At 42.9% G+C, this 250,506-nt stretch overlaps 1 protein-coding gene across 3 annotated transcripts; it reads left to right on the top strand.

The window, feature by feature from the left end:
• Positions 1–23,869: 23,869 nt before the first annotated feature.
• zfhx3b (zinc finger homeobox 3b) lies at positions 23,870–172,184 on the top strand. 3 transcript variants are annotated; one of them, XM_078286079.1, is made up of 11 exons: positions 23,870–24,112; positions 73,226–75,763; positions 75,903–76,485; positions 79,927–80,420; positions 105,907–106,138; positions 140,723–140,830; positions 153,071–153,204; positions 153,779–153,979; positions 158,258–158,381; positions 158,887–164,412; positions 165,306–172,184. In XM_078286079.1, exons 2-11 carry the CDS (start codon positions 73,262–73,264, stop codon positions 167,024–167,026), a joined length of 11,625 nt encoding a protein of 3,874 aa, XP_078142205.1. In that variant the 5' UTR covers positions 23,870–24,112; positions 73,226–73,261; the 3' UTR covers positions 167,027–172,184. The 3 variants fall into 3 exon arrangements, with proteins under 3 accessions (XP_078142205.1, XP_078142167.1, XP_078142189.1); XM_078286041.1 differs by having other exon boundaries at positions 153,068–153,204; XM_078286063.1 differs by lacking the exon at positions 23,870–24,112 and adding an exon at positions 52,393–52,432 and having other exon boundaries at positions 153,068–153,204.
• The last annotated feature ends 78,322 nt before the right edge of the window (positions 172,185–250,506 follow it).

Here is a 250,506-nt window from a genome sequence, read left to right as displayed (position 1 = left end):
AAAATGCTTTAATCTTAATGAGTCTGAACAGCAAATCTCTCATCTGCAGCAAAAAGGATTAGGAATGCAGAAAAAAAGACTGCCGTTCCACTTTGATGAATTGTGTTTAGAAAATCCCTGGGCATGAAGTTCCCCCAATGAACAAAGCGTTAGGCGAGAACGGATGCTTTTAAACAACACAACTTATCTGAGAAAAACAGAACATGCATTTAAGTGAAAATACAAAAGCAGAGCTGATTCGACTCCTCTGCAAATGATAAAAGTGACTAACTCTTTTCACAATCCACTTAGCTACTTTTGGAATCAAACCCACAGTAGCTTTGCACAAATTACGTGCATTGTGTTTTCAGTGCTTCATCACTGGTGTGTTTATGTATTCTGCATGATGCATACTGCTATTGTTAAGCATAAATAAATGAATTCATAATTTTTGCCTCTTGGTTGAAGCACTATAAATAGTTGACACAATGATGAAGAGCGGAGTTGATGAGCACAGACAGATAAGTGCCCAGAAGTGTTGCGTCAAACACCAGAAAAACTCTCCTGCTTCCAGTGCAGTTTGCTGCGGTTATCCCCAGTGCTGAAAGAAGAGCAACTTTTCTCTGTGCGGGTGAAAATATAGTTAGTTAAGTATGCTATTATGCAGAGGTGTTTATTTGTTTTTGATTAATACATTATTGATAATATGTTAATGTAATCCAAATCAAAGCAGTTCAACGTTTACTTGATTAATTATTACACTGTGGTGTAATTTCCCCAAACAGTCTCTCTGAGTGCTAGAGGTTAGTGCAGTAAGCCTCTGGCTAGTTCAGACTGCTCAAACTACAAAGAGCTTCACTGCACTGGGACCTGCTCTCGGTTCCCCCGTTCCAACTCTCCACCCACCTCCCCCAATGCCCCCAGGCCTTTAGAAAACTACTCTGGCTGATTTTCACTGTATTTATTTTACCTTTCCTTCCAAATCAGCGCTCTCCTTTGTTTCCCCTAATGGACGTAGGAAGTACATATTGCTGATGCAGGCCAAAGAAATACAATCCATATTAATGAGAATTCACTATCATGCCAGATATATCCTCCTGAAATAAATGAGCATTTCACTAAGGTGTGATGGTTTTTTCCTTTTATATATACATATTATTTTCCTCCTGCTCAGGACAAGTCTTTATGGTGCAGAGACGTCAATGTCCTTGTGTGTGCAGACTAGTGATAAATATTACCATGCACTTGACCTCTATTGATCCCCCGGTAGGATGTATACCCACCCCAGTGCGCTGAGCCTAAACATCTGGCCACCAGAGTGCTGCTTTGAATGACAGATAACATCTGGGAAGTCTGCTGCTATCACAGGAAACAATGTTCCTATCTACCCCTCCCCGCCCCTCTATCTCTCTTCACTCTCTCCCCCTCTTCCCCCCCTTTCCCCATGTCCTGCTCATAAGCACATCCCTCTCATTGATTTCCCATTAACCCCTTCTGGACTGTGAGTATCCGCCCACCCAGACACGCAGACACCAATGGATTGATTAACAGCGTAATGGCATCACTATGGCTGCCCGTTCTCATCAGCCTGACCGGGCCAGACGATCCGGTCCGTGTCCGACTGTCCGCTACACTCCTCCATCTTTCTCTCCACTCTCACAGATCTTCATTTGGCTTTTTTTGTTGCATTGTCAGCCTTCCTTCCTTCCCTCCTTCCTTCCTTCCTTCCTGCTTGCCTTCGTCCTTTCCTTTCTTCTTTTCTTTCCTTCTTTCCTCCCTCCCTTCCTCACTCCCTTCCTTTCTCTGTGCCTTCTTGCCTTATTCCTTTACTCCCCCCTTCCTTCCTTCCTTCCTTCCTCCTTTCCTTCTTTCCTCCCATCTGCATAACCCCTCCTCCCTTTCTGCCAACAATATTTCCTTTCTATCTTTCTTCCTTACTTACGTAACCACCTGTCTGCCTTCACTTGTTTCCCCCATTTCTTACAACTTTATTTCCTTCCTTCCCATCTTCCTTCCTTCCTTCCTTGCTTTCCTTCCTCCTTTCTTCCTCTCTACCTTCCTTCCTTTATCATCCTCTGTTCCCTCAATTGTCATCGTCTTCCTCCTCTCCCCATCTGTGTCCTCCTCTCAGTTCCCTGTTAGTATTCACATGGCATTCAGCCTGCAGGTCACACATGTAGATCCACCATCCGAAGCACAGTACTCAGTGTTCCCATCTGTTTTCACAATACCTTGATGAAATCTGTGTGAGTGTGTGTGTGCGTGCGGATTTCTCTCAATATGAGCTTGCAGGAATGTGCTGATTGCTGTCATTGAAAAGAGCAGTGTGCAGTTGACAGGGGTCAAGATAAAAAGTTGTTATGTTCTATGCATTTGGTTGCAGTAGAATAGCATCACAACTTTAGCTTCAATTACTGTGAAAAATAGAATCGCTTTACAAAATGCTTTTCCATGCTATTACAGTGGATGAGAAAATTAAACTTGTTTCTGTGCGTGGGTGGTTGTATTGATGTGTGCATACGTTTAGAATTTTTTTCTTTTTGTTGTGGAAGAGTGTGTTAAAATATATGCTTACGTGAAAGGATGCCATCATATCTGTTTCATTGTGTATTTCCTCCCTCACTTTGGCAACTGCTGTAGCGGCAGAGATGAAGTAAATGTGTGTTTGTTAGGTTGTGTTTGTGAGTCACAATGGAGGCAAGTTAGAAAAAGCCCTTCATTTAAGCATGGCGTGCCTCCATCAGTCCTAGTCTCTGATGTACAAAGAGCCCAGAGGAAGGAGCTTCACAGCTGTTTGTAAACTATGAGAACAGGAAAGGTCAACAAAGTAATGCAGTGCGTTTTTTGTAACGCATTTTCATCTCTCTCTGTTCCATAGTGAGACAGCAGGGCTGCGCCCTGCCTCAGTAGTACTAGTGCATTTAAATTACTGTTCTTGCCTGGAGAATAATGGTGAAAGCATAACCCCATTGTATTCTTTGATAAACTCTGGAAAATGCATGGTATAAGCTGAGGAAGAGGCACGGTTTAAGGGCACAATTGCCTTGCAAATCTACCATGGCAAAGTTTTTTGAGAAAGAGAGAGGGAGAGAGACAGGGAGGAAGAGAGTAGGGAGGAGAAGGGGGAATGGGGGAGAGAGGGGTTGAGGGAGAGAAAAAAGAGAGAGGGAGATGGAGGATCCAGCATGTGGGTAGAGTAGGGGGGTCCGTGTTGCAGGGCCATGTGTTATCTCTGGGTGCAGAGGTCTTTGTTTGCAGGGCAGAGAGGTATAGATTTCCTCTCCATGTCAGCGCCTTTATTTAGGGCTCAGCGCAGAGGGGACAATAGCAAACTAATCCACCCCTGAATCAGGATTAATATTCAAGCTTCAAATATTAATTCACAGCCAAAAGGAGGAAATGCAGAATGTGTCAAAAAGCTCAAACAAATAAAGAACAAGAAAGCCCAAGATCCTTGACCAAAATTTCCATTCTGAGTCTTTCATGAGTGCATTATTTTTACTGGGTCCTACAGTCTCGTCTCAGCATTCTGTCTGATTTCTGTATTAATCTTCATAATGATTTTCTATAGAAGAGCGAGAGTTGGAGGTAGCTGAAGAGCTGCATGTTGTTTTTGGCTATTCTCCTCGCTAAGCCCAGGATTTAAGATCTGGATTTGAATATTTATGATAGAAAATAATAGAGGTTATAAAAATAAGTCCCTGCAGAGCTGGGCTGTAAGTTATAGGGGTAAACACTGCCTCCCACATCAAAGAAGCCTGGGGATGTTGGCCAGTAGTCTGATGCCTGTAAAAGCCTATGGCTGGTGAGAGTGTGGCTCTGCTGTCCATATATGATTCAAAAGCCCAGCTCCGCCCACTGGTCCTGGGACCGACCTCTAGAAGAGTGCTCACAGCAAAAATATCCATTTAACAAGTCATTTAGTCTGGTACTGAATTTTGTTTTCCTCAAAGCAAGAGAAAACAAACAAATCAATGGGGTGGGAAAATTCAATTTGTTTCCAATGCAGTTTCACCTGTTTGATTTGCATTAGAAACAAGCGACATCATCTTACCCATCTGACAGTTTTTTCACTAGTTTTAAGAAAACTAGTTAACAACTTGTTACGATGTACAGATGTTGCAGCGCTGTGGCACTGGCAGGCTCTCTGCCGCTCTCCATTCAGTGCGACCCATCCCTCCCCACACTGTGAGGAGGCAGGGTGGGCACCCAGGGGCCGAGCCTGGGGGAATTGCTCTGCGACAGATAAAACGTCTGATATACAGCGATAGTTTGATAGAAATGCTGTGATGATAGTCCTGTCCATTACTGTCAAACCCATTTAATGGTACAAGCCACATCACTTAAATTGAGGCATTAGCAGTTTGGATTAGTATTACTTTACCCACCGATCTTGATCTCGTCTTTTTTACGTACTTCGTCCCACACGACCATGAAACGCAAAGGAAACAGAATAAAAACAGGTATTGTAAAGTACTGGATTAGTGCTTTATTATTGTACAAACAAGCAAATATGTACCCCGCCACCCTCCACAACACACACACACACACACACACACTGAGTAATCCTACAGTAGGGGGTATGGGCCTGTTGTATACCAGCCTGAAAAACCATTGTGATGTTCAAAGGGGCTTCACAGAGGCTCTGACCATTGATAAGGTCTAATGTGATGAGGGACTGCAAACTTCATCTTTTATACATGGCAACATAATATGAAAGGTCAGCTTATCTTAATCCTCAAATCTGCAGCATCCAGGCCTGTGGCCCCATTTCATGAACTTAAAGAAATAATCTTAGAGTCCATTCTGAAGAAGGCCCTTATTATCTTCTCCGCAAGGTCCAATCAAGAGATATCATTAGAGAGTACTATGAATGCACTGTAAGGAATGATTTTTTCTCTTTTCTAATCGGCCGCAATCACATCATAGTATCAGCTGGACTGTGTGCCCATGGTGAGAAGCTTTATTATGTCCAGTGATTAATCATCAAGCACTGCCTTATCCCTCTTATACACATAGCACACTGCTGGCCTGGTCCACACAGGGAAAATGGTAAAACACCACCTTCATCAGCGTTGGGCCTACCTGATTTTCTTTTTATTCACCCTCACCAATGGCACTGTTTTTGTGCTTCATCATCTTAAATATATGGACATGATTTTAAGAGCAGCCATTCACTCGACCTCCATGTTGAGTCTATCTAATCAATGTTGGCTCCCATTAGTTATAAAGCAGCGCACAAACATGCAGTGCCATTCATTATTTTTGCCTCCGTCCCTAATTGTGTCGTTCCTTCCTGATTTGGCTTACCTCGGGGTTTTTGTTTGTTAACTTCATGATCTGTTTTGAACCGTTCCGTTCCATTACTGGCAACAGAAAGTTGTTGTTGACATAAAGAGGGAGTAACAAAGTGTCCTTAAGTTTAAACAAATTGAGGACAGATTACATACACAGTTGTGAGGTGGAAGTCGCTACCACGTTTTGTGAATTAATGCAGGTCATAAAGGTTATTGTCTAAAGACCAAGATTGGATAATTTGTTGTTTGGAAATCCTTTGTTCTCATCTGAAAGTGTGTCAAATGTAGACAGATTGTGAAATATTTATTCCTTGACTGCGGATCATATTAGAGTGTTATTGTTTGTTTCGTTTTGTATTCCACCCCTAATTTGCTAGTGGTACAGTTTCTCTGGAAGTCTAACAAACACACATCAACTTTAACAAAGGTAGACCCCATCCTGTACCCTTAATTAGAAGGAAATTGTAAACAGACGCACGCCTTTCTTTTAGGGATTATCCATACTTTATGACTGAACGTTTGAAGTTATGAGGGATTCTGAATCAGCACTGCTCGAGTGGTGCTCTTATAGGACATTGTTGTCTTCAATTATTTTCAGTTATATTCCCGTCTGTAAGAGGCAGGGGATCATTTATTATTTAAAGATGCAATCGTTGCTGTTTATCTGGGATTTTTAAAACCGGGTTATCTTTTCGCGTAGTTTTTTTGATTAAAAGGAACAAAGTGTAATAAAGTGCAGTTTCAAATAGATGCGTGTCTCTCCAGCGCTGCAGCTCATCTGCCATTATTGTGATTTAATATGAACGGTGCCAAGCAGCAGCCGAGAGACAAGATCTAACGAGCACCAGGGATGCTTTAGTATGTACATAAAGGGTCTCACACAAACACGAGCTGGTACACACACACACACACAGAGAGACACACACACACGCGCACACACATACAGTTGCACACAAACAATCGCACATATCTCCATCCATACGTTGTGGCTGAAGACAGCAGACACAAAGACTGATATCTGTTTTTGTAACTGGATTAATGGATTATCCAGGGAGTAACTAGTGATGATTTGTACAAATACTGATCAATGCCTTCTTCCTTTAACTTAACTAGCTTGGGAGCGAGGGACAGAAAACCAAACAGTTAGCAGGAATAAGAGAACATGTTGAATTCTTACACACAGGAGAATGGGATCCTCAGTGCAGACCTCTGTCTGTCTGTCTGTCTGTCTGTCTGTTTAATAGCGGAAAGCAAGAGGGGATAGATTCCCAGACTGCAGATCCAGATTCAATTGAAGTACCGCAGTTGTTGTATGCATCTTGCTACAACATCCTTTATTTCATGAATCAATAAAATTGTCATTCACACAGCTTCATCCCTCAAGTGCATCCTAAGAATAGATCCTTTTTCCAGGTTTGAACAACTGTCTTAGATCCAGTCTTGCTACTACATTCCGCTGTTCTTACAAGTCTTGTTTTTATAAACCCCAAAGCCCCACAACTCTTGTTGTGTCCCTCTTATGGTCACTGGTATCCGCTCGCCCCACCATCACTCTTGTTACTTCCAATACTTAACTTTACACTGAGGCCTTTGCCCCTGAGACCCTAGTATTGGGAGATTAGTCCCGCCTTAACTGAAGTAGACAAACTGCAATCAATACCTGATGTAAGCGGTCTGCCAGGGTCAGGCGACCTTGCTGTATGGCACCCACGGCAACTCTAGTAAAGTCCTTATAAATTCTGGGTGATTGACCCCTGACGACCTGGGCAGATAAGGTCAGTCTGGCCAGAGTGACCTAGGAGCTAGGGGCCAGTGTCCAGTCAGTCCGGCTGTCCCATAATGAAGTGGTCAGTATTGCCTTTCTGTCACTCAGCAATTACTGGGAGAGATATGGAGCCATAGATAGGTGCTGAATGCACAAGGAGGCGGCGGCCACAGAATTACATTCACTAGGCAAGGGGCCTGTAAAGTGACATGTAAACTACTCTAATATGGACTGGTAATGACTGGGAGCAAGATGGATCGAAAGGAATCTGACAAGTTCAGTGGGACTTGCGCTGCAGTACGTCTGTACACGTACGCGGAGGAAACACATCTACTCGCCACCATAAAGCTTACGTTCAATTTCTGCACTTACAAACCTGCTGATTTGCTGCAATAATAAAAGACAAACCCAACAGATATATATATGCAGGTAAAGGGAAAAGGGAGATCGTCTCTGTCCACTATAGTTATTCTTATTGCTTATGCTTATTATTAATATCATTCTTCAAATATTCAAGTGATCAAATGATTTGCAGATTAGTTTACACAGATTGATTGTAAAAAAAAAATGCAAGTGAACATTGGTCATAACTAAAATGCACAACCATGAGTCCTTATTTCTAATTTATTAGGTGTGATCCTATATAATAGATTTAGAGGGAGCCATTTGGAGACTATGTGCCTGTTGGGTCAGTCACACAGGTGTAACATGCAGACAGAGAAATGACCAGACAGGCAGGCAGGCTGACAGGCAGACAGACAGACAGACAGATAGACAGACAGACAGACAGATAGACAGACAGACAGACAGACAGACAGACAGACAGACAGACAGACAGGCAGGCAGGCAGGCAGAGGTTATGCTGCCTGCACAAATAGAGGCCTGCACATGTCACAGCGTTTCTCCCATGGCCTGTTGTGCTCCTACACACAGGTCAGGGGCTAGGAAATCCCCCCAGCCAGCCAGCTGCTGCCATCAGAGACTCTCAGCATTCTTCTGTCTGCTAACTATTTAGTTGTCAGTGATTTGGTTAAGTGGAATTGACTTTTATCTGCAGTGTGCTGTGGGGCTGCCACTGGCGATACAGAATCCCCCTTCCTCAGCTCCTGTCTTGTCTTAGCCTGGTGTCACATCCAGCACATTGCTATTGGCAGCTGAGCCAGGCCTAATCAATAGCCCAGGTCAGGGATGGCCTGCGGCCCTGCTGTGGGTGGGCTATTGATCCGACACACACACTCCCACAGGTCGCCCTGACACACCAGGAAGTCATGGCCTTGGACGGAGTGAGAGAGCTTGAGAGAGAGGAAGAGAGACGACAAATTCACAGTGCTGCTGTCTGTCTGCTGTAAACAAACTGTTTGCTAAAACAAAACACTGTCATATTTGTTAATTATTGATTAACAAATTACATATCCTCTTTATTGTAGGTAGCTTAAAAGGGTCATGTAATTTTTGGCAGTTGAAACAAAAAGTGACGTGATTCTAATCAAATGCTGTACACACATTGAAAGCAGGACCAGTATACATTAACAGATAAAAACTGCAAGATGCAAGGCCATCACAACTATACAAGGCCTCTGCCCATCTCTCTCTCTCTCTCTCTCTCTCTCTCTCTCTCTCTCTCGCTCTCTCTCTCTCTCTCTCTCTGCTGCTCTATTGTTACTCTTTCAGACCTGTGGCCAATGAGCAAGAGACTAGTTGTTTTTGTTGCCGTTTTAAATGTTGCTCCCCAAGCTCCTTATCAACACCACAATAAGAACTCTTGGGAACAATTAAGCACGGGCTTTAACTCAGGTCTAACCACAGAGGTAAAAATAATCGTACAATGTTGCCAAATAGAGGCGGCTTCAAAAGAACTATTCAGTTATCACAGACTGTCTGCCTCTCCCGCCTGTATTCCCTAACTAAATCTCTGTCGCTATGGAACTATTGGAACATATGACAAGCATATTTACCCAGCTTCACAAACCAGGCCCATGTGGAATTCAAAGTCTTTTTTACATGTTATTTTTTTTCATCGCCGGAATTGACAGTTGAATAAATATGTATTGTCTATGAGACTTTGTTGTTGTATACGAGAGATCCTCTGCAGAACAGGCAATTATATATGCTATTACAGGAATATGTCTTGTTCTGGTTACAGGGAAATTAAGTTTCTCCGGAAATCTCTTTCATTTCTCATTTTAAAAGCCTTCAGTGGTATGAGAAGAAAAATTACTCACAGCAATCCATTTACTGTTTAATGTAATCTTGAAATCATAAGATGCTGTCCTGCAGTAGTACAAATAATTACAGATTAATTTTGTTGGCTCTAAAAACAGCTTATTAATTTCAAAGGCTTGATAGAAGTCATATTGCTCTGGTTTTCTTCTCCTGAAAGACATTTATTCTGCGCTTGGACTCGATGGGGTACAGAGAAAGTGGGTGCTGTGATAACAATGTAACTGTGGCTTCTATTGCTGTCATTCTTGTCAAATGTGTTCAAAACATATTTCTTATGGTGTTCTCTTTCTGTTTGTTTTGTTCCAGGTGATGGTGTCATCCTGAAAGCCTGTTTGTTTCTCTTGTGACCTGGGAGTCCCTAAATCCCAAACCATATAGCTTTGGAAAACCCTGGAAATACCTGGAATTCTAGGAGTATATCACCAAAACTTCTCAAGGTGCCCAGGCACCGGATCAATAGCTTTACATTATCCTTAGTTATTTTTTGTGTATACAAAGAAAGAGACGAAAATCTGAACGTTAGCAATAGCCGCTGGCCATCCACCATTGCTTCAACTAACCTGCTGTGACCAAGAGGGCGTGACCTTTCTGCCTGCCGACTTCAAACAGACACTTGAAAAGAAGACGCAGTCAGAGAGGCTTCCGTGTGGCGGCAACTCAGACCAAAAACCCCATCAGGTAAGGCTGTGAAGTCCCCCCTGCTCCTGCTGTCCAAGCCCTAAGCCCTTTAACTCCTTCAGGGCTTTGAAGCCGAGTTGTCCCCAGTCTGTGTCCCCCACACAGTTAGCTCCCCTTCAGAGTTAGTGTAAAGGGAGGGCTGGCTGATAAATGGCCTGCTTTCATGCTCTGCTCACCTGTTTGTTCCTCTCGGATTAGAGGCTCTGAATATGTGGAGGTTGTTTGGTTGATAGATGCTCACCCTGGGTTCTTTACCGGCCCCTTGCAGATCCGGCCAATGACCAGCCAGAGCCGGAGCACATGTGCCAGAAATGTGAAGTCACTCAGCTTGGGTGACCAGGTGGACCACACACCATAAACACAAACACAGGCACACACACACGAGCACTTGCACATCAGCCTGATCTCACGTATACACATGCACACACACACGCATACTTGTATAGACCAGTATAAACAAATGCATACTCAAACAGTGAGGAAATGCTCATTTTATTCATGGCTTCACACAGAGAGACATTGTCTACAGTATGCACTATATGTAGTCTATAACAGTGAGTCCTGTATGCTATAATGCTGTCAGTAATGTGACTGTTCCAAAGCATTGGTGTTATTTAGTTTATCAAGGGGAAAAAAGTGATTTTCTAGCAGATAAATTGTCACCTTTGGTCATTGTGTGTGCGTTGTGTGTAGAGGTGTACAGATAGGTGCGTGTTATATATTTGTATGTGTGTGTATGCGTGTATATGAATACATGTATGTGTTTGAGTCTTGTATCAGAAATGTGGCATTGCTTGTTTGTGCTGTATAGCACACAGGTAGTGGGTTCGGTATTTCCATTCAGTGTGACTTTGAAATTGATTTAGGCTCAGCTTTACTCTTCTAGTTGTTTTATTAGGATTTGAATCTCTTAAAGATTCAGACCGGTGGATTTGAATCATAATCTGTCAGTTCACATTTTGAATAATTTCAAATTTATATTTCACAGTTCAGTTTTGCAAAACACCAATAACATATTTTCATTTGGTCATAAAGACGTAATCCCAGGTTATATGGATTATATTAAAACACTCTGTTTGATGAAGAAATCTGCATTATTTAATTTTTTCTCATTCATTGACTTGTTATTTTGTGGAGTCAGTGAGCGCCTGATACAAGGGCATAGAGCCTAGTCTATATACCTGTGTGGCAAAGCAGAGGCTTTTTTTCCTTCATACAAAAGATAAAACAGCTAACATATTAGCTTTTCAGCAACTGAGAAATACATTATTTTGTGCACTGTAAATAGTCCTGATTCACAACAAATTGTGTTTATAGAATTAAGCAAATACAATGAAAACATGGCAGTGAAAGCAGCAGGACATAGGAGATGAGCTATGTCTTCAAGGCTCTAAAGAGCGAGCGGCCTTTGTTTGAAAAGTTCAAAGTAATTTTACAAAATTTGGGTCACTGAAAATTATAAGTACACAGCAGCAAGCCATTGTTTTGAAAGAGAATGAAGGAAATGGAGAAAATAGATAAATAAGCAACCTAATAGACTTATTTTTTGCTTTCTCATGCATCTTTAAAGATAGTTTTTAGTATGGGGAAAAATAAAAAAAAACTTCAAAGCACAAGAAACAATATCCATCTTTGTGGAGCTAATTAAGGACGTGATCTGAAATGTATTTTCCAAGAAGCCCGATACAGGGCCCAACGGGTCAGCTGCCTCACAATAGGACAAAGATAATACAGCAGGAGTCAGGGGTGGAGAGGGCTGCAGTCTGGGGGAAAGCAGCTCCCCTCCCTGGCCTGTGTGCTGATGGAGCTGCACTCCTTGCCCAGGGCTCCAGGGCTCCGACACTAGACCCTATTTTTCATGTGGGCTGCGGTGTTCTGCTGCAGTCAGGGTTGCTCCCTTTGTGCCGGCCCTCCCCCTTTAAAAAAAGACATGCATGATTTCATACATGAAAGATATATGTAATTGGACAGCAGGGCCTATACAACGTATTTACAATTCTAAACAGAATACGTTAAAACCAATTTCCTCTATCTCCCCCCTCTTCTTTTTGAGGAAATGTATTTGCACATATTACTAAACACAAGATCAAAAAATAGACAAAATACAGGTTATCATTCTTGTTATTTGCATGCATTATATCTCGTGTGAATGTTCAAAGTGCACAGGCATTGCCAATACATCTCACAATCCCACTTTATCATTGCATAGCTCAGGCAGTTGTGTTGTAGCCTAAAGAGAAATACAGTAGCAGTGGATTCCTCTCTCACTAGCATGTGATGAATACTGGTAAAAGAATGTGTGTTGAAACAACACAAATGCTGCACTTGGAGCTGCCACCGCAAATGATGTCTCAAAGCGCTCATTTTAGTGGTGTTAGGAAAAAATATCAAGTTGACTGATCTCACTCATCTCATCATATAGGAGGCTTCAGGAACATTCAACAGTGCATTGATATCGGATGCTAATGTGCTTTGAAACATGTAGTGTGTGTATACATGTATACTGTAAAGTGTACTGTACAGTTCTCTTTATTTCAGCCGTGTACCTCTTCACAGTCAAGATATCACAGTCGCAGTAAAGATGTATTATTGTCAATATAGCTGCAAATAGATTAGATAGTTAATACACACCAACACACATCATGAAATGCATTTGCATTTGACAATGCAAGATAGAGAGAACACAAAATAAAAACTGTTTACACATGATGAAAATATCAAGTTTAGAGATTAGACATTTTAGACTGATTTTAGACAGATTTATTCAAGGTTTCGATGGTGTTGGTTGCACATTTGCCCTCCATTCTCAAATTTACAAAGCTTGAGCTTGAACCCAGAATCTTCAGACTCTTGTTCAGATAAAGGAAAAATATGGAATTGTGTTAACATTGTAATAAGACGTTTCAAAGTGGGCAAACAATCTATATGTTCCCATGCGTTTTGATTGACAAAAGTTTTTTTTGTCAAAACACAATTACGTTGTCTAGAAATCTATTCTGTGTTATTGGTTGGACTTGGTGAATCCTCAGTCCATCTCCTGTTACAAAGCACCACTTCTATTCTCTCAAAACTACAAAGTGTTTTTTTAGACACATTCTCTTATCAGTGTAGTGACCCTGACATATTGGAGTCATTATTGTATGGTAAAATGGGCCTGAAATAATAAGCCAGCAAACTTATGCATTAAATAATTACAAATTCCAGTTGTAATTCAAGTTCAAGACGAGCAAGAGACAAACTTGATCATTCAAGATTAATTTACAAGCTATCATGGAGTGAATTAATGTGTGTCAGTGATCCAATGCACATGTTTTTCATCCTCTAAGCTATGAAAGGGAGTGTCACATCACTGTCTGTCATTTGACCACAGGGAGGGTATGACCTTTCGGCAGGCAAAGACATTTTTTCTTGTTGATATCTTTTTGCTCTATATGCAGCAAAACAACTTGTTTAACTGAATTAGATTAAATTGATAAACTGTGAGGTCAGAGGGATACACAGCATTACAAATCACTCAGTAACCTCACAACATCTGACAGACTTAGAAGTGGTATTAGACTATTCATAATTTCTTATAGCATGTCATCAGTCACGTACACACGGACGCCTGCATTCACATGTTGCAGAACACATCATGAGATCACATTGCACCATGAAACACAGCTCCTTGCTGCAGTGATTCGCCCTCCAGTCCCGAACCTGCTAGTCCTGTGCCTGCCAGCACAATAGAGAGCCGCGCTGCTGATCGAGCTAGACAAAAAGTATGTGCTTGAATTTGATGAAGGGGAGTATTTCTACCACAGGAATGAGTTCAACCGGCTGTTACACACATGCTGAAATTCACTCCACGCAACACAAAAGTGAGCTGGAGAGCGGGGCTCGACCATGTGATCTGGGTCTGCAGGTACCATTGATACAGGTGTCATTCATGAGTGTTTTTCCAGTGCCAGACCTGCAAGTCCTGTGACTGCCAGCATGATAGACAACAATGCTACCAGTCAAGGTAATTTGAAAACATTATATTTCTAGTTTAAGAGACGTTTTCAACTCTATTACATGTGCGTGCATGCATATGCGTGCACAGATCCGGACACAATACAAGTAGGAGAGAGCATTGTTAGGTGGACTGGTTCAGTGCCCCTGGTTTAGGTTCTCAGCCCACCCCCTCCTGTAGTATTTCTGTCATGCAAAAGTAAACACCTTCACTATTAACTCCCTCAACAGGCTAACACCTAGGCAGGGAATGGCCCCACTAATCACCTGGTTTTATTGGCCCCAGGAACACCAAAGGCCAAGAGGGGCCTCGCCTCTACTGAGGTATTTGGAGCATACAGGCCAAACAAATTGACAGGTGATGCTCCATGACCCCCACCCCCCTTACCACAGCCCAACCCACCTCACCCCCAGCAAATATGGGTGGGATCACCTGCCACAGAGGCAAAGTTGGTGGGTGAGGAGCGCTGATGGGGGTTAAGCATCCTATAATTCCGCCTCAGTTGCTTTGGCCACCTGAAATTTCTTCCAGTCCGTATCCACACAACTCCAGATGGCTTCGCTGTCGGACCAGGCGGCTGGGTCAGAGTTCTGCAAGTTCAGCCACATCAAGCTACAGATGAGCTTGAGTCTATTTCCTAACAAGCTCACACAGATGTTTTCTTTGCACCAGAAAGGCTAGCTTTGTGTGGAAATGTATGATTCCAGCAGTTGACTTTCATGTGCATGTCAAATTTCCAACCTCTGTAACCTCTATGTGGGATCCCACCTTGTCTATTTTCTCTTCTGTCGCTTGTTTGAATATCAGCCTTCTGAGTGCATGGTTGCCAGTGCATGGACATTTGTGTTTAGTAAGTTAGTCCATGACGTTGTCAAAGGTTCAGCCAACACTCAATAGCAACACAGTGTTTATAGGAAAAAGCAGATCAAAAGCATTTTCTTCATTGTAGGCTAGTTACTGTTCCTCATTATCATCATTATGTAAACTATTCATAATAGCCGTCAATTGCCATTATTGTTGTCCTCATATAGTTTATAGATTAACTGCATTGATTTGAATTGTAAAACTCATTACGTCTGATTCGTTCTCCAATAACCAGCAATTGCGTGTGTAATTGGGCGTATCTGTAGCCTTATGTGCTTTAGCTGCTATGCTACGTTATTTAATGCTATCTGTGCATGACTCAATGTTTAGTTAAATGCATGAGCACCTGTAAAAGCTTTGCATTTGGCGTAGTATGTTGCTTCTGTCTTGATACTTTGCATTTTCTGGTTGCAACCTTGTTGTGGTTTGACTCCTGGAAAAAGCTGATTTTTTTGTGTGTGTGTGTGTGAATTATTGCTGTCTGACCCAAGCCATATAGATAGATATAGAGGCATCCAGAGGCTGTGAGGCGCAGGATTTGGATTTGACCCTTGGCGATAATCCTAGATCTGGGTTTGCCCTTCTGTGTCCGCTTCCACCTGTCATCTTTCATCTCATCGTGCTATCTGGGGGCTCGCCTTGGCATCATCTTGGAGGAAAATTACTCTGTTTAGGTCTGTAATATTCAAGTGCAAATGCGGCGAGCGCAAAATGGTAATTTCAATAGGTTTGCCATTGTAGGGATCCGTGATTCTCCTCCACTCTGTTTCAGTCGTTTTACCTCAGCCAGCCAGTGTTGCTGTTGCCTGGAGTGGTCATATGGCTCTGATTTGGGATCCCTCTGTTTTAGCGACCCTCTCCAGAGCGCGTAAAGCCCCATGAGTCCCGCCCGTCTCTCACCCAGTGTGTGACAGCAGCTTTCGGGATTTGTCCATTATTCACCATACATCCCCACACATCTGAAATATGCATTTATAGGGCCTGGCTTGCGTCTATTTCTTTCGCCACATGGTGATCTTCAGTCAAGTCTGTATTAGGCTGGGTCCTAATTTTTCAGAAATTGTATATTCGATAAAGTAGACAATGTAGCTTATAAGACACGGGTGAAATTATAATACTGTGAGCTACTCCTAGGATGTTTTTGTTGTTGTTTTTTTAAAATTCATTATTAGTATTTATTTTGGAAAGCTCATTCGCATTTGATGGCAAAGTGCTAATATGTTTTCATAGTTCGTGAGCTTGAAATGATGAGGTTCTATCTGAGTGCAGTTCTGATATATTGAGCATCAAAGATTTGACACACCAGCTGGCAAAACTGTTAGGTGCTTTCTATCTTTTTTTATGTATAGGCTATATTTAACCCCAAAAGGTTCTCTAAAAGAATAACACGCATCACAATCACCAAGTAACATTCAACGATCATTAATATATGGATCATAACTCAATTTTGATTTAAAAAAAAAATATATATATATATATATTATATATAAATTAAAAATCAGACAGAACCTCATAATTCCAAACTCACGAGTTGTTAATGGGCTACATGGTTCGTCCTCGTATCAGTGGCTGGTTTGAAATGAGCTGTTTGAAAATGATTTCCTTACCTGACACGAGAAGCATTGGATGAACTTTAAGCAGTGGTAAGGGGTGATGAGGCTGCTTCACATGGACTGAGGCTTGCTCCAGGCAGGTTCAGATACATTTTTGTTTTGTTTTTCCAGCGGTTGGAGGGAGACATTTGTGCTTCTTTACTGCACAGTAAGGACTTATGAGGCAGCCTACTGTACTGTGAAGAAACTAATGTATGTGCAATGAACAAAATGAAATATTACTCCTTACTTTGATGATGAAATATCATTCCTTGCATACTTACAGCTGGTATAGCCTACTAATACTAATACTAATAATAATAATAATAATAGAAGGACTTAAAAAACGCCCTTTGCCTAGATAGTAGCAGTTACATATATCACCCTAAAAATGTATATTTCCTATCTCCGCATTCAAATGTGATGCGACACAGGGACTCTTCTCCCCCCCCCCCCCCCCCCAAAAAAAAAAAAAAAAAACAACAACCACACACACACACACTATGGTTCAAAAACCAATGTGTATGCGAGCGTGTGTGTGTATGTGTCTGTGTGCGTGTGTCTTCTTATATTCGATTTTAAGCGCAGTTTTTGGAATGGAATTATCTACACAATGAAGTATGCTGCAGAGACAAAACAAAAAATTATATATTTTTTCCGGTTTATATGAAGAAAAATTATCGAACTTACAAAAGAAACGTTAAGGTGTTAACATGACCCTTTTTTCCCCCCAAAATCCAAACGTCAAAAACTGTTTTGAATTATGCATAAGATCATTAATATGGTACTGGCAGGACGAGTAAATGGAAGAGATAGAGGAATTGATATGCCTTCTTGTTTCTCATGTAAATGAGCCAGACTGACCAGACGGCCGCTCGTCATATTTATTCCTTTCCAAACTCTAAAATGACGACACCAGGAGCAGAAAACATGTACTGGTTTTTCAGCTCAACCTGCAGACAGAAAGATGCTGCCAGGGTTTCTCCTGTGTTGCTGGTTTGCATGTGATTTAACATTCTAATCATGCATAAAACAAATTAAAATTTTCGTTAGAATTATTTAATCTAAAGATGTAATGTTAAATAAAATGTAAAAACAAACGTTGGACAGATAATAAATCGAACTTTGTTTATGAGCATGTTAATATTTTATTTCAAAAGAGTATTTGGTTTGCTTACAAAACACAAAATTATCAATCGAAAATAAATAGAAACATGAGTTTCATATTGGCCATAATGAGGCAAGCAGACAAACAAACACGAAAACAATATGCAAATCAAAGTATCTCCCATAATAACCTATACATTTGAAAAAAAAAAAAAAAAAACATTTATCAAGACATACATGTTGAACAAAATAGCATGTTTAAAATGTGTCAAACACAATAGCCTGATATGACACACCGATATGAGCAGCAATAACAGGATTTGGTTATCTGAGGGTAAGAAACACAGGAGGCAGATTGCTTCTTAAAGGTTACATTTATACATCTTCTCAGAAATAACGTGCAAGGAACACTTTTAGAAATTATTCTGATATTATACAGGCAATACTACTCTTAAAAGATTTGCTAGGCAATGGCAATTACAAACGTTTCTTTTTCAGTATGATATGGGAGGCTATACACGAGAAATATACCACACTGAGCTGCATCCACTTCCACAAGTACATTCTCCGTGTGCCAAAGATGACACGGAGATTAGAAAAGAAACTACTAGGCCTACTGACGGATGCAATATTAAAATACATTCCTGTTTTGCAAACATTGCTTTGGAAAATAACCTCGGCTTTAGAAATAAAATGCTTTCGTAAAGGTTTGCTTGGAGAGGTGTATCCTATTCATTAGGGACATGTGTTCTACTAAACTGCGAGGAAATCATCTAAACTTGAGTGTGTGAAACATGTTCAGTGTATAGGGCGCATTTCACCTGAGTCTACAGACAAATCATCACGACTTTAGAAAAATAATCTATAGCCTAATTAATGAGCCTATAATTTCATTAGTAAAATATATTGTTTTATTCCTGAATATTGGATGTGTAAATCAATCGAGCTGATTATTATTGCAGGATGCTCAGCTAATTAAAACTGAGCTGTTAGGGCCAAGTTCAAGTGTGATTCCTGCTGGGCTTCTGCTCCTTGTCACTCCAAAATAGTCAAGTGGCTATTGGCTTCTTACGAATTTGGTAGCAGATTCGTATAGTCAATATATCCAAACACTATTTGATAATGATTTTGGAAATGTTTCTTTGACATGTTTGTTTAACATGTTGTGGTGTCCACCAGGCCCATAGGTCTATGCTGCTCTGCATCTCTTTGGGCCATGCAGTCAGCCGGCTGTGTTGCTTTACACCATATTCACACGTAGGACAGTCAAATCTGTAATGAGTGAGGCTCACATTTTGCACAATTGTCACGGTGGGGCAAAGGTGCGCTTTTGCGACGACAAGCTGGTGTGGAGGCGCTTGGCTCATGAGGAAGAGTTGATGCGCTCCTTGATCCCCGTGGTCAGGCTGAACATAAGAGGGCGCTCCCATTGCACCTGGCTGCGCTGCCCTATCCACCCTAGACACATGGAGAGCCGGACACCAGCCCCTCATGTGCAATGATGTAGTGGTAAATACACGGTGGGTAAACTATGACCTTCAGTCGACAACCATCATAAGGCAAACAACCACCAATATAAACAAAAATCAATTAAGAAAAGCATTAATTTGAGCTGTTTTTCCCCTTAACATACCCTATCTCAGCCTAATCAGTTTGATACGACTTACTATATAGACTACTATAAATTCAAGTTACGTCAAAAAGTTTTATCTCGGCTTAAAAAGTGGATAATCTTTATTCCGCAAATGAAGAGGTGGCTAAACTGAGTTCAGGTGGGTTTGCCCTCCACTACATCCCTGCATATGAAACTTACACAAAGCCAGATTGTGTTGTTATTATCAGCCAGTTGCGGTCACCGAGCCGAGATCCAACCTAAGGCGCCGTGGTCTTGTCGTCTGCTATCTCCCAAGGTGTCTTTTTTTATTAACCTCAACATTAAGGGAAAATGCAAATTTAATTTTTATTTCATTAATCAGTCCCGCGTTTTAAGATTTGGTTTGTGTCCCATTTTGAGCTTTCATTCCACCCAGACCTTTTATTTGGAAATATTTTAGTACAATCTTACTAGGCTGTTTCCTAAAGAATGTCTGATGCCCTTTTCATCTCTGTTTACCCTAGCCTAAACATACAACTGACACCCTCTGTGTTAATAGTATAGCCTACAACAGCCTAAATCCCCAAATCCTTCGGAATATACTGGTCGTTATCTCTTTATAAAGTTATATGACTATTCTCGAAAGCAGCTTTTATCTTCAACTACTTTCACCCCTACTCATTTCCTCTGTTTCCCTTTGTGCTTTGTTACCCATGGCACGCGCAGTGCGCGCGCGCGCACACACACACACACACACACACACACACACACAGCGAGAGAGAGAGAGAGAGAGAGAGAGAGAGAGAGAGAGAGAGAGAGAGAGTAGCCTATGAATAAATGAAATAAAATAAAACAAACAACAAAATAAAATAAAATATTTCAGAAAGTCGATAAATAGAAGTGATCATGGGTCTGTGATCCCCATCACAGAAACGGTTAAGCACGTTAGAAAAGATTACGGGGCTTTGCGCTCTGTTTGAATAGCTACACTGTTTTGTTCCTTGCAGTTCTGGTGATGGTCAAGCGCTTTCATGTGCCCCAAATAGACGGAGCATTTTGCATTTTAAGCTATTCTGCCTTTCTTTGTCATATCCACGGGCTGTCATAGCCACAGGTTGTGTTGAATTTGCAATGCCACTCATCGATGTATGCCTATTGAGGTTGGCACGTGGACAGTTATCCTTCCCACAGAGAGGCGCAATTGAATGCTGGTAATACAAAAGCTTCAGACCCTGTCAGTTCCCCCTTTTTTTCCTTTTCAGAGATGCGTAGGCCCTAAAAGCTTCAAGGCCTACGTCTGACTGCTCTTCTTTTGATAGCCTATATGCCCACTACGGTCACTGATGGAGTAATGTCAATTAGGCCTATGCATAAATTTGTAAACTTAAATTGCATTGTTAGGCTTAGGCGACTGACTGGCTCGAAGATGCCTCTTACAAGCCTCAAATTACACCAGACTCTTTTATTATCTCGTAGCCCGTTTAACTCCTCTCGCACGCTATTTTCAACCTATTCATTTTTACAATCTCTTCTTCCCGAGAGAGTAGACACGTCGCAAATCCTGGAGATTCTTGCAGTCTGCCTCTCACACTGCAAAAATGTGAGCCGTTTGACGGGGCGATGCAGTTTTCTTGTTTTTGTGAGGGTGACATGCTATACGCAGATGCTACGTTGCTTAAAAACAGGTATCACTGCCTTCCTTGGCTTATGGAAGGCAAGTGCTGAGGAAATGCTGTGTTACAGCACACCATAGATTTTACCAGCTGGACAGCAGAGAGAGTGAGTGAGAGAGAGAGAGAGAGAGAGAGAGAGAGAGATAAAGAGAGAGACAGAGATAGAGAGAGAGAGAGAGTGTGTGTGTGTGTGTGTGAGAGAGAGAGAGAGAGAGAGAGAGAGAGAGGTCTTGGTCATATAGGCTATAGGACGTTCGATTTCTGTTGAGCATATAGGCTCTTCAAGAGGATATTGGATCTGTAGAAACGCCGCGTCCCATTTGGGGTTTTCAACCCCAACCTTTCAGTCAAAGGCCCTTTGCAAAATTTGAGAAAAAAAAAAGAAAAGAAAAAAAAAAAAGTTATTTCATCAGGCATCCTCACCATACCATAACAACATCACACTAGGCTGCTTAACATAGCAATAATCTTAAAAATAAAAGAAAATGCCCATTAGATTTATCTGTGCTATGCATTTATATCAAACTGACACACATCTGAAAAAATAAATATCTCGGGCCATATTATTAACCCAGTTGTAGCTTACTGCAATATCTCTCATACAGCATTCTATACTGTCTTCTGTAGCCTATACTTTAGATTTGGACAGTGTTTGGATTCGGGTAAATGCTTTATGTGCTAGTAACTGCACATCGGAATTCACTATAACGGCATAGACTATTAAATACATATTATTTCAATAAACATAGCATGTTATGTGATCAATGAAAGCTGCTGGTTTCTTGTATTTCGTGAACCAGGACCCTATATGGAGCTGTTTGCACAGAAAGTGTGCATACTGCGAGTGAGGGATTGTCCATTTCCTTAGAGAATCAACAATAAAATTATCATAACAAAGAGCACTGGGGGGCTCAAAGGTTGATTTTTGCAATACAGTCTTTTCATTCGGAGGAAACAAAAGGACAAGTTACCATCAGTTATAGAGGCGACGTGCTTTGGGGAAAGGTGATTTGGGAAAAGAAACTATAGAGAACCCGAGCAAATCTATGTTAGTATTGATCAAACGTGTTCAGAAATTCCAAATCAGGAAAAATATCAAAATGAAAAGAAAGTCAGCAGACAATGATCACATCTTATGACTAGGCTGCTTTTCATAAATATCCAAATGCGCTATCAGAATACCTAAAATTATCATAGCCTAGCAAAATGCATACATAACAGGCCTAGCCGGATTACAGTAGACCGAATGCCTTGATGCAAATGTGTCACCCTGTCACAGATTTATTATTATTATCATTATTATTTGAGAGAATGTAAAGGTTATTAACTATTTGTTCCCACTAGTTTTTGTCCATCTAAGAGATGCCATGATAACATGCTTCCCCATTCATCCCCATGTGTTAAAGCTGCACCTACAAGTCTTTGACTGGTGTGCAGCGTAAGATGTGTAGACCTGTTTATTTTCTAAACGTCCGCAACGTATATTGTAAAATTTAAATACATTTTTACACCCCTATAACGGGGCTTCAACAAGTATTTTTAAACAGAGTTGAACTTGGGTTGCATGCCAATACAAAAGGCTCTCAGGAGTTTCACAACTTCACTGGGAAAATTGTAAACCTTTGTGCTATGCAAGCTCTCGAACCATTCAAACATGCCCCGAATTATTTCCTTTTATACTAAAATAGTGTTATCAAGTATTGGCCTGATTTGTAAGTTAGACTGTTTTGAACTGACAGTAACTGTAAAAACCACCGGTCTCTCATCTCCTCTCCGTCACACTACTATCCTGAGAGACACCTATATTTTATAAAGCTGAATTTCACTCTTTTTATTATGATTCTTCATTTTATGATTTTATACAAAATATCTTACTGGTCCATGCAACCTCACTAGTGTGTGAGTTGAAGAACTTCGCCTTTGCTTTAGTGAGGTGTATGAAAGTATTGTCAGAAAGCCTATCGCAGTTGAATTCATATTTTTTATGCAGCCTAAATGTAAAAATATGCAGTGTTTCCCCTAAATGGTGTGCAGGCTGAGCTACGTATGGTTTCTAAAAGTTAAAAATTGTGCGCAGTGGGAACATTTGATGCCAACTTCTAGCTCTGGACAAGTGGTATTTCGTCTCAATGTATGTCTAAAATGTATATTTAGTATTCAGTCGAGCTTTCAAAAATACCAATACATGGGTAGATCTGATAATATCCAGGTGCCTTTGCACTCACAGTAAACTGTTCATTCCAGACTACGCTATTAAATCATAGTAGCCTATGGGCTCTTATACTGCCATAGTGCAGTTTTTGCATTCATATAGAAATCGCCCGAAACATGCTTTTTTCCCCCCTGGCAAGTATTTGTTTTAGCTGTTTACAAGTGCGTTAGTTGTTTAGATATTTACAAGTAGACTGTGTAAAAGAATTGCATATTTCCATTTTACTCTCTGCCCGCCGTAACTCAGTTAATGTGTTTCAATAAGTTGTAGACACATTTCAAAACGTAGCCCATCATAAACTCTAGCTTAGCGATACAGCTCAGCTCTGTCACGACTAGCCAAATGACAAACTTAGGCTGCAAGAGACAGAAAAAATAAATAAAACATGGTCGCTTATGGACTTTTAATAGCCAAAGTATATGTAGGCTATGTCCTCTTATACAAAAGCACAGACTGTGATAAAACGTTTAAAAAAGTAAAAAAGAACGGAGAAAAAAAAGCCTGCCTATAATGTCGGGCATTGCCTGCTGCGGCTGCCTGCTCCAGTATTAACTTTCGCTGTCTTCCGTCTAATCAAACTCTTACTTTCCGCTGTTCTTAATTCCATATTTTCAATTCCCGATCATTACTTTCCTCTTTTTTCTACTTGTATCTATCCATCCATCCCTCCCTCCCTCCTCTTTCTCCCTCCCTCCCTCCCTCTCTCTCCCGAGCTCTCTCCTTTGCTGAATCTTATTGATCCAGAAGGCGGCTAATTAGCCCTTCCCTTCGTGCCTGTGTAATGAAGCACATGCGCACTGAATTAATCACAGCCATTTTTTGCAGGAAACTAATTAGCAGGAATAAAGATCCAAAGAGTTTTTTTCTTTTCAATCATCAGATCTCACTTTCACCTCTTCCTCGCTCCCTCTAACACAAGACTCATCGCCTGCTTTGCATCCAAATTATTTTTATATTGCCTTTAACAACTAATAGTACCTACTTCGTTTTTTTACACTCCGCAACAACAATGATCTTTCTTTTGCCATCCTAAGCGCAAACTGACCAAAAGGGGACTGCCTTGATGGGATCTTTAGCTAAATCATCTCAATACTGGATTAAAAAGCGAGGATCACAAAGTGGCAGCGAGAAATTGTAAGTTTCAACTTTGCGTTTGTCTCTTTTCCTCTCTGTGTTTCCACGATCCTATTCTTTTCGCTATACACCTATCTGAATCTCTTTCCTATTTGCTCGTAGTTTACGTGCAGCGGAGCTGGCTATTCTCATATTGTGAGAAATGACAGGCGATCACAAGTTCATTTCATGCAAGTAGTTTTGTTTATTCTCGATTTTATTCGTATCGTTACCTGTGTTTACATCAGCGTTCGTCCTCCTTCTCCTCATGAATGGAAGAAAAGAAATGGGCAAGACAGCGATCCTCTCCAAGCAGTTGACCGTAAAAAACATGGTTTTAAAACATATTTGTGCATTTCGGTGGGATCGGGAAGAGGCATAGAGGGCTTATTGGTGTCGAGAAACGTGTTTTACGGCTCAAATGCAATAAGAAAGGGGGTATGTTCAGCAGACGAAGGGCAGCGGCAGCTCCACATGAGCGCAGCCCAGAAAAGGAGCTCCAAGTCCAGCCTGTGGGTCCGTGTGCGTCCGGCGAAAGGGAACACCACCCGCTTTCTAATTTTGACAGATATGACACTTGCCACATCCAGTGTTTTTCGGGATCGTCGTATGCTTTATAAAATCCTCTTCTGGATAAACACATATATATTTTTTCCTTCTCCGACACGTTTCTGAAATGTGTAATCCCTCCGCCCTGCCTTAGTTCCTCTACTTTTTCCTCTTTCCCCCACTTTGTCCATCTTTTCTTTTTTATTTTTCATGGCTGTTTGCCTCTTTGAAGCGTTGTTTTAAGTCGATTCTCGCTCATTCCCTGACGGAGTCACATGCAAATCGATCGACATGTGTGTGTGTGTATGTGTGCGTGCGTGTGTGTGTTTGTGTGTGTTATGTGAATGTGGTGTGTTCAGAAAACGGAGCCCCGGGTCTCCTTCATGACAAGAGCGGATCAGCAGGACCTTGTATGCGGAGAGCCTGCGAGTCTGAGCTGTGTTTCAGAGAACAGACATGTGGTTTAGGGGAAGACATAGGTAGGCTATAGCTGTTGCCCCAAACAACTAGGCTACAGCGTCTGACTTTCGACACGACAATAATCTTGTTTTTTGGTTTTTCAAGAAATGCTGACCGGAATGAAAACAAATCTCGTCCTATTAGCCTGACCTAAAACAGACACAATCAATTGAAACTTGCTGCTCGAAAGTTAAAGTAGGACCCAGGCTAAACGTGTAGGTCACTGCATGCATTTAGTAGCTGCTTAGCCAATAATCATTTGTAGGATTTTTTTTTTTAGGTTAAACTGCACAGGATGTCCACCACATACTCCATATAGGATATGCTGTAATAGCCCAAGCATACTCTCGGAAAAAAAACACAAACGAGGCACGGGAAGAGATATCTGGGCCGAATGGGCCTATCAAAAAAATATAGTTTATTACCGCCTATAACTAGATTGTTACCGATCTCACCAAAAGAGGGGCTGATTGGAAAAATAAAGAAAACCGAAGTGCAATACGCATCTTTGCGTGTAGGTGCCACAAAACAACCCGAAAATCTCCAGAAATAGGACCAAAAAACTGATGACTTATCGGACGGGATGGAGCTATACAGTCAGAAATGGCTGCAAGAATTTTAAGTCAGTCTTGGATTTTTTTTTTCGCGACACAGAGACGGGGAAAGAAGGAGAAAAAGAGAGGGTTTCGCGAGCAGAGGCATGGATATGTGCAACGTTGGGGGAGAAAGAAGGGAGGGGGGGGGGTGAGAAGCTGTGTGTGTGTGTATGGAGGGGTGTTAGGTCAGACAGCAAGAAACAGGGGGAACAGGGGTCACGGAGTGAGTGTAAGAGAGATAAAAAAAAAGAAAGAAAGAGAGGAACCCCCTCACTAGCAGTGGAGGGAAGATGGGGAGAGAGTGGGTCTGGCTGGGGGAAAGGGGCGATGGTAGCTGTTGGAGGAGTATGTTTGGGGGCCACACAAAGCACTTCTGAAATTGTACTTGTCAGCATCTGCGAGATAAAGACTGTGGCTTTAGTTTAGGATAGGAGAAACAAAAATAGCCCAACAGGCCTATTAAAATAAAATGGTAGGACTGTCAGACAGTAAAGCAAAGGCAAAAAAAGGGAAAAGGGAAACGGGGTCTGAGGGTGGGAGTGTTGAGGGGGTTGGGTAGAGGGGTCAGATAGCCATGGGCCATAGAGGAGGAATCAGGGGAAGAGGTCAGATAAACAGATCCCTACCTCTCAGACTGGAGAGGAGCACTAGGAAAGAGAATAGCAATAGGAGGAAGAGGGGAAATTGGCATTCAGATTGACTAAATATTTTGTTTTTCACCAGTGACCGTATTCTCTCTCTTCCTTTCACTCCATACTCTTTTGTATATTGCATTATATAGTTTGAAATGAGCAAATTTGCATTGTGCATGTCATTTTTTTTGTATTTAGACGCCGGTGATTAGACAACACAAAGGTGTTAGGCATATAGTCTATAGGACAGGTAGCCTGCTGTGCCAAAACTCAAGTGATCTCTCTCACTCTCCTCTCTCTCTCTCTCTCTCTCTCTCTAACACTCCTCTCCTCTTTCTCCTCCTCCCTCTCTCCGTCTTCTGTTACAAAACAAAGACGGCAGAAACGTTTACTGTCATCTCACCTGTGTGATTTTCCTATCTTGTCTCATTGTCATATTTATGTTTAATTATAACATTTACTGGCAAAGGTATGAGAATTCCATTGGCTTTATTCCTATGTATCCTATTTCACATATGTGTTTGTGTCAGACATTGTTTGGTGTAGCTAACTATAGCATGCTCATCTCTGACTGTGATATTGGAAGTCTTCCATTTAAGGGAACTGTGGGCTTTTAAAGTGCCACCAGAGTGATGTTTTTACCACAGACAGCGTTTCTGAAAAATCATTCAAAATGTGCCATTTTCATTTTAAACTCATTAGTTGTGGTAAGAGTTGTGTTTTTCTGAAGTGTTAACATATGTTCATCCAGGCTAGATCTGCAAATTGTACGTGTTTAATAATTTTTGTAAATACATTTTATTGTTTAGATTAATCATAACACATATTTTTATAACACATATATGGCTAAGGTTAGGTTGTTTACCATAACTTAAGGAAAAATGCCTAAATTGTGTATTATTAAATTCATAATATATGAATAATACACTCATGCAAATATTTTGCTTGGATGTTTTTATTTAATTTCATTTATTTATTTATGTATTTAGAAATTGTTTTCTTCTCTTAGGCTACTCTTAGCATCGGTTCATATATCTCTGTGATATCAGGTAATTCCTTTAAACCATTGCATATATGGTTATAAAAAATTCAGAATGAATTATAAACATGTTGTTATATGGATGTGTTAGACATGCCATAATAGACTGCTATGTTGTCTGTTAAGGTCAAAATTAATGAAATCTGCAGTTTTGTTTATTTGTGACGGCAATACTATGTACTTGGTGATTAAAGGTGATTCTGGTTATATTATTAATCAAGGAAGTGAATATGGTTGAATCACTGTCCTTGTGTTGTTGTTATGATCATTATTCATAACATGAACAGAGAATATTCGGTGTTGTAGTGCTGTGATGTGATGGCAATCTCCTTTTTACTGTGGTAATCTGCAGTAGCCACTCAGCCTGTGTAGTCACACACCGGTCCTCTGTCTACTTTTTGCACTTGGTGCTCCTCCATAGCCATATTTGATGACAGGTATTTTAGAGTTTTCAGATCTCATTTGACTGTGTGATGTTGGAAAATGTGAATAGGAAGTCCAGTTGAGGAGATGAGATAAAGAGAATAGCGGTTGCTGCGGATGGGCTTGTTTCATGGTTAGGGGGTAACGCAAAGAAGGGGGAGACAGCGCCTCTGGCTGTCTACCCCCTTCTTCTCCTCTCCGAGTGCCTCTCTCTCTCTCCCTCTCTCTCTCCCTCTCATTCTCTATGTGTCTCTCCATATCTACCTCCTTAACTCCCACCTTTCCACTCTCGGGGACTGGCACTGTAGGGAGGCTCACTGCCATGTCCTCAGTCGGAGAGAGCCCTCTTTGGGTGAACAGCAGGCTACTAAGGCCACGCATGGGAGAGTTCCTTTTATTCAAGGAAGTCTATGCACACGTACCACAAATATCCTCTCAACTATACTCTCATCAGCAATTTAAGTATAGAACATTTTTTGTTTTTTTTATTGAATGGGAATTTATGACGAATTTATTATCATTACTACTAGTAGTTGTAGTAGTAGTAGTATTTACATTTGTTATTTTAATAATTATCACATGAATAGTCAAAAATAAATAAATGAAATTGATTGTTTCGTAGTGTGTAGCATTGCTCTAAGGGAGGCAAAGCGAGTATAAATATGAACAGGTCTACCTTTGTGTGGATGAGTCCACACTGAAATCAGAGAGGAGAGAGTGTAAAGTGTCTCCCTCCTCCATTAGCTGTAAGGATGTGTGTAAATGAGGCTAGCAGGCGCTGATGATGGTTGTGAATCTGATGTATGGTTTTGAATATGCAAGCTTGTGCAGCCAAGACCAGTTCTTCCAGTTGTCCTGCAGCCGAGGCCAGTGGTGTACGTGTCATGCTGTCATGAAGGAGCGGGCGGGGGGCGGGATCTCGACTCGGCACCGGGGCGAGGGAGAAAGTGGGAAGGGAGGGTGGAAGAAATGACTGTCATACTCAGGTGTGTGTGTGTGTGTGTGTGTGTGTGTGTGTGTGTGTGTGTGTGTACGTGCATGCTGTACCTGATCCCTAATCCCAGCAGCCCCCAATCACCACAAGGGCTCCTCTCTACCCACAGCAAGCACCTCTTTTCTCTAAATTTCCCCTCCCTGTCCTCTTTTGAGCTCTTGTTCTCAATGTCATTCTTTTATCTTTTTGAAGTGAAGTTGGCAGGAATTTCTGTGGTTTGCTGTTTCACAATATGTTATCGTGTTAACAATCTCGGCTAAATCATTGTGGTAGGCTAGATTTATGACTGAGAAGATGCGCATGTGTCTCTGCTTGTGTGTATGCAAAGCCGCATATGCATTTGTGTGCATACTCGCATTATGAAAATCAGATTTCTTAAGAATATGCCACGTCAAATCCTAGTCATCACACCCTTTTGTTTTTTATGATCATCATTATTTTTTTATTAATTTTGAAATATTTAAAAAAAAATCTAAACCAGAGTATACTTGTTTACACATATCACAGCAAATCTGTGTCATGGAAAATAAATATTGCTATTATAATCTTGAAGTCGAGTCAAAATTTGAGAATGGAGAGAAGAGGAGAAGGGAAAAACCTTTCTCTGTTGAGTAGTATGTGTAAAGGTAAGCTATAAATACTATTTTGACCTCTCAGTCCCCTTTATTGAAGAAAATACATGAGCTGGCATTGAATAGAGCAAATAATGTGTAATACATATTTATACACATTTTCATTCCAGCACATATGAAATAAATGTTTTAGTCATGGAAATTGAGTTATAATGTGGGTGTGGATGTCAGTCCTTGACTGGAATCTCAATATTGCTACTGTAATAAATGCAAGACATAACCTTTGTAGCAAAGAAGACTGTATATGTAAGATTTCAGTGTTGTCGCAGTGACGAAGCCTGTTCTGTTTCTGGGGTGCTGTATCGGCTGTGACTAGGAGACCTGTGTGATGCCTGTCTGTCCAGGACTAGCAGTATCGCAAAAGCTGGAGCGTGTGTGTAGCATAGCGGCTACGACTGCGTGTGTGTCTTATTTGGGGCAGCAGCAGCTAGCTGTAGTGTTCAGAGATGGGGTGAGCAGTGGTGTATGTATATAGGCTACGTATGCGCGCACGCGGGCGAGGCAGGGACGGCAGGGACCACTCCGGGGGCTGCAAAATTGGACTGAGCTGCACCCCAGCCCCCCATAAGCCCACCCCTCTCCTGGACCCTGGAGGCCAGCATTCCACCCTCCGCACTGGCGCTTATCATCACAAAGGACAGAATGCATAAAACATGGAGGACGCTTAGACAGAGGCGGCCCAGGTCGCCTTTCTCTCCCCACACTGAGCCCTGGAACAATACATGGGCCCCTCTGGCCTGTGACTCTGACGACACACACGCCGTCTTTTTATCCTCCCCTATTTCTTTGTCATCCTCTTCCTCTTCCTCTATGTTACTGTGCTCCATGGAGTGATCACTGCCCTCGCATTGTTTATCTGTGTCGGTGAAATCTGCATTGTGTAACTCTGTGTGTGTGTGTTAGTGAGTGACAGGTTTAAAATATTGACGATGCATCTACTGCGTAGCTGCTGCCTTGATATTGCATGTTACTTATTGAATAAAAAATTTTTTTTTCATTCAAAAAACATTATGCATGCTCACACATTTATGTTAAATTTTGAATTATTTTATGCATGTGAAAAAAATTACATTTTGTAATGTATTATAGCCCGCAGTATTTAAGGCATGTGACCTACTCTTTCTACTAAATATGTTCCAATACTGTTACCAGTCAGGTGATCCTGTGCGTCAGGCCGTCTTCAGTCATTTTTCCCTGTCACTAATTTACTGCTAGGTCGCCAGATGATGCAACATCATGGCTTGCATTAGCAGCATGTGTGTTTATGTAGTGTGTGTGTGTGTATGTGTGTGTGTGTGTGTGTGTTAGCAAGCTACCAGCCTCTCTCAGCTGTTCTGTTTGTCGGTCAGTGGGCCGGGGCTGGTTTGAAAGGCCAGATAAAGAGCCATGTGTAAGTGTTATGAGCACTATGTAGCTACAGACTCCTTAACTCCTTTTCTCCATCCATTTCATTCATATTTACAATGGACATTTGGAATTTTAGATACTAACAGATAGATAAATATTAATGTTTGTAAAAGTAAGTTATTATTTTGCTTATACAGGTGCATCTAATTTAGCTCAAATATCAGAACCTCAAAGCAGAATCTTTCTCAGTTTTCATTTTTATTTAAATGCATATTATCAGATATGATTATTTTCTATTTTATTTTCTTAGTTTTAAGCTTAGTTTTGGTTGCAGATTTCGGTAATGCTGATTTTAATTCCCGTGCTGTGTGTGCACTTCACCCACTCTGTGGCTGAGAAGGTTTTTGTCTGTCTGTCTATGTGTGTGTCTGTTAGCTAGGCTGTAGGAATGTACTGCTAGGATGTGCTGGACCCCAGCAGGTCTATGGCACTTCCTCTCTGTGTACCTCACAGCTTATCCTCCTCAGGATTAGAGCGAGAAGAAAAGAAAAGAGCGATTGCAGGAGCACCCGTTCCCTCTCACACTCTCTTTCCCATTTTTACAATTCAAAAAAAAAAAAAAAAAAATCTCAACAAAAAGTGTGATTCACTTGCAAATGTGTGGCAGCCTGTCCATGTTCCCAATGGAGGAGAGGGAGAGAGAAGGAGAGGGAGGGGGGCGGGGATGGAAAGACATAGAGAGCAGGCTGCAGCGTATTTCAGTGTGAGAGACTCACCGCAGCAAGGCTGAGGTGAAGCTAGTGGCTGCTTCTTCCTGGTCAGGAAAAGCAGCCGACTCCAGCAAAATTCATTGATAGATTCTTCTGGGGTTTGTGTGCATGTAGCCTTTTACTATGTAGTCACTTAATGCGTGTGTGTTTGTGTGTGTGCGCGAGCTGTTGTCATGAGTATATAACTTGCGACGTGCTATTTGTCATTCCCCTAGCTTCTTCTGAGGTGGCCTGGTGTTGTTCTCCCAGTGCCCTAGGCGACTGGTCTGCCAGTAGTGAAGGGGTTAAGAAGCAGGGATAGCCCTCTTTTGTCTCTGCGGCCCTCTTTGCCATTGTTGTGGTGGAATTGAGCTCGGTGCACCTCACTTGACCACAGCAAAGCAATAAAATGGCCTCTAAGTGCTGTAGCCTCCCTAGCCCTCTGATGGCAGCTCTCTACCGGGCTTCTGCCGCTATCTTTCCCTTTTTTTCCACTAACACGTGCATGTGTACGCACACACACACTCACAGAGACAAACACACGTACGTACATACATACACATTCATTTTCAAATGGTAACCCACTTCTATTACTCATGCAGCTTAGGCCATTTTTGGTTTTCTACTGCTGTGAGATTAAGCCAACAAGTGAAATGTAATTTTTTTTTTTTGTTAGCCAGTGCATGCAAATCACATACTAAATACTTATGGTTATTTTAGTTTATTTATTTTCACTTTAGCCTAATTTTGGTGATTTGCATACAAACATACAAAATACAAATTATCAGAATTTTTATGCATTGAAGTAGCTAATAGCATCTAATAGATGTGAATAAGAAAGTGCCAACAGTTCTCAAAAAATCATGTTCAAAGATGCTTATACATTTAATTATTTACAGTGAATTTTTTTTTTCTTATAGCTACACATAGCTTTCCATACAATAGAAAGGTATTGCGTATTGTGGTGGTGTGTGTGTGTGTGTGTGTGTGTGTCTGTCTGTCTGTCTGTCTCTGTGTGTATGCCAGTAAATGTCAAGGCCGATCCCCACCACCTCCATCACCTCACTGTTATAACTGCTCAATGAATGATACAGCATTGGTTACTGCAATACTGTATCTATGCACTGTTATATTCCTTTGCATTTTTTTCACAGTTGTATTAGTAGCAATGATAATAAAAAATATTGTGCATAGTAATATTATTTTCCAGTTTGGGAATGCATTATTATAACGCATAGTGTTGGTGGTATTCTGTCTGATTGCACAGATGATTGTTTATGCCTGAGTCCCACCTTTGCAGACATTGTAATTAAAAGAAGATATACTGCATGTGTGTCTGTCGCTATCCTATCTCATCTCGTCAAAGAAGCATCTAGTTGTTAGAGTGGGCATGTCAAAGGATTTATGAAAGATTTCTGATTGGCTGAATTATAATTGGCACTGTCACGAGTGTAAACTATTTATGCCAGGTGTCATACAGACTGCATTAAATGTTACACCACACTGCAATTAAATCAACACTTCCTCAAAGCCACAATATTGCACCTCTACATTAATCTGAACGGTGTCTCTCTGTCTTGTGTGCCTCTGTCTCCCCCCCTTTCCTCTCCTACTCCGCTCTCGCTCCTCCCAAAACATGCTTGGTTTTCTCTCTCGGTCTCACTGTACCTAAAACAAACGCTCTTTCTCATTTTCCCTGTGTTAAATGAACAAACATGAGGACCTCAGTGCCTCATAATAAATTGATTAGAGAGAAGCAGACTCCCACACAGCAACACCGAAAACTGAAGATGTACAATGTGTGTGTGTGTGTGTGTGTGTTTGTGTTTGGCCTGAGGAGGAGGAGACTCTCTCTGTCTCTCACACACACACACACACACACATCAACACACGTACTAAAAATGTATATTTATCCAGTTTAATGGCAGCCTTACTGCCTGTCTGCTTGTCTCCACACTTCCACCTCTCTGGAAAGCTATGTTCTAACCGCTGTATTGTGACTGGTAGCTGATGCCTCATGACAGCGGCAGAGCCGTGGCCTTTACATATTCGACACAGAGCCCTCTGCGACCGTTTGGTTTTCATTCGGACGTTCAGTGGCCCCGGCACAGAGATTTGGACTGGGCTGCAGGGGGTGGGGCGGGTCCCGTGGGACTGACACAGGGCTAGACGGCCGTGACAGACCGGTGACCTCGGCTTTGTGACGTCATTTGCCTCGTCTGGTCGCCATGGCATTCATTTTCCCTTCTGTTTAATGAATGAAGATGGGGGCCCAGGCTAGTTTATGCGGCTATTGGCAATGTTCTGTTGAATACTGAGGCCCCCAGTTGAAACAAAAGAAAGCACCATTTATAGGGATTATTTGCGTTTCAAACATCCCTTCTATTACCTTGCAGCATCTTGTCATGTTGTAATCATCCTGTGGTATGACTGCAAGTCTGTCACACTTATACAGTACATAGGTTAAGAAAATGTGCCATTTTCCCCTCTTTTTCCAGCAGACCTGGCAAATTGACTTTTTTGTTTGTCAGGTATTAACAATTAATTAATTAATAGCAAACGAACATTACTGTGTGGAGCAGGAAAACAAAACACAGCGTGACCTCACGTAGGAAGTCAGCCTAAGAGCTGGGCTTGACACTCACGCTGACTTTTTCCCCACTCCTTACATGCCAAGTGCCAATTCTTTGACTGGAAATGCTCTATACTTCCTCTCTTCTGCCACTTTTTTACTCTCCCTAGGCAGTGTTTAAGCAACCTTTCCTTCAGAGCGGTTCCAAATCACCTGCGGTTGATCGCAATGTACGAAATTGCCACATAGATTAGGTTTACTAATTTGTGCAGCATCTCCTCTGAAGCTCCAGTGTTGTCCCGTCAACTCAGGCAAGGTGTGTATCTGTATTAGTGGGAGGATGGTGGTAAAATTGGCTGCTCTTATTGCCTGCTTTTCGTTGGAGCCAGGTGTTTCCTCGTGTTGGGTCATGCCCTGGTGGGGAACAACAGGCCACATGGCAGGTGAGAACTAAGCTTTCAGTGCTAGCGGATAGCTTGCTGTGCTGCGGTCTTCCTGTGCCATAAGCAAGGCTCAGAGGGCTCTTGCAAACAGAGTAGACTGGTACAGTTGCACTCTAGGCTGCGGATTAACACAGGAAGTGGCCCTTGTATGGTGCTGGAGCTCTGTGGATCTTCTCTTGTCCTCCTAGCAGCACCAGGAGCAGAGCAAGTGTGTAGATGACACAGCCTTTGTTTACACTGGAGAGAATATGGGTGGGAGGAGGGGGAGAAAGAGGGAGGTGGTGGTCAGGGTTGGGGGAGGGAAGGGGATGGGGGTACACAGACACCAGTCTCATCACTTCCTTCCGTTCTATAGTTGTTTTTTTTTCTTTTTTCATGAATCACCATTGTCATAACAACAGTGCAGACAGAAAAGGAAGTGTAGAAAGGGAAAAAAGGCCCCATACAAAAGCATTGTTCCAACAGTATGCATGGAAATAACTAGAACGGTTGAAAGTGTTAAAGCAGTAGTGTGTTTTCTGTTGAATGTAAAGCCTTGTTTAAATGTGCGCTTTCTGTCTCTCTAATCTATGCCCCAACCACAGCGCTCCCCTCTCCTTTTCCTCTGTCAGGGTGCATTAAAACGCCTGTTTGTTTTGACCCTGATCAAGACAGAACATACATTTCTCACACTCTGCAGACCTCAGGCTTCCTCAGGACAATTCTGTGTGTGTGCGCATGTGAACATATCTATGTGAGCTCTTTCCTCTCTTCCACACAGAATTGCTATGTAGAAAAAACACCAGTCTGACACCTGCACCCCCTTTCTTGTTAAGCCTCAGTCCTGTGGTCAGGGTAAAATGTACTTTCTCATGACAGATGCCTCTGTGGGCCTTCAACAGGAAGCCTGGCTACACTGTTTCACAATCTATCTAGAAACAAGAACTGAGTACCCACACTATGGTGTGCTGCTGTCCACATTTTCTGTAATGGGTGCCAGCTTGCCTGTAGTGGGTACAAGCACAAGGCAGAGGGAGGGAGGGGGGGGGGGGGGGGTACCCCAGCATAAGTGGACCCCTGAGACCCCCTGGAGGGGTAGAGGTGTGGCGAACGTCTGTTTTGGGCATGGCTTGTGTCAGCGTGTTTAGCGCTTGCCTGTGAGGGCATTTATATGCAAATGCTAAACAACCTATTGGGGTGGCTAATTACAGTGGGGCCTTTGTGTGTGCCAGGCAGTGAGAAGCAGGGAGTTTCTAACACGCTAGGCCTGGACTTCCCCTGCTTGTTTACTCATTGTCTTTCCTTATTACCCCCTCATTGACACTCCCCTTTTGTGTGGCTGTGCCGTTTGCCTGCATGCTGGCTCCTCCCCGTGTGGTGCTGGAGTTAATGTAGTAGATTAAAGAGGCAGCACTCTGGCCCTGTTTACTTCCTCTTTCATCTGGTGGCCCAGCTCTGCTCTACTCTGCACCCATCCCTCATGGAGCTCTCTCTCTCTCTCTCTTAGCCACCGCCCATTCAGGAAGGATTCAGCCTCATAGTACTCTCTCTCCTACAACTAATGCTCAGCTAATTACTTTGGGTGATAAAAATGCATTTAGGTCAGGTTCTAATGCAATGCAAATTTATGAGCAGGCAGAAGCAAATATTAACTTGTGGAGTCACTGATAGACATTGGCTGGGGACAAAGGTACACCTCTCTTAACTGACAGATGTGATGGTTTCTCTCTGTGCTTTGGTGTCGCTTGTGTGTTCCCTCCGTTGTCAGGGGTCAGAGGACGGTGACAGCAGCATACAGTGAGATTTCTCAGACAGTAGAGGCTCCTACTAGAGGGCCGTAAAGAGATGGGCCTGCTTGTGAGATACAGTCATAGTGAAACCCCTACACTAAGATAGTCCTTTTTATCTCATATTCTATAGCACTATATAATCAGAAATATGAATGGAACCTTTTCCACGTCTTGTTATTGCCAAAATGTATATATATTTATAGTAATGAAAGGATAACTGAATCCTGTTTCATGGTTATAAGAATATTATGAATGTGAAAAAGCTCTTAATAAATAAGTCAAATGTTTCTAGTCAAATGTTTATATATTATACATATGTCAAAGATAGTATACATATATACATATATATATATATATATATATATATATATATATATATATATATATATATATAGAATCATTTGACTTATTTATGAGAGCTTTCTCACTTTATTACATTAAGAAATTAAATTAAAAAAATTGGAATTGCTTTGTTGTCCTAACCTCATGGCATCAGCCGTTTGTTCAGATTTACAGAGTAGAGGTGAAAAGTTGGTATTTTACAGACCCAGAAAATTTCACAAAGTTGTTCCTTTGTTGTTGTCTGTCATGCTTTAGTAGAGGCAGCACTGGAAGCTGTCAAATCTTTGTGACCTCCTTAACTCCTTAATAAAAAGGATGGATGGCTGATAGGCAGTCATGGCCAGACCAGTGAGGGTAGCAGGGGTGATGGTCGCTCACCTAGTCAAACTCACACCTATAGTCTATTCTCTATGCCCGATGCCCAGGTCTGGCTGGTCAATGGTGTGACTGCTTTATGACAGGCCACAGAAGTGTCTCTCACTCACTTTCTCTCTCTCTCTCTCTCTCTCTCTAAAATGACAGTGGTGCTGCAAGTAATTAGGATTGATAGAATTATGAAAGGAGCTAGAGATGTAAACAACACGTACAAGCTGTAGGAGGGACAGGATATGTAGGGAGGTATTCCTAGTCTTGTGATGAAGTGGCAGTGGGCTTGGACAGAGTTTGAGGCTGGCCAGATCCCTCCTGTTTTGAAGACAAAGATTGACCTCTCCAAAGTTGGGGCAGCTGGATTAGCTGTAGTTCTCATACTGTTGTTTTTGTCTCTGCAGATGATTGGGTCTTTCCTCTGCTGTTGTTTCATCCGCATTAACAACCAACTTGCAGCGTTACCTCATTCATTATTCTGGATAAACTGCATTCATTGGAGAAGTCTGTGGGTGTTTGCGAGCATGTGTGTTGGTGTGTGTATGTCTTACTGTCCATCTGCCCCCTCTATATTCCGAAAGACTACTGAATAAACAGCCATATCAGACTGGCCCTGCTGCATTCCTGGGAAATGATTTGTCTTTTGCTAAGACAAAGAGAGAGGAAGAGAGATCTGGTTTGGTGTTGCGTCTCTCTCTCCATTTTACCACTTGAGTTTCACTGCCATGTTCCATGGGTTGCCACCACCTGTGCCCCTTACTACGCCAATTACACCCCCACCTCTCTCTCTGACACACACACACACACATACACATACACACACTGACACACATACATAGTTGGCTGGCCGAGGAAGCCAGGCTGGATCAAAGGCCGTGTGTGAGGGAGCCAGGGCACCTCGTAGAAAACAGCTGCTCCTTGCTGTCTCTGCCTCTCACCCCGGCCTGACAGCAGCCAGAAATATGAGGCCTCTCCGGACCTCTGTCCTGGGAAAAAAGGACAGGCCAGCACACATACAATCAGAAAAGCTTTTGTCTCTGCTCTCTCTCTCTCGCTCTCTCTCTCTCACTCTCTCACTCAGACACACAAAGAAGAAAGAAAGCCGTTTGTCTCTGCTCATTCACTTGCTCAGCCGCAAATACAAATAGAAATCTTCGTTTCACATATACACTCTCTCTTCCACTCTCACAAAACCATTAAATTATCACATGCTTGATTTCTCTTTATTGTCTGTTTTGTAAAACTCTTTCATTAGCTGTTTTAGTCAATTTGGTGCGATTTCCCTGTCAATCTTACTCTGCGTTTGCCTTTCTCTCCACTTCTCCCCGGCCCTCGACTATTCTGCCTGGCTCTTTCTCTGAGCCGGTCTGTCCTCAACACTGTCTGTGGGTGCTTTTCTTCTCCTTTACTCTTGTCTCCCCCTTTTCTCGCCACATGTCTGGGATTTCTCTCCCTCTGCTCTGCTTCTCCGGTGTGTTCAGACTCTGACAGAGTTGAGAAAGGCATTCAGCTCCCTAATCCGGGCTCCCTCCATCAGGAATGCTAATGCGTGTGATTGTGTGACCCGCCGAAGCCCGGCAACATCTGCAGGAGCCTATGGCGAGGGCCCCCCCCCCTCCACCCCTGCCTTTGAGCGCTCACTCGCTGCCATTATTTCATTGTTTCACTTCACGCCTGTGACTGGGCGGTGCAGTTAACCCTCTGCTGCTCAGGCCAGGCTAGCTCCAGTCCTGCACACAGGGCCGGAGGGGTACTGAGGAGGGGTGTAGGGGTTTGGGACAGCCCTTTCCCAGGACAGGCCTCCCTGCCTGCCCATCTGGACCCCTACACACAGCTCTACCCCACACACTGTTTACTCATGCATTCCACTACTTAGTCAATGTGTCTGTGTGTGTGTCTGTGTGTGTCTGTGTATCTGTATACACGTGTGTGTTCATGCAGTCTAAATTTGGTCACTTGTGTGTTAAGGCATAATTGTAGGAATTATCCTCTGTATCCCACTGTTGGACATTTCTAAATGAGCAGCTTTTTCTGGGACATCAGGAAAGGGAAACTTGCCTTTGATAGGATGAGATCTGAAGGGATGGTGGTGTTAGCCAATAAAAACCCGTTATTAGATTTTCACCCGCCCCCTTGCCAGGTATTTGAGTTGAAAGAAATTATTGTTTGGATTGTGTCCGTTTTCAAAAAGATGAATTACTGGTAAAGCGCAACTGACAAAGTGAATCTGTGTCAAGCTGGAGCGGTGCTGATTGAATTACCCTTCTCCCCAGTCCTGGCTACATTCCTGCATATGTACTCGAGCTACACCGTGCTATAGACAAGCATAGGAATAGATTGGATTTCTGTGTCTTTCTTCATTCACGTCCTCGCATTAAGCTATTAAAGCTTTGTGATGTTAGACCTGTCAGACCTCGGGCCCTGCCCTCTTTCTCTGTGCGGGGTCCCAATGGCCTAGAAGCAGGTATATATCCTCCACCCATTACTGTAATGGTTGTAGTTTCAGGCTCTCATAAGGAGCTTTTAGATCAGAAGGAATTCCAGGCAAAAAATAACAATTTATTTTCTGTGTGCAGTCATACTTGTGCAGGATTATACATCAAATCTGTCTTTCCCACAGTGTCCCGTTTCCCCCAGACTGATATAATTATACATAAGGATGTGTATGGTTATAGTTTTATACCGCCACACATTGTATTGTATTATAGAATTAAGCTCATATTAGCTAGTGTTCATGACCTGCCTTTGGAGAAGGTTGGCACACATACAAGGAGGTTAGGTGTCCCTGCTCATGGGTGCTTCAGTGGTAATGTGTTGGTGACAGGGATGAAAGAAGCAATTAAACCAGCAACCTTTGCCTACTAAGCAGCCTGAAAGCCCAGACTGTAAAAAAAAATGAACCTAGTGAACCACCTTCAACGGTAGCAAGGTTGCAGTACACCTGAAAAAAGACCCACAGCCACAGTAACGGTTAATGAATTTCAGCATGTGCAGTAGCCCACACAAAACAAGAGAGAGAATCTAATATGCCTGATGTAAGTATAATACAAGAAGTTTCACCTGATCTAATTTGTGGTGAGATAATTTGCTAGTTCATAAGTAGATATGTAACTACAAACTGTTAAATTGTCAATATGTTACAGGATTTCAACACAGCTCGTAAGAGAAGTCAACTGCTATCGCACATTGGGAGTCATCTTTTTGTAGAGAGCTGTAATATCTGTGGTAACCACTAGGGTTCCACATTCAGAGACCAGTCCCTGATCCTGGAACAAATACACAGACACCCACGAACACACATACACCGTTAATGTTGGAACAATGATTTTGGCCATTGCTATCAAAGCCATGATTAATCATTACATTTGTGCAAAGCAGGGGCGCTGTTACCATGGGGACACCAAATGATCCACACTGCTTTGCATATCAACAGAAAAGTTTACAATCGCTGTACAACACTGGGTGGTGGCTTGAAGTGCTGCAGGCACTCCACCGAGCCGACCCTCTGGCTCTTCCCCTGACCTCTCTCATCCGACTCTCAACGGGCTGTTTTTAGTGAGCTGAAACAGATTAACAGCCTTCAAACAAAGTTCTCCACCACTAATCAAATGAGTTTTAACAGCTAGTTTTAATTCAGACAAGATAAAAAAGTGATGAATTATTGGAGTACTTTCAGTACTTAAGATAGTCCATTTACATTTATTTTCTTTGTTATCGGATACGCCTTGATCATATTGTTCTGATCTGACTTACAAAACCTTAAATTTATGTCCTTCATTTCTCAAATGAGACAGTCTCCCAGACCTGTCCATGTGCTTTTTAATGTCCTCATAAGTCAGTCTTATGCTGTTCTCCACTGTTCTGTGTGATTTTGCTTGTTCCCTGCTAAAACGATTTAAAGTGAATATGAGCCATAAGGGAATATAAGTGGTCCTGCCATACCAGTTCCCATGACGGCTCATTGAAACCGGGGATGGGAGGATGTCCTCCATTTTTAAGATCAGACCTCATGCCTCAACAGGCCTGCCGCGGCCTCATTGACATCTACAACAACACGCTGCTCTGGCATTATCATCTACTGTATTATGTACACATACTCACCACTGACATTGTTTCATCTATACATTCCATCTACATTATGTGTCTCATCAATACAGTAGATCGATGTTTGATTTAAATAACTGCAGATTATAGCTCCCCCATTCCTTTGTTTACAGACATGTTTCAGGGTTTTCTAGACTGTTTAAAAGGAATGGGCTCTACAGAGCCAAATTGGATCTGGGTATGTAAATACTGCTCTGATGTTTAATGAGAAACAAAGTTAGCTAATTATAGCAGCTCTGAGAAACATGAGGAGGACAGTGGGAAATGTTTCCATCACTCCCTAGCTCTATAGATTACTGCCTAATTGCCTCAATCGAATCAGGCGGAGACATTAGCCAGCGAGGCAGGGAGTGAGAGAGAGAAACATAAGGATGGGGCTGATTACACATATCCGTCGGTGGCTCTTTAGATAATCCAGCAGGGCCGGTGACTCTGGTCCTCTGACATAGCATGAGCCTGTCTGTCTTCCTTAGTTTGTGCATCTCCCATATTCCGCTCCCCTCCCCCCGCACAGTTATGAAGGTGAGGATAGCAGGGCACTGTATTCTCTCTTGCCACGCCAACCAGCTGCAGAGGTGATTCATACTCCCATGCGGAAGTTTTTCAGCTATAATTACATGTAATTCCGACACATGTTTATGCCTGATTTTACCAGACAGCTACTCTGCTAATGACAAAGTAGCACATAACATCCTCCCAAACATTTGTTACAACAATATTTTTCTACCTTATTATTGTATGTTAGTATTTTAAACACTAGGTGGGAAACATACAGTGCTATTTAGGCTGACCTATTCAGTAGCTGGGAGAATAGTTTCTCTCTTTTTACAATATACTGTGTGTTATCTACTCTATCTGATATCAGGAGTGAAAGAGAAGGAATGAAACTGAAGACAAATGGCACAATGAAATGTGAGTGTTTTTGAGAATGTCCTGAACAGACAGTGGCTGTGAAGCCCAGCTTGTCTTTCCTCTCATTTATTTCTGTCTCAGTGGAAATGGGTGAAGGGGGGAGGAAAAGGACTTGTTTACTTTGCTTCTGTTAATTCCTCTAATTCCTCTAAATGGTGGTGCAGGAATAAAAATGAGCCTTTAGAGCATTACTTTTAAATGTCTGTCCTGCTTATGTTTTGTAGGCAGAGTGGGGGGAATAAGAAGCCCCATTGGATCCGTTTCGTCCTCAGAGCGCAGTGATATTGAGGTCAGCTGTCCAAAATGATCTCATGTTAAGGAATCGGCGAGTCAGCAGGGTCAGAGCAGAACCGCCATGACGACACTTTCTCCACGGTGATAACACTGCCCTCCTTCCTCCCCCCTTCACTTCCTCTGCATGGGAACAGACGAGAAGAGAGGGAGTCTGAACTGTGTCTGTGCCCTTTTACACTGAAGGGGAATGCTACTGCCTCTGTCTTCTCACAGAGCCAGCCTCTGAAATCAGGTGAAGATGGTCCCGGTAAAGATTAATTGGATCTTTACAGTTCTGACGATCCAGAGCTGCATGGCTAATCCTTCCCTCTTCTTTAATCCTAAACAAACATCTGAACTGCCGAAAATAGCCAATTGAAAATAGCCGTTTCCTGGATGTCATGGTGGTGCAAACTGGTGCCTGAACAATCCTTCCCTCTGTTTCCCAGGCAGAATGCCATGGAGCATGGCGTAGGAACTGCGTTTAGGAATTCGCAGTGTGGGGAACCCAGAGCCCAGCAGATTCCTCTTCAACAGTTCCGTTGGGAAAGCAGGCACTGTAAACAGATAATGGCGCTCATGCAGAAAGGACCGGAAGTGGGAGGTCTCATTTGTCCAGACATTTAGCAGGGGCACTCTGGGTGCGAATCTTTGGAAAGTCATGTGGGAGTGAGTGGGTGGGCATTTTGCTTTAATGTTGCTGTTCAATAACATTCCAACCTCTCCCTGCCAATGGATTCCACTGTACATAGATTTGGCTGTACGGATAAAATGCCAACAGTTGACTTGTCAGCTGTCGACCAGAATATTGTAAAAGCTTATTGAGCAGAGCAGAGCCTCAGCAGTGTGTTTGTGTGTGTACTCTCAGGTCAGATGTCCATGTGCGCTGGGCTCGAGTGACCATCTGTCTGAAGTGAATGTATCGCTCATATCTCTTTTCTACCCTAAAATCAGTCACATACTACCTGGCTCTTCCACTTTCTCACACTAATTCTCACCCTCTCTCTCTCTCTCTCTCTCTCTCTGTCTGTCTCTCTCTCTCTCACACACACACACACATGTGCCCATAATTTATGGCTGCCGGGTCCTTGATCAATTGATAGCAGGGAATCCTTTGGTAAATAGAGTTTTAGACACATTGCCAATAGACCTGGGCTATTGATTGGAGTGTAAATTAAAAACTTAATCAGGTCTCTGAGATAAGATTTATCTCCGCCCCAAGCAAATTACAGGGCTGACTTGGAGACGAGGAGGCAGGCCGGCGGGCAGATGAGCACTGCCCCCTCGGTGGGTGCCAAGGCTGGGGATGGCTACGATTCAGGTTCCTGTGTCCGTTTCTCTGCAGGTGCTCCTCCTCCAACACTTGTAGGCTTACTTCCTACTTGTGGAACAGACCAGGAAGACTTTCAGTATTGAAATAATGGATGAAGGCTTTAGTAGTCCTTAGTTAGAACAAGACTGGCTTAGAGTAATACAGTATTAGCCGTTTGGTGGACACGTTTATCCAGTGTGCCTTACAGCTCCATGATGCATACGTTTTTACCATGGGCGATCCCAGCGGGAATTCGTTTTGTTTCTTTATCATTTTGTTCTGTTTAGCAGTTTGTCTCGTTCAATATTTTCAATATTTTCTGTCTTTCTCTCTCTCTCTCCCTCTCTCTCTCTCTCTCTCTCTCTCTCTCTCTCTAAATACTCTCTTTCATTGCCGCCTGTGATGAAATATGTAAATCATTACACCCAGCCTTTATTTCTTCAATAATATTCTCATCTTGTTGAGGTCATTTTACGCCACAGTAAATTCATGCACATTCATACACACATGCAATGTAGTCTATATTTTATATGTATTAAGACAATCCTTGGGATTGCACATTGATCAGTATATGGATTTCCACAGTAATTGCTGAGGGAAATTTTCTCTGTCTCTACTCTTCTTCATTATTAATATTGGGAAATGGGTATACATTCAAAATGTCTCTGAGTATAATTTCATCTTAGAAGAACGAGAGCACTCTTTATTCATCCCAGCTAATAGAGAGTAGCATGCGTACTGAGAACAGGGCTTTCTTCAGGTTTCACAGATAAGAAAGACACACTCACTAAGGATCCTGGGATGGGTACCTCACAGGTATCTGTCTGGATCTTTTAGTCGGTAATTAAAACATACATTTTTTTCTTGTGATTAAGGTTAGTATTAGGCTCCTCTCAGGGATTATAGCACTTCCATTATCTCTGATTATAGGCCTCATATACAGAAGGCATAGAAATGACATTGAGCCAGAGAGAGAGAGAGAGAGAAAGAGACAGACAGACAGAGAGAGAGACAGAGAGAGAGATGGAGAAACAGACCGTGTGAGCAGGTTACAAGTCCATTAGCAGATAACCAGTAAATATACATGGATATAATACCAATGTGCAGCCCACCCAGGACTATTGTATTGTTGTGAATGTGAATGTATGGACATAATTCTGGGTTTGTGAAGTGCTGGGTAAATGTTAAGAGGTCCCTAAAATAGCCAGGCTGCCAAAAAGAAGCCGGTGGCTATATAATGGTGGCCACCCTTTCTGTTTGTGTAGTTGTGGGGGAGGCTGAGAATGTCAGTAATAGGCTTTTTGCCTGATAAGCCCGGAAAATACTCGTTTAGTTAGTGAAAGTGCAGAGGGATCCTGGCCTGATAAACCCGCTGTTTCCCTCTGTAATACCCAACAGCTAAAATCAATAGTCGGGATAATTCTCCCGCTAGTCGTCCAGTCTCCTTTATCTGCAGCCTTCCTCAACCCATGTACATGGGGGCGGTGGTTAGGTAGTGTATGCCTCTGTGTATATTATAGGTTATATAGTTTATAGTTATATATAACTTTGCTATGTGTGCATGTTACCTGCATTTGTTTTGATCATGGTTCTTCAATGCCACCATCAATGGGCTTCGGACCACTACTGTCTAACGCTTACCATTTACCTTTGACTTTATACAACTGTTTTACTACCTAGTGTACCAGTGTCAGATGGGTACCCCACCTTGGCATGGAGTTCACTGGAGGTCAGGGTGATGGTCCTTTATGGTGTAAGGGCAATCAGGTCAGGTGTGTATGAGAGTGAGTGCATGTATAAATCTGGTGGGAGGAAGTGGCTGTCAGCACTAATTCAGCTCGGGTAAGAGCCCTGTGCTCTGTCAACACAAGCTCCGTGTCCTGACACAGGTGCTTGATTAGGCTTAAACATACAGCACAGTTAGCACCTCAGACACAGCCAGGGGACTGAAAGCTTCAGACAGGAGACAAGGGAGGTCTGTCATCCATTCAGAATGGGAGGTGCATGAGTTTGATCGGGCCTGTATAGACTATAGAGTACCCCTGCATCACAGCTCCCCTGTCCTACTTTGGCCAGTCTTATCGTCTCGCTGGCGGGCTCTCCCAGAGTTAGTTTCTGTGTAATCTCTCTGGCCATCACAGCACTGCCGTAAAATATGGCCTCAGGTATTAGCAGGCAGGGAGGTTAGCCTGCGACACCGTTACCTAAAGTGCAGTGTATTAAAAAGCAGTCAGGGCCCTGGATCACAGTATATCACAAGGGAGAGTCAGTGATAAGGCCTGCCTGCCCGCCCGCAGATCAATGAAGGTTACTGACATCATATCACAAAGTGAAAGCGAGTGCTGCACCCCTAGCTATTTATCAGCTGCGAATCAGACATGAAAGAGGTGGAGGGGAGAGAGGACGAGACAGGACACCACTCTTCCCCTCTGTTGGGGGCTCAGGCCCAGACTCCTCCTCTCCCCCCCGTCTCTGGCTCCTCCCCTGGGCTGCTGTGGCTCCCTGATGGCAGTAGCTAGCAGGCCGGGCGGCTACATGGAGGCAGCCGACTGCTGAGGCTGAATAACACTCCTGGAGTCAGGGAGATTGACATTGACAACTTTCTCTGATATATCAGCATGGGCAAGAGCAGATAATTATTCCCTCTTACATACCCCTTTCTCTCTCTCTCTGTCTCTCTCACCTCCTTCCCTTCTATCTCTGTAGGTCCTATACTCCTCGACTGTGCCAATATAAGTGATTCTATTTGGGTTTGTAACCCTAACCCAAGGCCCTTGATTACCTATTGAATTCATTTTTAATTGAGTATTTTGGTCATTGTTGTAGATATTGGATCATGGTCCCACACAGAACTATGGGTTTTGGTTGTTGTGGGAAAGGTTAGATAGACAGTCATAATCTCATTGATGAGACAAAAACAGGAGGCAGCTTCAACCCCTGTAGACTCATCTGTAACCCCCTTCTATTCTTTTTCTGTTTGCCTTTCCACAGCTTTATCTATTTATTACATTATATATGTCCCTATTCTCCTCACTTATGTGTGCATTAGTATGGTATTGAGCTGTGTGTGTGCGTGTATGCACTTTTCCGTGTTCGTACGCATGAGATCATGCTTACAGGTAGTGTATGAGTTCCATTTATCAGCTGCCTGGGGCACAATGTGGAGGATTTCCCCCAATGGGTTAGTGTGTAACTGCTCTGTCAATACATGCTTGTCAAGGCTGGGAGAGCGTGGGGGGGGGAAAGGCCCCTCACTCCAACGCACTGAAGCCACTTATTGAGCAGCCAATAGCTATTTACCTCTTGACGGAGGCAGGAGGAGAGGGGCCCAGCCCGGCAAGAGCAACTCTGTGGCTCAGTCCCCACTCTCAGGACCTCTCTGCGAGGCTCGCTTGCTCTGAACCAAGTCTATCCAGAGCCAGGAAGCAGAACCAGTGGCTCAGACGTGAGACAGGGAGGTCTGTGTTTATGTGGAGCAGGTTGTCCTCTCCTGGCTCCTGGTCTTTGCAGGTCCTGGCTGTGTGTGCAGCTTGCTGCTGTAAAGCCCTGCTTCCTCTCTGGAATCTCGGTGTTGACAGAGAGCATCTGGGCCCTGGGAGAGCTTCCAGCCTGCTGGGTCCTCACATGTACGCACACACACACATGCACGCACACACACACACACACACACACACACACACACACACACACACACACACACACACACACAGGGAGGGAGGGACGGAGGGAGAGAGAGAGAGACAGAGAGAGGGAGAGCGCTCACAGGTTTTAGTTAATATGTTCCATCTCTGTTCGTCCTTTCCAATAGTTGTAATGCCGTTGCTGTGCCCATGTACCTATCTCTCACCCTATCCCCTCAAGCACCTGAAGCTGGTGCTTTTTATGAATGGGTGTTTTGATGGGTGTTTCTTTTAAGCTCCCTTACTTTGATTCAACAAAGAAAAGAATGTTGTCAAGGAGGTGTTCGTCTCTCCTCCTCTCCTTTTGTTTTCTTAGAACTTCTTGCTCTGGTGAAAATCCCCCTCTTTTGTGGGCTATGTGGATCCCTGCGCGGTGTGTTGGAGTTTTGGGTCGCCTGTCGGGACATGTCCCATGTACCTGAGTCACAGAACGATGAGTTAACCCCTCACAACGCTCTAGAGGAAGAGCCAGCCAGATCATGCACAGATGGGGTTTAGCTAAGATCTAGAGCAGAAGGAAATGTTGCTTTGAGAATGAAAAGAAAATTGAAAATTAGCCCCTACAATGCAAAATGTACACCACACGCCCATCAGCTAAAGAGGCTCCCTCGCACAGCCACATTCTAAATGTATTTCATGTTTATTAAGTTGAAATGAGACGTCAATTCTGCACAATGAAAGCCATACAAGAGCAGCACCGCGAGATGTCCCGCTGTTAAAGGACAGCTGTCCAAACAAAGAGAGGGGAAAAAGAACAAGAAAAACACATTATATAAACATTTAACAACAGTTGCTCTGTAATCTGGTATTACTTCCACAAGCAAAGGAGGGGCCTGTGTCAGGCCAAAGTGAACTTGGATACTGTTGTGGCAGGAGGAAGCCAAGTGCTTTCGAGAGGTTAGCTCAAGATGTGAAGGTCTACAGACTCATCTTAATCCAGGAGGCTTGCACTTAATCGCTTTTGATGTGCATGTGAACATGAGCTGCTTCAACATTCCAGCCCTGACCATACCAAGTTCAGAGGACCAGGGCAAGGCTGAGGAGTGAGGGGGCAGGGGGTAGGGGGTGAAGGCAGTGGGGATAGTGTGGGGGGTGGCTTCAGCTTACACTAATTGGCTGCCAGGCTTGTCTATACTGCCTGGGGCAAAAGGAATACCCTGTCCCCCACCCCCAATGTCCTCCAACTGTCTCCTTCCCTACTGCCTATCTTTTCTCCAGACCCTCCTGTGTCCCTACAGTTTTATGTGTGTCTGTGAGTGTGTGTGTGTGTGTGTGTGTGTGTATGTGTATCTGTGCGCGCACGTGCGTGTGTGTGCTACACTATGTAAGCTGGCACGTTATTAAGGGGAATTCCAGTGAAAGAGAGAAGTTGAACAGAGAAGGGTCTGTCCCCTGGGCCTGTGGTGGGTGGCATCCTAACATTCTCCTTTGTGTGTGATTTGTGCCCACTGTGACCCTATGTGTCTCTGTGGTCCGGTCAGTGTTACATTACTGGCTCATGGCAAATAGGACTCCTATATGGAGCCTGAGAACCCCATCTGCCTGGAGTTCACTGAATTTATTGTGGAGGTTTGAGAGGAGACTTGGAACTGTTGTCAAGCCAGGCTTGGGAGGCTAAGTTAGAGGGATTTGGCTGAGGCGGGCTCGGGCTTCGCAGCCAGGCAGTCATCCAGAGTGACAGAGCACAAAGATGGAAGGGGAAAGGAGAGGGTAATAGGAGCAGGGGGGGATTAACAAATGAGGAGAAGTCATGACTTGGCATCTGTGAGTGTAATTCACACACACACACACACACGCACGCACATGCACACACACACACACACACCCTCGGTTGGTATAGAGAGGAGTAAAGGCTGGCATACTGGAACATCATGCCAAAGCAATGGAGTGAAGTGCAGGCAGTGCGTGTGCCTCTTCCTGTTTTGTCCCAGTGTGTGTGCTGTGGAGTGGTTCAGGTGCGGTTAATGTTGGCACCAGATCTTCAGGCCCGCGGCAATAAACAGCAGAGCAGGCAGGAGGCCAGATGCAACTCCACAAACTTTTAACCTCTCCCTCAGCTAATCCCTCGCCACACTAGTAACTCTTTCTTTTTTTAACTCATTCTTTCACCTCTCACTCGCTCTCTGTTCTTTATTTCTCCTCCCACTCCCTTCTCTCCTTCTTCTTCTCGCTCTCTCCTTTAGTCCCCCTCTCCTTTTAAGTGAAGTCAGTGTGCTGACCTCTAAATAAAGGCTGGAACACTACAGCTGTTACCAACTTCAAACAGCCACCGGCTCAGAGTGGAGCCTGTACGGGTGTTAGGGGGAGAAATAATGTGCCTATTAAAACTAACTTAGAGCCCTCTTTACTCTCAAGGCTCCCTGGGTCTAAGTTGACCACACCAAGCCATGCTTGAGACTTACTTTAGCTCAGCCTAGACAAGCCCAGTGCAGCCCAGTGTAAGATAAAGAACGAGCTAACACAAAGACACTGTTCACATTGACTCTGCAGTATCTGTATCAGTCCCACTCTTAGATACGATCTTCCCATGGTGGAGGGCTGTAACAAAGGGTCACCTACACTCCCTCACATCAGGCGCCAGTGCTTCTGGTCTTGTTACATCATGAGGCTGAACGTCACTTAATGTGGCCTCACGCAAAACTGATTAGGCCCCAAACTGTACACAACTGGCTAGCTCTCTACTAGACACCATATTTCTTCGTATTTCTTTTTCCTGGCAAGCACAATAGGTAAATGCACCAGGGATAAAGAACAGTAAGTTCATCGGTGCACAGTAAAAAGTTTTAAAACAAATGAATGTGTGCTGGTCACAGTTGTTATTAGTTAGATCGAGATCAGCGGAAAAAGTTAACCTCTGTATCCACGGAACAAGTTATGCTGAGAAAATCCAGGTCTGATTCACAATGAATCATCCATTTCAAGCCCATATTAAAGGAACCTATAAAAATAGAGCCCCTCTTTTATCCAAACACTCACAGAATGTCTATGATATAAAGACTGAGCCAGGACTAAACTGGAAAGCATCAGGCTTACTCAATCCTCCCACCCCCGTTTTAAATGTTTGTAGTCTCTTTTTTTTATAGGGGAAAGGCTGCATGATTTTATTTTCTGGATTTCATAGGTGATGAGTTTTCATTCCTTGACCTGTATTAACTTAAGTAACTTTTATTTAAGTCTTGTTTTTAATTCAAATTCTTTCTCTCTGTCTCTTGCTGTCTTGCTTCTTCAGAGAGTTGAGCCGCCTAAAAGGACTGCACAGCCTTTTCTTGGTTTTATGTGTTTCTTAGAGATGCCAGGGCCTATCAAAGCCCTTATTTACTTAGGACTTAAGCAGCATATAGAAATAGGCAATAAAAACATCACAAGGCAGTTGAGGTGCAACCAAATTTGTGTAAGACATTGTATTAAGTGTAATTCAAGAATAAAGTGGCCATGTTGTACTTTTGTAGTCAGCATTAATCTGTGTTCTGAACACCAAAATACTGTCCAGTGCTTGATTTAACTATGCTCTTATGTCTCTCTGTAGTTAACCACACTCTTTGCCTGCAAACCCAAATTAGATGGTGTAAGTTAGTTGTTATGACATCAGCATGGCCTCCTTGTAGCGTATTGGTTACCACTCATCTTTTTCCCGCATGTTGATGCTTGTGTTTATAGGCATTAATTTCTCCAGGTCCTCCTGTTTCTCTGTGTGTTTGTGTGCGTGTGTTTTTTTTTGTGTATGCGTATGCATGTTTGTGTTTGTGTTCGTATTTGTCCCCTGAGAAAAATAATTACAAGTTGTCGGGGCTATCATTATGAGCCTGGCTGTCCGGCCTTCCCCCTGACTCTGCATGGCTGCAATAGGTTAATTACACGTCTGATGTTGATGATGTCACCATGTTGGCGACTTTTCTCAGGCTTATGGACACAGACGTGCTTAAGCTGAGCTGGACTGGGTCGTGACACTCCCTGAGTTGTGACAGCCTCTTTAGGTTTAGCCCACTTGTCTCATCCCTATTTCTCCACTTGTAACTTCTTTCATGGAGGGGCCATGCCACCCCCATTGTCTCATCCCAGTCCTGGTCCTCTTCCCCAGATAGTCGTCTCTACCCGTGGCCCTCCTCCCTCCTCATGTTTAGTGTATGTCTCAGATTAAATTTATTAGTACTGTGGACGTGGTTATTTAACTGGCCTGCTGAAAAAGTAGATAAGGAACTCCAGAACTGTTTGGACAAGAATGGACTTGTGCCAAAAAGATGGAAGGGAAACAAAAAAAAACTATATGTGTGTGTGTGTTGTGTGTGACTCTTGTTAATCACATAATTTCCCACCTTGACCTCTGCTTTTGGCAATGTTTACACACAACACGGGATAGAGTTTTGAAAGTAGAAGAGGGTATTGAAAGATATAGGTTGCTCTTGTTTGGGAAGCGCTTGGCTCGTGTTATTGAGGCAGGAGAGGTAACACATAGAGTACATTCCAGGCTGGAGTAGGTGAATGAGCAAGCCTAGGAATGGACACCGAGGCAGTAACATTCCTTTTAGAACACCTGAGAGGTTAGGCGGATGGTGACTGCAAGCTAAGAGAATGCTGAGTGCAAATCTCTGTCGACATGCTGCGCCTCCTGCTCTGCTCCACCTGGGGAATGTGTTACCTAATGGGCCACAAAACTGCCTGGAGACCACAGCTCTCTTATCGGAGATATTAGATGACCCTGCAAAAAAACAGGAATCCATCATGAGGAATAAGACCCTTGTAGAAAAGTAGGATTGAAGGCTTTTCTCTTTTTCTGTGGACCGAAGGAAAGAATGGTAGGTAATGTTATCTTGTTCACAGTTACAAGAATCCTGCTTGCAGAGGCTATGGGTTTCAAGTTTCTAATATGTATATAAAGTTTCACTGCACAATGGATCTTTTGTCTAGAGCAAACTGAACACTCCCCCTCCTTCTTTTCCTCCCTCCTCTTGTAAAAAAAAATGCATTCATGTGCTTGTGGGGCTGTGAGGACTCAGGTTTCTGCTATCTTTGTGTGCCATGTCGTCACTCGCCCCCGCGAGCTGAAATGTGCATCTTGCACAGGCAGGCGCTCTGCCAGGGCCGCTTCCAGCCATGGATTAGGGAGAATCCAGGAAACAACGGGGTCCTGACAAAACAGCAGCATGACAGGTAACCGAAGTTGCGCTGGGGAGAGAGGAGGCAGACGATAATTACAGAGCTTTTTGTTTTCTGGGCACTTTTAGCTGGCTACTTAAGTGCCTGATCTGAAATCTGTGCCTTGTAATTACAGTAGTGGGCCCCATTAGGGCAGAGGTCTTGGTGGGGATTATTCTCCTTCTCTTCTTTCCTCAGTGTGTGTATGTGTGTGTGTGTTACAGCAGGACACCCCCTGCCCCCTGCGTCATACAGAAACACAGGCGGTCAGGGTGGAAGGAGGAGCAGGAATTAGCCTTCCTCCAGTCTGACTCTCATGTGTCCACAGACACATTCACACTCGCTGCCTGATCCTAGAGGCGAGCCACTGAGATGGCAGCGCCAGGACCTGTACTTAGTGTGTCTGCCTTTCCTTCTCCCTCCTCCCTCTCTCTCTCTCCCGCTCCATAATGCCCCCCCCCATCCCTCCTCCTCCTCCTCCTCCTCGTGCTGACGCTCAGAGATTTGTGTTGATTATGACAGGGTTGTCACAGTGATGAGTGTGCGGCGTGGCGTGTGTCATGTCGAGTTGACAGGGACTTTTGGCATGGTGTCTGTGGAGATGGGTTGTGGTTCCTGGCCAAGCTAGCCAGCTAGCCACCAGACCTGTGTGCCACCAGCTTGATGGAAGAATGCCAAGGCTTCTTACGGAGAGATTTGCCGGTGGATATCAGAGGGTAAACCTTCCATTGTCTTTGGCACATAAATGTATCATTGTGCCAACAAATGGAGAGAAAGAGAGAAACGGGGAGAGGGGGAGAGAGAGAGAGAGAGAGAAACCGAGTGGAACAGACATGGGGCTGGGGGGTGGGGGTCTAAAGCGGGTCAGCAGGGAAGGGCACATCAAACGCCTCCAACCTTTAGGCACAGAAACACAGATCCATCTATAGCAGTCAACCTGAGATAGATCCTGCCTCTTTAAGCTGCTAGCCCTCCTAATAGATTCTTAAGCACTGGCTTTAGTGCATGTTAAACCAGGATTACCCAATCAATTATGGTCAGTACAAACAAGGATTACTTAAAACAGTACATTTTTCTTGTTGAGAGGCTAAAAGCAGGGCAAATGGAGGGAGCAGCGCTGCTGTTGATGCGAAGAGCAGTCACGTTAAGGTCATGATGACCCCAGACATGGGCACCACAGGGCGGAGATAAATCCGCATATTTAGCTGATATGTTCAGGTCTTTGTAGATGATCCCCAGAAGTTCTTTTGCAAATGGTACTGCAGCAAGGTTAGCTCATCACACTTTTTACGACATAAAATTCTACATGACTAGATGCCAAATTGACAGTTTATTAAGTAGTGGTGTTTCTTGAAGTTCAAGTTAAATCCATGTATTTTGTGCATGTGCTGTATGTGTACAAGTAGGTGTTTCTGCCGCTGCCCAGCCATGGAGATTATGTGAAGAATAAGAGTATTTGAGTGGGTGTGGAGGACTGTGAGAGTTGATCAACCCTCGGTCTTAAAACTCACATACTCGCCCTTTTACTGAACTCGGCTTTTGTTTACATTTTAATCACAATCAACAGCTGTAACCTCCTTCACAATACCTAGCAAGTAAGGACATATATACTTGCCAAACCAGATCCCTGCACTCATGTGTGTCTGTGTTTACACATTTGCTCTCTCCAGAGTGAACCATCACACACCCCTTAGATGCCTAAAACACATGACCTTAGAAGCCAGCCTTTTATATCGCTAGGTTGCATATGATTGGTTGACGAGCTGTCTGTTATCTGTGAGCCAGAGCTATTGTGGTAGAGACCTGAGACTGCAGTGAGGAGATGTCATTAGTGAGGATATGCAATGGCTTTGAATGGGCCTGTGTGTCATCTTAACCTCTGCAGATGGGTCAGTCCTTTTTTAGAGAGGGCTCAGCGCCATGGAGAGTCCTGCAGGATCTTTCACAGTCAAAACTCTCTCTCTCTCTCTCTCTCTCTCTCTCATTCAGTTTTCCCCATGTTGTCAGTCAGTGGTGAGTGACTGGTGACTAACAGCCCTCTCCTGTGTAAAAGGTCAGCTGCCTCTTTGGAAAGAAAGAGTCAGCTGTCCTTTCGGAAAGCAACAGTTCCCAAAGCATTCAGTTTGTCAGTCAGTCAGTCAGTCAGTCAGCTAGTCCTAATCTGACTGTGTTCTTGATGGTGGAGCAGGACGGTGAGACATTGGGGTCTGGGTTTCTGTGTTTGGGGTTTGTGACTGAGTCAGGACTTCTCCACAGAACGATGCAGTTATAGAGCCAAGGCCAGGTGTGCTGTTCGCCTTGCCATGCCTGTGTGCTGCTGCCTTCTTCAAAAGCTGCTGTTTTCGAGGGCCTCTTCTAAGGACTTAATATGGCAAATTATGTTTATACACAAATTTAATTTCTCCAGGTGCCTTGGTTTGATTGATTGTGTGACAGAAAGAGGGTGTATGATACAGAGTGAGACAAGAGACTCCTTTTTCATCGAATGTGAATCAGATGTAAGCTAAGTGCATTCCCTACATACCATTTTGGTCATGTGAAAATACCTCGCCAAATAAGTAAATTCAAACATAAATCACACAAAACTGGTGAGAAAAGGTAACCCCCCCCCCTTCAAAAAAAAAAAGTGACTCTGTTTGTCCCCATTTTGAAATGAATCCTACTTAATTAAGAAGCAATGAGAGTCCACAGATAGCATTCCTTAATTAGCTTAAGCTGGCTGCTGTAACCAGATCCACTGCATTAATGACAACACAGCCCCTGTGAAAAGCATCATTGTTCTCCAGATAATTGTCCTTTTAGTTAACGCGGCAAGGGAAGAGCTCTCCTTGTTAGAGGAGCTGGCTGGGACCAAGGACAGCCGGAGGCAGGGAGGGGACCGGGACTGGTACTGGCCCTGTGCCCGTTGTGACAAGCCCACTTGTGCCCTCTGCTGAAATCCCCTTGGTATGCAGTGGAATTAGCTGTCCCCAGGGTGGGGCACCGGGGGGTTGGTCATTAATTATATACGCTGAATCTTAATGAATGAAGAGCAATCAATAAAATAAAGCAGATGTATGCAAATAGCATGCTGATTATGCTGCCTAATGACATGTTGTGTTGTTGCCAGGAAAGACCTGAGAAGAAAGGCATGGAAGGAGATGGAGATGTGAAATGAGTCAAAATGTCAGCCTTGTCCCATGTTGAACGCGTAAGCACGTATAGAAATAAACGTCGTAAATGATTTTACTGTATATTCATATCTGACTCTTAATAGCAGTTGACGTGAGCCGTGTTTGGGCTGTGAACCTGCACTGTTTCATTAGCTAGTTAGATTCTGTTTCAGATCTTATCGTTGTAGTTTTATGTTTCTCTGTGAGACAGGGCGCTGTGACTGTCAGCCAGGAAACGGTGTGAGACAGAGGGGGAGGGTGGGGTGGAGTGTAAGCAAAATAGGGTAAACTGCTGGAGTCTGAGGTGTAGGGGGGTTGCAGAGGCACTGCTGTAGGAGGGCTGATGAGGGCTGTAGGGGCAGGGAGGAGAGGCTGGTTCACCTGCTTGGATCTCTGCCCCTGCTCTGAGATCTCCATTGTATCCAGCCAGCCGGAGCTGTTAGAAACTCTATACCTGCCTTTAAGCAGAGAGGGAGGGCAGCCAAGAATTAACTGCTGCCTCATCCTGGCAGCCGCCAAGGATGCTGTCTGCCTCCATTCATGGCGAGCGTGAGAGGGGAAAGGAAGAAGGGAGGGAGGAAGAGAGAGGGGAGGGGAAAAGAAACAGTGCAGGCAATGTGTGTCACAAAAAACTATAACAAAAAAAAAAAATTGAGAAGGAAAGTGGGATTAACTGTAGGAAGAATAATGTATCCTGCCTGGGGTGTATATATGTGGAGATTTTGTCAGGAATAAAGACGATGCTAAAAGTACAATAGATAAACACACGTCTGCACTTCCTCAAAGAGAAAACAGCTAACATTAGCGAATAGTGTCAATTACAGGGCATTTCAGATTTTGGCACAGCTCTCTCTCTTTGTCTAGACTGTACCCTGATAAAGGGTGTTTTGTCCACTTATGTTTGGAAATGTCTGAACACAGTGCAGTTGCCATATGCCTGCAAAGGCTGCTGCTAGGAACCTCAGCAGCTGTATCACCAGATATTAGTCAGTGTGGACGGAGGTCTCATCTACACAGGAAAAATCGCAGATTTGTAACAGAATGGGTATTTACTGACAGCAAGGTTGACTGTCAGCCTGCATTATAGTAATGAAAGCCCAGCTCTTCCCATTGCTGGCTACTGACAACCCATACGTAATGTCTGCCATGGTTTATTACCTTGTGCCTGAGTAGGCCCAGGGTTTGATTACGCTCCCCCACGGTCTCCCCCAGCCTCCCTTCAGGACAGTGAAACCCAAGACCTAGGCACTTCGAGAGGCCAGGACAGTCCAAGGAGAGGCCAGAGAACAGGTGGTGACCCTGTGCAGCCTGGGAGTATATTATTGACCAGGGTCCAGCGTCCAGATTGATTGCTTTATTGTATTGCCATGAACCTCAGTGGCCGGAGACCTCTGGTTGACCCTGGCCGGACAGAGCGTCGCAGTGACCCTCACCTTAGCTAAAGAGTTATGTGGCTTTGACCTGCTCCCTAATGGGGAGGTCTTGACCCGCTCAGCCACTGGCCTGAGTACAGGGCTAATGCGGGCCTGTGCCTCTCCCCTCCCCAGTGTCAGCCTAGGTAATTTAGAGGCTGGGGGTAGGCCAGGGTCTTGCTGAGGGCACCTTGCTTTTGGACTGACTATGTGTCCTGATTCCCAGACCTTCCTCTGACCCGCCGGTGTTCATCGTGTCAGCAAGATGGGCCGAGCAAGGGAAAAATGCTAATTAATCTTCACCAAATTACACCAAAACGGTGGAAAATCAATACATCTCCATCAGATGTCCTCACCTCCAGCTAATGGTCAAGTGAGACGGCTCATGGTGAAGGGGATTGATGGTTCTTATATAACAATGCTGTGCTAAAAAGGACATTTATCACTAATGGATTCAAAAATGGGATGTAGAAAACTATATTGTATCCTTGATTAGTCTGTAGATAGGACTTTTCGGATAGCAAGTGGAACCTTACGCTGCCATGTGTGGAGCAGCAGTTTTCTGGGCTGGACGCCACAGCGACTAACCTCTCACCCTGTTTATACAGGGTGAGACAACAGGCAACACGGGGGAAACAGCTTCTACTCTGATACAGGCACACAGTCCCCCCACTTCCCCTTCCACTTAGCTGACAGACAGACTGACAGTCTGACAGGCAGGTTTTTCCTGTGCTCTACATACTTTTAGTTGTCAGTTGCAGCTTCTCATCAAGTGGCTTCTGACAAGCAGTGGAGTAGAGATTGGATAAAACATGCACTAAACAAGCTGGGTAAACAGTTGATTCTGTAATGCCTCTCCTTCTACCCCTCTCACTTTCTGTCTTCATTCACTGCCTTTGTTTAATTTGTTCATTTCTTCAGTGGCAGTTTCCCAAGATTTCCATCAAAAGATGTGTGGAGAGAGAAGGATGCTTAAATGTTTGAGTAACAGAATCTTATTTTTAACGATCTGAGATGCATCACATCCAAGCTTCTCTACCTGTGAACAGCAACAACATCTTTTTCCCACTTTACAATGCAGATTTATTTCTCATCACAATCTTTAGCAGTTGTTTTCCTCCTGATAAATGGGAGGCATGGCTGTTGAGTGGAGAGGAGTTGATTTGTTTTCTGTTTGAAGTGGATACTGTAGTCCTGTTCAAAGCGGGACTTGAAGGCCACTTTTCTTTAGAGCAAGTATCTCCTCACAACTGAGCCCAGTATCTGGGAAAACCTCTTGTTGCACGACTCTCATCTATTATTCCTACTTTTCCCAAAGAAAACATTCAGAGAAATGAACAATCAACATTGTCCATAGTCAGCCTTGATTAATTTCATTTCTGTCTGTAGGCCTATTTACTCTGGTATATTTAGATCAGTATAGAGATGTCTATAGTTGCCAGCACTGATTCAAGCTTGGTGCTGTCTTGTATTATGCATGTCTAATTCAAAATAATAGTGTTTCAACTGGAGCCTCATAATGAAAGAGGTTATTCTTGGGAAGTAGGACTCTATGTTACATGTTGGGGAGGCCTACTTGCAGACTATTGTCTGACTCATGAGGCAGGTAGGGGGCTGGCAGCAGGAGACAGGAGGGAGTTGTGTGTTTTATGTGTGCTTCCCACATACCTGCCCAAAGAGGGGAATGCATGACCACGCCCATCCAACGCCACTGCAGGCGCTGTGGCTAATTACCAATAATCATATGGTGGCGGACAGGACAAACAGGTGTTGTCCCCCCCCCCCACTCTCCCCCCCCCCCCCCGCACTGACACCTATACACATACACACCGCCCACTTCTTTTGGAGTACAAAAACAACATTTCATAACCTAGCGTATTAAACAAGCATGCTGTCAACATTAAGCAGCTTTCATTAAGAGCCTGTGCAGCATTTCTGATGCCTCTGCAGAATGTGCATCTCTCTCCATCACACACCCTCCCCTCTCTCTGTCCCAATTAACACTCAGCCCCCATTACATTGATTGGGAGTGGTGTAGTATCGGCTAGGTAGGCCATGAGCACATTGATCACATTGACCCACCATGTGAACCATGAGAAATGGAAAATGTTGAGCTGGAGCTTTCTTACTCCCAACAGCAGATTGAAAAAATTGCCAATAGAGATGATGCTGGTAGTTGCATTGTGTGCATTGTGTAGTTGGTGTGTGTGTGTGTGTGTGTGTGTGTTTATATATGTGTGCGTGTATGCGTTGGGCGTGGCTGTGCTGCGTTGTGACACGGTTCAGTACGTAGGCTTTTCTGTGGTTTTAGGGACCTAATAGGCACACGCCACTCCTGAGCTATATTCTTTGGGGGCCCTGGCTATAGAAGTGTTGTTGTCTGCCACATGTAGTGCTGCCGCCTCGCACACATCCACACACACACCCCGCCTTATAGCCAGTCAAAGGGCAAACCGCTGCCCCACCTCCTGAAGGTGCACCTGGCATCAGCGAGTCCACTCCAATTACATCTCCCCAATTACAGGTTATGAACCAATTAGTCACCCTCTCATTTTACACTGCCCCCGTCACTCTCCCTCCTCACCGCTCAAATATGGGGGCATCTGTTAGAGATGGGGCAGAGGGTCCCAGCGTAGAGAACATGAGGTAAGGGGGATACGTCTGGGGCACTTGCTGGTGAGGGTGGCAGAAAGAAGATTACATACTGTTCTCTTGGTTTTTTTTTTTGGAAGAGATAATGGTTGACATGTAAATACCTCAACCAGAACAGCTGTCTGGAGGCAGTCGCCTCAGCAAAGTCCGACATGCACATACATTGTAAGAAACACGTACTGGGGATAATTTAAGCTGTCGACTTGTAATTTGTAGTGGCACTCAACTTGAACTTGCAGGGTGAGCCAGTTGGCCCTGCTCTAATTCTCACCTCCTTGCTAACATGTTTTGTGTGTGTGTGTGTGTGTGTTGGGGGGGTTACACACACACGTGCATGTATGTGCGTGCCCCCCCGACCCCCCCCCTCACTGCCTGACGCACGCACAAATGCATTTTTCTCCTTTTTTTGTGATGTTTCTATCTGTGGTATGTTGTGGAGTGTGTGTGTGTGTGTGTGTTTGCAGTGTATAGTGTATGCCTATACTCCCAGCCTCATGGCCACATTCCCAGTTCTTGCTGGCATGTGTAAAGACTCCTGCCTATGCCCAGTACACTGGCATAGCTGCCTGAGTGGAAACTCACAGCTCCACAGAGAGATTTCATTCACAATATGGCACTGTATCTGGCTGCTCTCTTTACTTCCACACGCATACACACATGACAGTGCACACACACGTGCACGCACACACACACAAACACACACTCGGTGTAGTGCAGAGCTGGCAGCTCTGTGCTGTGTGTAACGTATTCTCTCATCGTATGGGGATTGAGTGGAGCTGTCCAAGGGCCCAGGGTTAAGATTCAAAGTGCTTTGGCTGTGATCTCCCAGCTTGCTGTTTCCTTTAGTATTCAGATAGCACTCTTCCCAGAGCTGGATCTTGTTTATCTTCTTCGCTGGCATGCTCTTTCAATGTCAAAACAATGACATCATTAATTAAACGTGTATTAAATGTGCAGTTTTCAAGGTTCACTAGGCAGTGCTGATTCCGCTACTTCTGAGTGAGGTTTACTTCCCTCTGTGAAAAAAATCATCTCGTTTTTTTCTGAGGAAGGGACTTAAGCATGAATATGTTTATGTGTGAATGTGTTTAGCCAGCATGTGTATGTAGCCACATGGTCTCTACTTCTTTCTTAATATTTTTCCTATGGTAACTCCTGTCATCTGCCTCTGAAGTCCTAAATGTATGATGTAATACTCCTCTGTCTTCTGTGTGTGTGTGTGTGTGTGTGTGTGTGTGTGTGTACACGTGTCCATGGGTGCACAGAAGAAAGGTAAACAATGCAGACACCTCATGTTGCTCTCACTGCCCACACAAAGACAAACTCATCCAAACAAAGTCCTCACTTAAAGCAGCCAGCCGGCAGATGTGAGTTGCAGGGCCTCGTCTTCTTCCCCGCACTCTCTCAGAATCAGGCCCTCGCTTCGGTTACTTGACTCACCTCTGCCAAAGATAACTGTGTGGGCGTGATCTGATTTGTCTGCGTTCTGTACAGTACATGTAGCTGTTGGTATGCCCTTGACATGTGCTCCCTCCGAAAGACCGGGGCACCTTGTGTGTCTAGGTATGTGTGCTTGAGAGCAATGCTATGGTCCTCTTCACATGCTCTCTTTTTCCCTGAGAGAGGCATCTGTCATTGGCTTGAGCCCCTGATCCTGAAGCTAATTACCCAGCAATGTAAATTACAGTAGAGTTGAGCCTGGGCCCCCTGCTTGCACTGTCCGCTCCTTCTCTCCTCTCCTTCCCTTCTCCTCTCTATACTTTTCTCCCTTGTCCTCAGCCCTCCGTTGCGACTCCCAGCTTAGCACAAGACACGTTGTGCCATCCCTATCTGTGAAAGCCCACGACTGAATCCCTATCAGCTTCGTCCCCCTTTTCTCCCATTTTCGTGGCTCTTTCTCTTTGACTGCCCCTTCTCCCTGCCTTTGTGTCTCTTTATCTGAGAACTAACCCCCTGCAAGCTCATAGTGAGAATATCTTTACTTAATATTTAACCATAAGGTCCAGGGGTAGAGTGGTGGAGTGGGGAACACTGGAGCTTTAATCTGCACACGCACATACATATGCCCAAGTGTGCATACACACACAGACACACACGCACACTGAAGATGTGTGCCTGTCCTCTGAGGAATGTATGGGTTCTCTTCCAGTCTTTGACCTTCAGACCCCAGGCTCACGTGACTGAGATTCCTCGCACACACACACACACACGGACACACACACACACACACGCACGCACGCACACACACATACTCACACTACACACATGCACTCAGTTACTTTTATCTCCCCACTCTGAAATAGAACCTACACCACTTAGAAGCTGGAATAATACCCAGCAATGCTCCCACAGCTCTCAGATAAGAAAACCCAAGGAGAAATAGCAGCAAACAAAGCCTGTTTAAATGTTCACTGTTTCAAGGCTGTCGGTCCCTGTAAGATGGAGTCTTGCCATGCCTCTGTGTAGCGTGGGTGCTCTAGTGTTCCTCTACCTAGCTCTAGCTGTGCTGCGCTGCGCTCAGCAGGCCGCCCAGCTGGGGCCCAGATGTGGCAGGCATGTCATGTGGTGCTGGGAGGCAGGAGATAAGAGGCGAGGCTAGGCCTGCTCCTTGGTCCCGGGTCTGTTCCGCAGCGGTTCAACTAGATGTTGCGGTCGGTGCGATCTGAACTTTGACAGCCCATGTCATGCTTAATGCCTCACTTCCCAAATACAGCTCAGTAGGGCTGATTTATATCTACCAGGTGCTACAGTGTGCAGGCAGCGCTGGGATGAGAAGAGGAGGCATGTGGCCATTTCATTAAAGCAGGGGAGCCAAGATGAACAAGGGCTGCAGTGTGTGTGTGTGGAGATGAGGGGCAGGAGGCTGGTCTTTCTCAAATACAGCTCCACAGCACCGTAGCTGTCACAGCACTCAGACCAGGCCAGGAGAGGAGAGGAAGAAGAGGAACTTATTAACACACTCCACATTTCTTAAAATATCACACCATATTTTGTCTCTCTCATTTTTTTCTGTTTCATTCCTCTGTCTTTTTCTCCCTACCGGGCGAGATGGAGAGGTTTTGAGTGCATTTCCAGCCCATGGGCATCTACCTCCGCAGAACAAAGTGCCTGGACCCTGGTAGACATCACAATGCCAGGATTTGGTGCGTGCATTGAGCTGCCAACAGCTTTGATGGTCTTATATTTGTTGATCTTCTCCCAGCTGCTGAGCAGAACCCCTGATGCTTCCACTCTCCGCCTTGCTCCCCTCTCTGTGGAGATTCTCACAGAGAGCCCCCCTTGCCACCCGAGCCCCATATATCTCTCTCACACACCTTCCAGCTGTACAACCCTCACTTGGAGTCCATATCCCAGATATGGACTGCTATCCGCAGGTCCCGATGCATATTCTGCTAGAGCAGGCATACTAGGACTTAGCCAGTAGAAACTGCCCTATTGTTTGCTATTAAGTTTTATAATGGGGTTAGTGTGCTGGCAGCTCCCACCCAGGTGAGTCAGGTCTCTCTTGAGGTCTGGGGCTCAGAACAGAACTCAGATTTGGTTATTATGCACACCGTATGATTATTACAGTAGGAGCTGTTGGGGAGTCTTTTAGTCACATTTTACCTCTTTACTTTTTGCCAAACAGCAGCTTTTTTCTTCACACGAGGGTCTCTAAACACTGTGGTCTGCTCTCTCAGTGCTCGGCACAGATACGGAAATGCCGTTTGATCTTCCCCGCACACTCCCGAGTAGAGTGCCGAGGTGTCTTTCAGCATTGCCCTCCAGGCCACCTTGTTATACACTTAACACGTTGTTTTCTCTTTGTTTTTCTTCCCTCTTCCTCTGTTGACAGTTCCTCATCACTGCTCTGCTCTGAAGGAATGCACGTCACCTCCCAAAGTTTGCCTTGGCATCTGTCCTTGTAAACCGTAGGGCAAGTTCTGCTCTCCTTTTAAGATGACGACTGCATCAAGATCTGATTTATGAGCGTTCTATGTATGAACTGTCACAGTGTAAAGATGAGGCACACCATAGGCATGTAAACTAATGCTCAATGGGCTTGACTTCCTGAAGACACTGCCCCCATTAGCGTTTCTTTTTATCTCAATGAAATCCTCTAAGCCGATCCAGTACGTGATAGGTACAATATTATTCTTACACTATGCAGTGGAGCCCAAAATAAATTTAGGAGAGTATTTCCCTCCGCTGGGAATGAAAGAAATCTGGATGTGACAAATGTAATTCCACCTGTCAGATTCCCTCCTGTTTATATTTCCAATGAGAATCAGCCTGGATAGCCACACAGCTCACTGTAAAAATAGCCTGTCACTAAGTGTGAGTACGGGCACCTAATTGGAGATGTACGCCAGTGTGGCACAAGGACAGCCAGACACTAGCAGTTAGTGACGTCCGTTACGGTAGGAATCCCTTTAACGTTCCTTGGCAGCCTTGCTATCTCACACTCCTTTGTCTTTCTTGAAATATAACGCAGTCTTTGTTTGTTTTTTGGGGGGTTTTTTTGTTTTTTTTTACAGTTAACTTTGGGACTATTGTCTCTCTGTGCTTTGTTTTTCCCTAAATGTTTGGACATTCAATGTCCCAACACTTCTTGTTCACTTCCTCTTTTAAAACACAGGGCACATTATTCTTGTAACTTTATTAACTCTCCATAATTCAGTGGGGGAAGGGGGCAATAGAAAACACTTCTCCCCTGAGGTTTATTGTTTAAAACGGGTGCAGCTCTTTCCCAGGATAAGGGCTTCAACTAAGCAGAGAGGAATTTGGGCCAGGCCTCATAAAAAAAGTATTTGTGTACCAGAAAGATTTTCGCTTTTCCTTTCTAAATCTTTGTCATTAATGACTTTAGCAAATGTGAAGTGGGGAGTGAATGGTTCGGCTGTGCAGGGTCTTCAAAGGAACCCTCTAATTATTTATCCAGGATATCCTACTCTAGAATAGAGGCCAGGTCACCACTGCCTTTCATGCCTTTTTTTCGGCAAAGAAATCATTTCCACAGAATGGTTTCACTGGGACACCCTCTAATCCCTGCTCTCTCTGTGTATGTGTGTGTGTGTGTGTGTGTGCGTGTGTGTGTATGTGTTTGTGCGTGCGCCCGTGCATGTGTGCATGGGACTACAACTCTCCTCAGTATGAGGTGTGTTAAAGAGATAGTAAGTTTCCATTCTCCACACATAACACTGCATGACTTTCCAGATCTCTGCTCTCACCCTAGACAGCTTTCACCCACATTACTCAGGTTTCCTGGTCATTTGGCCTTCACATGCCATCTAAAAGGGATCTTATCACCCTACTCAGGTTCAGACACTTAACCAAACACTGGGCCTAACCCCTCAGGCTGGTGGCACTGCCTCGCCGTTTCACTGCTGAGCCTCTGTGTCACTTGACTCATCCCCTCATACTGCCGCATACCCCATTCAGTGGCCCTCAACTGGTGTCCCAGCTTAACCACTTACATTATTGGTATGTTACATTATAGATCTCTTGTTTTCTGTATATTTTATAGTACAGTGCAATCCAGTACACTGTTGAGTCTTTTTTCTTAAAATGAAAAAAAACCTCCCTTAATCCATATGTATGTGTGTCGTCCGTAACCCCCTTTGCAAAAGGAGTGTGTCCCTTTAAGAATGCTCTCCGGTGGATATTTGTCTAATTCCAGGTGCCAGCGAACCCTGTGTTTTACCAGGTGCAGGACTGGGTCATTACTAAGGTATTTGTTTTCCAGATTACACAGAAAGGCCCAGGATTACAGACATGTTATCCCTGTCCCCCCTCTGTCTGTCAGGGCCTGATCCCTGCTCGAAGGCTGGGTCCTGCTCCACTGTATACTCCTGTTTGCTGTCATACCTGCTGGCTTCTAGTGCCGCTGGAGATCTTTCAGACCACATCCCAAAGCAACCAGCCCGCCTGGACCGTGACTGATAGGGTTGGAGGCAGGGCCCGATCCCCCTCTCCCTGTCAACAGGGGCTTGGTATGCTGATCAGTCTCAGCCGTCCTTAATGGAAGTAGAAGTAGTGGTAATGACTTCTCCCTGTTTGCCACGATCCCTCCAATCCCCAGGGTTTTGGATGGGAGGGCAAGGGGGGGTGGGTGGAAGTTGAGGGGGTGAGTGGACCGGGGGGCAAATTTAGCCACAGTCCATAGTAGCTGGACAGCTGAAGTCCTGTCCAAAACATTTACATAGAGCCCCACAATTATGATAATAAACAGTTTTATCATTGGGCTCCCAATCAATAATGCGGCTTCTTAAGGTTTAATATTTCAATGGTATTGATCATTTTAACAACCGTGTTTGTGGTCTGCTTGCCTTAACTGCAGCGCTACTGGAAGGTGTGTGTATGTGTGTGTGCATGCACGTGTGTCTGTGTGTGTGTGTATGGCAGAATGCGATCTAGCCTGTTAGGCAGCAGATTTCTAGAATGCCATAAATCAGTTTCCCACCTCCTGAAAGTATGAGTGATTCTACATTTCACATTTTTCTCAGCCTTGCCTTCTTCTGTACATTGTGTTCTATCCTTTACGTTCTTAGCAAAAACATTTCCCCACAAGTTGTGGTCAACTGTTCTCTTAACCCCCTCTACCACCCTCATCCTGTTACTGTGGAGCAAATGAAATGGAGTGAGTGCAAACAGAGAAGCTCTGAAAGCCCTGTAGTTAGCAGATTTCACTTCCATCCTCTCTTGAGAGAACGTCTGCTTCCCGCAGATATAAATAGGGGCAGATTTGATAATTAGTAGAAATGAAGGTCCTGAGGCTTCGAGGACTTTGATCAGCACATTTCCCCCTTGTCCCTGACCTTTCATTGGACACGTCTCTTTCTCTCTTTCTCTCTATCTGAATCTCTCTCTGTTTCTCTGTCTATCTCTCTATCTCTCCTCTCTCTCTTTCTCTCTCCTGCTAATCTGCAGACATTACAGAGGAACAGTTACACATATATCTACAAATATATCTTTCTGGACGTCCCTCTGAATCTCAAGCATTTAGAAATCTTCCCAAGGATCATGATGAGTGTGGTGTTTTCTGATTGATTAGTGCCAGGCAGACCAATGTACAAAAGTATGGAGTATCCTCCCAGCCTCCCTGCATTCCACACTCAGTCCTCTGGGAGAGTCAACACTGCATGCTAAAGGATGTGAGGTTTCATGTCAGGCTGTTACGAATCATTCAGTGTCCATGTCTGTCTGTCTCAACTTGAATAGACATGGTGGAAGTATATCTAACTGATCTGATAAGTATTTGAAAGTCACAGCTATAAGTTAGAGAAATCTCTCTCTCTCTCTCTCTCTCTCTCTCTCACACTCTCTTTCTCTCTCAATCTCTCTCTCTATATATATCCCCCACTCTCTCTCTGCCTTGCAATCTTACAGTCACCCTGCTGTGTGCCAATGTATACTGTGTGTGCGCTGTGCACCGGGTTGCCTGGGGGCGAACGTTAGTTTGTGCACGATAGCCCATCTCTGATTATACATCAATACCTTTATTCCAAGGATAATTTATGCATTTATAAAATACAAAGCTGTGTCTAAACAAACCACCCGGGACCGCACAGGAAAATAATACAGTGCAGTCTTTCAGTATGGTTTGTAAATGAAGAAAGATAGCTTGCGGCTGCTGTAATAAGAAGTTATTTTTGTAGTTATTAAAATAGTCCCTACTCTGTTTCATTCTTAACCTGACATTTTGCAGAAGCCCCACGCGCTACTCAGGAGTCAAGAGACCAAGGTCACATTTTTAAGAAATTGCTTACTCTTTTCAGCTTCACTCTATGTGAAGTTGCAGTGTGGCTTTTGAGCAAATGCATCGCTTTACAAAAAGAACAGGAGAAAAAAGGCAATGTCTAACAGCATGCATATTTAAATGGAATGTATTCAGTCTGCTCTCCCTTTCTCTCTCCCTCTGTACTGAGGTTTGAGTGAAATGATATGAGCCTTCTCTCATTTGTACTCCTAGTCTGCCACAGCAGCCCCCCCATGCTGGTTGCTAATTGGCGGGAGACTGGGAGCTTCCTGCTGTGTGTTCGCTGCTTCCCCTTGCTTTGCCACCCCACCAGCTCTTTCACCAACACTTCGCAGAACCCAGTAATTAACCCACAGCTAATTAACTACTTCTAATTACACCAGCACGCTGTTTCTATCACACCCTCCAAAAGTGAGGAGACACTCTAGTGCCATGTGTAAATCCCTTCTGGAGGGTTTTGGAAGTTAGCTGAGCTCTGATCGGATCATTTACTCAGACTGTCTTGTGTATAAATACACAGCAGTTATGGGTTGTGATTTTACTGCTACTTTGTCTCAAATCACTCTGCTTCTGTTCTGCAACATGGAATGGATTAGCAGAATTTGATGGTGTTGCGTAAAGGGTAAAATCATTTTCAAGGTTCTATTTCAAGTCTATTAACAAAGGAGGCAATTGATACTACAAAAAAATCAATTTTGCCTTCTCTGGCCAGTATTGCTAGTGCAGAATGGTTACTGAAATTGAGTGCTGTGAAACAAAAACAATCAACACATTGCCTCCTGGGTATTTGAGTATGTTCATATGGTAATCAGCAAGGATATTTTAGCTGTAAGTGATATATTTGTTGCAACACTAGTCTAGAGATTCTTGATGCAGGAAGTACATGTACAGTTATGAATGCTGGGAGTTGTAGTCTTGTCTCTAGCTGTACTTATGCCTGTAAATTTGTACTGGCTGTAACATGACAGAAGCAGCATGCCTCAGCTCTGCTATCTCTGAGAAATACTCCCAGACACGCTACTGTGACCAGCCCCTTCTACACACACACACACACACACACACACACACACACACACACACACACACACACACGTTGTTCCTCCCCGCCTCAGACTCAACACAGCCACGGCTATTTCTGTTCCACAGACTGATAGCTCCTACTGAAGATCATTGATTTTACGGGAAGCCCTGTTTACAGGCTGAGTGCCATCGACCTGAGGTGACTTTTTGCCTCCTGCAGTTGGAGCAACACTGGAGCACCCTTATGTCTGCATTAGGAGAAGGAGGATAGACAGGATATTTACAGCACACAAGGAGCAACCATACATGGTTAATTGGACACTTCTGATTTACAGTGTTTGGGATCAGAGATAACAAGCACTCCGTGTACCTAATATATTCATCACGGTGTATTATCTACAGCAGTTGTTGTCAACCTTTTTCGGCTCACAACTCCCAAAAACAAAGCTATGCCTACTTGTGACCCTCTGTCGGTGTGACTGTGGTGATCTTTGACATCACAGGATTATTTGTATTTTCCCATTTTACTTGATTTATTATTAGAAGTAAATTTATTAGAAAATTATTATTTCACAAGAAGAAGGCATGATAAATCACAAAGATTAGCATGATAATAAATTGGGATATTAGTATTAGATATTCAGATTCTATGCAGTAAACAATTTTGACCCCATGGCAGGTCCCAACCCCAAGGTTGAAAACTACTGATTTACAACAGTTGACACTTATTTTCACTAGGGACAATTATTCCTTACTTGAGAGCAGGGCCTTTGGATCAGGTATAGCCTAGTAGGCTTCACTCAGTTTGAGCAGATAATAGACAGCAGAAAGAGGTATTAAGAGACAATTGCATTACAGTGTTAGAAATGTAAATGCCCTCTGCATAACAGCACAGTGTTAGAACCAGAATTTACTGGGCCATGTCAGGCATTAAAATGGACTTAAGCTAAAGACTGAGATGCATGCATGCGTGTATTGGTGATTAATTGGGACAAACCTAGGAGATAAACCCGGGCCTCACTCTGCCTGAGGACTACAATGGTTCCCCCATCAATGAGCATGTCCCCAGTGCAACATCAAAGGCCTTCCCCTGCTTTATCAATAAGAACCCTTCCTTCCCACATCTTCCTGTAACTTGCTTAGCATTTACGCCATTGATTTTCCAATAAGCGCCCCTTACCCTGCGGTGGCTGGCCGGGCTCTGTGATGGCTCAGAGACCAGACACAGACAGGCAGCCCCACTGAAGGACAATAGAAAACCAGGTCTGGTGTATTGTAGGGGGCCTCTGGGCGGTGTAAGAAGTGCCTTTTTTTCCCATTTTAAAGAGGAGTTCCCTCAATGCTGACGTGGATGTGGGTGAGAGTGAGGGTCAGGCCTGCATCACGCCCATAGCCCATCAGGATTCTCAGTTGGGGCTGGGTCAGAGTTAATTCCCCAGGAGACCCTGGAGAGCAGGGTCCTCTGGAGGCAAGGCCAGGCCTCCAGGCAGGTGATTGGGCATGCTTATAATCAGATGGCTCCTTAGCCTTTAATTCCTCCCTCAGTCGGCCGGTAAATCCCACCTAATGAAAGGACCCATAAATAAAAACTTATCTCATTTTCCATCCCTACCAAATGACATCCAGACCCACTCTCTGACAGGGTTCATTAGGACCTAGGCCCTTTCAGGAGGCTGAACCTTATCTGCTTTGTTAGGGTTGTGGGAGGAGGTGGAGTATAGCTTCTTATTTCTTTGTCAGAGTAGAGAGAGAGAGGGAAGACCTTGGCATAATGTCTTCTTAGGCAGATGGCAACAGGAGTGTGAGTTCTATGGTCAGGCTCTGTGCATCGGCATGCTCTCCCTCAGAGCAGCTCAGGAATCCAGCCTTTTCTTCCCTCTGATTATCTCTTATTGTGAGCTGAGGCTTGTTTTGGCTGCATACAGCCTGCTTATTGTCAACCCAGTGGGCCCACATTCAGAAGTAGAACACATGGGCAGAGGCTATGGCAGGATCTCTTGTTTTTGTGCAGTCAGCAGTGGTGCCAGTACGCGAAAGAAAATTACAACTTTTTTTGCATTATACAGTATGTAACAGTGCTTACCACTCAGCAGTAGTCACCTTTGCTGGCCTGCTTCATCATTTTGATTTGTGGTTATTAACACAGTCAGCAGACAGAGACACCGGCTTCCTCCACTTCCCCTTGTCTTTGACCGCGTCTCTTTGTCTGTCTCCCGGCCTTGTTTAGTGCCTCCCAGAGATTAAAGCTTTTCCTGCTTTAAACAGGTGTCACTGAGCCAGGCAGACCTCCTAGAGACAAACAGCGTTATATCAGTTGGCCCATCTGCGACTTGCCGACTCCAGACAATCCCATTGCTCATCAGTAACCACTGCAGGTTATTGAATTAGACCATCTTGATTTTAAAGGGCAATCCTGTTTTCTGTAAGCAGTGGACACACCAAGCTGGCTCAGAGCTCCAGCACCGATCAGGAGTCATCCTGCTCTCCTGTCAACTGCTAATTGCTTCAGGTATCTCACAACAGTAATGGGAATAGATGGGTACATACCTACAGTACAGTACACTGTAACCACTCTGTTTGGACTCATCAAGGCAAAGACGAGGGCAGAGAACTTTAGAGGTCATCGTGAGTGAGCAATCTTAAGTACTAGTTGAGTGTATGTGGGCCCAGTGTTCCCAGGCCTGGTCGAGACAGGCAGTGGAATCTGGAGGAGGGGCTGATGGAGTAGATTACAGGAACAAGGTGTGAAATCCTCCGTGTTCAGACAGGACATGTGGAGGCTTTTTACTGTGAGGCCATCTTGTTAGACACATCACATTTTCTGCCCTTTTTCATTAAGTCATGTGTAGTTTATCCAGGTGCCTTTAGTTTATAGAATCACTGTCTTTGTCTGTTTGACATGTGGCATGATTTTTTTTTTCTTGCATTACTCTCCCTGCTCTCAGTCCATTTGTGTGAAATGGCTGTTGAGCTCATAGCCTCTTATTAATGGAGCAGATAATAAATACAGACCAGTAGGGCTAGTATCCCCTCACTCAATATGGCAGCCAGCTCTAAATCATGTCTGGCTGTATAAAGCAATCCTGTTAATAAGCCAGCCAGTCTAATATCTTTCATTTTATATGCAAAGCAAGACAGAGGTCATCAGGGTTAGCTTGTGTGGAGTGTAAACAATAAAATCAGGTGGACCAGGCTGACAGAAAATGCCTGTCACCAGTTATATATGAGAATGCTGTCTATATTCTCTTTGCAGTCAGACAACTCTTATCATATATTACAACTGAAATATTTTTTAATCAAAGTCCTATTATTATTCCTTTATTATTAACTTGATTATAATATGCTCTTACAGAATATTATTATTTTACTGCAGTCCAAATACAAAGGTGCATTCTAAAAATTGGAGCCTATTATTGGTGTAATATAAGTGCATATATGGGCTGGAGAGGTCTGAGCCACAGGGTGTATGTTGTGTGGGAGGGGAGCTTCATCAGACATTCATGAAGAGGCAGACAGACATTATCAATCTCTCCTCTCCGGCCCGAGCCCTCAGTGGTTAATATGTTAGCGTGTGGGGGTAGAGACTCCATTCTGATCACAGCTGAAATTTGCATCCCTAAGTAAATAAGTAAATAAATCAAGTGCAAGCAGTGAATGTGCTAATCAACCGGGACATGGCGGTGAGCTTGGTGCCGGGAAACTTTGCTCATGTAATATTCAGCACTGGCGGGTTAAAGGGCAGCCCAGAGTTATTGGTTTCAGCCCGATTGCCCCCTTTAATCAATGTTGGCTGCATCCCTTTAATAAAATTATTAGCTCAGCAGTATCTCGCACTATCATTTTATCTCTTCTGCGCTCTAAATTGCGGCCTGTGTTGGGCCTCTCAGATGCTCGGGGCATGGCCAGCTCCCGAAAGCTCAGTTCCCATTTATTATTTCAGAGGCGGAGGATGGCTGGAGTGTTTGAAACCAGGCTGAGCGTAGAGGTTATTGGATGCCAGATCTAAACACAGCTGCAGTGAAGTCCCAACCCAGCTTGTGTATTTTGGGCTCATAGAAAATGCTGCCTTTTATTACTCTTTTTAGAGTGTATGCGCATCTATCTAATTAATGCGCATGTATTGTATGCCACCTTGTATACACACAACTAGAAAGGAGTGATGTTATTGGTGATATTGTGATATTGTTAAGATTTGCATGTTTTTTCTTAGCTGCCTCAGAAAAAGCATTGCCGTTTTAATCAGTACCCTTCACTACTTCTTCCAGTTATGTAAATGTACCATGTGCTGATGGGTGGCTTCTCAGTGTCTAATTATCTCACAATGAATCTATTTTATCCATTAAGTTAGCCTGTTTCTCCTCTTTTCTGACTGGAAGTTAATTAAAAACGGATGTAGGATTTGCAGAATGTAAGATTAGGGGTGTTGTTTGGAAGGTGAAGATAAAAGATGGTACCTTCCTGATATGGCAGGAAGATGAATCATGGACGGCTTATTAGTGCTTGTCTCAGGTATTGTGTTTAAGTACCTAATCTAGCATAATGAGCACTGTGTCATTTTTCCAATTATATCTCAGACTTTTGTCTCTCACCCAATGCACCATACATTAGTGAAGGTTTCTATACATAGATGTTCTCTTCATAAAGCTATCTCAGGTCTGATCTCCCCTTCATGGGCACAGCATTAGTGTATGAGAATACAGGCACTTAGGTTTGGAACAATAGCATGGAAAATGCTGAGGCGTGTATTGTGTGTGTTTGTCTGTGCATGTGTTTTCTCATTCAACATCCCCATTACAACTCTAACCTCCTATCTCACCCCTGTGTGTCTCTGCAGGCCTGGATGCGATGAGCGCCTCATGTAGGCATCAGCATGGACAGCTGTGAGTCTCCCGTGGTTTCTGGGACAGACGATGGGCTCGGCTCCTCCACCACCTCCCAGCAGCAGCAGCAGCAGCAACCACCACAGCCCTGGAACGATCACTCTAGCTCACAGGTCCCTTCCACCAACCAGGCCCCTTCCCTGGACCCCCTATCTCTCTCTGCTCCCTACCCTTCTCAACCCCAAAACCCCAGTGCACCTCATGACGGGGTGAGAGAGCCACAGCCCCAGCAGCAGCAGCCAAACCAGACATCACCCCAGGCCCACAGTGACAGCTCTGCCACAGGCCAGCTGCACCCCAGAAGACGGGGTCTTGAGGAGGAGGAGCAAGAAGGAGTGAGCTGTGGAGAGGAGGAAGAATCGGAGGACTTGGATGAAATGGAGATTGACAGCTGTTTCCCAAGTCTTCAACCCTTCCCTGGGGTGCCCATGGCTCCAGGGGGAGGAGGCATGCCCACTCTCCTGCGACAGCAGCCTACACGACAGCGGGGCACAGCTGAGAGTGGGAGTGAGGAAGGAGAGGAGGAAGAGGAAGAGGAGAGTAGTGATGTGGAGAACCTGGCTGGAGAGATAGTTTACCAGCCAGACGGCTCAGCCTACATCGTAGAGAGCCTCAGTCAGTTGATCCAAAGTGGTGGGGGCACGGTACCCGGCCTGCTTCCCACAAACTCTCTCACCAGTGGGGGGAAACCGGGGGAACCTGCTGGGACCTCATCCTCGGTCTACCCTCAGATCATCAACACGTTCCACATAGCCTCGTCCTTCGGGAAGTGGTTTGGCAACTCAGACCAAGGTTTCCCCAATACCTCAACCCTGGCAGGCCTCAGTCCTGTCCTGCACAGTTTCCGTGTCTTCGATGTGCGGCACAAAAGCAACAAGGATTACCTGAACAGCGACGGGTCTGCCAAGAAGTCCTGCGTATCCAAAGATGTTCCCAACAACGTGGATTTCTCCAAATTTGATGGGCTGGCCCTCTATGGCAAGGGTAAGCCCATTCTCATGTGTTTTCTCTGCAAGCTGTCCTTTGGCTATGCGCGCTCCTTTGCCACTCATGCCGTCCACGATCACCGCATGACACTGTGTGAGGACGAGCGGCGGCTGCTGGGGGACAAGCATGCATCTGCCATCATCCAGGGCATTGGGAAGGACAAAGAGCCCCTCATCAGTTTCCTGGAACCAAAAAACAAGAGCTCTCCGCCACCACCCACCCTACTCCCCATTAACTCTGGCCAGAGCTTCTATGGCACGTTTAGTGGTGTCCACCTGGAGGCTGGAAGCGGCAGTGGGGGCAGCGAGGCCCTCCTGAACAAAGACTCTGACTCTGGCATCCAGCAACAGCAGCAGCAACAAACCCCACTAGGCTCAGTCCTCTCTCTCGGAGGGCTGGGCATTCCCAAAGCACCCACTCTTACCTCAACCCCAGGCCCTGCCAAAGACTCCAGCGCCCTGCCCAAACAGGGAGGGAGAACAGAGGGGCCTGCTGGGAAAGAGAGGGCTTGCAAGGGGGAGGATGGGGACACAGAGGGACATGAAAGTAAGGCACACCTGTCGAGCCAGATGGGGGGCTCGGAGGAAGAAGAGGAACTGTTATTAGGGGAGGAGGAAGACGAGGTGGAGGCGGAAGGCACTGCAGTGGCCTGTAGTGGTAACAGTAGCAGCGGCGGGGGTGAAGTGGGGGAACCGGCTGTCTCAAACCAAAGCATTTCCAAATCTCCTTTATTAATGCCTAGTAGCGCTCTCCAGCCTTCTGCCTGCACCTCTGCAGTCAGTTCCACAGTCAACAGCAAAGCCTTGGCTTCCACTTCTTCTTCCTCTGTCAAGGAAGAGGGTTCGGCTGCAGATGGTGGGGGGAGGACCTCAGAGCTCCCTCTGAGCTTTAACTGCCAGGGGCCCACTGTCCCCATGGCAATGGCGGCAGCTGCCGTCAGAGGGAGCGAGGATGACACTGCTGGCACTTCCTCCTCACCTCTGTCCTCCAATGCTGCCGCTGATGAAAGTGCCAATCGAGATAGTGCCACAGCTCCAGAACCAAATGATTGCCCGGCAGAGGGAGAGGAGGAAAATGGAGCCCTTCTGCACCATCACCACATGCACCACCATCTCCATCACCTCCACCCTTCATCCCACGCCCACTCCCACCCCCTCGCAGGGGGCCCCTGTGACTTGACGGGGTTGGGCGAGTGTTCACAGAACCATGGGCCCGGTGGCGGCGGAGGAAGTGGGGTAGAATGCCCAAAATGTGACACCGTTCTGGGTTCCTCACGTTCCTTGGGTGGTCACATGACCATGATGCACTCACGCAACTCATGCAAGACGCTCAAGTGTCCCAAGTGCAACTGGCATTACAAGTACCAGCAGACTTTGGAGGCCCACATGAAAGAGAAGCACCCAGACTCTGGAGGCTCATGTGCGTACTGCAGCAGTGGTCAGAGCCATCCTCGTCTGGCTCGAGGAGAGAGTTATACCTGTGGATATAAGCCCTTCCGTTGTGAGGTATGTAGAAAAGATATGTGCTGATACTTTATGTTTTAAGGGTTGCAACATTTCTTTGCTCAAATATTTAAGCTGATGTGAGATAGTAATTGGTTTAATGTAATGTATGTAACATGCGAACCTTTCCTATGTTTTCCAGGTGTGTAACTACTCGACCACCACAAAGGGCAACCTGAGCATCCACATGCAGTCGGACAAGCACCTGAACAACATGCAGACACTGCAGAATGGAGGCTCCATCGGCTCTGGCCAGGAGCCGGTGTTCGGGCATGCCCCAGGAGGAGTGGTGGCTGTGCCCTCAGTGACCCAGGCCAGCAGCCATCACCCTCCCCACCACCACCATGCTACGCAGTCCTCCACCCATATGGCTGGGCCGTGCGGGGCCCCCTCACCCACCAAGCCAAAAAGCAAGCCCACCTGGCGGTGTGAGGTATGCGACTACGAGACCAATGTGGCACGGAACCTACGTATCCACATGACCAGTGAGAAGCACATGCACAACATGATGCTACTCCAGCAGAATGTGACCCAGATGCAGCATGGCCGACTGGGCCTGGGAGCCATGCCCTCGCCCTCTGAGGCTGAGCTCTACCAATACTACCTGACCCAGAACATGAGCCTTCCCCCAGGCCTCAAGATGGACCCTGCCGGAGCTGAGGCCCAGTTCCTGATGGGGAGCTTCCACCTTGATCCCAACATGGCTGCCCTAGCCCCTGCGCTAGGTGAGTTGACTCAGTAGTAGTGGATCCCGTTTTGGCTCTGCTGCCCTCATAAGTGCCTCAGGTCACCACAGAAAACACACAGTGTAGTTCAGAACAAGTTCACAAGGGTTGAATCACTCTCACTGCTTACAGTCGTTAATTAAACATTAAACACACCATCAGATGATGTAAATCGAAGAATCAGGTTTTGATTGAAAAGAAAAGGTTTGACCTTTGACTCACTATTTGGTGTATTAATTTCACTAGATGTGTTTATTTACTGTTAATGTATGCACTTATGGAACTTGTTCTCAAATCCACATTCAGTAATTTATAGTCAGACTGTTGTAAACAAAACATAAAAATGCTATGTATTTTCATTAAGCTAACAGCACACAAAAGGTTATGCAGGAACGCCTTAGTCTTGCCCTTCCCAGTTCATACATATACTCTCACCTATCTTTTATTTTGGCAGCTCTCTTTCTTTCTCTTTCTCTTTCTCTTGCCCTAAGGTATGCCTGCCCTAGTGAACTTGACATCATTCTCCCTTTTTGCAGGCAGAGTGCCACTGAGACATAGAGAGGGGGAGGTGAAAGAAAGATGATGTTAAGATTGAGAGAAGTTTAGAGGGTGGGCTTACTCCAGAACCCTCTCCTTGTTTCCTCACTGATAAAGTGTGTTGTCCACATGGCAGTATGCCTGGGGCTGCCTCCACTACACTGCATGCTAGTGCACAGGTTTAATCTACATACTTATAGCTGTATGTGCCAGGTAACACTTAACAGGACCTCTCAGTCTATGACACCATATCTGGGTCATTTTGGCTCAGAATTTCCCTTTGTGATACCTAATTTTGCTCACAAAAGCTTTGTGTGAGTTAGAGGGCCAGGGCTCTGTGTTCTCTCCTCCCTGCCTTGTCCCTCAGGCAGCCAGCCTCAGCCTTTTCATGTCATTATTCCCAAACTGCTGCTGAACTCCACCACTGGAGTTCTCCACTTTTTCCAACTTTGTAATTGCAGCTATAAATTTTATCTTGGTCAAAGAAGGGAGGATAGAGGGCCCAGCATGGGTAATTCAGCAGCATAGCGGAGTGTTTGGCGTGCCAGTTACAACCCCACAGTTTGTACAGACTTGTCTCTAACTGTCGCCAGTTCAAAGACATGAACAAGAATTGATTGCTGTGACTAATTCTTTTTTTCCCTCTTCTGCCATCTGGTTCATTTTCCTGTGAGGCAAACTTTAATAAGCATGTTACAGGGAGGCAATGATGAGACATTAGTCTGGGCCCATAAACTACAGTGGTGTCATCCTCAGTCACACTTTAAGGAACGCTCTGACCCATCGTACACACACATTCTGATATGAACTGTACACAGTGATACACAATGCTCAGTAAATCTCTCATCTGCCATCACAAGGAGGCCGTGGACCAAGCAGCTCAAGAGATAGCTCCTCTTAGATGTATCCATCTGCCCTGCTTTGCTCTTTTTTTCTCCTCACTGTGGATTTTTGACTTTTCAGTTCATTGTCAAAGAGAGAGATGACAAATCTTGACCTCACATGATCTCAGCCTCTTGGTAATCCTTGTGCCCAGGACTCAGCTACTGTACTTAGACGGAGAGAAAAGGGAGAGTGCAAGACAGTAAAAGAGAGGGGAGAGGAAAGTGACTTTTAGCTATTTTGTGCTTGACTTTACTGTCTATTGTACTCAGTGGAACAGCATCCAGACATAGCCTTCAGAAAATACAGCAAAGCCAAACAACCACTTATCTTTTAGAAAGTGAATAAGCCCAAAAGACTGAGGTAATATTTATAAACACTCGGAGTTGGACACTTTTTATGTCAAAAGTTTGTAAGATTCCCCAATGATGTCTGTTTATATCAACCTGTAATGTTTTTTGAAAGTGGAAATATTTCCAGACTAGCATCCCTGCCTTTTTCTAAACATGGACACGGGTTGAAATAAATACATTCACAATATTATAGTTTCAATATAAAAGAACCTACGTCAAAAGTTATGTAGCCCTACAAATCACAGACTTAACCTAATGTTCTACAGCCATGAAGGTATTTAGTGAGGAACAGTATCCAGGCCTGTGTTGGATCATTGAGTCGGCAGAGTAAGGGAGCATGAGAGCCACGTAGGAATGAGAGAGGAGATGTAAGGTGTGGAAAAAGATAGGACTGGGGTAGAGAGAGAGTGTGTGTGTGTGTGTGTGTGTGTGAGAGAGAGGGAGAGAGGGGGAGAGAGAGAGAGAGAGAGAGAGAGAGGCAGCCATGACCGGGGAGCTAGGTCTGTGAGTGATTTCAGAGGGCTTCTCAAAGGTCTCCCTCTCCTGGCTATAAAAACTCAGGTAATGGAGAAAAGTCCGAGAGCAGGCTGCATACTGCAGCAATAAATAAAAAGGGGCTGCTGGAATTAATTTAGTGTAAAGCCAGGCGGGGTCAAGCCAGCATGCTCAGTCTGGGCAGTGATAGATTAAAGATCAGCAAGCAAAGGCAAAAACTCCCTGGCCACTCTTACCTCATTTTTTTTTTAGCATTTTGGGTTTTTTTAGCCAGCCTTCCCAGACTGTATAGACATCAGTTCTGTGGTTGGTGTCGTAGGATATGCGCATGCTGTGTTTTTTTTCCCTCCCCATTGCTTAGACTCAGTACCAAGCAGGATTAATCTGTTAGGTGTCTGTATTGATTTAGAGGCAATCTGGAGAGAAAGAGGCAGAAGAATCCAAACAGAGAAGTGGATTTTTTTAATATTATTCAGTGAACAAGGGTGCTGGATTTGATTTACAGTAATGTGTGCTTGGGAACTCTTTAGTTCTCCAGTAATGATAAAATAACTTTCTTTTTCTGCGGAGCTCATGGCCTCTGGAGTTGATTTAGTGTCAGGCCATGAAAGTGCACCAGTCCAAACAGGGCTACGTGTAAGTCCATACTTTGGCAGTGCGAATTTCTGCTCCCTGTGGAAAAGTCCAGGCTTTCTTCTTCCCCAGCTCAAAGCAAGGATAATCGAGATTTAATAAAATTAGGCACATGAATACATACATGCACATTATCCTCCAAGCGGTATCGGACCTTGAGAGCAAATCCACTTTGACTGTAGAGACAAACATGGTTCTTTGTTGAAAGTTGAACCACACACCTTTCACTTTACCCAAGATGTTTTCCAGGCTGGGAAAGGCTCACACTGAGAGCTCTTTTGGAAAACACCATGCTTCAACCCCCTCTTAGAAACTCTAAATAATTCCTTATGTCCAGAGAAGTTCATGTAGCATGAAGTGAAATCAATTGATGGCCAGATAAGTAATCCATGAAAGTTGCACTTTGATTCAGACCTTGTGAATTTTGAATATACCTGACTGAATGTGTGTGTATAACCATCTAAACACTGTCCACCTTTCTGTACCCTTTTCCTCTTTTTGTCCGTCTCTCTGCCTGTGTGTTTCCTGGCCACTCCAGTAGGAGGGGAGATCCCCATGGACGTGCGGCTGGGCGGCGGGCAGTTGGTGTCCGAAGAACTGATGACCCTGGGGGAAAGCCTGTCACAAACCAGCGACCCCTCCCTCAAGCTGTTTCAGTGCGCTGTGTGCAACCGCTTCACCACTGACAACCTGGATGTGCTCGGTATGCATATGGGAGCTGAACGCAGCCTACCCGAGGAGGAGTGGCGTGCTGTGGTGGGCGACTCTCACCAGTGCAAGCTGTGCCGCTACACCACCCAGCTCAAGGCCAACTTCCAGCTGCACTGCAAGACAGACAAGCATGTGCAGAAGTACCAGCTGGTGGCCCACATCAAAGAAGGGGGCAAGGGCAACGAGTGGCGCCTGAAGTGTGTGGCCATTGGCAATCCGGTGCACCTGAAGTGCAATGCCTGCGACTACTACACTAACAGCCTGGAGAAGCTGAGGATGCACACCGTCAATTCCCGCCATGAGGCTAGCCTCAAACTCTACAAGGTTAGTAGCTCATTTATGCCACCTACCACTCAGCCTTGTCTGGACAATGTATCCTAATTTTCATATCCATCACAGAATGTATTCATAATTGGGAGAATAACAGCCATAAAATAGGATGTGAACCGGCAGAGACGTTAATAATAACTGAAAATCCAACTTTTTCATACAACGCACTGGCCAGCCTACTGTATATTATTGCTGTATCTATGTCACCGCGTGGTGCTATAATAAGACTAGGAGAACTAAAATGTTTGTATGTTACAATTGCGAGTGTTTATTATCCTATTGTATTGTGGTCAGGTTTACACAAATGGTAAAAAGTGTCCTTCACCCTTTCTCTGCTAACTTGATACTCCGCAGCAGCACACTGCGAAGGTTCCAGCGCCTTCCCACACCACTAACGTAGCTGCTCTCCCAAGGCATGAATGATAGCTTTGTTGTGTAACCCTTGCCTTCCCAGCAGCCATAGAGAAGCAGGGCCACAGACAAGGGCCACAGACAAGAACATGGCAGGTGAAGCTGGTTTGGAGGCTTAGGGGTGAATCACTTGGAGAGGAATGAAGAAGTGTGAGGAGACAGAGGTTTGGTGCTAATACTCCTCGGAGCGGGAAAGGCTGAATCGTTCTCGACAGCCGTATTGATTTTTGCTGGACTTGGAGCTTCACCTTCTCCTCTAATCATTCCATAATAGCCAATGGATGAACACTCTCCGAACAAATGGCCATAAATCTAACAGGCCTGATTCCACTTAGGTACCTATCCTGTGTGTCTGCGGCTGCGGCCACTCTGTGTTTAACCCAAACTGGCATAGCTGCACGCACACACGCACACACACACACACACACACACACACACACACACACACACACATATATATATATATATATATATATATATATATATGTACACACACACATATACACACACTGACATAAACACACACTCCCTGTAAACCTACACTATGTACACCCACAGATTCTGACACATACCACTGCAATGTGTACTCTTGCCTTCATACTAGTAGATGCTGCCTTTATTTACACTAAAACTCCACTCCATTTTCAAGTGTTTGAGTCTTAGAAAGTAAATAGGCAAAACAAACATACATTATATTGCTTGACATTTTTTGTCTCCGTATCTTTTGCACCGCAGCTGCTTTTGGCAAATGGGGTATTAAAAGGCATGTGAGAAATGTGCCGCATTATGCATGGTGTTTTTAATCACATTAAAAACCGAGGTGAAGTGGTCCATTTCAAACCCCCTCAAAAGCCTGTCTCTTTGAAAGCCCCCCAGTGTTATGAATGGTTCCTCGGAACCATTGATGTTTTTATTGCAGGTTTCCTGTCTGCAAGGCCTTTGTACTCAAAGAACAGTAACAGAGAGAAATCATTTTTCAACACTCCATTAAAGGGGAAGGTGTGATGCTGGGCTCCCAGTTTGACCATTAAAGAGGGCCAGGGGACGCAGGAAGTGTTGAGGGTAGGATTGGGGGGTTGGCATCTCAGTCCAGGGCTTGCAATAGAACAGGGAAGAGGACCAGAGGAACATTTCCAGACAAATAGGCAGACTAACTACTAACAGATTAAAATATGCAACACAATCTGTGAATGTGTTGAGTCTGTCATGTGAAGGCAGAGAAGCAGAGAGCCTGATGGTCCTTGCGTTGCCCCAGACTGTGCACATCCTCCCCTGGATTTAGCCGCTGGACTTACCCTGGCCCACATGCCAATGACACTGTCTCACACTAGACCAAAATAGACAGGCTCTGGCATCGACTCTAACCTCCTCACACCTATGGAGGGAAAGACTTATTTTGTCTCACAGGGAAAAGTTTATATTACATTGTCTGTGTGCCTTCCACTTTGCTGCGAGCCCAAAAGGCAAAAGAGAAACAGACAGATGTTTTTTTTTCCTCTGTCTCTTTTTCCTCTCAACTTTTCAGGAGAGAAGAGACATATGTCATACTGCTGCTCAGGCTGTGGGGGATTAAATATGTACAACACATCCAGGCATGATCATTTTTCATGACTTAAGCCTCTTAAGATGGCTCCATACTTCTTAAAACCAATTGATCTCCCGAGTAAGAGAGAGTGCATCTGTCCAGAAATTACCTGCTCTCTCACCCCCAGAACACTGCTGTCCTCATAAGCTCTCATCAACCCAGACACACACTACTCACAAACAAAGATGTTCACTAGTTGACAGGAATTATTACTGCATTTCATGACCCACAAATGTGATTAGCGGATAACAAGTACATGGTTGTGAGGCCTCTTGGCAGCACTGGCTCCCCACTTGACAATGTCACCGTCTTCGTTGTGCATTGGATTTACAGTCCTGGTAGCGCAACTGACAGGCAGAAACCCACAGTGGCCCACAAGCCTGCAAACCCAGCTTGGTATATTATGCAAGGATGAAAAAAGGAAAATCGCCATTCATTTATTCCTCCCCAAAGAAATCTGATGCAAATAGCACCATTTTTAACCTTTTTGGGGAGAAAATAAATCATCAAGTCAGCATAAACAGGCTTTAAGATGTGGGAGATCCTTGGGACACTTCACCCAAATCAAACTGGTTTGCATTAAACAGGCCCTTTGTGTGCACGGCTCCATATAAATTGGAGCCTGTAATTACTGGAATTAAAAAGGAAGGTTTAAACTGAGGGCTAAGCTGGATGGGATAATTTGAGAGTCTGTGGTATGCGGCCCATATTAGGGCTTTCTAAAAATATCACCCCCACCACCCCATGTATTGGAATGTTCCAAAAGACCACGGAAAGATCCAGCAAGTCGTCCTGACCGCATGGACCACCACACAGTGGGGGGTGATGCTGTCTTCTCCTGAGTGCTGTATGCTAAGTTGAGAGATACCCAGTCTGAGCGCTGTGTTTTTTGCCAACACACCCCTGTGCTCTTCAGCGAACTTTCACCTTCCCTTCTTCTCATGCACTACGGGGTTTGTAGTGGCTCCGATGGTGGCATGATGGTCACCCATGAGCTTCTGTAGTGGTCACCCCTAAGCACAAACAGATGGGCTCTGCTACAATATGCAGATAACCCCAAAAGTTTATCCATGTATGCTTTTAGAATGCTCCACTCTCCCCTGAGACTCTCTCCTCATCTTGAAAAAAAACCCCAGCTTCCACTCTCATTTTACACTTAGCCACATACATATTATGTGAATACGATAGGCCTTATACCACTAGCAGCAGGCCTCAGGGCTTGGCTATGGGCTTGGCTATGTGCTAGTGTGGAGGTGAGATGAGTGGAACTAATCCAGCTCCCATGCTGCTCTGGCCAGACAGGATGGGTGGGGCCTAAGCCGGGCCGAGGCACAGGCCTCTGCTTCCAGTCAAGGGTTGGGGGAAAGGGGAGGAGCATGGGGGGGTTAGCTGGCTACCTTCCTTGTCTCGGGGGCCGGTGCAATCGGCGGTAATTGAGATTGATTGGATGTTATTTTTCCTCTTGCAAATGTAGTCCATTAGCTTGGCACATGCATAATCAGTTTAGAGCGCAGTTAGCCGAATGTAATCATGTTCCTCGGTGTCTGCTAGCACAAAATCCACTCCAGATGCCGCTTGGCCATGGAAAGAAAGGAAGAAAGTGCCGTCACTATCACATGGGGAATCTTTATCCAAGAAAGCCCCGACACCCCTCCCTCTGTCCTGGTCCCGCTCTATTAAACACACACACAACTGTACAAACTCTTTCTCTCTATGTCTATCTCTCTCTCACTCGCGCGCACACACACACACACACATGCACACACACTGTCTGCATCCCTTACCTATGAGAACAGGGCTTTAGATCATATGTTCTCTAGTTGTAACTGCACTAACATAGTGTTAAGTGGAGCCCAGGGCTGACCCATTAACTAGCACAATACATCTGTATCTTGGACAGATTTCCTACTCTTATTTTCCCCTTCAATGCGATCCAACTGAATCAGTGAGCACCGAGGAAAGAAAATGTCTACACTCTACAGAGAGAAAATAATCACAATGAAACATAATAGAGGATAAGAGGCTGTAATGTAAATGAAAGGATTAGTGGTTACATGAAAAGGCATTAAGGTGTTTCACTGATGATCCTACTCAGCAGAAGTACTGGCCTCTCAGACTCAGGAATGTAAGCGGTGATGACCTCTCCCCATTAATGATCATCATAACTATCAGGATTGACTCCAAATCCTCTTGGACTATGGAATTATGGGAACAAATAAATTGTGGTTGTTCCCCCAGCTCTAGAAAAAGATGGTATTTTTACAATCAAATAAAACTGGAGAGTAATTTGGAGTCACGCAGAAGCATTCAATCACTTTTGGGGATCAGTCATGGCCTTTGATCTAACCAGCAATCTACCCCAACCTCAGTCCCATCAGGAGAGAGAGACAGACAGAGACTCACCCACTCACCCACCAGACATTACCAAGAAGAGGAGGGGTAGGAGGAGGATGGAGAGACAGACTGGGGTGGGAGGATGGGGAGGGGGGCGACAGGAGGGGTGGAAGGAGAGATACTCTGCTAATTATCATGGCTGGCCTATGATTGTTCAGTAATAGTGCTCAGTGGGAAAGGTTGCAGCAGTTCCAGGAAGAGCTGAGCTCTGATTTACTGGTACTACCGCTCTAATAAAGCGCTCGCTGCACATCCTGGGAGACAGCCCATTCTCTCCTTTCACATGCACAAGCGTGTGAACGTGCACACACACAGACAGACAGACACACACACACACACACACACACACACACACACACTCACACAGCAATCCCCTCAGCAGAAGTGCTGGTAGACGACAATGTAGGGAATGTATGGTGAATGAATAGTGAATTGTATCACATTCACTGTGCATAGTGCGGTTCATATGATGTGGTGTAGGGCTGTACCAGTGATGTACGCATGGCCAAAGGCATAACATCACACTAAGGAAGTATTTAAATTCTGTATGGGCCCCTGTAACACCTCTTCAGTCAACACAGCCATGATCCAGAACCCCCCATCACCCTCTTTGTGTCTGTAGCATGCCTGCAGGGAGGTGAACTCTGGCTTCCTACCTCAAACAGACCCGTCACTCTGGATGGAGGGTGGAACAGGGAGGGAGGGGCAGACAACAGAAAATCAGTGTGGATTGGAGAAAGGAGCTGTCAGGCAAAGGGGGGGGGGGGCTCTAGGGCTCAGCGTTTGGCAGTGTGCAAGAATTTCACAACTCCTCCAGCTCCCACCTCTTGAGAAGGCCAGGGACAGGGCCAGGCTTTGACCCGTGGCACAGCTGCTGCTGCTGCTGCCACTGCCGCTGCTGCTGCTGCTGCTGCTGCTGCTGCTGCTGCTGCTGCTGCTGCTGCTGATTGGAAGTGCAACTGCCCCTCTGTGAGTGTTGCTGGGGCTTGCACAGTGAGGGTGAAAGAAATGAAGACGGGGGGAGAGAAAGGCGCTCTGACAAGCAAGGCTGGTCTCTTTCCAGCTTTTTTCACCAGCTGTTTACCACAATTGCCAGAGTTAGATTGAGTACAGGGAGAGTAGGGCCCAGTGCATTACGGACCAGACTCTCCGTCCTGGGTCTGTGGTTGAGATAGGGATGCATTGTCTGTGTTCCATCACACAGAACCATAGGGGAAGGGCCAGAGGAGGGAGTGAGATGTTTTGTTACAGGGTCAGCTGGGAGTTGGAGTTCCTTGGTTATTGTGTTAATGATTGTTTGTTTTGACTTGAGTTTTTTCTCTTTTGGGCAACTGGACAAGAGCAGCGCAGCACGCTCCCGCTAGTGTGCAAGGAAGCCGTTGATCCTATTATCTCTTGCCTGATCAGCAGAAAAGGCAGATTGGCGGCCGCGGAAGGAAGGGAAAAGGAGGGGAGGATGTATCAGTGGTGGAGGGGAGGATGTATCGGTGGTGGAGGGGGGGGGGGGGGGGGGGGGGGGTTCACAGTGTAGGGCGGAGAGAAGTTCCACTTGGTTTACTTGGTTCTGTCACTACAGGCAATGACGTACAGTGTAGATATACAGTTCCTACCCCCAACCCGATTCCCCCATTTTATAGACAAGGAATAGTAGACACCCCCATCACAGATCCTAGACCGTGCATCCCTCACTCTTTTATTCTCTTTCTGTTCCTATGTCAGTTATTTTACTTTTTTCATCCTTCCTCCTACTCATTCGTCGTCATTCTTTGTCTCCGCAAAATTAATAAACATGGCAAATACTCATCACCCACAAAACAAACCAGTGCAGATAGCAAGCTAGTGGGTGGTCTCGTATGGGGCTCTGCTTAAGGTTAAATATCTTTAATCCAACCATGCTGGAAAACTAAACATTCTCCTCAGCCAAATCCTCTTTCTGCACCCCCATCCCACTCTCCCTTCACTCTCTTCTCTGCTCTCTCTTTTATTCTTCAGCTTGCTGTCAAATGTTCCTTGTTCCTCACTCAGGGGCAGAATACTGTTAATGTTATTGTTAACACACTAATTCATTTATTCTCTCAAAGGATCTCGCTTTCAGAAAGATAGATAATTGAAGCTGCCATAAAAACAGAGAGCAAGCACATAGGACTTTTCCAGGTTAACATCTTAAATTTTGTAATCATGACAAATGGTACACTAAGAGTTATTGAGAACAATTACATCTTGGAGAAACTTCTTCCTGTACAGATGCCGAGCAGAGGGTCTCTCTATCATCTAATCAGTGTTATACTCTGGCACTGCCAGCCTCTATCTTGTAAAGATGATATTACAGACATATCAGTCATGGTCCTATCTCTTAACCACCCCCATACAACCCCCATTGCATTCCTTTTGCCTTGTCTTCAAAAAGACCAGATAAGGGATCCATTTAATCAGCAGCCTGTATAATTTGCTGTGAACTTAGCATGTATTTGGTAGTCAAGCTGCAGTGAAATGAGTCGCCATATAGGCAGGCTGACTGTGTCTATTATGGCTTGAATTAAGTGTCTCCCAGGTCTTTTTGCCCACTGGTCAATACATTTGGCAACCTATGGCCACGGCACCTGAAAGACTAACAGTGGCGATTGGCAGGTAAACGCTGCTTTGATGGGGCTAGATGGGGGCTCCTGTGGATCTATGTGGCTCCTAAGCTGAAGGGATGGAGAGAGAGGCAGGCAGGCTTACCGGCTCAGTGCCATCAATACATCAGTGGCTTAGCCACCAGATTAATGGCCTCCGAGTGGTCAGGGCCACAAAACTACTCTGCTCTCAGGTCTGTGTTCAGTGGAGCTGTAGATGAAGGCAGGGTAGGGTGAAGAGACGGATGAGGAGAAGGGAGGAGGTCTTAGGTACCAGGATGAGCACACAGAGACCCCTAGTCTGTTTGGGTTTGGCCTACAGAGTAGAGTCATGGGACAGATACATTTTAGGGAGTGATGGATATGTGGCCCTGGCTGTTTGAATTTCATTCCCATTACCTTGTAATGTTCCACTTGTGAATCCAAATGGATGTTTGAGGGGTTCAACAGCACAATATTAATGTAAAGCAATATGTATGTCATTTTATCTGCTATATTTATAATTGAGAAAATTTTATTTCTTAAGCACAACTTATATTGGACAGCTCTCTGTGTAACTGTCCAATCTATTGCCTTGTTGTTTAATGGAAGGTGGATGGGGAGGAGGATTAAACACACGTATGCTTGATTTACAGTACTACAGTCGGTGTGTGCACCCTCCCATCTCTGTCTTGCACTTTCCAGGGTGCACTACAAGTCAGTCATACTATTGTGCCTCTATGATTGCGCCTAGGTGTGCAGAGCATGTACTGCTTTTGTTTTAGATTTTTCTTTGTTTTAACAAATCTGTTTTTCCATTTTATCGTGCATTCTTTAGTATTGGCTTGCAGAATTTCAATGGTTTTTCCCCTGGAATTCATAGTTTGTTTCTAACTTCTAGAGGATGGGTCGTAGAGATGCTGGTGCTAACCTCTCCTCAAATCGGTCCATCTTGAAGGAGTTATATATAGCGCGAGAACAGATGTAAGGTAGTGTTTTCACCGAAAATTCCACCTCACCTCTCTGACAAGCCAATCAATGTATCTGCAGCGTCTGCGCAGCTGCAGACCCTCTCTGTGTCCCTCTGTGGGTTCAGCAGACAGCCTGTGTGGTTCTGCAACACTTTTACAGACGAAGTATAAATGAAGCATATACCAGTTTCCTGAGCACCATTTTCTGGGGAGACTTTTAATTTGAAACAGTGGGCCCTGAAAGGCTTTTTCTATAGTGCTGGGACAGAATAGTCATCTCCCGAACTTCATAGCACTGGATGTCCATCCATGTTTTGCCTAATTGCTGTGTGCTGGAGTCCAGGGTTAGAACTGGGAGCTGTAAATCTATCAATGTTATGCGGACAATGTTTTCTCCAGATGTAGACGAAAAGATTTCATCCTTTTGTAATTAAGCGGTGTGGCCCAGGGTGTCATGTGGTTTTTATTGGGGCCTCTGGAAGAGATCATTTTGCACCTTGTTTTCTCATCATACCCTTTATTCTTGTATAAAAAAATAGGGATAAAATGGAAAGATGAAAATGAAAAAAGTAAAAGAGGGAGAATAAAATCTCTTGTTTGAATTCTTATATGGAAATGACTAGGTAGTGATTCAAGAAGTTGAGTGTGGAGCGGGGGCACAGCGGGGGCAAAAGCATAGTCTTAGAACCAAGACAATTGAATGGTTCCTCAGATGAAGAATATAGGAAATAAAAACTCTGTTTAACCCAAGGAATGTTCCCAAATGTTACCTTTCCCACTGGTGTCTTCTTCTACACCTGTGCTCTACTTTAAACTTACTGCAAGAATAACAGAAAGGAGGAGTGAGAAGGGGAAAGTGAGAGTGAACAGGAGAGAGAAAGAGAGACAGCTTAAAGAGTTGGGGACAAGAATGCTCTTTAGCTTCTCAAGGGCACCGACACTTTATGGCCTTCACATTCCCTCATGACAAACTGATGCCCAGAATAGACAGAGCTGCGTTGAAAAAAAGTTTAACTACCATGCCTATAAGCCCCACCCCCCCACCTATCATCACTCCTCACCCTCACCTCACCCTGCTTCGTTTATGTGGCAAACCTCAGGGTCACACTCTCCGAGGATTTTTTTGATTTTTTTACTAGCCATAGCTGGTGAAAGCAAGGGATAGAAGTGCAGGCTTTTGTTCAGTATAAGCGGTTTCACACATTTGTGTTTTATAAAGTCCTTTTCAATCTCAGGATGATTTACAGAGTTGTGCTGTCCTGTCGGAGGGCCTCTTTCCCTCCCCTGAGATCTCTTCAGAGAGGCAGACAGCAGAGGAAGTCTCCACAGCCACTGAACTCCTAGGCTGACTTCCAGATCACATACTATCCCTCATCGCCTTCCTTGCCAGCCCCACAAACTCTTTTTATAACGTCACCACATTCAATCAACACTAGGCCTAAAATTAAGGACTGCTGAATGATTCAAACTTGGATCCTTCCTTCAGATGGCCTATCTCTGTCACTAGATAGGAATTTTCTTAATTTATGCTTGTTAGGTTGGAATAGTCATGTTGAAATAATTTGAACCATAAGGACCGTCTGTGCAGCTACTGTTTAAATGAGAACTCTGGGAGCCGTTAAAGTTGGAACGTGAAATTGTGAGATCTGGAATGCAAATTATTATTCAAATGATCAATATATTAATTTGCACGCTGAAAGGAAGAGAGAGCGTCTTAATAAGTTCTAGAAAGTGTTTTTTTTTTTTAGTATTTGTTGATGTTGCAGGAGAGAGAGTGTATTAATTTTGCAGTGGCTGGTCCCAGTGGGGCCTAAATCTCACACTCGCACACACAAAGCCTGCTTTTGTTCTCACCAGTATTTGGATGCTCCTCCCTGTGTCTCAGACCTGCTCTTTGCAAATATCATTTCACAGCTGACTTATAGGGAATGTGGAGAGTGCTGTAACAGCATTGGAGATGACTCTCTCTGTACTGCCAGATCATTATTTCCGTTTTTTTCAGGGAGGATCCAGTTACTGGCCTCCTGGCCCCTACTGGTATGGCCTTTGTGTCTTAAGCCCTGGGAAAAGGAACCCTCTCTTTTCAAATATATTAACTTTTTAGTATCAGAAATACACAGCCTTTTTATTCTTCTCTGAAAAATCAGATGGTTTTCCTCTCCCAGTTCTTGCATTCCATATTGCTGCAATGGGCAACCTTTGAACTTATGTGAAAATGAAATGTCAAAATGACTGGAGTTTATAGGATATCAAATAGACTTAAATCTTAAGCAGTTGAAATTGGTCGAATGAGGAGCCAAATAATGGCAAATACCTCAGTACACGAAACAACTCTGAAAAATCGGAGATCTCAGGACCTGCTGTTTGTTCTCTGATTTGCTGGTGTAAAGCGGGTTTTAATACACATCCTCTCTTTCACACCAAATGGAGCTTATCATTCAATTTTCCTCCATTTCCAGCTATTCCTCCTTTTTTCTAGGCTGATTTTTCAGTTTGCCCTGTCGCTGGGGACTGGCTGTGTGAACAGGATGGAACAATTTAGTGATAGGTCCTTTGGTGTATAGAATTATCTTTGATCCCAGGGATTCTTTGACTGGTCATTTTATATCAGGAGGTAGTTTAAGTGATTGAGCAGCCTATGGTGATGTGAATTGTAAAACGAAGCATGGGACTGAAATGTCTGAATAACATAGAAAGAAAAGGATAATATGTGTTGTGAAGTTCATTCTAATAATTGATCATTAAAGGTTTGAGTGGCTTATTGCAGAATACTAACCACGAGTGGTGCCTTTGGTTATGAGAGCAGTCCTTACATCTGGTAGGGAGGTTAGGGCTTTTTAAATGGGAGCTCCAGCATTGGAGTATTCCCAGTATTCAACTTAACTTTTAAATCATTAAACATGATGAAGCCATCTCCACAAAGTCAGGGGTTTATATACGAAAATCAAACACCATCTGCCATCTCTGATCAGAAGCAACAGCCATCAGGCCAGGGTTACCAAGGCAGAACAGGAAAAGCCATTAACTGCCAATCACTGCATCGATCGACAAGCCAGTCCACCACTACCATCCCCACTCTACCCCCACCCACCCCTGCCCACAGACACACACATACAGTACGTAAGCTGTTACTGTACACTGCACATATATACAAGCGCACGCACATACAGGCTTGCATAACAACCCTCTCTTTTCTGCACCCACACTGTGAGATGGGTAATCTCTATGTGGGTAACATTTGCTATAGTTTGCTTCTTCTCCTTCTCTGCTTCAACTCGGTGTTATCTTTCAAATTATCTACAGTCTAGATTCTAGGATCAACATTCTGTTCAATTTAGATAAAGGTTGTCTGACTCTTTATGTTGGCTCAGTAGACTCAATGTGTTACTTGAAGGACAGTCAAGATGCTGTTCAAAAGATATTTCCTTTTGAACATAGCTCTGTAATCTCCTCATTACCAAAATCCTTCCCAATAAAGCCCATTGCCCTGTCAAAGTGAGAGTAGACACTCCACTCTGCTCCATCTCCCTCCACATTTTTGGAGTCAAACATCAGATAAAAAGGGAACTAATAGAGTCAGCGAAGGACAAAAGGGAAAAAAAAGAGGATTGATTTTTTTTTTTCCTCCATTTTCAATGGTGTCGCTAGAACTGAGGGTCATTAGAAGAATATTTACCTACTTCCCAATTTAATAGAGATGCTGTATATCAGAGAGTGATCGGGAGCAGAGGTCAGGGCTGAGGGGAGCAATTAAAGCGTATGGATCCAGAGGCTCTGGGCCTGTCCCATTGCGTGTGCTGTAGGCAGGAACAGATAGGTGAGCTAAAAGGCAGGGAGAGGCAATATGTATTGAACATGTTAATTTATTGAGTTTTGTTACTGATGAACTAGTGATGCACTACTCAGGCACACACATTTGCGTGACTGTGCACACACATACACACACAGAGGCATACACACACATCGACATGCAGTTTTGTACTTGACTGTGTACCTACAACACACTCGCACAGGTTTTTTAACCAGTGAGTTTAACCAGTGACATTTGCTTATCTACACTGTGTGATACATTTTTTTCCCCTTGCAATTTTCTCTTTTCTTTATCTCAGATTTTGCTGTCTCTCCTGTTACTTGGTTTGGTTGGGTCAGCCTTCTCTGAGGCCACACAATAGCCAGAGACAGAGCAGATATGATGGATGTGGCCTGGGGCCTATACACTCGCTCTGCGTCTGCGGTGGCCTCATCCACACATCAGCCACAGGGAGAGGGAGGGAACGCAGGAGGGAGGGAGGGAAGGAGGGCAGAGATACAAACCAGACCAGCCATTTTCCTCGTTCCGCTCATAAATATTTGTGTGGCTGATTTATAAACAGTGGAGCAAGAGAAGAGATCAAAGTGAACTGTAACGGTTATATAAAACCGGGGCTTTTTCACGACACTGCCCTACACACCATGCTCATACCTATTAAAGACAAAGCTATATATCACGAGGCATATTGGCAAGAGTATTGAATGGCCTCTCACGGTTTAAAGCTTGGTCTTGCCCCAGTTGTGCGTCTAGTTCTCATAGCTCTACCCTCCAAGGTTCTCAAACACTAGTTAAAGGCCATCGATATGTGTTATAGCTAAAACTCACCCTGCTCTCAGCCTGTGTAAACTCCTCGGAGGCCAGTGGCTTCTTAGATGGATTTTAAATGGCTGTAGTAATGCCAGGCTGCCGTATAACACAGCAGTGCAGTGAGGAGTCGCTGTGTCCTGCTAGTGGTGGAGAGCAGGCAGCTGCGCATGCTGATTCAGGCAGCCGGCCGGTCAGACACGACACAAAGGCCAAGTCTCCTGTACGGCAGAGAGGAGGGATTAGGGTGTAGGGCCAGGCAGGCAGGCCGGCGCGGAGGTGTATATATGTGTTTTTGTGCGTGTGTGTGTGTGTGTGTGTTGGGGGGTGGAGGGCGGGAGGGGGGGGGGCCAACTCTGGCTGTGTCCAAGTATAGACAGAGACAGACACACACATCCATAGACATAGCACCCTAGGCCCACTACTCAGAGAGTAGGGCAGACATTCCACACCTACCAGCAGTGTTTACCTCCTGCACACCCCCCCCCCCCCCCCCCACACCCTACCTCCCACACACACATACACACACACACACACACACACACCTCCTCACCCACCCCTCACCCCACTACTCATTCCCTGCCTGGGTGCAAGTGTGGGGGAGTAAGAGGCGCTCTCTCTGCTGCCTCTGGCCCTCTCCCTGATTAATAACAGTTCTAGCTGGCAGATGCAAGGAGGGCCATGAAGACGGCTGTTCGCTGACCTCTGTGGGAGGGAGAGCAGCGCGGGTAATGGGAGAGAAAAGAAGGCCTTTTTCAATGGAGATTCCCCCCTTTGTCCATTGGCAGGACGGGGTGTGCGCAGGGCGACGAGGCCTGGGAGAGTTGCCGCTAAACGCCCCGTCTCTCTGTCCGTCTGTCTGCGTGCCTCGCGACATCTGGTCCATCAGCTGTGGGAACGCAGTGGCACTATTTTCTCTCAGCACTTCCCCATAGCACTTACATAACACACCAGCTCAGGTGTACGTGTGCTCCCAGAGATGAGTTTGCGTTTGTTTTTGTCTGCCTAGATTTTTTTTAATTGTCCTCTCTATTATATGTCTATGATGTGAAAAGACCTTTATATATACAGTATGCATTTACAGTCGTCGGCAAACTAGAGCATCCAGATCTATTTGTATAGCCTTCCTCAGTAATGTGAGGGTATGTTTCTGTGCTGAGCAGTGGACATATGAAGCACCTCTAGTACAGTGTATTGTTGTCCTTCTTCTCCCTAAGATTTATTGTATCTGAAGTGTGAGTCTGACCAGGTAGGCAGGCATTCTAGGAGGGGTTGAGAGAGAGTAGACTGCAGATTGTTTCCCCCTGGTGTGTCTGAGTTTCTGTGCAGAGAGTTCAAAGTGCTGCTGGAACATCAGAGGACTGATGCTGAGTGAGGCTGACTAGCAGCAGCCTGTGGTCTGGGAAGGGTTACTGAATTATTACTGATGGTTTCAGGGGTAACTGTCCGACCACAGGACTGGGGAATATTAATCATTTATTTGATTGTCCGCATGTGCTGATTAATCAATTTGAGTAGGATCTGCAGGATTAACTACCCCATTATTCCCTTGTAAGAACAGATAAGAGATAAGACTTTAAAATATCATATTCCATTTATCATTTATTTTTAGGTCCCTGCTGATGAGGGTGAAATAAAAACTGAGGTGAGATTAGGCAGAACAGCAACATAGGGAAGGAGTTGGGGGAGGAGGATAGGGGAAAGGGAGGGATGGGGAGAGAAAAAGAAAAGCTTTTAGATCTAACCAGGAGAGCGAGAACTGCAGATTTAACTATTTCAGAAGATGAGGAAAGAGATACAGCTTTGCATTTCTCTGAAAAATGGCACAGAAAACCAAATTGTACAATGGGGAGTGAGAGAGAGGAAGGAGGGAGGAGAAACAGGAGGAACAGGAAGTTGACGGGAAAGTGATAGCTGTCTCCACCTGGAGTATAGCCTGAGCTGTGTGTGCCTGTTTAAAGGGAAGGCAAGGCAAGGGAAAGGAGGGAGCTGCCGCAGCGGACTCCTATCCTATTCTCTGGTTTAGGTAAGTTCGGCTCTCATAACAAGTACAGCTAGCTAAACTAATCCAACAATGGCACAATTCCTGTGTACCCCACGATCTATCCACTCTAACTCACAATCTATCCAGTCTATAAATTCTCAATCTGCCAACTGTTTAATGTGTTATGTCATGTGGTAATGCCTTTGATTCCAACATACCTCCGTTTGTAAATACAAGAGGCACTCAAAGGGCTGTGGTTTCTTTACAAGCATGGCGCCCCCGGCGCTTTGGTTGGGAATGCACTGAGAGGGAGAAGGAGTGAAAGAGTAAGGGAGGGAGTGAGAGGTGGTTAGAAACTGTATACACTTCCCGTTGCTCTTCTGCCAATCCCACTCTCTGCTGCCTCGTGTTGCGCAGGCAGGCAGGCAGGCAGGCAGGCAGGCAGGCAGGCAGGCAGGCAGGCAGGCAGCGAGTGAGAAATGTGAGAGGGAGGAGTATGTCCTCTCTCCTGGCTGAACACAGCACCTTAATTATACACTTTTCAGCAGGTTTTACCTTTAACACTTTCCTCCCGGGGTTGAGATTAGTGCTCACCATGCTTGATTTACTGCACAATTACTGAACAAGAGCTCTATCTAATCAATAAACAGGAAGGGGAAAAGTGGTAGCCTTTGAAGTATAGTTTGAGTCTTTTTGCACGATTGAGCAGTGTGTATGGTATAGCCAGTGAGGGCAGCTTGGCTGCAATGCCAGTCTGTGCAATACCTATTATATCAGGCCCGCCTCTTTGCCTTACCAGCTCTCCGAGTCTCTACGCTGCCCAAGCACTGAAGTGGAAAATGACATCTTTTTTTTCTAACCAATGCTTAACAGGGAGGTCAGCAACAAATTGTGTAATAAGGACACTCCTCCAAAGCATTAATAAATTAAAATCACAAGTTGTCCTATAAAAAAAGGGGCTTAATGTGATCTTACAACTTATGTGCACAAGTTTCATGAGAAGGCATACAAAGCAGTCCTGTGTGGTAGGTTGCTGTGCCCTGTATTAGATGTCCCCAAACGGGCAGCCAGCACAATGACCTCCATGATGACACTGGCTAATGGCATGAGCAGTTATTTTGGGAGGCTCCAATGACCGGCCATCAGAAGTCTTTCAGAGGCTCTGTAAAGCTTTTTGCAAGTGTGACCAAAGCAATAGGCTTCCTCCAATTAGTCTGGTCTATGTTTGATTTTAGTGATGACGACCATATCTCAGCTGTAATTATGCCGCACTGGGAATGATGAGGGTTTAGGTTATTGATCCTCAATTGATCACTCTGATCAATGAGCACTTTGTTTCTTTTTTATGGAAAGTGGAGTTATTTTTTTTTCTATGGCTAATGAGCACGCCCAACAGAATGACCCTGTAAAGAAATCTGTTACCAGGGCCCATATGTATTAGTGATAGAGTTGGATATGCTTATGGGAAGGAGGGGGGCATTTCATAGAGCACCATTTTTCAACACAAGTGCAGTAAGTCCCTGTGGGCACAGGTTAGAGGCTACCAAGGGCCTTGTGAAGAAAAAATTCTAATTCTCGTCCTGCAGAGGGGCAAATGCATTATGGCTATATGGTTGCTTCTCTGCATTTACATAGTAGGTTTCTCAATCCAGATAGGTAAAATCTTTTGCTCTGTTTCCACTGAATGAATAAAGGTTTTTGGAGGATGTGTATAATGAGTTTCTATTGCATAAAGACCCATAGCACAGATATGCAGCACAGTTATATCTGGGTTACTCTTCATAATGCAAATCTTGTAAACTATAATATTTTTTCTGTGCCTTGACATACCACTTAAAACAGTTTGGCTTTTAATCTCTAGTTGATAGTTGATGTATTCTTGCCAGACTAGCACAAAAGTGCAACGTTAGGCTTTGACTCTTATTATGAGAAGGTTATTTAAGTTGTTGCAGCTTTATAGTTGCTAGCACGGACAAGTTGACAGGTGAAACTGGTGGGTGTGTGGTGTTGCTTGAAGAACACTCAACAGCAGTTTTCACTCGAACAAGGTACTTCATGTGCCATGCAAATAAGCCCACATATAGACTCACTCTGTATATTCACCTCCACTCAACCCCCACTCATTAATTTTCATTTTAAGAAGAGGACCACTCGAAGGCCATGTTACTCCTTTTGTCAGCTCAGTGCTGCTAATAAAGATAGCTGCTTAAGACTGGGTTAAATATTGACTCTGGCTGAGCCCATCATCACTGTTCTTAATTAGTTGGTGTGTGTAGTGAGCTGGGGCTGGGGCAGTGCGTGAACAACTAAACACTTCCCCTTCTGAGATGTCAAACACCCTCTCCCCAAACCACGTCTCTCTGAATTTTATATTAAAAAAAAAGAACCGGAAAGTGAGAAAAAATACAATGTTACAACTATCACCGCCTTATTGCGTAGCCTGAAGCAGCAACCAATTATGTGGTAATGAAATATTTACACTACCAAACTGAGAACGCCAGGGGTGAAAGCTAGATAATACAAGCCTGAGGAGACTGTATTCTGTATCTCCTCTCTGCCATTACGTCAGAGAAAAGGTGGAACAGGAGATCAGCTCATGACAATAGGCTTAGAGGCAGGAGCATGGGCAGAGACGCAGTTCAGTCCGCGTGGCCCTTGGCGACCCCATGGCCGTCGGCACATTTAGGTGGCTTTTTCTGGGTCACAGTAACCAACGAGGTGGGGAGGGGACCCATAATTCTAACGGTGACTCTCTATGATGCTAACTCTCACAGATTCAGTTTTACCTCTGGGTTACACCACTGAGTCCTTTTGACTTCTGATGGCTACTCCCTTACCAAGATATGGCAATGAATCTGCATTCAGGGCAGAGTGCTATGTTTGTTCTCAAAGACTAATTGTGTTTGGGTAATGTTCCTGCTCTGAATTTAATTTTCACTGACTGCATTAATCATCACAAGTGCTGTTTGTCTGTATCTTAATCCAACACCCCCCTATCCCCCGATCCACCAACCCCTCGCTCCTATGGCTCATGCTCCCCCACCCAAACTGTCTTCCGTCCTCCACCTCCACCTAACAAGCGTCCTGAAGCCCACATTCCCACTTGCTCCACAAGGCCATGCTGCCATTGTCTGGCTGGCAAGTGACAAATGAGAGGCAGTGAGGTGTCAGAGTTTCTTGTCAGTTGTGTGGGCGCAGGGCAGCCTCTGCCTTTACACTACTAACACATCAGTGAGACAAGCAGTCCATTGCCTTTCACACATTCCTGAGATTTTCTTCTGATTCACATGGAAGTTATAGATGTACTAGATTACCTACTAGATGTACATTTCATTCATAGCTTCAGGCTTTCTTGGGCTGACATTTCACCAAGTCTCACTATGGTTTGCATTGTAAACATTTACATCGAGCTGTTCCTCTTATCTCTAATTTACTTAAACTCGCAATCCGCAGTCCAAGGCGAAGGAGTAGTAGGCTTATGTCACGCTAGCTGTGGTTCAGATTTAAATCTTGCCTATTGGCCCAATTTCCTAGCTGGGAGACAGGGAGTGGTTTGTACTGTGATGTTAGTAGCCTCTGGGTGCAGTCAGCTTTGTATGTTTGTGAGGAAGGGCTCAGATACTGGGGTGGAGTATGTGTAAGTTCAGTTGGAGCTGTGGGTGCCAAGAGCAGGTGTGGTTTTTCCATGGACCTGCTTATTCTCTATCCCTCTTGTGAAAACCTTGTTGTAGCCTTACTTGGGGGATACTGTAGATAGGTTCTGGGGAGATACTGATTTTGATTATCTGTTTTCTAACCTGGACTACTACAGTCAAAACAGTCCATGGCCAGTAGACTTCAGCAGAGGTGTTACCCAACAAACCTGTTCTTGTCCTCCTTAATAGCATTAATTCTCATTATTGTAATAAGAGTATTAATAAAACACAGATGCCTCCAGCCGTTATTCACAAAGATTAAAGAGACACATTAAACTACAAATACTTCTGAACATCTCCGCCTGGAGTGTATCTCCTGTTTGGCGCCAATGAGCATTAAAACACATTCTTCCCCGGTCCTGTCCAAATAATTACTGTCACCAGTGTCCAAAATGGAGGGTTGTGATGTTGACACAGTACTGTGGGTTGTTGTGGAGAGGAGGGGCAGGGCAGGTCCAGAGTTGCCTTGTTCAACTTCCAGATGGTACCTTGCCAGTACAGATGTCATCAAGTGGCTGTAACAGTTGTTTGGGTACCCCCATGGCTCCACCCAGCTGTCGCCTCCTGCAGGCAGACTTATTGTACTGCAATTTTGGCAAGCTCCTCCCAGCATGGCTTTCATAAAAGCACCAGGAGGTTAAGCTGTTAATTAGCTACTGAAAGAGGAGGGCAACAGCTTGCCGTTAATTTGCTTTACTCTTTTTTTTCTCCTTATTTGGGGATTGACATCATTTCCTGCCTGTTTCAGAGTCACTGCTGTGTGTCACAAAAGCAGGACCCAGCTCATTAAGAAGGGGGGAAATGTGTTTATCTGGCTGCGATTAGAAGTGCACATTATGTATGTATAGCCATGCTTATCCAAATGTTCTTAATGAGAGAGACCCTGGACGCCAGTGTGGGGCTCCTGTGGGCATAGGCCCAGGCTCGTTATCACCACACAGGGCATTGATCTCTCTACCGCCCGCTTGCTTATCCTCCTCCTCCTCCTCTTTCAAAGAGAGTGACTCGCCCATGAATTATGTGGACACATTGATCAGCTGATTGAGAGCTATTGTTTAGAGCCCTGGGTCATTATTGAAGGAGGGATTACCCAATTCTTGTTTTGTGCCTGTGTATGTGAGAATGTATTATTCAGCTTCTTGTCACAACACCATACTCCCCTCTCACCCCAGCTTTGCAACTGCTACACAAATGTGTGTGTGCGCACTCACACTCACACACACACATACAGCACATACAGCAGCCTACACAATCAACATGGCCCAAATGACTGCCTGCATTGATTGCCTTCCCTCTGCAATTATGTTCCCATTGTTTACTTTCTAGCATCTTACTCATTCAAAAGGAATTCAATAATTATTGCTTTATTTAATGTTAAAGTAAGTAAGAGTGGTGGGAGTGGAGCACCAGTAGCTGCATTGTCTTTAAGTGTCTCTCTGACCCCTCCCAGGCTACTTTGTTTCATAGACCTATGTTATGTCCGTCGTCTCTAAGGACACCTTCAGCTATCCATCTTTACCTCGCTGCCCTCCCATATGACAAAGAGGCCCGTTTTGCTTCTCTCTCCCTACCAGAGACAAATATGCAACCTGTTTTTATTCATTGGTAGTGATAGATCATTTCTACAGCAAGGCAGTAGAGAAAGCAACTTAGCATTATGGGCTTTGAGACAGAGGGCCAGGGTGGGGTGGAGGGGTTGGGGGCGGGTGGAGGATTAGGAAGACAGAGAAGAAGAAAGGACAAGGGTGGGGATGAGGTACAGGAAGCAGTAGGTATGCAGTTTGGGCCTGGAACATGCAGTCCCCTCAGCCACAACCTAACTTCTAGGCATGTTGCTGCTTGCAGTGGCTAATTCAAAGCAGCCACTGAACTTGGCACCCGGTGGGGCCGCTGTGGTTGGAGCTGTTGTTCCTGCTGCTGGCGGACAGGGAATCACAGGCCAAACTGCAAGTACTCACTGACTCCAGTCACTCTGCTCTACTTTCCCCTCTGCTAAACAACCTGACTACTTTCCAGGGGAATCCCAGAGTTCACTTATTTTCATTCTCTAGACCCTAACCCTAAACTTAACCTAACCCTGACTCCTAACCCTTATAATTACTACCTTTTCAGGTTGTCTTTGGACAGTTTTATTTGGACCCAACAAAATAGTAAAAAAAAACAAGATACACATACACACCATGTATATAGTACCACAAGTCTCACACAGTGAGATTTGAGCCACCCAGAGGTGTTTTCTCTTCACTCAGGCCAGAGTGTATTTTTCAGCCCAACAGGCGCATCTCATTGTCTCTTTTCAGAGTGAAATACAATGACCTCATTGCCTGTAATTGCTGCCATGACATCACTATGTCTGTATAACAAAGATGCTACTTGACTTATTCATCAACACGTCTTATGCCTGGAAATAGCTTATAAATTTTCACTCAGGCAATGGAGAAAACACAACTCCTAGCTCTGTGATATCAGAGGATATAATGTCCTCATTCATATGATAAGGAGACAGGACTGGCATTGCAGTGCATTGTGGTTTTTAGGTGTGAGTTGTCCTTTTCTATCCAGTGTAAGCCTCCTGTCAAGTGCACATACGCGCGTGTGCACACAGACACACACCAGCTTTTAGTGCTGAGAATCGGGGAGACAATTACAAAGCAATATACAGGCAGATACTCACTGGCTCTCTCACAGAGGGAATTTGGCAGCTCTCTTAGAATTGATAGCTATTTAGCTCATAGATAGTCATCTGTTTTAATGCATTAATTTTGTATTAACAGCACTGCCAAATTTAATGGTGGAAATTAGGGTATGATCATAATGGTATGTGGCTGCGTGTCTGTGTGTGTGTGCGCGTGCACACATGTTTGTGTGTGTACATTTCTGATATTCTTTGTGTCTATACTGTTGTATGCGTTTGTTGCGTGTACATACTGTATTATACTGCTCCATTGGGAGCCATTCTGTGGAATTACCGGCTTGCATTGGCTCTCTGTCTCCCTTCCACCCTTCCAGTAATACCCACCTCCATCTCGTGTTAGTTGGACTCTCTCAGCAACCACACTGTTTCGTGTTAAAGGTGCACTTTTACTTTGCATTTAAGTGGATGGAAATGCAGATGTATGCAGTGCTCTGGGTGGGTGGTGCAACTGATACAGGCGTATATTGCCCACTCAGAGGCCAAGGTGCAGTGTAGAGTTGTCAGAGAGAGGATGGGGTGGCGCCCACACCGCCCCTGTCCCTCTTTACCTGAACAAGCACAGAGCACTGCTTCAGCCTCCACAGAAAGAGACAAGGCTCTCTATTGGAAGAGAGTGGCTTGAAACACCATGATTGCGTTTTGAAACCATGAACAGCATTGTAACAAAGCTTAGAACTGGAGTTTTCAGGGGAAAACCCAATTGCAGGTGTACTGACACATTAAATGTGATTTAAAACAACTTTCAAGTTCTCTAAAACAACAAAGATTGTTATATCTGAATGTTGGTGTTTAGATAATTCCTTTAGGGTCACCTAACCAATCTCTAGTGTAGGCTTTGTAGTGGGCTGCCATGGATACTATCCACTCACACTCAAGTATGAAATAAGGGAGAAATCAATCAATGCAAAAATCACAATCTGTATCTCCTGAATTAATATTGTTTTGGTGTAATGCTTATAATGTGTAAATGTGATTCTCATAGTAGCGAGTTCTAAAAGGTGTTTTTCTCTCTCTTTTTTTTTTTTTTTTTCAAAACACTGATATCAAATTATGATTTGAAGTAGTTTAAGGCATCATTAAGGCACTTACACTGTATGTCTCTTAAAGCACTCAGCACAGTGTGCTTTGTACAGTCTGTCTTGTCTGTGAAATCACTCCACACACACATGCACACAGCATGTCTCCCCTCCTCGTTGCTGTTGAGTCCATCACTCCATTCCAGGCTCTCACACACTGGCTGGATCTCCTATATGTCTCCTATATGACTGCTGTAAATTCCCAGTCAATTAAATGGAATTGAAGAGAAATTGAAGCCATGCCACTGGTCCAGCCAGCCTCCCTCTCTCCTGCTCCACAGCTCCCCTCCTGTTGGGGCCTCAATAGGGCGCTTAGAAACCCCAGAGCCGGGCAGGCCAACTCCTCCTAGCTCTCCCAACATGACTTTTTCATTAAGCCGCCAAATTCCTGCACTCCAGTTGGAGGTGATTTATCAACTAGGGGCTTCATTGCAGGATCATAGGAAACAGACATAGGCCCTGTCTCATGCATTATTATGTTTCACATTCAAAGTGTGTGTGTGTGTGTGTGTGTGTGTGTGTGAGTGAGTGAGAGAGAGAGAGAGAGTGTACTGTGTCCATACTGTATTTGCGCTCCCAGATATGATCTCCAGAGTCTCTCACACGGATAATTCCTATGGAATCCAGTGAAAATCCATGTTAGAGAGAGTTTGTGCATGTGATGATCAGAGGGGTTGTTGCTCTTTTGGGTGAAGTCTGTTCTGGTCTCTAAAGCCCTGCGGTGTCATTTTGCCTCAGTTCTTTCCGCAATGCTGCAGCAGCAGGGGCCACTTCACTGATCACTCTTCATTGGTTAGATCTCATACCTCATTCATCGACTCTCAAATAACCCCCCGGCTGCCTTGGGTCATGGCCAATGCAGAGATGGTGAATGTGGTGGTTTACAGGTGTAACCATTTGAGGTAGTAGGCAGAGCTGCAAGCACCAGAGGAGGCCGGTTTTGGCTCTGTTGAGCCCATCTTCCTGGCCAGTCAGGTTTATAGTGAATTATGGCCTATTCTGGGGCAGGCAGTCTCAGGTTCACTCCTATATAAACCCTGCGCTTTTTATGGGAAACTGTAAAACTCCCAGGATTTTTTTTCTACCTCCTGAGACCAGCTTTGAAGTTTAGGTCAGGTGCTGTCAGTTTTTTGTTTTTTTGGAACTTGTCTCCTTGTAGATTTTTGGAGCCTTGAGTCATATGCGGCAAGAACTCTCTTTTTTTAATTCAAGACATCTGCTACGACTAAAAACAGTTTGCACGATGGATTTGGTGTTATCTACAATTGAATCTGTCTCTCAGGTTTCTCTCTACCTTAGTTCTGATGCAATATGTGTGCACAGAGGAGAAGGAGGAGGAGGAGGAGGGCTCCCACAATATCCAGCAGCACCTATTCAATGACATCATGGATGGCTTCAAACGAGGCGAGAAAGGAGAGCACACAGAGACACAGAGCCTTTTACAATCACCTAATAACTCTATTACACCGAGCTGTGGGGCTCACAAAAAGGAAAAAAAACCCTCCTATTCCTTTTCCTGGAAGCGGTGTCTTAATGCACATTTTAGGTGTAGAAGTGAGAAATATGAAACCAAGGAGAATGGAATACAATTGCCTAGAAAACCCCATAGCAATATTACAATATTGCCAGAAAATTAAACATTAGGAGAAAAGGACAAGAGCATTTTAGAGGGGCATAATATTGTTATGATTTTTTTTTCACCAGGCTGTCAACACCTGATTCAGATGTAATGTGGTTAAATGTCTAATGTTTCCATTGCTTTTGCATTTTCCAGCCATCCAAACAGGTCGTCCAGTGCAGAGCAGACCAGTTCAGTTTTCTCTTAATGAATCATTTTGTTTTTCTCAACCTTTGTCTGAATGTGGGAGTGGTGTTTATGGTAGATGAACACAGGCAGGTTTATATTCTGTAAATGCAAAATTATAAGCAAAACCTGACCTGAAATACTGAGGGGATCCAACTTTCAATACAATTACAAGCTTTTAACACTGTTATGATTTGGGTGATTAGCTTCTTCTTAATGTAGGTTAATATTCATTTTAACGTTTTACATGATGTGGCAATGGCAATTGTTATGGCTTGGAGGATTAATTTACTATTAACTGCATCCAATAGTATTTCCCCCTCTTTTAGCCCTTAATTACATAATTGTAATCACCATGCACGTCTACGTCTCAAAAGCTTTTAAAGCAGCTATATTCATGACAAATCTTTCTATTGATGCATATCTCAGACACTTTTTTTTTTATTGTATGTGAGACTTTTTAATACAGTACACATGATGGATGGAAGATACATTTATTTAGCTTTATTATGTGTCCATATCTAACAGTGAAGTGTCTGTACTCACTGCTATTCACTCTTAGGGAAACACACCTCACAGGAGACATGATAGGCAAGCAGATTAGAACAGAAAGAGGAAAAGAACTTTTGGTGATTGACATTGATTGCAGCCACAGAAATCCACAGCAAGACTCCAGAGTTTGATACAGGAACAGCACATGACAGGCATGAGACAAGTGGCCATACCGAGTCTGGGGCTTTCATTGTAAACATGCAGAAACAATCAGTGTGATGCTTTAGGATAATGGTCAATATCTCTGTTGCACACCCCAGGCCCAGCCATATTGTGTTGGCCTTGCATCATTGATTGAGCCATGTAGGAGGTAATTAGACTGGAGCTCTGTGGTGTGACGAGAGATTGTGGTGGTGCGGTGTCACTACGGGGTGTTAGGCATGTTGTGACACTACAGAGGGCGGGCTAAAGGGTGGGCTAGGGCTGCTGTTGAGTCTCGGAGGAAGTGCTGGGGTTGACAGGTCAATACCCGAAGCTGATTTCCTGTCCTCTGAAGGTTGTCCCCCTGTTGTGGAATGTTCCAGATTGTTTCAGAATGTACTTACTCCCCCTTCTGCCTCGGCGCCGCCCGACTTTGCCTCTCTTTCTCTGTGAGAGAGCGGGGATTTGACTCACCGTGATCAATATTTAGCATCCCATGCGTGAAACAGGCAGATGTTTGGAGTTTCCTTTTCAGAGACAGGAGGCTTCTGTTGAGTGAAGGGGATCAATGCTCCCTTCCGTCTGTGAGGCTGCAGACCCATGGCTTCTGAAGGGTGGCTGATGTGCGAGGCTTGCCCGCCCTCGGGGCCCCTGAGACTTGCGTGCCTCCCAGGCCTCTCCTGTCCTGTTAGCCCGCTGATACAGACACTCACGCAGACAAAGTGCGCAGTCCAAACAGTTGTCCTGAAGTGGAAGAGGTCTGGATGTTAAACAACAGGGCTGTGATTGGGAATTGATTTGTTCATTTGCCAACTGTGTGAGTGAAAGTGAGTCGGTGGTGCCTAGCCAGCTATCTGCCATCTGTAATAATCTCTCTCTCTCTCTCTCTCTCTCTCTCTCTCTCTCTCTCTCTCTCTCTCTCTCTCTCTCTCTCTGTCTCTCTTTCTCCATCCCCTCCCACAGCACCTGCAGCAGCATGAGAACGCGGTGGAGGGTGATGCCTGCTACTACCATTGTGTGCTGTGTAACTACTCGACCAAGGCCAAGCTCAACCTGATCCAGCATGTGCGCTCCATGAAGCACCAGCGCAGTGAGAGCCTCAGGAAGCTACAGCGCTTACAGAAGGGCCTGCCGGAGGAGGAAGAGGACCTCAGCTCCATCTTCACCATTCGCAAATGCCCCTCATCAGATACAGGTCAGGACCTGGAGGGCGTATCTTAATGCCCCTGTGCCCCCGTTTTAGTGTCTCTTTATCTTTCTGTCTTTCTTTTTCTCTCTTGCTCTCTCTCTACCTATGCCACTCCCTCTCTCCACTCATGCTCACACACACACACACACAGACACACACACACACACACACACACACACTGACACACACATATCCATTTGCTCCCTCAAAGCGCTTTATATGCTTTATATGATTTACAATGGGTCTTTTTTCTTGTCCACTTGTACATTCGATCTCCCCTTGGAATTGGTATGAAGAGCTTTCCTACTGGATCAAATTTATTTTGAAAATACGGTTTACCAAACGCAGCATTTTCTGGTAGTTTTTAATGTTCTTGTTGCTGTTGTACTTTTTGTTGGTTTAAAACAGATGATAAAGAGGTTGTAGAGCCAAGATTGAATTATACCAGCATTAAATTCAATTGTGCATTATCATTTTCAGACAAGACAAATAACACCCATCACCTCTAAGTCTGATTTCTTACATTGACACAGTTGAGTGAAATTCTAACAAAATGGAGTGTTTTGTTCCCATGCAGAAATAAAATTTTAGAAATGACATTACTGGGAACAAAGTTATATGTCTCACAGTTTGATTCCAACAGTATCCTTTATCATAATAAATTTAACTTTATTCTCCAAATGTGTTTTTAGATATTATTTTTTAAGAATTGTCAGCATATGTTATTCATACAGAATATTCCTGCAAAGCCTGTCTTCCCCAGTCAAAGGGGGGCCCTGGTTAACGGGAGCCAGAGGGCTGTCCAATTCAGCCATTGAAGACATATTGAAACACAACATTAAGGCCAGAGAAGGAGGAGCCCAACAACAGCAGCAGCTGCAGCAACAACAAGAACAACAAAAAACAGACAGCTACAACAGCAGCAGCATGGCTAAAACAAAGGGCCTAGACTGCTCATTTATTATGGACTGATTAGAAAGAGTGAGCTGCGGTCAATTAACACTCTTTCTTAGCAGAGATTTGGTTTTCTAATCACTTTAACTCCTGTGCCCTGACAAAGGGGCTCTATTGTGTGTCCCTCCAAGAGGGAACCATTACTACCCTCACACACACACTCGCTGTCTGTGTTATGTAGGAGAAAAAAAAGGCCAGCCTGTGAAGACGCTTTGTTCCAAGGAGGCAGGGATAATGAAGCCAGCGGCCGGGAAATTGCGCAAAAGGCAGTCACAGATCTGAAGCAAATCATTAGAGAACATATTTAGCCGAGCAATTAGGGACAATTAAGCTTTCTGCTCGCTGCACTCCAAATATGTTAATGACTACAGTACAGTGGACAAGTGAACATGCAAAGGCAAGAGGAAGGGCCATTTAGGTTAAAAGGGTTGGGGGTTGGGAATTTAGTGTTTGTGTTTGTTCAGGGCAGGATTAGCTGTGGTGTGGTTTGCAAATAAGTGTGTTTTTTCTCTCTTTTTTAGTAGATGTTGTGTTTATAGATTTTTTTTTTTCTTGCCTAACCTTTGATGTGCATTAATGGATGCCCATGTTTGTGAGAGTGAGGGAGGCTAGCTGTAGGTTAGGTAATGGGCCCCTGCAGTGGGGCTGTGTGTGGGCAGCACCAGCACACACACGCGTACACACACGCATGCACACACATGCACACACATGCACATAGACTGGGGACGCTCCCCTGCAGAGCTGCATCAAACTACAATATTCTCCACTAACTTGCCCAGACGAAATCATCCAAGCGTAAATAACTAACAGATATAACAAAATATAAAAGGGATTGGATTTTGACAATGATTTTAGTTGTCAATGAGCTTACATTTTGAGAGTTTGTGTCTCTAAGTCTGATTGTGTGCTTTGATGATAATGACTTGATTATCGTGATTGCCGTCATGTCTTCCCTCGCTTCCTTTGTAATTGGTTTAGGTGCACTATTTTGAATTCATTGGGTAAGAATTTAAAAATGGGGGGGGGGGGGGGGCGAAAGTGCTGTTATAAATCTGACCTCCTTTTGGTATGGACAAGGGAAATTCATACTCTTTACAATGAGCTGTAGAGATTAGGAATGCAAGGCCTGTTCATAAACAGTTGACCATATAAATTGCATGAATCTGACCATGATTATTGAGATCTGTCTTAGTCCCTGTCTTCAATCTACTACCACCACCATTTTTTTTTAAAGGTGTGTTAAATGAAATGAAGTGTGTAATAAAGAATGTCAGCCGAGCATCTTGATCAAATTACCCCGATAATGAACATACCTCTTCATAAGCAAGCATTAACACTGCAAATTCCTAACTCTGCACCCCTCACTTTCAAATTACCATTTCACCCTGCCAGTGCCTTGTCCTACCAGCATCAACTGCCCCCGTCCACCTCAGACCCCCACCCCTCCCCTAGGGGTGAACCATTCCCTCTCAGTGTAATATTTAATTTCCTCTTCGCTAGCTCTTCTGAGGCACGGGGCTCTTTTTTGTGGTTGAGGCATAGTTGCTGAAGTGGTGGAAGGTTCCTCGGCTTGTTAAAACAAAGTTGCCCCTGGATTTCTGGGTCACCTAGACAGTAATTCCCTAGCCTGCTGCTGTGCTCTGATCCTGTGAGCGCTGCTCTGCTGGCGTTAGGTGCTGGGCTACTAGCCTGCCGGGGATTTCCCCCAATCAGTAGGCCCCTTGCACTAGCCCCATGAGCTCAGAGCATACCATCAAAGACGTGACTACATCATACAGAGATGTGGTATGGAATGGTAGCATGGCATAATTCCCAATGTTCCTGCATTTATACAGTAATGTCTTGTCATGATCAACTAACAACTCATACATTTCTATGCTAGCCATAGAATGAGACTAATGTGATTTGGTGTGTTTCACACTTAACCAGTTTACATACTATAGCTCCCTATGAGGATGCAGCAATGGCAGACAGCAGGGATTTGGTGCCACATTTCTCCCCTGGGCTGGGTGTCCAAGGAGAGCAAGGGCAGCAGAAATGAATTTCCTTTCCAATTAGACCAACGCAGGGATAAAAGGCATGCATTGTTTTAATTCTTGCCCATAGTGAAAATGTGCTGCTTAGGCATGTTGCTCTGTGGCTCGGCCTCCATTTGTCTTCTTTAACCCTTTCTCTGTGGGGAAACAAAGGAGGCCTCAGAGGGACCCCAGCCCACACAGCTGCCCTCTGTGGAGAGACCACTAAATAAAGCCCAATACTGGCTTGAACCAACACACTGCGCCAGTGCTAGCTTCTAGTTTAGATGATAGCAGGTACACAAAGAACAGAGTGGAAAACAGATACTCAGGTCAAAGGTGTGTGCGTCTGTGTTTTGTATGTGTGTTTGTTTGTGTGTGTGTGTGTGTGTGTGTGAGAGAGAGAGAGAGAGGGAGAGGCAGATGTTGAAACTCCCAAAAAGCGGTCACTTGTGAGGACAGTTGGCTTGACAACAGGAGGAAAACATTTATTTTTAGGTTTAGAGGTTATAGTTAAGGTTAGACCTAGAGTCATGTTAATGTCAGGGTAAAGGCTAATATTAGGCATGTAATGGTGAGAGTTAAGGTTAGGATTGGGGGCTAGGGAAGAGATGTAAGTCACTCGACTGTCAAGTAAGAGAGAGAGAAGGGGGAGGAAAGAGGGGGGAGGGAGGGGAAGTTTGGGAAACTTGCATGTGAGAGCTAGTATGACACTTGAGCGTATGATGACCCTATTTCTTATGAGTGATGTTCACCAGGGCATATAGCTCAATGACACATTGAGGTTTCTCATTTCATAACATTTAATCGACTAAAGTTATTTTTTGAGCACAGAACAGAATGAGATCATGCCTTTAAAAAGGGCAAAGTTAAATTGCACCGAAGGGTGGATGCCCTTCTGCATGAAACATTTGCCGTGTGTGTGAGAGAGAAAGAGAGAGAGAGGTGGAGTGTGTGTTTGTGTGTGTGAGAGAGAGAAAAAGAGAGAAGATTTTATAAGTGTAAAAATATTAGTATTTTTCACTGGCAGTGTACGTGTCTGTGTGTTTATATGAATGTGTGTGGAGGAAGCTGAGATGGAGAACAAACGTGGCTGACAGTGTGGATTAGCTCCTGCTGTAAATCTGCCTCAGTCACAGATGGCAGGCCCTTGATCGCTGGGCTGTGACGGCTTGGCTCTCATCGCAGGAGGAAATCCCTGTCTGTGAGCCTGGGAGGCTGGGAAGGAGAAGGCTGGGGCTGGGGCCGCCTGGGCAGCCACCAGTCATTGTCTGCTGTCTGTGTAGACACAGAGGCCTGGGCATTCAGGGGCGAAGTCTGGTTAGGGGAGGGGTTATGTTTCTTTGACTCTGCAGTTGCTGTGTTTCACCACGGTACACCACCACACCCTGAGCGCTAACAACTGGGACTTGCGCCTCCAAGTTAGATCAGCGCTACTGTTAATGACCAGTTAGAGAAACTGGGCAGAGGAGCTGTGTGCATTGTTAAATGGAAATGAGACCAAAGGATGCATACAAATTACTGCATAATAGTGGTATCCAATTTGAGATCCATTGCTTGTTTCACTAAAAGGGGTGCGCTTTCAGGGTCACACACCTAATAGCAAGGCCTGTCCTGACAACAGAGGCATTCCTCTTCCCTCCCCACATGCCTCTCTCTGCCTCATGCATAATTCTCTAGACTCCAAAAAAGCTGGCAAACGGCTGTGACATGGAAAAATGCACTAATAAGGCAAATTCAGAAAACTCACTCATATTTTAGGGTTGCACAATGCCTTACAGCCCACACTGAGGTCCATGGACGATGTCATCATTACATTACACTGCAGTGGAATATCTCTCCCTATGCAGTATATTGAACCATTCCCTCTCCCTTTCTCTCACCCTGTGCTTCTAACCCCTTTCATGCAACATATTAACTGTGCTTTACCCTCCCCCGCTTTCATACTTCACCTATCTGTGGGTCCTGTGGCTGGGCTAAAGCTGCAGAAGCCAGGTAAGAGCAGGGGTGAGCCAGGCCACGCTCTGATGGTATGCAGGGGCCATAGTCCCAGCTCCTGATCCCCACAGGCAGGAGCAAAACAGACGGCAGCCATTTCTGGAATGTCCTCCTTTATTCATGCTTGTTAAAATGCAAAGTAAACCTTTCCAGAAACAGGATATTGTAGCCCCTAACCACCAGACCCCTTCTCCATGCCATATTATGGCCAATCTGAAAGTAAGTTGCATAGACAGACAGTGCTGCAATGCGCTTTTAATAAAGGCGGTTATTGCCCTGGTGATGCAGAGTGGATATGAGGGTGAGGCCTGCCCAGGCCTGGATGAGTAGGGCCCCAGAGGGCCCGCAGCCCAGTCAGGCTTCTGTCAGTCGCCTGCCTTCTAATCCCCGGCCGAAGGGCATCTAGGCAGCATAGGAAATTGTTTGCTGTCCACAGAACGTGGCAGGAAATTCATAAATACATTACTTTTCATTTTGAAAATATTACAAAAGACTAGACATTTATTAAAAAAGCCCAAATGATGGCTTTATAGATTTTCCAGTTGTGCAGCAGCATTCATATGACCCTGCTGTCCTAACTCACACAAGCAAGTCTTTTCTTTCCCCCTGCCCCCTGTTTTATGGATGGGCTCAGTATGAATTCCTCTACTGGCTCATCCTGTAATAGCAAATTGACCAGAAAGCCACCATTCTATTCTGGGATAGGCTGTGAATCAAAACGGCTTGTGTCCAGATTTTTCCTGCCTCTCCTGACTGAACCCTAGTGCTGTAAATACTGGATAGCTCTGGCCCCCGGCTGGAAGGTGGACAAAGTCTGAGTCCTGCTGTGCCAGCCAGCCCAAGAGATCTGGCTTACAGAGGACAGTGGCAGCATAAATGTCAAACAGGGGTATTGATAGACAAGAGGAGAGTTAATGAGAGAAGTCCAGTGATAAATTTCAATGAGGACAAGGGTGAGTAAAGGAAGATAAATGAGCCGTTTCCTTTATTCCCATCCCACATAAACTTGAGTCATTTAAAAAAAAAAAAAAAAAAAAAAAAAGGAGGAGGCAGTAGTAGAGCCTCTGTACTTTAGGCCCTGAACTTTCAACACACAGAACTTTTGCATAGGGAGATTTGTCCATGCTGACTTCACCTTGTGTGTGTGCTCTGTATGTTTTATGCCCTGTGTGTGATTTCAGTATCAGTTATGCCATGTGGGTGTAAATATGCGCTAGATTTTATTTTGCACACACGCACACCCATAAATGAGCACACACATAGGTGTCCACACAGAGGATCAGGCAGTGTGTGGGTGCAAGAGGCTCTCCCTGTCATCAAGCCCATTTTCAGAGGAGACTGGCAGCACATTATAATATTGGTTTCCCTCTCTCCTGTCATTACCAGACACTCTCCTTGAAAGCTGATCCAAAAGATAGACAGTCCATCAGGAGACAGTCATCTCATTTGTACTTACTAAACGTGTTAATGAGTTCTATTTTCAGGGCTGGAGGCTTTGCTGCTGGATATTGGAGCAGAGGTGGCGATCGGTGGTGTGGGGTGCTGGGTTGCAGGCTCGGGAGGAGTTCGGAGGGGAGGGAAGGAGGTAATGCAGTAGCCCTGCTGCCCCCCATGTCACTCACACAGAGTGACCACAGCCTCCATAGGGGCTGTCAGTCAGGGTCGAGGGCGGGAAGTCTGTGGTTACTGACAGCGGAAGAAAGAATAGATTAGGTGACGATGACAGAATGGTTGTGATGGGTTTAATTATAGGAGCCGCCGTGTCACTGCCATACAGGTAGGCTATAGGAGATGGAGCAAAAACGGGAGACAGTTGAGACAGAGGGGCTTGAGATATTTTCTACTCTGTAATGACTGATTTATATGAATTGTATTTGATGGAGCACAGGGCTATTGTACAGTTTGGTTGTCTTTGCCTGAATGATATTGTTAGTTCAATCAGAGTTGAGTGTGGAATGCTAAAGTGGAGTTTTGCACTATGGCCTACTCTTTATTTGGTTGACCATTGCTCCATAAGTGTAACTAAGATGCCTAGATTGACTTTTCCGTGTGCCTATAATCACAAAGCACCAATTTTGTGAATTCCCCAATATCTGACCCATATTGGTTGACTATCCTTGACAACGAATGCATAACCAACATCTACAGTACATGTTGGTAAATTAATGCTGCGTTTGGTTGCAATACAATTTAGATTATAAAAAATAAATCTAATGTGGCTCTTTTACTGGTGATATTTACTGGTAGTAGTTGTAATATGTTATTCTTTCATAAGACTTTTCTGCATGCAACTTACTTGGACTCCCCCCAAGGCACACATTATGATCTTACGCCCAGCATGTTCTGATCTATGATATTGATTGTAGTGCAAGTGTATGCCAGGTAGTCTAACCAATAAGTTGTTAAACGCTTAGATTGCTTCATTTGCTGCTATGTTTTGGTGTTGGGTGAACAGTACTACTCGCTGTCAGAATGAAGGCAGCTCAATTTGACCATAGGCAGCATCAGAGAAGGAGTGGGGGTAAAGTTTGGGAACTATTGAATCGAGGCAAGGAAAGTTTTATTTAGTCGTTTTTAATAAGGCCGTTTCTGCCCCCCAGAGAGAGCTGGTGGATCAAAGGGCATGATCTGTGCTATGGATGAGTTCACCCCGGGTCCAGCAGAGACGATCGGCCTCGCTGACAGCAAAACAAAACCAGAGAGTGAAGGATGCCCTATCCAGCAGCATGTTGCCCTCACACTCCGAAGGCTCCATTAGAATAAAGGCAGATGAAACAAAGACTGGCTGAAAGCACAGATGTTGTGATTCATTATCCACTCTCTGATAGATAGGGATGACTGGTGCACAGAGCTGTGTGTGTGTGTGTGTGTGTATAATGTGTATATGTGTGAATGCATGTGTGTTGGTTATTTGTGGAGAAAATGTCTTCAGACACAAAACATACATACACACATACGCATAACATGCTTGTGCATGCATGCACACCCAACACACACGTGCATCCATGTTTTGAGTGCATTAGCAAGAAGAGCCCCCTCCAGTGCCTCAACCACATCAACTAAAAGCAGCCAGGCAGATGGAAACGATGACAGAAGTGCAGGAATAATTCAATAGCGAACCTTCCTAACCTTTACCTGTGGGCGTGAGCAGCAGCCATTGATTCAGGCTGTGCTTGACAATACACTACACACCATCTGAGGAGGGTGAGAGTAGGGGGGGGTGAAGAGAAATGGATGAGTTTGGTGAAAAATACAAAAGGAAATATGAGTGGGAGGGAGTCTCCACGTCGGTGATGGTTGTGTATGACATTAGAGGCAACTTTCCACAGCCAGGTGTTTGGCACCACTCTGGTTGTGTCCAGTTCCCAAAACTATTGTCACCCTTGCCCCCACATTGGTAGGTTTGGTGTCAGCCACATAGACAGGAATCCTCACACCACCCCTAGCCTCCTAGGACTGTTCTGCCGTCACCTTCACTGGTGCAGGCCACAGTAGGGCTGCCATTGATTAGGGAACACCTTCAGGTCTGGGCCCTGTTTCTGCATACTTTCAGGGAATTCCTCTATGAACCTGAAACACAATAACACAGTGGTCGTCTGGGGATAAGTGTTGTGAAGAACACTGTGGATGATGAGTGGAGCACATACAGTGTCTCTCGCTGTGTGGTGGCTACTGACTGGCCAGCAGGGATCCTGTGAAGGCACTGTTTGTTAAAGAAAGGAAGTCTGGATTTTGAGGGAGTCGTGCCCACAGCCTGACTCTGTTTAACCAGATGTGATCGTCTGCCCAGTGACGATCTGAGACAAAATAGTATTTGTTTTTGACAAACTTGGACATTCCTACTGTTTGACTCGGCCAGATTTATGGTGTCCCTCCTGGTCCGACGGATGGCCTATCCCTCACAGTCTCTCTTTGTCTGGCTAGACACATTGCTCTGTCGCTGCTATTTTATTAGCTGGCTCTGGATACATTCTCCTCACTGCCCATTTGGACTAGAGGAGCCTGGCTGAGCATAGTGATGGATGATATTTAAGTAAGGGAAAATGAATGAGGAGCCAGGCGTTTAGCATTGTAAATGCACATTGAAGAGATAAATTTCCTGCATGCCTACAGAAAAAAAGAAAAAAAGAAAGAATTTTAGCACAGCTATGCATGATTTGGACTTATTAGCAATATTGTTTTTTGGTAGCAACATATCTGAGGGTCGGACCAATACCTGTGCCATAACCACCCACATTCACATATCAACAGTACATTCTTATGCAGTGGCAACATTACTTAATTTACTTGCAATAACAAAAATTAGTTGCAATAACACTGTCTATGGTTGGCAATTAGTGAATATGGTCTTACAGTGTTTGTTAACATATAATGCTCCCTAGCCATTTTATTATCTTAAAAAATACCAGCCTTCTAACAAATCAGAATGTAGTGTTTTAATTGAGCCATTATATAAGAAGCAAAAATAAGTGTTTTTTAGTTGGAAAACTGAAAAATGGAAATGGAAATGCCATTGTGTCATCCACCTCTTAGTGCTTAAGTAGTGAATCAAAGACAGAAGACAGGCACTAGGGCTGCTTCTTTACCTGTTGTGCTGTGTCTCGATGACTCTGTATATATTGATGTGATGTGGACAAGGCATGCAGCCTGTGACATAGGCCTAAAAAAGTTGTAAAAGTTGACACGTATATATCTCTGGTTTGACAGGTCCCACGTAAGGCCCTTGATTTACTTATAGTACAAACCGTACAGTAGGAAAAAGGGACTTGTACTTACAAACAAAATAAGAGTCTTATTTTGTTCTTTCTCTAAGCAAGAAGAAACTGCTCAGACAAAAGCATATATCTGTTTTCTGAATTTCCTATTGTCTTTGTTTCGCACATTGCCTATAAAATGGTTACTGCATATGCAATTATTGCCTGGTGATTTCTAAATCCTGCAGCAGTTTATAAGGGTTTTATGCCTTTTTATTGTTCTGTGCTTCTTGGCATGTTTATTTGTTGACCCCTCAATGTTCTGTAAAGCATATTTTTTCATTTAAAAGCAAATTTGAAAGACACATATAGCAACAGCAGAGAGAAGGCAAATATGTTGGAAACAGCAGAAAAACCCACCCTGACCAATTTGAAGCATTAAGATTAATAATCCACTGTTTAGAAAGCAAGCAAAGGTCAATTTTCATGCTACTTGCTCAGTAAGCATACAGGAGAGCCCGGCGTATCGAGTCAATTCAGCTGCATTGCACAGTCAAGAGGAAAGGACATGCAATTTCGGGCCCTCTTTAGAGTTGTGCCGCTACGTTAGACCAAGTGCTGCTATAAAAAGATTTTCTCCTTTCCACTCAGGAGGCTGATGGTCTCACGCACTTGTTTTTGAAGTTTTAATGCTCTCCTATCCATGATACATGTGGACTTGAATAGCCAGTTTGAAAGGAGTATAATAACTTTTCCCCAGAAATGCTCAGGCATTTTGTCTGAAATTATGAAAGAGAGCAACGGCCAATCCAAGAGAACACTAGGCAACACTATGCTGTTAGTTTTCATCACATAGTTAATGCTCTAAGAATAATGATGAATCATTAACATTAGAAATGGCAAAACAACAAAATCTTTGCCCATGTATGTAAGGAGAGAATACCAAAACACTGAAGTGTCATGTGTAAAATGTTAAGCAGTTACATATGTACATTATATAACATAAATACTTGACATAATTACATTTTACTAAAGCAGACTACTATAAAAATCGACCACCTCCAGTCATACTGTAGCCACTGTTGGGCAGTGTTTACCTGTTATTTTCTGGTAGCCGGTGCTGTGCATCTGAAAAGCCCCTCACGGGACAGACCTGCTCCCTTGTGTGTGATCTTATAGATATGCAGAGGTGAACACCAGAAAAGACTGGAAAACCAATGACTATTAAAACATAACCACACTATTTAAAGAACCATTGAAGATTGGAAGGTTCTGACCAGCCAAGAGCAGCCATTTTGCTTTGAGATCATTTCAAGAACATTTGTAAACTTCATGGATGTGAACGTACAGAACATGCCTGATGATCGGGTGTTTTTGGAAATGAATTTCTCTCATGGAAACGTTGAATATTTCAAGCACTTGGGAAAGTCGAGACGGGGCACATATTTGCGTGTGAGACGCAGAATGGAGAACACAGTGGATGTGTTTGAATCCATGTCACAGCTCGTTGTCAGTCCACCAGACAGGCCGGTACTCTGAGGCTTACTAGATTTAAGGTGGTACGGGGGCCAGTATGGCAGCCAGAATTAGGAAAAATGGGCTGTGTTTTTGTCATGTAAAACCGGGGCGAAAGAATCTAATTGGGTGGGGGAGAGTGAACGGCAATGTCGTCTTTGTTTAAGAGCCTTCTGCAGTCACTTTGCAGGACCCATTGTGCACTGACCACAATAGCATTAGTTTGTGCTCCTGTTCTGGGCTCTTCTTTTCTCTGCCTCTCTGTGCAGTCAGCTCCTGTCCGTTCCACTCTGTCTCCACGCTTCACTTCCACGCTCCACCAGTGCTGAGGAAGGGGCTCAGAAAGATACCCCCCATCATGATCACCTCAGCCACTCCTCGTCCCATTTTATATTACCCCACCACCACCTCACTCAAGCCTGCATGTCCTGCTTTCTTATCCATGCCATTAAAAAGATAGAGATAGTGAGAGAAAGGCACCTTTTTTTTCCTGCTTTGTCTGCAGTCCATTTTTGCCCTGAGAAAAGTACCTCTATGTTTTCTTGTGTGTGTTATCGGATTTCAAGAATCCAGTCATTTAATGAGAAATTATTGGAATTGATTGCTCACTAAGTTCATAGACAGTCACAGGCAGTCACAAGGGCTTGCAAATGTGCAATGAAAGATTTGTATCATAGTCTTAACAGAAGAAAATACTTTTTTAATTTCTAGCATCATGAAATAATTTTTGTGAGGTTGTTTTGAGTGAGAGATTTCTTGTGGTACGCCACTGTCAGGTAATAGAAAACGCAACAGTTGTTACTCTAGCTCTGATAATACAATAGAGCTTAACAGTGGTGTAACATTGAAAATGATTCTCAATGGGCAGCTGTTGCAGTATACCCCAGTACAGTGATTCCTCTCAAGTGAGAGTTTTTTCTTCTGTGTTCTTTTAGCTAAAGATATGAACCATCTTTAAATTAGCACTTAACCTTAAGCCATACTACAAAGAAGAGCACTTACCTTTCATGATATCTTCTCAGAGCAAGTCAGTGCAATTCTTATTTTGCTTGGTGACCAAGCCCGCTTTTTATAGTGAATTATAATACAATTACAATGGGATAGCCACATTTGAAAGACATTGAAATTCATTTTAATGCCTTGGCATCAAGTAGAAAATGAATGTAAATAACTATTAAATATTTCCAGATTTGTGTTTCTTTAACAATATAGTACAATAAACAGCTGGTAACGGGCAGATAAATGTGCAGCCTCTCAGTGATGGGACCCAGACTACACTCTCCCACCACCTCCACCCCAATCCATGTGCAAATTGTATAACGACTAACCTCAGCGTATTTAGTGCACTGTTAATGGCCCTCTGCCTTGTGAAGGTGTAATCATGCGTGATAAAAACCGGGCCCAAGTTACTAAGCTAGGAGCAATCTTGTGTGCATTAAAGTGTCCTTTTTTTGTTACAAAGGTCATTCATAACTTGGTCGCATTGTTGATGTACAGTGAGAGATATTGATTGATTAATGCATTAAGTGCTCAGAATCCATTTGGCTCTGTGAAAGGGAATGGAGAGAAGACTTGCTCTTTCTCTCACTATATATTTTCACCTCTCCCTGTTGTTCGAAGGACATCATTTTTTGTTGGCAAAGTTTAAGGGACAAAAGCCCAAATTTCTGCCAAGTAACGCATTCAAAAGAGCATTGATTCTCATAAGTGTCAGTTCAATTACTCTCAAAAGCTTGACAAGGAATTGCTCTTACATTAGCCTCCTGAATTTCCTGACCCCAAAGAATTTGTAGTTCACAGTCCACACCTACTGGAAAACTAGAATACTTACTAGGATACATACTGAAAGTATGGAAAAGATTTACTCTCTTCAGTGCACTTCAAAGGCAGCTAGATGTTTATTTTGAACATATAGCCAGACCAGAATTATGCACTCTGCCACTTCTCATTGCTATCATTGTGACTACCATTCATTTGAAGAGTAGCAATTGCCATTGACCATAATGTGTAGTTAAATTCAGTGATGTCATGGGGTATTATTTTCAGGAGTTCAACTTTGCCACTGTTGAGCTGATTTTGTCCAACCATAGACTGAATCAGAGAGGACATGGATATGCTCCTTTCCAAACTCTGCATGCCTCCGCAGGACGGTTGTAAGACCCTTTGAGAGCAGGGTCATGGGGTTACTACCTTAGTACTCTGTGACAAGGAATAGGAGACCTTTATCGCCTGGGCCCCAAGCAGGGAAGCCTGTGAAAGGGGCCTGAGAGTCAGTCGTTCCCTTAGAAACATGGGCTGCATTAGGGATTCATAACAGAGTGTGCCATCTCTGCACCTTTCATCTCCACCAGGGCCAGCTCCATTAGGATCTTTTATCTTTGTGCTGATGGCTGCTCTTGATAATGGGGCTGCCGAGAAATCCCAAAAAGTAAAGACTCAACTCTGACACTGTCTCCCCTCCCTTTCTTCAAGTAGAGTAGTACATCACTCCATGTACCTACCCCCGTACTAGCGGTCTCAAAAACAAATTTGCTATATTATTATTCATAGACATTTTCCTTATGAAGGCGATGATCCATTTTGAATTCTATTTACTGTGTTGCACTGCAGTTTCGTTAATGGCTTGTGGCCTCTCCACTGCATAGCCTTTGCAGTAGATGGAGTGATGGTATCAGCTGTGACAGCATCCCATGGCCCTCTCATGTCCCACCACCTTCAACTAATCCTACCACAACCTGATGATCTTAGTGATGATACAGCAAAAAATATAAGATAATGAACATCAGTGCTATCTTTAAGTGCCTTTCTATTAAGACATGCTGTCTATCTGTGCGTCTCTGCTACCTGCATGATGGGTAATGTTTTGTAAGGCAGAGGTATGGTGAAATATTTGCATTAGTCTGCTAATGCCCCCATGAAAATGCATTAATGATATCACATGCAAAGCCTCTCTCGAAAAACTTTGCTTTTGGGGAGAAAAACACAACTGCATAATGGTATAGTAATTCATGCAGGCCAATGTTTTTCAAATGTTATAGTAATTATGAAAAATATTCTTACTTTTCCCCTACATAGCCGCAGCAGAGCAAATCTCATTTCCAAGGCAAAGCGGAGAAGGAACACACTGAATAATCATTGTGTTTAATGCTCTGGTCATAATCCCAGGTTTTATGATGGTTTTCTAATGATTTTCTAATGATGTTAAATATTAGTAGAGAGTGCAGCCATAATTTGAACACAGCGGTCGTTTTTTCAACGCTCTATCAGCACACCCGATTGCAACTGCAATGAATATTGCACTGGGAATGAGATTTAAGAGCCATCCCTTTTGGTGTTTTATTTTGCCGTCTCCCCATCTGCCATAAATCCTCATTGCTGTGCTCTTGAAGCCTCCGCCCTTGCCCGCATTCCCCAGGTGGGAATACAATTAGGTGCAGGGGCCATTTCATTCAGTGCCACTGTCTGTCCACCGCAGTCATTCGTAAAAAACACTGGAGCAGTCCCAGTGGAGAAAACACTACAGTGGACTCCTGGGAAATAAAAAACAGGGAAAGAAGAGGGAGAAAACGGAGGGAAACAGAGGAGAAAATAGTGGAGAGAAGAGAGGAAAGAAGGGAAAATCTCCAGAATTGCTGTCAAAGGAGATACAAGCTTGGCCCCTGATGAGTGACAATATTGAGCAAAATATGTATTGGAGACAAAGGCTTTGTCTCCTTCCTGGGCCTCTTCAATGAATTACACCCCCCCACCCCCCACCCCCCACCCCCAGCTTTTTAATTAAATGGCTGCAGCTCCATCTCTCTATCCGTAGCTCCCCATTACAGAGGCTAGATAAGGGATTGCTATCTGTAGCATGTTAAGAAAGGCTGCTGGGCAGCCAAGCCTCATGAAATTTGTCACAAGATCTCATTTTCCTCATTGCCAGACGTGATGCTTATAATTGATGTGGAGGCAGTAGTAATTTATTGGCCGTCCGCAATTATCATCCCCTTCTAGCAGGGGGATGTGACTGCAATTTATAAGTGTGTATGTGTGTGTGTGTGTTGTTGGTGTGTGTCTGGGGGGAGAGAGGGGGAGTTTGACATTGTATCGTATAAATTAATGCAAAAAACAGATTTCTCTTTATTGTCGGGTTGGTGTGTGTGTGTGCGCACGCGTGTGCATTTTGCCACTTTAGCATGCAAATTGATGACAGGCCCCATATCATAAACAATATGTGGCTTGTAATGCAGCCATGTTGAGTTGAGGTGCCGGGGCTGTCACTGCGCCAGCTGGACTTTCACACACAGCCGGGGGGTGGGAGGGCAACCAGGGGCCAGGGAGGGGTGGGAGGTGAGGGGGGGTCAGAAAGGGGGGGCAGAGGGGGCTGGTGCCGCAACCCTTTGTCCACAACTCTACATCTATCTGCCTCCTTATGTCTTCAGGGTTTGTTTTCACATCAGTAAAAATGATGATCATGTGAGAGGATTGTTAAAAATGTGGCAATTTGAATACCAAAGAGGATCAGACTCGCTCTCCAAGGGAAATGCAATCAATCATTTATTATTGTATTTTTAATCAAAACATAAATTCATTTTACCTCTTAACATTTCACTGACATATTCAGGAAAAGAAACACACATTGTATCCAGAGGGAAATTTGTCACTATAATCTGAGAGGTAAATCATGGGTGCTTGGAAGCCTCTCCCTGTTTAATACACACCTGAGCTGGGTTATGATTTTGAACCACCTCCCTGAATTTCACTCTTTATGGAGTATATGAATTTCCCGCTGTTGGTCATAACATTAAAGAGAAAAAAAATAAATTATGACATTGCTCATATGACCCACCAAGCCACTGCATTAAAAACTTATTCATGCATTCATTAACATCGAAATATCATTAGTGGTATCAGGGCAGCACTTTAGCTTAAAAACTGTGCAGTTCATGGCTGCTTTGTGCTATATGGGTCATGTGAACTCGCTAGCCTGAGGACAATGTGCTACAGTAGGTGTTGTCCACCCATTAGTAATGCCAGCTGGTTGATTCTTTGGTTATGTCTGTCTGTGTCCATGACATGCATCAAACGTTAAAGTTTTTCATGCACTTCATTGAAGGGAGAGGCAATAGAAAAATAAGTAAGACTTGTGAATTCTCTAAAAATGCAGCAAATGCTTTTTTCATGGTTAGTTGATACAAATTCCATTTATTGTACTTGGCAAATAAAGAGATTCTGATTATGAAATGAATATTATTACTCTTTGATTCTCATACATAGACAGCTGATCTATCACACTCTCTGTAGCTTCACATACACACAACTCGTAATGTTATCATGGGGAAAAGTGTTGGCTACATTCATGCAGTCTTTTTCAGTCTTTGATACGCTCTGCTCAGGTAGAAGGCTGAATAAAGGTTTAGCAGAGCACAGATTTTCCTGTTGCACAGCGGTGAGCTCCATGGTCGGTGTGGATTGCTGTCATGCCATGGTGGGGAAGAGAATGAGGAAGATGAGGGCTGTCACCGGCACCCACTCTGAGCATGCTCCGTTTGTCTGGGGAAATAGAACCTGTTTGTTTTGTCTACCTGCACGCCTGTTGTGTGCAGTTGCCAAATTAGACTTTCAAATCAAGAAGCCAGTGGGAGACCAAGACTCTAGTTTTCTCCTTCCCTTTAATAATCATCCCTGTTTACTCTTCAGGGAGTCATCTTTATATATTTTTTTTTCTTAAATGCGCCCTCTAAGCAGGGAGAGTGTCTTTAATAAAGCAAGCAGGCAGAGCGCCATTCCAGCATGTGAATCACACAGGAGAGAATTGAGAGATGGAAGCAATAGAGGAACACCGGGGAGGAGGGGGAGGCGGGGGGGGGGGGGGGCTGCTGCTGCACCCTTCATGCTATTATCTTTATGGCATAGCAAAACATGCTTCAGGCAATCAGCATGAAATTGTTAATTGCTCAGCCCACTTGTGCGTTGCTCAGGGGACAGGGGCCTTCAGGAGGACCCGGATCGAGCAAGCGAGGGGTGTCCGACTAACTGCCTGCACGTCTGCTCTCTCACACAACGAGCAATAACGCTGTCTAACAAACACTCTCTCTCTCGCTCTCTCGCTCTCTCTCTCTCTCAGTGACCTTCACAGAATTGCAATGGCAATCACCAGAGGCACGTTCCACACATTTAAGAATTAATGGCAACTACAATAGCGTGTGTACTGCTTTTAACAATTTTGTTCACAAAGTGGATTTAGGCTTAACTTTGACTGTCATGAGGTTGTTTGAAAGAAAGTTAAGACAAGAATTTAGGCACTCGTGTGCGGATGTAAGATATGAACCAGTGGTTGTCTGTGTGAGCTCGTTTTTCCTTCTCTGAAAAAGCCCTTAAATGTTATAACCTATCTGCCTCTTCAAAGCTCAGAGGTAAACACGACTTAGGGGCAAGAAAAAATGTCATATTTTCCCTGCGTATGTATTGTATGTACATTCACATACCGTATGTGTTTGTGTGGGTGGGTTCGGGCATACTATACTGTCTGCGTATGTCTGTGTACGCACGAAAGGAGGTCAGGTCATTGTTGTCTGTCCTTTTCTTTGAAATGCGATGTGTGTTGTGTGTGTGTGATGAGTTTTGGACAGGCGGTCGCGGATGTGAGTGAAGAGTGTGCCAGATAGGAGTCAGATAGTAGTGAATGAACCCTGGCAGCAGGCAAAAAAAACAGGCCTTTGTCTTCTAACAAGACTCAAGAGGCTCGAGGTTGCCTGCTTGCCCCGTGCATGGTCATCACAGAGTGCAATAGTGGCCCTGACATGATCCCCTCCACCCCCACACTTCCCACCCCTTTTCCATGCACTTCTCTCACCCTCTAAGAAGTGGCTCCAGGTGGCTCAGAAGAGGATATGTAAGACATCTTTTCAAAAAACACACCACCCCTCCCGTTACATGCTCAGTCAGAACGTAATGCCCCTCCTCCTTGGCTATCAGTTTTGTTCCTGTTTGGAAGAAAGGGAGAAAGAGCAAGGTTACATGGGGCGTCATATTAATGGGGCCTGTCATGCGCGTTGATCGTCTTAGGCGTGGAGGAGGATGAGCGCTCAAAAGGTGTTGTCTTCAAATAGGATTTCTGCGAGTGAGACATCCTCGTTGGGTGATATCCCCCTCAGAGCAGCCAGTTTCTTACAGAATGATCTGTTATTAAGCAAATGAAGTGCTGCGGGCCCAACGTTAAATCCCTCCACTTTGTCATGGTGTGCTCTCAGTTATCACGCCCTGCTCCCTCATTCATTCCTCATGTTCTACCCATTCCGCCATGTTATACCAGGGCGCACCAACCCCGTATTTAAAGTCAGTCGCCCCTTTGGAACGCCCGTGACATAGAGAGGATTCCAAGTACTAATCAATGAGTCTTAAAATGGTGCATTGATCTCATTTAAAAAAGGAAGTTTGAAACTAAGCAGGCAGTTTCTCCAGAGTAGAGGTGAAGTTAAAGAAAAGAGCCTAAGTGCAGTTAGCTGTGATCTGTTTGGAGTATCAAGGGACAGCTGTCATGGCGTGTGTGGCAGATAATCCAATTGAACTTTCTATCTCGCAGCAGTGTGGAGCTGGTGTGTTGCATCTCCTGTCTTCAATTTCAGGCCCTGAAATCACTTGGACTCCCGTTGTTGCTGGCGAACCAGCGCAACGTTTTACTCCTACACCCTAACACCAGCACCGGCGCTACCAGCCAACTGTGCAAGCACCTCGACTTAACCAGCAATTAGAAAATCTCTTAATAAAGTTTGGTTTGACATGGGGCTTTTGTCTTGGCCATCCAGATGTACGATGAGGAGAAGGAGGGGGCAGATGGAGAGGGGGGTGTGGTGGGGGGGTAGACAGGCAGAGTGAGGGGGAACGGCAACTGCTAGACAGGAATTGATTGCATTAATTGATATGCCAATATGTAAGCTTGTTACATCCACCATTGCTTAGGATGATGGCTAACAAGTCCTGCTGATCAATGGAACCAATAAAGGCTTCATCCATTAATGAGCAATGTGGTAATTAATGTTATCCCTAAACCAATTAGCTCAGGCAGTGCATCTACAGGAAAGCACAGCAAATAGTCCAACCAGGTTATCTCTTCTATATTCTTTTGCAATTTCCCTGTGCAGCCTCTTCACTGCTGAGTTAACGCCGCTGTAAGACTGCATTTTGTTGACGGTACAGAAAGGGAAAAAACCCAAAAATATTATTGTCAGATGATTGCAGAGGTTACCAAACAAATTGTAAATTAATTTTGAAAAGATGTTTGATATTGTAGAATGCATTTAAATTATATACTGTGGTTACATATTTTGTTGCCTTGGTCCCGAGGTCAAACAGTCAACATTTAGAATTTTAAGAAGAGAGCTTCATATTTTCAGCGAAACCAATTCATCTCATTCCAATATAGACAGTATTATTATTATTATTATTATTATTACTGCTGTAATTATACTCTATGCAATACAGTGTATGTGGTGAAGGGCTGCCATTTACCACCATGGCTTAGACTGAGAGCATACATCTTCTTCTTACTGCATCAAAAGCAAAGACTTCACACATTTTTTTCATCAAGTTTTATTCCCATTCCTTAACCATTCACCTCCTCGGCCCTGACCATCCCTCTCAGCTCCAACCCTTGAACTAAAGTTAAAAACGTATTTGGGAGAGAAACTGGACACCACCGGTGCCATGCCGTATTACTGCATAATCTCATACATGTTTATGAGTAGGTGCTAGAATCCGTCTGTAGTGAGCGTCTATAGCCGTGAAAGCCCGGTTGTCTTGACAGCTGGAACGGAGAGCGATCCAGAGAGTCAGAGCCAAGTAACAAACCACAGCTCTCAATAAAGTGGCCTCTGATAGACACACTGTCTGTACAGGAAATATAGCAGGCTAATAAATCAATACTATTGTTTTCACATTGAAGAGCAGGACTAGTCCTACTGTACCTGGAATCCATTACCTCATTGCTCAACACTTTCCCTCCCTCGATATTCTTGAGTAAAGTAAATAGAGTAGGCTTTTCCGCATTTTATAGCAAGGTTATTGTCAGGGAACAAAAGAGAGGATAGTGTGACACCTGGCAAATCTAATTTAGAAGTCTGATTTTGGAAACAATAGAGAGTGTTAAGTAAATGATAGTAATGGTACTTGGCATGACCCTACCCCCCCAAGCCTTCCTCTTACCATTTACAGTAAATATGTTTTTCTCTGAATAAGCATTAAATGGCAACTGGGTTTGCTTTTTGTATATTATGGAAGCTTGTCTGTAATATGTATTTGTTTGCTGTTGTAAGGCACATATATATGACACTTAAATGTACAATTTGTTGCATGTTTAAGTAATGCCTGCATGTGGGAACAGATAGCTATCGCTTATCACTCACCTTGGAAGTGAAAGCTGATATGAACAGGTTAAACAGATAAGATAATGGAGCCATTCAGTCTTATAGTTCCTTTAAGTATGCCTCCTTTAAACAGACTAAAAAAAATAACAATACAAACAGAACTAAGTGTGAGATGATGACTTATTAGTTTGAATAAAAGCTTTACACCAAAATCCAGTTTATGTAATGGCTGTTGCAGAAGTGCAGAAAGGCCCATCTGTCTCTCTGCCTATTACCCGAAGCCTTAATCGGGGCTTACAGCAGGGCAGGCTAAATAAACAGTAAGTAAGTTGTCTTGGGTAGAGGAACGTCAATGCCTGCAACTTGCTCCAGCCTTTGCTCTGAATGGTTCTGTATTGACCCCTCAGGACCCCCCGAGAATTCCCTAATTGAAAATTAATATTGAATCAATGCCGCGGGCCATTTGCATATTGATTATAAACATCCAGGAAGGCACCAAGTATGTCTAGGATCAATAGGGCCCTTCTGCAGCAGGCCGAGTGCACTACATCACATGGCAGCTGCCTGCTCCTGAGGTTAATGACTGCTGCTTGTTAAGGAGCTCTTGTCAGGTAGAATCCAGCCGCAGGGTCTCTCTGCCAAAGCTGGCAGCAGGTGAACGGTGCAGGGTGGGAGTCGGGGCAGAGATGGAGTGGATGAAGGGGGGATCTGGGCAACCCCACACTTATGTTTTAAGTGACATAGAGCCCAAGTCTTTCTCTGCATTAGGTTTGTTACGATGGCAACTGGGCCACTTGATGAGTCATATATATTTCTTATAGAAATGCTGTAAGTGACTGATGGGCATTGTCTGTTGCTCTGTATCAAGTGGATTTTTTTTCTATATACTGTATATATTTTTTTTTATCTGTCCCTTTTTTGTGTCGTAACAAACAAAAAAGCCAACGGAAACAAAATCAGTTTTCTCATCACAATCATGTTATTCACAGCCAACCAAAATCATTGAATTATTACTTACAGTAGATTGCTGTGCCCTTAGCACCCTAGCGTTGAACCCTGACCACCCCATAATATAGATCATAAAATACCACAACCGTGTGTGTGTGAGTGTGTGTATGTATGAGAGAGGATGAGGAGGGGAGGCTGATCAGAGATAACTTCGACCATTTCCATCCCCTGAAGAAAGAGAAAACAATATTAGGTAGATCAAAAAGGCCCTCTTTAATTTGAAATGAAACTTTCACAGCATTACAAGACAAAGGAGAACCAGAATCTCTACTTTAAGGCACCGATTAAGATTCAACACATACATTCCTCTCCCAAACTCCCCATAATGGTTTCCACATGTTGGAGAGATGTGAGAGGTGGAGGCAGAAGAGAGAGAGAGAGAGAGAGAGACAGCAGTGGAGAAAAGGGAGTGGAAAGGGTAGATGCAGAGAGAGGGAGATGGAGAAAGAGAGCTCTATCAACCCACCTCCACAGGTAACCTTAAGCGTAGAATCCCGCTGAAACCTGATTGGGTGGTTTAGTGGTAATATTGAAGCCTGGTTAAAATAATGGAGCTCTCTAAAATTGGATGATTCTCTGAACCCACAGGAGACAGGAGACCTGGAGTTGAAGCACATGTGAGAGCAGCTTATCCTCCAGTCTATGGAAGGCAAGGCCATGAATTAATGCCTCTGTGCAGTCTGTGTCCATTCTACCCCCGCCACAGCCCCCCCCCCCATCCTCCCACCCCACCCCAACCCACACCCTGCACTGGGAGCTAGGGTCTGGGAGCTGAGAATGGAGTGCCGGGCCCAGAGAACCAGGCTGCATCTGATTGCTTCATTACAGGCCCTTTCATTGACTTGGTTGCACTGAACTGATGAACTGAGGCAGTGGACAAGAGCACATAATAGGAAGAAATGAATTCTTATCACAGCCTTCTCAGGAGGCCACTGGTCCTGGCTGGAGCCAAGAGAAGCCATGGCTGGATAGAGGGGAGGGGGCTGTCTTTGGGCCCATGCGTGAGCCAGAAGCTGGATCTAGACTCAAGACATGATTGGAACTATAGGGTGTTGGATCAGTACGCAGGGAAAGAGCCATGAATCCACAGAGGGCCATATTATTGTGGGTAGCTTGTTTCAATGATTAGTTTTGGTGATTAGTGTTTCCTTTCTCCCGGTAACTGACACCCACTGCATAACATTTTTTTTTTTTTTCAATTGTTTATTCAGCATTCCTCCAGAGGCAGACCTCTGCTAGTTAGAGTTCCTGCTTTAGCCCCCTATGGCAGCACCCAAACACCAACCACAGAGATGAATAATTAATTCTGTACCTTATCGGGCTCTCACCCCCGACTCTATCCAACCTCTGGCTAATGAGTGAGAAGAGTCTTCTGCAGCAGGGACAATAACAGTACCCATTATAAAAACAACAACAGCAGCAACACTAACAACCAGAGCCATGCATACGACGGAAAAGGGAGACGTGGTGTAGCACAGCACCAATTTAGCAGCGGGCCTGGTCTCAGTAGGGCAGGGGGTTGTTAATCCCTGACCGTGCCTTCGAGAGGCTGTAGGGACTCCACAGCTCTGACCGACCTGCTCATTTCCATGCCTATATGCACAGTCAGCACTAAACCAAGGAGGAGGAGGGGAGAAAAAAATAGACATACACACGCTGGCTAACCTTACGTTTCACAAATGCTGCTGATGTGATCCTGAGACCATTAGCCTAACAGTTTCCTCTGAAAGTTAGAAAGTTATATTAAATTATGTGATGTTGCATCGGTCATAATGTTCCGCACACTGCATAAATTAAAAATCTATTTAGTAGATTCTGCTGATGGGCCAATCAGGTACCACCTCTGCCACTTTGCTCTCCTCTTCTCCCTACTCCCCTGCTGCCATCAAATTCCTCCCTTCCCCCTCCTGCTCATACCTGTTCACTCGGCACAAAATGGATGCTGCAAAGCCATTTAATTGGCCTCCATTTCAGAGTCCAAGGGCATTTGGAATGGCTCTTTAATAATATGTCTTTTCCTATAGAGCTGTTCTTGACAGTGGTTGTGAAGGGTGCGTTTGCTGGTGTAGATGTATTGCAGACAATAAAGCTGATTAACCAACGGACATCAGTCAGTCTCGGTGCCCATTCTAAAGAGGTGATGTGTTGGTTCAGCATGGGGTAAATGCTACATGAACAGTATCAGACATACTGGTCCTTTTGGTCATTTTAGGACAGCTGGCCCATGTTCTAGCCGCGTCATCACTTCCATTTTTTTTTTCCTTTCCTGTCTTTCTGCTGTCTCTCTCCCGTGGCTGAGCCAAAGATAACTGAGTAGCAGTGTTTGACTGTAATCACTCCAGCTCCCTTCCTCTGGCGAGCAGCACAGCAGGCAGCCCAGTTCCACCCCTCCAGGAGCTTTCAGCCCGCTTTCACTGTATTATGACACATGTATGAAGAACATCTCATGTAGTGCACAATAGCATGTCTTTAAACTTCATGAAGACCCACTCTAATATATAGCTGTTTAATGTGATACGAGGAGCTGTCCAGGAGACAGTCAAATGACAGTATTTGATGTCTGTGAAAAAAATGTGGGTTTTAACATGCTAGCTTCAAATGAATTGGTCACAACTGTCCGCTAATAGTAAACAGCCAAGCTATGGTCAGTTGTGGGAAATTGACATTAAATAAGGTGCAACCAATTGGCACATTTGACCCACTCTGAGGGAATGAGTTCAAATGAACAAGTTGTAGATCCAGAGTCGTTTGATAAATATTTCAGAACAAAAGATGAGACGTAGTGAAGGGTGAACTGTGAAGGCCAAATTCAGCCAACTCTGGCAACTGTCATTCTGAGGCATGTTTGAGTCGCTTCCCAGACGAACTTGAAAGCGTGAAGCAAATTGGTAAACTGATTAGGCTCAGATTAATACAGGCTAGTAGGAGATTGGCTGGATATGCAATTGAGATTAGAGGGATAACTAGATGAACTGATAGTTGAGTTGGTGCATAGCATCCCATCGTCTGGCTCCCAGTCTCTTTTGTAATTAAGGCTGTAAGGTGTGTGCATAATCAAATAAATAAATAATGGTGCCAGAATTATGTGATAATAAATTAATACATTACAAGAAGTGAATAAAGGAGCAGCTAATTGCATGAGATGAGTCTTTTTTCATTAGCTTTTTGAGGGGAAATCTCATTATATGCATCACAAGCTATAATGCCAGATGAAATCCAGTTTTAGAAATATGCAAATTAGGATAAAATCTTGTGTGAAGAAAACCATGAGGGGTAACAAGACTACTTTTGAATAGATTGCCAAATATCTAGTTTCATTTGATCTTGACAATCATACAGAGCTTCCCTTTAACCTCTCTTCACTCCAAAGAGTGACAAGCAGCAGCCAGTACACAGGGAGGACACAAGAGAAATGCCCCATTACATTACATTACGTCATTTAGCAGACGCTTTTGTCCAAAGCAACTTACAATAAGCCTCATAACCCAGAGAAAGGTGCCGACCGGTGCTGGTAAGCGCTGTGTCTTCGAGGTCTTGCATTGGCATTGAGTGTCAATGCGTCTGTGTGATGCAAAAAACAAACAAACATGAATTTGTGGGTAAATTTGTTTTTCGGCTTTTGGAAATTACTTCTCATGAAGCTACTGGGTGATCTCATACATGAAAACGTGAATGGTTCATTAGCTAGCAGCATAGGTAACATGCAATGACTTTTTCACCCACAACCTGAAATAAAATTAGGAGTGTTTTGACATACATGCCAAACTATTTAGCTATTTATCTTGCATAATTGTTATTCAATTGTGTTTTCTTTCTTTATACCTAGTGCTCTGACCACAAAATAAACTTGGTTAAATGTATCTCCAATAATTGCACTGCAAAGCGGGTTGATTATTTTGTACATAATTACAGTGGAAAACAGCCTGCCTATTAAGCCTTCTAATGGCAGTAATACAGAAAGCAATCCAATTACCATTACTTTGTTGCTCACACTGAAAATAAAGATTTCTCTAAATAAAAAGGATCCTCTGACTACTGCTGAGGCTAATTGTGTGGGGTCTTGTGAAGACATCTGGTTGTACATCATTTGTAAGGTCTAAATGCTGATCAGCTAAGAAGGCCTTTACAAGCTGTGTCCTAAGTGTGTGTTTTTGGGACTGCTCTGCTGCCAGGGAGTCTGATAGCTCCTGAATTATTTATCTATCAGGCTGCTGGACGGTAGTCACGGAGACCTAGGCCCCGTAGTGGTTGTCTGGCGACATCTCCCTCCAACGGTAGCCATTAGCAGACAGGGGAAGGGGTGCTAATGAGCAGGGTGCAGAGTGGGACCACAGTATTAAAACCCTCCACCCACCCTAACATACAGACCCTCCACGCCAAATAAAGACCCAGGAAAGATTTATAAAGATCTGAGAGCAGAACTTTTTAATTAGGGGAAAAAAAGAGGTTACAAAAAGAAAAAGATTGAAAAAGAAAGATAGAAACAACCACCCGTTTTCCTATTAAGGAGAAATGTCAAGCGCGGTGGTGAAGCGATAGTCTGTGTGCGTCCCTTTGTTGTCCTCCCTGACATTGCAGGCTAATTTTTCATGGTTATTTGAACTGGAAAATGAAAGAGAGGTTTGCGATTATTTCCTATAAATGACAACACAATCGCATTACGCTTCAGTACAAACACAGAGAGGATATTGCCTTTTCATATTTCATGTGAAAGTAATGGATGGGGTATGCAAAGAGGAACAGAAAGAAAGACAAATGGTGAGAGAAAGCTCCCCGTGTTTGATTTGTATTAGAAACTGAACTGATAGAGGTAGGAAGGGCATATTTTTTTCAATAAGTGGTAGCAGTCTCATGGATGTTTTAAAGTGCCTGTGCAATGTAATCATTGAATTTCTTTAGCAGCTAGCTATGAGCAACCAGCCAGGGTTGAATCCTAATGACATTATGGTGAGCATTAGAAGAAAAGTTGCCCAGTGTATCCACTCCAGTCTCTTGTACAATAATATATATCCACAGCATGGCCTCCACATAGACTGTCTCTATATAAAACTGAACAGCTGTGTGATGTTCAGTTTCACTCACAGAACACTTTGCCATCCATATCATGAATTAATATACGAGCCCACCATCCTCCGCTCCTCAACTGGCTGTCCTAGACATCTGAACTTAGTAGGCAGGGAACCTTTGAAAGCAAACACACATCAATGATAGCCTATATTTTATATTTTAAATAAAATTGATTAGCCAAATTGGTATTCATAACCTTGTTGAATTCTGTTTTATCTGGGCGTACGCTTTCATAAACAAGCAGCCGATCAGGCCCAGGGCTGTGGATGGAGACAGCGAGGCTGGATGACCATCCAGGAGGGCGGCGAACCGGCCCAGTCTGGAGGGGCATGCTGGGAAATGTGTTTGTGTATGTTTACACAAACGGAAGGACCAGCAGCAAAGCCTGTGCCGGCAGGACTCATGTAAATAGGGCCATGTGGGAGCTGTGAGCTGGACTCCTAACACGCGCCGAGGTGGGCGCTACATACATCCAACCATGGCAACATTGATTTTCTGAGCTAATACCTCCACAGAGCGGTCCACAGGCAGATGGATGCACTACAAAGATATGCAAATGGTGCATTCGATAAATCGACAGGCAGAGATCTTTTTCAGACAGTCCACTGTACTGGTCTGCAGTGTTTAAAAAGAGAGAGATAAACAGATAAGTACCTGTTAATGGACACACACATACACATATGCACGAACACACTTACACACACACACACACACATAAACAAACATACATACACCTGCCTGTTGGCTGGAAAAACTTGGATCAATGATTGAATTTCACGTTGAACACAACCCGCTCAGAAAAGCACGTCGTATGGATGGTTGGACTAAACAGCATTACCTTTTAATACGAAAATGCTTTTTTTTAATGTGGCATACTATATTTTTAATTTTCAAGGTTTTCTTCAAGGAGGCTGTTTGCAGTATATCATGTGTATAATAACAAAACAAACTGTGGGTATAGTCACATTCAGTATGCTTATTAGTCAGATATGAAACAAAAGCTGCCGGGTGTATATCATATATAATAGATGTGGGCTGTCTTGTTAAGCCCAGCAGGCTGGTATGTGGCTGTGTCTCTGTGGAGAAAGGCTCTGAAGCTCGCTGTACCTGGTAATTAAAGAGAGTTTGTGGCAAAAGCCAAACATCAGGAGAGATGAGCTATGAACAAAAGAGCTGTGACAGTTTCAGGTTATGTGATTTTTATGTCCCTTTTTTGCCAAATGAAAAATCAATACATTTTCCGGGTTATACATATTCAGAGTGTCCACCATGCTTCCGCCCTGATGGAGAGAGGGGCGGGGGACTGTGGGGTAGGGTGGGGGGAGTCGCCTGTTCGCCTGTCATAACTGTACCATCGCATTTTCCAACCCACTGGTGAATATTTCAGAGTTGATGTGATTGCCCTTCATGACAGCGGTGATGCTTTTTTTTCATAGCCACCCCTTCAACCCCCCCCCCCACTGCCTCACCCCACCCCAGTTCTGTTTAGTCCCTTTGAATAGCTGGAAATAGGTGAAGCCATTGTAGTGTGAGCGGCAGGAAAAAAGAAAAAGATGCATTAATAAAAGGAGGTTGATTTGAGAGAAGGCAACAGTGGAAGACGATAAGCATAAATGCATGGTAGGGGGTGGCAGAGAGAGAGAAAGAGTGACTCTTTGTGCAGGACAGTGTCCCCCAGGCGGAGTAGATGGAAGAGCGGTGCCCAGTGATGTTTTTGCCTCCTATCCAGGCTTTTAGCCCGCCGCCTAGCAGGGAAAAGTACAGCCTGCATCTTCTATTGTGCACATAATGTGTGTTTGTGAGGCGACTATCATCCTGGACATTGAAAGAAAGTCACAGTGTGGTGTGTGTGTGTGTGTGTGTGTGTCAGCTGGGGCAGAAGAGTGAGCAGTCCCTGAATGCTCACTCCCTGTGTAGCCACATTAACCTAGATCCTCCTCTACTTCATCACTCAAGTAAAACACAAAGAGAAGAGAACTGGAGCGGCACTCGCTTTATACCCTTTATTTGTAATATGTCTAAACATGCCATTATCATGAGAAATAATTCTAATTAGTATCATTTCCCATGAGATAACACTTTAGAGGAAATATTTGATACTATTAGCATACGCTACATGGTGCTCAATAACAGTTCCAAATCTAGTCTGTTTTAAGTATTGAGAGCATAGGAGAGCCGTTACATCACTAATGATGTCCTGTTTACAGCTGTCTGCTTGTGGGAGATGAACAACATCGATTGAATCAGTGATGTCATGTTTTTGATGCGGTGTGTGATCAGTTATTGGAACAAAGTGAATAATAGGATAATCCAGTGGCGTGTTTAAATTTGTTTTTTTTCCCCTCTGCTATTGTCATGCGCAGAAAAAATAAATTCCATGTGTGACTCTTTGTGACCTGAATGTGCTGAATGTCCATTGAAATGGCCAGCGACTTTGAAAGGCAAGGGGGATCAAATTAAGTGTTACATAGGAAGACCTAGGGGGCTTGTTTGATGAGCAGGCACCACTGGGAGAGCGGTGGAGGAGGGGTTGCAGTGGTATTGTTCTAAGGCAGTGTGAGCTATCACTGCTGTTTGTGATTAACTTGCCGTTTAAAGTTTTTTAGCTATTAGCTGCCCTAACCCCGTACCCCTCCTCCCTCCGCCTGCACCTCCTCCTCCGCCCCCACCCTCCTGCCCTCAGCCCCATGGAGACACAAAGTATTCATTCACATTTAGATCCTGAGGTCACAGCAGGGCCAGTGGGGAGAGGCCGCCATGTCCCCCCATAGACAGGTCAGGAATCTAGCACGTAACTCGGCCCAACAGGGAGACGCGGCCCTTTAAACCAAAGAGGTAGCTTACTCTTCTTTCCTTTCAAAATGTGAAAGTGTGTGTGTGAGCGAGAGAGAGAGAGAGAGGGAGAGAGACAGAGAGAGAAGGAGAGTAGAGAGACAGAGACAGATTTTGCGTGCGTGTGTGTGGCAGGTCTGGGTTTTTCTTCAGCAGGTGTTTTGTGCTTTCTTGACACTTGATTGCTTTGATTAATTCTGATTTGCAATTTGTGTATTTTTTATTTGTTTATTTTTACTATTTGAATTTATTTCAAATTTAAAGTTGAACTCCATATTTACTGGAATGCAATTATAACAGAATACATTAGGATAATTAACATGCATGCTAGTATGAATATTTTGTAAAATCATATTAAATGCATTTTTTGCACTGTATTATATTAGTCCTTATTTTAGTTTAGTTTTGTGTTTTGCAATTTCTGAATAGTGGCCAGCATGGTTAGTATGGTTACTGATTATGCTGTGTTGTGGTTTATTGGTTGTTCGTAAGTAAAAGCCCCTCTTGTCTCGGGTTAGGGAGTGGGCATGTTTTGCTCTGTCGTGGTTTTATGACAGCTAGCTCGTGAGGACGTAAGGAGGGGTGGGGTGGGGTGGGGGGGGTACGAGGGGTAGGAGTGTTTTCCTGTGTGTTGTGCTTTAAAAGGGGGGTCTCGCGTATTGGGCGCAGAGGTGCTGATATGAGGAGCGGACAATGCATGAAAGCCCCCAGCATGGGGCCTGTGTCCCATTGTCCCATGGTACCCTCCTGTCACTTTCATTTTACACCCTCCAGTCCGGAGTCAGGCCAGCTTTGATATAAGGAAGGGGTGCAAGGGATGATGGGGGGAGCAAGAGGGGGATTTTTAAAGGAAGAAGTAGGGGAGAAAGATAGAGTCTGCGAGGTGTGAAATAAGATTGCTTTTTATCCGACAGTGCAGCGTTAAAGAAAAGGAAGCTGTCCGGCCCTGGATAAAGCGGGGGAAGTGCACCTCTGATTTACAGTGCGGTGCTGTGACACCTGGTTAAAATGATAACAACAGCCTCAATAATCATAATGAGAGTAATGAGAGCTCAGACACACAGCTCCAACACAAGAGCCCAGAGAGTAGCTGAGCTCAACCCCCGCTCCTAGTGCTCTAGAGCTGGGGAGCGGGAGAAGCTCCGCTCAGCCCCCGCGCTGGTTCTCCAGGACTTATGAAAGGGAAGAGGGACAGACAAGACAGTGTTGCTGGCTGAGCATGAAAGGGAGATATATGCAGCAACAACAAAAAAAAAAAGAGCAGAGACTCACGACTGTTTGAGGAACACTGGAGCCATTCTCAGGTAGGATTGGATTTCTGTGTTTTAAAAAAAAAAAAAAAAGAAAAAAGGCAGTTATCGTCATAGCACTGTATTCTGCTGAGGCCGAGGATGGAGGAGGAGCCTGACCTAGTGAATGATATCTAGAGTGACTATTATTACTTACTTTTGCTCTACTCTACAGTCTGGGAAGGAATACTGGAAAGTGCAGTGGTTACCATCAATTATTTATTTGGCCGTTTGTGCTTGTCAGTCTGATTAGCATTAGTGTAATCACTGCTCTTCAGGGGAAAGGAAGGCTGCTCTCTCTCATCTGAAGGTAATCTTGCTGTCTTCAGTGTCTCATCTTCACCGGACGCTTCCTGCATAGCATCTGCTTTTGTCATCTCCACATATTTCTTCCCTTTTCCCCTTCCCTGTGTGTTTCTGTCTGTTGCTGCTCAGCCCCTTCCCCCCACACCCCATTAATGTGTGTGAGTAAGTTGCTCTCTCCCAGCTTGTATAGAGTGACACCTATGGGTCTGATTAAGCCCCTGCACTTACATGCCGGCAGAAGGCAAGGGGGAAAATGTGCTAAGCGCGTAGATGGGTGTGCGCGTGTGTGTGTGAGCGCGTGCGTGCGTCTGTGCGTGTATGCGTGCGTACGTGTGTGAGATGCTAGAACAGAAAGCCCATGGACTGTCCCCACTGAGTGACTGGCAGAGGAAAGCTGATATTTATATGCTCAGAACAGATGAGTGTAATCTCTGTGTCGGCAATGGGCTTATTCAGCTTGCATGATTAGATTAATGGAACTGTTTCATATCATTGTATTAGGATGGTTAATGAAGACAATTAATTAGAAGACAACCTTCAGGCTATTGTCCTTTACATCTCTGAGATTTGGGTTAGAAATGGCCTGCTGCCATAGCTTTGAGTGTTTCTCCCCATCTATTTTCAGAGTTAATCTATGGCTACAGTTTTAGTGTCTCTTCCATTTGCATCCTACTCTTAGGCCACTCATGACCTTTCATTAATTATGGTCGGCCTGGCTTTAATCATTCTGTAATACCGTTGGAGATGAGATGAGGAATAGGCAAAGCCATTTGCCAGTTAAAGATATAGTGCTGCTCCTGGAATTAAATGTCTGCATTTCTGCATACATTATGGTGGGTGTTCCACGCTGTGTGTGCTGTGCGTGCTGTGTGTGTCATACATCCTGATTAAAAACCTAAATACAGAAGTTTTGAAAACATGAGGGAGGAAAAAATATTTCTGTGTGTGCGTGCGCATGTGTGTGTCTACGTATGCGTGCATGTGTGCAGGAAGTTGGGGGGTGGGCACAGTGATGTTGAATAGCGTTAGAATGTCGGCTGCCTATCAGAGTAATGTTCAAGCTCAAAATGTGTAGCGTGCTGAGCACAAAGTGTGCGTGTTAATGTAGTAGGTATGGAATTAGTCTCACTACAAGTGTCACATAGCTAAGAAATGACACCTAGCCCCGTTTTTTAAAGGTGAAAAAATTTACCTAGGGATTATTTTGTAATCTGAGCACCTATGCAGCTGTACGGTATCCTAATTCTCGGGGAGTTGTGCAGATTTATACAGGCAGGAGTTAGATGGGATTTTGGGACTCAAAAGCAGATCTCTGGTTTTCCGGGCTATGTTTAAGGACCGCCTCACCAGCGCGGGATGGGCTACACTGGATGGAATTCATGGGTTGCCTTGGAAACATAATAGAAACATGGTCAAAAATAAAAGAATAAAAATGTATTCATGCAAGTGGGATCCTGGGAACACTTAAATGTGCCTTTTACTAGGAGCCAGTTATCCCTCTTAAATACCTTTATTTAAACACAGGATCACCATCGGCTTCTAGCAATAATGCCACAACACAATCCATACACCAATCATTCTGCTCAGACAGCTGTTTCCTAGAGCATTTGTATCAGCAGGCATGAAATGGAGGATATTGCTCTTGTCTTTGCCAGTAATATAAAGGTGTTTTCCATTGACTTTCCAATGATTTGTCAAACTGAATAATGTCAGCTATGTATTTGCAATTTTGTCAAGAATAATATAATTAGTGGTGTGGTAGGTGACAGTTGTTATGATTCTGTGGCTATAGTCTGCGTTCAATCTACCGTTATCAAAGATGACACTCTTATATATGTTTAAGACAGCAATGTTCATTCTGAAAATATGTTGTTTAAAACATAGAATCTTTCACCTATCTCTTGTAAAGTACTGAGAAAAGACAAACTTGCTATTCTTTCATGTACAGAGCGAACTATGAAATTTATTAGAAAAGTTTAATCATTTCCCTTTCATTTAGGGACATGACAAATTAGCATATAGCGTATCTATTTACCCTTTGAGGAGAAAGATTGAAATTCTATATATATATGTAAATAATATCTGTATCATTAAAGGGATTGTGAAAATAGCTTACCTTGTGCTTCAGAAATGTGTATGTGGTTGAACAAGACTTTTGCTCCACAAAGTGCAGTCATTTGTGCTAATGACATTTACTGGAGTTTTGGAATAGCACAGTATGTAGACTCAATATATATGTAATCTTTCATAACTAAAGGGGCACACGGTGCGTGTTCAGGATAATGTAACATAAAAGTGGTTTTGGCTGTGGGTAGCCATGTGGTGAGCTAAGATCAGATGTGTGATGACTGCAGGGCTGAATACTTGAACAGGATATTTCAGTAGCTGTTGTAGCATTGTCAATATATCAATAACTCATAGAGTAGAGACCTGAGCATGGAAGCATTTTCAAAAGAGCATTTAAGTACATTTGCTGAGAATTAGCTGACTTGTGTAATAACTGATAGGGCTTATTGACTGCGGCCCAGTTTACTGTTGTCAAATCAATGCTGTTGCATGCAAGTCCCACTACTTTTAAACAAACTTAACAGGCAGAGGGGATGCTCAGGGGGCACTGGAGAGAAATAAACAAGATTGATGCCCTTTTTATTATCTGTTTTTGCTATCTTTTCCTCTGTGTGTTACTTACAAATGGCGTTATCGGATATCCATTGTTTGGACTTCGATGCTCCTAAATGGCCTGATATATCGAGCTGAGGCTTTTAAGGTGGTTACAGGGGATTTCTGCCTTTGACTTGGCATAAAAATAAAATGAATTGTGGCTCTGAAAGTTTTAAATATTTATGATTTTTTTTTTTGCAATAGTAGGATAGTAGAAGTGAAATGAGGCTTGTGTTGGTAAGTAACCTAGCAGATTGCAGCTGGGGACAGCAATGCATGAGAGAGTGAGTGTGTGTGTGTGTGTGTGTGTGTGTGTGTGTGCGCATGTGTGGGGGTGTATGAAAGAGAATGGGGGGGGGGTCGTCTAGTATAAGGTCTTTCTGTAGAAGGATACTGCTCACACAATTATTTTTCCGTCTGCATACTTCAAACCTCTTTGGAAAATGTGTGTATGTCTTCACCACATGTGTGTGGTTTTTCTGTAGTTTTATGTCCATATTAAACAGAGGAAGCCATATTTGTGTCATGGTCTTGAATAAATGAAGAAATATAACTTTTGGTCTCATTTTAAAATACATATAAAATATGTAATATTATTATTATGAAAATTATTATTATTTTTAGTATTATTGATGATCTAGTTTTTCCCTTCTACCTTTAATACTTTTTACTCCAATTTTAAATTTCTATCTAAAATAAATTTCAAATTGCATTCCTGGTGATCAAACAGCACAGGACAGAGAGCAGATTCTGCCCTCTTTGTCTGCTAACCTTGTAACTGTGTGTCAGCAAATGTAATTGTTGCGAGCTCCTATAGAAAAAAAACGCTGCCGTCCCTTTAAGTGCTTCCACCAATTCTGATGGCGTGGTGATTTACATATCCCATCCTCTCCTCCCCCTTCAGGAGAGCTGAGCGAGGATGTGGAGGCTGCTAGTGAGACCACCACAGACCAGGAGGACCAAACCAAAGACAGAGAGAGTGGGGGGGAGAAGGAGCTCACCAAAGGGACAGGTAAGGCCAATATTTACACTACACACACTTAGGGAATACTGCCCACAGGAAACATGTGGCCCTGCACCTGAATTGTGCTGAACAACAGGCCTTTTGTCTAATTTAATTATACACATTTTATCAAAATATCGAGAGCCCTTTTAAGTATTAAGCGCTCTCTCAGAACTCCCCAAATCCAATTGTAGTTGTTAAAGGCTGCCTTTTCTTGCTGTGGGTTTCCACTCATCAAATCCCATCAGATCAGTTAGACTAAATTGTCAATTTAGATAATCTGGTCAGGTGACATGTGACTAATGTTTTGTCTACTCTCAATGGGTGATGTGGAGAGAGGGGCCTGTACGCATAATTCCAGCTGAGCCACGTGTGTACACACATGTGATGGTAGTGCCCCCTTGTCAACTTTAGTGTACACACACACACACACACACACACACACAGGGAGAGAGAGAGCTTTCAGTTATTGTTTGTGGCAGAAACACTTACCTTTGTTAAATGTTATCAGATTGGGATTTATTTTTTTTTATCCATGGTCCTCTCTGATGGCAGTGGCAGGTGTTGACTTCTATGGAGGGGTGGGGCTTGTGCTGAGGGGAGGACTCACTGGACTTGCAGGCCTACTTGTGAGCAAGCTGTGCTGAAGGCCTAGTTGCATCCCCTCGATAACCTGTTTGAGCATTTTAGGAAATTCTGATCTGAAAAGCATTTTCACTTGAAGGGATGTTTGCAGTTTGAATAGTTCAGCTTGGTATCTGTCACAGTTCATGGTTGTGTGTTGATTTTCTTGCTTGTGGGACCAGTGTATATAATCTCTGCACTAAAGTAGCTGTTCTAAACCTTAAACCCTAAACTTTGAATAATAGTTTGAGTTTTGAAATTATTGAGTTTAGTCTCTACATTGGCCTCATGTTATTTTTACAGAATTACTGTTTACAGTGAGAGATGATAGTAGTAGTAGTAGTTGTTGTAGCAGTATACTACTCCTTTTTTTTTTTTTGCTGTACTACTATAACAGTTTTAATAATAGCAGTAATAATAGAACCAATATGTGTGGTCATTTGATAACATTGATACTAACTCTGTCTGGATCCAGTGGTGATAGAGCCAGGCTGTTTCCATAATGTACTGTCAGGAGTGTGAGAGATGTTGACACTTCCTTTTAACACAGACACTGTACGGCCATCCTTCAAACAGGCCGGCCTGCTTCAAAATATGCTCTGCTCCACATGTATGAAATACACTCTCAGAGCACAAAGACGTAATCAGAGCCTAAATGTAAGGCCCTGTCTTAATGTCCACCACTGGGACCTAATGAGACATAATGCTTCTGTTTTCCTATTTTTCACAATTCTGACAAGTCAGTGTAAATGAAGTATGGTTTCATTTTTCTTTTTTTTTTTATTTTGCGGAATTTATTCTGTATGTCTATGTTAGAAAAACAATGCTGGCAGTTAAGACATCTCTTATTCAATAGAAGAGATTTCTGATAATGATGACACTGAACAGTAACAGGCCTGGATAGATGCTTCTCACTTGTCTAACTCCTTGTGTTACTGCAGGATGTTTTGATTTACACTAGTCAGGTTAAAAGCTGGAAAACAATTCAGACCTTTTGCATACCTAAGATTTTTTTTTAAAGTACAGCAAAAAAAACTTCATCACAGTGTTTGAAGCCCAGCCTTTGTAAAATGTCTTTGATATTCGAACTTCTATTTTAAATGAGGCTGAGTTGTTTGTGCTCTTTGAAAGGGCGACACTCTTCTTTGATGGAAGAAATAATGATATGCATGCCTGCCTGAATATGGCTAAAAGTATGTTTTAGCACATCAAAATAAAGCACTTTAAAAAGCATTAAAATGAGCTGGCCGATTAATAATTCACTCATACCTGTGGTGCACAGGAAGACGACTCCTCGCATTAGGATTCCTCCTTTTTGAAAGGCATGCAATTTGATACAAGCATATTCAGTTCCTTTCCTCCCCTCTGTCAGTCGCTAATCACCAAATAAGTGTGTTTCTGTGTTTTCACAAAGGAAATATGTGCTTGCATATGAAAAATTTACAGCTTCCCAGCAGCTTATTAGAAACGCTTAGTTAAAAATAGCGTGTGCATTAGGGAACCAGGTCTGAGGTTCTGTTTGATGTCAGTGAAAAGGTGGGTGGGTGGGTTGGGGTGGAGGGTTCAAGGCTGTGTTGTCAGCTAAAGGTAGACAGCTGTAGTTTAATGGAAGGTCCCTTTTTTGTGCTTCAAACTTTTTGTGATTGATGGACACAATGCCCATTCAAAGAAAGTGTAAGAAAACCTATCTTGTATAGAAAAAAAAAAGCAGAGAGGAAAACCCCCACAATGCATTTGGTAAACAGAGGAGCACTTGTTTTGGCTGATGACTGTCTGAAGCACGGTCGACACACAGAAGGTGTGTATGTTAGAGTATGGTGTATGAGCGCCTGAGCTAACCTGTTATTTAAAGGAGTATCTGAAAGGTGCTCAGTCTCCCTCTGTCTGATGCTGAGCTGTTTCTAAGGTCCATCATTAGAACTATTGAAGTGTTTCTTCTCATCCTTGTCATGCAACTATTGGAACAGAGTGCAACATTGTTCCTTTACAAATGACAGTCACTGTCAGACAGACAGCATTAGCGAACACAGAAAAAAGGCTTCTTCCTTTTTAAAGCCACTGTCAATCTTATTTTCTCTTTCTAGTGCCACAGCTCCTCGGTATTCATTAAAATCATTTAGAAATACATCAGAAGCCTGTGTAAAATGCATATGTATTCTGCATGTCATCTCTTGAAAGATGCCTTCATTATTTTGTTGCTTTTCATTTATCGCAAAGTTGATACATGCATACAAACATACATGAATGTCACACACACACGCACACACTGCAGGTAACATGCATTGCAACTCCTTCATAATTATGTATCATGAGTATATATCATGAGAGAAGAAAGGAGGAAAGAAATGTAAAGCAGCAATTTTAGATGGAATACTAAAATCCTTACTTATTTGAACAATAAAGTTTATGTTGACAGTAGCTGCAATTTAGTTACCCTCCCCAATAAGTAATCCAAGGGGTCATTTATGATGCGAGGAATGAAATATTTATAAATGGGTAGCCATGAGCCTGTCTCCCCTCTCCTCGCACCTTGTTCATCTAGCTGAGACAGTGTTGGGGAAAGGGAAAGGCTTCTGCTTGGGAAGGGGATCCTTACCTTTATTAAGGCAGGTGGTGTATTTATGCAGCGGCTGAATGCATAGGGATGCAGCAAGGAGAAAGGCAGGAGGGCGCTGAGTGTAGGGCAGATGGGAAGGTGAGGAGAGGGAGAGGAATTATTAATACACTTACAGACTTGGAGGAATGGCCAATGTGATTTGACATGTTTAACATAAATATATGGGAAGGGTTGTATTGAGAGTTGGTGGCCTATATAGGGAAATAGGAGTGAGAGATGGTCTCTCTGTTCCAGGGATGGAGGGGAGCAAGGTGTGGGTGGGTGGAGGGGGGTGAGGGAGTCCTCTGCAATTGAGCTTGATGAATAATTCCTCTCATACCCCCTTTCCTGACTTTCAAATTATGGGAGCTGGAGCAAGGAAGGAAAAAATGATTTTACAGCTTGGGTCATCCACATTCAGGAGTAAAGCTGTGGAGATCAAACAGTCTCATAAGGAGGCGAAAATAAATGTCACGTGACTCAGAAGTATATGATACCACTTTTAAAACACATTGCACAAATTAAGGCAGTAATTTAGCCCACTGTTTGATTTATAGATATGTAAAAATGTGAATAAAAGAATTTTCATGAATATATCATGATGTGTACATAAACACATTTAACAACATTTAAAAAAATCACAGAAATATTTGCATAGCTTGACCATATTCACGGTGATTAAAATTATTTGTCAATTGGCAAGTTTGCATTTTTGGATGTAGATATTTTTGTGATTCTCCATCTATTTGTGTGCATACCTTTGAAACTGTTCTTACGCCTTTAAATCGGCAAGGAATCCACAAATGCTAAATGTGTGAAGTTGGCCGGAATATCAAAGAAAAGGTCTTCCATTTAGCCTTCAAAATAAAAGTGTGAAAGTTTATATGCATTAGAAATAGATATAACCTCAATTCTTTTCAGTTAATCATCAAACCTAATGACAGAGTACTCATATTAATGTTTTATGGCATAATAATGTTTTAAAAAAATACAATTTTGTCATAAAAGTCTGTGGCTAACATTTCATGTAATAGCTGTAAGAGCATTGTGTATTTTTATCAAATCTGCTTCTCACCCTTTGAACAATACCTTTTTGTTTTGCATACCACCTCACTAATAGCTGTGCTTTTTGTACTTTGGTTTGTTTTTGAGGGATAATTAAAGGAAAGTATGCAAGTTGCATGAGAGGAGGTCTGACATTTTGGAATAGTTGGAAGGAAATTAGAAAACAGTTTCAAATAATTTCTCTGTAGAAATTGTTTTCACCTGCACCATTTATGATTGTAATGAGAATACTGCCTTTTGTCCTTATTTGTTCATCGTTCATAGTCTTAGAATGGGAATTTACTCTCAGCCAAGTCGAAAACATCATCATTATCAATGCCATACACAACAAATTGTTGAACATCCTCTTCATAATCCAGTTCTACCCTTGACAGTTCTTTGTGTTTTAGACTTCAATCTGGCAAGTCCTGCTTCATCTAGTATGGAAAAACTTTTGCTACCAAGTACAATGCAGTATCAGGGACAATTCCCTCCATTCCTTCCAGTTCTGTGGCATTCAGCAGAATGCAGAAGATGTACATTGCCAATACTATACATATTGTATATTTCTAGTAATGTACTGCTGTGTAAGAATGACACTTGCCTAGTGCATTAGATGACTTGTGCAGCTCAGTGCTTAAATGTTGGCGTGTTGTTAAAGTACAAGTGTGTAGGAGTATTTTGACACAGATTTGTGCATCAACAATATTATTAACATATTATGTTATTTAACATTATTAAGGCATCTCTCATTGGGTCTGATGAATAAATGAAAAGAAATGAAAAGAAAATAGGTTAAATCTATATTTATACATGTTTAAATGTTTGTGCTTTTATTTTGAAGGCTGAACCCCCAAAGCAGAAGTCTTATGCTTGGTTATTAACTTGAAGCATCTAGGAATTGTTGATTCTTTGGCTATTAACAGTGTTAGAGCCGTTTAAAAAGTATCCACACAAATAGATGGAGATTCACATGTTAGTGTGAAAATACAAAAATATATATGTTAAAAATGTTAATGTTTATGTACAGATCATGATATATTAATGAAAATTGAAAAGCATTTATTCCCAGATGTTTTTACACATCTACAACCTTCCCTTTTTTTCAAATGGTGGGTTACAGATACAGATTACTTGCCATCTATTTGTCCAGTGTGTTTTACACATGCGGTGTGGCATTTGTTTTTGCCTCCTTATGAGACTGTTTGATCTCCATACAAAGCAGCCAGGGAAATTGTTCTGACCAATTTTCCATTAAATATTTACCTTACTCCTATAAAACTGACTGATTAAATGAGCATCAAGTAGCTGGATGAATAAATACATGTCCCTTTGCAATTGTATGTGTGTGTTTGTGTGCGTACATGCATGCACACCCACCTGGGTTTTTCTGTGGGTGCATGTGTGTATGCACCTCTGCATGTACGTGTGCATATCCATGTGTGTTGTGTGTATGATAAACAGATAGTGTGTTGTGCAGATGTTTTGTCTGCATATGAACATGACTGTTAGCATCCCCTAGATGCAGCAGAGTGGCATTGCAGTCTGTGCTGATGTTTTTGCGTGCTCTATATTGTGCTGTCAGTCTTATGGTGAAGCTCTTTCAGGAACAGGTAAAGCAAGTATTATGGATTGTTCTACATATAGCAAATACAGTCTAGATATATAGATTTAATACTAGCTGTGGTTGAAGATGAAAACACTTGCATATGGTTAGTTACATTAAAATTATTTAAGTAAATGCTGGTGTTACTCTAAACCGGGAGACATCCAGTATAGTGGTGATTTGTTATTGCTCTTCAACCCTGACTGAAGTATAAATATAAGTGGTATCACATGGAATCAGGGGAGAGCAGTGAAAATGTTTACATATTCATATCATGTCCTCTGAGTGCTTGTCATCCCTCAAATTATAATTTCTTTTGTCTTTGAAGATAATAGGCCATAAATTGTCCTTGTTTGTGAGCCAACTCCCTGAAAGCCCAGTGTTTATGAGTTTTACCACCGGGTGTCTAATGGCCAAGCGCTAGTGCTGCGTCTGGGAGTGTCCTCTAAAGGTGAACGCCATGTCAGCCTCTTGTTCAGTGGCCTGAAGATTAATAACACTGCCGCTAATTAATATCTCCTTTTAATTTCTTCATTTTGAATTTGTCTTTCTCGCTCTCATGCCTGTAGGCCTGCATACGATTCTCTCCCTCTCTCTCTTTCTCTCTCTCTTTCTCTTTCTTTCTCTCTCTCTGTGTCTCTCTCATACAATGCAGTTTACTTTTTTTTAATTTTGTTTAATACATGTGGACTTACACACTATGAATAGTGAGAAATGATTCAATATGGAGCTTTAATATGAAGTGCTTGGATTTAGGCTGTGGCTGTATTTTTTTTTTTATTTGAAATTAATTGATGCAGAGTAATTACCTGAGAAATATGAGGTGAAATGGAACACAGCCCTTTGTCGCTCTGGGCTCTAACACAGGCAGTAGATTAGAAACATGGGTAGAAAGGGGAAGAAGAAAAGATAATATTCAGTTATTGTTAGCATATGCATTAAAAGTGAATGACTTGTAGCACTGGGGGAGTTGAATCATCTTCTCCATATTAATGGCTAAATTGCTGAGGGACTAGAGGTGAGCGTGCCTGCGTCATGTGGAGCGCAGGGACATGGGGAGACGGCGGCAGTGTGAAGGTGAAGGGTTTGAGGGAGTTGGGGAATCTGAGGAGACGTTTTTCAGAAAGAGGATCCTTGAGCTTCACTATACAAAGTGTGGTATAGTGGGAATGAGCCTAAGAGGGATGGCGGGAAGTAGCTGTTCTGGGCAGCGTAGTGGCAATAAAGCTATGCAGCCTAGCTGGCGTGGATGGACTGGATGATAGGTTATGTTTTTATAACCGGAGGCCCGAGGCTGCCAAAGCAAGACAGCGACACTGGTAATGAGGGGGCAGAGGCTCGGGAGACGGTGATGACCCCGTGCCTCTCTCTCCCAGGCCGTTCAGGAGACAGTCGGACCGCGTCAGTCAGTGACCGGCGGATTCCCCTCCCATACACCACAAGCAATCTTTATCCCATCTTCCCCTTCTTCATTAATTCCACCCTTGTTTACTGCAACTAGTTAGCTCTATCTTTAAGAATATGGATACCTCTTCCCAAGGACACAGTAGATTAATGGCACAATGGCTGCTGTGATTGCACTCCTAGAAGATTTCAATGGCACAGGACCTGTTGTGGTTAATTCAGTCTGTCGTGTGTCAGTCACTCACTCCAGCAGCCATCTTTTTTTTCCCCTTGAAAGCACAACAAGGCTGTGATTGCTCCAGAGACCAGGTTAGTGTGCTGACAGCCCCTTTGCTGCTTGAATAATACAGTCCAGCTATGGGAGGTGAGACAAGGTGCCAAAGTCCAATTCACTTACGGGACTCGACAGCACAAAAGCCCCTGGTTTACGGAAAAGGGCCATGAATTAATAATCACCTAATTGACTCTTAGGTTTTTTTCTCCTCTCCTGATCTGCCTTTTGTGCTTTCAGACGAAAGCCTACTCTGTGTATCTGTCAGAAGAGGTTTGGTGTGGATGGGAGCTCTGTGTTTAATGACCAGGCAGAGGAGGTCAGGGTAGCAGACAGGCTCCTGACAGACATTAAGGTCAGTGTCGGGGGGGACCCCATAGTGGTCTCTCCGGACGACTCCATGTGAATGGGCCCAGCATCACTAACCGACCACGGAGGTTTATATACGGCAATATACTGTAGTTTGGAGTCCTTTAAGCATCATCACTCGAGCAGCTCGAAAAGTTCCAGTGCAGTCATACAGCAGTCAGTGATGAATGTGGAAGAGTAAATTGGCGGGAGACACAGCAACATTTCATTGAAGAGAAAATATAAAGAGAAAATTATTGTCATTTTCTGCATCGCTTGATTATTCTTGTTTATAATTATATTTTTATATAATCTCACAAGCGCTGCCACAAGTGTAACTTTAGAAAGCAAAACCAGAGTTCACTTCTGGTCGTTGTCGGCGGTCCACACAGTATATCTTGCCAGGGAGTGTCCTTGTGTTGAGGCCAGTACACATGTATTACTGTAATAGTCTTAAGGGAGTCCTAGCCCCCTCTATCAGGACCCTGTGTTCTGGTCATGGGCGCTGTTAATAGATCTGGTTGGCTCAAGTGCACACCATGTTCTGATACCAGTCCAGCGTGCCATGTTAGACTGCACACAATGAAAAAAACACCCTCTGTTTTTTTATCACTTTCTGTTTTTTTGTTCCCAGCCTTACAATGTGTTGGTCATTTTTTCATCACCCTTGACAAGGAAAAACAGGATACAGTAGCTGGATGTTAGTCACGGGGCCGGTGATAGTGGTGGGGTTTAGGATTCTTAAGAGAAAGCGATTGATCAGATTTATGGAGTCCTAACTGGCCATGACGAGGAAAGACTGTGTCTTGAATAAGCCTCCCCAGTCCCGTCTCTCCTTTTTTCTTTCTCTCACTCACTCACACACGCCTGCACGCATGCACACGATCTGTCTCTCTCTCTCTCTCTCTTACACTCACTCACACACACACACACACACACACACACACACATTCACACCACATCCTTAGCTAGACAGCTGGTTGGGGCCCTTCTACAGCAGCTCTCCAGTCCCTTAGCATAAACAGCCACTTGTTTCAGCTCTCTTGTGTTAATTGAGTAATTGTGAAACTGGAATATATTAACCATGTTTATCCTCCTCATCATTAGGCTGAGAGGATACTTGTGTTTACTTACTTCATGCTTACTCTATGTATAGCATCACCTCGTGCCCTGCATTGTCTGCTCTTTTGTTGGTGTGATAGTTGGGTTTTAGAATTGCTTTTTTTTTTTTCACTTTTCTTCTACCTCTCCCTCTTTAAGCTACAGAACAGGAACTCTGCTGAAAACCAGTTATCTAACTAAGTTAGACCTAGTAAATTGCAATTACGGATATTTAAATTGTATCAATTCTTTCACTTGTTTTTTTTTTCCTTCCCCTACACAAATGCAATAAAGCTGAGGCTGTAACAAATTAAAAAAAGGCACAATAAGGAACAAAGTACTTGAACATTTTACAATGCTTTGATATTCATAGATTTAACAGATGTAAGAAGTCGTACCGTTGGCTTTAGGCTCCTGTTTTCTCATGCCCTTGGCAGACTTTTGGCCACTCAGGCTTTGTTTCATTCTCATTTTGTCCTGCTTAGCCTGCTTTGACTTGAGCTTTTGTCCACCACTCTTTACCTGTGAGGATTTCCATACTGATAGTGAGAAGTCAAATAGCTGTCTAAGATTACTGAGCTGATGGAGAGAGGAAAGGCCTAGGAGAGACTGGTGTTCCCTAACCATGGTGCACAACACTAGCAGAAGGGTGAAAAAGGAATGAGTTTGCAAGGAAAAAGCACAAGAGGGCATTATCATTATCGAATTAGCACGAGATTAGCATGAGAGCGCAATGCATAGACATTGGCATGATTTATCCATTTAGTATTAAAAAGATCAACCAGATCATTGAAATTCCTCAGTGCCCATGGGTTGTATTGTAGTCAAGGCTTCCAGAGATGACTGTCCTCGTTTTCCCCGAGAGATGAGTTCAGGGGAAGTGGAGGAAGTACGAGTGAACTGAAGTGGAGTTGAGGAGGAGGAGGAGGAGGAATTGGCAAGGACAGTGTCATGACTGAGAGGTTAATGTCAGGGAATGGGAGGTTCCTTTTGTTTAACATTTCCTTTGTTTATTGGTGGATGTGTTTAATAGGATTGACTGTGACTGGACCCTAATAGGGCCTCCCTGGCTGATCCTAGTGTCTCTGGGAGATCTAGCAGGCTGCTCTGTCCAAAGCCAGGTCCCCCACTGGGTAATCAGCTCAACTGCCCCCGTCCTGATTGGAGCTGACATTTTAATGTCTGGAGCAGGAGCGTGGTCAGCCCTGCTTAACCTGACCCCCCGCCAAACCACCCCTCCCCTACCAATGCCCTCTGTTCTCAATTTGCCCTTCCAGGACTGTACAAATCAGGCCAAATTTAACTCTTTATGGGCTCGTTAGGAGCCGGCAAGACACCTCCTTAAGTTTCACAGTGAATTCTTTCCACTGGCGACAAAGCACTGTGCTGCTCCCAGCTCCCCATGCTGGCTCCATGTGGATTTAGCTCCTCTATGAGCCAGAGCTTAGCTGAGTATTTTTACTCAACTGTGATGCCTTTCTGTTTGCTGCCTCTATTTTATTTCTCTCTCTCTCCCACTCTCTCTCTTTCTCTCTCTCTCTCTCCTTTAGCTCTTTATAAAGGGGAGCAGCGCTCTGGTTTGCTGAGCAGAAGCTCTTGTTGTGAGGTCTTGCTCAGTGGATATGGAGGGAAGGAGAGGCACTATTTTGTTAATATTGGTGTAGTTTGTATTAAAAGGATTAGCTGTGTGATATGTTCTGCCAGCTAGTGAAGCACTTGAAGTAACTGTATAGAAAGGGAATCTTTTCAAAGATGGGCTGCTACCTGACAATTACTGTAGCTCTTTTTTACATCAAAACTATGAGCATGAAAGCATGGCTGTCTTCTCCGAGTATCTATGGCTATGACTAATCAGTACGCTAATGCCATCTTTGAACCCCTGTGGCCATTTAAAAAAAATGTTGTCCTTGAAAATCTTTATTAGAGCTAAGTGAAAGGTCGTATGCAACCTTATTCTAGTGTTGCTTTGAAGAAATACACAGATTGGCTCAGAGGTCTGAGGAAAGGTTTTCCAATCTTGCTATCCTTTCGTTCTCTTTGTCACAGTCCACTTGGACAGACCGACAACACACTGGAGGAGGCTTAGCTGGTTACAGAAATTCCAATTAAATAGAGAGTTTCACTGGCACTCACTTGCTGTGTAGGCACAAAGAGCAGGAGGGTTTTCCAAGAAGGGTCAAACTATAGGTCACCATTTGACCAGAACTTCTGTTCTTTTTTCATCCCTGCCATAACGACCTGGCCCCTCTTTGGTAGGATTTTAAATTCATACATATTTGGATGAGGAACTAGCCTGTGTGGCCACAGTTCATAAATGCCTTGGAATCAAAACTTTAGCTTCTTCCTCTGTTGGTCTCAGGAATCTCCATAGGGCTTTGTGTAGCACCCTGAACAGCAATTACCTTCTTGCATAGGGCTTGTATAGTTAAGATGTGGTTGAAGCCACAAGATGTGGTTGAAGATCTTTTGAAGAATGTCTACCGTTAGATTTGCTGTGCAATCGGCTTGTATTACAACTGTCAGGATCACTGCACTGTTATGACAACAACATTCTGTCACTATATGTAGATAGCTTACATTGTCACTTACATGAAAACAGAGCAAATGAGCTGACTCATTACATTTGAGCATCACATATGCAAGTGAGACACGAATACCTATGTAAGACGTACTGCAAAGGAGTACCTGAGGAAAAGTAATTAAAGAAACAAGTCTCGTTTAAAGTTGAGTTTGAGGCCGATGTGGATCTCTTTACCTTCATACTGTATGATGAGGTAGCGAGATGTGTGTGTGTACCTTGTCTCAAGTTTAGAAAATCTCACGGACATAAAATCTATGGTGACATGAAACCTACAGCTGCCCACCGTGGCAAGCTTATGTTTTTATTAGCTGTTTGTGGTGTTGTATAATGTCCTAACAATCCAACATTGGGAGAGACAGCCCGTCAAAGCACATTGGCTGTGCGTCCCGCTGCAGTAGCATGGGAAGAGAAGTAAAAAAGAGTGCGGTGATTTGTATGGGGAGTCATGAGTTGGCTACCAACAGTTTCTCTGCCCAAGTCCCATTAAATGCAGTTATATCACATTTAAGAAAGACATTTCAAAGCCCTTTATCCACAGTGTTATTGATTGACCTGTTCCCAGGCTGCCAAGTCCTCACCTTGTCTTGACATGTCTGCTCTTCTCTCTCTTTATCCCTCCGTGTTTGTGTGTGTTTGTGCATGTGTGTCCGTGTGTATGTGCGTATGTTTAGCAGTGTCCAGCCATTTGGAAAGGCACCAGGCAGATTCCCCAATCCCCTCCAAAAGGCCCTCTTCACGGTCAGAGACCTCAGAGAGCCCGCTCTGCTCCAAGCGTCCCAGGACAGCTGAGAAGAGTGCTGCGGAGCAGGTGAGAAGACTGCAAAACACAGAATTTTGTAGACGTTGATGCCTTCAGATGTTCATAAAACTCTCTGTTTCTCTAGCTCTTTGAATTAGGGAATTCTTGCTAAAGGTTATCTCATCCTCAATTACCAAGCCCTCATTATAAGCCTAAAACTTACACATCAATTAAGAAAAAAAATGTAAAGATGTACTTCTAATCATTTTTAGTTATCTGAATCCCACTGACCCTTTTTATATTATGTAGGATTTTTTTTTTTTTTTTTAAATCTCCTTAAAATTAGTTTAGCCTTTCTGCTGCAGTTGCACTGCTAATTGTGCAAAAGGTGGAAAATCAATATAGTATTTGACAGATGAGAGCACTTTGAAGTGTGTGCCAAGACTCAGTGGTGCTCAGTATTACCCACTGGTCTGTGATCAGAGGGACCTGCCTGCTTGAGGGAAGGGGGCCCACTCTTCCCCCTAATCTACAGATCCTCTTCTCTCTCTGAGCAGGCCTACCGTCTCACCCCATTAACCCTCCGTGGATGTCCTTTTTTCCTCTCCTCCCTTCTTTGTTCCCCTGCCTCCCCCTCACCCAGATGTACCAGTGCCCCTACTGCAAGTTTACCAACACGGACCTGAACCGTCTCAGAATGCACGTGATGACGCAGCACTCTGTCCAGCCCATGTTCCGCTGCCCGCTCTGCCAGGACATGCTCAACAACAAGATCCACCTTCAGTTCCACCTCACACACCTCCACAGTGTGGCGCCTGACTGTGTTGATAAGCTTATCGCCACAGTAAGTCATGTGTGTATTGTATGTGTGTGTGATTGGGTGGTGGGTGGTTCGGAGGGCTGTCGAGTAGGTTGTACTCTTTACTTCATTTTCATGGTCATGTTTCTTTGCCTGAATTGCTTTTGTAATACATTTTGGACCGTGACTCCATTTTTGTCAACTCGATCATACAAAGTAGTAGTACACATTCCTCACCATTTTACCTAAACAAACCAGCATCTGCAAAATGAGTTTAAAATTGGATGGTGTTTTCTTTTCTTCTTTCTTTCTTTCTCTTTGTTTATTATTTGCAGTTTTTCAAGGTAACTTGTTTTTGCCTTTATTCAGTTTGATTGGTATGTATTAGCTTGTAAAGATGTAGTATAGACTATAGACTAGAATATTCATTCACTGAATAAATACCTCATGTCATGCATTGTCAGAAGCTTTTTCAACTCAGGGAATTCATTGGGAACAAAGTACAATAGAGGAACAAATGTTATGGCCTTGCCTCCTAGGATTTTTCTTGTATACATCACTGCAATCCAAGTTTTGATTCCATTTTCTATATCCTTTCTGTCTGATATTGTTCCATTATCTCCTCGGGGATTTTTTTGTTCTGTCAGCGACAAGGAAGCAGCAGCCAGTCTCTGTTGTGCTGCTTTATGGAGGCCCAGTATATTCCTATGTGCACACATTATGGCCAGTCAGAATGCAGCCAATGGGTCAAGTCAAGGACCAGTGTAAGGATTCAGCCATGCCAAGAAGATGACTCACTCATTCTTAGTCAATCCCCCACCCCCGAGTGGCTGCCTGGCTGTGAGGAAGAATGTCTCTCCTGTCTCCCCTCCTCTAAATTGCCAACATTTGAGCCTTTATCAAAACAAAGAATGCTGTTAATTGTGAAATAGCTGTAGGCAATCCCATTGGCTCATTGGAAGTCAGATAGGATTTAGCCTTTTTAAGATGCATATTCTTCTCTTCTCTTGCATTGTCTTAATCTGCCCATTATCAGAGAGCATTTTTTTCCAGCTCCATTGTAATCATAGTAATTTGGGGAGGGGTGCAGATAATCTGTGGGTTTTGGGTGTTTTTTTTTTGTCCTAGATGAGTAGCTCTTAGCTCCCAGTCCATTTATTAGCACATTGACATTCTCACCATGTCTATGATCACCTCTGTGCTAGTCAAAACAAAGCCTTTTATTATGAATGTGTTAAAGTAATTGTGACACAAATGAATCAAAATTCAATGAACAGTTTTCCCCTTTTAATGAAATTCAAGTCCAGGCAATGGGAATGTTATTATTCACTATTGATCTGGCCAAAATCAAATCTTACGTGAATAAAAAATTTACAGATTGTACAGAAACAATGAAAACTGTGACTGCACAAAGCACAGTCAAACCTCATATACTAATTAAAAAAAAACTGTCTAAATACTCAGCAATACTCCTACAGAAATATGATACATGTAATGAATCATATTGTAGCCTGAGTCAGGTGATCTTTGACTCACATTCCAAAGTTAGATTTATATCAGCTGCAATAAGATGCACTCACTGCTGCACCCTTATCTGCCCAGAGAGAATACTCTCCTTACTTTCTTTAATGCTTATCAAGGGGAAATAAAATTTTATTTGCTCTGTTTTCTTGTAAATCACAGAGCAAATCTTTGTTCTGTTCTATCCTGTGGAGCGGAATAGCTTGCCGGACAATCACTCAGTAAAACATTGCTCTGTCTGCTGCCGAGCCATCTTCACCCCCCATCTAGAAAGTAAATGGCAAGCACATTAGTATGGTAGATGGCAATATTTATTTCTTTTATAGAGATAGTAATGTACTGAACCACTACAAGAGGACCATGATAGAACAGAGGTAATATAACACACATTAAAGCCGGCACCTTTTTTATAACTGGTGAATGTAGATGGAAAGGTACTTTATCCTTTTCACATGTCTAGTAGAGGAGCCTAATGAATTCTGAAATAGGTGACTTTTATTTCTTGCCGACCATGCATAAAGATGCTCTCACTCTCTCACCCTTCATTTACCCACCCTCTGCACTCCCTCTCTCCTATACCCCATCTCTCTGTCTCTCCCTCTCTCTCTCTCTCCATATATATATATATATATATATATATATATATCCTCCTCCATTACTCCCTCCCTCTCTCACTCTATGTCTCATTTTCTGTCTGTATAAGATAGGGGTAATGAAAATAATTGTGCTTCATTAATTCTGAGTCTGGCTGGATGATAGCCATTCTGAACTATGTTTGCCAATTAGGCGGTCCAAATTAAAAGTGACCTTGGGATACTCTCTGCTCTTGCCTCTCATCGCCTAATGAAGCAGTTGTCTAGAAACAGTCCACTTTGTAATGTAAATCACCGCTGTGTTTTGTTTTTGTGACTCTCCATGCTGGTTGCATTAATTTTCCACTTCTCATTTGGAAGAGATGGAGGACAGAGAGGTAACCCCCTCCCCCCCCAAAAAAAAAAAAAACAAAGAGGGAAAATGGCTGGATATTTTCTAGTGAATTTGTGATCACACTAATCGTATAGTAATGGACTAGAAAGTGTTTACTGTTCCACTTAACCTTGAAGTCCCTGCAGACCCACTGTTGCTTGAGGGGGATTCTGCCCTGTTTGGAGCTGACATATAGGCTATATGGCATGCTATGTTCAGCCATATCCTCATTGTGTCTGTTAGAAGGACTCCTTGCAAATGGCAATAGACGGACCAAAGCCTCAAACACAGAGATCTGACACTGCACTCCCTTGTTTTGCAGTAAATTAAGTATCCATCAGATTTTTGCTTTAGTAACACTTCGATTGATTATTTGTTTTATTATTTACTTGCTATGTTTATGCAAGAATAACTATTATATAATATTAAAGTATAATAGTCAAAGTCAGAGATTTTTTATTTTGCTTTAAATTTTTGATTTGCATTCTTTTAGATTTTTTTTTTTACTTTTCTGTCTTTTTTGAGACACCTTCAATTGATGTTATGTGTAAGGATAGTCAGGATAACCATGATACGTCTTAAGGCTAAGGGAAGAGGGTTGTCCAAGAAGACCCTGAAATTGAGGTTCAGAAGAGAAACAGTGGGGAGAAGAGGTGGGATGTGGTGGAGTGATGTGAATTGAAATGCAGCATGGGGAGTGAGGCTGATTATTCTGTTTGGGAAGTTAATTGAAGGAAGGTGAAGCAGACAGGGCCTCATCTCCCAGCCTCCTCCAATCTCAGCCGATGATTATTGTTAAATAGGGGTCTGTTAATGAGTGAATTTGATGAATTGTCATCTTTTGGGGGTAAAAAAGAGGCTATCAGAGGGAGAAATAGGAGGAAAGTGGGTTGGGGGCGGCAAGGATAAAGAGAGGTTGCTGTCATTCACACATGATTGACTTCAACCTTTTGAGAGCAGAGAGAACCTGGGCGCTTCTCTGCACTTTTTAAATCAATATTCATTCGTCCTTGAAATGTTCCAATTAGAATAGTAGAAAAAATAATCCTTTTTTTTTTCTTTTTTTTTTCAATTTTAAAATGCATAGCATACCTTTTGTATTACCGGTTTCATGTTTTTTTTTTCTTTTGATCCTTTTATTTTTATGTAAGAATCAACTTTTCTACCTAATTTTTAATTTAACTGACACATCAAACAGCACTAATGTGTACTGTGATCCAAGCTAAAATAAGCTAAGACTATTTTTGCAAGATGGCTGGGAGTTAGTTTACCTAGAATGGATCACTCTCCATTGGAATAGTCGTTTTTCAAGGAAGAATTATTTAATTAGGCCCTCTAATAAGCTTTTCAGTTGGCCAAGGTAGGCCATGCAGTCCATCTCCCTAATTGGCTGCAGCAGAACTTACCAGGCATATGACAAAACACCAGCAGTGCTCAACTGTAAATTGCAGGAATGGCAAATGAAGTAAAAAGTAATATGATTATGTGTGTGTGTGTGTGTGTGTGTGTGTGTGTGTGTGTGTGCGTTTGTTTGCACATACGTACATGCACATTGGAGTGATCCACATGAATATAGTAATGTATATGTGTAAGCGAGTGAGGACCTCAGCAAGGTCTCCATGATATCTCTAGATTGTGTGGAAATTATCTTTTATGCTATATAAATATGTGACAGTTGATGTGTTTATATCCTTGTACATAACCGCGCTGTATTCATCCTCTTGTTTATGTATCTGTATTTTGTCTTTTAAACATTTTTAACATGAATATTAAATTGTATTGTGAATCATTGAGATCATTATTAACACTAGAATTGCCTTCTGCTTTGTTTTCCAGGTGACAGCAACTGAAGTGCTGCCAGCAAGCATGTTTTTACCTGTACCTGGCCCAGACAGAGAGTCCCAAAGCACCCCCCAAGCCACATCCAACTCCAACTCTGAGGACACAAAGAAGCAAACTGGTTAGTGTCACACTGTGTTAGAAATTTGGGGTTTACTTTACCATAGGCTACACTGTTTGTTTTACATACCATGCAATAGTTACTGCTCAAAATGTTCTTTATATTTGTTTTGCAAATACATTATTAAATTTATTACATTAGTTTCACACAGGTATAAGATCCTGTAATGAGCACTTTTTAATATTGGTTAATGATGGCTGAGCATACAATAAATGGGCTGAAATTAAATGTTATGTTTGATCAGGTGTACTTATTTTATTTTTTGGAAAATACATTGCATTGATCATGCCAAGACCATCAGTCACAACGAAGCAATGGGAATGATCTTTGGCATTCGCAGGTCTCTGTAGTAAATATTGCTTTCCATGTTCTATCCCTTCCCTAGGAATCCTGAAATGATCAGTGTTTTCATGTCCTCTGTTGAAGTTACATTTTGTTATGCAAAGACTTTGCAAATGTGGGCACATAATTAATTATTCTTTCCTTTTGGTTTATTTTTTGACAGATGCATCAGATGCTGATCCAGAGAAGGGGGTTTCACTTCCTACAGAAATAGCTGAGGCTCGTAAGTCACCTCTGGAGGATCAACAGTCCGAGAGGGATGATGCCACAGGATTCCTGTGTTGGAAGAAAGGCTGTAACCAAGTCTTCAAATCCTCCAACTCCCTCCAGATGCATTTCAATGAAGTTCACAACAAAAGGCCCCAGTTGCCTGTTTCGGATCGCCATGTCTACAAGTACCGTTGTAACCAATGCAGCCTGGCCTTCAAGACTGTGGAGAAGCTGCAGCTCCATTCACAGTACCATGTGATCAGGGCAGCCACCATGTGCTGCCTCTGCCAGCGTAGCTTCAGAACACTGCAGGCCTTGAAGAAACATTTGGAAACCAGCCACCTGGAGCTGAGTGAAGCTGATATCCAGCAGCTCTACGGGGGCTTATTGATGAATGGAGACATCATGGTCATGGGTGACCCATCCCTTGGTGAGGAGCATGGAAGCCTGGGAGAAGATGACAAAGAGGGGGAGGAAAGCGACCCAGAGGAAAAACAAAGCCCAACAGGTAGTGACTCTGGCTCATTGCAGGAAGATTCTGGATCTGAACCCAAACGTGCTCTGCCATTCAGAAAGGGTCCCAACTTTACAATGGAGAAGTTCTTGGATCCATCTCGTCCTTTCAAGTGCACTGTATGCAAAGAGTCCTTTACACAGAAGAACATTCTTCTGGTTCACTATAACTCTGTCTCCCACCTGCACAAGGTGAAGAGGGCCCTTCAGGAGTCCACCACTGGTCAACCTGAGCCTACCAGCAGCCCTGACAACAAGCCATTCAAGTGCAGCACTTGTAACGTGGCATATAGCCAGAGTTCTACTCTAGAGATACACATGCGCTCTGTTCTACACCAGACCAAAGCTAGGGCGGCCAAACTTGAAGCAGCAGGAGGGAGCACTAGCTCTGGGAGTGCTACTGGTTTGAGTGGTGGAGGATCCAGCATCAGCACTTCAACACCCAGCCCAAGCCCAGCAACTAACACAACTACTAGCTCTAGCAACCACAGTTCTTCTGGGTCTCAGACAGTTCAGAGTATTCTTGGAGGTAACCACATGAGCCAGTCTCACAGCATTGAAAGCCTGGGGAATTCTTCAGTGAGCTGTCATTCATCACCATCTGAGAACCATGAAGTAAAAAAGAAGAAATTTGCAGACATGCTATCTGCTAGGGGGCAACAACAGCAGCTTCAGCAACAACAGCAGTTGGCTCAGGCCCAGGCCCAAGCTCAAGCCCAGCTTCAACAAGAGCTTCAGCAGCAGGCTGCTCTTATACAATCACAGCTCTTCAACCCAGCACTTCTGCAGCACTTCCCTATGACAACCGATGCGCTTCTCCCTCTGCAACAGCAGCAGTTGCTCTTCCCTTTCTACATCCCTGGAGCAGAATTTCAGCTGAACCCAGAGATCAACATCAGTAGCTCAGCACTTGGCCTGGCAAGTTCCTCTACCTCCTCCCTGCTGGAGGAACTAAAGAACTCAGCCCAGCAGAGCTGTCTACAGCAGCAACTGATGCACCACCACCTTCAGCAGCAACATCAACAGCAGCAACAGCAACAACAACAGCAGCAGCAGCAGCAGCAAGCCCACTCGGCCCAGGGGCAGATGGCATTACTGCAACAGAGTGCTTCTCTCCTCCAGCAGTCTGAAAAAAAGCAGAAGCCTCCTTCCTCTCACAATGAGAAAGACAGGGAAATACAAAGAGATAAAGACACAATTGAAAAAACTGAGGAACATGTCAAAGATTCTACAGACAACAAGGCAAAAGAAAAGAAGGACATGCAGCAGATTTCAATTAATACTAACCACGATTCTGGATTGCCTCCACCAAGGATTGCTTCAGATGCTCGTGGAAATGCAACTAAAGCCCTTCTGGAGAATTTTGGTTTTGAGTTAGTAATTCAATACAATGAAAACAAGCAGAAAGCTCAGAAAAAGACAGCTGGGACTGGACCTACAGGATCAAGCGGTCCAGGTGGGATAACAAGAGTGGTGGACCCCATTGAGGGATTAGAGAAACTGGAATGTGAAGCCTGTGGCAAGCTGTTTTCAAACATTCTCATTCTGAAGAGTCACCAGGAGCATATCCACCAGGCCTTCTTTCCATTCCGATCCCTTGAGAGATTTGCTAAGGAATACAGAGAGCAGTATGATAAACTCTATCCACTGAGACCCCCTACACCAGAGGCTGCACCGGCTCCTCCACCACCACCTCCTCCTCCTCCTCCTCCACCTCCACCGCAGCGAGCACCCACACCAAATATTCCTGTCTCTGCTGCCTCACTTACACCTCCAACTGTACCTCCCCCACAGCCTCAAGTTTCAATGGCACAAATTTCCATGCCAATGGATCTGCCCCTCTTTTCACCACTCATGATGCAGCCAATGTCTCTCCAGTCTTTGCCTTCTCAGTTGCCTTCCCAGTTACCCTCTGTTGAGTCAGGCCTGGCCTCAGATCTGGCCCAGCTCTATCAACAACAGCTCACACCAGCCATGCTACAGCAGCAGCAGAACAAGAGGCCACGAACACGTATCACAGATGACCAGCTTAGGGTCCTACGACAATACTTTGATATTAACAATTCACCCAATGAGGATCAGATTAAAGAAATGGCAGATAAATCAGGGCTGCCACAAAAAGTCATAAAGCACTGGTTCAGAAACACTCTATTCAAAGAGCGCCAGCGCAACAAAGACTCACCATACAATTTCAATAATCCACCAATAACTACTCTGGAAGACACCAAAATTGACTCGAAACCTCCTTCCCCTGAGCCCCAGAAACAAGAATGCTACGGAAGTAAGAGATCATCCAGGACTAGGTTTACTGACTACCAGCTGAGAGTGCTTCAAGACTTCTTTGATGCCAATGCTTATCCTAAAGATGATGAATTTGAACAGCTCTCCAACCTTCTGAGCCTCCCCACTCGTGTAATTGTTGTCTGGTTCCAGAATGCTCGCCAGAAAGCAAGAAAGAATTATGAAAACCAGGGTGATGGAGGAAAAGATGGTGAAAGAAGAGAGTTGTCAAATGACCGCTATATTCGCACCACCAATCTGAATTATCAGTGTAAGAAATGCAGTCTGGTTTTCCAGCGTATATTTGACCTAATAAAACACCAAAAGAAGCTGTGTTACAAAGATGAAGATGAGGATGGGCAATATGACAGCCAAAATGAGGATTCAATGGATCTTTCACATGAATACTATACCCCCTCTGGGTCCTCCTGTCACACCCCAATGCCCTCCTCCTCAAGCCTCTGCCCCCTCCCACCCTCCACTTCAGCATTCTCACACCTCCCATCTACCGAGAAAGAGGAGGCATCACCAGCCAACACCTCAAACACTTATGATGAGAAGCCTAAACAATTACCGGAAATGTCTGCCGATCCACGTGAAAACCAAACTTCAATTAAACAGGAAATTGTGCATCAGCCCCAATCTGAGACACAGCACCATAGATCTCAGCGAGAAGAGAAGACTCAAACAATTCCCAAGGCCATCAAACATTCATCTCCTTCCTTCTCTCAACAACAGCAGCAGTGTGGTCCCTCAGCCTCTCAGACAAGCCAGGCCCCCTCTCAAAGCTCTCACCTGAGCCTCAACGCACACCTGACCTCTGCCTCACAACAACTGGCACAGCAGATGATCCCTTACCAGTGTGAGCAGTGCAAGGTTGGCTTCCCCTCCTTTGAGCACTGGCAGGAACACCAGCAATTACACTTCCTCTCTGTGCAAAATCAATTCATCCACCCTCAATTCCTCGACCGCCCGATGGACATGCCTTTCATGCTATTTGATCCCAGCAATCCTCTTTTGGCAAGCCAACTTCTCTCCGGGGCAATGCCACAGATTCCCAGCAGCTCTGCCACCTCTCCATCCACCCCCACCTCCACCATGAACTCCCTGAAGAGGAAGTTGGAGGAGAAAGCTGGCACTAGTCCAGGAGAGAATGACAGCACAAACAGTGGAGAGGAGCCACAGAGAGACAAGCGGCTTAGAACCACCATCACACCTGAGCAGCTGGAAATCCTATATCAGAAGTACTTATTAGATTCAAATCCCACACGTAAAATGCTCGACCACATAGCTCATGAGGTGGGACTAAAAAAGAGGGTAGTGCAAGTCTGGTTCCAAAATACCAGAGCCAGGGAGAGAAAAGGCCAGTTTAGGGCAGTAGGGCCAGCTCAAGCTCATCGTAGGTGCCCTTTTTGTCGGGCTCTTTTCAAAGCAAAAACTGCACTTGAGGCACACATTCGTTCTCGTCACTGGCATGAAGCCAAACGTGCTGGCTACAATCTAGCTCTGGCTGGTATGTTACCTGAACAGGAGGGGATGCAAATGAAAATGGATGTTCTAGATATATCAAGCTATTCCCAGCTTGCCCCCACTATCAATGATGGACAAAGCTCCTCCCTGTCACCAGTGAACAAAAACATGGATTTGTCTCCCAGGGCCCTACTGAGCCCTTCATCCATTAAAGTTGAGGGAATGGAAGACTTTGAGAGCCCAACCATGTCCTCTGTAAACCTCAGCTTTGATCAGAGCAAACTTGATAATGATGACTGTTCGTCTGTGAATACAGCCATCACAGACACAACCACCGGTGATGAGGCCAATGCTGATAATGACAGTGCTGATGCAAAGCACAGCCAAAATAGTGGCGATTACTTGTCTAAGTCTGGGGGCACAGCCCCCTCCCTTGAAAATGACGACCAGATGTCCTCAGGGTTGGTGAGCCCTGCAACGAGCTATTATGCTAAGGACTATGAAAATGAAAATATGATTGACTACAGTGAGACCTCCAGCCTGGCTGACCCCTGCTCTCCAAGCCCTGGAGCTTCAGGCAGCAGGAGCATTGACAGTGGAGACCGTCCTGGCCAAAAGCGCTTCCGTACTCAGATGACCAACCTCCAGCTGAAAGTGCTGAAATCTTGTTTTAATGACTACAGGACTCCCACTATGCTGGAATGTGAGGTACTTGGCAATGACATTGGACTTCCAAAGAGAGTGGTTCAGGTGTGGTTTCAAAACGCCCGTGCCAAGGAGAAAAAGGCTAAACTCAGCATGGCCAAGCACTTCGGAATAAATCAGACGTCCTATGAGGGGCCCAAAACTGAATGCACTTTGTGTGGTGTCAAGTATAGTGCTCGCCTCTCTGTTCGTGATCACATTTTCTCCCAGCAACACATCTCTAAGGTAAAGGATACCATTGGGAGCCAGTTAGATAAGGAAAAAGAATACTTTGACCCAGCCACAGTCCGCCAACTTATGGCCCAACAAGAGATGGACCGCATTAAGAAGGCCAATGAAGTTTTAGGACTGGCACAGCAGCAAGCCATGCAACAGCAGGGGATGTTTGATAACCCCGCAATGCAGGCTCTGAATCTACAGTCAGCCTATCCAAATCTGCAAGGGATCCCCCCTGTCCTTTTGCCAGGGGTTGGCAGCCCCTCCCTTCCCAGCTTTAACTCATCTAATTCAGGTATGTCTTCATTTGGCAATCATTCACTGATATACAGATACATTTTTGAAGTGCAGAGTTGCAGATGATTTTTTTTCTGCAACTTAATTCTGTTGTAATTAATAAAAAATATTGCTGACAGTTGTTAATATATACAGCAATTATATAAACTGCACTTGTCCAGGAAACCTATTTGGAAAAATAATACAATAGGACTTCCATAGTGTCCTAACAGAATACAATGTTGTTACTCTCCTTAAATGAATTTCTCTTGTCATCAATCAATCTGTCATGCACACTTGTTTACACTGGCACACATAAAATGACTGTATAACATAATATAATCGTGTAAGGGCACTTTGTACACATTTAATCTTGACTTACTAGTCACTGGAGAGAAGGTTGTTTTTGTTCATAATGAGTCGTAAGTCATTCAGTAAGTCATTCACATTAATTTGACAGTTTGTTCTGCACAAGTAGAAAAATGAGACATTATGGTAGGTACTTCTTTAATGCAACAGATAATTATGATACAAAATCCAGACAGGGCAAACTTGCTGACATGTGCCATCAAGTTTACAAGCCCTTTTAACTACCACCACTGAATTGGGAGAGCATCAAATGCCTCTATAGAGTGAATACTAATGGATCACTCTATATTCTGAACCACTTTAACTTGGCGAACATTACCTGAGCTTGACCTCATTATCATTTGATATACATGTTTTCATTAACCTTTTCTGTGCCTGTTTATAGACCAGTAATGGACGCCATGACATAAAACTGTTCATTTTTTGCTATAGACTAGTTGTATAACCTTTTCTTTTATTATCAAATAACCTTACATCCATTGAAGAAATATACCCATCAATGCTTAACTTTTTTTTTTCTTTCTATATTTTCACTTTTTCCAGCTTTAACTCCTCCAAAACCTCCAAACCTCCTGAACATGCCTGGTGCCAGTGTTCCCTCACCTAGTCTCCCCACATCTGGATTACCCAACAAGCCTCCCTCCTCGTCCTCCTTGGCCTCATCCAGCCCAGCCCAGACCAGCACGTCTGCCTCCCACTCAAGCCCCAACTCCACCTCCATATCCACCTCCTCAACTGCCCAGTCCGGCTCCCGGTCTGAACCCCCCAAAGAGCGTGACGCTGAGAGGTTAAGAGAGAAGGAGAAGTCCAAGGAAAAGGCAGAGAAGTCCCCGACCCCATCTTCAACAGGAAGCACCCCAGCCCCTTCCACTTCTGCTGCCAGCGCCAAGAAGGAGAAACCAGACACAGCTGTACCTGCCACCTCTATGCCCACACCTGGCATGGAGTATGTGGTAGACCCTGCCCAGCTTCAGGCCCTGCAGGCTGCTTTGGCATCAGACCCCACAGCTCTCCTCACAAGTCAGTTCCTGCCCTACTTCATGCCTGGCTTTTCCCCATATTACGCCCCTCAGATACCTGGGGCTCTCCAAGGGGGCTACCTACAGCCGATGTATGGCATGGAAAGTCTCTTCCCCTACAACCCAACCTTGTCACAAGCACTGATGGGCCTGTCCCCAGGGTCCCTGCTGCAGCATTACCAGCAATATCAGCAGAGCTTGCAGGAGGCACTACAGCAGCAGCAGCGGCAGCTTCAGCAGATCCAGCAACCCAAAGCGAGCCAAACTCCAGTTCCCCCTCAACCTTCGGGGGATCGCAAAGAATCTGCCAAAGATCCAGTGAAAACAGAGGAGCAAAAAGGCAACCCCCGTAGTGAATCCTCTTCCTCCTCCTCCTCCTCCTCTCACAATAAACTACCCTCCGAGCAGAACGAGATGGATGGCAAAGCTGTGGACCCTCATCTAGACCAGTACATCGTCCCCAAGGTGCAGTATAAACTGGCATGCCGCAAGTGTCAAGCAGTTTTCACCAAGGAAGAAGCGGCTGTTACCCACCTTAAATCTATCTGTTTTTTCGGTCAGTCTGTGGCAAACCTGCAAGAGATGTTGCTGCGTGTCCCCGGTGGCGTAGGTGCAGGGGCTGGAAGTCTCTATGACTGCCTGGCTTGTGACACCACGTTGGATGGGGAGAAAGCACTCAGTCAACACCTGGAATCGGCATTGCACAAACACAGAACAATCAAGCGATCAGCCAGAAATGCCAAAGAGCACGCTACTAGTTTATTACCTCACTCTTCAGCCTGCTTCCCCAATCCTAACACCGCATCTACCTCGCAGTCTGCCACTCATCCCATCAGCAGCCCCCCTCCCCCGCCAACAACATCAGCCACCATGCCATCCTCTGCTGTCTCCTCTTCCCTGTGCTCCTCCTCTACCGCCCCACTCAACACCACAGCTGCCGGCAAACCCTGGCCCCAGGCCCCTTTCTCCAGAGCTTTAGCTGGGAAGCCCAATGCCAGTCCCTCCTCTTTTCCTCCAGTGTCCTCACCTTCAACGGTTACCTCAAGTTCATTGAGCACCTCAGGAGTTCAGACCTCGATACCAACAGACGTCTTTACCGACGAGTCTGACTCTGACAGCAGTCAGAAGTCAGCAGACAGGCTGGGCAGGACGGCGGAGGAGCCGCAACAGCCTGGCTTTGTCAAAGACAGTAGTAGTTGTAGTAGTAATCTTGCTAGTGTAGGAACAGACTCCATCAGATTGTAAAAGAGCTTTCAGTGATGGACAATATTTAAAAAACACAAAAGACAAAAAAAAACACAAATGGAAAAAAAAATACAAAAAGCAGCGATGTTAAAAATACATTTAAAATATACAAACCAATTTCAGAAAAAGATGTGTAAAGACTAACTGCAATTCCAAAGCTTGTAACCAAAAATTTAAATGTTAGTGGATTGTTTTCCCATATCAACATGCTGGTTTTCGTTTTTTTTTTTTTGTTTGTTTTTTGTTTTTGTTTTTGTTTTTTTCAACTGAAATACATGCATACTAATATATGAGAATAGAAAAGATCACTGCAGTTATGTTTTGGGTAATGATAGAGGAATGCTGTACTGTATGGCAATGGACTGCCTCAAAGTTGATAAATGGCCCAAGAACCCTTTTGACGAAACACAAGTCAACAAGCTGTCCCTTTGTTTTGTAATTATTTCTACTTAATAGCACAGCCACAAAAAGCCAGTATGTACTGTATGGGAGAATAGTCTATCAGTTTTCTTGCTATTTAAGCATTCAGATACCAATGGCTTGCAAAAGTAAAAGAATAATGTAATGTCTATTTTATTCTCAGGTCAACAGCTCACAGATGTTTTTCTGTTACAGAAATCCATGTTTTACACCTTTTGTTTCTAACAGGAGATGAACATTGTTTTTTATTTTTCAGAACTTGATTTAATAGAAAGTTTTAAGATGAATGAAATTATAATTAAGGCATAGTTTCTGGGCATTCAAAAAGGGTAGATGATTTGCTGACTTTAACATTTGGAATCCTTTTAAAGGGGGCGGGGAGGGGGGTGGAATTAGCAATCCCATTTTACCCAGACAAGGAGAGCATTGCAGACATGATGATGGGCGATAAAAAGATTTTTGATTAAAAAAAACCTTCTGTATTTATGATAGATATGAACATTTTTGGTGTTAAGTAGATTGTTGCATTGGAAATGAATTTAAACAGTATGGTAGATTGAAAAAACTTTGTGTACATTTAGCTTTTGTATCGTCCAACTTTAAGACGCTTCATTTGATGTTGTCTTGGTCATTCCGATAGACTAGATTATGGACAGGTAACTTATCTAAACTTTATTTCTGTCTTATTCTCAGCTTCTTGGGAAACATTCACCCAAATGCCCCTCCTGACAAGGCAGGATCCTCTCTTTTAAAATGATTTTAGTTCTATGGTTTGGTTGGTATGACACTAACCAAAATGAAAAAGATCCTGGGTGAAATGTTGAAATTGTTTTATTTTATTTTTGTGTTACCTTTGTGCACTTATCACTGTCTGACTCCTATTTCTCACTCTACTTGTTCCTCTCTTTTCGCACTTATTTTCTCTGCTCTCCTGTATTTGTAGATATGTACACTACAAAGCAGGTCTTTTGTTCTTCATGTAGTGTGGCTACAGTCTTTTTCAACTTTATTTTCATTTAGACATTTTTGTTGTTGTCATAAATGAAAATGAAAAAAGAATACTAATAATAATTCTCACGCTTTAAAACAAAAAGAAAATCCAAAGACTAAACACTTTCACCATTGGTGCATAAAGATGAGAAAAGAGGCTTCTTTATACTTGAGAATTTGTTGCTGTTTTTAGAGGAAAGAAAACAAAGTTTTAAAAGATAAAGGAGTACGCATCAGAGTTGCCGTTTTTGCTTCTTTGCAAGCAAACAGGTGGCTTTTTTACGTAAATACCAAGAATACCAAAAACCAAAAAGGGCCCTTGTCCTTGCATTGTGGAGTAGCACCGTTACAGAGCCATTGCAGTTTGTAAGATAGAGGTTATTAATCTTTGTTTGACTTTTCTGTCACACTCAAAAGTCCATTTTTTAAGAAAATGTATAAGGTCTGGTCTTCGAGGACATACGTTTTGCTGCTAATGTAGAATTTTGAAAGAAAAAAAAGAGTACCTAGATGCATGCTCATTTTGCTTTTGGCTAAGCTTTAACTAAAACAAACAATAAACCAATTTCTTGCCTCTGCGACACCTTTTTTTTCTTGTTGCAAAAACGGAACTTTGAAGACTGTGAATATATGTTCCAAAGGACATTTTGCCGATTTTCTTTTTGAACAGACCAATGTTTAAAGCCAATGATCTATAACGTTTGTAAAGAACAGTGCATTCCAAATATCACAATGGATTTTTCTTAAGCAAGGACTGATCCTATTTCATTTAATTGCTTTTAATTGTCACAATCTATTTTTTTCTCATTTCTAAAGTGACTGTAAGCTGTTGTGTAAATTTAGCATCATGGGTTGCTAAACAAAGTGACCTGGATATGTCATTTTGTGCTGGCATGGAACATTGCTGAGAATCCCTCCATCCAGTCAAGGTTGTTGCTCACTTGTTAAGCAAGTAATAGTGGTTACCAAAAAAATGTATATAATACATCTGGTACTGATGCGTCTGATAGGTTTAGTATCATTATGCCGCTCAACTCACAACTAGTCTCAGAAGGAAACAATGGCTGTTTTGCTAAGGAGTGGTTGCCCCCTTCCTGGGAAATCCACTGGTGACTTGCCCCATGTGTCTGCAGGGTGCCACTTCCATGCATAATATAGATTACAGGTTTTAAAGGGACGTCTTCATTCCAAAGCATTATTTCTGGAAAAAGCAGGAGGTTTTTTGAAGATGTCCCTTGGTTTCAAATAGTTAAGAGATATGTCATGCTTTCATGTCCAAAGAAGTTACCCACTCCATCTTATTGCAATGGAAATGGATGTGCATAGGTATCCCCACCCTCTCACAGACAAACCGATGAACTAAAATTGTATTTAATTTCTTTACACCAAAACCAAGACATATTTAAATTTGTGAAGAACTGCTTTTCGGCCACTATTGTATAGCAAATATGTTCGCCCTAACAAATACAATGCACAATCTCAGAAGTGTGTTAAAGTGCTACGTCTTGCAGAGCAATGTGATTTGGTGTTAATACTTCAGCATGCTGTTGAAATTCAATTGATTTGGTCTGCAAGCTTGCCACTTCTCTAAAGTCCAGTTATCTGAAATACTGTTCATATGTACTTTCTTATTTTGGAGAATTCTAATGTTGTACAGTTTTTTCTTGAATACGTTTGCTTTATTTTAATTTTCAGATACAATGTCAGACATGTATTGTTATTTTCTTATAAGTATTTGTATGTTATTTTAGTTCCTGTATATTACTTTTTCTCATAAATTAACACTAGCTTTAATTTGAATCGCTGAAATTAAAAAAAACAACAACTTTATTCTATGACCTGGCCACTTTATGGTGTGATAATGTTCTTTATATTCATTGTCTTTATGACACTGTTTGATCTCTTATTTCCAAAGTGTAATCTTTGTTTTGGGCTCTTTTGTGGAGGACAATGTCGAGGTCTCTACATCAGATTCAGCCAGCATGGACTGTGTGAGTTTGTATGTTTGTGTGTGTGTTTCATAAGAGCCAGCATCAATTCAAGATTTTTTATTTTTATTTTATTATTATTATTATTATTATTATTGTATTTTTTTTTTTTTTTTTTTTGCATTTCATTTTTTAATATACTTATTAACACACCAAAACAAACTGAACCACAAAGCTGGAATATGAATAACTGAAATTTAGGAAATCAAAATTTAAAGATAATAATCAAAAATGAGGAGAATGATGATACCGAAGCACTGAGCAGTTTTTACTTTGATTGAATATATGAATGTGGCCAAAGCTTTATGCAGTTGAAACAAAAAGAAAAAAAAAATTACAATTTGTGCCCCAGATAAGTGTATATTTTATTGTGGCACAATAGGCTGCAGTGGATAACTGGATCCGCTGACTTACATTGGGATACTTGATTTTAATGGACATTTACAAAGAGAGATAAAGACAAGGTTTTGCTGTAGAGGTCGTCTTTTGCCCACTGTGAAAACGAACGTGTACCTGTATACAGATATAGATATATTTAAAACAAGACATCAACTTTTTTTGTTTTGAGATGAAGAAGGAATGAAAAGAAAAAAAAGGACTCTGGGAAGCTTTGGAGATCTTGTTAGGAGGACATGAGAGGCTGTGGGCACACCAAAACTGGGCATGGGAGCCAAAGGCAGGCTCAAAACAGCTTTAATATCACCTCCTTATTTGATTACTGACAACTCTGTAATGGGAATGGACTCTGGAACCAATGGACATGTGTGACACAGAGAGGAAAGTCCTTAGATGAAACTGAACTTAAGTGGCTCCAGCTGCCTCTTTCTCCCTTCTGTCTCTCTCTCTTTCTTTCTCCAGCTCTGCCTCTGCTTCTGCTCTTTGATGGACATTTTCCACATTTCAGGACAGGATGGACAGAGATGCTTGCTTCATTTTCTCCCAGTTCATGTTGCTACCCGTTTCATTTCCTTGTGCTTGTCTCTGATTGACAAGTAAAGCTCTCCAGTCAGAAGGCGGCTCACCCCTCTCTCTGTTCATTACATCATCTAAAAAGAGAAATGAATAGCAGAGGAAGGGGAAGGGTTCTCTAAGCTGTCATTCTTAAAGAGGCAGTTACACACTAAAAAAGCGTATCAACCAAAATTAACAACCAAACTAACAAACAACCAAACAACCATTTGCTCCAACTTCAAAGATGAACTGTTACTTGGAGCTCTCTGTTCCTTTTGTGACTTCTGGTGCCACAATGTTTTTTTATGCTTTTAGTTTTTCTTTTTGTTTCCTTGAATTACTCCTCCTCCGAGCCTCATAAGCATGGCTCTGTGGCTCCAGGCAGCCCACCCGAGGGTAGAAAAAAACAGCCTTGCAATGTACAAAAAAGAGCAAGTTAAACCAAAAATGTTGTTCTTGATGTCTTTTCTATACTGTAGTCTTGTTAGCTTTTTTGTTACTGTAATTATATGATGAAGATTTCCAAACTGTACCAAATTACATGGAAACTAACATACATAAACCACATGGAACTTCAGACTTTTAAAGAAACTTTTGTCACAAAACCTTGTTGTCCTAGTTAAGTTGATTGTAGATGGTAATTGAATATACTCCTTTGAAAATATTTCATCAAGTATGTTTCTTGCTCATTGTGATACATTAAAAAAGTATGAGCATAAAATGCGCTGGTTGTGACTCATCTTTGAGTGTTGTGGTATTTGATCGCTGCTTTTAAGAGTGAGTGTCTGCACAGCACAGTCAAGCCTCGGTCTGACAAATGTTCAGGAATGTTGTTGCATATTGGAAAAAGAGTGTCGTCAAACTTTTTTGTTTTTGTTTTGTTTTTGAAAGAGAATTCTCTTGCAGTAGTATTTCTTTGAAGTGGATTGTATGACAGTACAGAGGAATTACAATGATGAACAACAGTACCTGGTTCCCTCTCTATTTACTGGGAAAGTTTGATTCAGGCCTTAAGTACATGAAAAGTACCAGCCAACATAGAGTTAACTACTACTTAAAAAGGTTCTACAACTATATAGTGCAACTATACATTTTCAGTGAAGAAGACCTTAGCAGTGTTGAATATACGACTGCAATCATCACATTCTGCTACTTCACATTCACATTTCCTCACTGCAGTGTTAAAACTATAACTGCTAATCATTGTTTTAATTAATACATAGAAAGAGTGATCTTGTCACATCCCTTTAGCCTCTTTGAAATTCCCTCTGCCCTGAGATACATCATCCGTTATATTTAGACCGCTGGTAGGGATGCTCAGTGGGCAAGCCTAATTAATACATATTAAGCAACAAATAAGGGCTTCTTCTTAATTAGAAGTGGCTGGCTGCAACTAATGTAATCAGAGGCTTTGAAAATTGAGGCTTAGAAAAATGCAGCTTAAAATGAGTTGCATTGTAAAAAGCCGTACTTTTGAATTCATCTGGAGTGACGGTGAAAGTGCAGCTTTGAGATTTATTACACGTTTTTGAGTATTTTACACATAATGTACTGTACTGAATATGTTGAGTGTGTATATGTCTCTTTGCTTTGTTGCATGGATATGAGGTCTGACAGTAGATGAGTATCTGGCTTTTACTCTGTCACTGTCACCTTTTCCAACTTGTCTATAGGAGCTGAATGCTGGTGTGACAGGTTTGTGGGACAAACTCTTCCCCCTCGTTTCTGCAAGACAATGGTGCCTGTTCACTAATGCAGTGTGAGCTGCTGGGCAGAGGAATAGCATTTTCAAAGTTTAAGTTCAGTGGTGTCCCTTTAAATTTTACACACAGCCTAGAATGAATAACTGGTAAAGGAGTAGAGTTAAACTGACATTTTGTTCTCATGTTAATTTCAAAAGGGGCATCCAGTACAGTTAGGTCATTATTTGTTTTTAGTTACAGTATGGGACACATCTGATCTTGTCATTGTAGTCTAAACTGCATGAATTTGATTTAGTGTCGTTGGCCCTCGGCAGCATACAAACAAATCTGTCCTGCCATAATGAGGGGGAAAGGTCAAGCAAGGTGTAGCAAGAAAGTCAAATGTGTTAATCAGATTGCATCTGGATTCTTAAAGAAAATTCCTGTTTTATATCAGTCACTCATTTCTAAAAGACAAACCCAAAATCTTGATTATATTGGTTTAAATATAATACTGGAGGGCTGTGAATGTAATTAGATCTTCTTTTTGAAAATAAAACGGTGAAATAACAACCTTTATGGTGAGGCCTCTCCTTGCCTCTCCAGAGAAGATTAATTCGACACACAAGAGCATGTACATCCATTTTGATGTTTCCTAAGGGAAGTGTGCTGATATTATTGCATTGTGATATTTGATGGACTGCTGTACCGCTCAGAACAGATGACTGAATTGCTTTCTGTTTTATTATAAATATGAAATAGGAGATGAGGTGAATCCTCATGCTGGTTTTTAAGAAAACTATGAAAACAAGGTAAAGGGTTTCTGAAGAGCATCAAACCTCTGAAGAGAGTTTAAGGAAGGGGCCATCCTGTCTCAAGCAATGGGCCAGATTCATTGGCCATGTTGAGCCAATTAACACGCAAGGGCACATCCCGAATGAATTAAAAACACTCTAATCCGATCAGTGTGAAAAGCAAGGCCATTTCCTTCACAGGCCTGGACCAGATGGCACTCACACTCTGATGCTGCATTGAAACAGGCCAGGTCCAGTCACAGAGTGTGAAATTGGGTTAGCGCCTGAGTCTAACACAGGCCCTGGGCAATCTGAGCTCCCAAACCCGTGCTCTCTTGGCCTAAAGGTACAGGACCCACCATACCAATCTTGGGCCCCATATTTAATTATCATCCTCAATGCGCCTCACTCACTCAGTCATTTCAGTCAGTGGTGGATCCGACTTACAGCTGCCTACAGTCGCTTGACTCCTTAGCCCAATCAGCCTTATACAAGTATCCTAAATAGCCCCTGACATACCACAAAATATTCTTTCTTAGGTCCTAAGGCTACAGTTCTGTTGGATAGAATATCACAGACTGTGTTTGTACAGTATGACCCTAGCTGGGTGGTGATGCCATGCTGATTCCTGAACTCTTGCTTTGTCGAAATAATGGCTTGGTGGGGTTTCCAATGCTCTCCAGGATCAGCTTTCAACATTTGCAGTGAATAAATGGTACAAATGTTGGATGACTCTCGTCAAAATGACTACAAAAGCCACGGTCGTGAATAGCATGACAATGCAATCGTGAGCATTGTCTTAAATGAAAAACATGGCTCTCTAATGGTTGCTTGGCTTTAAGGATTGGCACTACCACTTGACACCACAAAGGCAGAAAATGAGGAGCAGAGGCTGGAAGGGAAACCACACCACCACACATCCCAGCATGCTATTCAATTCCTTGCCATAGACAGTGCATCCTGCTTCCATCTTAGCCAACAGAGGAGAGTCAACTCTGCCACCATCAACACACTAAAATTCAAATGTGATGCGATGAAGCTATACCCTAGATTGTCTATCATTCACATACTCACACCATCTTATGAGGTGTGGCAGGAAGAATTTGATGAGTAATTGTACCAAAGTATTTTGGACCTCAAGCGAAGTGCTGTCTCTGATCTCAAACCTTTTGAGGGTTTTTCAGAACATGTTGAATGTGGAATTGTGTGTAAACTGTTCTGAGCTGCATTGAAGGAACAAATTGGAGTGTGTCACCAGTAGATACTGTGGACATACTGGATACATTTGTGGCTAAGCCAATGAAGGACCTGGCTAAGCAGGGCTGCTTTGCACATGAGCAGCTTGCTCTGCTGTCAAGGGTTAACCCCTGACAGGCAGTCTGGTGAAATAACATAGACGACCGTGAAGAACAGGAATTTCATCGCCAAGCCTGAAAGCCACAGAATCCTCCTTTCCACATCGCATACCTACTGCTCTTCTCTGTTTTCCTCCCCCACCCTTGTACCCCTTCGCCTAGCCACAATGTCTTCCTCCCCTATCAATGTCAAAGGCAAATTACGCCAGAGCCTCGAGGACAGGTCAAACTAATTCAATCTCATCTGTCAGATAAAATGATGGGTGCGTAAGGATCAAAGGGAAAGTGAATGGGATAAAAAAATTTAAAAGGGGGAACACGGGTTTCTTTGAATTACAGACTGGTGTTTCCTGGTTTGAAATGGGCCAACCCATCTCCACAAGAGCTGATAGTTGAGACAGGAATGTCACAGGGAAGAGGCAAGATAGCAAACACACTGTAGCTGTAGGTGGGAAAAGAAGCAAAGGTGTGTGTAGTGTTGACTTCCTAGTCCAGTTTATGCCACTATAGTGCAATAATATTATTTATATCACCTTCATCTGTGCTAATGGACAATTAAAGATCTGATATTTTCATTTACTGCAAATCACTTCAAACTGCTTGCCCAGAAAATATACAACACACACATTTCTGTTTATCGCTGTTAGCCCCCCACCACCAGCCCAGGTCAAACGAGTGGCCTATAAACCCCTCCGCCTAAACTCCACCTCACTGGCTTCCCACCCGCCAGGGATTCATGCTGGGGAAGGTGTGGAGTGTGTCTTGGCAGGCTCTGGGCCTTGCCGGAGCATTTCCCGTCTCCTGGACACAGGATCAGGTGTCGCCATTTTCACAGCACCTTCTGGTTCTGTTTAACAGGAAATGAGGTCCATCAGAAGAACTCTGACCAAAACTGAGCCAGAATGGGCCCTGACAGGCAGGAATATTAGCCTGTGACGGCAGCCAGTAATTGAATGATCGGCTCCCCCCTCACTCGTAATGAAGAGAATATGTGCTGGGAATGTGTTTGTCCTTCTCTCTCCTTCGTCTGCCCTCTCCTTTCCTCTTTTCCCCTTTTTTACCCCTTAATAAATCATTTGTGGGGGTAGAAATAAGGGATAATTTTACTTCACTTCAAAGTGCTTCTCATGGTGTCATTTCTGTAACCTCAAAGTGATGATGCATTAAAAAGGCTTCGGGTGAGCTCTGCCTGAGAGTGTTTTCGCCTTGAAACTTAGCTGTGTTGATAGTGTCGTGAGAGAGTGAGCTGAAGTACATGAGAGATCAATTATCACACCTCATTTTGTTCTCATATGCAAAATGATAATGGGTGGACCATGTAAGAGCCGAACCGTCAGGTGGTGTATCCTTTCTCCATAAATGTGTTTCACAGATTGTCTGAAGGGGTCTGTTAAAGCCCTTTAACAGTTAAAAAGCTGAAGGGAAGAATTTGGCTTCTCCTTGATCTGTCTTCAATTGTCCCTCGGTGGACAAGATTTAAGAGTGATAAACCAATAGAATAAATCTAACACTCAGCATCATATCACCACACACTTTCATAAACATTACTTTATATTGGAAAGTTTCTGAAAAACGAACTTTATCTTGTAGTCTTATATTATTTCTGTGTGTTTGTGTGTGTGTGTGTGAGAGAGAAAGAGAGCTTCTATGAGCATGTGTGAGCAAACTTTACTGCAAATGTATGTCTGTCTATGTTCCAGCTGTGCAGAGTACATGTGCCAAGAAGCAGGCTTGGGCTTAGGGATGGGTGAGGGAAGGTGATGCTGGTGAGGAAGCGGGAGACGCAGCTTTGAGGTGCAGCGTCATATTTCACATAGCTTTGGGGGGAAAGTCAGCTCCGAGAAGAATTCTTAATACAATAATTGCTTTGAGACTTGTTCTTATTAATATTTCTCTGACTCTCTGGTTTTCTTTTTTTTTTTTTTTTTTTTTTTTTTAAACCTTAACCAAAGTCAGTTGTTGTCTATTGCTGCTGGAATGCCTGTCAGACTGGGCCCTGACCCTGGGCTGGCTGCTATAATGATGGGAAGATGAAAGAGCCAGGCCCATTCCCAGGCTGCCCTGTTAGGGGGTGCAAGCCTGTGAAATGGAGAGATAATGGAGACCAGGTGTGCAGCGGAGGCCTGAGACACTACTCAGTCAGTCTGAGAGCTCCTCTCAGTGAGAGGGAGGGCACACTACCACTGCTCACAATGGACACACACATACCGGCACACATATATATGTATGTACAGTTGCATTTACTCCAATATTGAAGTCAATGAAGATGGACACCTGCCCAGTGGTGCACCTTAATTTGTGGTGCTGTGCTGTCTTCTGTTTTCAGGGTAATAACTATATTGTGGCTACGTGGTTATATCATTAGAGCAAGGACATGCGTTGAAAATCAATATTATGCCTTAATGTGTGTGTGTGTGTGTGTGTGTGTGTGTGTGTGTGTGTGTGTGTGTGTGGTATTCATAAGGACGAGAATTTGACTTATCATTCAGAACAAGTATTTTTTTTGAGCATTTACCCCTTTTATCTAACAATAATTTGAAGTGGAGAAGTTTTAAAAGAAAGGTTAGGCAGACTGGCCGCAAAAGTGTTTCTAATTGGAACAGACAGGCTCGCAAAGCCCTGCTGTAATTACAATCTAATTAGCAGGCAGCACGCAGAATCACACATGCCATTTAACATCAACAATTTAACCCTGTAGAGGAACTGTCTAAGAACATATTTCAAGGATTCTGGCATATTCTGTGGGGGAAACAGTCTGCCCCACTCCTGTCTTCTACAGCAGGTCAGTAAATGTCAATTGGAGAGAGCTGAAATTGTTGAAGAGGGACTCAAGTGAAGATAAGTTCTCATTAAGGCCTTCTCCATAAGAGCTTGTTCAATGATAAATATTAAACATTGATTACATACAAATAGGAATGTCTCTCTTATCATCACTGACTATTGTCTTCCCTAGATTATCCTGTAATTAAATCTAATAGGGTGCTACTAAGGCCTCTTTGTCAAGTGAGTGAATTACTGATTATTCCCACATGAATAGTGGGCAATCACAGTGCCTGCCATATGGACAAGCATGCAAAGGCAGTCATTCCATAAGAATATTAGAATATGGCAGAAAGGCAGATTTCTATTTGATTTACTCAGTCTGGCTATTGAAAGGGCTGTCACTCAGGATGGCTTATCTTATGAGCTAAAATGTGATTCCACTTTTCGGAATGTCACTTTTTATATTGTATAAATCAAACGCAGGCATTATGTTTACCAGATAATTATAGAAAGTAAGCACAAGGGTCTGCTCCAAATGAGAATAAAATTGAAATACAAAATATAAAGAAATTGAAACTGTCTGTAAATATACTGCAAGCATATATTGTGTGTGTGTGTGTGTGTGTGTGTGTGTGTGAGAGAGAGAGAGAGAGAGAGAGAGAGAGAGAGAGAGAGAGAGAGAGATTTAGAGAACGGGGACGGTGTCAGACTCTGTCTCGCTGTTTTAATGAAAGATTACTGTCGCCCTGTAAACAGTCCCTCTCCTGAATAAGCCAACTGCACAGTATCATCTTGACAAGAAATTGTTTACAGATATTTGGAGCTATTCTTGCAACCAAAAAAAAAACCACTTCTTGGCAGATGCAGGGTTTCTGAGAGTTTGAACGCGGGGAAATGGGATCTCAGAGACTGACCCCTTTTACTTGTGAATGAGGTTGTTTGCAGTAGAAAACTCAGCTGTTCTGTTGGCCATTTGAGTGGCTGATGTTTCATTTTGGTGTCTATTCCTCCAGAGCTCTCAGTGCACCTGACTGGCCCTGACAGAATAGATATTGACAGTCTGTGGATTAAGACGCTAGAGTCTGGCTATGGGCTGACTGGAGTCATGCATCTAGGCCAGCCGGTGTCCTTGTGTCCCTTTGCTCCGTCTCGCTGCCGGTACATGCCTCGGCGGGGTCTGTCCTTCCTATTACACAGTCCCCATCCTGACAAATACTGCTGAAAGATATTTAAACACAAGTCTAATGAGAAACACATTTCCTCTCTCTCCCTTTCCTGCTCTGCCTCTTCGTCCTCCTATGCATAAGTTCAAACAACACCTCCCACACAGTAACAGGAGTCAGTCAAACACTGGAGAGAATTCTGAGCAGTTTCCACAGCCTATACCAAGAGTTTGACATAATATATGTTGTGTACAACTGTGTGTGCTGCACAATTAAGCAGCACAATCTACAGTAAATTGCCTCGAGCCCACTCCTACCCCCAACAGACACACACACACACACACACACACATACACTATCTCTCGGTCTGTCTCTTTCTCTTCCTCACTGTCTTTCTTCACTTCCTCATATATAGACACACGAGTCATGACATATCAAACCAAGGTCATTGCACATTAATTTCAAATTGTACTGCTGCTACTTGAAATTAATAAGGCCACCATTTTAAATGCTACGGTTATCAAACTCATATAACAAATGCTGGGCAATCTTCCCACAACGCACTCTTTCCCTCTCCCCTTCCCTTGATATATTAATTTTTGACCAAACGTCCCCGCTTGACTACTGTAACGAGGTATGATGTATTGAGCCTTGGCTGTTGCCATGGAGACAGCAGTCCCCTGTTACTTGTCATTAGAGCACAAACAAGCACTGGCATCTAATGTCATTCCAGTCAACATGAGGGAGAGCGATGAGAAAGGGAGAGACTGGGTTGGATCTCTTGCTCCCTTTCCTCGATTTTGAATTGGTTTTTGTGTGGATTATTTGGATTTTATGTTATGAGCCACCATAGACTGTGTAGGGGCGTTGTTAGGCCATATACTGGAGCAGAGATGCATTTACCATTGTCTGTGTCTGCCTCTAACCTCCCAGTGCTTTGATGTTGGCCTGCAAATGGCAATATGGTGTCTGGATGTCATTGAATAATTACCTGTCTAAGGCATTCTGTCTACTTGTTTTGTTGTCCTGTGTCCCAAGCCACTCCTTACAAATAATTAGCAATTCATTTTCTATTGACTGCATTCAAATTTTCTGTTTGCCTGTGATTTACAATGCCAAAGTAGAAATGTTGGGACATTTACATTTTGGAAGCTGTTGTTGTTTATGGTAAACAACCATCTCAAAGGAAATTAGATATGATAGTTGTGATAGGGTGTAAGATAACATCCTGGACTGCAAATTTCCTATAGAATTGTGCTGAAACTACAGACTGACTGGGTTTGGGGACAGAATTGCAGACAAATGCACAACATCTTCAATACAGCAGTATTACAATGAAAAAGGGACTTGGAGTAAAATGCAACAAAAGAGTCTTATCAAAATTGTGGAAATGCAATGTGGCTTTCTCCCTGCTAATACTATTTTAAGCTGTGGTAAGCTAATAACATTGTAGCTGAGTAATAGTACTGCTAGAGCTTTGAAATATTCTAGTCTATTTTATTTCCATTTAAGATAGAGCTTTCCACCCGTTGTCTTGGGATGAAAGTGTGCTTCATTTTCAGATGTTCTCTCTCCCCTCATTTCAGTTTTAATCAGTGGCTGCTTTCTAGTCCTGTTGTCTTGAGGTGAAAGTGTAGCGGTATTCCTCCCTGTCTTTTCTCTGAACATAATCTCTTCCTCACACAGAACATTAATCCTACCTTATTTTCTCTCTCTGTGTTGGTCTTTTATTACTTCCAGGTGTTAAGGCCCTGTCTCCCTCGCAAGCAGATGTGCTAGGGAAAAAAATGCCCTTTGTTTGGAGTTGTGCTATTTCAAAAGGAATATTCACTTGGTTATGCTCTCTGAAGACAGAAGACAGAAAAAAGACCAAAATAAAAACTAGGTGAATGAGTATTTGAGAAAAAGAAAAAGAGTAAAATACAGGGGAGATTGAAAAAACAAATGGAATACACATCAAACCTGTAAGTGTGTGTGCATACAAAATTGTGACAAAAGAGAGAGAGAGAGGCTGAGAGGGAGAAAGAAACAGATACAGAGGCAGAAACCGAGATAGAGACAAAAATAGTAAAACAGTTTTTGGTACAGGCAGATCCATTGATGTATGTGGATGATGTTAGTTTTGGACAGCACATCTGTGAGTGGGTTGCCTGGTCAGTTTTTGTATGCGGATATGAGTCTCATCTGGTATGATCTTCTGTAAGAGGTTTTTAGTATGTTAGAATATATATTTTTTTAATTCCTATGTTTTTCTGGTCACCAAATAATAACTGCATATTTTACACTTTGGTTGTATGATAAACCTGTTACTGTTTGTTGGATAATAGCTAATAATGTGTTGCTTAATGCCTATTTTACTTGATACACACCTGCCAAAATTAATTTTAGATTTTGCAGAGAAACAGACAGCCTGTGGCAGTTGGGTTATAGACTTTCTAAAATCTCCATTTTGGAGTTTCTCCCTTTTCCTGTAAGCAGCTAAACTGAGATCCCATGTACTTGCAATGAAAAGTGACAGGAAATTGACTAAAGCATTGGAAATCAATGGAAAGTAAATGCGCTCCCTAAGTACAAGTGAACAGCTGATAGCTGCCTTCTGTCTACCTCTCTCTCTTTCCCTTTCTATCTCTGTTTTCCTCTCTCCTTTTTTCCATTCCCTTTCACCTTCCCTGTCTCTCCTTTCATTCACTATCACATTCCCTCAATCTCTGTCTCAGCTGAGCCAATACATGTACCCAATCAACAAAGAATATGTGACTCAGTGTGTTTGCAACTTAGTGTGTATGTGTGCGTGCACATGTGCAAATGGAGTGAGGCAGACAATTTACTACCCTGGTCTATTCTTAGAGTAAGAGCCAGGTCACTGTAAAAGATGCAGAGGAGAAGAGCCAAGAGAACACTTTTTTTCTATATTTTATCTAACCTTTATTTAAACAAGCAGGTTAAGAACAAATATATATTTACATGGCAACAGTAAATATGTCGTCCCCTCGATAGCTGCAGTCCATCTCACGGCCAATCAGCAACAAATATGTCACCTTGTTTTGACCTGTAATTATAGCACCCCCCTTTGGCCAATCAGTGTAATTTTGAAATTGCTGAAGCAGTTTCAGTAGTGGCAATGGGGGCAACATTAATCTCTGCAAATTTGACAAGAAGCTATAAGTTACAATGTTTTAACGTATTGAAAACATTTTCATTAATGTTTTCATTGGAGTGATAGATGCAATAAAGGACATAAACAGCATGTTTATGTGTAAAAGCTCAGCGTGGTCACATGTGAAAATAGACCAGTCACATAAAATAGCATGGCCCCGCAGGCTTGGTGTGTTGCCTTTCATTGATTATAGCGACCGTGAATCCTCGCAACTGCCGTATCATGATAGATAGGTTAATTCAAGTGAGGTCCAGGTGTAGCCTGAAGAGATGTGTCTTCAGTCTCCAGCGAAAGATGGGTAACGATTCAACTGTTGACAGAAGAGGGGAGCTCGTTCCACCATTGTGGTGCCAGGGATGAGAAGAGTCGCGACTGGGATGTGTGACTTCTGAGCCCACGTAACGATGGAGGGGCGAGGCGACCTGCGAGGGTGGAGCGGAGCGAACGAGCTTGAGTTTGGAACCTGACCAGTGATTGTAGATACGGAGGAGCAGTTTGATGTTCTGCCCTGTAGGCGAGTACCAGTGTCTTAAATTTGATACGAGCAGAGATGGGAAGCCAGTGAAGTGACTGGAAGAGGGGAGTGACATGAGAACTTCGGTTGGTTGAACACCAGACAGGCTGCAGTGTTCTGAATGCGCTGTAAAGGTCTAACAGCAGAGGCAGGTAGCCCGGCCAGAAGAGCGGTGTAGTAGTCTAGGCGGGAGAATGGTGAAGGAGAGGCCGGTGCAGTCTTTCCCAGGGAGAAAGAGTAGCTCCGTCTTGTCAAGATTGAGCTTGAGGTGGTGCACAGACATCCAAGCACTAATGTTGATGTTAGTGTCATCAGCATAGAAGTGATAGGAGAAGCCATGACAGGATATCACATGGCCGAGGAATTTAGTGTACAGAGAGAACAGCAGGGGCCCCAGGACTGAGCCCTGAGGGACACCAGTGTTAGTCTCTCCATGAAACCTGGTACGGATGCGAACCAGGAGGGTGTCCTGTAATGCCAAGTTCAGAGAGGATGGAGAGAAGGATTTTGTGGTCAAGTGTATCAAAAGTAGCAACAATGTAGCACCAAACAATGTAGCGCCCTCTTGGGATAATCAGTGTAATTTTGAAAATGCTGAAATGCATTGGTGAGATGCATCATTGGCCCAAGTTTTATCAAAATCCGATCAGCGGTTCTGAGATATCACGCATGGCGGATGAACAAACAAAATATTGGAAGGAGACCAATCCATAATCCGATTTCCTCATGGGGGACAATGATGGCTTAGTAAGAAGCAACAGGAAAGAGTGCTTAGGGCAGATGGTAAAAAGGACCAGAATTGGAGACAGGGCATTATCACCATGTTGAGTCTCACTGAGTTCTGGCTTATAGTCCTTGATCGCTCATAGATCGCCCCATATTTGGATTTCCTTCTAGTTCTTTATACTTACAATAAACATATTGTATTGGCTACTTCCAAATCACAGAGACAGCATGGAAAAACTTGAAGGAAAAACTGGAAGGTTTTGGCTGTTACACAGGCAATGCAGATTTGAGCTTTGTAAGCCTTAGAAGCAACAAATATTGAATATAGATAGTGTGACTGCATATTCCGCACAGACAGCACAGACAGTTGCACTTGCTCCTCAAATGCAGTTGAGTCTATTTATATTCAGGTGAAAATGGCAAAACCAAATTCAAAATGTTCTTGAGACCTTCAAAATGCCATTAAAATGCTCTCTTAAACAAATGCCAATGATACTGTATGTGGCAGGGACTTTTTTGAGTGAATCATGAAAAAACACAAAATTGTTTACATGAATCTCAAGATCCCAGTTGAGCTATTTATTGAGTTTTTGAGGTTGAATGGACAAATTACCCATTGCTAAATCTGCTAAATTTGTATTCTATGTACCCTTAATCTTCTTTCTGTGGCTCCTACTTTCATCTGATAAAAATTTTGAAATGTGAGTGAAAACTGGAAATCAATTATGGGTACCCAAGACTTTTGACCCACTTCCTTTGATCGTACATCCTTAATAGTCATGGATGTGAAAGGAATTATTGTTTATTCTTATTTTACCATAAAAACTAACTGAATTACTCATGTTCAAAGTGAATTAGCACACTATAGTTTGATATTAAACCCTTTGATTGACATCCCAACCTTACTTGACATAAAGCATTCTCTAATGGCTATTCTGAAATAGTGGATAGCGGCAGATGACATTGCTTCCCATTCAACTTCATAAAATAAGCCTTACAGTTACAGATAGTTATTTTCAAATCTATGATTTAGAATTTACAGGAGAGCACATGTTGCTACAGAGAAAAATATGCAGGAGAATGTAGGAAAGAAACTGGGGTTTGGATATTGTTCTAAATGTGCAAAGGGAAGGGAGCAGGCATATTCTGGCTGAATCAAAACAATAAAGCTGATTTATACTTCTCCAAATGATGTTCCATTAATCGAGCCAATTCCCACCAAGTCCATTTACCATGTTTGGAGAAGGAGGCTCAGGGAATGCTTTGATGATGTAATGCCCTGTACAGGTTTAGAGGACTTTATTCCTAATCCAGACCTCTGTTGTCCCACAGGAGATCAATGGAAGAGGTGCCAAATCAATAGCATTCCATATAAATCTCTATCAGTTTTCCTCTGGCCACCTGTGCTGGCACATGATCTGTCTCTCTACCAGCTGTCCAACCTTCTTCCACATCATGGTAGAAGTGCCTAGTGATTCAAATAAAAACTCTTAAACTCTATACATGCATGCTGCACCTGAAGCATTTTCAAGGAGACAAAGGAGAAGGCCTTGATACCAAGTATATCATTAAATCATTTTACATTAAAAAGAACATTTTACAGTAGTTTTACAAATATGCCTAACCTACTGCTTTATTTCTTTTTAAAGAGGAGCACAGCCCATATGTTAATACTAGCTGTTACGCATGAGAGCATTTACTGTGCTGTATATATTATAAATGAAGAAAGGTTACCAGCCCAAATATGTGGATTGCATAAAGAGAGCAAGGAGATTGTGGGTAAAAGAGCCCTGTGGATTTGTTTTTTATGGTTTTGTGGCTGAGGTTCCCGGCAGTGGGACCTCACTGTGTTACCATGTTCTCTAAGTAATGCTTGCATTTTCCTTTGTGATGGAGTCATCATCTGGGGAAATCAAGGTTTAGGCAAAATATAAATTAGAGATGAAAAATTGTTGTCAAAACAAACGGAAGGCAGACACGTAAACAAAGAAATATAAAAAAGGCTCTGTCTCTCTCTCTTTCTCCACCCACACCATCCACCCATCCCTTTCTTCCTGCACAGACTGGTGTGAGTGTGACCAGGCAGGGGTTAAATCCATTGCACCATAAAAACGGAGCTGTTCATAAAATGGAGGAATAAGAAGCAGAAATAATATTTCAAGTATGATTAGTTCATCCGCAGGGCACCTTGTGCGATTGAGAAAGGGGGTGAGAGTGGGAGGGGGCATTGTGCACGGCAAGCAGTAAATTATATCTAGCCTTTGAATGATTCCTGCAGATCCTATTACGACAGTGAGGGGGACTGGGGAATGGGGGGGAGAAGGGGGCAGTTGGGAGAGAGAAAAGCAGCAGAACGAATCGGATGAATTCTGTTTCCAGCTGTCCGAATGACGGGGGAGTTGGTGGGTGGGTGGGGGGTTTCGTTGGGGGCAGAGGGAAACAGGGGAGGGAGGGGGGGGGGGAAGGGACGCAGAGAAAGGACAATAAGACAATCATTCGTTCCCAGTTCTAAAACACTGTCATCTAGACATGCAAACATACAGGCTAAAAACATTTTCTCTTTTTTTATTCCTATACCATCTCTCCCACCAATTTTACACAAAGTCCTCCCGCCAAATGGGGGAAAACAAATGTGTGTCTTATTTTTCATTAACCCCCCCCCCCCCCCCCCCCCAACACACACACACACACACACACACACACACACCATCACCCATTACCACCCCTTCACTATCCCACCCTCCCTGAATATTTGAGAGGCGCTTGTCTCCCATTCGTCACCTTGACTGGTGATATAGTAGCTGATAGTGGCATTAATGTGCTGCTGCTGAAGATAGTCTTCACAAGGAAACAGAGGTGCTGCATTTATTCACTCCCCTCCTCTATTTTGAGAACAGTTACCAAATATTGTACATCATCAGTCCTTTTTCTCTCTGGGTTATTGCAGTACAGCGACAATACTAGCTGCACCACTTGGTACCAGTGGTCTAGTTAGTACAGTGCCTCATTTTTAGTATAGCAAATAAGAAAGACTATGTGAATTAACTGATTTTATATGCTGTAATTTTATCACATAACTTTCTAATACTCTCAATGATATATGCAGACTATATATTATTTTGATTTTATATATATTGCTACAGATACTACTTCTGTTATTTTGCACATCCTGCTAATGCTGGAATCCATGCTTTTTTGCACATTTACCTTCTTATATATATATATTCTTAATATATATGTTGGAATTGCTGATTGTATAACCCCCATTTGCTCTATCCTTACATCTGTAATGTATCCTATTTGCTACTGCTCCTCCATCTATTTAATCTAACCCAGTCTAAATATGGTACAGTTTTAAGGGTGTAATGGTTAATAGTATTTTAATATTTTTGTAAAACTTTGAGTGGGTTCATAAATTTGATGATATTGAAAAGAAATCTAGTTATAGAAGCAGCCTTCATGCATCTACTGTATAAAGATGTTTCTCCTAAGTCAACAGGGCCACAGAATTTATATGTCAGGGGTTGAGACAGCTTTCTAATGCTATTAATTCTCAATAATGTCTAAACATAAAGCACCATGTAAGGCATAACACCTCACGAGTTGTACATTAAACAATTTGAATGGGAGACACAGAGGAAAACAATCGCCCAGAGGGACACATGCTCTTGTTCAGAGTGTGGCAGGTGGTGAAAGTTTTACATTAGAAATTTATTGACACAACTGTCGACATCAACCACTTGTTCCTCAGGCTCAACATTTCATGAGCTATATAAACAGGTGAAGAGTGGCAGAAGTATCGTCACCATTAGTCACCTGCTTATCTGCATCACGTTACAGTCTCTGTCCTATTCCAGTCTAGTCTTCCTCATGAAAACAAAGTCCCATGCAGCCCACAACCCAAAGACGGCTTGACTTCACTCAGGTTAAATATCCGATCTCACCGAATTCCCACAGAACAAAGTGGGAAATACAAATTTTGATCACACAGTGAACACAAACCTAAGGTCAGGCGCTGTTTACAGAAACATGGATTTTCAATACACTGTATATTGTTGAGAAACACGGTGAGGTGTGTGTTACTCATTTTCAATTACCTCATGCAATGTCCCTCTAGTCCAGCATCCCTGTTCTGTAAAAGCTGTTAGATTTACTGTATGTATGAGATCATTAATTAAGCCTCATTTTGGCACACTGTGTTGGGGTGGTGAGTGGGGGGCAAAGTAGAGAACAGAGGGGCTGGACGTTTAATGCAGAACATTAATAATAACAGGGGAGGAGGCAAGGGGGAATTAAAATGAAAGAATTCTGCACCCAACCTCCCACTTTAATTGCAAATTTAAATTTCCTATAATGGATTCTGACATCTCAAGTCACCAAAATCCATCATTCTGAAGGGTATTATTCCTCAATTAACCTGTCACCCCCACCACCTCCCTGCGTCTTTCTGCAGGGCTTCAAAAAGAAATGAAGAATTCTAATTACTTTCAAATGTAAAGCAGATTGATAATCCACTCTTCTACTCACACACACACACACACACACACACACACACGCACGGTCCTACAATCTGTCCATTCTACCTCACTCTGCACAGAGGGAGAGGTTAGCCTCTGTCTGGCAAGACCTCAGTCTCCATTCATTTGGAATTTTTGTGGTTGTACCATGTGAATTCACTCCTTGACCTTGACACTGCATCTATCCTGCACAAGTAGGTAGGAAGGCTCACCGTATCCCTGTCTAAGTTGGTGTCCGTGCAATCCGCCCTGCATTGCTCATATCAGAAATAACAGCAAAAATATTGTGAATGCATAATGAGGAGGGATGAAAAAGAAAATTAGGAAGTAGAGGCACAACAATTCATTAATAATGAATTATTATAATAATTAAAGTAGTTTTCTTCCTCTTCTTCTTGTTTTATTTTAGTTTTATTATTATCATCACTCTTATTAGTTTTATTATTATTATTATTATCAGTTTTATTGTTATTGCATTGTATTGTCATATTGCAACTGTGCAATTACAATTTAAAAGAATGCCTTTTGTTCTGGCCCTATAGATTAAGTTAATTTAATTTTTGAGCCACCAGTTATTAAGGATTGCTGAATTAATTAGGCTCTGACCGCTGAGGAAGCCATCTTGTTTGTGCACTAGTTAAAAGCACAGTGTGAAGGTGCACACTGTCTGAAAATACCTGTAATGATTTGTTAACAACATAAAATGTACTTATCCTTACTTTATTACATAATTTGCACATGTGCTTAATTATATAGAAATGTAGATTCATCTGTTGTGTCAGCATAGCTGCTTATGTCAGCTCCATTTCTGTTTATTAAAAGAATGTGAACTACAAAGGCTATTAATATTCTAAGTGCAGAACATAACATATGCATTTAAGTACACATTAGTTAGCCAGCATTATTTTCTTTCTCTCATTTTTACTCATTTCCCAATCACATTGTCTACAGTGATTTTACACAATAAACATCATTGTCATTCATCTGCTACAGTGTTTGGAAGGATTTTGTCTCAGCTCAAATGGAATACCTTGGAATACCTTAGAATACGGTGGAACCGAATACAAGTAAAGAAAAAAAAAATTTCCCCTTATGTGGTCAAGGCAGAGGTGCATTGAAAGCTACTGAAAGGACCACAACCATTGCTGGATGCTTGCTCACCCCAGCCGCAGCCACAGATGGATCCATGACTGCTACAGTTGCAGCCACATTCACACTTTTAACAGCTGAAGCCACATTCGCCACAGCTGCACAAAGTCACACTTTTCACAGCTGTAATTGATGTCATGCTCACCTCTGTTCACCACAGCCGGATTCATTCTCAAGCGCAGCCAGACTAGAGTCCTGCTTGTCATAACTACAGCCTAAATGCTGAAAAGTTGCCAAAATTTTAACCACACTCACCTGGCTTATTATGCTATATCAAACAATCAGGTCCACAGCCAGCTTGTTTGATATACTAGCAACCATTATGCAAAGAAGAGGTGGCAGTTCTTTGCTTCACAAAAAAAAAAATGTATTCCCCATCTTCTCTCATTAGTGTCCCCCATAGATGTCCGCAATGATTTTGCATGGTACATGGCATTCCTGACACACATCACTCTTCACAGTTATAGGCCACAGTTCAATCCTTGTATTGCCAATCTTAGCACACAACTGTGCATCAACACAATTAATGATTGTGAATGATAAAAAATAAACCTGAACTTTCACCAGAAGAATGGTGGCCCCTATCTATTTGTGTGTGCTGTGGTTTCTCTTTTCTCACTTACTTTACATGTACTTTCAGTGTCACAATTAAAATTGAAGGCTAGTGAGAACAGGTGCATAGTTAGGAGCGCAACACTCAGGAGGAATGTCAGTGGAACAAGCAAATCACTGCTCAATGGAAGAATGGCAGTATTATCATTATTAAATAGCTGGTTGCCATTGGTCTTTGATGAGATCGTTGTGTCTATTTGAAAGCGATTGGGTAAGATAGAGAGGGGAGTGTTTCCTTGGATGTCCATCAGAAAGGTGCCACACAACAGTCTGCTGTGGAAGCAGAACAGGGAAGTGACTGAACTTCTTTTTTGATCGTGGATTAGGAGAGAAAACAGGGATACTCTATAGTAAGACCTGGGTTTTGGATGAGGGACAACTGTATTTTTATGATGGATTGAACAGAGATGTTCAAACCGATCTGCAAACCAATAAATCTCTATGTAAACAAAGTGGTAGTGGTAGAGTGGCAGTATTTCAACAGAGGGCACCATACTGCAATTACAGACTGTGGCTTTAAAGAGTTCTGTGGACAAAGTGAGAACAAAATGAGAGCTCAGCTAACACACATCTGTAATCAAGCATGACTCAGTCACCTGTCTTATCATTCCATCTCATTTGTTGTTGAAGAGCCACAGACAGAACCATTCTCTTCCTCATCACCACCATCAATGTCAAATCTTTGGATGTATTATCCTCTACTGATCCCTTAAACTATATCGATGGCTTGGGCATTCACACTTTCATTAAATAAATATTGTGTAAACATAGCTACTGAGGTGAGTCTCCCTAATTGAAATCTTAATTGCTACTCCTCCTCTTCGTAAGTCATTCTGTGATTGTATTATATCTCATTGTGGAAAGTATTTGCACTGTTAGCCTTACAGAGAAAGTGAAAGAACAGCGTATGTGCCTTGGTCCTTTAATTCCCATCTCTCACACGCACAAAAGGATTAATCAGTAACCATTCAAATGTTACCTTGACATTACATGCTTTCAACATTTCTACATATTTAACTAATACAACAATTACTCAGTTTCTCAGAGTAAAGATCCATTAAGAACAACTTAGTGGCAGAATAAAGCAGAACAATCTCTACCTCTATGCCACAAGGTAATATAAGATCATGTCAAATTCAAACTATGATGGATTTGCTTTGAAACATTCCGTTCCTTATTGGGGCAGTGGAGTCAAGAAGACACATTGAATTCCCTTTTAATTAGATTCATATTCAACCTTTAGGCCTAGATGTTAATAAATCAACATACTTGTTTACAATTAACAGTGTGCAATGAAATGACTTACAAGATAATTAGATGGTAAAGGAAGATGTGAATCAACCATCTTGAGAATCAATTAGGGAAGCAGGCTTGGTTCTATTGTATCCCAAAAATGACTCCATAGGGTATCTATTAATCTAGACTATGCATGCCAAATGATTAAGCATTTCAAAAGATTTACTTTCACACAAAAGTCTCACAAATAAAATCAGGCTTTTGGTAGATCTGATTGATAAGCTCTTATCCAATAGATAAAGAGGAATGGGTGAACGTGGAACAATGACACATGTACAGGCAAATACAGACACTAATGAATATCAGCATTGTGAAGAACAAGCATGCCAGGGAGCTGTGGGCATGGAGAAAAAAATGGACAGATCAGTCACCTGCCTGCTGGCATAATGCAAGTCTAGCTGGCAGTCATGTAGCTGTTGATTCTCCTGTATTTTTGTAATCATTCAAATTTAATTAAAGGCTAAAGGAAAAAATGGCCTGAGTTGATGGTATAATGAGTTGCCTAGGGACATCTTTTTAATCATCTCGGTTTGTAACAAAGATGTTGCCAAGTCATGGTCGGTTTATGAGGCTTGCGTGGCCACTTCTGCTGCCCAGATAATTCACACCGGCCCCAAGGACTGCACTCCTTTTCACAAAATCTTCTGATTAAACTGATGATTTCATTTCAGCCGTCAGTGTTAATCAACATCAAGAAACACATAAGAAAGTTAAATCTCATCATTGTTCATTTTGCCATGCTCCCATTGTTATCCATTGTGCAAGAACTTGATTTATCCCTTATTTTAGAACTGTTGTGTTTTGGTCTTTCCAGGGTCAAAGACAATTGTGAAAGCTTCATAAAGCCCTGTACCAAATTAATTTTATTAAATTAAAGGTATTCACCAGCATCTTCATTCCCTTTCCACAGGCAAATTCCCTGCCTGCTTCATATTATTAACCATTGTTCCTGTGCTTGAGAAGGATAAGGCTACAGGCCAGTGGCACTGACGTCATTCAACATGAAGGCCTATGAAGACCTGGTATAGCCCTATCTCAAATATGTCACTGACCCGCTCCTTTGCCCCTTGCAGTCTGCCTACAGGGCATATTAGTCAAGGGATGACTCAGTCAACATGGGCGCACACATTGTCCTCAAACACCTATGCCAGAATTCTCTTTGTTGACTTCAGCTCTTTGTTAAACACCGTCCCATCAACTCTCCCTGTTGCCTCCTCAATCTATGAGTGGTATAACAGATATTCCAGATATATAACAGGTATTCCTGACAGACAGAAGGCAGTTTGGACTCTACCTTCAAATCAGTTTTGTCTTTCCATGATTCGGAAAGAATCATTCATGGTTTTATCTTATAGTTTATGGAGTATTATAATGCCTGGTTCTCCTGCCTTAGCTAATCTATGGTAGGTTGACTACAATTGGTGCAGAAAGGTGCTACGAGGCTTTGGACAAAAACTAGTTGTAGTCCCACATTACGCCATTAGTGGACTCCCTTCAATGGCTGCCAGTCAAGAACAGAATTGATTTCAAAATTCTTCTTATATTTAAAATATTTTAAAATATTTGTATTTGTATTAAGAAATTACATTACACAAAACCCACCTTTTTCTGTCAGGTATTCTCTTAATCCAACATTGTGTATTGTGCTGTATCTTATGTAATGTGTGTATATCGGGTCATGTTTTATCTGTTTTAAATTTGTTGTAAAACATGAAATCAATTGTGATTGTAAGTATAGAAAAGTTAGCCTTAGTCAACACCAGACTGGTGAACCGAGTCTGGTGTTGCTCTATTCAACGGAAATTTCTCGATCGGAAAAACGATCGGGCCATCAGCGCTTTTGTGGGCGGGACTAAAGAATTCGGCAGAATAATATTTGTTGAAGTCTGAATATCAGGCTATAGAAAAGTGCAAGACAAACAAAGCTTACTTACTTACCTGCCTGACCATCTTGCTGTGAGGACAGGTACACCACTGGGATGTGTGATCTCTCCCCTCTGCTCCCTGTACGCCAATGACTGTAACTCCTACCATCTGTCCGTCAAACAACTCATCACCAAGAATGATGTACAGGAGAGAGGTGGACTGCTTCCCATCATGGTGTGCTTTGGAAGGAACATGCTTGGTCATCACCCCCTGGAGATCAATGGCCCAGCTGTGAACTCAACTGAGCCGTTCAGTTGAGAGTTCCTAGGGTCCACCATCACCAGTGCCTTCAAATGAGATGAAAACATGTCCTGCTTAATTAAGAATGGCCTAACAATGATGACGACCAGGCATGTTCCTGGTACGATTACTTAACATACTGTGTGCTAAAGCATGCGCACAGGACAGAGCCTCCTGGACACACAGAGAGATTTTGGTGCCCGTCCTCTGGCACACAGGCACATTGATTAATATTGGGTAAGGCCAGACTCCCAAAAACTCAGTTTAGTCCTCAGGAGCTACATGATGCCAGGGCAAAAAAACAGGCAGGAATTGTTGCCAAACCTTCCAAAAACTGTCGTCTGGGAGATGTTTCCAGTCCATCCTGATGAAGACCAACCACCACCTCAACAACTTCTGTCCTAACTTCGCTATACACACAGTCTCTGGACTTCTTCTCACCAACTGTAATCTTACTACTGTAACTGTTTAATGCCATCCTGTTTGTTATTACCCACACGTTGTTTGCACAATCTTGCACAACTCATAATGTCTGCCCAAGTCTTTGTACACTACACAACTTCAGTTCTAGGAATTATGTTCACAATCCATATTGCTCATGCATTATATCACACACTGCTCTAATGCACTGCTGGACACTCACCATGCCTTGCTACAGCTGCACCCATACTGTATGCCACAATGCCTGAATGCACACAGTGATTGAATCTTGAATGTGTATTTGCAGAGTGATATGTACTGTTGATTGTATGTCTGCACTGTCCCCTTGCACTGGATGCAAGGTCCAGTTGTCCTTGTGCCATGTGTATCCACTGTATTGCTATGTAAGTTGTTGATATGTTTCTGGACTAATGCCACCCAAGACAATTTCCTGTACATTTATTGGACTCACAAAACAACTCGACAAACAACACACAGAAATGGATGCAGTTTCAGTTATGTTTTTGGTTGTTGTTTTGGGGTCTTCTGTTTTTGTTGTTGTTAGTATGTAAATATTGCATATTGATCATTTCTCAATGTCTCACCTTGCTAAAGAGAGAGCAGTCAACTGAAAACTATGTTCAGACTTTCCTAAGTAGAAACCTCCATATGCACACTCAGCCTCTAAGGAAAAGGATTTCCAACTGGCCAAACCAAACATTTCAGCTCTCAGACACAAGATACTAATCTACCTACATGGTAATCAACAGTGGACAGATGCAATCTACTGTCGGGAAAGCAAGCTTTGTTTAAGATACTATAGAATCCTATAGGCCTATATACAAAATCCTTTTAGTGTAGAGATGTAATGGATTGCTTTGATATTATTGGTTTGTACTGCATCACAGTGCATTAGCAAAACAGATCTTATATCCATGCAGTATTTTATTTGTGCATAAACCGTTTCCCCCTGCAAGCAGATTTTCACAATTTGTCCAGATCCTGTTGTGATGGTCTTATAAACGTTTTTTCAGGTTCTGCAGTTCACAGCACATTATAAGTAATAAAAGGTTATTGTTAGCAATCAATTTCAGTATCCAGTATCACATCATGCACTCTGATAGGTGTTTTAGGGCTCAGAGTTAAAAGCAGGGGAAAAAAATCTGTTCATAATAAACAGGAATAGAGGGTATGCAATTTTCAAGTCAATAATGCAGTCATACAGTATAGCAGTATATCGCAGCTTCCAGCACACCTTGTCTTGTGAGCATGAGCTCATTCTCTGTGCACTGAGCAGTATAGTTCTCACTGCCCATCAATCTACATTCTCATCTTAATAAAACAGGGGACCATTGCAATTCAATTTCAATGACAGAAAGAATCCATATAGGCTATATAAAGCCAGTGTAGGACAGCATAATGTGAGCACTAAGATCCAGATTTTAGGGTATCACTGGGATATCATTGAACTACAACTATATATCTATATCTATATATATACATATTTTATATATGTAAATGTAATTTTATGTGCATCAATAAAACATTTATCTGTACATGTACATTTGATGTACATGCATCAAAATCAAAAACTAGTAAACTATTTGTCATCGCCTAAGCTCACTGCTTGTATTGAATTGCACAATAATTCTGGGCATCTAGTTCTGCAGTAATGATGACCGTGAAAAGTTGAATAAAAACATCCATCTTCAACCCGCAGTCAACCTTTGACAGCCTGCCTCACCCTGCAGTTCACCCACCAAATATAAAGCACTGCACACGCTCGGTTGTGTTGTGCATTCAAGTTTCCATGGAAACCATTCTGTGAGTTTCACTTCCCCAAACTATACTGGACCCCCCTCCTAGTGGCGAAATCTACAATTTGATTGGTTATAAAAACGACGTGGGGAGGAAATACTCTTCCTGATAGGTTGTTGAGTGTGCAACTGAAGCGCGAGATGTGATCATCCCGGCGGGTAGAGCCGTGGTGGAACAAGGAGGGAGGGGATGGACAACCTGTTGGCAATCATAGCCTAGCTAGTCTGATCTAATCAATATGTTAGTTTGACGAAGCCAACGAACAGCCTAACTTAATCCACCCAGCAGGGAAAGGAAATTTGCCGAAACATCAGTCTATCAACCAGTCGGATAAAAAATGTAGCTATTGAGAATCCTACTTGACCAATCCCAAACTGAAACCTAGGTAAGTTAGGAAACTTGAAGATAGACAGCTAGACCTCACTGGACCTAAATGTGTTTTGACGAGTTAGCGTTACCCATATGTCTTGTGGCGACAAAACCTCCTTGGTGGCGACTACAAAACCTCATTGGTCTCGACCGCCATTGTGTTTAATATCTGACATCTTTGATAGGGGGATAACGTTACCAAAGTCCATTTACGCTACTGTCTCTGACGTTACGAAGTGTGAGTGTGGGTGTGGATGTGTGTGTTTGTGTGTGTGTGAAAGACAGAGGGAGAGAGCGTGTGAATAGTAACATGAAATCCATATTTCCTCAATTTAGGGTGAAGGAGTATGCATATATCTCTTTTAAAGGGCCAGAGCCCCTCCTGGTTCCTCCATAATTTGCACTAGGATGCTCAAAACAGCTTGCTGATAATGGTCTTCTTATGCTTGCTTTCAGGATTGTGCACAGAAGTTTTGCTGGGAAGGATTTCGAGTCAGCGAAAAGGGCCTCCTCCCTCATTGCCTTTCACACCAACTGTAACTATAGAAATATATTATATACTATATTTTCTCTTTCTTACTTGCAGAAAGCACTCATTTATCATGGTAGAAAGGGAGGAATGTGTCATCCTACTTTCTTAGAGTGGCATATAGGATCTGTTCATTACTATAACATAGCACACCTTTGATTGCCTTTTTCCAAAGCATCTTTAAGTGAGCGCATTCATTTTTAGCATGAGTGGCCCCAATGGGAATCAAACCCCTGTAAGTGTTGGTGTCGAGATGTAACAGGACCATACCTGCTGTGAGTCCCTCTTGTTTTCTAATGATTTCTGTTCTGGGGATTACATCTACAAGGTAGTGTTGTCAAGATAGCAAGAATTTGACTTCAGTGCCAATATCAGACCAAGTATTAAGGTTTTTTTTTATATAGCCTATAAAGTATCACACTAAACACATAAAATTGCTTAAATACAATAATTGGACCACAAAAAAAACAATGATAGTCATTTTGGAGGAGGGAACTGAAACAACAAAAGTTTTTCTAGGATAGGCCTATATTGTGCTGATGCACAACTTTGCCTTTTCTTGCATGCCACAGTTGCAGTAAAATAGTGCAGTCCTCAGAATAAAAACGTATGATTATGTAAAGTCATCTGGAGCATGATTTTATGGTAAAAATGAAACAAAAAAGAAAATTAATGAATAGACATGTTTATGAGCAAGGTTTGACTTCCCAGATACTGGACCAAAAAGCCAGCACAATAGCATACTATGTTTGGGCAGCCACTACTTAAATAAATTAGAGCCAACATTTTTTCTGATCACTAGAGTGCAGCGGTGCAAGGTTATTCTCATTTATACTCATTTTGAGATGCTTAATAGAGGTCTACCTTTTTACTTGGGAGCACTGGCACTGGCCATCTAAAAAAGTTAAGAGCACCAACAAATTAAGAAGCACCAACTTTTTTTTCTGAAATGTGTGGCTATTTAGTTTGTTGCCAGCCCCACACCTTCATTGTGGTATTTCTACTGTTCATTGCTGTTTCTGTGTCAGTAGATTCTCGTTTCTGAAGAGATGTACTGAGGGATGGGCATCAATAGGATTGTATTGACACCAATGACAGTTCCTATTCCTCTCAACAATTTTCTTATCTATTTCAAGATTTTCTTATCTGATAATACAAATAAAGCCTAATAGCCCACATTTTTAATAGGAAAACCAGCAGAAATGCTAGACTACAAAATACAACATTCAATTCTATTCACAATGTTCCTAGAAAAAGGGAAATTGCCTACATTAACTGATTTAGAGGATACATTTGCAGTACTTTTTTCTTACTAATATGCATCTGTTGGCCTGTTTATCATTTTGGAAGGTTATAGGCACAGGTGAGTTACAGACCTGTGCTGTGATGACATGATGTCATGCTCCCATGTTTGATTAGACTGTGCATTTGCATGAGTGATAGGCTAGGTCTATATAGTTTGCACTAGTCAGCCTATTGCAGTTGTCCCTTATTAGGCCTGCTTAAGTTTTCCGTCTCTGTCATCAGGTATTTAAGCCGTCAGCACCAGTGATATGCACAAACAATAACAAACATCAAACATTGAAACCTTTAATTTACAAGGACTGTAGTCATGGAATGTTAAAATCCCTACTTTCAACATGAAATCTGTGCAATCATTAGGTAATCGATGTATTTAGATGTGCTGTTGTTCTGGGGGCTGACACATTACAGTTAGTGGTTCACATAATTCGTGGTTAAATTCATGTTGTCTATTTCACTCAGATCATTATTAAAGGAGAATATTTAGAGTTATAGCCCATTTACTGCTTTGACAACCTGTAACAAATTATAAATCTAGCGTGGCAATTTTAAAATCTGTGGAAGTTGTGTTTCATACTGTACAAAAATGAATGGCAGCAAATGGCTTCTTCTCAGGCTTGGTGACTGTGTGCAGATCAGGAATATAAAAGAGCACAAACCTAGAAAAACACTGGTATTATCCTTTTAAGTATGACTTGAGGCCTGTTTCTTTTAGCTATTCAGGTGCTTAATTTGGAGTTGTTGGAGTAGTGTAAGAAACATGCAAAACAGGAATGCATGGTTTGGTTCTCTGATTATAGCCATGCAATCATTAGCAAAATGTAATATTATCTTTATCTTATTGAAGGTTTAACATGAAACAAAGTTGATGAAGACCTCTGAAACATTTTGGGAAGTAAAAGTTAAAATGAAAAGGGGAAGCCAAAGTACATCTGAAGGTGGCTATTGTGTATGTATGTATGACCATTTTTATTTCTATTTTATTCATGCTTTAACATGTCTATAGCACATACATAATAGTTAGATCGGCCACCAAGTTGTATTTTTCATCCTGCATTTTTGAGCTTTCATTACATTTTACTAATACACAGGATTTGAGCTTTCTTTACAGATCTAGGCCTATTTTTTGTCTTTATCATTTATTAGCTACACCTGGTGTATCACTATTTTTTTTGCATCCATTGACAATGATTTATTATTATCACAATATGTGTATCACTGACACTTCATTTGTAAGAAGTGGGCTCAGCTCATAGGCTCCATATAATGCTTTTAGACTTTTCAAGGTTAAAGGCTGATATGCTGGTGGCAGCACCATTTCTGTTGCTCTGTACACCTTCCTGTCTATCTGTCTGTACCAACCTCACTCTCAGCGGGATCACTCTAATCCAATCCCAAATATTACTTGGTCCACACCGAGATAAGGCATACTGGGGGGTGTTGGTGTAAACATCCATATGAATTAAATGGGTGGCAGCACTATCAAGATCATCCAGCAGGTCAAGGCTACTCTGCAAGAGGATATGATGTAGCCAAACTGATTTTTTTTCACCCCCCCCCCCCCCCCCCCCAACACAAACACACACACACACACACACACACACACACACACACACACAGGAATGCCCATAAGCAGAGCTAAATTAACTGTCTGAATTTTAGTTTGTAGGTTTGTAGCTTGGTTTATGGTCTTCTAAGAAAAAGTGTACTACGCCCAAGATTAATTGCTGCTGGTAAAGGGGATATACCAAGCATAGCATTTCGAAGTAAGGAGCTCTTGGTAGGTCCCGGCACATAATTAAAAATGATGACATGTGTAGAACAAGGGCTTAGCGCACCCGAGGATTCAGGTGTGTTATTAAAGCCATTTATTGCAGAGGATTCGGCTTCTCTGGACAGTCTAGAGTCCCTCTGAGAGCATCTGAGCATCACATTGGCCAACTCAGTCCGACAATGATACTACTACTGCAATGTGAATAGCATACAGTCAATTTGTTTTTCCACATGAAAATGAATGTTGATAGCACACACTGCACTTGATTTATTGATAGTGGTGATTTGTCAGTTTTGCTGATGAGATGATCTGTGTGTGTGTGTCTTTGTGTCTTGATGGTTAGGTGTGTGGGGGGTTAATGGAATGAATGAATTGATTTAGGACATCAGTGGTACCCTGGAGTTACTCAATGACCAGATGAGATGCAAAACATCCTGGAGGAGTTACAGACGGTCTACCAGGAGGGTCCTCAGCATAATGACCGGTCATGTGGCAGCCAGACGGAGACTCCACAGGTAAGTTCACATGGGCAGACTGGACAAACTCACCTTTAGTTGATCAGGTGCTCTTGAAAGTGTGTGAAAACTGATTAAAAAGGAAGAAAAACACGACTGGTCAGCCAACTGATTATTGTTGCCACAATTTTATTGGGATTGAATTCCTGCAATTATAGCACCATACAAAAACATTTTAATACACATTGTTCCAACATCTTTGTAACTTATGCGGATAAGACTTTAATGACTGGTGTGTAGATTACAGCAAAGAAAAAAACAATAAAAGAAAGAATAAAGCAAAAGGGGTTTATATAAATATATGGGTCAATTTATAATGAGATGTACTTTTCGCACAAAGCCTGTGAATAATAAATAATGTATCGATATGAAGCGCTGGGGAATCAATACAGTATCATAAAAGAAATGTGATTCTCAGCTGTATCAATTTCTTTGCAAAGCTCTAATATGTACAGATCAAAAACTGTGCAAACAACTGTTGTAGAGATTAGTCCAGAGCATTGGAATGTGACTCTAGAATAGGTTAGTGATCCAGGATCGGCAAGGGCAAGGATAGGCAACCAAGTGCCATGGAGGGGCAACAGTATTTACATTTTCATTTCATCCAAACACTACACCAGGTGATTTCCCTGACACACCGTCAACCAGAGAGGGGGAACTAATCATTGAAATCACCTTGTGTAGTGACTGGTTGGAATTAAACCCTACAGACTCTCAGCCGTCCGTAGCTCACGGTTGCCAGCCCTGCTCTAGACAGTGCAGGCACCCAGCCTGGGCTGGTGGGGTAGGAAGCATTGTACAGTCTGATGGCTGTTTCCACATAAGAGCGCCTTAAGTGCTTTGTGCTGCTCCTTAGGGTGATGAGGTGGATGCTGAAGGTGCTCCATAGCTGCATCAGCTCACCATGGAGGAGGTGGGAGATTTTGTCTAGGATGGAGTTCAGTTTAGTCCTCATCCTCCACTCTTCTACGTGTCAAAGTAAGCCTTTTTCACCAGACTGTTTATCCCATCTGCTTCCCCCACCTTGGTGCTGCCTCCTCAGCACACCACTGCAAAGAGCAGTGTGCTGGCCACAGCCGATTGATAGAACATGTAGAGTTGCCTGCTGCGTACATTGAACATACACCTGAGCCTCCTTAAAGCCTACTCTGTCCTCTTGTGCAGTGTCTCCATGTTGTCAGACCAGTTCAGTTTGTAGTTGACCCCCAGGTACAAGTACTGCACCATCTCCACCTGCTCACCCTGGTTTGTCACAGGTGTCAGTGGCTTCTCCATCAGAAATCCACTACCAGTTGTTTTGTCTTATTGATGCTGAGCTGCAGATGCTTTTTCTTGCACCACCCGTTGAAGCTCTCCACCAGACCCCTATATTCTTCCTCCTTGCCCTCATTGATGCATCACACAATGGAGGAGTCCTTCAGTAGCTCTGCACCATCTTTGTTTGATAAACCATGAAGTGTTTTGATTCTGATACAGATACTAAGAGACACAACTTTTATATGGATTAGAAGTGTTGGTGACTGAGAAGAGTAACTCACTCAGTCTGACAAGGGCATGGGGGGAAATGCTGTGTTTTACAGACTTGAAACTTTATTAACCCAGCACATGGCCACTAAAAGGTGTTGTGCCATGAAAGCATGACAGTTTCATCAGTGTTGTTAGGAGAATTAGCATGTCTACATCAAAAAGCTTTTTGCCATTACGTGGAATTCATTAAATATCTAGTTGTAAGGAAAATGTCCTTTTAGCCGGTGCTTATCAGAAAAACTAGAATTAAATATTTGTGATGACATAAAAAGTAATTTCCTTTACCTGTGTGTGCTCTTAGTCCCTGTAAGTTTATTACTAATTCATTTGTTCCTCCTCAACATTTCACGATATGCTATTTTTTCATATTCATCTCTGCTAAAGAATAATGAAAATGATGAGGATGAGCGGATCCCAAGCCTTTCTCACACTGCATGTCATGTCAGTGGCTGTAGGGTTAGCTGTGGGATTGACAGTGGCTTGGAGCAGGTGTCTGCACACCTTCTGGACGTGGCTTGATGATGGCTGATGAAAGTTTTAGTGTGCTGGCTATGTCTCTTTGAGACACCAGGTGATAGCTCCTCCCCTGTATCCTCTCCTCCATGGAGCAGCCTCACTAGATTTGCAGAACTCTATGGCATTTATCCCTGGTTTAAAGAAATCCATTTTGATCTTCACTGTCCTTAACAGACAGTGCTCAGTGATCAGGTAGAATTAATTAAAGTAGGGGAAGGTTCTAACTAGGACAGCATATCAGAATTTTTCCCTGCCTTTCCCATACAGTGCTAGGCCATTTTTACGGTACAATACATAATAGAAGCCTAGATTATGTTCACTAATTGATTATGATCATAATACAAAGTTAATTCAAAGCCAATTTGAGCCCAGAAAGGTAAGCATTTGCAAATATGAATTACCTTTTCTGCTTGAAACAGTATTCTCTGGACCCAATCTTTTGGGTGAGATTCTACTCAGTGTAGCGTATCTTTCCAATAACAACAGATGAATGGTTTTCCTGACAAGTGTACTAGTCCACCTCAACACATTTTCTTCAAGTTGTGTTTTAATAATGGTCATCAGCCTGGGACCCAAATTAATTGAATTTAGTCTGGACATAGATCAAAGGCTCATTGAAACCCAACTGGTGGATCCCCACTAGTGCATGTGGGCCTAATGGGCAAATCCCCTATCCATCATTTGAGAATTAGTGGTCTAAAAAAACAAACAAAAAGCTACCTTACACCCGGTTCCTTTTATGTGTGAGTAAACTGTGACTGAAGCCTGATGTTCTCTTCTCTCCAGTTCAGTATCTCAGTGGAAGTATGGGTGGATGGAGAGGCCTCTATACCCTCCTTTCACATGGACATCTAAGCTGTTTATCTGCCCATGCCCACACACTAGTGACTGGAACAAGCTAAAAAGCCACAAACAATGTCATGGAATTCTGATGTTTAGAAGTGACAGTTTAGCCACTGTAAAGGGTTTGGAAACAAGATGCAGCAGCACGTTTTAAAATTTGGCGCACCTTTGGCCACCTTTGTTCTACAACCCAGGCTCTAATACCGGACTTTTATAGAGTCAGGTTACCTCACACACACCAGGCTGTGGTCCCCAGTGAATTGTAAGTACATTGTAATTTGTTCGGCTTATGGGGGTTCTGTGTCATTAATAGAAGTCAAAATTTGATGATAAATGTATGAAAATACACCTAGTTGGCAGATCTGACTAATAATAGAATGAAACAATGCAGGGTATCACATTCATTAGGTTGAACGAGTGGTCTTCCTCACCCTTTTTTTTTATTTTATTTTTTTAAGTAACGATATTGTCTTTTATAACCATTTCTTAGCAGCACAGTAATGATCCGGGGGTGGTGAATAATGCCATTCATTCCATTTCTTCTCCATAGATGGGGACAAGTTGAGGTACAATGTGAATAAAAGCCTTGTCAAGACTGATTTAGCTTGAATGTACACTCTCTCAGTCTGCTTGGATCTGCAGGATGTTATCAGAAATGAAAGTGCACGCATGCTTATTACAGTTTGCATGTATGTGTGTGTGGGGGGATGCCTTCTGCACATGAGAGCACAACCAGTTGGAGGAGATGGAAAGGATGAGTGAGGGATGGGTAAGATCAGAAACTGTCTGTTTGTGGTCAGAGGATGTGGCAGATTGCTTGTGTTGGGTGATACTTGATCTGATGTTAATGTGCTGCTGTGTGTGAGGGAGGGAGTGAGTTGAAAGAGGGAGAGGGGAAGATGGGCAGATAATCCCGTCTGCCTGATGAGATTGAAGGCTGGGATTGATTGATCGCCTAATCATAGGAGGAAATGGGCCTGAAAATGAATGGGACTCTGCCCTTGGCTTGCTGTGGAGCTGGGTGGCTGGGTTGCAGGGGGATGTTAGCTGCAGAAAGACATGGCCTTAATGTGCATGGGACCTGATTTCATTTGTGTCTGATATACAGTTATATGATCCCAGCTAAATGATCAAATAAAAAAAGGAAGAGGGGGAACAGGGAAGAGGATGTAAATCAAGCTTTATTGCTGGAATATTACTTTTTCATCCCGTCTGAAATGGATGCTTTGAGAAAGGTGCAAGAATAAAAATTCATCATGAATTTGGAATTGGTGGAGCTGTGTCGAGGCAAAGATAGCCACTGTCCTGGATCTAGGTGGATGGCTTGTTATTGGTGTTGGATTATTATTATTATTTGTGTCATTACTTGGTATGTAATATCTTTATCTCGGCCAGGAGATTTGTTTTGTAAAATTGCTCACAGCTGGAAGGCAGGATTTTAAAAAATGGCCTCACAGATAACATGCTTCTCCTACGGCTTTCTCTCTAACCATATCTCATTTCCCCCTCCCTCACTCCCTCCCCTCAACCTTCACTCACACATTCTCTCTGTCTTCACTGCTGCTCACTTGCTCAACTGGCGGCAGTGTTACTTAAAAAAGGAACTTTTGATGCTTCCAATGTCTATGTTGTCACTCTCAGCGAACCTAATGCTCTCTTTTTCATCTCTCAGGCACAATAAGGACTCCCACCAGAATATTGGAAAGGGGAAATTAGCTTAGTGTTTGAGGGTGCAGCTTTTTATGTAGGGTCCACAGTTCACAGAGTGAGTGCTGCCAGAGCAAATCACCATACACTGATTGAACCGGTGGACTGGGCCTTGCATCAGGGCACCATCAAACCCACCTGTTTGCCTTGTTGTTTAAGTGAGGTGTGGCAGTTGTCACTTTTAGTTTGTCTCCATGTCCACATCTCTAAAAGACTCTTTGAAAAGCTAATACCCCTCAGACTTGATGGAGCATTTATCTCTATTTTCTACCTCACGGTTGACAGAGCAGCAATAATTCCTATGTGACCATCCATGTTAAATTATAACCTAATCCGAGCTCAATTGGATGGACGCCTCCTGCAGATAGTACAACCCTGCATAGGAATTAGCTCTAGAACAACATCAATTTGTGACTGAAGGTGCCTTGGTAGGTGACAGGTAGCATATGACTCAAAGGGCTTTATTTTCGTGATGGCACATAGATAATGCCGGGGCTTTATGCTGGTGAAGTGGCATTTTCATCGGGCGCACACAAGTCCTGCACCCGTTTGGTATTTTGGTGACTCGCTGTGTGCTTGACTGCGCCTAAGTGGGAGTATACCAGTAGGGGGTGTATCCGCAACCAAACCATCTGTAACCGAATGTGTTATCTCCTTCCAAGCTAATTTAAGTTGTTGTATATTTACTTGTGGCAACTATGTTTATCTATATTTTTCTTATCCACTTATTCCTGTGGATAAGTGGCCAAATGTAGATGACGTGATGTCATATTGAGATATTTCCAGCGCAGCTACAATGGAGTTTAACAGGAGAAAATTCATTTCAATAATCTAAAAACTCAACAGTAAATCATGGGTACAAGCCTGTGAACATAACAGCCTTAGCTCCATGAAGGACTACAATTTCCATAGTGCTTTACGCCACAGCGCTGTTTTCAATCGACGGGCCAGGTCTTTGTGATAAAAATGGTTTTGTGCCGGTTTGAGAGGACGAAGAGATGACATGAAACAGCAATAATCCAACCTGAATACGGGGTCTGTTTTTCCCAGGGCACAGGACCTGCTCATCAGGAAGGAGCCACATTCAGGTCAGTCAGTCAACTGGTGTTAGGTAGCTGCGGCCGTGCAACTGCGGTAGCTAATCTGTGTGTGACAAAAAGATATTTTTTGCCGGCGAATATTTCATTAACGGCTAGACTGAGCTAGCAGTGCTGTGTTTTGTGTAAAATGTTTGGAATTTATCAAGTTAGTTTAGTTGACTCAGACCCTGATTTTCTAAAGGCTGCAATATAGTTCTGCGTCAAAGTGTTGCTGTTGCTACACCATAGGTGTCTATGGCGGTGCGAGCACTTGTAGTTCCGTGTTGGTGATTCTGCGCGTAGACCACCGAAACTGTAGATGGCAGTGGAGTGCTTTTTTAGCACAGAAGTAATAACAGTAGTAGTAGTGTTTAAATTCTCTGAAACTCACATCCTGGGATATTTCTTGCCACGAATTCAGTGACATTTTGCTTTGTAGACGAGGCTATGCAAATTCCTGGTAGCAGCCAGTTTACTCACAAACTCATGACACGAACGCCCCTAATTATTGCAGCGCCACATGATAAGTGACTCCTATCATTTTTTTCTATAATAGTGCCATAATTAAAATGAGTAAGTAGTATTAAAAATCCGAAAGTAGTGCAAAGTACAGGACAAAATAAAAGTTAATGGGAAGTTTTAGCGTAAAGTGTGTAGAAAGATATAGTGCACAGCTAAATGTACATTGATTTGGATTTTTCTATAAAGTGCTTTGAACATAATGCATGTCATAGGTCCTGTTTGAATGAATTGTTGTATCAGCCCCCACCACCTTTGCTCACTTGAACATTCTGCCATTCATGTGTCAGTGAAAATACTTGCGTGATAAAAAAGTAATATGTTTTTAAAAGGCTTAAAAAAGAATATTCTGCTCATGTTCTTTTCTCGTGATATCCTTTAATTTATTGATGTCTTTCATAACAATGCTATATTTTCATATATCTTAGCAAGGATCCATTAAGCAGAGGTCATGTTCGTTGTGACCTTCCTCTCTGTCTCCCTCTAGAGCAAAGTTGGCATGCTGCGGTTGTTTGCAGCGGGGTTGTTTGTGAGTGAGCAGAGGAAACATTTGATCCAGAGGTCGGAGCCTGAGAGTCGGGTGACTGAGGGGAAAATGAGCAGTCCATACAAAGAGCTGGAGGTAGGCTAACTGATCAATGGCATTGATCAGCCAGTCAATCCTGGAGTCTATATCCTTCTCTGTTTACACTCTCCCATTGCCACTGTGTTAAACTGAGCGTGCTCTAAGCAGGCACCTCAGGGACCCTCTAAAAGCCGGCCTCACACCCGCCATTGATTGACATGTCGATTATCTTGGAAGCTGTTGACAGCGCAGTTGTTAGCCATCTTAAACATTAATGATGATGGGGAGTGGTGGCCTGGAGTTACACTCCTGACTAAGAGAAAGTGACACTCATTTCCACAACCAGAGAGTACTGCTGAGATATGGATTTAGAACTTAAAAAATGTGTGTCCTGTTGTAGGCTGGATAAAAAAATGTAAAACACATAAAGAAAACTTTGAACAAAAAAGGTCTGAGGCCCTAAGTAGTAGTAGTGGTACTAGTAGAGAAAAAAGTTAAGCCTTTATATTCCATGGTTAGAGCATGGTAAAGATTAAAATGAAAATCTACAGCCTACAGCCAGCTATTCATGGATTTTTATAATGCACTGAATACCTTGACACAACAATTTATTCTTTTTTTTTTAAACTAGTGTTTCCTGAAAACATTCAGAAACCATGTGATGCATCAATACACATCTCTAACCACTCATGGGCCGACTGAATATCTTATTAATCATGGTGGGAGCAGATGCGATATGATATTGATATCAGTATTGGTTGAGACTTCCAGTACCAGCATCGAAAAAGAATATTGTGAAATTGGTTACAAGCCATTTACACATATTGTATTTGCACATATAAAAACAATTTCATTCTCATTACCTTTTGGTGGCATAGCATAATTGGCCCCCATCCAAAAAGAGGGGTTATATAGTAACTTGAAAGACAGTGGGAATTGGACAAAGAACTCTAGAAATCATTTAGTTGTTGCTCAATTCTCAAACCATGTTTTATGTTGTTACATAAAAGTATGTACACATGAACTTTGTATTTGGAAACGACCTGCATGGTTTACTACCAAAAACCACCCACACATTGCTTTGAAGAAGTAAATATACACTAAAAACTTGAAATTCATTAGAGCATCAAAAACGCTGAATTCAAATACTCTCTTTCACCCTGCTTCATTCTGTTCCATCTGTTCTGTCTGAATCCAACCTTTCTAAAGCTCCATTTGTGCAGATTTAGCATTATATGAGGATCCCATGAAATTTAGAATTACCCCTCAACATTTGCGTTTCCAGAGGTGTATTCGAGTGGGATAGCTTTTCAGTGAGTTGTCTTGAGAACTTGACACAACCCGAGACTCCTCCATTAATATGCATAAAATTATCTTTTTCTAATATGTCTGTCTGCTGATATGTTCAATTGCATTTCAGAAGAAATTATCGCGACACCAAGTGCACTGCCTGAAGTAAACAATCATGAAAAAAACAATATGATAGGTGTACATGGTGGGAAAAAAACAATTAAATTGCAAAAAAAAGATGATGACAATATAACTAGTTTAAAATGCAGAAATGGGCACATGCCTATCAACTGAGCTGCAACATTTTTTTAACGTAAATCATTTGTCTGTCAGTCTTTCCTATGCAGCCCATTTCATTCTTAAGCTTTTTATTATTTTGTCTCATTGACTAACTGCATCTTCCATACACTTCAATCTATAGGCTCTGGAATCTTATTAACAATTATTACTAAACACCATTGCATTGTGTGGTGAACTCTTGCTGTGGATTTAGATGTTATGTTTTCCGAACAAATTGCCACCGGAGCCTGAGCTGTCTGAGCCTGTTGCAGGAGCGGGTGACATGCACAACATACATAATATCCTGCGCAGCATTTTCTGACACTAATTATTACTCTGAAGTTTCAAATTCTTTTTTTTTTTTTTTTTTGTAGTCACGTTGAGCATTGGCGTAAGGCTTGATTGTGGGCGCTGACTAGGGACTTGGGCATAGATATGGACAAAAGGTTTAGAAAAAGGGTTCAGAGCTGGTGAAAAAGCTGGTTTAAATAACAGTGAGAGCGTTATACTGGATGAAGTTGAAGATGCATTGACTGTATCATCAACAGATTATGAATTATTGATATTAGTCATTCTGTAGTATTATGTGCAGCAAATAAACAGCTGTCTGTTTAATAACCTGATAAATATTTATATATCAGAAATATGAAACTGTTTATATGAAAAATCTGTTAGTTCTCACCTAATTAATACAGCCATCAAACTTTCCTTGACAATTTGCTGTGTACAGTGTGCCAATGTTGTCAAAATACTCAACTTGCAATTGTTAATAGGCCTATTTATTGGTTGCCTTAATGTTATACAGGGATGATGAACACACTTTGATATTTCGTGCTTTTTGATCAAAACAGGTGCAATGTTCTAACAGAACATGCCCATACAGTATACTGCTATGACCTGATGTGATTTACCAGTGTGTCATTTGGAACTAATAAGTGTCATTGGAACTAATCCAGAGGCAGTCCTGTGGTTAACTAGTGCAGTAGTGGGAGGTCATCATTATATCTAGGGGCTGATGAGGTGGAATTTCAGGATCACTTGCGCGAGGAAACCCAACACATTATAATAACTTGCTTTGAGGTGAGGAGTGAGTACTGGCTGGCTAATAACAACCTACGTATCTTTTCATCTCAATGTCCACCATATATGATACATATATGATATATATGATATACTGTATATATGCTATATAATGTCCACAATAATATGAATAATATTGAGCTCCAGAAGAACATATTAGTTGGGCGCAGAAAGCAAAGTACAAAGCAAAAGGTTTGCTGTATGTCATGTTTAGGTTTGTTTGGTGTCATATCATACCCCAATAAGCTAGCTAGCTAGGTGCATGGGTGAATGATGCTAACTACTAGGGTTGCGATCAGCTAGTTGTTACTTATAAGCCTACATTTAACTGCAAGAGCCAGCTTACTTGATACCATTGCATTAGCTAGATGTGGTTGGAACGAGAAAATTGTCTACTAGTTACAGTTAAACCTAAAAATATAGATATACAGTATGATAATTTAAGGTTTTTGGGAATAAGCCATATCTTTTTGACTTAGCTGTGTTTTCTATAACCACCTTCTCAGGAGCACTAATGAAATATTTTATATATAAATATGAATACAGGGCTGACTGTCCAAACCTATTGCCAGAGGGCCCCTGAACAAAATCCAGGGCTGGCCTTAATTGTATAACAATGTATCGATCAGTTTTGTTTCAGCTTTTGGTTTCCCTCTGTGAAGACTACAATTTACCAAAAGAGACCATTTAATGGACAGAAAGTTGTAGACATTGGTATCCATTTGCATTTCCACGATATGTTCTTGTGCTGTAAACTGACAGTAATTGACTGTCAGTAATTGACAGTGAATTATGAACTGAGACACGTGATCAGGGGACAAAATTGGTGCTTTTGTATCTTTTTTTCTTATCTTTTTTTCTTTTTTAAGTAAGCATGGACTTTGGGAAATGTAGGTCTTTATCGAAAGCAAATTTCTCCTCTTTCTGTCTGTCCGTGTTGCTGACTCCCAAGACCTGGGAGTGATTTCATCTTCTTTTGAATTGAATAAGGCTGACCTTTAACGGACAGCATTTATTATGAAACCTAAAACCTAATCAGCCTGCTCATTCATTACAGCTCTGCACAAAAGATAAGAACACACACACACACACACACACACACACACACACACAAATACAGAGAGTTATGACATTTCGAGGCAGAGAATACCCAGTGTGATTAGACAATGCTAAATGTAGCACACACTTATTTCCTCGCTGAATTCTAACATGTTCTTTTTTAAATGGTGGCTAACTGGTGCCAAGTTGACATCTTACACAGATGATTGAGTATACAATTTTGTACATTACCAAAATGATTACACATTTTTGTTTTCTTTGTGTACAATGAGCGTGTCATCATCATCATTATTTTGATGAGTTGTGAAGTGTGGATGCCTAGTTGTCCTGTAGCGGTGGTGGTAATCACCACCAGCTCGTGTTATTTCTGTGTGTGTGTGTGTGTGTGTGTGTGTGTGTGTGTGTATATAAAGATAATTGCGTGAAGTGTGCAGACTCTACCACATGCCCCAAGCCCCCAGCCTCAACCTCAAACCTGTTTCTTCTTTTATGCGTCATTTACTGCCTGTAAACAGTTTGTGTAAAGCAGTTTATAGATGATTTATAAGGGTTCCTTGAGCTCCCCCAAATGTGTGCTGAAGTTAAACAAACTCTTACTTTAATAGACACCCAGTAATGGGCCGACAAAGGCCTGGCTGCAGGGCCAGTGCTTCTGGAAGTGGTTTGAAGAACAGTTAGAACATGCACCACAACAAAGCCACTGATACACTATCTGCATAACACTCCTCAAGCAGAGAAAGTGGCAGCCTCAACTCGACATGAAGACTTTGTCTGGTTTTCCTGTTTTTTTGTTCCTCTTAGCCTTTTTACCGTAAGCCTTCTCTCCCTGCTGCCAGCTTCCACAGAGCCTCCCATGGTTGGTCAACACATTAAAACTTGTGCTGCCTCTTTACAAGATTGTCTTTAATCTTTTGCCTCTTCCATGTCACCTCGAAACGTGTGGAGGCTGATATGATAATGATGTGGACCTGTCCGGGGTATTAGAGTTAAGCTGGCTGATTAGGCTGCACATCGATTAGTCTATCACTCAGCACTCTGAGCTGGCCAGGCCCGGGCATCTGGGGGTGGGGTGGGTGGGGGTGCACAGCTACTCTGAAGGACAGCATGGGCTCACTAAAATCACAAACATGCACACATCCACACAGTAAATACACAAACACTCTTATTAGTACTATTCTCTAGTACTGTACTTTTGGTTGTTTACGTTGTTTGACCTGAGCCTCGCCCTAAGCATGTCATTGTACAGATAACCCTGCGTTTCTGCACATTTGACAATAAAGGACTGGAAACTTTAAACTCTATGGCTTTTCTGTGCCTCACATATGGGCTATGTTAAATTCTCGCTCTGAAAAGGGCTATGTTAGGTTTTCCAGTGAAGACATCTCCCTTCTTGAGTCATTGTAATGGGTGGTCACCATTCATTTCACCATGGTCTGTCTCCTTTGAGGGTTTTCTTGTCACTTTTCTCTACATTTTAACTGTAGCCTCCTATGAAAGGATATGCTGGTTTAGGATGGATAAAGCAAGCTGGACTGGTTTAACTTTCAAAGTGAAACTTATTTGTCTCTGAGTGTACGATCTATGAATAAAAATTACAATGGCAGAATACCTTTGTCTTCATCTTACCGTATCAAACATTAAAAAAACTTTTAGCATGTGGCCTATCAACAAGGTTATTTATTAACGTAGTAGACTTAACCCATTTAATTCGGTATTTTTTGATGTTTTTGATTGTTTTTGTTTGAGTAATGGTTACCTTCTAACTACCTTTTACTACCTCTAACTACCATTACTATTTTTCACTTCTGGACTCAGCCAGCGCCTTAGTACTTTGACATTTTCAAAGAGGCCTGTATTTACTTTTCCTGGTGGCAGAATCAAATTAATTGAATTACTCAAATTGCTAAGTTCACAAACAATACACAGACTTGATGATTGTTCTCCTGTCACATCCTTGATGACTGAGTTGTATTGTAGTCTTGCAGTATTGTTATGGTGTCAAACCCTGTTCATGACTGCACTTTTTTATTTTTCGCTTGCCAGAATTAAATAGATTATCCCCGATGGTGCAAAGATAAAAGCAATGTAGAAGAGAGAGGTAGTATTGTAGGAAGAAGAGAAGAATACAAGAAAAATTATTAAGAATTCTTAAATGCCTAGTCCTCCAACGTTTTGAGATTAGAATCTTAAACCCTGTAACCTCAAAGAAAATATTCAATGGATAGATACAAAAGTCTGAGATGTCAAGTGACTGCGGACGGGAGGTCGGCAGAGGTACTGTGCTGCCACAACCGAAATGTTGGGCAGTAATGTAATACTATAATGGGAAATTTGGTTGGTGGAAAAAGGGAGGGAGATAGAGAGAGAGAGACAAGGGGGAGGGGGATGCATAAGGGGGTACAGTGGGAGAGAGGGAGCAGCCAAGGAAAGGTTAGGACCCTTGCCTTGCCTGAACACTCTCAGGCTTTTAATCCAGGAACAAAGTCATTAAGGTTCACAGCTACAGAAGAGGCCAATTAAAAGCAGAGCGTAGGCTTGCGTCTGGAGAAAGGCATCATTTGCTGCAGGAACCCAGGCCTTTTATCGGACCAGTGGGAGCCCTCCCTTATGCACCCAGGGAATCAGAACGCCTGCCAGACATCTCTTGGAGATGTTTTTACTTCAAATGAATTCACTTTCACCCAGGAATAGGCTAATGGTGAAAAGTAGGATGATTGCTGAGACTAGCCCAAGCCCGTTGAAATGTAGAATTTTTTTTTCTTTTTTTTATGCTTTTATGTTAAGTGCAAGAATTAGAATAAAAAAGCAGATTGAAACAAATATTAAAAACGTACAAAAACTGCTAGGAAACAAGCACGTAATCCGTGATAAACTGCAACCAAGCAAGTATATTTGCTTGGTCGCAGCTGCGAAAGTTTGAATATTTGTCTATATTAAGTACATTCAAAACACACAAGTGAGTTGAATGAAATAAGAAATCTGTGTGTTGTACAGTTGATTTGATTTGAATGATTTTGGTTGTCTCCAGTTGTTACTTCAAAGCAGTATTACTTGTAAGCCATACTTCCATATGAGTTCATGAACAGTCAACCCCCATTATTCATTGCCTTGCCTATATACTCCCTAACCTCTCGTAAATACGCTATGTACTTCTCCTTACAGACACAACCTCACACTCTATGGAAATCCTCAATTATCCCTCACAAAGCCCCGTTTTACTCCAATTAGCTGCAACATCCATCTGTGTGCTGATTTAATGCAGAGATTGAGGGAGGGGCAAGGGCTTGATCTTGGCCTTCTTGTTTACTGAAATAATTGATATTATCAGATTCTCTGTGATTAATGGGCTTACGAGAGTATACCTGAGCTCAACAGCTTTGCATGAATGCAAAGCCCAAGAATCATATTACCCATTTCCCTTGAGTGGACTAATTACTTGGTGCTGAGTTAGGCTTGCTGAGAGTGGAGAAGGTAAAAGGTAAAAAGTGTTGATGTTGAAGCAAGGTGAAATATCACTTTACCTTCTTTGGTTCATACAAACTGCCATTCCCAATGGTACATGAACTATGGAGAGTCATTTGCACTGCTCCTGTCAAATTCTGCACTTTAGTGTGTATGGGACTGTGTATTTTTCGTTCATCCAGAGGGTCAGCAGCAGAAGGCCCTATTCCACTGTGTCTCCTCTCAGACCTAGCTCTGTGTGTGTGTGTGTGTGTGTGTGTGTGAGAAACAGGAACAGCAGTCAGGTTGGCCTTCTCCCAACCATTAGACTACATGAATTTGTATTTGTGCACACATACGTACACATACGTTTATGTACACACTTTCTCTGGAGTCTCTCTATGAGAGGCTGCTCATGGCTAAGGGGAGAACGGGTTATAGGAGTTGAATGGATAGATAAAAAACAGTGTGTAAATTGCACCAGGTTTCAGTGGACCACCACGGAGGATACAGTATGGGGGTGGATAAGATAAGCCAGCCGTCTTTCTCAACTAGCAGAGCTGTAGGCCTCCTGAGGACTATTAATAATGAAACAGCATACTGGTTTGTACAGATTTCACATGTCATGAAAATGGCTTTTTAGTTGCTGTTATAGACCTTTTACCTGTCTGCTAGGCTTACACTAGTGCAGGCGTTTGTGAGGGGCTCAGTGGGAGCACTCCCTCTGGCCTCTTGGAGAGCTTTTTAGTTACTGGTGGAAACTGGTGCTTGGCGTGTACAGTATGTGGAGAGATGTAGAGAAGATGATCTGTTAGAAGTTCTACCACAGCCAGAGCGGCACTCCAGAGTCCGGCTCGCTGACTCGCAGCGCTGAGCTGGCTTAGTTGGAGGTTTTGCTGTGATGGACTGTTTTAGAATCTTAACGTTCAGTTTCAGTTTGGGGTTCGGGGTGGCACCTGTCTGGTCTCTCTGTCACCATGTCAGAATATATGAGATTTTCACATACCTCAATGCAAGTTAGAGCAGAAGGAAAGGGTGAAATGGCTAAATATTTTATATAAGGACTGTGGAATTTTAGAGGCTGAGAATGCTTTATTTCTGTGAGGTTTATCTCAGAACACAACAGGTACCACCTAGTCCATATCACGCTGGCTTTTGGAGGGAACTGAACCATCATACTCTGCTGCCTGCCTGCCAGTCTGCCATTATCTGCAATGCTGATTGATAGCTCTTTCTCCAACCCCCTCCATCCCACACTACAACTGTGCTTTGCTGGCTCTTTATTTCTGTCTCCTTTTCGTTCCTTTCCCTCTTTCGCTCTGCTTCTATCGCTTTCTTTCTGTCTCTCTCTGTAGACTGTGAGCTGATATCATCCTTTGAAAAGGTAATGATCCTGGTGTGTTGAGATTATGTATGTGCGCCGCACAGTGTAATGGCCTGGCTTTTTATTGCCTGCCGCATACTAATCCCACAACTGAAGGAATGAGATGACACCTGCAGGGAGCTGTGTGCGAGCTGCAGCCCCACATGAAAGAATGGCCATTAAAAATGATCAAAGAAATTACTGCACTCGGCTGCACAACACTGCTCTCACGCCTGGCTAGGTGTACATCCCTCTGCCCCGCCACATGCACACGCACACACATGCACACACACATACATGCACACACATCAATTAGTATCTCCCTCTGATGGATATTTTCCAAGTGATCCTCTGTGGATATGTCCTGAGTGTAGTTGCCCTAGGCTTTCTGCAGATACTGATGCACCCACGCTTGCAGATAGGAAATGGAGGACATGCGTGAGTTCAAAATGAAAGTCTGTTCTCCATACCTCCGCCACAAATTATTCATGGACACATTACCACAAGTGTTTTCCAACTGAATATTTATGAGACCTTTTCTTTTTTATCAAGTGGTCTTTTGTTATATTAACAAATTATTTAAAGTTTATTCATTGCAATACTTTGTAGGTGTTTGTAGTGTTAATGACAAAAGGATTTCCTTGTGTGAGAACAAAATCATAGGAAAATTAAGTAATAGGAAAAGGAGTCACAGTGTGTGTGTTAGAAAATATATTTTATCACCTAGCACAGTGGTAAAAATTTATGCGGCCTAGCCTTGCCTTATCAGCTGCTGTAGAATCCTGTTCCTGGTTAAGTGAATTTCCTCCCACCAGGTCATCTTTGTAAATATGAATTCGTTCTTAAGTGTCGTCCTGGTTTACATAGAGGTTAAATGAATAAACAGAGATGAATAACATCATAACCTCTGACCTACAACAACTATACTGCAATATTGCATCCAAACTACCCTGAGCTGTTTGTCTGTCTGTGGGTCTCCCACCCATTTCTTCTCTTCATTTCACTGTTCACTTGCCTCCTGTCCCTGTATATGTCTGTGTGTGTGTGTGTGTGTGTGGGGGGGTCTTTCTCCTGGTTGTGTATCTCTCTGTCTCTGCCCTGTTCCCCAGGTGCAGTGCCTCGGCAGCATGTCCATTCTGGGAGGTGACACGGTGTGAGCCAGGCAGCTGTTATCAGTGGGCGCTCTGTGCTGGCTAGCAGATGACATTTTACTGCAGGAAGCCCACTGCCCCTCATAACAAATTCACTCTCCGAGCTGGGACACACTGATAAATGCAATTTCATTTCCCATAGAGCCCGGAATAATACTCTTTTACTTGTTAAATAACTGGTCTGAAATGGCAATCACTAGTTAATGTGCTAACAGAATCAACACATGCAGAAATGATAGGAGGGGTCTCATTGATGGCAAAGGGAGTAGAGGAATTGAGAAATAGCCTCTGGAGACATGCAAAAGAACCAAATTCACATTGTAATTGTAAATGATTATTGCAGTATATATTATTTTTTGCTACAGTGAACAGCTACAGCTTTCTGTAGCTGAGAGAAGATGGTTATCACAGGGATCCATTTTAGTAAGAGATTCCTTTTCTCCCTCCTCCCTCTACCTCCCCCTCAGCCCCTCCCTTTCTCTCCCTCAGCGGTCCATTTTAGAACCACGCGGCTGCATGGTTTGGTGGGTAATTTCACTGCCTTTTCATGTGTCGGAGGGCGAGGAATCCTCCTCCATTAGGTAGTGTCTTCTTGTGATGTATGATGTATGCACAGAAAGGCAATCTGATGTTTATTCATGACTTTCAAGGCAATGCCTCAGCTAAGCCCTCTGATTTCCTTTTAAGGAACAAAACTATGTGAGATTGAGACTTCAGTTTAAAGGCACACAGACCATCCTGCAGCACTTCTCCCTCTCTGGTTTTCTCTCTCTCACACTCTCTCTCTCTCTCTCTCCCTCTCCCTCTCATCCACCCCTCTTTTTTTATCTCTTTTAAATTCTCCCCCGATATTTTTTCTGTCAGATTTAATTTATTTGACCCTTAGAAAAAAGATCACATGCAGTTATTTCCTTCTGATTTTGCCCGGCTGTCTCCCCATCTTGCCTCTGTACTTTGCTAAGGACTTTGATGAAGAGATGAATTTGGATCGTTTTTCTAGTAGGCTGGCATGTTAATGAGGCACCACCACTGCGAGACTAAAAGGCCCTCTGGTCACACACACACACACACACACTCACACACACACACACACGTGTCTATGTGTCCTTGCACCATTGAACAGGAGCTATGGCCATATTTACCCCTGCTTACTTACTTCCACCCTACTAGTTCAGTTCACTTGTACACAACTGGCTAATCACTATGCCTGTAGTGGCACCATGGTTGTACGAAGTCTGCAGTAATCGGTAATCACAGTTGCAAACTAACAGCTTGTTGGTAATTTTGTCTCCGAACCCAAATGTGCAATAAAGTAACCATAATTCAAAAAGCTAGTCCCTATTTGTCTTATAAATGACTTTTTAATGGTAATAAAGCCACATCTATCCATCATACTAGCACAAGTCCATGCAGTCCTTTGATGGGACTCCTCCTATGAACAAATGGTATCTATTAATATTCTCAATGACCAACCTTCCAACAGTACATGCATCATGATGTATAAGGGACATAGAGCTTGAATAGCCTTTAAAGTGTAAACTTATGTTAGCCAGGCAAGGAGTGCAGCTGTGTGTGTGTGTGTGTGTGTGTGTTTGCATGTTATAAGGTTGAAATCCTGTCAAGGCTTGAGACTGTAGCGCCACCTGTCACTAGTAGCAGGGCTGCTGCATGCATGTGTTTTTTTTTTTTAGTAAATGGATACCTGGATGCCTGGTATCAGGACTCCACACAAAGGAGGGAATACAATAAGTAAACCAGGAGAAAACTAGTGCTTAGCCCTGTTTACTTGGCTCAGCATGTATCTTTTTAACACATGAGCCATGGACAGGCTCCTCCTCCGTCATTCCATGTTTGATTTGAGTAGCTTAGGAATATTAACATGATCCAATTTTATTTTGGGGATGCGCTGGAGCATGAGTGAGGCAAATGACTGCCTTTTGTATTTAACATATGTAATGCTGCACTAATCAACACACGCTCCAGCCTTGAACGCTGCCTTTTCCAACCTTATATGATAAATAATGAAAATGTAGCAACCTCTGCAAATGCCAGAGAGAATGAGGTAGCATGGAGGGAGAGGGCAAGAGAGCGAAGGAGCAGAGAGGGGAGAGCGAGAGAGCAGGAGCTAGCGTAACCAACTGATTGTTGTGCTGTCAAATTGATTTGCATAAAAAAGGCTGGCCTAATTGCAGCACTTAGCTGCAACGTTCTGATAATACAGAGCAGGATTACAAAGGGACATGGAGGAGCTTTTATTAAGGGGAAGGATTTCCTGTGTGTCTTTAAGAGACGCACCACCACCTTCTGTTTCTGTAGGGCCCATTCAAAGCAGTGTGTCCCCCACCTTGTCCTGTCTGGCATGACATATCCATCATGCACACTCATACACATTGCTGTCTCAGCATCCAGTGTTAGTCAAATAACCATATGAGTCATTCCTACTATCCGCTGCCTTTTACGCCTCACAAACCTTTGACAAAAAGTATAGATTTTTCAGGTTTTTAATATTAGTCAAAAAAGACACATCTGTCAGAGTAACGTAGCGGCCTAATTCCTACACTTAAATCCTAAAAAATATAAGCAGATTGTTCACACATGGACCATGAATTTACACATACACATAACTATCTGAAAGTGTTTATTATTTATTTAGATCTTCTTAGCTACAGATGGTGATAGCCGCTGATGTACAACAACATAGCAAATGTAAATATTAAGCTGCAATGCAGTCACTTCCTCGCACAGTCTACATAAACTTTTACAAATTGAATCAGCTGTAACACTCACACCTGTTGATATTTTCTCGACATCAGCTGAGTGGTTGCTGGGGTAACTACTGCACACATTGCAGACACCGGCTTGAATCACTGAATGACAAAATAAATCCGAAAGAAAATGCTCCAATCACAACAGCACCTGCCTCCTCAGTAGTGGCGCTATCGCTGAAGGCAACGTCAAAGAAAGTCCCCAGACTCTTTGGGCTCCATGGTTTTTTTCCTGCCTGTACCATGTGGTATTTTGGTGGCCGTGCGTAAGTGGGAAGAGAGGCACAGTCGGGGCGTTTCAGTAACGATCAAGCAGCGCAGTGCAATTTTGGCGTCAAGAATTACAGGGCTTTGAGCTTGCATCGCCCGCCTGCTCAGACCAAATACAGTACAACATTTTTCATTGCAACTATATATACATGTGGCTGTGGTGTTAATTGTCATCCATCATAGAACTGTCAGTATGTGCCTTGACACACGGATTGGGGATTGTGGAAGTGGTCGCATCCTCTATAGATGTCAGGGATTGGCTGGTGGATGCCCCCCCACCTGTAGGCAAACTGTCCCTGCAGTTCGCTGCCAACTTCTGTTTGGCTTTTCGCTTAATATCATTAAACTGGTTCCTACATTGGGTAACGGTTCTCCGAGGACCAGAACAACATGGTAACCAAATGTGTTTTCTCCTCCCAATCTAATTTAATTTAAGGTTCTGTGTGCTTGCTCGTGGCGATTCTGCACCTCAGTTTCCTCTTGGGAGAAGCTGTTGGCGGATTTGCTCTGGACTGTTCTATCGCAAAATTGTCAGAGCGCCGTGGCGCAAAACGCACTGTTTTTAACGGGAAAGAAAAGAGGTGATTTGATTTGTCATGACTGATGACACCCCTACCACACCTGATAATGTGTTCCTCCTAATCCCACCCCATCTCCGACTACGCCACAGTTGCGCCATGTGCCTCTGGCCACAAGATCACCAAAAATCAGTTGCCACGCCCTCTGCACTTGCACTGTGCGACTGCACTTTGTGCCATTGATTCACGAAACTAGAGCCCCTTGGGTCAAAGAGTCAAAGAGTCTGGTTAGAACCAGGCAAAAAAAATGGCATATTCTTTTCCCAAGTAAGAGTGAAAAACAGAATTTTATCAAATATTTCATGTGTGCATTCCCTCTATTTCTGAAGATCTAAGGCTCATCTATCACAACGCTACATCAGCTCTGCAGTGCTTTCAATGTGTATTAACCAGAACTTGGTGGACATTGCCTGGAATGTGCATGCCTACCAACAAAGCAAATTTAGAAAAGATATATTTAAGATGAACAGTGAACAGAGTTTTGTAACACTTAGACACAGTGCTGTAATTATTCAAATTGTGTACAGTGTAACACATATTGTAATAACTGTTATAATTGTTACACTGTACCAACTGCAATGTTAAAGGAATAGTTCACCCAAAAAAGAAAATTCTGTCATTATCTACTCACCCCCATGCCAGTTGAAACACTGGTGAGGTTTGTTAGTCCATATAACAGTGGGGTGTGAGTAAGGGGGTAAGTAGATAATGATGTTTCTAATTTTTAATGGAGTAAGTAGTAAAAAGTTCATTTAACAATTAAATGTATAGCATTAATACTTACTAATGAATGGAAATTTGATTAAATAAGTACGTTTGTTTGAAATTGTAATACATAGCATATAGCCTACAGCACTTTCCAACAACATTTTCACTGTTGTCCCAATGTCCCACCCTGTTAAGTGTAGGGTGGAACATAACAGGGCAGGAATTATGGGCCAAAGTTAGCCATACATCTGAGTGCTGAAGATTAAGCTATTATAATAGCGACCACAAATAATTCTATCAAACATGTTTTAAAATAATAAAATCTGATCAAATTTCTCTCTAATTTTGAATAAGACAGAGTTATTATAAAACTTTGAAAAATGCATAAAAAGAGAGAATTGATACTTACTTCACATTTTACCTTTGTTCTCCCACCAAATACAATGATGTGACTTTCTGAATAAGGTGCCCTTGCAAGAATTGGCTGTTTTCCTTTGGTGACTACAAATTCACAGCATGGAATGTGATTTCAGGGACACAGAAAATTGAAAAACTTAATTAAAGAGTAATGAAACAAAAAAAGATTTGAACTTGGACCATAAAAAAATTAGGAAATATTTGGAGTATTTTATTATTTCATGCCTTATATTTCTAGTAGAAGTTGAAAATTGGCACTTGGGGACATGTCAAAAACACTTAGCCTAAGTCTACTGAAAACAAAGTGGTCAAAAGGCATAAAATTTCCTTTAAGATCCACATTTTAGTGTTTACTTGGTAAAAAAAAAAAGAACTAAACAAAAAAATGTAAGCCTTTTGAAATCAACATTTTACAGAAAATGTGAAGGGATATTTCCTTTAGACAGAAGAGACACAAGATCGTGAGAATGACCCATTCTATATGCCATCAGACTGACCAGTTCTGCAGTATGTAAAGTTAACTGCTTTGGAGGGCTAGGGGTGTGGAAAAGCGCAAGGTGGTGGTGGGTGGTGTGGTGTGGCAAGGGGTTCCTGAAGCTGCCAAAGGCAGCACTTCCCTTTCTTTCCTTTATTTCCTTTCTTTAATAATAAATGATGGATGTTTCAAATTAGGAAACAGTGCTGGGAAAATCCAATTTAGTCCTGAGCTTTGCAGGGAGGGTAAAAAGAATAAGAAGAGTTCTGTATCAAAGGCCCTTGTTTTGCTTTTATGCTTGCAGTGGGGCCAATGTTGTATGATATAATGTGGCATGTGAAAATGGGTCTTATTATATGCTTTTAACAAATCAACCAGTCCCTACCCGAAAATGCATCTCTGCTTCGCAAAGAGTTGTGGGTGGCCTTTCCTTGGCAGGCATTGATTTATAGACCCTATTCATAATCACATTGGGGTGGAAGATTGTGTGTGTGTTTTTGTTGTGTTTGATTGTTTGTTTGTTTGTTTGTTTGTTTGTTTGCGTATGTGTGTGCATGTGTGGATAAGGATAGGTTCAATAAGTAAATTCCAATTGTCCATTAGGCACCTACAGTATGAAGAGCACTACTCACGGAAGATAATTTCTAGACAGCATGTGTATGGTGAATGTTTTCTAAAGGTCTGTGTGGTTTCAAATGTCTTTCTGCTATTTACATCTTCTCCCTGAGCTTGTTGTACATAAAAACGTAGCCATGAAGGGCGCTGGACACTGACGGGCAGCTGGGCTTTGGGCTGCATCTGGCTCCTGATCAGATCAGTCTCTGTGGCAAAACCAGTATTAACTGGCTTAAAATTTGGGCAGCAGGGTGGTGTAGTGATTAGGGAGACCTTTTGCCAACCAGAAGGCCCGGGTTCAAGCCACCTTTGACAACAGGCATTTGCCATACTGAAGTGTCCTTGAGTGAGACAGTGAATCTCTCCCAGCTCCAGGGGTGCTGCTCTAGGGTAGCTGATCCTGACCTTTGACCTCCCTGTGGCGGAAGGCAAGCAAAAAGATTAATTTCTCCTTCGGGTAATCATCTCTTGCAAGTGATCTTTATCTCACAACCTTGAGTATGCAGCGTTTTCTGTGATGCTGTAATAATTATAGTCTAGTTCAGTGATTGATTGTTTATGATTAATTAATAGATAAATTAAAAAAGATTAAGGGCAGTTTTGGGCCCTTGGATTTACTGCACTGATGTTGGATGGGTTGGAGGAGGATTGCTATGGCGCATGATCAGGTTGATGCTCATTTTGGTCTGTGAGACTATGTCAAAGTTGAGGGATCCCTGTCCCTGACATTGTGTTCCTTGCTAGTGTTTGCAACATGCTATAGCCTACTGAGTGGGGGGAATCCATGGGCCAAGAGGTAGCCAATGAGAGCTCCTGTTATTTCTCTGTGCGTTGTACTTTATTATTACTGTGTGTTATTGCTAGCGTGACACACTTGGTACATCTAATGAAAAAAGAGTCATCAAATGTAGACAAATGACTTATGAGAGGGAAAATGAACAGGAAAACACATACATTCCATAGTAAATGGAATAGCAAAAACTAAAAATGTAAAATGTATTTTAAGAATAGTTTTGCAAATAAATATATTCATAAATAAATTCAGAAATGTATTCACTAATTAGAATTATGAATGGAATTATTGACTCATTTAGTAACAGTTTTGTTAATTGTTTATTGATTATGTTAATCATTTTATGAAATGTTTTTTTAAAACGGCATTAAGTATGACCTTTTCCAATATCAATGGCCACCAGTAGGAATTACAACATTGATAGAACTTATCTCGTCCTACACAAGTCTCTGGCACAGCTCTCACCTCCCACCCCTCCCGTCCCCTTGAGTGACTGTGGCCTGTAATTGACACAAACAATAAAGTCAAAATTTTCACAACCGAGACAAGTAAGCTGGCTAATTAAACCAGAGATCCAACAGAAACATCTTGTAAAGAGGTAATATATCATGATACAAAACACTGCATTGTCATTTGCCTTTTTTGGCTTGAGAACGAGGCTTTTTAGCCTGTCCTCCATTATTGAGCAGTTAAAAATTGGGCTGGAAAGTGAGTTATGAAAGCCAGAAATCTCAGCACCTGGCAAACTCATCGTTGAGTCACTGGTATTGATCAACAACCCTATCAAACCCTGCAGATATATTCCGGTCATTTTTTATGGGGCAGTAAAAATCTTACTTATTACCCCTTTAAATTATCTATTAATTAATCAATAATAATTAATCACTGAACTAGATAATTATCACGATGGCCTAGAAAACCCTCCATAAAAGAGGGCTACGGCTTTCAGGTGACGTAATACACTGTTTTGCAGCTATAATGGTGGTCCGCAGCTTTTGACAACATCTGAGGAAGGCTGGTTGCATTTATAAACTTATGACTTGGCTGTCGCAATAGTTTCTAATAGACATCATTTCTGTGCAGTTTTTGACTGGGAACGGATAATTTCTTCACTAATACATATTGATTGATTTTGTGTTTAGATAATGTCAGCTTGTTATTTATCTTGTCAGCTAACATGACTGTTTTGTTAACACATCCAATGCAAGAGCTAGTGTTACGTGGCATTTAGCTAGTAGTGGGTTGTAGCTGCATGTTAACATTACGTTGCTTATTTTACTAAATTAGCTTTCTAGCTAACAAGCTAGTTAATAATGCCAAAAAACACCTATTCAGGTTAACAGAGCTGACTCTTCTCAGGCTACAACTTGGAGTGCTTTGTAGTAGAGACTGGGCTAAAGGGTCTAGTCTCTCTTATGTCACAAGTCTACTTCAGTTCATCAGTTCCATTCACTTTAAACCAGAACATTACTGCAGATCCACACCGATAACTTGTATATATTTTAGATTTTGTGCATGTATATATTTTAGATTTTGTGCATGTGCAGCAGCCAAATTGGTACTATGGGTATTTTTTACTGTCTATGGTATAGGCTACACACACACTAGCTGTAGCTGTACCTGGACCTGTGTTGGCTACTGTGCCTGCCCCACAGAAGTGTCCTCCTTTTAGGTGTCATGCTGGTGGCCACCCTAAATGTGCCTCTACTTCAATGCAAATCTAAGAGGATTGTCGCCAAATGTCATAGAGTTGTTTTGGCGCCTTGAATTCTATGAAGACCATTTCTCTAATTTTCATTTTTACAAATTTTCAAGATGCAACTGATGCAACAACCATCATATATTTCCAGACCTACAATTATGATCTGAACATTATTCATGGTCTTTTGAAAGTCTTAATGACAGTTCTAGCAATTGAGAACATTTTTGGTGCTATAATACTTAATAATATACTTAATATATAATTCCAGATATTAGGATTTTATGGTATGCGTATTGTCCCTAGATTAGGTACTAATTATTCTGATTAATACAATGTATGACTACATTTGTGGATTTCACAGTAGTGCATGCTAAAAACTTTTTCAGTTTTTTGGCCCCGCTAACATCAAAGTTGCCCGTCTCTGGTGTAGGGCGGAGAGTTGTTTCCCCCCGACTGGAAGACAGCCAGTTCCTTAGACTGTTTGGATGTATCCATTTACTCTTCCTTATCTCTATTCTTTGTCTCTGTCTCCTGGAGGTTTGTCTTGTTAATTTCTCTCATTCTCTCCACACTGCAAGTTCAATTACAGTAAGTCCTGCTCCACATGTCTCTGCGGTATCCCAGTCTACATCACTCTTATGAGCCACCATCCCTAATGCTTCTCTTCTGTGCTTCCCTCTACTCAATCTCTCTCCGGTCTTAGTCTGGTTCTTGCTCCAGTCTGTGCTTACATCTGTGTGCACCACACCGCCACCACATTCTGCTGCTCAGTGTCATCGGGACTTCCTGCAACAAATCATTGCCCCAACAAAATGTCCACACTACAAGTTCACCCAAGTTCCAAAAAAACTTTTTCATACAATAGCTCCTGAAGTATCAATGAAGTATCCGAAGTCAAAAATATGCCCTGGCCAATTTTTTGTGTGTCTCTGTTTTGTATGATATTGGTTTTAAATTACTTACTTTTGTTCTGAAATATTAAGAATCAGTTGTTGGGTGTAAATGTTTTCTCTTGAATGACCTCAGCTTGAATATTGAATTAACAACAAAATTGCCACTGGTGACAAAAATTCGGACCTGTGCTGTAATTATCCTTATGCCATATTCAGCATGCCTTTCACTCTCTCCCTCCTTCCTCAGTGGCCTCTTCTCCCTAACAGTAACTCCACCTGACGCTCTGTTGTCCCCTTCATGTTTTTCATCCCAGCATGAACCAGTGCTTTAATCAGCATCACTGTCCCCCATCCTCATTCTCCTCTGCTCCTCATTGTACAACAGGTCTCTGAAACAGGTACATGTGAATGAATCCTGTTTGATAATCGTTTTTAGACTTGGCTTTTGATCAATTATGAACATCAATAAAAAAGACTTGTGAGTGTTGTCAATCATTTACACTGCTCAGTGACTGAGTCTGGGCACTGTAGAGTGCTGTGAAATCAGTCTTTTGAACAGTGCTGGCCAACTTGCTTATAGTTTAAATTTATGGAAGGAACTTTGACAATAACGTAGTATACCACAACAGTTTTCTCTACCTAGATGAAGTACAGAAAAGTATCCTCATTTCATAAGAAGTAGTAGCGAATCATCAAGTCATTCTAAATCTGACTTTGCTGCAAGAAATAAAGTATCATGTCCAAACTGGGATGAATTCCACTTGTGTCCAGAGGGTATTTACAGTCCCCTGCTCTATAATCAGTCTTTCATTGTTTTTCCCTCTACCCCATTCTCTGCATTCCCTGCGGCTTACTGTACATCCAGAGTACATCTCTGTACCTTTTCCCCGCCTCTCCTTACTCTGTACCCCACTTTTACCCTTGCCTGTCCTCACTCTCCCCGTAGTCCCTTGTTCATAGTCCCCCCCCCGTTTGTCTCTGCTCTGTCTGATCCTGCTCATCTTCCTTGCTGTGACTGGTGAGATGGCAGGCAGGCTAGAACATAGCGCTCTAATGAAGCCAACATTACCAAAGAGCCTCAGCTGGGAGGAAGTCTGGCTTTTTAGTTCCTACAGAGATTGGCTGATATTCCTGTCCACCACATTGAGAAATATAAGGAGAAATAGGCATGTCATTTTAATGAACCATTTCCTCAGAGTCGACACACAAAAAAGAAGGCAAATCTATAAAAAGTCTGAGAAATAAAAAGCATAAAAGTGCTGTTAGCTGTAAAAGGAACATTTCCTTTTGTTCTGGCCATGATCGAGGTAATTCTCCAGATTTGCACTGAAAACACTGCTTAATGTCTTTGGCTTGTGGGAATAAAGATGAGGGAAAGGGTCTCAAAGTCCTCATTACAAGCCTCTCTCATGTCAATCATTTTCAAACAAGGCATTCATCTACTTCCATTCCCTCCCTCCTCCCTTTGGAACTTTATATAAGACTGGGCATAAGTGAGGAGCAGCTATTGAAAGTCCTCTGACCAGGTGTGGGCTAGTAAATCTGGAAAAGACATGAGCTGCTACAGACTTTGCCATTTTAACATGAACAGAACAGACTTTAACAATTCCTCTCAAGGTGCTTAAAACAGGAAGGCCAGATATACTATCTTGCTGTCCTTGTGACTAATTGTTAACATGAATGACTGCACCTCTATTGACATAATCAATAGAGCACCCCGCACAAGACTCCGCAATGGAGCTACACACACACAGAGACACACGCAACACACGCAACACACGCAACACACAGAGACCAGACTGTAAAAACATCTGTTGTATAGGTAGTCTATTTCAAGTTTCATTTTGCAATGTTGTCCTCACAAGTTGTCTCTCAGAGCTTACTTGGACATGGCTATGGCCACAGTTGTGAGGATTTTTTTTTATCTTTGGTGTTCGGCTGTCTTACATTGAATTTTTATATGTGTGGTGGTTTTTCATTTACAATGGCGGGTTTCAAAAGATTTGGATTGGACAGAGGACAGCTCCAAGCAGAACACAATCTTTATTTGTACTGAGGCCTTGTATCAATGAGTTCAGAAGTGCTCCGGCAAGACTCATGCGTACAGTACTTAAACAGCTACAGATGCAGGTCCACTTGCTTCAGAGATCCTTTTGTTTAAGTTGGCTACTTCTTTTGAGCAGTTCTCATAACCTCAGCAGTAGGATTTGCCAAAAAGTCTTGAAGAAATGTCTTTTTCAGTCCAATTAAGTCTGTCATTGCCCTTTAGCAGTAAAGTGTGGAGGCAGCAGATTTTTTTCCTCAGCCAGCAGAGGTCATGTTCCTGTGTGCTTGCCTAGCTCTATTCTTATGAGCGCCTCTTGCCTTTTTCTCATCACATTCACAGCCTCAGCTCATTTTGAGTGGGTGGGACAGGGGTGGTTTGAACCAGACGGTTGTCTCCTGACAGCACTGTAAATTGTGAGGAACGTGTAATTTGGAGAGGTTCTCAGTGTCGCAGCAGCATAGTGTTTCAGCAGGACCCTAGTATTATTAGATCAGTATGGCAGATGGGACAGGGAACGTCCAGTTCTAGGTAGTACTGTATGTCTATCGAACGTGCTGAGCTGTGGGAGATCAGTTTGGCAACCACAGTGCATCAGGATGATGCTATCAAACTAGAGAGAGCCATGAGACTAAGGACTTTTAAGGGAACAGCCAAGTAAAATCAGCATATTCTATGACAGACAACTTAGTGGAGAGGAGAAAACTGGGTTAAAGGGGTAGGAAAGGTGGAGAGAGGGAGAGGCTACTAATCACAAGGTGATGAAAGGTGAAGGGGAAGCAGGAGCAGCTGGGTGTTACTGCAGTATATCACGATTTCCAAAGGAAAGGCATTAACTGTGATGCAGGCTTGTAGTGGCTCTACAGAGCTCAAATTCAAAATAGCTTGATTGTATTGGATGCAGAACAGAAAGGTTGTAAACCGTTTTTGTGATGCATACTATAACAGAGCATCCACTAAAACTATAATAGTGTGCGTGGGGGGTGATGATATAGTCTGCATTACAAAGCTGGGGAGTAGTAAGAGTGGGTTGGTGTTAACTGCCTGCTGCTGTAATGAGAGAGTGAGCTGTCAGAGACACGCATGTAATGGCTCCCTTGCCAGCCGCCCGGTTCAGGCCCTGTGGGACACAGCATAGACACACCATTTCTCTCACGCTTTCTCCTCTCTCTCTCTCTCTCTCTCTCTCTCTCTCTCTCTCTCTCTCTCTCTCTCTCTCTCTCTCTCTCTCTCTCTCTCTCTCTCTCTCTCTCTCTCTCTTTCTCTCCTCCTTCTCTCCCCTCATCCCCCTTCACTTCCTTTTCCTTTGTTCAACTCTGACCTGGTCAGAGACTATGGCAGGCCTCTCATATCGTTCCTCGCTCTCTATTGCACAGACAGTAAGTCTTACACACACACACACACACACACACACACACACACACACACACACACACAGAATTTCACTGTCTCACTGGGCATGCAGGACTCAGGAGGGGCATTTAGCGACTAAATCCCTTAGGATGTCCTACTTTACTCCCCTCTACTCAGTATACAGTGGTTCTCTCGTGGGCAGTCAAGTCTACCCTCACTGAAGGAGGCAGACAGGCAGCAGCAACAGCAGCTTCTCAAGAGGCCAAGCAGAATAGTCACACTCTGATGGTACATCTCTATCCCTCAGACAGCCACAGTATGTTTTCAGGACTGCTCTGCTGCAGAAGCGGGTTCACAGTCAACTTACCACAGTCCAAGGTCATTTTACTCTGAATTCTCCCAGTTTCACTGAAGACATATGACTTTGCAGCCATGACATTAAACTGTTTTACTGGTAAGCAAATAATAATATAAGGGACAAATAAACACTTGCTAGTATGCTATAATGTCCTGCTGATGTTGGGTGCCACAGATGACTGTGGTCTTAAAGACAGGATTTCCACCCTATAGCTGAGCTTATCTTCCCCTTCTTGCCTCCAAACTCATCTATAAGCACTCCTCCCAGAGGGCTGCAGTTATGACAGTTCTTTCGTCAGCCATTACTGCTTCTGCTAATGGCATCCTCACGCTGGCTTTAAAGGCTTATTATCATATTGTGTCGGTTGATTGACAGTTGACCTTCACACCAGTTTATAAAGAGCTGGCTGGATACAGCGGGTCACCTCGATTGCCTCAGTGACAGTGTATTAATACTAATCTGATAGAATTACCAGGAACCAATTAATCTGCAGACCCCGGACAGGGCAGCGGTTAAAGAGATAGCATTGCTTCTCAGCTGGGCCAGGGCCAGTCCACACACACACACAGGTGTGTGGATTTCACAGTGGGAGCGTGTTCACTGTTACCAGCTCCATGTCTGTGTGATAGGCCAAAAGGTGAGGCGTCAGAGCTGTGCAGATGCTTAGGTGAGGTTATAGTGACCCAGCTTGGTGTAAAGCTGCCTTATTAGTGAGAGAAACGGGTGGGGGGGGGCAAAGAGGAGGAAGAGTCTATGTGAACTGGCAGATAGCCTAAATGTAGCAGGCCTATGTTCTGTTAAGGAAATGTGGATATACTTGGATATACTGGAGAGCTCCTATGTTACTAGCTACTATATTATTGCTTATTTCAGTGAAACTTGCAGAAAATAACATCAAACTTAACTGTCAAATACAGTATCATATGTCATTGCCTATTGATTATGCTAAGTTATGTTTGGGGGACCATGCATCAGTCACATGTGATTTCTGGGAAACATTAGGCACAATTTTGATGAACCTTGTGTGAATGATACACCTTGAGTGGCCTGAGGAGAGCATTATAGCAATTAAGTGAAAACTTTGAGCTACTTTTGAGCAAAAATGTTGTCTATATATGTTGCATGAAGTTTAATTTAAAGACGTATAACCTCCTCTGATCAGATTTTCCACTCTCTTACAGAATATATGCATTTATGGTACTGACAGTTGCTTTGGGTAAAAGTGGCCACAAAATGACATGCATATCTGCACTGTATCACCTCACTGATGCATGGTCTGCCATTGTCAATTGTCCTCCCTGTCAGTGGTGGAGCTCGTCACTTGAGTTTCTTTGTTTCCCTTTCAAATGAACCTCTGTGGATATGATCGATAATTAAACATTTTGATAGGAGAGCGAGGAAATGAGGGCTGTGTTTGTTCAGAGAGAGATAACATTCTCAGACAGTAACCAGAGCGCGGCAGAACAGCCCGGCAATATTACCTCGCACTGAGCTGCATAATAAAGAAGCCCCTTATGCATATTAATATGAGCACTCTGCATAATGTCTACATCATGTGACAGACTTAGAAATACACAGACACCCTATTGGTGTTTCTTCACCTTGCCTGTGTTTCACCATCGTTATTTGCATCCACATTCCTCCATATAGGGAGGGATCTCCCCCAACCCTGGCCTCACCCATTTCAGCTCCTCTGCCCCTGGCTGCCAGCCTCTTTCCCACACTCCACCAGCCTTGCACACCGACACTGCTCCTTAGAAACACATGGCGGAGGTGTGTGATGCCAAACGAGTTCCTCGTTACCTCCCTCCCACTCGGTTGGTGGAAGCTTTTGGAAGAACTACAGCGACATCTGCATGTGCCATGGTTACAAAGCGCCAGGCTGATACCCACCCACTTCACTGGGCTTCCCCTGCCAGTCTGCTCCCCGACTGTACTGCCCCTCCTCCTCGCCCCTGCGGCACTCATTTCTCAAATTACTAAACATGGTTAATTGTGTGGGGCGTGAAGCTCACTTCATTTGAATATTCTGTACATGGCTTGGGGGGGATGTGCCTGGCATAGAGGAAGAATTGAGCGAGGAAGTCTGGAAAAATGGGGATCTGCAAATAGAAATGCTAGGCCTCCATGGAGCATAATTTTACCTGGAATTGCCTGTTTTCCATTCTTTCAGCATCTTACCTTACCACATGGGAGATTGTTTTGTTTCAGAACTGAATCTTGAAAGCTGAATTTTAAAAGTTAAATTTGTTTTTACATTTTTGGCTGAAACTTATGCTAATCTAATTCTTCCAAGTGTTTTTAGGAAGCATTAAAGAGGCCTGTTAACAATCTCCTGTAATACTGTTGCAATTTATTAAATCTTGAAATTAGATTGAGGCAGAATCATCCATTGGAACTCTCAAAGGGCACTATAGTGCACAGCGGGCATCTCACCATCAACTATTACTTCATGCATGCTTGCATATGTGTGTTGCTGTTTTCTGAAACCATGAGTTCGTAAAATTTTGTAAAATGTTAAATCTTATGTTCTGTGCGTGTGTGTGTGTGTGTGTGTGTGTGTGTGTGTGTGTGTCTTGTGAGCCAAAAATGCTGCCCTTGTGTCCCTCACATAAGGGCGAGGGGACATCTGGAATGTGAAAGAATGGATTTATCACTAATTAATGCATAATTTAATGGAATTGGTTCTAAGGCCGGGGTTGTTGATTGAGGGTGGGGGGGTGGGGGTGTTCGGGGGGGGGGTCTATGTTTTGGGGATGTAGCGGTGGGTGTTGGTAGGTGGGTCGGGGTGTGCTTGTTTGGGGGATGTCTCGATGGAAGCTGTTGGTTTTGTTTTGTCTTTCCCAGGAAGATCATGGCAAAGGGCTATGACAGAATGCCCCCAGCTGTTCCCATACTATCCCTCAACTATTCAAGTGTCCAGTCCCCAGTCTCCCATCCCTTAGCCCGCACCCAGTCAACCTGCTGCCAACAGTCACCCTCCACACTCTGCCCTCCCACATACAGCATGTTAAACCATTGCAGCGGCTCACACAAAATTAACAGCAAATTATCCATTCGAACATGATTTTTTGTATTCATTATTTCACCTGGTGACATAGAACTTTCTCACGATATCTGCAATCAAACAAAAATCAAATTTCTGCGAAAAGGTGTGAAGATTGAATAATACATAATTTTAAAATTATCCCGTAATAATTCACAAATTCACACACATCCATTAGTTCTACATGGATACACATTCACTGTATGTGAGATGGCTCCTTGCACAGATTGTAAGGTGCTCAATTAATCCGTGTCTAAAAGGTTGAGCAAGCTCACTTTTTTAATTAATGTTGAATTAAACGAATTGGCAGGTTGCCAGAAAGCAGGCACACGTCTTTGAAGATTGTCATCGCATAATGAGTCGCTTTTTTTTCTCTCTTTATACTTTGTGCTTCTCTGTTTCCACTCCCTCGCTCTCCGCTGCCATTTGCCCGTATGCCTTAGCGATTTAATGATATGCAAATGAAATATGCATAAAACCATTCTGCTGTAGGATGATTAAGCACAGAGGACATTAGCCAGTGCCCGCCACAGTGTCTGTTGTCTCCTCTCCATTCCGCTTCGGCCAGTCGCCAACAACACCACTGTAATAAAGCTCAACGCTACTAATGCGCTAATCATTTGAATAACACAAATAATATCCAATTTGAGAGAAATTAGATTCCAGGCAGGTTTCTTCTCGCTCCAGTTTTGTAAGATCCAGAACCAGGAAAGGCAGATGTCTTCATGCGTGAGGGTTGGTGCTCTAGAGAGCAGGCAGAGAGGAAAGAGACCAGGTTTTTCCAAGAGGGAGCACTTGAACACCACTGGCAATGCAGGAGCTTTTCTCTGCTTGTTTGTGAGTACTGTGGCATTATTTGACTACTGGCATATAACGAAGGAAGAAAAATATCCCCCTTCTTGCTTTCTCTCTCTCTCTCTCTCTCTCTCTCTCTCTCACACACACACACACTCCACCCCCCATTCCCTTCTGCTCTCTCGTGCAAGCCCTCTTTTTTGTAATCCATTTGTGTAATGAAGACGTTGCACAATTAACATCCCCCATGGAATTAAATAAAAGGCTGATTATCCAAAGCTCATTAGCTCCGAAAGATTATAATATCCACGTGTTTCCCCGTGAAGCGTAAGGAAAAAAAATACAGCAACAATTACAAATTAAATCGTTAAGTGTATTTGTTGCGATCACAAATAAGTGATCGTATTAGAGATGCCCAAAAAGATGCCACCTTTCAGGCAGCCTTTCCTCAGTGGTGGCAGAACCAGACTCAGACATCTTGGTAGTGTATGCCAAGGTAGGGTAGGAAGCACAAAGATCTTATAATCCCTCCCTTTGGATGACTTCTTCAATTATTCATATTCCACAACCATGCCTCCTGTCCAACAGAAATCCAAGAAGAGAAATTAAAAAAATTTAAAACAGCAAGTGCTGGATGCCAGTGGCTGATAATATCCTTCCCTTGCTAATTGCTGTTTAAATTCTTTCCGCGCATATTAACAATGAAAACGAACTTAACGAAAGCCTCCATTCTGTGTCTTTGCAGCGGTGCCCATCCTTGGCTCTGTGCCCGATGCCAGCAGACCTCGCGGGAACCACAGAAACGTTCCTCCGGACCCAGAGGGTACCCCGACCCGCAACCCAAACCAGTTGGTAATTCCGCGTTGCATCTGTTCTTGATAGTTTACCGCTAAACCCGTGCGGGGGAAAAAATGCTGAAAGGGTGGAGTTTGTTAATTTTTTTTTTGGTTGGTTGGCAAGAAGGGGGCAAAAAAAGTCGTGGGGGTGTGGGTGGGGAGGGTGCAAAGGATTCCCACGGCCTCACTACCCCCGCTTTGGTTGCAGGCGGGCCAGCACCTCCTCCCCAGTGTCCCGGGGACTAGGGCTGTCTGCCTGTCCCCGTGCCTTCTGTACCCCTGAGTTCCTGTTGTGTCTGTGCCATCCCCCTCCTGGCTCTGATACTGCTTGATACTGTATAGAGCCTATAGCAATTCATCTCCCTGGTGATCGCTGTGAATGTAGATAAATCACACAAATGCCTGTGTCTCTCTAGCTTGACTTGTCTGCTGAAGTAGAATTTCATGATCTGTTTCTGACTTTTTCCTTTTTTCTACTCCAAGAAGTTGCTCCTGTCACACAAAAAAAGCTGGAGGAAACCAGGATGTGTGATTCATTTTGATCAACAAAAGTTCAAATGCAGGAAAAAAAAAGTTAATTAATTCCTGTCTGTCCGCTGATTCTAATTTGTTTTGGCAGTTCATTAGTATGCATCCTCATGTTTGCATTTTTTTCTCTCTTTTGTGTCTGTGACATTGTAAACAGCTGCTATTGAGCTTCAGGCACAGTCCCTCAGGTCCATTCTTTCTCCCTCCTCCTCCTGCAGGCAGGCAGGCGATTGGCAGATTGGTAGCGTCTGTGGCAGCAGTGTCTATGGTAGACGTTGCTCACCAATGTGGCTGCCAGCCAGTGCAATGAGAGATGGCAGTTTACATTGGGGAAAATGGTGGGGTAGAGGGGGAAGGGGGTTGGCACAAAAAGAGGCACCCGCTTCACACCCTCCCCTTCCAATTGAACAGCTCGGCGCTTTTGTCTTGTTTCGTCTTGTTTTTTGTTGTTGTCTCTTTTTCTCCTTATGCATTCTTTTGTTGATAATTTGTCTTATTCCTTTGAGTGAGTCTGTCACACTAATTAACGAAGCAAACTTTGTTCTAATTAGTCATTTCAAGCGCCGTATTGTCTTTGTTTGTTCTTTTCTCTTTTTTATTTATGCCAACCGACCCGTGAAGAGTATCCGATCGCGTTGATTTGGCTCAATGGTGGTGTACCATCTCCCTCGTCGTTCGCCATGTTTCGTGCCAGATGCCATCACATTCCCGCTGGCACACCACTTGAAACACTCAAGTACCGAAGCGTTGCTCCTTGGCCATCCTCCAAAACAGTGACTTTCGCCCAAGTCCATAAATGCCAACCCTGGAGTTGGAATGGCGTCTTTCATCGCCCATATCTTCCAAGGGTATGCCCTCGACTGCCAACGAATGAGTTGGCATGGCGTCTCCTGCCTAGATGGCTGGCTGGCTGCCTGGCACAGAGAGCTGTGCCTCAGATGGTTAGAGAGAGAGGGAGAAGGAGCGAGTGGGAGGAGCTTCCTTTTGTGCCACCGCCACACCCCCCCAGTTATCTCTAGAACAACACAACAGCCCCAAGTTTCTCTTGTTTTTGTTTGAGAATTTCCACCTCCTTCATCATTCCTGTGTGGCACAGCCTCCGTTTCCCCATCTTGTGCTTGCTCCGTGGCAGCCATGACTGTGGGGTCACCTGCCGTCTTGCATCTTGTATGGTAAACAGTTTTGCTTTATTTCACAGCGGATAACCATCCTTACCCCTCCCTCAATATGGCGTCATGCAAAATCAGCCAGTCCATCTGAGTTGCAGCTCCCAAAATTCCTCCAGGTGTACTTGAAGTCTGAAGTCTCCTTCTGAAGTCTGAAGTCTCCTTCATGTTCTCAGTCAGCAGATGTTTGCCTGTCCTCCATGGTGGTGTTGAGTTAAAGATGAATGTTGGCTCTCAACACCCCAATCTTCACTCCAACTTCTGATAATCCTAAGAAATTTCCCACCATCTCCCCCCAAGAAAACTCCACCAACGACTCGGCACTACCAAAATTACGGCGGGACCCTTCTGTCTCCCCGGCTACATCTAACCACCTACCCCCGAGAGCGAACATAAGTCCGCCTTGGTGCTACCACTGAATGGATGGCACTGTGCCAACTTCTCTCTGCCATCAACCGCATTCGCTCCTTGTTTCCCTTATTTGCCCATCCCCTTTCTCTCTCAGTCCCTCTCTTACCCACCCTCCTCCTCTCCCTAGCTTTCCTTCCACATGCCCAAAACCCCCACCCCCCACCTTCCAACACCCTCTTTTGTTCTATGGGCTTGACATTAATTAACATACGGGTTAATTGATTCTAAAAGCTGATGAATTTCTCTTAACGTTTCCCGTAAGCTGGCTAGCCGTGTTGCGCCCTGCCGCGTAACCTCGCTGCCTGGCACTGACTGTGCCTCTGCTTTGCCCTAGCTCCCACATTGGCGCTGGTTGGGGGAAGAGAGAGCCTAGCCCCGCAACCAGTAGCTATGGTGTAATGCTACAGACCAGAGTGAGCCGTGCCCCTCTACTCCACTGTACACTGTGAAGGATCTCAAGCTGCTTATTCGACTGTAGCTGATCGTAGTTGACGTTTTGCTGGCTGATCCCACCGCAGGATGTTGCACTGGCATTATTTTATAAATAATCAAAGTCCTCCTGCCACCACCTCCCATCCTTTTTTTTCCCCCTTCTACACTTCTCCTCCCTTTTCACTCTCCCTTCCTCTCTCCAGGCTCTCCACACTCCTTCTTTCCCTCTCTCACTCTGTGTCTAAACTAATCGCATCACCATAGAAGACTATCAGTTATCCCGTTCTTTTTAGCTGCATTTGTGACCATCTGTTTTGTTTTTACTTTTTATGGGACGTGGATTAGAGGCGTAACGAACGAGTTGTAAACATATGCCCATGTATTCGGACATTTTTTGATAGAGCGCCGTATGTACTTGCGGTAATTATCTTTTCTCTCTTGTCATTAGCGTTTTATGGAATCCTTGCTGATTATTGCCTTGAATTAGCTGTATCTGTCATATTTGATTAAGTAATTATCTTAGCCACATCGTCTTTTCTCTTCCCTAGCTTTTTTTTCAGGTTGTTCGGAACGGAGCTGATGAGGTTAAAAGCAAGAGACAGAAACGGTTTTAATTATTTAATAAAACCCCCCTCCCTCTGAAGAGGGTATGCCCACTGCTGTTAATTAGCAATGCTGCTGCTCGCTCTAATAGTCAAGGTAGAATAGAGTCATTAAGAGAGAAATACACACGATTGCACATACTGTACGCCGCACTTCATGCTATTGCTATATAATTTCTTCTAAATTCTCTTTTTCTCTCTTATGTCTGCATATCTATCCATTTTATGTTAATCAACTGTTCGGCTGTTTAATTGGAGACGATCTGAATGCAGAGTTTTTTTCTTCTTCTGTCTCTGTTTTGTCTTATGGTGAAACAGTCTTTCTCAGTCTGGTGTTACAGGGAAGCAAAGCTACAGTGCTTCATAGGGCTCAAACATGCTATTCTTTCCAGTTTCACACCCTTTTGTTTTTTTTTCATTATTAAATAAAAAGGAGCAACTGGGCAATAGAGGCAACAAGAGGAATCCATTATGCAAATTGTCTGATATTTGCATAATGTCTTATGCCAGGAATATGCAAATGAAGCGTATAATTTATGAGCGCCTGCGTCTGTCTCATAGTGTTCCCATAACTTACAAAGAGGAGATTTTTTTTTCTCCTTCTCTCTCCTCCTATCCAAGCTGGCACGACATGCACCACACTCACAGACCAGACCCATACTAAACAAGCACACTCACAAAAGGGGTTGCTGGCTGGGTACTATGACTGGGTGGGAAAAACTTGTCTGGCAGACTGATGGGGGATAAGGAGGCAGGCAAGGGGAGGGACGGGTGGTATGGGAGAAATGTTTAGGGGGGCACATAAATCCCTCTACAAAGGCTCAGTAGCAGATGCTAATTCTCTAAAACAACTGCGAAACTAAATAAGTTGAGAGACAAAAAACAAAGGCGGAAGATGTCGACCGGGAGGAGCGACGGCGATTTCTGACTTTTCTTTTTGTCTTGTTGGGAGAGCGCTGTTCTGCGTTCCCTCTCTTTTCTTTGATGCCCGCTTTTGAGAATTTTTTTTTTTTTTTTTTTGCCCGTCATAGGAGCTGGCAGCTTTTCCTCTTGTGGAGGATTTCCTCATGAGTCAGTTGGATGAAGGCAGCTGAGTGCTGGGTGGGATGGAGAGGAGAGAGAAACACAGAGGGAGAGAGAGGCAGTATCTCAAGGCATGCGTGTGTGGGCTCCAGTCAGTCTCCTCCAGTACCCTGGGATGCCACCACTCAGCCCGGCCCAGCCCAGAGCATCCAGAGTGTACAGGCTGTATCCAGGGAGACCAGGACCAGACACATCTTGATGTGTGATATAAATGGCAAGCCATTTGTTTGGGTTTTCCCCAACAGGATTCTGTTTTCTGCTCTTATTTCCATCACGGCTCTTTTGTAATGACTGGCCTGCTTTGCATAGTTGATGTGAGGCTAATGGCTAAAGAGACAATGCTACATTGTTACGGAGAAAAAAAGCCACAGGGGACGGCGTTGGAGAATGTCGAGAAAGAAAAAAAACTTGTTTGTTTTTCCTGAATTCCTCCTCAGGGCCTGTTCGTACAGAAATTACAGACTTCCTGTCTTTTTTTTCATCAGCTGCCTCTGTGCTGTAAGTTGGAATGCACTCTTTCTATGTTTCCTCACACTTGGACACTGCCGAGGTTGTGATTGTAGAAAGAAGGTGTTTGTGCCAGGACCGCCCCGTCACACACGCACACAGCCAGTGTGCCCGCCTCCCCCTGAGCCTGAAGGGGCATCTGTTTCCTCCTTGCTGGACAGTGATGGAACCACAGCAGACGTGTGTGCTTGAGTGTGTACAGGCGTGTGCGTATGGGCGCACGTGTGCATGTGAGAAACAGAAAGAGACAAGGGAGATTGCATAATATAAGTGAGTTGCAGCATGATGTCTCTCTCGTTCTTTCTCCAGCACACACGCACACAGACCCACATACATGCGCCTAAATACATGGAGTGTGTCACCTTCTCTGTTGCTGCGATCAGGACTTTGGACTAGAAGAAGGAAAGAAGACCGTCCCATGGGAATATTGACCCTTCTCCAATGCTTTGTAATCTCACCATTCAGCTTTGATTCTTTCTCTCTCTTGCTATATTGTTCTTAACGCCGCTAAATCCAGCTCAAACCTTTCTTAATTAGAATGCCATGATCATTATCCGATGCTATTTCAGTCGTCGCTGCTCTCAAATATCATTTTTGATCCACATTTTTTTCCTTGTGTATATTGGTGCAGTGTAATTGCCAAGATGAGATGTATTTATGCTACTTATGGCCGCAATTATTTTCAGGAATTACCATTTAACTGTTGGCTTATAATACGGCACAGACCTTTCATTATTTACATGCATTCTAATGAACCGCTCATTTAAATGTGGAATATTCGGGCTTGAACACGATATCAGAACATGTCTGAAATTTCAGGTGCAGGTTGTGATGATTGCACAAAATGCTTCCTCAGATATACATTTTTTGTTTGTGAAGTACTTATATCTTACAGGATGAATTTTAACAGTTTATTTCCTCTGGTAGACATGAACTGAATCAGCATTATCAATTCAGTCCATGTTTAGTTAGACCAATAAATTGCAATAGGTACTATATATTGTAATAATTACAGTTCTCGTAATAATAATAATAATAATAATATTGATGATAATAATAATCAGTGCTTTACCGGATTAATAGAAATTATAAAAGAAACCAAACAAATGTGAACAAATAAATACAGAAAATAGAATAAAAATGTGATGAATGTGGGGTGGGGTTGACCCAGGTCAGGACACAGACCCTGGTAACAGTAAGGGGTGAAAGGTGGGGCAGGGATGTGGACCCTTATTAGGGTGCAAGGAGGGTTAGGATGTACTACCAAAACCAATATATCATCAAAACAAGCTACTACAATGCATACTACATACAAAAGGGCAAATGCACAGGATAACTAAAACAAGAAAAAAAACAAATACAGACCATCATTATCTATACATTTGGCTGCTATGAATGTCATAGTAACTGTTCTTGTTTTTGAGTGTTATACTTCATTTTATCATCTTCTTGAACTGGAAGAGGGAAAACCGAAAAATGCCTCACCCCCTCTAGGTTCATCAGAGAGGCATATAGTAGAATTTCATTTCATTCTCGGAAAAGGCAAAAGAAAAGCAATTTAAAGTCTAATTTAACTTTGGTTTGAAGTTCTATTGAAACCCTGTGCAGAAGAACAGAACAGACTCCCACTGCCACTTGTGTGTATCCAGACTTATAAATTAAAATCTCAGTAGAATGAAAAAGCTAAGCAAAACGCTTTGTAGAAGGAAATTGAACACTGACAGAAACACATTGATATGGCATTGGACTTTCAAAATTATAGTCAGTGTAGGATTACAGTTACTGAGGAAATAAGCTTTAGATTTGTGTGTGTGTGCGTGTGCGTGTGTGTGTGAGTGTGTTGGGATGTTTTTGACAAGAGTTGCCCCGTTCTATTATTTCATGCACACTTGATCAGAATAGCAATGAGCAAGATTTGGCAACAGAAGTTGCCTTGAACAGCAAGTTTCCAAAGAAGAAGTAGGCCTAAGCAAGTCATCAGTCTATTTTATGAGATACATATTCTATGTTGAAAATCTCTACAGAGATTAAATAGGCCAATATATTTCATGAATTATATCCATCCAGCTTTTTAATGGTGGGAAGCTGTGTGCTATTGATGCTGATTATGATTTGAGCTTGTGATGTATAATAGCCTAGATCAGTGTATACACATTCTGAATTCTGAAAATACAAGTATGCCTAACTAAAGAAAACAGTCAGGTCCATATACTGTTGTTCATTTACATTTACTAAATGCCCTATAATGTCAATATGTACTACAGGTTAGGGCCCCATCGATATGGGTTTTTGAAGGCCAATATATTTCTGGATTGAAGCTGCCAATAGTGAATATTTTGTTCTGATAATCTTCAAATTTGACAATTTTCATGCCTAAAAAATCCAAACAACTGCAAATATTCAGTTTTTCCCCCAGAAATGTCTTCCTTGCATGGGGCAAAAGTGTCTCAAACAGCATTTAGACATGTGACACTAAAGCTGAGACATTAAAACCCACGCTAATTAAGATACTTTAGATGGGTTACCAGCAGACTGACACCTCTGAAGTTGTTGAGTAAAATCATATCCTCACTATCATCATATTGGTGGTGGCCAACATTGACTGCCTGGTATCTGAGTTTTATTAAAAGAACAATATCTGCCCAATATATCAGCAAACCAATATATTGGTTTAACCCTAATATAGATATGCTCTAGTAAAGATAATAATGTTGCCATATACAGTACTGCAAATCGACAGAACGTGTTAGTTTACATTGGTTATTTAGAGGTTATATTGTTATAAAGAACTGATGAGGTTATTCTCTGGTATTTCCTTAGACCTTTGAGTCCACCTGCAAAAACTTTCATTTGTCTGCTGGACTGAGCCAAAGAGCAACATACTGATTGTCCTACACAACTCCTCGGAAGATGAGTTGGACCATTGATATTTGTGGTATTATACCATCAGCTCAGTTAATTTTATTTCTCTTTTGCAAATATTCTATGCTCATCGTCTGGCTCAATAATGTTTCTAAAAGCCTTTGTTTTTCCCTCTCACAAACACCTTAGATCATGATGGGAATAATAATTAGAGCTTTCTTTTTCAAGTCTTTGATCTCATGCTGTGTATGGGTGATAACTGATGACTTTAATTGATGAAAATCCTTGGTTGAATAAAATAATAAAAAGGAGTATTTCATCTGTTGAATGTGTTTTATACTTGTGTTTTTTCATCACGTAAAAGCCATCAGCCTTGACTAGGATTACTACAGTGAATAGTTAAGGATAAGCACAATGGTCCTTGAAGGACCATTGTGCTGACAGGACAAGGATTTTATTCATTTGGTAGATGCATCTAATTATGCATTATTATTAATTATTAGAGGCACCTAATTATGTGTGGATGTAGCTAAGTGTGAGTCCTCTTTGTAAAACATTGTCCTTCTAAACTAAAATAAAAAATAAAAACATTCAGCAATTCCACACTATTTCCCCATTGTGGGAATTGGAATGTTTTGCCCATCTGATTAAATGCTATGCCCAACTATTTGACCAATGCTATTTTCAGAATGTTGACTTTTTGACGCCCATGAGTTGACAGAAATAGTCAGTAATTGATCCAGAATCCTGTAAGACAATCAAAACCACACTCATTTGTTATATAAAATTTTGTCATTTGGTGATAAAAACTCACTATTTTCTGCAAATGCTCTCACAAGACACCCATAGGATTGTGCCAGTCCATTCTCTTTTCATTGCTTTATTTACTCAGTTACAGTTGGAAAACAGAGAGTGAGACACACAGGCTGCGATGGGTTTTAATCCTGTAGGTACAGAAGTGGCTCCAGAGGCAACAGCCTTAACCACTTGACTAACTTAGCATGCATGATCCCTTTATTTTAAACATCCTTGACAAATGTTGGTCTCTGTTATATAGGGTTTTGTGAAGTTTCATCAGGCTGTAATAATCCTCATGATAATTTTATAGACAATGACATAAAATAGCCAAAAGCTGTTGTTGTAGTGTTCTTTGTGCTGCAAAGGCCTCTCAAATCAAACATGGTTTAAAGAGGGGTCTAAGAAGAGGAACACATAAATAACACTATGAATTCAATTGGTACAAAGACTGTTCTCAGGCCTAACTAGAAAATAACAAAAAATTAAATGTAATCTTTCAAATCCACTGTCAACAAATGCTTCATCTCAAGACTAGCATGACAATATTTGATGTCAATTTCACATACCAATTTGTGGTTATATTGTTGATCAGACTTTATGATAAACCTGACTCTATCAAACCAAGTGGCAATCGGAGAACAATAGCAGCATCAGGCTAAAATATGATTGTCCATAGTGACTGTGGTTTAAAGGAGGAGTATGAATGTAAGCGAGACTAGATTGCTAACCTCATTGAAAGCTCCCTTTACATTCATTGCGCCCTTTGACCCCTCAGCACATATCAGTAGGTGAGGATTTATTTCAGCACAAGGTGTTCCCATAAAAGTGGCAATCTTGCTCCACCAGTATGAAGGTTTTAGCGTGCTGGATAACAGCACCTGAAATCACACAGACACAAATAGGTCCATCCATAAATAGAGTCCATCCATGAATAATGGAGCCAGCCTATGTAAAAGCACACAACATTAAAGGAAGCCTGCACTCTCTCTATGTAATGATATAATTGCACTTCTCCCATTTCGAGTAAACTCACCCCTTTCATTGTGTAAAGATTTCTGTGACGGGAAGTGAAAAGACCTCTGTGTGTATCGTGATGTTTTGTCTGGGCGAGTTTTGCTTGGGCAAGGCCGAAGTCTATAGTCTGGTGTTGAGTTGGTGCAAGAAGTACACTTGTGTATTTGAGTGTTTCACTATGGGTTTGCTGGATCTGTCCTTGCCCTGCTTTGATAAAGCCCACACTTATCAAACATGATTGCTTTGCGTCTTAGGCAATGGCCCACTCATCATGTGTCTTACTCTTGACTTAATGTGCTGATTCTCTCTCTCTCTCTCTCTCTCTCTCTCTCTCTCTCTCTCTCTCTCTCTCTCTCTCTCTCTCCCTTTCTCTCTCTCTCTCTCTCACTCTCCCTTTCTCTCTCTCTCTCTCTCTCTGTCTCTCTCTCTCTCTCTCTCCCTTTCTCTCTCTCATCGGCATTGTCTTAGCAGCCAAACTTTCTGTATTTTGGATATACATTCTCACAGTTTAAAATGACAATAGAGGGTCATCACTCTCCCCACCCCCTGGTTGTCTGATGCTGGGTTTGATATGCTGATAGGATTCCAATCCTTGGGGAGCTCCATTTCTCATTTGAAACAGCAATTTGCTCTCAGTCATTGTAGTTGATAAGGACAAGCGGGTGCTATTGGCCCAGCTAAGGGACTTGTGCAAGCCTTCAGTCAACATGATAAACAAGAGACCAGAATGGATCTGTCTCGTCATGCAGCTGGCACTTTTGCCTGAGAAAGGAGAGGTTGGAGAGAGAGCACCCCGATCCTCCTTCTTTAATCGCCCTCCACAATCCTCTTTACTCTGTCTTGGTTGTCTAACCCAGCAATGTTAGTGCTTTCAAGGCTGTACAGTCTTGAAACTCATATATTGAGGCTTTAAGGCTGTGATAAAAAATACAGGAACACTGTCTTACATGTTGAATTAATGTTAGAATGTTGGCTTATAAAACAAAACATTAACACTGTAAAAGTAAAAAATTGAATTCATAGTTTGAATAATTTTTCTTGGAGAACATGAAGTTTTATGTGTGTACCTCCAGCAGTGCCCAAAAAGGGATGCCCTAGTGCCCTAAATGACTACAGGCTGGTGGCGCTGACTTCTCACATAATGAAGACCTTTGAGAGGCTGATCCTCAGACCCTGGTGAAGGATTCCCTGAACCCCTTCTAGTTTGCATGCCAGGTCCACATAGGCATGGACGACACCATCATATACCTGCCAGAGTTCGACAATAGATGAGTAATTATGAGCAAAAAATGTTCTGGTCTTACTATTCTCACTTGATGATATATGGGAATAAGAAAATGCTAAAATAAGTTATACATGTATTACGGGATACATTAGGTTGCAACTTGACTTGCAAAATTGTAACACAAATACAAAAATGTGTACTCCAAACTGTAAAGTTGAAAAGAATGTTGAAAAGTGTGTGTGTGCAATACAATTTGCAAACTTGGGATGTGTTTTTTAGTTGTAAACGGCTATTTGCAAATGTATGAAATACATTTTCCAAACGAATGCATTTGATGTTATGAGCTATAAACCAATGTTTCCTTTTGTGAATCATTAAATACTTTTGCAGTCTTTTTAGCAGTGTCCTCCTGAAAATCATGTCACAAGCTGTTGTACTTGTATTATAACATGCATGAAGTTGTGACATGACTTGCAAACTTGTAATACAAATGAATGATTGACAAAACAGCTTGATTTATGACATTCATATGATGTTTGCAACACAATTCATTCACTAACATAAAATACATGACAAGAGTTGTGGGTATTTATCAACTTGAAAAAAGTTAGCAACCATTTAAGTGCTTGTCACCTCACAGCAAGAAGGACCTGGGTTTGTTTCCCGGCCCTTTCTGTGTGAAGTTTGCATCTTCTCCCTGTGTTTGCGTTGGTTTCCTCCAGGTGCTCCAGTTTCCTCCCACATCCCAAAGACATGCAAGCCAGGTGGACTGGAAACTCTAAATTGCCTGTAGGTATGAATGTAAGTGTGATTGCTTGTCTGTCTGTGTTAGCGCTGTGATGGACTGGTGATCTGTCCAGGGTTTTCCTGCCTCCTTCCCAATGTATGCTGGGATAGGCTTCAGCCCCCAGTGACCCTGAAAAGGAAGTAGTTTGCAGATTGGGTTGCAGCCTTAAACACACACACACACACACACACACACACACACACACATATTTTGCTCTCCAGCTATATGGACTGGAGTGCATATTTGTGTTACAAGTTTGCAAGGCATGTTACAACCTCACGCATCTTATCATACAAGCAGCTTGTGACGTGGTTTTCAGGAGGACACTGATGGAGAGAGAGAGTGTTGTCCAGTAGTGCCAGGAGAATTTCCAACAGAGTAACAAGCCACTGACACCTATCGCAATCCAGGCTGAGCAGGCGGAGATGGTGCAGTCCTACAGTTAGCTGGGGCTGCATATCAACAACAAAACGGACTGGTCTGACAACATGGAGGCACTGTACAAGACAGGGCAAAGTAGGCTGTTCTTAAGAAGGCTCAGGTCTTTCACTGTATGCAACAGAAAATATATGTCAATCAGTTGTGGCCAGTGCGCTGTTCTTTGCGGTGGTGTGCTGGGGAGGCAGCACCAAGACAGAGGATGCTGACGATATGAACAAACTGGTGATATGTACATATTTCTGTGCATTTTCTGAGTTTGAGTTGGGACGTATCTCTGGACACATTTTCTGTACTCATGCTCCTTCCCTCCCTGTTAAGTTCTGATTATGACGGTGATAATGAGAACAGATAGCAACGCACATGCACCTTGTACACTGTCACTCACATTTTCTGTATGTATGAAACCTCTGATGTTTTGATAAGGTGGACAGCTAGTAATGCACATATGCAAATCTGCACCTTCTGTGCTTACGTTATCTACATCTGTAAATGTAATATATTTGATAAGGTGAAGGTTGTTTTTTTTTTTTTTGCAGTGCACATCTACATCTACCTAGGCACTTATTGTATTGTGTTTCTGTATGGCCTTCTGTAGACAAGTTAATGTGAATATCTGTATCTATGTAATCTGTATATATGAAGTAATTCCACATATTGTTTTTATTTATATTCTTTTCACTATATATAATTTTTCTCTTATTCTGCACGTTTCATATTCTAATATCGAACATGTTTAATTCGTTTTTTATTTCAGTAAGTTCTGCTGTTACTATTTTGTACATCCTCATAATGCTGTAATATTTTTCATTCATATTTTTCTCTTTGGGCATTACATGGCTAGGGACTAGTGTATCTGGACAGTATGGATATTTAATTACCCTTTTTTTTTTTGTTGTTTTTGATAGCGGTGAGCAAGCTGTGCACCACGCAGATCTTCGTCAGCATATGCATGAAGGTTGGCACCAGCAGCTCAAACAGGCTTTGCTCTCTCAACATGAAGCCCAAGCTCAAGTAAGTATCCATCACCGTCTCTATGTTTATCAAGGCACAGCAGATAAACTTACCATTACAGCAGCAGATAACTGTAGAATTCTTCTGTTTTAGTTATTGCTGCGTGTGTGTGTGTGTGTGTGTGTGTGCACGTGTCTCTGTGCGTCTGCCGTGTGCATCTGTTTGTGTGTGTCTTCTGCCTCACTGCACTAGACTCCACTCTCACTAGCATATGCATCCCAGACCCTCTGCCCTCTCACGCCTGATGAACCAGAGACAAGTGCCAGGGGGTAAACACGTCCACTGCCACATGTCTCTCTCCTGAATGGCTGCATTTAGCATGCGCCACCTGCCATAGTAGATGGATGCATACACACGCGTACACACACACTTGCAGACACACCTCTAATGAGTCTAAGCCTGAAATACACACCAGCCCAAGGGAGCCCAGGGCTGTGTTAAGCAGTTATGTTAACTATTGCATGCAATCCGCACTAACATGGTTGTAAGCAGATTCCTGCATTATTCAGACTGGGTGGATAGGGTAATTAAGAGTCTTGTAGTCACTTCATAATTCATCTGCGTTAAAGGCCTGGCTGTTTTGCTGGGGTAAACAGAGCTGGCACATGATGTGGTGGGAGATGAGACAACATGACACTTGTGCCTAGAATTGCTGTCTTTTCTTATTTAGCCTGCGGGTAGTTAGGGTGAGGTAGAATGGTAGCAGTGGAGGGTTGAGTCATTGATTAGAGCCATAATGCTTCACTTTAATGTTTCAGACTCCGGCAACCTAGCCGCTCTCCACCTAGAACTAACACCAGTTCATGGTTCTGGGAAAACAGTCACACAAAACTCTACAAGAAATGTAAAACCTGAATGTTGTGAACATCTTGTTTTCTTGTGAGCATCGACAGGACATAAACCATAAATCTATATCAACAGTGCTCAATTTACGGTATCTGTATAATGACTACACAGTAGACCACAAACAGTATTATCTCTGTTGTCTAATATGAATTCAGTAGCTTTGATAAGATGATACAGAGGCTTGTACAATCTTTGTTATGCTATTATGATGTTATGCTCAGTTTGTTTTTCATTGCTGTTGAAAAGTTAGACACCCACAAATCCATCAAAACAAAAAACGAAAATGCGGGAAAAAAAGAGTGGTCAGAGCCTTGTAAATGGTCTTAAAGTTTTATATTCTTATGTTTTTCAACATTTGAAATTGTATATTATTTGATTTCTCTACTGCAGCTAGAATTCAGGAGTTGGGTCCGATTCCACTAGATTGAATTGTCAAGGTAAATGCCTTAGGATTGTCATTGCCTGTGCTTCCTTGTAATATATGAAGGTATATTGATGAAAAGTGGATAGATTCTGAATACCTATGAGTGTTGTTTAATCAGTAATAGCCAACTGTTCACTGGAGCAGTAGACTATATTCATTGCTATTGTTGGTTGCTTCCAGATACTCCTTTGCTTCCATTTAGAAATGAATGCATAGCAAGTACTGAAAATTGATTCGATACATAATTTAACAGTTAATCTTCATTTCTCGAAATATCCCATGATTAGTTCATAATGATGTTCACCATAGAATGTGTAAAGGGCTATTAGTAATTTGGATAAAAGTCTTAATCAGTGTGTGATAGAGTGACCAATCTCAGAGTTCGAACAGATAGCAACAGATGATAGCCGGGCATTAGACAGAGTATTGATCATGCATACTTAATACCTCTCCCGCCGCAACTAAAGGAAAGTCTTACAAGTGCACAGCTAATTAGTCACTTGTCAATAATTGACACTAAGATGTATGCCAGGGCGATAGGCAGCTACAGCTCAATGCTACTGTTAAAAGATGAAAAAAACATAGGAAAGAGAAGACAGTTCCACATAGTGCAGATTAACACATAGACACATCAGTGGAGGTCTTTGTTCTGATATATCTTTTTTATACTTCTGGAGGTTTCTGGAACAAATATAACTGGCTAAACTAATAGATTGTTTAGCATTTATCAATGCACAGGATATGATGTTAATATCCCTTGTGCCATAATCCAAGGTGAGCATTCCTATGGAGGCCCAATTCAGAGTCTAACAGAAGGATACTACCATACCAATGAGTACCATAGAATGGTAGTATATCAGTCTGCATCTAAGGATGATATTTGTGTCTAAGTGTGTCTATATTGTATAGGGCTGCACAATTAATTCTGTGTAATTATTGCAATTGTAGTTTCCACAATTAATAATTGTAGAATTGACCCATTTTAATTCATATCATTTCGAAGGCCCACTGTATCAGAAAATAGTTCCCCAAATCATCAAGATTAATATTTGTGATTCATAATCATCTTGACAGTATCTAGAAAAATAATCGGGATTATCATCGTGTTGTATGATGAGTCACATACAAACACACTTGAACACGCACATGGGCACATGCATGATGTATGAAACAGGTATGAGGCTTTGGCAAGAGCCTGTGAGAAGCAGCCCTGCAGTGTTAACTCAGACAGGCTTCATTCACAGTAAATTAACAGGCAGCCACTCACATGAGCACACATGCAAGAAAGCTAAGCTATGTACGACCTTTTCTAGTATGATCTGGCAGTCCTAGCTATAAGAAGCTGTTTTAGTGTGTGTGTGTGTGTGTGTGTGTATGTGTGTGTGTGAGCATGTGCGCGAGCATGCGTGTGCATCAGCACGTGTGCTGGTCTAACCCAGCTCCGGCATATCTCAGTGCTTTCTGAAACACAGGAAGTGATCCCAGAGCTGTTTAAAAGGTCAGCGCGGCTCTGCTTTTTCCAGCCATGACATTTGATTGACAAAGGTAGAAATCTGTGAGTGGCGGAGATGGGCCAAAGCCTCCTCCACATGCTTCAAAAAGTAATCTGAATGGGCGAGGCGAAGGGTTGCCTCCCCCAGGCAGCCACACACTCACTTAGCCCTCCTTTAGCAGTGCTCCGTTCGCAGTGTAGAGACCTTTTGTGTTTTTATGGCATTTCGCCGCAGTTTTACATTGATTGTTTTGGACAGCAGCCTGATATGATGTGCATAACGACTAAGCCAGTTAAAGTTCTTGTTACGTTCATGCAGACAAAGCGTCATGAGAATTGCTCAGCGTATGTGAGAGCGAATGCTAGTTAACACTATCCTGGTCCGCTGTGAGTGAAAGCTGTGTTCTGACTTCACTGAGGACAGCGAGGCATTTGTGTTGGGTCACCAGTGCCGTACATCCAGGCTGCCAGTCCCTCCTCCCTCGGCCCGCAGCCCACCTCTCCTGCCCGCAGTCTTGTGTGCAGCGTGCTCTCGTGGCTAAAGGCGCTCGTTAAAGGCCATAACTTATCTCACGTTTGAAGCTAATGGGAAGAATACTGGCTGCAGTGAAAAATAAATTACATTTTTCCCCCCTCTCTCTTCCTGCCCTCCTAACCTGCAGCGTAATATAGCAGCGGTGAGAGTATGCATTACAGATCTGAGGCATTAGAATTTATCTGTGCTGCACGACGCTGACTGATGCATTTGGAAATAATGTACTGGAGCTGAGCATTACAGGAACCCCTGTAACTAATGGACAGCTCTTGCCCGTGG

This window comes from Centroberyx gerrardi, chromosome 1 (assembly GCF_048128805.1).
Source record: "Centroberyx gerrardi isolate f3 chromosome 1, fCenGer3.hap1.cur.20231027, whole genome shotgun sequence".
Taxonomy (NCBI): domain Eukaryota; kingdom Metazoa; phylum Chordata; class Actinopteri; order Beryciformes; family Berycidae; genus Centroberyx; species Centroberyx gerrardi.
This window is presented reverse-complemented; position numbering and strand designations above follow the sequence as displayed.

Excerpts from the sequence above, each read along its gene's own strand:
- zfhx3b (XM_078286041.1), top strand. The coding sequence starts at position 73,262 with ATGGACAGCTGTGAGTCTCCCGTGGTTTCTGGGACAGACGATGGGCTC. Across the intron at positions 76,486-79,926 it reads TGCCCTAGCCCCTGCGCTAG|GAGGGGAGATCCCCATGGAC; the intron begins GTGAGTTGACTC and ends CCACTCCAGTAG. Across the intron at positions 140,831-153,067 it reads GGAGCTCACCAAAGGGACAG|CAGTGTCCAGCCATTTGGAA; the intron begins GTAAGGCCAATA and ends GCGTATGTTTAG.